General features: G+C 36.7%; 6 protein-coding genes and 1 long non-coding RNA gene across 7 annotated transcripts in view; 2 read left to right on the top strand and 5 right to left on the bottom strand.

The window, feature by feature from the left end:
• Nucleotides 1–27,392: 27,392 nt before the first annotated feature.
• Nucleotides 27,393–44,483, bottom strand: LOC132556096 (uncharacterized). Its single transcript, XR_009554462.1, has 3 exons — nucleotides 44,312–44,483; nucleotides 38,769–38,880; nucleotides 27,393–28,028 (listed from the first exon to the last, which is right to left on the bottom strand). It is a non-coding gene; the product is annotated as an uncharacterized LOC132556096 (long non-coding RNA).
• A 154-nt stretch (nucleotides 44,484–44,637) lies between these two features.
• Nucleotides 44,638–68,073, top strand: LOC132556093 (tripartite motif-containing protein 2-like). Its single transcript, XM_060220481.1, has 4 exons — nucleotides 44,638–44,758; nucleotides 60,041–60,115; nucleotides 63,472–63,583; nucleotides 64,825–68,073. The coding sequence occupies exons 3-4, from the start codon at nucleotides 63,517–63,519 to the stop codon at nucleotides 65,862–65,864; spliced, it is 1,107 nt and encodes a 368-aa protein (XP_060076464.1). The 5' UTR covers nucleotides 44,638–44,758; nucleotides 60,041–60,115; nucleotides 63,472–63,516; the 3' UTR covers nucleotides 65,865–68,073.
• A 4,903-nt stretch (nucleotides 68,074–72,976) lies between these two features.
• On the top strand, nucleotides 72,977–91,472 carry LOC132556079 (tripartite motif-containing protein 54-like). Its single transcript, XM_060220468.1, has 3 exons — nucleotides 72,977–73,065; nucleotides 86,989–87,093; nucleotides 87,689–91,472. Exons 2-3 carry the CDS (start codon nucleotides 87,024–87,026, stop codon nucleotides 88,888–88,890), a joined length of 1,272 nt encoding a protein of 423 aa, XP_060076451.1. The 5' UTR covers nucleotides 72,977–73,065; nucleotides 86,989–87,023; the 3' UTR covers nucleotides 88,891–91,472.
• A 1,726-nt stretch (nucleotides 91,473–93,198) lies between these two features.
• LOC132556091 (uncharacterized) lies at nucleotides 93,199–94,059 on the bottom strand. Its single transcript, XM_060220479.1, has one exon. The coding sequence runs from the start codon at nucleotides 94,057–94,059 to the stop codon at nucleotides 93,199–93,201; it is 861 nt and encodes a 286-aa protein (XP_060076462.1).
• Nucleotides 94,060–94,894: 835 nt separating this feature from the next.
• Nucleotides 94,895–96,205, bottom strand: LOC132556090 (uncharacterized). Its single transcript, XM_060220477.1, has one exon. It carries the CDS (start codon nucleotides 96,203–96,205, stop codon nucleotides 94,895–94,897), a length of 1,311 nt encoding a protein of 436 aa, XP_060076460.1.
• An 11,381-nt stretch (nucleotides 96,206–107,586) lies between these two features.
• On the bottom strand, nucleotides 107,587–144,477 carry LOC132556092 (RNA polymerase II elongation factor ELL-like). The gene is made up of 12 exons (XM_060220480.1): nucleotides 144,346–144,477; nucleotides 139,699–139,749; nucleotides 137,310–137,422; nucleotides 135,550–135,675; nucleotides 132,613–132,984; nucleotides 130,437–130,507; nucleotides 123,829–123,991; nucleotides 120,133–120,208; nucleotides 119,007–119,181; nucleotides 118,239–118,287; nucleotides 117,737–117,908; nucleotides 107,587–116,149 (listed from the first exon to the last, which is right to left on the bottom strand). The coding sequence occupies exons 1-12, from the start codon at nucleotides 144,475–144,477 to the stop codon at nucleotides 115,991–115,993; spliced, it is 1,659 nt and encodes a 552-aa protein (XP_060076463.1). The 3' UTR covers nucleotides 107,587–115,990.
• A 29,831-nt stretch (nucleotides 144,478–174,308) lies between these two features.
• Nucleotides 174,309–219,648, bottom strand: part of LOC132556088 (G-protein coupled receptor GRL101-like) — a 116,520-nt gene continuing 71,180 nt past the window's right edge. The window contains exons 13-26 of the mRNA XM_060220476.1: nucleotides 219,467–219,607; nucleotides 208,815–208,934; nucleotides 207,160–207,280; nucleotides 205,731–205,805; nucleotides 205,381–205,452; nucleotides 204,954–205,025; nucleotides 193,588–193,659; nucleotides 192,899–192,970; nucleotides 192,548–192,619; nucleotides 187,092–187,163; nucleotides 182,924–183,122; nucleotides 181,858–182,514; nucleotides 175,804–175,978; nucleotides 174,309–174,487 (exon numbers count right to left, since the gene is read on the bottom strand). Coding sequence (XP_060076459.1) covers nucleotides 174,342–174,487; nucleotides 175,804–175,978; nucleotides 181,858–182,514; nucleotides 182,924–183,122; nucleotides 187,092–187,163; nucleotides 192,548–192,619; nucleotides 192,899–192,970; nucleotides 193,588–193,659; nucleotides 204,954–205,025; nucleotides 205,381–205,452; nucleotides 205,731–205,805; nucleotides 207,160–207,280; nucleotides 208,815–208,934; nucleotides 219,467–219,607 — 2,066 coding nt within the window. The 3' untranslated portion in view covers nucleotides 174,309–174,341. The remainder of the gene's footprint in view (nucleotides 174,488–175,803; nucleotides 175,979–181,857; nucleotides 182,515–182,923; nucleotides 183,123–187,091; nucleotides 187,164–192,547; nucleotides 192,620–192,898; nucleotides 192,971–193,587; nucleotides 193,660–204,953; nucleotides 205,026–205,380; nucleotides 205,453–205,730; nucleotides 205,806–207,159; nucleotides 207,281–208,814; nucleotides 208,935–219,466; nucleotides 219,608–219,648) is intronic.

Raw genomic sequence — 219,648 nt, 5'->3', positions numbered from 1 at the left:
ACAACACGACATCAAAGACATCGTTAAAACAGAGGAAAACCAACATGACAACAAAGACATCGTTAAAATGAGGAAAAATAACACGACAACAAAGACATCGTTAAAACAGAGGAAAAACATTACGACTGCAAAGATATCCTTAAAACAGAGGAAAAACAACACGACATCAAAGATATCGTTGAAACAGATTAAAAACAACTCGATTACAAAGACATTGTTAGAAAAGAGGAAAAACATTACTACAACAAAGACATCGTTAAAACAGAGGAAAAACAGAAACACAACAAAGACATCGTTAAAACAAAGGAAAAACATTACGACAACAAAGACATCGTTAAAACAGGGGAAAAACATCACGACAACAAAGATATCGTTAAAACAGAGGAAAAACATTACGACAACAAAGACATCGTTAAAACAGAGGAAAACCAACACCACAACAAAGACATCGTTAAAACATTTGAAAACCAACACGACAAAAAAGACATCGTTAAAACAGAGTAAACCAACACGACAACAACGAAATCGTTAAAACAGAGGAAACCAACACGACAACAAAGAAATCGTTAAAACAGAGAAAAAGCATTACGACAACAAAGAAATCGTTAAAACAGAGGAAAAACAACACGACAACAAAGAAATCGTTAAAACAGAGGAAAACCAACACGACAACAAAGACATCGTTAAAACAGAGGAAAAACATCACGACAGCAAAGATATCGTTAAAACAGAGGAAAAACAACACGACATCAAAGACATCGTTAAAACAGAGGAAAACCAACATGAAAACAAAGACATCGTTAAAACTGAGGAAAACCATCACGACAACAAAGACAACGTTAAAACAGAGGAAAACCAACATTACAACAAAGACATCGTTAAAATGAGGAAAAACAACACGACAACAAAGACATCGTTACAACAGAGGAAAACCAACACGACAACAAAGATATCGTTAAAACAGAGGAAAAACAACACGACATCAGACATATCGTTAAAACAGAGGAAAACTCAACAACAACAAAGATATCGTTACGAAAACCAACAAAGACATCGTTAAAACAGAGGAAAAACAACACGACAACAAAGACATCGTTAAAACAGAGGAAAAACAACACGACAACAAAGAAATCGTTAAAACAGAGGAAAAACAACACGACATAAAAGATATAGTTAAAACAGAGTAAAACCAACACGACATCAAAGAAATCGTTAAAACAGAGAAAACCAACACGACAATAAAGATATCGTTAAAACAGAGAAAACAAACACAACAACAAAGATATCGTTAAAACAGAGGAAAACCAACACGACAACAAAGACATCGTTAACACTGAGTAAAAACAACATGACATCAAAGACATCGTTAAAACATAGGAAAACTACACGACAACAATGAAGTCGTTCAAAACAGAGTAAACCAACACGACAACAAAGACATCGTTACAACAGAGAAAAACATTACGACAACAAAGACATCGTTAAAACAAAGGAAATACAACACAACAACAAAGACATCATTAAAACAGAGAAAAACAAACACGACAACAAAGATATCGTTAAAACAGAGGAAAACCAACACGACAACAAAGATATCGTTAAAACAGAGAAAAATAACACGACAACAAAGATATCGTTAAAACAGAGGAAAACCAAGACGACAACATCAAAGACATCGCTAAAACAGAGGAAAAACAACACGACATCAAAGGTATCGTTCAAACAGAGGGAAACCAACACGACAACAAAGACATCGTTAAAATGAGGAAAAACAACACGACAACAAAGACATCGTTACAACAGAGGAAAACCAACAAGACAACAAAGACATCGTTAAAATTAGGAAAAACAACACGACAACAAAGACATCGTTAAAACAGAGTAAAACCAATACGACAACAAAGACATCGTTAAAACAGAGTAAAACCAACACAACAAAGACACCCTTAAAACAGAGGAAAACCAACACGACAACAAAGACATCATTAAAACATATTAAAACCAACACGACAACAAAGACATCGTTAAAACAGAGGAAAACCAACACGACAACAAAGACATCGTTAAAACAGAGGAAAACCAACACGACAACAAAGACATCGTTAAAACAGAGTAAAAAAACATGACAACAAAAGACATCGTTAAAACAGAGGAAAACCAACACGACAACAAAGATATCGTTAAAACAGCCGAAAAACAACACGACTACAAAGACATCGTTAAAACAGAGGAAAAACATTACGACAACAAAGACATCGTTAAAACAGGGGAAAAACATCACGACAACAAAGACATCGTTAAAACAGAGGAAAAACATTACGACAGCAAAGATGTCGTTAAAACTGAAGAAAAATAACACGACAACAAGGACATGGTTAAAACAGAGGAAAAACATTATGACAGCAGAGATATCCTTAAAACAGAGGAAAAACAACACGATATCAAACATATCGTTAAAACAGAGGAAAAACACCAGGACATCAAAGACATCGTTAAAACATAGAAAAACTACACGACAACAAAGAAGTCGTTAAAACAGAGTAAACCAACACGACAACAAAGACATCGTTAAAACAGAGGAAGAAAATAACGACAGTAAAGATATCGTTAAAACAGAGGAAAAACAACACGACATCAAAGACATCGTTAAAACAGAGGAAAACTAACACCACGACATCAAAGACATCGTTAAAACAGAGGAAAAACAACACGACATCAAAGGTATCGTTCAAACAGAGAAAACAAACACCACAACAAAGATATCGTTAAAACCGAGGAAAACCAACACGACCACAAAGACATCGTTAAAACAGAGGAAAACCAACACGACAACAAAGACATCGTAAAAACAGAGAAAAAGCATTACGACAACAAAGAAATCGTTAAAACAGAGGAAAAACAACACGACATCAAAGACATCGTTAAAACTGAGGAAAAACACCAGGACATCAAAGACATTGTTAAAACAGAGGAAAAACAACACGACAACAAAGACATCGTTAAAACAAAGGAAATACAACACGACAACAAAGAAATCGTTAAAACAGAGGAAAACCAACATGACAACAAAGACATCGTTAAAACAAAGGAAATACAACACAACAACAAAGACATCATTAAAACAGAGGGAAACCAACACGACTACAAAGATATCGTTAAAACAGAGGAAAAACAACACGACAACAAAGACATCGTTAAAACAGTATAAAACCAACAACGTTAAAACAAAGGAAAAACATCACGACAACAAAGATATCGTTAAAACAGAGGAAAAACAACACGACAACAAAGACATCGTTAAAACAGAGGAAAACCAACACGACAACAAAGACATCGTTAAAATGAGGAAAAACAACACGACAACAAAGACATCGTTACAACAGAGGAAAAACAACACGACAACAAAGACATCAACACGACAACAAAGACATCGTTAAAACAGAGACAACAAAGAAAAAACAGAGGAAAAACACGACAACAAAGACATCGTTAAAACAGAGGAAAAACAACACGACAACAAAGACATCGTTAAAACAGAGGAAAAACAACACGACAACAAAGACATCGTTAAAACAGAGGAAAAACAACACGAAAACAAAGACATCGTTAAAACAGAGGAAAAACAACACGACAACAAAGACATCGTTAAAACAGAGGAAAAACAACACGACATCAAAGAAATCGTTAAAACAGAGGAAAAACAAAAAAAACAGAGGAAAAACAACACGACAACAAAGACATCGTTAAAACAGAGTAAAACCAACACGACAACAAAGACATCGTTAAAACAGAGGAAAACCAACACGACAACAAAGACATCGTTAAAACAGAGGAAAAACATTACGACAGCAAAGATATCCTTAAAACAGAGGAAAAACAACACGACAACAAAGACATCGTTAAAACAGAGGAAAACAACACGACAACAAAGACATCGTTAAAACAGAGGAAAAACAACACGACAACAAAGAAATCGTTAAAACAGAGGAAAAACAACACGACAACAAAGAAATCGTTAAAACAGAGAAAACCAACAGAACACCAAAGATATCGTCAAAACAGAGGAAAACCAACAGGAAAACAAAGACATCGTTAAAACAGAGTAAAACCAACACGACAACAAAGACATCGTTAAAACAGAGGAAAACCAACACGACAACAAAGACATCGCTAAAACAGAGGAAAACATTACGACAGCAGAGATATCCTTAAAACAGAGGAAAAACAACACGACATCAAAGATATCGTTGAAGCAGAGGAAAACCAACACGACATCAAAGACATCGTTACAACAGAGGAAAACCAACACGACAACAAAGACATCGTTAAAACAGAGGAAAAACAACACGACATCAAAGACATCGTTAAAACAGAGGAAAACCAACATGACAACAAAGACATCGTTAAAACAGAGAAAACCAACACGACAACAAATACATCGTTAAAACAGAGAAAACCAACACGACAACAAAGACATCGTTAAAACAGAGTAAAAGCATTACGAAAACAAAAAAATCGTTAAAACAGAGGAAAAACTACACGACATCAAAGACATTGTTAAAACAGCGGAAAAACAACACGACATCAAAGATATCGGTAAAACAGAGTAAAACCAACACTATAACAAAGACATCGTTAAAACAGAGGAAAAACATTACCACGGCAAACATATCGTTAAAACAGAGGAAAAACATACGACAACAAAGATATCGTTAAAACAGAGGAAATCAACACGACAAAAAAGACATCTTTAAAACAGAGGAAAACCAACATTACAAAAAAGAAATCTTTAAAATGAGTAAAAACAACACGACAACAAAGACATCGTTAAAACAGAGGAAAAACATTACGACAACAAAGATATCGTTAAAACAGCCGAAAAACAACACGACTACAAAGACATCGTTAAAACAGAGGAAAAACATTACGACAACAAAGACATCGTTAAAACAGAGGAAAAACATTACGAAAGTAAAGATATCTTGATAACAGAGGAAAAACAACACGACATCAAAGACATCGTTAAAACAGAGTAAAACCAACACGACAACAAAGACATCGTAGCAACAGAGAAAAAGTATTATGACAACAAAGAAATCGTTAAAACAGAGGAAAAACAACACGACATCAAAGAAATCGTTCAAAGAGAATAAAACGAACAGGATAACAAAGATATCGTTAAAACAGAGAAAAACAAACACGACAACAAAGACATCGTTAAAACAGAGAAAAAACAACAGAACACCAAAGATATCGTCAAAACAGAGGAAAACCAACACGACAACAAAGATATCGTTAAAACAGAATAAAACGAACACTACAAAAAAGTCATCGTTAAAACAAAGGAAAACCATTACGACAAGTAAAGATATCTTGATAACAGAGGAAAAACAACACGACAACAAAGACATCGTTAAAACAGAGGAAAAACAACACGACAACAAAGACATCGTTAAAACAGAGGAAAAACAACACGACAACAAAGACATCGTTAAAACAGAGGAAAAACAACACGAGAACAAAGACATCGTTAAAACAGAGGAAAAACAACACGACAACAAAGACATCGTTAAAACATAGGAAAACAACACGACAAAAAAGAAATCGTTAAAACAGAGGAAAAACAACACGACAACAAAGACATCGTTAAAACAGAGGAAAAACATTACGACAACAAAGACATCGTTAAAACAGAGGAAAAACAACACGACATCAAAGACATCGTTAAAACAGAGGAAAACCAACATGACAACAAAGACATCGTTAAAATGAGGAAAAATAACACGACAACAAAGACATCGTTAAAACAGAGGAAAAACATTACGACAACAAAGATATCGTTAAAACAGAGGAAAAACATTACGACAACATCGTTAAAACAGAGGAAAAACATTACGACAACAAAGACATCGTTAAAACAGAGGAAAAACAACACGACAACAAAGACATCGTTAAAACAGAGGAAAACCAACACGACAACAAAGACATCGTTAAAACAGAGGAAAAACAACACGACATCAAAGATATCGTTAAAACAGATAAAAAAAACTACACGACATCAAAGACATTGTTAAAACAGCGGAAAAACAACACGACATCAAAGATATCGTTAAAATAGAAAAAACCCAACACGACAACAAAGACATCGTTAAAACAGAGGAAAAACATTAGGACTGCAAAGATATCGTTTACACTGAGGAAAACCAACACGACAACCAAGATATCGTTAAAACAGAGGAAGAACATAACGACCGTAAAGATATCGTTAAAACAGAGGAAAAACATTAGGACTGCAAAGATATCGTTTACACTGAGGAAAACCAACACGACATCAAAGACATCGTTATAACAGAGAAAAACCAACACCACAACAAAGACTTCGTTAGAACTGAGGAAAAATAACACTACAACAAAGACATCCTTGAAACAGATGAAAAACATTACGCGACTACAAAGACATCGTTAAAACAGAGGAAAAACATTACGACAACAAAGACATCGTTAAAACAGAGGAAAAGCAACATGAAAACAAAGACATCGTTAAAACTCTGGAAAACCAACACGACAACAAAGACATCGTTAAAACAGAGGAAAACCAACATGACAACAAAGACATCGTTAAAACAGAGGAAAACCAACACGACAACGACAACAAAGACATATCGTTAAAACAGAGGAAGAACATTACGAAAGTAAAGATATCTTTAAAACAGAGGAAAAACAACACGACATCAAAGACATCGTTAAAACAGAGGAAAACCAACATGACAACAAAGACATCGTTAAAATGAGGAAAAATAACACGACAACAAAGACATCGTTAAAACAGAGGAAAAACAAAACGCACCCAAAAGAAATCGTTAAAACAGACGAAAAACATCACGACAACAAAGATATCGTTAAAACAGCCGAAAAACAACACGACTACAAAGACATCGTTAAAACAGAGGAAAAACATTACGACAACAAAGACATCGTTAAAACAGAGGAAAAACATTAGGACTGCAAAGATATCGTTAAAACAGAGGAAGAACATTACGAAAGTAAAGATATCTTTAAAACAGAGGAAAAACAACACGACATCAAAGACATCGTTAAAACAGAGGAAAACCAACATGACAACAAAGAAAATCGTTAAAACAGAGGAAAAACAAACATGAAAACAAAGACATCGTTAAAACTGAGGAAAACCAACACGACAACAAAGACATCGTTAAAACAGAGGAAAACCAACACGACAACAAAGACATCGTTCAAATGAGGAAAAACAACACGACAACAAAGACATCGTTAAAACAGAGGAAAACCAACACGAAAACAAAGACATCGTTAAAACACTGTAAAACAAACACGACATCAAAGAAATCGTTAAAACAGAGGAAAAACAACACGACATCAAAGATATCGTTAAAACAGAGGAAAAACAACTACGACAACAAAGACATCGTTAAAACAGAGTAAAACCAACACGAAAACAAAGACATCGTTAAAACAGAGTAAAAGCAACACTATAAGAAAGAAATCGTTAAAACAAAGGAAATACAACACGACAACAAAGAAACCGTTAAAACAGAGGAAAACCAACACGACATCAAAGACATCGTTAAAACTCAGGAAAAATAAGATGACAACAAAGACATCGTTAAAACAGAGGAAAAACAACACGACATCAAAGATATCGTTAAAACAGATGAAAACCAACACGACATCAAAGACATCGTTATAACAGAGAAAAACCAACACCACAACAAAGACTTCGTTAGAACTGAGGAAAAATAACACTACAACAAAGACAGAAAGACATCGTTAAAATGAGGAAAAATAACACGACAACAAAGACATCGTTAAAACAGAGGAAAAACATTACGACTGCAAAGATATCCTTAAAACACAGGGAAAACAACACGACAACAAAGATATCGTTAAAACAGAGGAAAAACAACACGACAACAAAGACATCGTTAAAACAGTATAAAACCAACAACACGACCACAGAGACATCATTAAAACAGAGGAAAACCAAGACGACAACAAAGACATCGTTAAAACAAAGGAAAAACATTACGACAACAAAGACATCGTTAAAACAGGGGAAAAACATCACGACAACAAAGATATCGTTAAAACAGCCGAAAAACAACACGACTACAAAGACATCGTTAAAACAGAGGAAAAACATTACGACAACAAAGACATCGTTAAAACAGAGGAAAAACAACACGACAACAAAGACATTAAAACAGAGGAAAAACAACTCAGAGACATCGTTAAAACAGAGGAAAAAACACGACAACAAAGACATCGTTAAAACAGAGGAAAAACAACACAACGTTAAAACAGAGGAAAAACATTATCATCGTTAAAACAGAGGAAAAACATTACCACGGCAAAGACATCGTTAAAACAGAGGAAAACCAACACGACAACAAAGACATCGTTAAAACAGAGGAAAACCAACACGACAACAAAGACATCGTTAAAACAGAGGAAAACCAACACGACAACAAAGACATCGTTAAAACAGAGGAAAACCAACACGACAACAAAGACATCGTTAAAACAGAGGAAAACCAACATGACAACAAAGACATCGTTAAAATGAGGAAAAACAACACGACAACAAAGACATCGTTAAAACAGAGGAAAAACATTACGACAGCAAAGATATCTTGATCATCGTTAAAACACAGGAAAACCAACCCACATCAATTGACAAGCACATTCCGGATTTCCTTTTTTTGGAACCCGTCTCGTCATTTTGAAAATCTCTATAGTAAATGCTTGATGAAATGATGTTTCCGAATTATTTTTTCCCAATAAATTGTACTTAAACAATGAGAAAGTAAGACAATGAGACTTAAACGAAATAATAGGCTTTGAACATATTTCAAATCAAGATTCAACATTTTTCATATGTAACACCAACAAGCAATTAGTGTATTAGAAAAAAGCATTACTGTAAGAAATAATATAAATACACTGTCGGGAGGATATTACTGTCAGGAGGATATCACTGTCGGGAATGATTTCACTGTCAGGAACGATATCACTGGCAGGAATGATGTCACTTTCAGGAATGATATCACTGGCAGGAATGATGTCGCTGTCGGAAATAATATCACTGTCAGGAGGATATCAATGCCAGGAATGATATCGTTGTCAGGAATGATATCACAGCAAGGAGGATATCGCTGTCGGGAATGATTTCACTGTCAGGAACGATATCAATGCCAGGAATGATATCGCTGTCAGGAATGATATCAATGTCAGGAATGATGTCGCTGTCGGGAATAATATCACTGGCAGGAGGATTTCACTGGCAGGAATGATGTCAATGTGAGGAATGATGTCACTTTCAGGAATGATATCACTGGCAGGAATGATGTCACTGTCATGAATGATGTCGCTGTCGGGAATAATATCACTGTCAGGAGGATATAAATGTCAGGAATGATATCACAGTAAGGAGGATATGACTGTCAGTGATGATATCAATGTCAGGAATTATATTACTGTCAGGAATGATATCACTGGCAGGAGGATATGACTGGCAGGAATGATATCGCTGTCAGGAATGATATCACTGGCAGGAATGATGTCACTTTCAGGAATGATATCACTTGCAGGAATGATGTCGCTGTCGGGAATAATATCACTGTCAGCAGGATATCAATGTCAGGAATGATATCGTTGTCAGGAATGATATCACACCAAGGAGGATATCGCTGTCAGGAATGATATCAAGGTCAGGAATGATGTCACAGTCAAGAATGATGTCACCGTCAGGAATGATGTCACAGTCTGGAATGATGTCACTGTCAGGAATAATATCACTGTCAGGAATGATGTCACTGTCAGGAATGTTATCGCTGTTAGGAATAATATCACTGTCAGGAATGATGTCACTGTCAGGAATGTTATCGCTGTCAGAAATGATATCAATGCCAGGAATGATGTCACAGTCAGGAATGATGTCACTGTCAGGAATGTTATCGCTGTCAGGAATGATGTCACTGTCAGGAATGATGTCACAGTCAGGAGGATATCACTGTCAGGAATGATGTCACTGTCAGGAATGATGTCGACGTCAAGAATGATGTCACTGTCAGGAATAATGTCTTACCGAAAAAATGAATCGAAATTTAGGGGTTTTTTTTCAATGATATAGATAAATGAATAAATAAATGAATAAATAAATAAATATCTCTACGAAGAAGGAAATCATTGAACTGAAAACTTGCCAACGTTATACAAAATAGACAAAATAAGATGGTTCAGAGATGTTCTGTTACGTCATAGATAACATCGTTCTATGTGTCTTGTTGAGTGTTTACTGTCAAACATTTTAACTGAAAATGTGTTTGTTGATTCATTTACGCAATCTGTGAATGTCGCAGGTAAGAACTTGATTAATGAAGAACATACTACATCAATTTAGACACTGATGTCACAGAAGCAAACACATGATAAGGAGTCCAAGGGGTCTGCATAGCTCGCCTTGACTAGTAGCGATTTTTAGTAAAATATTGACGGACGGACGCCGAACTGACGTAGGACCCCGCACTATGATATAAGCTCACGGGTCTTTGGGATCAGGTAAGCTAAAATCGGACTATCGGACTTTTGTTAAACAGTCAATATTCTAGGTCTGATAGAGCACCGGGTTCTATGCATATTTTTGTAGATAATGAGCACGAACAAGTATTTACAGGTAAGACGATTAACCAACCTCATATCCTCGGTTATCAGTAAGTCCGTCTACGTACATTCAAAATAATAATGCTTCACAAAAAACTGGTAGTCCCTGTGTGTCTATATTGATATTACAACTGTTCGCCACAAACACTGGTAGTCCGTGTGTGTCTATATTGATGTTAGAACTGTCCCCTCCCACAAACCACTGATATTCCATGGGTGTTTATATTGATGTTAGAAATGCCCCCCTCCAACAAACCAATGGTATTCCAAGTGTGTTTATACTGCTATTAGAACTGCCCCGTACAAACCACTGGTAGTCCCTGTGTATCTATATTGATGTAGAACTGTCCCTCACAAACCACTCTTAGTGCCTTTGTGTCTATATTGATGTTAGAACTGCCCCTTTTCCACAAACCACTGGTATTCCATGTGTGTCTATATTGATGTTAGAACTGTCCCTCACAAACCTCTGGTAGTACCTTTGTGTCTATATTGATGTTAGAACTTTTCCCCATAAATCACTGGTAGTCCCTGTGTGTCTATATTGATGTTAGAACTGTCCCCCTCCCACAAACCAGTTGTATTCCATGTGGGTCTATATTGATGTTAGAACTTCCCCCCTCCCACAAACCACTAGCATTCCATGTGTGTCTATATTGATGTTAGAACTGCCCCCTCCCACAAACCACTGGTATTCCATGGGTGTTTATATTGATGTTAGAACTGCCCCCCTCCAACAAACCAATGGTATTATTCCAAGTGTGTTTATATTGGTATTAGAACTGCCCCGTACAAACCACTGGTAGTCCCTGTGTATCTATATTGATGTTAGAACTGTCCCTCACAAACCACTGGTAGTACCTTTGTGTCTATATTGATGTTAGAACTGTCCCTCACAAACAACTGGTTGTCCCTGTGTGTCTATATTGATGTTAGAACTGTCCCTCACAAACCGCTGGTAGTACCTTTGTGTCTATATTGATGTTAGAACTGCCCCCTTTCCACAAACCACTGGTATTCCATGTGTGTCTATATTGATGTTAGAACTGTCCACCACAAATCACTGGTAGTCCCTGTGTGTCTATATTGATGTTAGAACTGTCCACCAAAAACCACTGGTAGTTACTGTGTGTCTATATTGGTATTAGAACTGTCCCTAACAAACCACTGGTAGTCCCTGTGTGTCTATATTGGTATTAGAACTGTCCCGTACAAACCACTGGCAATACTTTTGTGTCTATATTGATGTTAGAACTGTCCGCCACAAACCACTGGTAGTCCCTGTGTGTCTAGATTGATGTCAGAACTGTCCCTTACAAACTACTGGTAGTAACTGTGTGTCAATTTTGATTCTAGAACTGTCCCTAACAAACCACTGCTAGTATCTGTGTGTCTATATTGATGTTAGAACTGTCCCCCTCCCACAAACCAGTTGTATTCCATGTGGGTCTATATTGATGTTAGAACTTCCCCCCTCCCCAAACCACTGGCATTCCATGTGTGTCTATATTGATGTTAGAACTGCCCCCCTTCAACAAACCAATGGTATTCCATGTGTGTTTATATTGGTATTAGAACTGCCCCGTACAAACCACTGGTAGTCCCTGTGTATCTATTAAGATGTTAGAACTATCCCTCACAAACCACTGTTAGTACCTTTGTGTCTATATTGATGTTAGAACTGTCCCCTTTCCACAAACCACTGGTATTCCATGGGTGTTTATATTGATGTTTGAACTGCCTCCCCCCAACAAACCAATGGTAGTCCCTGTGTATCTATTAAGATGTTAGAACTATCCCTCACAAACCACTGTTAGTACCTTTGTGTCTATATTGATGTTAGAACTGTCCCCTTTCCACAAACCACTGGTATTCCATGGGTGTTTATATTGATGTTTGAACTGCCTCCCCCCAACAAACCAATGGTAGTCCCTGTGTATCTATTAAGATGTTAGAACTGTCCCTCACAAACCACTGTTAGTACCTTTGTGTCTATATTGATGTTAGAACTGCCCCCTTTCCACAAACCACTGGTATTCCATGTGTGTCTATATTGATGTTAGAACTGCCCCCTTCCCACAAACCACTAGTAGTCTCTGTGTGTCGTGTCTATATTGATGTTAGAACTTTTCCCCATAAATCACTGGTAGTCCCTGTGTGTCTATATTGATGTTAGAACTGTCCCCCTCCCACAAACCAGTTGTATTCCATGTGTGTCTATATTGATGTTAGAACTGTCCCCTCCCACAAACCACTGATATTCCATGGGTGTTTATATTGATGTTAGAACTGCCCCCCTCCAACAAACCAATGGTATTATTCCAAGTGTGTTTATATTGGTATTAGAACTGCCCCGTACAAACCACTGGTAGTCCCTTTGTGTCTATATTGATGTTAGAACTGCCCCCTTTCCACAAACCACTGGTATTCCATGTGTGTCTATATTGATGTCAGAACTGCCCCCCTCCAACAAACCAATGGTATTATTCCAAGTGTGTTTATATTGGTATTATATTGATGTTAGAACTGTCCCTCACAAACCACTGGTAGTACCTTTGTGTCTATATTGATGTTAGAACTGTCCCTCACAAACAACTGGTTGTCCCTGTGTTTCTATATTTATGTTAGAACTGTCCTTTACAAACCGCTGGTAGTACCTTTGTGTCTATATTGATGTTAGAACTGCCCCCTTTCCACAAACCACTGGTATTCCATGTGTGTCTATATTGATGTTAGAACTGTCCCTAACAAACCACTGGTAGTAGCTTTTTTGTCTATATTGATGTTAGAACTGTCCCTTACAAACCACTGGTAGTACCTGTGTGTCAATTTTGCTGCTAGAACTGTCCTCACAAACCACTGGTAGTACCTTTGTGTCTATATTGATGTTAGAACTGTCCCTAAAAAACCACTGGTAGTACCTGTGTGTCTATATTGATGTTAGAACTGTCCCTCACAAACCACTGGTAGTACCTGTGTGTCTATATTGATGTTAGAACTGTCCCTCACAAACCACTGGTAGTACCTGTGTGTCTATATTGATGTTAGAACTGTCCCTCACAAACCACTCTGGTATCTATATTGATGTTAGAACTGTGTGTCTATATTGATGTTACAAACCACTGGTAACTGGTAGTCCCTGTGTGTCTATATTGATGTTAGAACTGTCCCTCACAAACCACTGGTAGTCCCTGTGTGTCTATATTGATGTTAGAACTGCCCCCTCCCACAAACCACTGGTATTCCATGTGTGTCTATATTGATGTTAGAACTGCCCCCTTCCCACAAACCACTGGTAATCCCTGTGTGTCTAGATTGATGTCAGAACTGTCCCTTACAAACTACTGGTAGTAACTGTGTGTCTCTATATTGATGTTAGAAAACCACTGTATTCCCCTGTTCCCACAAACCACTGGTATTCCATGTGTGTGTCTATATTGATGTTAGAACTGTCCCTAACAAACCACTGGTAGTCCCTGTGTGTCTATATTGGTATTAGAACTGTCCCGTACAAACCACTGGTAGTACCTTTGTGTCTATATTGATGTTAGAACTGTCCCCTTTCCACAAACCACTGGTATTCCATGTGTGTCTATATTGGTATTAGAACTGTCCCTAACAAACCACTGGTAGTCCCTTTGTGTCTATATTGGTATTAGAACTGTCCCGACCAAACCACTGGTAGTACTTTTGTGTCTATATTGATGTTAGAACTGTCCCTCACAAATCACTGGTAGTACCTTTGTGTCTATATTGATGTTAGAACTGTCCCTCACAAACCACTGGTAGTCCCTGTGTGTCTATATTGATGTTAGAACTGTCCGCCACAAACCACTGGTAGTCCCTGTGTGTCTATATTGATGTTAGAACTGTCTCCCTCCCACAAACCACTGGTATTCCATGTGTGTCTATATTGATGTTAGAACTGTCCCTGTCCCCCTGTGTGTCCCACAAAACCACAAACCACTATATTGATAACTGTCCCCTTCCACAAACCACTGGTATTGTGTGTCTATATTGTGTCTATATTGATGTTAGAACTGTCCCCCTCCTACAACCCAATGGTATTTCCTGTGTGTCTATATTGATGCTAGAACTCCCCCCCTCCCACAAACCACTGGTTTTCTGTGTGTCTATAGTGATGTTAGAACTGCCCCCTCCCACAAACCACTGGTATTCCATATGTATCTCTATTGATACTAGAACTTCCCCCCTCCCACAAACCACTGGTATTCCATGTTTATCTATATTGATGTTAGAACAGCCCCCCTCCAACAAACCAAATTCCACTGTGTTTATATTGATGTACCCCTCAAAAACCAAAGTCCCTGTGTGTGTGTTTGTGTCTATATTGATGTTAAAACTGTCCCTCACAAACAACTGGTTGTCCCTGTGTGTCTATATTGGTGTTACAACTATCCGCCACAAACCACAGATAGTCCCTGTGTGTCTATATTGATGTTAGAACTGTCCCTTACAAACCACTGGTAGTACTTTTGTGTCTATATTGATGTTAGAACTTCCCCCTTTCCACAAACCACTGGTATTCCCTGTTTGTCTATATTGATGTTAGAACTGTCCTTTACAAGCCACTGGTAGTCCCTGTGTGTCTATATTGATGTTAGAACTGTCCCCTGTGTGTCTATATTGATGTTAGAACTGTTCGCCACCAACCACTGATAGTCCCTGTGTGTCTATATTGGTATTAGAACTGTCCCGTACAAACCACTGGTAGTACTTTTGTGTCTATATTGATGTTAGAACTGTCACTCAAAAACCCCTGGTAGTACCTTTGTGTCTATATTGATGTTAGAACTGTCCCCCTCCCACAAACCACTGGTATTCCTTGGGTGGTTATATTGATGTTAGAGCTGCCCCCCTCCAACAAACCAATAGTATTCCCTGTGTCTATATTGATGTTAGAACTGTTCCTTACAAACCACTGGTAGTCCCTGTGTGTCTATATTGATGTTAGAAGTGCCCCCTTCCACAAACCACTGGTATTACATGGGTGTCTATATTGATGTTAGAACTGTTCCTCACAAACCACTGATAGTCCCTGTTTGTCTATATTGGTATTAGAACTGTCCCTCACAAACCACTGGTAGTACCTGTGTGTCTATATTGATGTTAGAACTGTCACTCACAAACCACTGGTAGTACCTTTGTGTCTATATTGATGTTAGAACTGTCCCTTACAAAACATTGGTTGTCCAAGTGTGTCTATATTGATGATAGAACTGCCCCCTCCCACAAACCACTGGTATTCCATGTGTGTCTATATTGATGTTAGAACTGCCCCCCTCCAACAAACCACTGGTATTCCATGTGTGTCTATATTGATGTTAGAACTGTCCCCCACAAACCACTGGTATTACCTGTATGTCTTAAATGTGTATATTTGATTCCATTGAAAACATAAAAAAGTATAAATGAGATAATGGATGATAATTGAAGTCTTTTTTTCAATCTTTTCAGTCAACCAAATACAACACAACAGACTTCACTACAACCAAATATAACACAACATACTTCACTACAACCAAATACAACACAACAGACTTCACTACAACCAAATACAACACAACAGACTTCACTACAACCAAATACAACACAAAAGACTTCGCTACAACCAAATACAACACAACAGACTTCGCTACAACCAAATACAACACAACAGACTTCACTACAACCAAATACAACACAGCAGACTTCACTACAACCAAACCCAAGTACACCGATGATAATATCTACGAACGGAAATGCATCTCTACAATCCTCCTCTTGGGTTAATGTATCTCCAACGTCGATGGACTCCTCTGTAGCTGTATCAACTTCCGGAAGTACCAATGGACAAACAGCGACCTCAAGCAGCTCTCAGTCGCCATATAGGTTAAATGGCACAGCAAAACCACTTACGAAGAACGACGAAGGGAATGGAGACGATCTTCCCTATGATAAGGACTTGGTCATCATATTTAGTTCATTAGCCGGTCTTGTACTCATAGTCATCATCGTGTTTGCTTTATATAGACACAAGCGTGTCCAAAAACAAAACTGGTACCAGACAGGCGGGGGTGACGTATCAATCAAGATGTCAAGCTTCTGATCCTGTCTTTGAAATCGTTGACAGGAAAAAACAAAACCAACAACATCAAAAGTAAAAATAGATAAGAAAAAATGATAAAATACAATACAAAGACATCCAGTCTTTCGTCGTGGGACCACATAATGACGAGTGGAACAAAAAGTGTTTAAACTCTCCACATGTTCCATCACATTTTGCCATTAATGTCTGCACATGTCTAGTGACACAGTTACAACCCAATCGTGTTGGATCTTGATTAAGTTTCTGCATTTGAACAATGAAATAAATACAAAACTTATGGAGAAAAACGCTAGCCTACTCACTACGATACTGGCCGATCAGTGGACAAATTTAGTGGACAAATTACACCAGTGGGCAAATGACTTCGGCTGGTCAGTGGACAAATGCCTTCGGCCGGTCAGTGGACAAATTACACCAGTGGACAAATGACTTAGTGTTGCCGTGTACAGAGGTACAAGGCAGGTTAGACTGTGGACAATATGAGTACTCGACTTGACAAAAAGATGACAACTTCTACTTAAGGATACATAGAGCCAAGTCTACATATTATATCATTCAATGTCAGCAAAATAGTCTTCGCATTCAAACTTTATCAGATTTAAATCAATCATTTTATCGTTTTATTTTCTGAAATTGTCTTTTAAATAAGAAACAATATTCATGTGTGCTTGATCACTGCTTGAACTGTTCTTGGATTAATCCCAGTGTAATAGTTGTATTAGGGTCAACTCGAAAGCATAGCGTTATTCCTTGATATTCTGTTTGTAATTTTGCAAATGATCAAATCAAGTGACAATTCTTACGATTATGCATCGCATTAGCATGGACTCACGCATCAATTAATAAAAAGATAATTATTTAAAGTATCATGATGTGGGTTTCAGAATCCTGCTTCATCGTTTTGGGTAATCGTCTAATTTGATTAATCGGGAGATTTCCACGCCACCGGAAGGAAATCATTTAAAATTTCCAACCACCATCTTAGCACCAGCAGCTAGAAAAAACATCCCAAAACCACCATAGCCAAGAAGATCATCCGATACCTTTATTCGTTTGTAAAGTATCAGGTAGTACAAAAAAGAATCACTCCTAACAGAATGACATAAAACAACACAATACACAGGTTTCCACTCAATCAGCATGAAAGTTTTCTGTAAAAAAATATATTTCATGTTTAAAAAGAGTTATTTTTTCATAATTATTATTATTTTTTATGTGAAATTTCAAAAATTTGTTAAAAACAAAGGATATTTAAGAATTCAAATCTGTTTTAAAGACATGATAAAATAGGACAGGAGAACAGTAAAACAACAACACATTGCCATACAGGCTATTCAGTTCGTTCAGCATGGGCATTTTCTTAAAATATATTTTTGTACGAGTAAAATTTCAACTTTGAAAGATATGCAAATTTGTTTAAAACAAAGACACTAAAACCCCAAAACACCGCCATATACGCATTTTAGTTAGTTCAGCATGACGTTTTGTTCAATATATATATATATATATATATATATATATTCCTTAAAGAAAAGGAGGAGGGTTGTGTAAAAATTCAGATTGGTTTGCCAAAAAAAACTTTTTTAAAAATATCTATTTTGGTTTAAAAAAAAAACTGCAATAGATAAAAAGCTATATATTTCATATTGTTTGGGCTGTTGAACCATACCTACATCACATTTCTCAACGGTCTATATCACTAATAACACACAGTTACGATCTTAGGACTAATACGATAAACTATGGTACTGGATACATAGACACCTCATAGTTCATGTAAATAATCTGAACTCTTTACCGCAGATCACTTGCCGTTCTAATTTCCGACTCTTTGATCTACACCTAGCCATTTCCATCGCCTCTTGAATGGTGTTCCCCACATATCAACACGTCGTCACTATGGTTTCGTTATGATCCTTGAAATCTTCAGATAGTGCTCGAAATACCAAACGTTAATCTATTGACTTTGTGACGGCAAAACGTTAATCTGTTGATTTTGTGACGATCAAACGTTAATCTGTTGACTTTGTGACGGTCTAACAGTAATCTGTTGACTTTGTGACGGTCTAACAGTAATCTGTTGACTTTGTGACGGTCAAACAGTAATTGTTGACTTTGTGACGGTCAAATAGTAATCTGTTGACTTTGTGGTGACCAAACGCTAATTTCTTTACATTGTGGCAGCCAAACAGTAATGTGTTTGCTGTGTGGTGACCAACCGGCATTCTGTTAATTTTGTCATCGGAAGCGGTAATCTATTCAATTTGCGACGGCAAAGCGGTTATCTGTTAACATTAAGGCGACTTGTTGGGCTGCCAGCTTCAGTGTGGTACTTGTAGAAGAAACAGATTCCTTAAAACACAGTTTGTGCGTTGTTTTGATTCGATAGTGTCCGCTCTCTTGACTGTATTTCAACAATTCAATATTTAAATAAAATGCTAATCTAGCTGGTACTATTTGTAATTAAAGAGTACTCCTGACCTGCCAACAGCCGCACACCTGTCATAATATTTATCGTCACCATTTTTCTACCCGCTGCTATACAAGTCGTACTTCTGTTGAACTTTGACTCCACTATCTATCCACCCATCTTATCGCTACCTATTGCCCTACACATTACAGATAACGTCTTTGTTCTCATTTCTTACAACTTTTCCCACATGCTAGACATTCATTTAATACATGTTTACACATAAAATCTTTTTACTTCTCATGATAATTATATTACCAATATATCTTATGTTCACATGGTAACATATTTCGGCAATGTCTGGTTTACAATACAGGCCTATCCAGACTAAATGATCTTGACGTTTAAGTTGGAGGATGAGAAAACCTAATCAATAGCGAACGTACTTGGAGCGGGCCCATCTAACGAAGCAAACCCTTATAGATAAACACGCAAGAAGAAAAAAAGTGAACAAAATCACTTATACTATCAGTCATGAGGTTGTGACACGGTAGTGGAATTCCCAGTAATGTTTTGTGCCAATTGCGGATAGCAATATGGCGGACATAGCAACAAATAGCTAACCAAGACGCTTTATCTCGTGTGCAGATCACTAGGGTCTGAGTGAAGGAGACTGTGCGATTAGTATCTTACACGGCAGGCGTACAAAGATTATCCGAAAGGAGGAACCAGGAAAACATAACACCTTGAACTAGTTAGGAACACAATAAATGCAATATTCGTGGAAGGAAGATTTCCTTAAACTTTAGTTTAAATCATTATTGTCGCCAAATACTTTATCACTTTTTTACCACAATGTATAAGTTATAATACTACGGTTTAGCAATAATTGATATTATATACAGGGATAAATATCACATATATAGGTATGTATTACATTTGCTACTTGCTGTAAAACCTTTGATTGGAAGCTGTACGTGAATTATATTACACAGATTGGAAGCTGTACGTGAATTGTATTACACAGATTGGAAGCTGCACCTGAATTTTATTACACAGATTGGAAACTGTACGTGAATTATATTACACAGATTGGAAGCTGTACGTGAATTATATTACACAGATTGGAAGCTGTACGTGAATTATATTACACAGATTGGAAGCTGTACGTGAATTATATTACACTGATTGGAAGCTGTACGTGAATTATATTATGATTGGAAGCTGTACGTGAATTATATTATGATTGGAAGCTGTACGTGAATTATATTATGATTGGAAGCTGTACGTGAATTGTATTACACAGATTGGAAGCTGTACGTGAATTATATTATGATTGGAAGCTGTACGTGAATTATATTATGATTTGAAGCTGTACGTGAATTATATTACACAATTATATTACACATTGGAAGCTGTACGTGAATTATATGGAAGATGTAGGTGAATTGTATTGCAAAGATTGGAAGCTGCACGTGAATTATATTACACAGAGTGGAAGCTGTACGTGAATTATATTATACAGATTGGAAGCTGTACGTGAATTATATTACACAGACTGGAAGCTGTACGTGAATTATATTACACAGATTGGAAGCTGTACGTGAATTGTATTACACAGATTGGAAGCTGTACGTGAATTATATTACACATATTGGAAACAGATTGGAATCTGTACGTGAATTACATTACACAGATTGGAAGCTGTACGTGAATTGTATTACACATATTGGGAGCTGTACGTGAATTATATTATGATTGGAAGCTGTACGTGAATTATATTACACAGATTGGAAGCTGTACGTGAATTATATAACACAGATTAGAAGCTGTACGTGAATTATATTACACAGATTGGAAGCTGCACGTGAATTATATTACACAGATTGGAAGCTGTACGTGAATTATATTACACAGATTGGAAGCTGTACGTGAATTATATTACACAGATTGGAAGCTGTACGTGAATTATATTACACAGATTGGAAGCTGTACGTGAATTATATTACACACACTGCAATCTGTACGTGAAGTATATTACACACAATGGAAGCTGTACGTGAATTATATTACACTGATTGAAAGCTGTACGTGAATTACATTACACAGATTGGAAGCTGTACGTGAATTGTGTTACACACACTGGAAGCTGTACGTGAATTGTATAACACAGATCGGAAGCTGTACGTGCATTATATTATGATTGGAAGCTATACGTGCATTATATTATGATTGGAAGCTGTACGTGAATTATATTATGATTGGAAGCTGTACGTGAATTGTATTACACAGATTGGAGCTGTACGTGAATTATATTATGATTGGAAGCTGTACGTGAATTGTATTACACAGATTGGAAGCTGTACGTGAATTGTATTACACATATTGGGAGCTGTACGTGAATATTGGAAGCTGTACGTGAATTATATTACACAGATTGGAAGCTGTACGTGAATTATATTACACAGATTGGAAGCTGTACGTGAATTATATTACACAGATTGGAAGCTGTACGTGAATTATATTACACAGATTGGAAGCTGTACGTGAATTATATTACACAGATTGGAAGCTGTACGTGAATTATATTACACATTGGAAGCTGATTGATTGGAAGCTGTACGTGAATAATATTATGATTGGAAGCAGTACGTGAATTATAGTATGATTGGAAGCTGTACGTGAATTATATTATGATTGGAAGCTGTACGTGAATTATATTAAGCTGTACGTGAATTGGAAGCTGTACGTGAATTATATTACACAGATTGGAAGCTGTACGTGAATTATATTACACAGATTGGAAGCTGTACGTGAATTATATTATGATTGGAAGCTGTACGTGAATTATATTATGATTGGAAGCTGTACGTGAATTACATTACACAGATTGGAAGCTGTACGTGAATGATATTATGATTGGAAGCTGTACGTGAATTGTATTACAAAGATTGGAAGCTGTACGTGAATTATATTACACAGATTGGAAGCTGTACGTGAATTATATTACACAGATTGGAAGCTGTACGTGAATTATATTATGATTATATTATGATTGGAAGCTGTACGTGAATTATATTACACTAATTGGAAGCTGTACGTGAATTATATTACACTGATTGGAAGCTGTACGTGAATTATATTACACAGATTGGAAGCTGTACGTGAATTATATTACACAGACTGGAAGCTGCACCTGAATTATATTACACTGATTGGAAGCTGTACATGAATTATATTACATAGACTTGAAGCTGTACGTGAATTATATTACACAGATTGGAAGCTGTACGTGAATTATATTAGACTGATTGGAAGCTGTACGTGAATTATATTACACAGATTGGAAGCTGTACGTGAATTATATTACACACACTGTACGTGAATTATATTACTGTGTACGTGAATTATATTGCACAGATTGGAAGCTGTACGTGAATTATATTACACTGATTGGAAGCTGTACGTGAATTATATTACACAGATTGGAAGCTGTACGTGAATTATATTACACTGATTGGAAGCTGTACGTGAATTATATTACACAGATTGGAAGCTGTACGTGAATTATATTATGATTGGAAGCTGTACGTGAATTATAATATGATTGGAAGCTGTACGTGAATTGTATTACACAGATTGGAGCTGTACGTGAATTATATTACAAAGATTGGAAGCTGTACGTGAATTACATTACACAGATTGGAAGCTGTACGTGAATGATATTATGATTGGAAGCTGTACGTGAATTATATCATGATTGGAAGCTGTACGTGAATTATATTATGATAGGAAGCTGTACGTGAATTATATAACACTAATTGGAAGCTGTACCTGAATTATATTACACAGATTGGAAGCTGAACGTGAATTATATTACACACAGAGGAAGCTGTACGTGAATTATATTACACTGATTGGCAGCTGTACGTGAATTATATTACACAGATTGGAGCTGTACGTAAATTATATTATGATTGGAAGCTGTACGTGAATTGTATTACACAGATTGGAAGCTGTACGTGAATTGTATTACACAGATTGGAAGCTGTACGTGAATTATATTACACAGATTGGAAGCTGTACGTGAATTATATTACACAGATTGGAAGCTGTACGTGAATTATATTACACAGATTGGAAGCTGTACGTGAATTATATTACACAGATTGGAAGCTGTACGTGAATTATATTACACAGATTGGAAGCTGTACGTGAATTATAAAGCTGTACGTGAATTATATTACACAGATTGGAAGCTGTACGTGAATTATATTTGGAAGCTGATTGGAAGCTGTACGTGAATTATATTACCACAGATTGGAAGCACGTGATTGGAAGCTGCACGTGAATTATATTACACAAACAGAAAGCTGTACGTGAATTGTATTACACAGACAGAAAGCTGTACGTGAATTATATTACACTTATTGGAAGCTCTACGTGAATTATATTACACAGATTGGAAGCTGTACGTGAATTATATTACACAGATTGGAAGCTGTACGTGAATTATATTACACAGATTGGAAGCTGTACGTGAATTATATTACACAGATTGGAAGCTGTACGTGAATTATATTACACAGATTGGAAGCTGTACGTGAATTATATTACACAGATTGGAAGCTGTACGTGAATTGTATTACACAGATTGGAAGCTGTACGTGAATTGTATTACACAATTTGGGAGCTGTACGTGAATTATATTATGATTGGAAGCTGTACGTGAATTATATTATGATTGGAAGCTGTACGTGAATTGTATTACACAGATTGGAGCTGTACGTGAATTATATTACACAGATTGGAAGCTGTACGTGAATTATATTACACAGATTGGAAGCTGTACGTGAATTATATTACACAGATTGGAAGCTGTACGTGAATTATATTACACAGATTGGAAGCTGTACGTGAATTATATTACACAGATTGGAAGCTGTACGTGAATTATATTACACTGATTGAAAGCTATACGTGAAGTATATTACACACAGAGGAAGCTGTACGTGAATTATATTACTCTGATTGGAAGCTTTACGTCAATTATATAACACAGATTGAAAGCTGTACGTGAATTGTATTACACAGATTGGAAGCTGTACGTGAATTATATTATGATTGGAAGCTGTACGTGAATTATATTATGATTGGAAGCTGTACGTGAATTATATTACACAGATTGGAAGCTGTACGTGAATTATATTATGATTGGAAGCTGTACGTGAATTGTATTACACAGATTGGAAGCTGTACGTGAATTATATTATGATTGGAAGCTGTACGTGAATTATATTATGATTGGAAGCTGTACGTGAATTACAATACACAGATTGGAAGCTGTACGTGAATTATATTACACAGATTGGAGCTGTACGTGAATTATATTACACAGATTGGAAGCTGTACAGATTGGAAGCTGTACGTGAATTATATTATGATTGGAAGCTGTACGTGAATTACAATACACAGATTGGAAGCTGTACGTGAATTATATTACACAGATTGGAGCTGTACGTGAATTATATTATGATTGGAAGCTGTACGTGAATTGTATTACACAGATTGGAGCTGTACGTGAATTATATTACACAGATTGGAAGCTGTACGTGAATTACATTACACAGATTGGAAGCTGTACGTGAATTACATTACACAGATTGGAAGCTGTACGTGAATTATATTACACAGATTGGAAGCTGTACGTGAATTATATTACACAGATTGGAAGCTGTACGTGAATTATATTACACAGATTGGAAGCTGTACGTGAATTATATTACACAGATTGGAAGCTGTACGTGAATTATATTATGATTGGAAGCTGTACGTGAATTGTATTATGATTGGAAGCTGAACGTGAATTATATTACACACAGAGGAAGCTGTACGTGAATTATATTACACTGATTGGCAGCTGTACGTGAATTACATTACACAGATTGAAAGCTGTACGCAAATTATATTACACAGACTGGAAGCTGCACCTGAATTATATTACACTGATTGGAAGCTGTACATGAATTATATTACACAGATTGGAGCTGTACGTGAATTATATTATGATTGGAAGCTGTACGTGAATTGTATTACACAGATTGGAAGCTGTACGTGAATTGTATTACACATATTGGGAGCTGTACGTGAATTCTATTATGATTGGAAGCTGTACGTGAATTATATTATGATTGGAAGCTGTACGTGAATTGTATTACACAGATTGGAAGCTGTACGTGAATTATATTACACAGATTGGAAGCTGTACGTGAATTATATTACACAGATTGGAAGCTGTACGTGAATTATATTACACAGATTGGAAGCTGTACGTGAATTATATTACACAGATTGGAGCTGTACGTGAATTATATTACACAGATTGGAAGCTGTACGTGAATTATATTACACAGATTGGAAGCTGTACGTGAATTATATTACACAGATTGGAAGCTGTACGTGAATTATATTACACAGATTGGAAGCTGTACGAATGAATTACTGTACGTGAATTATATTATGATCGGAAGCTGTACGTGAATTATATTATGATTGGAAGCTGTACGTGAATTACAATACACAGATTGGAAGCTGTACGTGAATTATATTACACAGATTGGAGCTGTACGTAAATTATATTATGATTGGAAGCTGTACGTGAATTATATTACACAGATTGGAAGCTGTACGTAAAGAATATTACACTGATTGGAAGCTGTACGTGAATTACAATACACAGATTGGAAGCTGTACGTGAATTGTATTACACAGATTGGAAGCTGTACGTGAATTATATTATGATTGGAAGCTGTACGTGAATTATAATATGATTGGAAGCTGTACGTGAATTATATTATGATTGGAAGCTGTACGTGAATTATATTATGATTGGAAGCTGTACGTGAATTATATTACACAGATTGGAAGCTGTACGTGAATTATATTACACAGATTGGAAGCTGTACGTGAATTATATTACGCATATAAGAAGAAGTACGAGCATAATATTATTATACGAAGAAGTAGTTGAATAATAGTATGAGTCGAAGCTTTACGTGAATAATATTACACTGATTGGAAGATGTAGGTGAATTGTATTGCAAAGATTGGAAGCTGCACGTGAATTATATTACACAGAGGGCAACTGCGCCTGAATTATATTACACTTATTGGAAGCTGTACGTGAATTATATTACACAGATTGGAAGCTGTACGTGAATTGTATTACACAGATTGGAAGCTGTACGTGAATTATATTATTATTGGAAGCTGTACGTGAATTATAATATGATTTGAAGCTGTACGTGAATTATAATATGATTTGAAGCTGTACGTGAATTATAATATGATTTGAAGCTGTACGTGAATTATAATATGATTGGAAGCTGTACGTGAATTATATTACACAGATTGGAAGCTGTACGTGAATTGTGTTACACACACTGGAAGCTGTACGTGAAATGTATTACACAGATTGGAAGCTGTATATGAATTATATAATGATTGGAAGCTGTAGTTGAATTATATTACACAGATTGGGAGCTGTAGGTGAATTATATTACACAGATTGGAAGCTGTACGTGAATTATATTATGATTGGAAGCTGTACGTGAATTATATTACACAGATTGGAAGCTGTACGTGAATTATATTACACAGATTGGAAGCTGTACGTGAATTATATTACACTGATTGGAAGCTGTACGTGAATTATATTACACAGATTGGAAGCTGTACGTGAATTATATTACACAGATTGGAAGCTGTACGTGAATTATATTACACAGATTGGAAGCTGTACGTGAATTATATTACACAGATTGGAAGCTGTACGTGAATTATATTACACAGATTGGAAGCTGTACGTGAATTATATTACACAGATTGGAAGCTGTACGTAAAGAATATTACACTGATTGGAAGCTGTACGTGAATTACAATACACAGATTGGAAGCTGTACGTGAATTATATTACACAGATTGGAAGCTGTACGTGAATTATATTACACAGATTGGAAGCTGTACGTGAAGTACGTGAATTGTATTATGCAGCCAGAAAGCTGCACGTGAATTATATTACACAGATTGGAAGCTGTACGTGAATTATATTATGATTCGAAGCTGTACGTGAATTGTATTACACAGATTGGAAGCTGTACGTGAATTATATGCTATGCCATCATTCCAAGATGTTTGTGGTCCTGGGTCCATCGTTGTCAAAGTGGTTCCAAACCTGTCGGTCTCCTTCTATCCGTTGGGTGATGACGTAGTCAGTGAATAGCGTTGTATCTACGGGTAGGTCGACGTCTTCAAGGTCCTCCAAGGCGTTGAACCAGTAGTCCTCGATGTGATGTGGTGGTATTAGTGGAAGAACAGCGGCTCTACGAATCAGTCTGTGGATGTCTTTATTTTTCCTTGTAGTAGGTCTGGAGTCCAAGTAGCTTGGTCTTTCTCTTAATACACTGCGTGGAATGAAAGAAACAACCATTCACTGTAATCCCTGGGAAGACGGCTTTGGCTGCATTCTGGGCGTCCATGAAAATTGAAGTTGGGTTGAGTTGAAGTTGTAGAACCTCCATCGTAGATTTTAGCTTCTCCATGGATCTGGTGTAGATGACTTGCGAATTTCCTGGTAAAAGGGCGAATACGAGCGGGTACATTTGATCATCTATCATAGCATGGATCGTGTACAGCTGGCTGAAGAATCTTGGGCATGAGTAGAAAGTTCCATAGCAGTAGAGTGTGTCGGTAGTTGATAGAATCTCCAGGTTTGTTGTAGTGGCAAAAGCTAGCATCCGTGTGCTGTCACTTCTGTTTCAAAATAAAAAAAAAAATGAAATATATTATTGTTGTAAGTTACATCATTGTTGTAAGTTACATACATCATTGTTGTAAGTTATATACATCATTGTTGTAAGTTATATATATTCATCATTGTTGTAAGTTACATACATCATTGTTGTAAGTTATATACATCATTGTTGTAAGTTATTGTAACAGCCAAGTGGTATAACTCAACCACTAATCTTAGTAGCGCAGCTGACTGCTACAAAGAAGTTTGAATAATCACTCTGATTGATGCCAGTTCATTAAATATAACCCATTGACTTTGTTAAATAAATGTTACTCCATAATTGAATGTGTCTTTATTCATCTTGGATCCTTTCTTCATCCATCTAAAGTCCGCAACATTGACTTATACTTGTATTTCTGATAATGACATTTGCAGAGAACTCAGTCCCATACAACTGAGGGATAGTTCATGCCCAGAACTGAACTCCAAAGAATTATCTGTCTTTTGACCATTAACAGTGACTTGAGACCAGAATGGCTTTAATCAAGTATTTAGATAATCAAGCCACAATCACTGTCCCCGGGACAGCGATTCTACTCAAATACAACCAAGAGTAGTATAAAGTTCAATAATTTAATTATGGATTCTTATTTCATATGACAAATTATAATCCAACCTAGCACTCTCACACCTCATTCTCACTATAGCTTACAAATGTATAAATGCTATTTACAATGGAAGATGAATTTTTATATTAATAATTTAATAATTCCCGGAATAATAATGAGAATAAATATACAATAGAATAAATAGTACAAGTAAAAAAACCCTAGATCCAGCAAGCTCCAGCCTAAGAAAACTCCCCAAATGATATTCTATAACTTATGAATGAATGATAGTGAAATGGTTTTAAAGATCTAAAAACATAGTAATGATTTGAATTAATAGTTCTCTTACAAAATCCCATCATTTACAATGTTTCCTAACCAGTCTTTACATCCCACCCAAGAAATTAGGATTAGGTCTACTGTAACCTAAGTTTTCCTCCCTATGAAATTCCCAAAATAAATCCACATTTAACACAAGAACAGACATACAAGACAAGACAGCCGCTTTGGAGTTTGAGGAAATGGCCTCTTTCACCCTTAGCGGAAAATACAAAGAGAAACATCACATAACGCAACACCCACCTCTGCTTCTAAAACAGAAGTGACCCCCCAAACCAATGTAACTGATCTCTGCTGGAGCGTTGCTGGAATTACCATGGCAATCACGTGGAATCATTCTCCCGCTGAATTCTTGCTGGAATAAGTTGTGTACACAGTTTACACAATTAACTTTATGAGAATATCTAATATTATATTTACATACCAAATCAACTTCACTTTCAAACACATTTAACCACGATGTACGACTCCCAAAATTTCTACTCGTACTAAAAATAACATTTGTTTACTACTCATCTGGCGTACTACGTCACGTCCAGTTCTCGCTCCCGTCAAAACATCTACAAGACCATGCTTCCACAGCTCGCCGACTATTTCATGTACAAACAGATAATGCTACATAACGCTTACAGGTATAATTAATGTAATATAATTAATGTAACAATGAATAGATTTCTGCATAGTTATAACCCTTTTTCGCCATTTCCTCACATTATAGACGTAATTACATAAGTTTACCGTTCATAATATACGTGTTTCACACCCCATCCTGTCACACTACTCCCCCCTTAAAATACGTTCATGTCCCCATGAACAATATACACTGGTAAACTATTCAATATGAATATACTATTGAATATAAATTATATGAAAAGGTTAATGATAAAGTTATTGTTTTAACAACGATGAATTTATAAGGAAACCAAGTCAATGATTAGCATATATTTTCCTTAAGGGTTCTTCTCTTCTTGGAAGCTGGTTGGCATAACAAGAGGTCCAATTTCTCCTCAATTCTTTTTTGTCCCTGTTTCAAGTTGTTAACCTCCCTGGATATTTCGATGAGGAGTTTGGTAGTATTGTCCTCAATGTTTGTCCTTTGCTCCAAAATTTCTAAAATAGATTCAATACCAGAAATCTTGGTAGATGGTGACATAACTAGAGATGGCGATGCTTGACTACTAACATTCATTTTGTCCTCAGATGTCTTTGGAAGGTCAAAGAGAGTGAGATCAATGTCCTCCAGAGGAGGCATTGGTATCTCACACGATGGTTCCAATAAAGCCTCAGGAAGTATTGTTAGGGCATAAAATTCCTGTGCAGCATCTGTTGGTTTTCTGCTATTCCAAATTGAGTCGCTCTCTGGTTTCGACATTCTCTTGAGGTGAATCTCTTCTTTAAGAAAGACTGGTGAGCTGGATTGCTTGAGGCAATCCAGTCCTTCTAATGGGATCCCTGCCTCTTGCCGGAGTTTCAATTTCCCTTTATGGTCTGGGTAACTGGAGACATGGCGATCCAGATCGTGCTTCCTGGTGGCCCGGAATAAACAAAGCGTGCAATAGAAAGGAGATAACTCCAAGGCTATGTGGTGCTTATAAATGTGGCTGACGACAGGCCTCCTTTCGTCCTTAAACTCACATGACATGCAGGAATATACACGGCCTCGTCTATTAGTATTGGAGTCCGTGATGTCTGGAAGTACAAAGGAAGTAGTTAATGGATGTTTGGTGGTACCCAAAATAATCCCAAGATTTGCCAAGGCTGGATATTCTGGATCTAGAGTCTATGGTTTTCTAAATTCTCATTAAAAATCTTTCATCATAAATGAGTATATAGTATTAAAATAATAACGGCAATTAAAGATTAGTTAAGTACAGTCTTCATCCAATCAGGCTTGTCTCCTAGATACATCTTAAGTGTATCATGGTGCAGGATTCTTGATTGTTTTGGATTTGGAGATAGCTGAACTCGGAATGTGACATCTGTAAGCTTCTCTGTAATAATACCAGGTCCAATATATGCGACTTGTAGTTTTGGAGATACACCAATCTTACGTTCTTCGTTTAAACACCATACAGGGTCTCCTACATTATACAAGATGTGGCTCAGGTTTCTGTCATAAAAATCTTTCCTGCGCTGGAAATTGGACTTGAGATGGTTCCTAGCTACCTCATGAGCTAATTGCATTCTGGATTTCAGGTATTCTACATATTCACCGTAAGTTGTGACATTTTGATTAGAAGAGGTCCTACTACCAAATACTAGTTCTACCGGAAGTCGTACTTCTCTGCCCATCATCAGTAGATTAGGACTTAGCCCAGTTGATTCGTGAGGAGTTGCACGATATGCTGCTGCTAGGCAACCTAAATTCTTATCCCAGTCGGTTTGCTGTCCTATAAGATACGCTTTAAGCATGCGTACTAATGTACGGTTAAAACGTTCAACTTGGCCATTACATTGTGGGTGTCTGGCTGAGGTTCTTGTCTTTTTAATTTCTAATAATTGACATAACTCTCTAAATATGGAACTCTCATAATTACGGCCTTGGTCTGAGTGTATTGACAATGGAGTACCAAATCGACTGATAACTTCATCAAGTATTTTCTCTGCACATGTTTTTGCTGTTTGGTCTGGGACAGGTAAGATCTCTACCCATTTGAAGAAGTAATCTGTGACCAGTAAAATGTATCTGTTTCCTCGAGGTGTAAGTGGAAGAGGTCCAAGGATATCAGTTGCCATTCTTTCAAGTGGTGCTCCTATAGACATATCACCTAAGTGAGCCTTTGGTTTCTTCATCGGTAGTTTTGTTTGTCCACGTGTAGTGCATTTCATAATCCATATTTTGATGTCTCCTCTAATGTCATACCAGTAGAACCTTTGCAGTGTATTCTCCTGGGTCTTCTTTTTACCAAGGTGACCACCCAACTTGTTGTTGTGCATATGAGTCATGACTTCATCTCTCATTGTAGTAGGGACTAGTAGTTGTAGAAAATGACCAGTACCAGCACGGCGGTTAAAATTCCTGCAAGCAATGCCATCTTTGAAGGTCAAAGACTGAAAAATATGCCAATAGTGTTTAACTGCAGAATTCCTAGCAACAATGTCTGAATGATCAGGTCGTGAGCCATTCTCCAATCATTTCACTATGTGTTTGAGGTCTGGATCTTTAGCTTGAGACTTACAAATTTCATCAGGACTATAAGTTGTACTCCAAGGGGTCCAAGTGACATCTAGTAGATCATCACCTGTTTTATTTCGTTTCTGTTGACCTGTTGTTACAGATCTCACAGGTTGCTCCTGAGGAACTAATGTATTATCCATATCTTTCCCTCGTTTTACACATTTAGTACAAGGTCCGCAGGGTAAATGTAATGGTGTCTCGACGTCACATTGGCAATCATGTGGATATTCACATCGGGACATAGCGTCCGCATTGTTGTGTTTGGTCCCTGGACGGTACTCGATGGCAAAATCATACGAGGATAAATCTTCTAGGCAACGTGCTATTTTTCCTTTTGGTTCCTTCATCTGGAATAACCATACTAATGCCCTGTGGTCTGTACGAACCAGGAACTTACATCCTAGTAGATACTGTCTGTAATAATGTACGAAATACTTCACTGCTAACAGTTCCTTGTCTGTCACACAGTAGTTCCTTTCTGCTCTGTTTAGTGTTCGACTGCCATAGGAGATAACCTTTGTATCACCATCAGAACGCTGACTGAGTACCGCACCAATACCATAATTGCTGGCATCGGTGTCCAGGATATATTCTCCATCATCCTTTGGGTAAGCCATGATTTCTGGACTCATCAGTTTGGATTTGAGGGTTTGGAAACTGTTGGTGCAATCATCTGTCCATAGAAATTTCTTGTCTTTCTTTGTAAGTTGAATAAGTGATCTGGCAAGATCAGAAAAGTTTTTAATGAAGCGTCTGTAGTAACTGGCCATACCAAGAAATTGACGAACTTCCTTCACAGTTGTAGGAGTGTGCCATTCTTGTATTTTCTTAACATTATCTGGGTTTGGGCGCACACCTCCTTCTGATACCACATGGCCCAGAAAAGTAACTTCGTGTTGTAATAATGAACACTTCTCCGGTTTAAGCTTCACACCGGCATTATGTAATCTATCAACTATTTCTTCCACTCTTCTGATATGTTCATCAAATGTAGAGCTGAATATGATTATGTCGTCAAGGTAGACTAAGCAAGTGAGCCATTGTAGTCCACTAAGAGCGATTTCTATGAAGCGCTGAAAAGTTGCCGGAGAGTTACACAAACCAAAAGGCATGGTTTTAAACTCAAACAAACCATATTTGGTGATAAAAGCTGTCTTTGGTATATCTTCCTTCTTAACTGGTATCTGGTGATATCCTGAAGTCAGATCAAAAGTAGAAAAGTATTTTTGCGCCGTCTATAGAGTCTAGACAGTCTTGTATTCTTGGTAGAGGAAATGCATCCTTTACTGTGACATTGTTGACTTTTCTGTAATCGACACAAGGTCGTACTTTCCCGTTTTTCTTCCTAACTAGTACAATCGGAGAGCTCCATGGTGAAGATGATTTCTGAATGACACCCTGTTTCTCCAATTGGTCAATTGCCTTCTTCTCTTCCCTCGCAAATGCTAAAGGTACTTTTCTTGCACGTTGCTTTATTGGTCTAGTATCGCCTGTATTTATTTCATGTAGGACCAGATGTGTTACTCCCAAATCTGTATCATCTCTGGAGAAAGAATCTGAGTACTTAGAAAGTAACTTTGCCACTTTGTTTCGTTGATTTTTGTCTAGTTGTTGGGGTATCCCCTCATACATACTCTTCAAGTGTGGTGGAACAATGTTGCTTATGTCATTTTCCACAGTAGATGTATTATTGCCGTCATCTGTAAAGTCATTAGTTATCTTTATTCTACGTATGGAGTTGTAATTAGAGGTTTCAGTGACATCCTCACTTCTTGCAAGTGGAATAACATGTTCATATTGCTCTGCAGTACCCAATACTGTATCTTGATTGATGGAAACATCAGTTGGAAATGGATTCATGACTCTAACTTTGGCAGTTGTAGATTGACTAATATCAACAATGCATGGTGCTAGTAGCAGGGAGTACTTCGATATCATGTTGTCTGTAGGTTCAATGATGAAATGCCTTTGGTCATCTGTTTTTACAATGTAAGTATCAATAAGGCATTCAGAAAGGGCTGGTACGATATAATGGTCTGCAGCGGTCACTTTCCGTATTATTTTCCTTCCAACTTGGGTACAGATAATAGTGTGTTCTCCTAAGGTAATAATACCTTTACTAAGTAATATGTCTGCAAGACGTAAAGGACTATTCTGTAGAATATCAATCCCTAAGAGGGCATCATCGGAGATATCTGCAACTATTACTTCGTGCTGTATCTTCAAGGATCCTAGTTGGATTTCAAATTCAGCTTTACCATACTCTTCAAGTGGTGTATCATTGGCGCTTCGAAGTGGGATTGCTGGCATAAGATTAGGTCGGTTTGGTGTTGGTATTTTCTCAAATAGTCTTTTGGAGAGAATTGTTCTTGTAGCACCGGTATCAGTTGTGAATACGGTCTTGATTCCTTGTACTGCTCCCTCAATAAACAAACCATTAGCTATAACAGTTTTACGTATTATTGGTAGATTTGTTTCTAAAGTAGATTCATCTTGTTTTTCATGACCATTTGTTACAGGTACTTTGGCGTCATTCCGGTCACTAGAATTAGCCTCTAACAGTTTAAACCATTGCTATAGTTGTCATTGATGTACCGTTGCCTGTTGCCAGACTGAGTGTTGTTGCTTTGATGACTATTACCCTGATACTGTGAAGCAGGTTGATATTGACCTTGGTGAACTTGACCTTTGGAGTCATAGTGGTTGTTGCTTTGTTTTTGTTGCAGACGTTGTGGACATTTACGGGATATGTGACCAGGCTGGCTACAAGTAAAACAAATGATATCCTTGTGGTGATTACTGCTGTGACGTGGTCTTGAGTTTGCGATGGTATTCTTAATATCCTCTATTGATTTCTCTAGAGAGCGTAAGACATTTGTCGGTATTACTAGGAGAGGAGGGTTTATTTGTGGTGTTGTTTACCCTTTTTGGTTTACTTCTGACGGCTTCTACATTCCGTACATGATTGGTTTCCTCCTCTGCCTCGTCATCCTCATCACTTGTATCAGTAGTAGTTGTAGCAGTTTTAGTTAGCCTGAGAGAACCTTCCTTGTCAGTCTTTTGTGACCTCTTTGTTTCCACATAGCTGACAACAAAATAGACTGCCTCATCTACATCTTTAGGGTCTTTATGATATTCCACTTCAAAACTTGCTTTTTGATTCTGTAGACCATCAAAGAACTTGCGAAGAACATCTTCTGATCTTGTTTTTGTGTCTCTCTCTTTGTGGGCTTTGTCATATAACCTCTTAAGTTCAGCTGCATACTCTTCTACCGTTTCACCAGGTTTTTGCTGCCTTTTGCTGAACTGGGCTGCAAATGTCTTTGAAGTCTCTACTACTCTGTATCTGTTATGTAATTCTTTGATCAGGGCATTGTAGTTGTTTCGAACTTTCCTTGTCAGTTGTCCAAATACAAATTCTCCAGCCTTGCCTTGCAGTCTAGGTAATAACTGATCCAGTCGTTGACCATTATCCCAGTTGTTCCTGTCAGCGACAGTCTCAAATCTGTTAAACCATATTTTCCAGGTTTCTTTATCAGTAAAAGGAGGAAACTTTGTTGTTACGCTCTGTGATTTATAAGCGACACCTACAGAGGCAGCTGTAATGTTATCATCGTCTTCTTCTTCAGACATGTGTTCCGAACTGGAGTCTGTATTATTAGATTGATGAGACCTATGGTTGGATGGTCCAAAATTCATGCATACCGGTCCAGCGTTGTCACTGGTGTCTCTGGTGTTTAAATGTCTGTTGTGAGATAAAATTGATTGAAAAACTGTCTGCATCATCTCTAAGTTGTTTGCTATCTTGTCCATTCTGTTTGTAACATCATCAAGTTGTTTCTTCATATGATCCCCTTGGTCGTTGTCCAAGTGACCTTCAGAAGTAGATTCTTGACCTTCACCCTCAGATGTCGGTTGTGACCTCAAAACATCAAAAGTGTTACTTGTCTTCTTTCCACCCTGCCTATTTTTGGTCTGGTCCCTTTGAATAGGTTGGTTCATAATTAATTCAACATCAGAATCTTCATCTGGATCTACTTGGCGTCTTCTTTGGATTCTTAAGCTCTTTCGGCTGGCCATCTTCTGGACAAGATTATTTCAGGTTGCAGGATTTACTGGAATTGTTTGTTAGCCAGTTTTACCTGAAGTCACTATCTGTAAAAGCGTATTTACTCAGACCCTTACAAGAAAACCTGAATTTGTCTGAAATGATTGGAGCCACTTAACAGCAGAACAGCACACTGTGTGGTGGAATAGTATGACCACTTAACAGCGGAACAGCACACTGTATGGTGGTGAACTCAGACATATACCGGAACACCGGATTGTTATCTAGATAGTTACAGAAACTAGGATGATCCAAATTACCCAAAAGTTCCAATCAACCAGCGTAAGGAATGTTACTTGAAAAATTAAATAGGGCCCGGTTTCTTGAATTTCAGTAATCAGTCAAGTAAGGGAAGATTGAAAATCCTGTAAAATGTAAATATACAAGTTTTGCCATCTATGTTTAATAACATTTTTAGGAACAATGTTTACTATAATATTAGGTAAAGAGAAAAAAATAAAAAGTAACATTGCTTAAGACACACATCTGTGTCATCACATAATGGTTTCACAATCTTAGTTCAATTATTCTTACAGGACTTCGGTATATTACATACAATTTTCACACCAAAATTATTCAATACAATAACTGTACACCTACAGTATTATTAGACAATGAAAAACCCTTAACTACCACCAGGTCTTGTTCGGCATATACCTGTATATGATTTCTCAAAATTCCACATTGAGTCCACTCAATGAGTCCAAGTACAACTATAACATAATTCTGTTAATGCTATAGCTAAAAAAAATTATCCCTCCATACGCATCCATGTATGTCTCACTAAGGGAAAAAAACAATATCACCACAAAGTGATATTCCACAAAGTCACCAAATCTGTTAGGTGCCCTGAACACCAGCTCCGTTAGGCATCCAAATACAACAGATCACTACCTCTCCATACCCCGGTTAACCTTCTATAAAGATATGTCTCACACGAAAAGTAGCAACCTACAAGACTTTATCCACTGGTGGTAGTTCCCACAACTAGACAACAACTCTACTCAGTACACAGAATCCGTGAGTTGTGTCCCCTAATAGTATTAAACCTGATCAACTATGTGTTACAAAATAGATAATGACGTCTGCATCAAAATAATCTATCAAGAACCTAACCCCATTGGCTCTCTCTAGCTACTTGAACATATTAACTTTTGGAGAATTCAGTATGTGGGCCTCAATCACATACCAGAATTATATTTAGTATTCCATCAAAATTGATTATTCCACAAAGTCTGATCACTACATTTTCCAATTATAGGTACCTCAAATCTATACATGAAAAATAGTAGTCCATATAAACAACCGTCTAATCTCACAACACTAGCATACACACTAGTTACACAACATTTTCCAAAATATAGGTTCCTCAAGTCTATACATGGAAAATAATTGTCCATATAAACACACATCTTCAACACTAGCACACACACTAGTTACACACACAGAAGATTAATAAAAATTATGTGTATTAAACAATATAAAAAATAAGCATCTGATAACCAAGTTTCCGCTGCCACCAAAACTATGTAACAGCCAAGTGGTATAATCAACCACTAATCTTGGTAGCGCAGCTGACTGCTACAAAGAAGTTTGAATAATCACTCTGATTGATGCCAGTTCATTAAATATAACCCATTGACTTTGTTAAATAAATGTTACTCCATAATTGAATGTCTTTATTCATCTTGGATCCTTTCTTCATCCATCTAAAGTCCGCAACATTGACTTATACTTGTATTTCTGATAATGACATTTGCAGAGAACTCAGTCCCATACAACTGAGGGATAGTTCATGCCCAGAACTGAACTCCAAAGAATTATCTGTCTTTTGACCATTAACAGTGACTTGAGACCAGAATGGCTTTAATCAAGTATTTAGATAATCAAGCCACAATCACTGTCCCCGGGACAGCGATTCCACTCAAATACAACCAAGAGTAGTATAAAGTTCAATAATTTAATTATGGATTCTTATTTCATATGACAAATTATAATCCAACCTAGCACTCTCACACCTCATTCTCACTATAGCTTACAAATGTATAAATGCTATTTACAATGGAAGATGAATTTTTATATTAATAATTTAATAATTCCCGGAATAATAATGAGAATAAATATACAATAGAATAAATAGTACAAGTAAAAAACCCTAGATCCAGCAAGCTACAGCCTAAGAAAACTCCCCAAATGATATTCTATAACTTATGAATGAATGATAGTGAAATGGTTTTAAAGATCTAAAAACATAGTAATGATTTGAATTAATAGTTCTCTTACAAAATCCCATCATTTACAATGTTCCCTAACCAGTCTTTACATCCCACCCAAGAAATTAGGATTAGGTCTACTGTAACCTAAGTTTTCCTCCCTACGAAATTCCCAAAATAAATCCTAAATCCCACATTTAACACAAGAACAGACATACAAGACAAGACAGCCACTTTGGAGTTTGAGGAAATGGCCTCTTTCACCCTTAGCGGAAAATACAAAGAGAAGCATCACATAACGCAACACCCACCTCTGCTTCCAAAACAGAAGTGACCCCTCAAACCAATGTAACTGATCTCTGCTGGAGCGTTGCTGGAATTACCATGGCAATCACGTGGAATCATTCTCCCGCTGAATTCTTGCTGGAATAAGTTGTGTACACAGTTTACACAATTAACTTTATGAGAATATCTAATATTATATTTACATACCAAATCAACTTCACTTTCAAACACATTTAACCACGATGTACGACTCCCAAAATTTCTACTCGTACTAAAAATAACATTTGTTTACTACTCATCTGGCGTACTACGTCACGTCCAGTTCTCGCTCCCGTCAAAACATCTACAAGACCATGCTTCCACAGCTCGCCGACTATTTCATGTACAAACAGATAATGCTACATAACGCTTACAGGTATAATTAATGTAATATAATTAATGTAACAATGAATAGATTTCTGCATAGTTATAACCCTTTTTCGCCATTTCCTCACATTATAGACGTAATTACATAAGTTTATCGTTCATAATATACGCGTTTCACACCTCACCACCCCATCCTGTCACATTATATATATTCATCATTGTTGTAAGTTATGTACATCATTGTTGTAAGTTACATACATCATTGTTGTAAGTTATGTACATCATTGTTGTAAGTTACATACATCATTGTTGTAAGTTACATACATCATTGTTGTAAGTTATATACATCATTGTTGTAAGTTACATACATCATTGTTGTAAGTTATATACATCGTTGTTGTAAGTTATATACATCATTGTTGTAAGTTATATACATCGTTGTTGTAAGTTATATACATCATTGTTGTAAGTTACATACATCATTGTTGTAAGTTACATACATCGTTGTTGTAAGTTACATACATCGTTGTTGTAAGTTATATACATCATTGTTGTAAGTTACATACATCATTGTTGTAAGTTACATATATCATTGTTGTAAGTTATATACATCATTGTTGTAAGTTATATACATCGTTGTTGTAAGTTATATACATCATTGTTGTAAGTTATATACATCATTGTTGTAAGTTACATACATCATTGTTGTAAGTTATATACATCGTTGTTGTAAGTTATATACATCGTTGTTGTAAGTTATATACATCATTGTTGTAAGTTACATATATCATTGTTGTAAGTTATATACATCATTGTTGTAAGTTATATACATCATTGTTGTAAGTTACATACATCATTGTTGTAAGTTATATACATCGTTGTTGTAAGTTATATACATCGTTGTGGTAAGTTACATACATCGGTGTTGTAAGTTATATACATCATTATTGTAAGTTATATACATCGTTGTTGTAAGTTATATACATCATTGTTGTAAGTTATATATATTCATCATTGTTGTAAGTTATATATATACATCATTGTTGTAAGTTACATATATCATTGTTGTAAGTTACATACATCATTGATGTAAGTTATATACATCGTTGTTGTAAGTTACATACATCGTTGTTGTAAGTTATATACATCATTGTTGTAAGTTATATACATCATTGTTGTAAGTTATATACATCTTTGTTGTAAGTTATATACATCTTTGTTGTAAGTTATATACATCCTTGTTGTAAGTTATATACATCATTGTTGTAAGTTACATATATCATTGTTGTAAGTTATATACATCATTGTTGTAAGTTATATACATCATTGTTGTAAGTTATATACATCATTGTTGTAAGTTACATACATCATTGTGGTAAGTTACATACATCATTGTTGTAAGTTATATACATCGTTGTTGTAAGTTATATACATCATTGTTGTAAGTTATATATATTCATCATTGTTGTAAGTTATATACATCATTGTTGTAAGTTATATACATCGTTGTTGTAAGTTATATATATTCATCATTGTTGTAAGTTATATACATCATTGTTGTAAGTTATATACATCATTGTTGTAAGTTATATATATTCATCATTGTTGTAAGTTATATACATCATTGTTGTAAGTTATATACATCGTTGTTGTAAGTTATATACATCATTGTTGTAAGTTATATATATTCATCATTGTTGTAAGTTATATACATCATTGTTGTAAGTTATATACATCGTTGTTGTAAGTTATATACATCATTGTTGTAAGTTATATACATCGTTGTTGTAAGTTATATACATCGTTGTTGTAAGTTATATACATCGTTGTTGTAAGTTATATACATCATTGTTGTAAGTTATATACATCATTGTTGTAAGTTATATACATCATTGTTGTAAGTTATATATATACATCATTGTTGTAAGTTAAATACATCATTGTTGTAAGTTATATACATCATTGTTGTAAGTTATATACATCGTTGTTGTAAGTTATATACATCATTGTTGTAAGTTACATATATCATTGTTGTAAGTTATATACATCATTGTTGTAAGTTATATATATTCATCATTGTTGTAAGTTATATACATCATTGTTGTAAGTTATATACATCGTTGTTGTAAGTTATATACATCATTGTTGTAAGTTATATACATCGTTGTTGTAAGTTATATACATCGTTGTTGTAAGTTATATACATCGTTGTTGTAAGTTATATACATCATTGTTGTAAGTTATATACATCATTGTTGTAAGTTATATATATTCATCATTGTTGTAAGTTACATACATCATTGTGGTAAGTTACATACATCATTGTGGTAAGTTACATACATCATTATTGTAAGTTACATACATCGGTGTTGTAAGTTATATACATCATTGTTGTAAGTTATATATATACATCATTGTTGTAAGTTATATATATACATCATTGTTGTAAGTTATATACATCATTGTTGTAAATTATACACTATATATACGGAGGTATATTGCACGTGACATGTCACGCGCCACGTGTGAAGGCGTGTCTTAACATGTCATCTTAAACAAAAGCTCGTCATCGCCGAGGTAACATTTTGACGTCGTGCGACCTCCCTCCGACCTCAAAATGTGTGTATGCACCTGAATAGCTTGAACGGGGTGGAACCGGTTTCTTGGTGGTCTGTGTACCGAGACAAACTAAATACCACAGACGGGCAGGGCCATGTATGTTTCTTGGTGGTCTGTGTACCGAAATAAACGGGATACCGCAGACGGGGCAGGGCCATGTATGTTTCTTGGTGGTCTGTGTACCGAGATAAACGGGATACCACAGACGGGCAGGGCCATGTAGGTTTCTTGGTGGTCTGTGTACCGAGATAAACGGGATATCACAGACGGGCAGGGCCATGTAGGTTCCTTGGTGGTCTGTGTACCGAGATAAACGGGATACTACAGACGGGCAAGTCCATGCAGGTTTCTTGGTGGTCTGTGTACCGAGATAAACGGGATACCACAGACGGGCAGGGCCATGTAGGTTTCTTGGTGGTATGTGTACCGAGATAAACGGGATACCACAGACGGGCAGGGCCATGTAGGTTTCTTGGTGGTCTGTGTACCGAGATAAACGGGATATCACAGACGGGCAGGGCCATGTAGGTTCCTTGGTGGTCTGTGTACCGAGATAAACGGGATACTACAGACGGGCAAGTCCATGCAGGTTTCTTGGTGGTCTGTGTACCGAGATAAACGGGATACCACAGACGGGCAGGGCCATGTAGGTTTCTTGGTGGTATGTGTACCGAGATAAACGGGATACCACAGACGGGCAGGGCCATGTAGGTTTCTTGGTGGTCTGTGTACCGAGATAAACGGGATACCACAGACGGGCAGGGCCATGTAGGTTTCTTGGTTGTCTGTGTACCGAGATAAACGGGATACCGCAGACGGGGCAGGACCATGTAGGTTCCTTGGTGGTCTGTGTACCGAGATAAACGGGATACCACAGACGGGCAGGGCCATGTAGGTTTCTTGGTGGTCTGTGTACCGAGAGAGACGGGATACCGCAGACGGGGCAGGACCATGTAGGTTTCTTGATGGTCTGTATACCGAGATAAACGGGATACCGCATACAGGGCAGGACCGTGTATGTTCTTTGGTAGTCTGTGTACCGAGAGAGACGGGATACCGCAGACGGGGCAGGACCATGTAGGTTTCTTGGTGGTCTGTAGACAGGATACCGCAGACGGGGCAGGACCATGTAGTTTTCTTGGTGATCTGTATACCGAGATAAATGAAATACCTCAGACGGGGCAGGACCATGTAGGTTTCTTGGTGGTCTGTGTACCGAGAGAGAATGGATACCGCAGACTATTGCATTATGGCATTTAAACAGAAATATAGAAAAAAAAACTATCGAGGACAAACCCCTTTAACGTCCTGTAACAAACAAACAACCTGGTCTGTTAGAGGATATTTGTAGCATGGAAAATTCACTCAAACATTTATAGATAAGTTTGAGCGCAAGTTTTGATCAAATGTAAAATCACAACTGGAACATATTTCTAAAAGTTGAAATGAAAAACTGACATTCTTACTGAGGTTTAACCAACATACGCAATCTTACTTCATCTGGTAGGTAGGTTTACCCTCGAGAAACAAGGCTCTGGAATTATTATTATAAAGAACATTATTGAAATTGAACAACATTTCATCTTTAACTGCAATGTTTGTATTTTTCAGTACACTGAAACATTACCGGTCTAAGATAGACACGAGAAAAATTCCTATCACTGAACTAGAGTTACTTCCCTTCATGCGTGTTCTGGTGTGATCGCCTATTACAATGGTTGAAGGGGGATGGGATAGAGTTGTTACTAAGACATAAAAGTTGACCCCCATGACATGATATCTACTTTGATCACATGTTGCCTACTTCTAGTATAATTTTGTATTGTCTATAGTAATATTTGATATATGATCCTGACCTAACATATCCTAACTTGACCACGCCCGATCTCCATCGACCGCTGACATTGCAGGGATCATCACCGCGCAAGTTGGACATTTCCAGAAGGGAAACCATTTTAAGTCCCACCCAACGGACAACGTTAGTGCTTGGTTGGTGTTAAAAGGTGATTTCGGTATCTACATTATATTAGGTAGAGTTTGGAAGGGTAAATGAAACGAGTAATGTAGGATGGGCTACAAGAATTGAGGTGTGGTGAGTGTTCCTGTTTCCATGTGTTGAGAGGCCACTGCCTTCGTAAGTGAATGTTGACTGTGAAGTGAAGGCGAACGTGTGGTGGTATTGGCTGAGAGTTGTATGTGTATGGTTATAGTAGTAGGCATCTCATTAAGAGAAAATGTACACAAATTCAGTGATATTTCTTTTACAAATGTAACCCTGGTAAATGTCTATCTCTTCTCTGGTTTAGCTTAATCGATTGAGCGTAACAATAAACAGGCACTCGGATGAATAATTACCTCCGTCACATTATACAAATATACGTCATCAATATTTTACTCTTGCAATATAAACAATTACACAAACCGATGTTTTGTCATAACCGTTCAATTATGCCGGACAATATCACAGAACGTGACGTAATCAATGTTGCGCAAGCTGTTAGCATAATAAATATTTTTTTAAACCCTCGGCATTCTAGGTTATCAGATTTATACAAAATACAAACCGAAAGAACATATAACGTACAAAGTGGTAGTGAACCTTCATAGGATTACTGCTGGCTTTAGTCGTCAGATAGCGGCCACTGGACATCCAGGTGTTGTTCCACAAATAAATTAGCGTGTGTGACAAGTCACTTGAGAGGGTATAGAAATAGTATGGTCAACTATTCATCTTCCCAGTAACAAATCTCCCGTCAACTAGTCAACTCCCTCGTTTAGAGCCCCAGGTCAGACATTTAAAGATGGCCGCCATTGGTGGTTGGATGTGATGTATAAGTTACAACCTGTTTTCTATCGAGTTATCCAATCAAAACGCAAGACACATACAGCTTGGACACAGACTGGGCCGTTGTTGTGTCTGAATCATGTACATATATATATATACTAAATGCAACATTTAATCGTGTTTAAATAGTGTGTGTGTGATCATTCTCTCACCGGACTTTCTGATGGACGTACTTACGGCGTAAAGGTAAGCTGGACAATGCAGCCCTGTCGTTATATGTAGACAACTGACACCCGTGTAGGACCTATACATGTGTGCAATTTGGTATATGTGTTAAAACGTGTGATATTTCACTATACGTACAGGAGAGTGAATGTATCTATTGTATACATGTAATTGTAGATCGAGAACTGAATTGTCCACAGCTGACTACAGTCGGATGTCATGCGTGATGATTATAAACTTGCTTCCCTATTATATTATAGACCCCTGGGCACTTGGTACACATTGCTGACTGCTAACATAAACCCTTCAACATCGAAATCTTCAAAGCCCCCCGTCACAGAGGTAGATCTCGTCAGATTCGGTAGACGTCAAACGTTATCAAATTATTCAGATTTAAAATGGAGCTGAATGTCTCAGTATATCAGTTCTGTACAAGGACATAAGGTAACAGATAAAGTATATATAACAACAAGGTAACAGATAAAGTATATATAACAATAAAGTATATATCACAACAAGGTACAGATAAAGTATATATAACAATAAAGTATATATAACAATAAAGTATATATAACAATAAGGTAACAGATAAAATATATATAACAATAAAGTGTATATCACAACAAGGTACAGATAAAGTATATATCACAACAAGGTACAGATAAAGTATATATAACAATAAAGTATATATAACAATAAAGTATATATAACAATAAGGTAACAGATAAAATATATATAACAATAAAGTATATATCACAACAAGGTACAGATAAAGTATATATAACAATAAGGTACAGATAAAGTATATATCACAACAAGGTACAGATAAAGTATATATAACAAGGTAACAGATAAAGTATATAACAAGGTAACAGATAAAGTATATATCACAACAAGGTACAGATAAAGTATATATAACAAGGTAACAGATAAAGTATATATCACAATGAGGTAACAGATAAAGTATATATCACAACAAGGTACAGATAAAGTATATATAACAAGGTAACAGAAAAAGTATATATAACAACAAGGTAACAGATAAAGTATATATCACAACGAGGTACAGATAAAGTATATATCACAACAAGGTACAGATAAAGTATATATAACAAGGTAACAGAAAAAGTATATATAACAACAAGGTAACAGATAAAGTATATATCACAACGAGGTAACAGATAAAGTATATATCACAACAAGGTACAGATAAAGTATATATCACAACAAGGTACAGATAAAGTGTATATAACAAGGTAACAGATAAAATATATATAACAATAAAGTATATATCACAACAAGGTACAGATAAAGTATATATCACAACAAGGGACAGATAAAGTATATATAACAAGGTAACAAATAAAGTATATATAACAATAAAGTATATATAACAATAAGGTACAGATAAAGTATATATCACAACAAGGTACAGATAAAGTATATATAACAAGGTAACAGATAAAGTATATATAACAACAAGGTAACAGATGAAGTATATATCACAACAAGGTACAGATAAAGTATATATAACAAGGTAACAGATAAAGTATATATCACAATGAGGTAACAGATAAAGTATATATAACAATAAAGTATATATAACAACAAGGTAACAGATAAAGTATATATAACAATAAAGTATATATCAACAAGGTACAGATAAAGTATATATAACAAGGTAATAGATAAAGTATATATCACAACGAGGTAACAGATAAAGTATATATAACAATAAAGTATATATAACAACAAGGTAACAGATAAAGTATATATCACAACAAGGTAACAGATAAAGTATATATCACAACAAGGTACAGATAATGTATATATCACAATAAAGTATATATAACAAGATAACAGATAAAGTATATAACAAGGTAACAGATAAAGTATATATAACAATAAAGTATATATCAACAAGGTACAGATAAAGTATATATAACAACAAGGTAACAGATAAAGTATATATAACAATAAAGTATATATCACAATAAAGTATATATCACAACAAGGTAACAGATAAAGTATATATCACAACAAGGTACAGATAAAGTATATATCACAATAAAGTATATATAACAACAAGGTAACAGATAAAGTATATACCACAACAAGGTAACAGATAAAGTATATATCACAACAAGGTACAGATAAAGTATATATAACAATAAAGTATATATAACAACAAGGTAACAGATAAAGTATATATCACAACAAGGCACAGATAAAGTATTAACGATGTAACAGATAAAGTATATAACAAGGTAACAGATAAAATATATATAACAACAAGGTAACAGATAAAGTATATATCACAACAAGGTACAGATAAAGTATATATCACAACAAGGTACAGATAAAGTATATATAACAAGGTAACAGATAAAGTATATATCACAACAAGGTAACAGAAAAAGTATATATAACAATAAAGTATATATAACAACTAGGTAACAGATAAAGTATATATCAAAACGAGGTACAGATAAAGTATATATCACAACAAGGTAACAGATAAAATATATATAACAATAAAGTATATATAAAGTATATATCACAACAAGGTACAGATAAAGTATATATCACAACGAGGTAACAGATAAAGTATATATAACAAGGTAACAGATAAAGTATATATCACAACGAGGTAACAGATAAAGTATATATAACAACAAGGTAACAGATAAAGTATATATCACAACAAGGTTACAAATAAAGTATATATCATAAAAAGGTAACAGATAAAATATATGTAACACAAGAGGTAACATTTTACTAGTGTAGGACATGACATACTTGTGTAGGACATGCCATACTTGTGTAGGACATGACATTTAACTTGTGTAGGACATGACATACTTGTGTAGGACATGACATTTTACTAGTGTAGGACGTGACATTTTACTTGTGTATGACATGACATTTTACTTGTGTAGAACATGACATTTTACTTGTGTAGGACATGACATTTTACTAGTGTAGGACATGACATTTTACTTGTGTATGATATATTTTACTTGTGTAGGACATGACATTTTACTTGTGTAGGACATGACATTTTACTTGTGTATGATATATTTTACTTGTGTAGGACATGACATTTTACTTGTGTAGGACATGACATACTCGTGTAGGACATGACATACTTGTGTAGGACATGATATTTTACTTGTGTAGGACATGACATTTTACTTGTGTAGGACATGACATTTTACTTGTGTAGGACATGACATTTTACTAGTGTAGGACATGAAATTTTGCCTGTGTAGGACATGACATTTTACTTGTGTATGACATGCCATACTTGTGTAGGACATGACATACTTGTGTAGGACATGACATTTTACTTGTGCATGACATGACATTTTGCTTATGTGAGACATGACATTTTGTTTGTGTGGGACATGACATTTTACTTGTGTATGACATGACATTTTACTTGTGTATTACATGACATTTTACTTATGTAGGACATGACATTTTGCTTGTGTAGGACATGACATTTTACTTGTGTAGGACATGACATACTTGTGTAGGACATTACATACTTGTGTAGGACATGACATACTTGTGTAGGACATGACATTTTACTTGTGCATAACATGACATTTTGCGTATGTGAGACATGACATTTTGCTTGTGTGGGAGATGATATTTTACTTGTGCAGGACATGACATTTTACTTGTGTAGGACATGACATACTTGTGTATGACATGACATTTTACTTATGTAGGACATGACATTTTGCTGGTGTAGGACATGACATTTTGCTTGTGTAGGATATGACATTTTGCTTGTGTGGGACATGACATTTTGCGTGTGTGGGACATGATATTTTACTTGTGCATGACATGACATTTTACTTGTGTAGGACATGACATTTGGGACATGACATTTTACTTGTGAAGGACATGACATTTTACTTGTGTAGGACATGACATTTGGGACATGATATTTTACTTGTGAAGGACATGACATTTTACTTGTGTAGGACATGACATTTTGCTTTTGTGGAACATGACATTTTACTTGTGTAGGACATGATATTTTGCTTGTGTAGGATGTAACATTTTTCTAGTGTAGTACATGACATTTTACTTGTGTAGGACATGACATTTTGCGTGTTTGTGTGTGGGACATGACATTTTGCGTGTGTGTGGGACATGACATTTTGCGTGTGTGGGACATGACATTTTGCGTTTGTGGGACATGACATTTTGCGTGTGTGGGACATGATATTTTACTTGTGCAGGACATGACATTTTGCTTGTGCGGGACGTGACATTTTACTAGTGTAGGACATGACATTTTACTTGTGTAGGACATGACTTTTTACTTGTGTAGGACATGAAATTTTACTGATGTAGCACATGACATTTTGCTTGTGTATGACATGACATTTTGCTTGTGTGGAACATGACATTTTACTTGTGTAGGACATGATATTTTGCTTGTGTAGGATGTAACATTTTTCTAGTGTAGTACATGACATTTTACTTGTGTAGGACATGACATTTTGCGTGTTTGTGTGTGGGACATGACATTTTGCGTGTGTGTGGGACATGACATTTTGCGCGTGTGGGACATGACATTTTGCGTTTGTGGGACATGACATTTTGCGTGTGTGGGACATGATATTTTACTTGTGCAGGACATGACATTTTGCTTGTGCGGGACGTGACATTTTACTAGTGTAGGACATGACATTTTACTTGTGTAGGGCATGACTTTTTACTTGTGTAGGACATGAAATTTTACTGATGTAGCACATGACATTTTGCTTGTGTAGGACATGACATTTTGCTTGTGTGGAACATGACATTTTACTTGTGTAGGACATGATATTTTGCTTGTGTAGGATGTAACATTTTTCTAGTGTAGTACATGACATTTTACTTGTGTAGGACATGACATTTTGCGTGTTTGTGTGTGGGACATGACATTTTGCGTGTGTGTGGGACATGACATTTTGTGTGTGTGGGACATGACATTTTGCGTTTGTGGGACATGACATTTTGCGTGTGTAGGACATGATATTTTACTTGTGCAGGACATGACATTTTGCTTGTGCGGGACGTGACATTTTACTAGTGTAGGACATGACATTTTACTTGTGTAGGACATGACTTTTTACTTGTGTAGGACATGAAATTTTACTGATGTAGCACATGACATTTTGCTTGTGTAGGACATGACATTTTGCTTGTGTAGGATGGATCATCATGTCTAAAGTGTGCTCCTGTAAAAGGGCTTTGATCTGCCATAAGCAGATAAATCATGCAACGATTCTCACATGCTCCAATTCATTAGATAAAATAATTGTGGCGCCATTACCTATGTGTGGTAGTAATTCTCTCTGGAGTTTGTTTTCCCTGTTCCAGTATAGTTAACGGTTTAGCTCGTGTCTTAACCTTGTCTCCGGAGTTTGTTTTTCCCTGTTCCAGTATAGTTCACGGTTTAGCTCGTGTCTTAACCTTGTCTGCGGAGTTTGTTTTCCCTGTTCCAGTATAGTTCACGGTTTAGCTCGTGTCTTAACCTTGTCTCCGGAGTTTGTTTTTCCCTGTTCCAGTATAGTTCACGGTTTAGCTCGTGTCTTAACCTTGTCTCCGGAGTTTGTTTTCCCTGTTCCAGTATAGTTCACGGTTTAGCTCGTGTCTTAACCTTGTCTGCGGAGTTTGTTTTCCCTGTTCCAGTATAGTTCACGGTTTAGCTCGTGTCTTAACCTTGTCTCCGGAATTTGTTTTCCCTGTTCCAGTATAGTTCACGGTTTAGCTCGTGTCTTAACCTTGTCTCCAGAGTTTGTTTTCCCTGTTCCAGTATAGTTCACGGTTTAGCTCGTGTCTTATTTCGCGATCAGCGGATATATCTTTCTGAAGTCCAAATTCGATTTCCCGAGCTGTGGATGTTTCTGTAGCTGACGTCTTATTTCGCGGGCTGTGGAACTTTCGGTAGCACATGCGCCTAATTTCGCGATCGGTAAATAAATGTGTATTCAGTCACTTAGAAGAAGAAAAATGGAAGCAAGTAAATGTTGTTATGAGTGAGTACCGGAAATGGCCTTTTTCAATTTTGGAATAAGATGAAATCCTGAAGGAGCAAGATCAGGAGAATAAGGCAAATTCTTAATCAATTGAAAGTCAGAATCGTTAATGATAGCCATGGCACGCCTGATGTGATGGTGACCAAATGTCAGAAGTCTTGTTACCCAACGGACTGAGAACTGTCTCATTGCGAGATCTTTCGTAAGATCTGCCTGCCTCGCTTAAATTCCGCCACCCAATTTTTCACTGTAACATATGAAGGGACATCATTCCCAAGTGTTGCTACCATACCAGTATGGATATTCTTAGGTACTAGATCTTTCTTATGTAAATACGTCAATTTTGCAAAAAGTCGCATGCCTTGTTTAGTTAAGAGTGCTACCTCTTCAACATAAATTGACCAAATGAACCAGTGTTCGGGTACATAGCCTTAACTAGGCGGGGGATATTAGGGCTGAAACAGGACATATCTGCTTAACTTCTTCAAGACAAGGCTCACAACTTATCAGTCAGCCCTCGTAGCTCATCTTACGTTTAACTTCTAAAGTTGGATGTTTCTATATGTGGTCGGACCGTGATGAATGATATATAAATACGTAATACGCTAGTTTACTAACGATGAACACGGTGTGTAAGTATATTGTCTGTAGACATGGTGATGGCCAGTTTAATATGTAGTTTAGTACCGCGTGGATTTATGTCTGCGACCATAACCTACATATATTCTATATATGTATGTACCATGTGTGTTTTTCATCCCGTGACAATTTTTTCGTCTGCTGCAATCCGTAACTTTTATAAATATTTAATGACGTCAGGTTTGCTACAAAATAATATATAGAAGTAACAGCGTCAACTCAATAAGACAATATTGATGGTAAAGCTTCTCTTCTGGCTTGTATAACGACGCCAGTCCTCCTATAACCTGAATGGACTCGATCTCTAATGAAAAATTGGGTTGTTTCTGTAAAGTTTACATTTTCTTACATTTATCGAGCTAGTTTTTCGTGTGTGGATGTGTGGGTGTGTTGGTGTCTGTGGGTGTCTGTGGGTGTGTGCCATGTTAATAACAGCCCACCAGACGCCACTTGAAATAGCTTATATCCGGCATTCATACACTATGCATCTGTAGACTGGGTTTTAAGTTAATATGTGTTATGTTAAAACAGAGTTCTAAACCGTCCTGAGGACGAAGGCAACTGTTTGGTCCGAGGGTTCAACATTTTACATTTGTTGACTGGGTTTGAGGTCAATATGTGTTATGTTAAACCAGAAGACTAAAGCTACCAGGACGAAGGCAACTGTTTGGTCCGAGGGTTCAACATTTTACATTTGTTGACTGGGTTTGAGGTCAATATGTGTTACGTTGAACCAGGGGACTAAAGCGACCAGGACGAAGGCAACTGTTTGGTGCGAGGGTTCAACATTTTATATTTGTTGACTGGGTTTGAGGTCAATATCTGTTATGTTGAACCAGAGGACTAAAGCGACCAGGACGAAGGCAACTGGTTGGTCCGAGGGTTCAACATTTTACATTTGTTGACTGGGTTTGAGGTCAATATGTGTTATGTTGAACCAGAGGACTAAAGCGACCAGGACGAAGCCAACTGTTTGGTCCGAGGGTTCAACATTTTACATTTGTTGACTGGTTTTGAGGTCAATATGTGTTATGTTGAACCAGAGGACTTAACCGTCCTGAGGACGAAGGCAACTGTTTGGTCCGAGGGTTCAACATTTTACATTTGTTGACTGGGTTTGAGGTCAATATGTGTTACGTTGAACCAGATGAATAAAGCGACCAGGACGAAAGCAACTGTTTAGTCCGAGGGTTCAACATAACACATGTCGAGCTAAAATCCAGTCTACAGATGCTTAGTTATACCTTCTGTCGTTGATATCTCCGGAAACGAATCATTATACATAAATATAAAAAAGACAACATCATTTCATAAATTTTAATTCTGAATTAAAGTTTCATCAACAACAGGGATTTGTACTATTGTTTAATGGCGGAAATTGTAGAGTAACGACCGGGAATTTCCGAACAGTAAGCCATAGTACAAATCCTGTTATAATGTCACATCCTACAAAAATTAAACATTCTGCACTCAGAAATTGTTATATCCTACACATATAAAATCGTGAAACCGCGAAATCAATTGTCAGCTACAGAAAGATCGACAGACCGCGAAATTAATTGTCAGCTACAGAACAATCGACAGACCGCGAAATAAATTTTCAGCAACAGAAAGATCGAAAGACCGCGAAATGAATTGTCAGCTACAGAAAGATCGACAGACCGCGAAATTAATTGTCAGCTACAGAAAGATCGACAGACCGCGAAATTAATTGTCAGCTACAGAAAGATCGACAGACCGCGAAATTAATTGTCAGCTACAGAAAGATCGACAGACCGCGAAATTAATTGTCAGCTACAGAAAGACCGACAGACCGCGAAATTAATTGTCAGCTAAAGAAAGATCGACAGACCGCGAAATAAATTGTCAGTTACAGAAAGATCGACAGACCGCGAAATAAATTGTCCGCTACAGAAAGATCGACAGACCGCGAAATTAATTGTCAGCTACAGAAAGATCGACAGACTGCGAAATAAATTGTCAGCTACAGAAAGATCGACAGACCGCGAAATGAATTGTCAGCTACAGAATGGTCGACAGACTGCGAAATTAAGCATAAGTTACATTAACATCATAGCCTGAAAAATTTGGCGTCAGCAACAAAAAGTTTTAAAAAGAGGTTCACTGTACTGTCACCACGACATACCGTAACGGTTTACAGTACAAATGATATATCGACAGGGTTAGCTGGTGAGAATACACTTTAATTTTGTCGCCATGGATACATTTTGTTTTCATATTCTTTAACGTCCTATCAACACCAGCTCTCTGTTAAGAACTATTTCTTACCTTGAAAATAGTTTTTTTTTTAAATAATTGTCATTAATTGTTTTTCTCACACTAAACACGAACGTTTGTTGTTGTTGGTTTTTTTTCCAATCACACTTACAGGAACATTAATTATAAAAAATCTTAATATCGACATGGTTCAGAAGGAATATCTTACATTCGAAAACAATATGAAAATAGTGCATTCAAGCGGCTTATAGCCGGCGTTGGTTCAGTGACAAGTAAATCACTTGTTATGACCTATATAAATCTGCTTGATGACGAATCTGTCACGTGACTTCCAAGCCCTGCAGACTTTATCACAACACTGCATCATCGTTGTTAAACGAGAAAGGCAAACAGGGGAGACGCGAAGAATGTGAGTCTGATTATTAGAGTCCTCGAGGGACGACTAACTGGACCCTGGCCAGAGTTTGTGTCTGTTGCCAGGATCACGATCTCAGCTGTATTTTATTTGTATGACATTGCTGAAATAATTGGTCGAAAAAATAAGTATACTAGCCTGAAAAAGGTCAACATTGTAAATTCTGAAACACGTACAATCCTCAAGTGGTGGGTTGCGCTGTTCTCCGCAAAGCTTATTCAAAATCTACGAACGAAATACTAAATTTATCACAGTGTGTTTCAAATTATCACGATGTGAAGCCGTTGCTGTGAGGAATTTATGTCAAAATACCTGAATAGTTAGAAAAATATGCCGGAAAAAAGAACACTTGGAAATAAACTAGAGTGAAAATAGATAATGGGTCAGTAAGCAACGTTTCCTGCCATTTGTTACATTTTGATGAGTATAGATCGATCCTGCAGATCTCGGGATTTTTTTTCCACTTGTGGATGGGAGTGTTTTCTTAAAAACAATGAAAATAAACATCTGCATAAAAAATGTCGCAAAACTTAACCGCCAAGATTTCGTGTTATAGATAGAAAAATTGTACCTCACCAAATGTTATAGATATAGACCTCACCAAATGTTATAGATATAGACCTCACCAAATGTTATAGATATAGACCTCACCAAATGTTATAGATATAGACCTCACCAAATGTTATAGATATAGACCTCACCAAATGTTATAGATATAGACCTCACCAAATGTTATAGATATAATATTGTACACCGTACCTCACCAAATGTTATAGATATAATATTGTACACCGTACCTCACCAAATGTTATAGATATAATATTGTACACCGTACCTCACCAAATGTTATAGATATAATATCGTACACCTTACCTCACCAAATGTTATAGATATAATATCGTACACCGTACCTCACCAAATGTTATAGATATAATATCGTACACCTTACCTCACCAAATGTTATAGATATAGACCTCACCAAATGTTATAGATATAATATTGTACACTGTACCTCACCAAATGTTATAGATATAATATCGTACACCTTACCTCACCAAATGTTATAGATATAATATTGTACACCGTACCTCACCAAATGTTATAGATATAATATCGTACACCTTACCTCACCAAATGTTATAGATATAATATTGTACACCGTACCTCACCAAATGTTATAGATATAATATTGTACACCGTACCTCACCAAATGTTATAGATATAATATTGTACACCGTACCTCACCAAATGTTATAGATATAATATTGTACACCGTACCTCACCAAATGTTATTGATATAATATTGTACACCGTACCTCACCAAATGTTATAGATATAATATTGTACACCGTACCTCACCAAATGTTATATATATACATATTACACTGTAATTCAACAAGCGTTCCAAATTACATTAATGTAGATTGATGACACGACATTAAATGATGAGACTAAGTCGCACACTATAGGCCAGCAGTATACCTCGTGAAAGCTTGTCGTAAACATACAGCTATAATGCGTTAAGTGAGTGTAACTACACAGTCTTATTGCATGACGTGAACATGTATAAATGTTTAAAATATGTCGCCCCCGCCATCGAAATTTGATCTCACCAGGATGGAATTCACTACCGGTATAAGTGTGCAGTGTCGTCTGTTACATAGTCTTTATCATGCCTGTCGTTTCGCTACCGTATTATCACTGTCAGTTGTATATATAGTAACACCTAAAATGTCCCCTTTGTTTCCTTTGTGATGTCAGATCCTGATGATGTCATATCCATTAAGATGCCATCGGTGAAAGTTGGAGTAAGAATATCACAAATACAAGATGTTTATCAGTCTATTGAAATATTGTTCCGTTGGAAAAGTCCCTGAATTATGCGATCAACAGAGACATATACATGTATTCAGGAAACACAACTTGACGTTTTCATTACAGAAAAACGTTTACAAGCATATCACGGACCGCTCACTGAAGGTGACTATCAGAGTTTTGATTCTGACTCACGTGCCGCTCAGTGAAGGTGACTATCAGAGTTTTGAGGCGGACTCATGGACCGCTCAGTGAAGGTGGCTATCAGAGTTTTGAGGCGGACTCATTGACCGCACAGTGAGGATGACTATCAGAGTTTTGAGGCGGACTCATTGACCGCACAGTAAGGGTGACTATCAGAGTTTTGAGGCGGACTCATGGACCGCTCAGTGAAGGTGGCTATCAGAGTTTTGAGGCGGACTCATGGACCGCACAGTAAGGATGACTATCAGAGTTTTGAGGCGGACTCATTGACCGCACAGTAAGGGTGACTATCAGAGTTTTGAGGCGGACTCATGGACCGCACAGTAAGGATGACTATCAGAGTTTTGAGGCGGACTCATGGACCGCACAGTAAGGGTGACTATCAGAGTTTTGAGGCGGACTCATGGACCGCTCAGTAAGGATGACTATCAGAGTTTTGAGGCGGACTCATGGACCGCACAGTAAGGGTGACTATCAGAGTTTTGAGGCGGACTCATGGACCGCTCAGTGAAGGTGACTATCAGAGTTTTGAGGCGGACTCATGGACCGCACAGTAAGGATGACTATCAGAGTTTTGAGGCGGACTCATGGATTGCTCTGTGAGAGTCTATCAGAGTTTTTAGGCTGACTCATGGACCGCTCAGTGAAGGTGACTATCGGAGATTTGATTCTGACTCACGTGCCGGTCAGTGAAGGTGACTATCGGAGATTTTAGGCGGACTCATGGACCGCACAGTGAGGGTGACAATCAGAGGATTTAAGCGGACTCATGGATTGCTCTGTGAGAGTCGATCAGAGTTTTGATTCTGATTCACGGACCGCTCAGTGAGGATGACTATCAGAGTTTTTAGGCATGGACCGCTCAGAGGGAGTTACTATCAGAGGTTTGAGGCTCTGAATCACCGGTGTTCACCAAGCTATCATAGGGCTTACTTATAAACTGCTGGTGTTTTCCAAATTATCCTAGAGGGAGCTTACTTGTGAACAACTGGTGTTAACCAAATGATCCTAGAGAGAGCTTATTTGTGAACAACTGGTGTTAACCAAATAAACATAGAGAGAGCTTACTTTTAAACAGCTTGTATAACCAAATTATCCTAGAGGGAGCTTATTGTGAACAGCTGGTTTAACCAAATTATCTTAGAGAGCGAGAGAGAGCTTACTTGTAAACTGCTGATTTAACTAAATTATCCTAGAGAGAGAGAGGTTACTTATAAACCGCTGATTTAACCAAATTATCCTAGAGAGAGCTTACTTATAAACTGATGGTTTAATCAAATTATCCTAGAGAGAGAGAGAGCTTACTTATAAACTGCTGATGTTAACCAAATTATCCTGGAGAGAGAGCTTACTTATAAACTGCTGATTTGACCAAATTATCCTAGAAAGAACTTACTTTCAAACTGCTGGTTTGACCAAATTATCCTAGAAGGAGCTTACTTCTGAACAACTGGGATTCACCAAATTATCCTAAAGAGAGAGCTTACTTTTAAACTGCTTATTTTACCAAATTATCCTACAGAGAACTTACTTATAAACTGCTGGTTTAACCAAATAATCCTAGACAGAGCTTACTTTTAAACTGCTGGTTTAACCAAATTATCCTAGAGAGAGCTTACTTTTAAACTGCTGGTTTGAACAAATTATCCTGGAGAGAGAGAGCTTACTTTTAAACTGCTTATTTTACCCAATTATCCTACAGAGAACTTACTTATAAACTGCTGGTTTAACCAAATTATCCTAGACAGAGCTTACTTTTAAACTGCTGGTTTGACCAAATTATCCTAGAAGGAGCTTACTTCTGAACAACTGGGATTCACCAAATTATCCTGGAGAGAGAGCTTACTTTTAAACTGCTGGTTTAACCAAATTATCCTGGAGAGAGAGCTTATAAACTGCTGGTTTTACCAAATTATCCTAGAAGGAGCTTACTTCTGAACAACTGGGATTCACCAAATTATCCTGGAGAGAGAGCTTACTTTTAAACTTCTGGTTTGACCAAATTATCCTAGAGAGAACTTACTTATAAACTGCTGGTTTAACCAAATTATCCTAGAGAGAGCTTACTTATAAACTGCTGGTGTTTACCAAATTACCCTTGGTACAAAGTAAGATTTTAGAAGCTTGTCCACATAGACTTAATCATTCACGTAACTGATATGCCATGTGGATTTTACCTTTCGAACATCTTACTTCTGGAACATGTTAAATTATGAACATCTTACTTCCGTTAACCTCTTTGTTATGGACGTTTATTTATATAAATATTATATGTATTTCATAATGTCCCGGGGGGACATATAGTGTTTGCTCCGTTTCTTCTTATTATTATTATTTATATTATTCTTATTTCTTCCACTTTCTTCAGCCGGCAAGGTTTCCGACGCGTTTCTCAAAAACTATTGCATGGAATTTAACAAAACTTTACACACATATTCATGCATGCAAGGTGGAGTGCAGGCCACTTGAATTTTTCCATTCGGTCATCTGAGCGGTCAGCTGTGGCCTGAATTTGGCCAAATTTTAGATATTGGCCGATTTTCGTGAAAATTGGTATATATGTATTAGGTGGCACTATAGGAGGAAAATGGCATAGTCCATTTTTCATTCGGCCATCGATCGGTCATCTGAGCGGTCAGCTGTGGTCTGAATTTGGCCAAATTTTAGATATTGTCTGATTTTCGTGAAAATTGGTATATATGTATTAGGTGGGACTATATGGCGTAGTCCTTGTTCGGCATGACTGCATGTCTGATTATTGTGACCATTTACTGCTGAAGAGGTCGTTGTCCCCATTACAATTAGTACTTGTTTATATATAGTATATCTATTATATATATATATATATATATATATATATATATATATATATATTATGTAGTATATCTATATATTTTTTGATGCAGTTATTTGTGTGTGATGTTTTTTCTAAGTCAGTTGACCAGATTTATCAGGATTACACAGTTCTTCCTTCGTCGTTCGCCGTACGCCACGCGTAAATTTTTAACGTTTTTAACTTTTTTCTCCAGCAAGTTCCATCTATTAGATTGAACTGAAACTTGCCTGAAATGATATTGAGATGGTCCTGACCAGGTGTTGTTGTTTTTCTTATATATCAGAAATAAAATATGGCCGAAATTTTGAAAACACTTTTCAATTTTTTTAGTTTCATTGGTGGCATTGAGATGAAAATTAATGGAGAGAATCCGACAAAGTGCCTTTTTTTGACCTCATTAAAACTTTTATATGGCAGCCATACTGTGCTATCCTATTTTCTCTTTATCATTGTTTCACTGAACAATACATATTTTAAACTTGTTTTTCACCAGTGTGATTCCACTGACACTTACGTGATATGGTCCTGAGATTATGTTGACAAAGTGTTGTTATTTTTCGGATCCAATATGGTCGCCACGGTCGCGATCTTGAAAACCCATTTTTAACCTCATCTCAAGTTCCCCTATAGTTGCCGTGGTGCTAATCGATGAAGTGGAATGTGGAGAAACAGAAATGAGCAATGTTTTTTGCTTTGCTCTTAAAAATATAGAAAACTGTTTTAATCATTTGATATTACTAACACTACTGCTGTTGTTACTGAACATTTTATACATTACCTAAAATATATAGATGTTTTATAGTCAGATGACCGATAAGTCCCACGGGGCCTCTTGGTTTTTTTTTTTTTTTTTTTAATTATTATTTGTGCCTGTATTATAGTCACAACTTTGAAATATAATGTTGTGTTTGTTTTGGCCTTGTTTTTATCACAGAGAAACACAAAAAATACATTGGTTATCTGAGGATTGCAGTATTCAGAGAATTTCCGGAACATACCACGTTTTCACCCGTCAACTAAATATGAAAGTAGCAACTGTACTTACTCGACACGTGTAGGATTGCTTTTTTAATCACTTATATCTTTCCTTTTTTTCTTTTCTGTATTTGCAGGATGTGAAAAAATTGTCAAAGGCAAAAAAGACATAAAAATTCCCGCGAGAGCACTAACTGAGGACAACAAACACGGTAAATTCATATTATGATGTATAGTACGGACTGTGATATGTTGGTGTGTAGTGTGTAGTGAGGACTGTGATATGGTGGTGTGTGTTGTGTAGTGAGGACTGATATGTTGGTGTGTGGTGTAGTGAGGACTGTAATATGGTGGTGTGTGGTTAGGACTGTGATATGGTGGTTTGTGGTGTGTAGTGAGGACTGTGATATGGTGGTGTGTAGTGAGGACTGTGATATGGTGGTGTGTAGTGAGGACTGTGATATGGTGGTGTGTAGTGAGGACTGTGATTTTGTGGTGTGTAGTGAGGACTGTGATATGGTGGTGTGTAGTGAGGACTGTGATATGGTGGTGTGTTGTGTATTGAGTACTGTGATATGTTGGTGTGTGATGAGGACTGTAGTATGGTGGTAGGTTGTGTAGTGAGGATTGTGATATGGTGGTGTGTAGTGAGGACTGTGATATGGTGTTGTGTAGTGAGGACTGTGATATGGTGGTGTGTGGTGTAGTGAGGACTGTGATATGGTGGTGTGTTGTGTATTGAGGACTGTGATATGTTGGTGTGTGATGAGGACTGTAGTATGGTGGTAGGTTGTGTAGTGAGGATTGTGATATGATGGTGTGTAGCGAGGACTGTGATATGGTGGTGTGTTGTGTAGTGAGGACTGTGATATGATGGTGTTTAGTGAGGACTGTGATATGGTGGTGTGTTGTGTAGTGAGGACTGTGATATGGTGGTGTGTAGTGAGGACTGTGATATGGTGGTGTGTGTTGTGTAGTGAGGACTGTGATATGGTGGTGTGTGGTGTAGTGAGGACTGTAATATGGTGGTGTGTGATGAGGACTGTGATATGGTGGTGTGTAGTGAGGACTGTGATATGGTGGTGTGTTGTGTAGTGAGGACTGTGATATGGTGGTGTGTAGTGAGGACTGTGATATGGTGGTGTGTGTTGTGTTGTGAAGACTGATATGTTGGTGTGTGGTGTAGTGAGGACTGTAATATGGTGGTGTGTGGTTAGGACTGTGATATGGTGGTGTGTGGTGTGTAGTGAGGACTGTGATATGGTGGTGTGTAGTGAGGACTGTGATATGTCGGTGTGTGGTGTAGTGAGGACTGTGATATGGTGGTGTGTTGTGTATTGAGGACTGTGATATGGTGGTGTGTGATGAGGACTGTGATATGGTGGTGTGTTGTGTAGTGAGGACTGTGATATGGTGGTTTGGGGTGTGTAGTGAGGACTGTGATGTGGTGGTGTGTGTAGTGTAGTGAGGACTGTGATATGGTGATGTGTTGTGAGGACTGTGACATCGTGGTGTGTGGTGTGTAGTGAGGACTGTAATATAGTGGTGTGTAGTGTTGTGAGGACTGTGATATGATGGTGTGTAGTGAGGACTGTGATATGGTGGTGTGTTGGTAGTGAGGACTGTGATATGGTGGTGTGTAGTGAGGACTGTGACATGGTGGTGTGTGGTGTGTAGTGAGGACTGTGATATGGTGGTGTGTAGTGAGGACTGTGATATGGTAGTGTCTGGTGTAGTGAGGACTGTAATATGGTTGTGTGATGAGGACTGTGATATGGTGGTGTGTAGAGAGGACTGTGATTTGGTGGTGTGTAGTGAGGACTGTGATATGGTGGTGTGTAGTGAGGACTGTGATATGTCGGTGTGTGGTGTAGTGAGGACTGTGATATGGTGGTGTGTTGTGTATTGAGGACTGTGATATGGTGGTGTGTGTTGAGGACTGTGATATGGTGGTGTGTTGTGTAGTGAGGACTGTGATATGGTGGTTTGGGGTGTGTAGTGAGGACTGTGATGTGGTGGTGTGTGTAGTGTAGTGAGGACTGTGATATGGTGGTGTGTAGTGAGGACTGTGACATCGTGGTGTGTGGTTTGTAGTGAGGACTGTGATATAGTGGTGTGTAGTGTTGTGAGGACTGTGATATGATGGTGTGTAGTGAGGACTGTGATATGGTGGTGTGTTGGTAGTGAGGACTGTGATATGGTGGTGTGTAGTGAGGACTGACATGGTGGTGTGTGGTGTGTAGTGAGGACTGTGATATGATGGTGTGTAGTGAGGACTGTGATATGGTGGTGTGCAGTGAGGACTGTGATGTGGTTTGGTGATAAAATATTGGTGGAAAAACGATTCCTGTGTATTCAGAACATACCCGCCTTTCTGAACACCTGATTTCGTCCCGCGTTGTAGTATTAACAAAACAACAAACAATACCAACACGTCATGAGAATCATTATCAAAGCTCAGCTTCAATAGAATTAGGGCAAAATATGAACAAAATAAAGAATCAACCTAAGACTCCTGAAAAAAGACCAGGAGAATAAGACCAGGTGTTCCGAAAGAGTAAGTGTCTTCGTCAACATCGCTCGCCATGTAAATCTTGGTCAGTCCAAGTAAGTAATGTCACATTCTTAAATGAGAACAAGGTATACAACAACGGAACCAAAAGGCAAACAAACGAACACAAACACTTCCAGCTTCATATCACACAAAAATAGACTATTTCTCGGTGAAATCACTCTGACGACCATAAAACTTCCCCAGAATTTTCATCAACCTGTATTTTTGAAACCTTGCTTTACCAGTTTGTCCATCAGTTGACGACTTCTTGCAGAAAAATTGTGATAATGGGAACAGGCTCTTGAATATCGATTCAAATGCGACATGTAATTATATTATTATAATGGTTATTTAAAGACTAGACATCATCTGTATATTAGACGACTTTGCAAGGTCTTTGTGGTCTGTTTTGTTTAGCTCTTTTATAAATTCAGCCTCGTATGAAAACAAGAACAAGTCAGCCAACAGAGGGTCACAGTTAATTCTTATAGTATGCCAATAGCCTGTGGGAAGATCTTGACACCAAGAAGATGTTGTCAACCAGAAGCTTTATCATTTTATATGATTTCGTCCACCGTATATTTCTGCTTTAATTTGGATGTATTTGTCACGAAATACGCTTCGATAAAGTTCACAACCAAGGTTGACGAGCAGGTGATTTCTTTCGTTTGACATTTAGGATTGGATAGAAGGGACTGGTCAGTAAAAGCTGGAGTTATCACGAATGATATTCATTATGCCTTTTTACAGATTTCTGTCATAAGTCACATCCTCTTATTTAATAGGGTGTTGTTATACCTGACATTAGACATAAGAATCTTGAAACGTCTTGACATTATACTATAGATATCGGAAAATACATTATTACAGGTATCGTAAACATAGAAAGTAACCATTTGAATGTCTCAATGTTGATGTTACCGATAAGACTATTGTTCTAAAGACGAAGTTGTAGTCCGCTAACACTCTCGCTACAAGAAGATATTACTTAAGCTCTGTCATGTTTGGTTTCAGGCGTTACCTATTAAAAGACGGCTGTTTTCATCGCCTCTGGACGACATGGACGAGGAGGAAAAGAAAGCAGAGGAGAAGAGAAAGCAACTTGAGGAAGAAACGTTAGATATAGGCAAGTAATTAGAAAGATGATGTTATCTATAGAACGCCTAGTGCTTCATCTGGCAATTTCTAATATTTTCCTTCGTTCTAATTCGTCGTTGTTCTAATCTGATGTTTGTTTTTTTACATTGTATCTTCATTGTGTTGTTATTCGCCCTGAGTTGCTTCTGACATAACCCTTCTTTCTTTGCTGCAATCTTACTGGTCTAACTTTCAAATTACATTCGATTGTATTGTTAACTGAATTAAAAAGGCGCAAATGTAGATCAAACCATGGAATATCTTATGTTGTGTTTGTGTTTTGGTGATGTTGTATAGCATTTGTGTTTTGGTGTTATTGTATATTTTGTGTTTCGATGACGCCGTGTATTTTGCAAGAGTGCTTCGATGTTGGAAAATTTTGGTGTAGTGTTATGATGCAGTTGTATATCATGTGGTATATCGTATGGTCTGTGTACCTTGGTATATTGTAGGGTCTGTGTACCGTGGTATATTGTATGGTCTGTGTACCTTGGTACATTGTATGGTCTGTGTACATTGGTATATTGTATGGTCTGTGTACCGAGGTATATTGTAGGGTCTGTGTACCGTGGTATATTGTATGGTCTGTGTACATTGGTATATTGTAGGGTCTGTGTACCGTGGTATATTGTATGGTCTGTGTACCGTGGTATATTGTATGGTCTGTGTACATTGGTATATTGTAGGGTCTGTGTACCGTGGTATATTGTATGGTCTGTGTACCGTGGTATATTGTAGGGTCTGTGTACCGTGGTATATTGTATGGTCTGTGTACCGTGGTATATTGTATGGTCTGTGTACCGTGGTATATTGTATGGTCTGTATACCGTGGTATATTGTATGGTCTGTGTACATTGGTATATTGTATGGTCTGTGTACCGTGGTATATTGTATGGTCTGTATACCGTGGTATATTGTATGGTCTGTGTACCGTGGTATATTGTATGGTCTGTGTACGGTGGTATATTGTAGGGTCTGTGTAACGTTGTATATTGTATGGTATGTGTACCGTGGTATATTGTAGGGTCTGTGTACATTGGTATATTGTATGGTCTGTGTACCGTGGTATATTGTATGGTCTGTGTACATTGGTATATTGTATGGTCTGTGTACATTGGTATATCGTATGGTCTGTGTACATTGGTATATCGTATGGTCTGTGTACATTGGTATACCTAATTGTGTTCATGTTGTATTATTTTTACTACGTTTCAATGGTTGACATTGTAGGAAGCTCTGGATCAGTGGACGGCTTGGTTAAACAAAAGGAGGCGCCTGCTGACAGAAAGAGAAACCTTGTTTTTGACGAGGAAAGATTTGAAGATACTTTTCTGAAGTGTCTTATTTGTCGTGAGAATTTTGATGACGACGAGAAATCTCCCAAGATGTTGCCTTGTCACCACACCTTCTGCCTTGATTGTTTACGTCAGATGTTCCGAGTAGAGGGAGAATTTCGTCAGAATTTATCATCAGCCTTTCGTCACATGCCTATGGCGGTAAAAATTTGCTGTCCATCATGTCGAGAGGCCCTGATATTGTCAGATGCGGAGATTGTTCGCTTGCCAAACGACCACACAGTGTTAGAGCTGCTGACCTTCGTCAAGTCCACTGGGAAAAAAGATGTACAGTATTGTGTTAAACACAAAATGCAGCCACTGAACTTTTTCTGTGAGCCTTGCATTTTACCCGTGTGCTGTGACTGCACAGTGCTTGACCACAAAGAGAAAAATGGCCACCGAGTGATGAATGTGGATGAAGCGCTAGACAAATATACTCCTGTCTTAGACGAAACTCTGGCTGATCTGCAAAGTGCAGAACAGACGTTACAGGATAAACGGCAGTCCCTTGAGAAAGCAGCCGATAACATTGAACAAATTCAGCGCGAATTGGCTGTCCAAATTCGTCAAACTTTCGATCGTCTGCGGGACGCCATTGATGAACGAGAGAGGGAACTATTCAAAATGTCCGAATCAGAAATTGATCGAAAGCGAATGGAAATTGATGAACAACTGCAAATTGTTCAAAGCAGGCAAGAAGCACTGATGGCTGAAAAAGAAAAATTGAATAGTGCGCGGGACGACAAAAACATTAGTGCCATGTTTAGCAACCACCAGACTGCGCGGGAGACACTGGAGAAAAAAGTCCATATACCTGGCCCATCTCCTTCATCTAAAGATTTCGCAGTTAGCTTTCAGTTCAACAGTCGACAGGAGAATGTGATTAAAGCTAGTATCGCTGGCCTTGGAGACGTTTCTTTCAAACTGTCATGATTTAATGGCGTGGAGTATAATGTGTGCTGGCATTTGCCAATGAATGTGCATTTCAAAAGAAAGTTATGTGTCTTTTTCATACAAGTGTTATAACTACAAATTGTATTTGACATTTTAATGATGATTTAGGTTACTATATCTTAAGTTCGGAAAACAACTACATTGATTTAATTTTGTTGTAATGTATTTCATTAATGTCCCGAACACAGAGCACTTTAAGCAAACTTCGCATTCATTTTCGACAAAACAATATTTCTAGCTTCCTGTATCTGAATTGCAAGAGTTTGGCGATATCTTCTTTTTTCTGTGTATTTTGCAGTGGGAAATGGTTTACAATCATACACATATATTTCACGAACTTGTAAGTCCTATACATAACATGTGAAAATTACATGTGAATTACGTGTATTTGCCATCTAAACCACGTCTAGAAAACTTTATAAATATCTTTGTATTTTATCATATTTCAACCTAGGTATTGTTTTTTTTATGTAATAAAGTATATAACGATGTAAAAATAGAATTGCCTTGAATTCTACCGATTACCGGAAAGTGACAACATCGTTGTTACCGAAGAGCTGATCAAAACTTCACAAATACCTTTTTGAGTCTTCCAATTACAATTTTAAATCATTATATTGATGATGTCTTGCCATTCAAAAAACAAAAACAAACAAACATAAAACTAACAAAACGTTATTGACTAAATACTCGCTTGAATTATACATCTTGGACACGACAGACTCTCCCACATCAGTCGTGTATCACGATCTTTCCATAAAACAAAATCCAGAGGGATATGTTATAAAAAATGTATGATGAATGTGATGTAGTTTTTGCTATATCTGGGGAGAAACAACACTGCACCATTTACCTGTGGTGTGTAAATGTGTCGCTTGTTCTCAACGGAACGATTTCCGTGCAAGATGTCGGCAATTGAAAGATAAATACACATGAACGCGTTTCGGGAGATGCAGGGTGATAGAGGGACAGTTTTACGGTCGTCTTAATGATCTCACAGGGACATATTTCTTTATGTGATATAAAAGTTGATGCTCGTTATTATATATGTTAGATCCGTTGTATCTTTTTCTCATTTGGTAACTTGACATTACTTACCACTTTCTGTGGCGGATATTGTCGATAAAGAAGACGCATACTCTTCAGGAACACCTGGTTTTATTCTCCTTTTTCACCATTTTTGTTGTATTTGAGTTTGAATTTGCCTTGATGGCATTTTCTTTGTTGTTTTGTTTTAGTTTCTTACATACACCGTACCTGTTTATTGTACAACAGACAAGATACACCGTACCTGTTTATTGTACAACAGACAAGATACACCGTACCTGTTTATTGTACAACAGACAAGATACACCGTACCTGTTTATTGTACAACAGACTAGACACACCGTACCTGTTTATTGTACAACAGACTAGACACACCGTACCTGTTTATTGTACAACAGACTAGACACACCGTACCTGTTTATTGTACAACAGACTAGACACACCGTACCTGTTTATTGTACAACAGACTAGACACACCGTACCTGTTTATTGTACAACAGACTAGACACACCGTACCTGTTTATTGTACAACAGACTAGACACACCGTACCTGTTTATTGTACAACAGACTAGACACACCGTACCTGTTTATTGTACAACAGACTAGACACACCGTACCTGTTTATTGTACAACAGACTAGACACACCGTACCTGTTTATTGTACAACAGACTAGACACACCGTACCTATTCTACAAAAGATCAGAGGTTATTCGTACTTGTTCACTTTAACACTGTCATCAATTATCCGTGAATGTAACTAGAAATTATTCTGGTTTAAGCTATCTTTCCTTATCCGGTAACCACAAAAACAAAACACTCTTAAGAATTATCGTTGTAGAAGTAACTCGCTGAAAAAAAAAGAAAATGATGTATATCGGTAGAAATAGTTATCGTTTTCATTACACAGGTACGTTATCAGACGGCTGGACGTCTACTATGCATGTTTGTGTAGTTAATAATATATATATATATATATATATTGTAACACTAGATATACGCTTTGTGGTTTTACACTAAAATGATATCGATGTAATTTTATTACTTTTTTCTTATGCATTGGTGATATAAATATACCATTTTAATGATATGAATATATTAATGTATGCTCAGTATCTTATTAATTAGTAACACTACTATTAAATTCTACAGTAAACCATATCTCGTATTTCATTCTTTATTGCAACAGTTTACATAGATGTGTCCTTTTCAACCACCATACGGTAAAGAAATCGATGTGTCCTGTCCACCTCCATACGGTAAAGAAATCGATGTGTCCTGTCCACCCCCATACGGTACATAAATCGATGTGTCCTGTCCACCCCCATACGGTAAAGAAATCGATGTGTCCTGTCCACCCCCATACGGTAAAGAAATCGATGTGTCCTGTCCACCCCCATACGGTAAAGAAATCGATGTGTCCTGTCCACCCCCATACGGTAAAGAAATCGATGTGTCCTGTCCACCCCCATACGGTAAAGAAATCGATGTGTCCTGACCACCCCCATACGGTACATAAATCGATGTGTCCTGTCCACCCCCATACGGTAAAGAAATCGATGTGTCCTGTCCACCACCATACGGTAAAGAAATCGATGTGTCCTGTCCACCCCCATACGGTAAAGAAATCGATGTGTCCTGTCCACCCCCATACGGTAAAGAAATCGATGTGTTCTGTCCACCACCATACGGTAAAGAAATCGATGTGTCCTGTCCACCACCATACGGTAAAGAAATCGATGTGTCCTGTCCACCATCATGCGGTAAAGTAATGGTCAAAGGCACGGTTGGATTTATAAAAAAGTAGGGTTGAACTAAAACTACAAAAGAGAATAAGAGAAACAATACAATGATTGCTATTTATAGGAGATAGTTCAAACCCTGGTTCTAGGGAATTGGGAAACGAAGTGGCAAAATAGGACAGTAAATATGAATGATGAGAGGATTCAATCTCGTGATCTTAGTCAGATTATACTGAACTTTTGTTGTTGTTAACTTATATAATCAGGACTCTTTTGTACTCGAGCACGAGTTCGAGACGTACTGTGAGCTGAGGCTGACGTCTACTGGTTTTTACCATTAGTGGCATGGTCATGAACTCAACAGAACTTGATAACGATAGTTGAACCTTTATTTCATGTTGTGACTTGTTAGATTCTGTTGTAGTCTTTAATGTGACTCGTCGTGTTTTTGTGGCTTTCCAGTACCTGACGTAGTCTTGTTTGTAATTCGTCACTTCCTGTGTAGACTTTCGTTGATGACTCGTAACTTCCTGCTCTAGACTTGTATATAACTCGTCACTTTCTGTTGTAGTCTTATGTTTATGACTTGTCATTTTCTGTTGTAGTCTTTCGTTTATGACTCGTCATTTCCTGTTGTAGTCTTTTGTTAATGGCTCGTCACTTCCTGTTGTAGTCTTCCGTTTCTGACTCGTCACTTCCTGTGAAGACTTTTGTTAATGGCTCGTCACTTCCTGATGTAGTTTTCCATTTATGACTCGTCACTTCCTGTTGTAGTCTTCCGTTTATGACTTGTTACTTCCTGTTGTAGTATTTCGTTTATGACTCGTCACTTTCTGTTGTAGTCTTTCGTTTATGACTTGTCACTTCCTGTTGTAGTCTTTCGTTTATGATTTGTCGCTTCCTGTTGTAGACTTTTGTTTATGACTTGTCACTTCCTGTTGTAGACTTTTGTTTATAATTTGTCACTTCCTGTTGTAGACTTTTGTTTTTTATAAGTAACTTCCTGTTGTAATTTCTCACTGTAAATCATCACGTTTTGTTATAATTGACTTTTGTTTCTGGTTCATCTATTTTTTGGCTCATCAGTTCTTGTTGTGAAGCAGAAAATGTTCTGGAACACTTTGTCGTATTCACTTTGTACGGTTGCCGCTAAGGCCGTAATCTTGTCTTTATTTTAACTTTTGGTTTAACCGAAGTAGAATTTGTGTTGACATGCCGGTGATCACTTTGTTGTATTTGGCTAAACTGGATCTATTTAATAGTGCTTATCTTTGGTATATTTTCTATAATCCTTTATCATTGTCTGGAAATACTGTTTTAATCCTTTGTCACATCACAGTGACCACTGACTTAATCCACCACTGAAATGAAGCAACAAAAAGCACAGGACATGCAAAGATACATGGAAACTAAGAGTGAGAGTAAGTATAAAAGATATGCCAAAACCAGAAACAAGTAAAATGGCGGCTAAGGAAAGCCAGAAGGGAAGGAAAACAAGTATAAAAGAGCATGTAAAGCAACAACTCCAAACGTTTTTGGAAGTACGTAAACTCCACGAGAAAAATTAAAACAGGTATTTCAGACTTGAAGAGACTACATGGAGATGAGCAGCAGATGGCAGTACAAGACAGACAAAGCCGAGGTCCTAGCCAAATTCTTTAGTAGTGGTTTTACAGAGGAACCTCCGGGCACGTTACCTGAATTTTAAAACAGAACTCCAATCCTCCCTTTCAAGGAAATTGTCAGTTATCAGAATGTCGTGGAAAAATTACTTGTGAATTTAAATGAAAAAAGTCACAGAGACCTGATAGGATGCAAAGGGAAAACATAGAATGCACAGGGACAAGATAGTATGCACAGGGACCAGATAGAATGTACAAGGACCAAATAGAATGCACAGGGACCAGATAGAATGCACAGGGAGCAAATAGTATGCACAGGGACCAGATAGAATGCACAGGGAACAGATAGAATGCACAGGGACCAGATAGAATGCACAGGGAACAGATAGAATGCACAGGGACCAGATAGAACGCAAAGGGACCAGATAGTATGCACAGGGACCAGATAGAATGCACACGGAACAGATAGAATGCACAGGGAACAGATAGAAAGCACAGGGACCAGATAGAATGCACAGGGACCAGATAGAACGCAAAGGGACCAGATAGAATGCACAGGGACCTGATAGAAAGCACAGGGACCAGATAGAATGCACAGGGACCTTAGAGAATGCACAGGGACCTGAGAGAATGCACAAGGACCTGAGAAAATGCACAGGGACCTGAGAAAATGCACTCAAATATTCTAAAATAGATAAGAAATAATATAAGTTCCTCTTTGGTAGATATATTTAACAAATCATTGTCAGAAGGAAAACTACAGGAAGTCTGGAAAGAAGCAAACATAACCGCAGTGATGTCATCATCCGCATGACTAAAGTGTGTGTGTGTGTGTGTGTGTGTGTGTGTGTGTGTGAGGGTGTGTGTGTGTGTGCGCGCCTTACAAGTGTAATAGTGAAGACACTAGAAAAAACTTGTAAGAGATAGTATTGTTAAACATATGAACAAAAATAACTTGTTAAGTCACAAACAATTTGGGTTTATCTCTGGGAGTCAACCCAACTACAATTGCTAACAGTACTTGAAGAATGGACAGAAATGATAGACAAAGGTGGAAAGTTAGATGTCATATACATGGATTTCATGCAGGCATTTGATATAGTGCCACACCAGCGTTTACTAAAAAGTGACCAGGATATGGTGTAAGCTTTCAGATCGTAGAGTGGACTTTCTTAGAAACAGATGTTGACTAGCGAGCAATAGTCAACGGCGAGTCATCTGAAGCATACCCGGTAGTGAGTGGTATCCCCCAGGCCCAATATTATTTGTTGTTTACATCAACGACCTTCCAAAAACACCAGTGTCCCGATCGCCACTTTTTGCCGATGATACTAAATTATATAGACAGATCAGCAGCGGCGAGGATATTGAAACACTTTGGAATGATTTGGACAATTTTGACAAGATGTCGAACAAGATGTTGCTCAAAGCGACTCAAAAACGAAAATATTATATGGAAGGATCCGGAGGAGAAAGAATGCAGCTGGAAAATGTTACGAACAAAAAGGACATTGGTGTCATCATAGACGAGGACTTTAACTTAAAAACGCCCATACAGTTAACGGTCAATAAAGCAAACTGTATATTAGGATTGACAAGGAGATATGTTGTATACCTGGACGAATCCATGTTTAAAACGTTATCTAAAGCACTTTTTAGATCCCGCCTGTAATCTGCTGCGAGTGTCCGGAGCCCATCAAAAGTAAAAGATAAAGAACTCATTGAAAATGTGCAGAGAAGGTCTACAAAAGTACTCCTTGGACTTAAAAATCTGTCTTACCCGCAACGGTTGTAAAAAGTTAAATCTGCAGACACTACAACACCACAGGACAAGAGGAGATAAACGTTTTCACAATATTAACTGAATATATAATAGTAGGGTAACAAGAGACCTTTTCCATATGGACAATATGAATAGGACCAGAGGTCACGATCAAAAATATTTAAGAAGCGATATCGTCTTGATGGAAGGAATAATTTCTTCAGCTATCGAGTTGTAGATTTAAGGAATAGCTTACCCCAAAATGTTGCCAATGCTGAATCTGTGATACAATTTGAAATAAGACTAGATGAACACTGGAAAAATAACCCTATACAGTAACTTATGTTAAGCCATTACACTGAGGAATTCTTTACATTATGCTATGTATTGATATTGATATGGACATCGAGGCTATAAGCCTGCGTCCATTACTTATGCTACTAAAAATAACTGAGATTTGGGCAGCCCATTAGTACATTTAATTAGGGTAGGTTTCTAGTATACGGTTGTACCAGCAGCAACTCTATACTTTTCAAGTTTTACGTAATCAAATTTTTAACCTGAATTAATACGACTCCTTATAAAATGTCACCTAAAAGGAAATACCTAATTATACACCCACACGCACAGCTTTGATTTATATCTATACTGTACATCGGTCTGGTCTGTCAATATTAACTCGTGGTGTACAAACAATAATTAAGCTGGGCTAAGCAGATCATTGGTCTAGTGGTCGTACCAGCAAATCCATGTCTTTATTCATGTCTTGATTTTTTTTCCTTTTCTTTTGAAACATTACGTCCGCCTACGTTTAAACCTCAATCGTTACGTCTCAGTTTTTGTCCATGCGCAGTAAGATGTAAAACAAGGTCATGGGCGATCGTCGCGCGCAACGTATTATGAACAACGGGCAGACGACAGCTAACATGGCAGCTCCACTTTATCATCCTGGTGCTAGGGTTGCCGCCCTGGTCGAATGATGAGCACCTTATCCCCCGGCTAAACAAGGTAGGCAATGTCACCATTTAAAGTGACCATTTGGCAGCTTGACTTCTTGGCGCGACATCAATCACAACAGGTGGTTTAAAATCTAGCGTAATGTCGGCGGAGAGGTTCGTTCCTCATAATATATACTGTACAGTACGTTTTAGAATTACTGTTTTCACTTTTATCCCACCTAATAAGTATAATCGAATTACATTGAACCTCCGCTTTGAAATAGCAGTTATATGCCTATATGTCATACTTGGACTGATTCTGTTGACGTCCACCGTACGGTGCATGGTTCAATGCGTCCGTCAGACATCAAAATGTTACGTAGTTTGAAAGGGTATGAAGGTAGTTTTGACTATGTGACTATTGTGATTGTCAACATGCTGTCGCTCAGTAGCCACCGGGCGAAAAGGGAGGCTCTCGACACAGAGACACGGTCGTGCCGTCAACATAGGAGACCGTTCATTCTACTGCACTTTTGAAGGAACAAGTGTGAAGATTTTTAGATTTGTGTACGTCCTCATAATTTTAGTGTTTATTTGAAAAAGTATGGCCTTTGTATTCCAAATGAGTAGAAGATAAATATGTCCGCAAAGTATTGCATTATTTCAATAGATTCAAGCATTTTGTTATATGATAAGCTAAACTTTTATCTTTTATTCACTTTTGCTCCCAACAGTATTTTCCCATTTTGGTTTTAAAATTTCTCAATAAACTTGAATCTAGTTGTAAATAAAAGAGCTGTGGTTTTACTACATACATCAGTATGTGTTAAAAATTTATACCTTTCAAATGCTAGACTGAAATTCATGATATTAAGAGAATTAGAAACTTATGTGCCTTTAGAATAATAAGCTTCCATAATAAAAGTACTACTGTTGTCTAAACATCACATTTGTTATGTGTTCTGTACCTTTCACAATTCATAGCACTATTTCTCTTTAGATTAAACATTAGCAAAGAAAATGCACACACATAAAACCAAAGTCTTGATGTGAAAGCTTCATTCAAAATTAGTTAAATATTTAAAACAATCTTGGATATTATATGAAACAAACATAATTGAATACAAGTAACTATATTAAACTAGAACAGAAGACAATTCACCGTTTGCTACGGTATCTCATGAACTGTGGGACCTAATAAGTGCACCTTTCCATAGGAGCTAGTCTACATACCTTTTTTTCAGGGTAAGAGGATGAGTTTGCTAATTGAAACCCACTGAAAAAGTTTCTAGTATGACTGAGCTGAACTTCAGTCTTTTGAACATAGGCTTTGTTTTAGATAAATGGAAAAAAAGAACAAAAATCACTCTGATTAGTAATAGTATTAACAATAACCATGGATGAGTGGATGTAACTGTTCGTGATTGACAGGTATACAGTAGAGGTGTAACAATATATTGATGAATTGATTACAATAAACTTGTTCAATTTCAATGCATCAATTTATCAATTGAAATTGATTTATTATTGTAATTTTCATTTGATCCATCATCTACCCAGTGTGGAGTTATTGATTAAATCATTAACAGTTTGGTGTCATCTCGTCAAAGTTATTTATGGATGTTTCTCAAAGCCCCTAAAGCAGGAATTCTTATAATTACAAAGTAGAAGTGTCTTAACAAACAGGTATGATTGACTTTGTTCAAATAATATTAACTCAAATGTCAAGTACAGCATTACACTGATCAAGGGGAGGTCACTCTAATTTGCCAAAAACACAGGAGCTGGAGCACTGATGCAAAATTCATCATTGTGAAAACAATTTTTGTATTTATACAGGAAAACTTTCATCAATTGTTTTTGCTACATAAAGGTCTGTAAATGAAAAAAAAAATATTCATTGTTGTATTTGTCATCATACTTGTATATTATGGAGCATTTCCCTTTTGTGATTTTTTAAGCACACTACGCTTGTTAGGTTGAATACAGTAAGGGAGGAAAGTGTAATATTTGATGAAATACAGGGCTCTCGATCTGCCAGATTTGGGGCCGAATTCCCAATGCAAAATAGTATCTTTTTTCCCAATTTAGACCCCAAGTTTTCTCAATTCTAAGGAAAACGCCGCTATTTTTCCCAATTCTAAGGGCCCCGGGCCCCAGTCCCAAAATGGGGTGCGAGAGCCCTGAAATAGTAATAAATTTTGTTTACATTGTACACATAAGACATGAATCATGATCGTCAAACAAACTTACATCTGCTTTCTAAATCTGTTTGAATTGTAACTTTCTTCAGGGAAAGAAAAAAGATTGAAGTATGATTGATTGGAATATGTTTAAAAGCCAACATGTATGCATGGGGTAAGGCAGATTTTGTTATTAATTAAGGCATGATAAAGGGATTATTTTTTGTTTTACTTGAAAAGTCAGCTTGCAGTAGATTTATTTATTCTAGAATGAGAACTAATATCTCTCCACATTGTCAATGATAGCAATACTTTGTGCCAGCGTTTTTATATTCCAAAAAGACAAAGTCTCAAGTGACCTAATGCAATCATCTTGTGTCTGGCATGGTGCTTCGTTGTTCATAACTATTATTTTCTGTTTTGACTTCTTCTCAATAACCTAAAGGTCCAGGGTCATGATATAAGGCAAGTTGCCTGCCTGTGTAATGTTGTGCGATCCCACAACTGTATTATCAGTTTACCTATTTTCAAAATAAGAGCTATCAAATGTGTTGAAATCTTTAAAATCTTTTTATGACTTCTTATCAATAACAGATATTGGACCAGCTGCATGATGAGATGAAGGACTACCAAGCTTGTTCAAATGAATGACCTTGACCTACTTTTTAGGTCGCAGGGGTCAAGTGTGTTAAAATCTTTAAATGGCTTCTTCTCAATAAGCAAATGAACCGGAGTCATGATATTAGCAGGGCTCGATGTAAACGGTTGCCAGATTGCCTGTGGCAAGTAAAAATTGGTGTTGGGCAACATGATTTTACCAGTAATTTGCCCGATCGGGCAAGCGAAAAACATTCAGCCAGATATATGATCAAAGTCTTCTGTTAACGATCATGTCATGTACTGGTAGAAATATCGTATTGAAAATCATTACTACATTTTCTTACTTAAGTCTTCCTGAAATGTCAACTCTAAAATAACACATCCTGACAAATGTTTCCTTTAGGCAGGTTTGCAAATTTGATAGTTCTGTTTGAGCTTGTACTTAGTATGCCTCTCTCAACTAGCTGTGTGGAAAGAGGATTCTCTGCAGTCAAATGTATCAAAACAGACTGGAGATCAAGCTTTGGAGTTGACACCCTTGAGCATTTGATGAGGATTTCATTGAATGGACAAAGTACCTCAGAATTTGACCCAAACTTGGCTATTAAACACTGGTGGGAATCTGGTGAATGATCACGAATGCCTTGTTGTGAATAAAAACATAAACTTGTTACTTCATTACATTTTAAGAGACTGTAAATAAAAGACAATCTAAAGGAACATAAGATAGTCTCTTTTTTTTCAAACATACAGTGCAATGTTTACACTAGAGTAAAAACCTAATAATTCAATATCATTTGTATGGACAAGTTAATTTCGGCAACAGGCAAGTAGAAATAGAAAAGGTAACGTCGAGGCTTGATTAGGCCAGTAGTGTGCAGGGATGAATGCCTATCATGTTGTTGAAATGAATGACCTTGACCTTCATTCAAGTTCAAGGGGTCAAATAGGCTAAACAACAATAACCAACAGTATTATCAGTTCCGTTTAATTGAAAATTAAACCCTTGTATTTAGAAACAGTATAAACTTTGTAAGTTATCAGTTCTGTTCTGTCTGCCCCAATGCTAATGGACAGTTTTTAAAACTGTCCAAAGACCTGAAGACCTCACGTGACTATTAAGACCCACGGGCCTCTTGTTTCTCCATAATTGTGGAATGTACACAAGTTATGATTTAGCATCTTGGTTCATTAATGAAGTTATCTCGATCCTCTCCCTTAGAGTACTTAAGTCTGAATTTTGAGGTTAATAACACTTTACAGTTATTACACAAGTTTGTGTCACATATTACCACTACAAGTGGCAACCTGTGTAATTGTGGCAAATAAGACTTCTAAGGGATGTCAACAACAACAGTAACCTTTATGTAAGTGTATATAGTTAGTGAAGTTTACCTGTCTTCCAATTTTTCATTTTACTTGGAAGAAATGGGCAAGGATCAGATAAATGGAAATAATTACGGGCGTCACATATAAGACTTATTTCTCAATGAAAAATATATGAATATTTCATCACAAGAGTTATTTTAATTCAATTTTGACAGTGCATATAACTGAAATAACATGGTGTCAGCACCTATTAAAATATTTGATTAATATTCAAATTTGTTAAAAATGTCAACTAAAATCGAAAGATATATAAGGGTATTCAGAACCATGCATGTCAAAATCCAAAATTTTCAGTTTTGTGAAAATGAGCCAGAAAAGATGAAGCATAGGCATCAAAGTTAAGATATTAAAGATAATAAATAACCCAAATAATTAAAGTAATCATCTGTTTTATCGTTTAAAAATATAAAGACAAAATGCTGTGATGGACGTAACTTGAAGGGTCAAACATGATGTCGCTAGATTTTTGGTATTATTTTAGTGTGACCTAACGCAGCATAATCAGGAAAAAAATGACTACATAAATAATATCAATTAACGAAGTGCAGAACGTTCTAGACATGTCAGAGTATATATTGAGCTAATTTGAAGTATTTTCCTTCCCCCGTGTGGAATTCGGTCAGTTTTGTTACGGGCGTTCGGGTCCGGTAATTTACGGTTTCCGGATACTACATTGCGACACAATTTGCTGTTTCCATCTTTAGTGTGTCATTGTGTGTATAACATCACCAAAAGTGGTGTACAGTCGGAAGATGGCTTCTGTGTGGGTGAGTATGTGCGATCGGTCAACATATTCTCAGTTGTTACGGGCATCACGTAATTTTATGAATGTGAATAGATGACGAACGGTACAATAAATGTATACAATTTTGAGTTGTGATTCAGTTTAACACTGTCACGCATTCATTCAGATGTTTTGTCGAAAATAAATGTAGAGCACAAGGAGTATGATGAACGATTTGCCGTTCGCCCGTAACATTTTGACAAGTTATGCACGAACGTATGTAACAGATTGACAGTTAGTCATGTCAATTGTTACGGGCGCACCGTCGTCTTCAAATTTACAGCAGATTTTTTGTAACTGAGTTTCTTCGCATTACTTACTTGAAACTATTATAACGAAATTAAACATTTGCAATTTTACACGAACAATCGTCGCCGCTGGGTCATATTTCACATACCTTGTGACGGACACATTACTTTGACATCAGTGAATGCTTTGGACGTAATATTTTGACTTCATTTTTGTAAGTAACATGGTCAATAGTTACAGCCGTGCACTTCAACTAATGAAATCATGTATATTTCTTGAAAAGGGTTCTGTCCATAAACAGTTTCTTTGTATTTTAATTATTCCATGGTCAATCTTTCAGTTTTCCAAAGGGAATATATATTAAAGTCTTGCATGGAGAAAAATCATTCCCTGCAGTAGTAAGTGTGTTGTGTTCTGTTGATTTCCAAGTTAAAAACGTTTACTACAAGTTGTTTGTGTTTTACCACATGTTCACTTCTGGAAACAAACTTAACATATATTCATATTTAAAAAGAATGTATGTTGATCTTAATTTCAAGACACCAGGTTCTCTTCTCCAGGTAAACTAAAATCTAATAGAATATACCTTTATGGAAATGGTTATATGCCAGGTTTCTAAAAATCTTTAAAATACTATTTTAGTACAAAAACTTTGATAATTTTGATCAACATTCTTTTTGATATATAAATATTTATGAAGCCTCACAAAAAGTTATTTTGAGGTTCATGAATCTTTCCATTTATTTACATTTGTGTACATTGACAACATTTTCGAACTCTATGAAAATGTCAAAAATGTGTAAAGGAGTCGTGAACAGTTTAATTCAAGTTATATGTCTTTTTCAAGCTCTAGTCTCATCTCATGTCTTCATAGTTTCCATATTGGCTTCCTGCTTTCTTATTGCATGGTCAAAATTGAAACATTGGATCCAGTAACAAGTCGCAGTCTAGGTCTTATCAGTAATGCAATAAACTAAATGACATTGTAAATGATAAATTCATGGACTACTTATCAGTCACTCAAGGAATTAAGCAGAGACTAGGTTAGAGAAAAAATAACATGCATTATTTATCTAATATTTAGGTGGAAACTTGGCCATGGGTAAAATATTTCACCAAAAATTGTGGTAAATGGAGCCCACAAAACATATCACACACAATCCTGGCAAGCGATGTAGAGAATGTCCTGCAGCCACCAGACATCTCAGCTACAGGATACAGGATTTATTACAAGTTTAAAGGTACATATTATTACTAACATTGCTGGAAAATAATTCAATAATTCCAAAGATAAGATATAAATAACAAATTTTGATAAAACACTAAAATAAGTACTTTACTCATTGTTAAAGAAACATTTAAGTTAAAAAAAAACACATAAGTAACTGCTTTTTTGCTAGAAATACTTACATATTTTTATTACATCTTATTCCAGATTTCTAACAGATGTGACATGAGCTGACCAAAGATGGCTGTACATGATGTGAAATGTTCAAAATAAAATTGATTGATTCGTAATTGTTTTAAATCTCTTTCTTTCTTTGTCACTTGCAATATCTGTGTCAATTTGTTACCTCCAAACAAGCTTCAAGTTATCAACATGTCAATCTGTCAAAAGTTACGTCCATACGGAAAAACAACCTAAAATGTTGAAATGTTTGAAAATTTGGCATTTTTATAATTGAAAGCATTTCTTTAATCTTGAAAATTATTGATTTTCATAAAAGAAATACAATACATTCTGTTTCTTCTGAACTTGTATGCTTTAAATAATAAAAAAAAATGGTGCATAATACTGTTACGTCCATCACATCAATAAAATAGGTGAAATGGTGCTTTTGGAAAATAGCTGCTTTACTTAAAAGAAACACTTGGATAATACTACTCTATATTTTCTAAATGGCTAATAAAATCTTGAATATGTGGTGCTAAAAATGCCAAAAAACATTGATTTTAAATGTCAATGTTACGTCTATCACAGTTGTCCACTTGAACTTTATAGCATTTTATTTTCAATTGAAATGGACCAGTTATCTTTTATTTGCTTTTATTAAGAAGAAAAGGTTTCAAGCTTTATAAAAAGCCTAAAAAATAAGGTTTTCAACAACAATTAAAAAGTCGATGTGACACCCGTAACTATTTCCATTTATCTGATCCTTGCCCAAATGCATAAGGACCAAGAAGAAAAATATCAATTAAGTGCATAAGCCTGACCAGGTGGTTCATTGATATATTACTTTGTTGAAGGGAGAGATGACCGGAAAACATCTGTTAAGATAACAGCAGAATTTATTAGTTACATGTTTAGGCATACTAGATATGCCATCCTCAAAAAAATGTAATAATTCAAGTGATGCCTCTGACTAACAACTACACATGTTTACAGTTAATGTTGGAGATAATACACAGGTTTTCATGAAGTCATAGTTTGCACAATAATAACTGATGAAAGTAAATATGCACTGTCAACAGATGATAAGTCCTGATCTTACAGCTTTCCTTTTTTGTACTAAGAGCATTTTCAATGCTCTTCAGCATGTTGCTGTCGCCCCTGGCCCTGAGTATCAGTACTTCGTTTTCATTGGTTCATAAATCGAAAGTTTACTCCTACTCCATCTGCCGGACATTACCGTAATCATTGGATTATTGCCCCTACAAGTTGCTGATGCTAGTCATTAAATGAAACAACCTTATCGACATTTTCTTCATTACTTGTACATCAAGAAAACGTTCTGTGTTGTGTTTAAATGATAATCAGACATCGAAATTTGTAGATACAATGACAAAGACTCACGTTTTATGGTGGTAAATTTTGCGAGGCGATGCCAATATGGCGGCTTAACTTTCTTTTCCGCGCGATGCATTGTGGGTGTCATATATCTTTCTTTTTTTCTTTTTCGAAAATTTTCATCCCGTTTAATACTGTTGAAATCTTTTGAAAATACTGAAATATGTAGTTGAAAATAAGAATGAAACTAAAATAAGAATGATTTAGAGTAGCATAAAATTTTGACGGAAACAGCCGGGATGCTTTTTGCTGCTGGACCCTGAAAGAAGACGGCGGCAGAAAGAAGATGGCGGGTATTCTATGTAGGTAAGTATCACTATATATATATATATATATAAGCTGAATCTAAAGTCAATACTTATACTGAACTAGCAATTGCATTTTTTGCAAAAATTCATTTGAAATGAGCTATCGCATGTATTGAATTTAGGCTCGACGGCGACGCGCAAGCTGGGCACTGCCGCCATGGCACTTTTTTTCAAAATATTTTCAAGACTTTTCCTTTGAAGCAGTATGCATTTGAAAAATGTTATGTAAGCATCTAGCACATTTTGTTGCTTCCGTAAAGTATTTCAGTGTTTTGAAATGAATTTACTTTTGAATGATCGTTTCATAATGGTCTCATCGCAGTCACTTCTGTCAGTGGCCCAACAGATCGGAAATTAAACAGAAAAAATCTTATCCGTAATATTGTACCAGGGACGTATATATGTTAATGTATAGGTATATTGTACTGTACTACTTACGCTACCGTGAATAGATCTAGGAATCTATCTGTGTAATATATCGATTTTACTTTAAAATATCGGTCACTGTCCGTGCTATTGTAGATCTAGCTCTTTCAAATTTCTGATCGGAGATAATTTAGAAGTACCTCAAGGCCAGGGTATGAAATCGTACGGGAACTCTACAGCTATGCTAATTGTAAGGTTTACAAGTGAAGTTATAGTTTTAGTTTAAATTTAGTTTTTGTCTTTCTGACATGATGTCTCGTTGATTCTGTTGAAGAGTGATGCATGTGAACGATTGCAATATAAAGATTGGGAATAATGAAGATGTCAATTGACATCTGAATCCCGGAAAGTGTTTTAATAAAGATTAGGATAAACCTAGCAAAGTGTTAGGTCCCAGTGTGAATATGTAAAGTGTTAGGTCCCAGTGTGAATGTGTAAAATGTAATTGGTACAATTCTTATTATGCCTGAACTTTTGATATATGTACTGTATTTGTTATCTCAGAAATTTCAGTATTATGTCAACTGCTTCCACTTTCAGTTCAACACTTGATTCATCAATTTTACACAGCCCTAGGCTCAATATTTGTCATAAATTGTCGACTGTTTTTAAGCGTTTTAGAGTTTTGTTTCCATGGTGAATGGAATGAAATGGGATAAATAGTCTAACCAATACCCCTCGAGAGGGCATTGCCATTACAGGTATTTTCAAAATAATTAAATAACCATTACATGACGGCCCAATGTAATTAATTAAATTACATATTACTTTTCAAGTCAAAATGATTTTTTTAATACAAACGTCAAAATAAATTACCGTACTGCACAGATTTATCACACAAACTTAATTTTATGATTCAATCTCTGTATGACCATGGTCAAGATATTATCATTTTGCTAGCTGTCCATCGCTTAATAATTTGACAGTATATTTAATATAGACTCCTATTGGGAAGACTATAAGCTTATACAGAAGTGTATATTTCTTGCACATAATCATAGCAATAATGAAATATAGTTATTTATTTCCCTTACTCTCTTTCAGCAAGTGGATGTCCCTGAAGAAATGAAATCTGGAATGGTAGAAGGTATCTCTATTGATTTTTCTAAGTTGGAATTGGCTATGGTGACCAACAATGGATTTGAGGACCTTATGGTGGAGAAAAACGTCTTCTTTCCGGCCTCCAATTAGATGTTGAAGATGATTAATCACTTGAGGAGATGCTAACAACCATGTTGCCTTTTAATGTCACAGTACTTTCTAAAGGCGGCAGTATATTTACCATCACAAAAGAAGAATCAGCAAATCGTGGAAACTAAAAAAACTGTGGAAAAGATCATTGTATACTGCATTTGTAGTAAATTTGTATACAATCTTCAGTTTACTTGAGTAGAAAGATTCACTAGTTATACCAAGTTTGTGTAGAAAGGATCACTGTATACTGAGTTTGTAGTGTACATAGAAAGGTTTACTTATTTATTTTTTTTCTGAGTTTAGTGTATACAATATATAAAAAAAAACTTTTTGTAGAAAAGATCACCGCATAATGAGTTTGTTGTTTACAAATGTGTAGAAAAGATCGCTGTATACCAAGTTTATAGTTTACAATTGTCTAGAAAAATCACTGTATACTGAACATAATATGACTTCTGTTTAAAACCTTCATTTAAACTTAGGCATGTATTTTTTATGTATCTTAAAAGTCTACCTACAACAATTTTGTGTATGCAATCTTGTACTAGGATATTGACATGACAAGATTACATTGCTGATCAAAGCATGGAAAGAATACTGTATCTAAAAACTGAATAAAACAAGATATAAGCATCTGTATCATGTTTTTTTTTTATTATTATTATTATTTTTCCATAATGTCTGTCCACATGGAATTTGTAAGCACTCTTGTGCATTCTTATACCACCAAAAGGGTGGGTAAACTGGAATCAGGTTGTCTATCAGTCCATCCATCTGTTTGTCTGTCTGTAGACACATCTTGTCTGGACAACTCCATTGAAACTTTTCAGTAATATTCAGGACAATGTGTAGATGTGCATGCACCATTTTTCCTCGAAATATTGATTGCCATGGCAACTGGTCAATATAGACGGGTTTTGCTTGTCAGTCAACTTCTAAACCTGTGGACCAATTTCAACAAAACTTTGCAGGAATGTTAGGGAACATGTGCACATGCTGCTGTGTTTCAGAGGATGTCTCTGTGCAAAAGGTCACCATGGGGAGATAGCTAAGGCTGTGGGTGTCGGGGGTATTAGTTATCATTTGGATTACAGTTTCAGTTATCCCTGGGCAATGTGGAGAGGATATAGTAATGATTTTGAGGATTGAATGTAGAGGTCACAGTACTTGCATAAGTACTATATGATTAGCTTGTAAACGCATTGAGACTGAGACAGTATACCTTAATCAAATTTGGAACATGTATCCCTTATGAGAGAAGTCGGTTTCTTTAGAAATTCAGGGTCAGATGTCTAAGATCAAGGTCACAGTCAAAAAACGGATAGATGCATGGGGGTGTTCTTTGCATTACCCTCATTTTTCTATCAAATTTCACAACCTAAAAGATATTCACATCTTGCAAATTTCAAGGTCACTGTAAGGATGTTAAAAATGATAATACAAGAGGAATAAAATATCTTGCGACAAGTTTTAGAGAACAAAGAATATATAAACATGTCAACAGAATTGTAGAACCAGCAAAACAAGTGTAAAATTGAAACAAAGACAATATCTACTCAAGATTCCCTGAAAAAGTACAAGGAGAATAAGACCAGGTGTTCCGGAAGAATAGGCATCTTCTATTTTAAGTTATGGTGACATATCATATTTGTTTTAGAAAATTGGCACTCTTATGCAGTCATTTACAAACAATCTGGAAAATGAAGCTGCCCAATATTTGTATGTAGCATGTTACTTGCATGATGGTCTAACTAATGGTCTTAAACCAATAAGATACGCAGTCTTTAAAGTGATAATATGGTGTCCAAGATCAACATTTCCTACAATGTATCCAAAGAAATGGACAACTTCCCTATCATTGCATCTTTGAACCTACTTGGGACATGTATTGCATAAGTAATACTACTATGCTTGTTATTTCTGATATCTGCTGGTCATTTTTTATGGGCTGCAATGATTTACTGCTTGCATATAGTTGGTTTCAGTATATAGCAAGCTAATAACAAAGAACTTATTTTTTCAATGGTCTTAGCATACCAGTACTTTCAGTACTTTGATCTAAATTTGATGGAATATCAGATTTGGAAAGAATTAAAATAAATGTGCATACATTGTTTATAATTGTACATTGTATATACACAATTCTAAAATATGGAGCACATATCTTTCCTGGATAATTTTCATGACTTTATTCACGATGTACTTACCAATGGTCAAGTCATTACCTTAACAATAATTCAGACACTAGTCCAATTATAGCAGCCATCTTTCCTGTTGAGGCAGATGATCATGAGGCCATCATTAAAACTGTAGGTGTTGTATTATCATGCAGAAAAATGGACCCAGCTCCTTGACCCTGTGAAAACAGAATGGCTATGGGTGCTTAAGTCCATCCCCATACTGAATTTGCATTCAAATTGCCATTGACAATAACTAATCTGGTTCGATTTCCACTAGATATGCTGCCCCTGATCATCACACTACTCCCACCAAATCTGTCACACTGGCCTACACAGCAGTCTGTGAAGCATTCCTTCCCGCATTGCCATACTCACTGCCCCCATCACTGTACATCAAACACAATCTTGACTCCTTGGAGAATAAAACATTGCTCCATTGCCATCAGAGCTATCATCCGAGTCACCGGGCCCGATCAAGGCGAAGTTGCAAAGGTGTTACGACTCCTCTGACTGTTTACCTGTTGACCTTGCAAAGTCCTTGCTGCAATGGTTCCAGGAAGAAACTGAACCTAAGTGGTATTAGATGGTCTTTGTGAGGGCTGGCTGTGTTTGGCCGCTCCTAGGGCGGTCAGTCCCATGTCTTTTTACTTCACCCAAACCATCTTGCAATCTCGGGTTGTGTTGCATCAACATGGAGCATGCAAAGAGCACTTTCTCTTTCTTTTTTGGACAGACAAGACATTGTGTTAATCTATACAATTTAAAACCATCTGTTTTATGAGATTGAACTGAACAAGTCTTAAATAAAGTGAATTTGTTTTGTTCTATGAAAAAATAATTTTGAATTCCACACTTGACTGATTTCACTAAAAATGTTGGCAACTGATCCAGAGTAACTAAGAAATATCAACTGTCTGGTGTATGGAAAAGTAACTTGATCAACTTTTATACGGTCATCTGGCCTAAAGTCATAATTGTGTTTCTTGTAGTTTTCTTGCACTTTTACGCCTTGCGTTTCCATTCAGATGACTTCTTTTTAATAACCAAAATGCCTAGAATAACCCTTCTCACTGTGAAAGTTTTTGTAGTCAGATGACCATTAAGGCCCATGGACATCTTGTTAAAGTAAAATTTTGGGTGTTTTTTTTTACCAGGTCCATGGAAGTGTTGAGATCATGCTATACCATGGCATGGTCTTTAAGCTGTCTTTTTTCTTAAAAATTGCCTCTGATAATGAATGACTAAGCAGATCTTTACCCAATATAATGAGAAGTATCCTTATTTGGAAGGCAAACAAATTAGTAGCTTACCCATGAGCTGATGCCATACCACAGCCCTCCATCATCTGTTGTCTGTGGTCTCTCAACTTTTCTTACAAAGCGTTAGTCATAAATGGCCTAGGAGCACAAATTTTTGTAACTGGTGAAACTTGAGAAGAAGTTTGAAATAGGTGTTGCACAGGAAAACCATGATAGTGCAATCATGTTTTAAAACAGCCTCTCTTGCTGCCGTATCAATGTTTTGACAATGTCGTAAATAACAACACTGTGTTAGCTACCTTTCTTTAACAATTTCACCAATTTTTAGCTCAATGGCACCATTGGAACTTGAGAAGAAGTTTAAAATATGTTTTTCAAGATGGTGCCCATGGCGGTCATCTTGGATTTCAGACTTTTCAGAAAAATCACACATGGTAAGGACTATATACATGCAATAATAAAAAAAAAATCAGTGAAAAAAGTTGTTTTAACATGATGTCATTTTAATCATTATGTGAATTCTTCTCCAGTGTTTACTTCCTTCCTGTCCAGTATTTTCGTACTGTGTTTCTCAAGACTAAATCTCCTTTAGAAATACTGCAGTGTTTCTCAACAGTTTTGCTTGTTTTGCAGAGAATATCAAGAACAGCCAGGTAAAGACTCATCTTATGGCATCCATTGAGGATTCTGAGGAGAAATCGGCCAAAGTCGTGTCCCCACTACATAGAAGTGCTAAAGGTATACTATTGTAGTGTTTTGACATAGCATCCTTGAACATGCTTAAAGTTAAGGAGGCACAAAATTGATTATTTCAGACAGATTAAGCTTTATTTTGAAAAGTTGGTGTGTACATTGATCATGAGAAAACAATGTGCAGTGTACCAATGTGTCCAATGAAGTTGTTTGGAGCATTTGTTAGTTTCAATGATACTCTTGATTTTTAATTTCTTTAATGGTTGCATGTGAAGTATTATATACTATCAGTTAATCAATTAATAAATAATCAGAACTTAAAGTCTTTATCTAAAATGTGACAGATGTGATAGTTTCCTTAATCTGAAAAAGGCCCAGAACTTGTGTGTCCTGGAACAACCTTGAGCCTCTTGTTTTCCGTTCTTTGTTTCATTTCAGCCATTTCCTGTAGAAAATAGGTGACTAGCAAGTCCACTACTGGAATTTTTCTAAAAAATTCAAGTTAATGCAACACATTTTCCTAAACCTGTGTTATGTTACATATATAGAAAAATCTTCATGGTTTTGTGAAGTGATTTTGGTAAAGAATGTTTATGATTGTAATGAATACCTGATTTTTTACATTAACTATTTGTTTCAGAATTAGAGAAGCAGTTTGACCTGCTGAAGTCATTCAAAGGATCCACAGAATCTGTAGACGACAAGAGAAATATTTTCTTGGAGGAAGATCGTTTTCTGGAGACATTCCTCAGGTGTCTGATCTGCAGAGAGCTTTACAACATTACCGAACGTCCCCCAAAGATTCTGCCTTGTCATCATACTTTGTGCCAACAGTGTACTCTGAAACTTTTCGAAGGGGAAGTGGACTATCAAAAGGCACAGACACATGGGTTTGTGCCTTTGGCAGTAAGTGTTGTCTGCCCAACCTGCCGTAAGCACTTTATCACACAGGAAGCAGGTGTCCGACAACTGCCCACTGACCACCGTGTGGTACAGCTCATAGACTTTGTAAAGAACACTGACATTCAGATTATACAATACTGCGAAAAACATCAACATCAGCACCTGAACTTTTTCTGTGAGTGTTGTTGTTGCCTAGTTTGTAGAGATTGTACCATACTAGATCATAAGGAGAGTGACGGACACACTGTTTTGGATATTGAAGCAGCCAAAAATAAATACATTCAAATCTTGGATGAAGCCATGGCTGAGCTGCAGTCACAAAATACTGCTTTAAAAGAGAAGCGTGCTGCTGTGGAAAAGGTAATTGAATCCATAAATAAGGAAGAAGAAGAGTTGTCAGAGAATATTAAGGAATCTTTTATTCGATTAAGAAAGCTCTTAGAGGAAAGAGAAAAAGAATTACTTGGAATGGCACAATTAACTGTTGATGCTGAAAAACTAAAGCTAAAAGAGAAAGTAGATGAAATTGATAACAGATGCAAAGTTCTTGATTCTAAATATGATGAAATAAAATCTTCCAAAGCAGAGAACAAAGTTGAGAAACTATTTATGGCTCAAGAAGGGACAAAATCTACCAAGGAACTACCACCAATTAGTATAGCAGACGTTGACTCAAGTGTTCAAACACAGTTTACATTTAATGATAAAGATGAGAAATATCTGTCAAACAGAATAAAAAATTATGGTGAAGTTGAAACGTATACACAGATAGAGTCAACAAAACCTGTAGGTTCATCTACTAGCACATATGGTTCATCATCCTATGCAAAATATGGGAGTGCTACCTATGGAGGGTCTATGTCTTATGGCAGATACACTCCAAGTTCCTACTCTAGTAACTATGGTTACGGCAGTAGTAGAACATACTACAGACCATAGGTTATTGTGTCTATACCTTGGGTCAATATTTCTAGACTTCTGGATGGTGTGTCCAAACCTATGGTCAATATATCTAGACTTTGGGGTGGTGTGTCCAAACCTTGGGTAAGTATATCTAGACTTTGGTGGGATGTGTCCAAACCTGGTGTCAGTATAATCTAGACTTCGGGGTGGTGTGTCCAACCCTTGGGTAAGTATATCTAGACTTTGGTGGGATGTGTCCAACCCTTGGGTAAGTATATCTAGACTTCGGGGTGGTGTGTCCAACCCTTGGGTAAGTATATCTAGACTTTGGTGGGATGTGTCCAAACCTTGGGGCAGTGTACCTAGACATTAGGATGGTGTATCCAGATCTTAGGGCAGTGTACCTAGACATTAGGATGGTGTATCCAGACCTTAGAGCAGTGTATCCAGATCTTAGGGTTATGATAGGAAATCAACACTTACTGCCTGCTGCAAACCATCAATATTTGCTTCAGCTGTATATTTTCTATACATACAATGTAGTTTGACTAAAGTAAGATAACTGTATGTTATGTTTTGGTTTCTTCCATGCTGTAATAAAATGTATTAATTCTATTATGACATAGTTTCTTTACTTCAACATTAACTTTATTTTAATAACAATATTATTTCATTACTAATACACTGTACATTTAATAAGACAGTAACATGATTATCTCTTGTGTAATGTTTGATTTACAGTTTCAGGGTTGGTTAATAAATATGTAATGTCTAAGTAGGCTGACTTTTCAAAGTCATGGTTAAGTTTGGAGATAAAGATTTTTAAAGAATCACAGTCAATGCTTACCCCATTGGTATGATATGGATCTGCCCTAGTTTATTTAGTTAACTGCTTTTGCTCATGACAAATGTCAGTTGTACATGTGTTCCAGTGTGTGTATCCTTGACAGCACTCTAGCAGTTACATTCCTTAAGGGGTTTCAATCAAATTTCACACACTGATGAAGGACCAAAATACATTGGATGATCAGGATGACCTATTGTTGTGGTGTTCCCTCTGTTATGTTGTGCACTGTATGCCATATGTAAACATTTTAACATTTTGGACATCTCATTTAAAGCTGGTCAGGAAATTTGATCAGCTAATCATTTTCTACAAATCATTAATTATTGTGTACAATCAAATTTGTTTAGAAGCATCCCTTAGGAAAAAGAAAGAAATTTTAAATAAATGAGCAGTCTTGTTGATGCTCTAGCTTCTGTAGGAATGACATGATTCTGTCTTAAGCTTCCATAGTTTAAGGGACCTTAATCTGGATTCTTATAGGGCAGAGGGGTAGGGTCTTGTAGGGGAAATACATATAAATCTCTTGAAAATTTAAACTGCCAGGGGTAATGATTGCTCAGTCAGCATTGGCTGGCATTACTTTGAAGATCTTAGGTGTGTGGTAAACATTCCTACCAATGGTGACTGATGTCTCTCTGGAATCTGAGAATTGGACTCCTGGTCTAACAATCTGATGATGACCTTAGTTCTGTATGGTATGCAGTAGGTCTCCTGCTGATCCTGCTGCAGCTTATACAATTGTAGGAGGAAATACTGGTACAGGTCAACTTAATAGTCTCAGCTAGTGGGAATTTCCCTTTAGTCTAATGGTTGAGTGTACGACTGGAGACTGAAGGGTTGCCAGTGTTAACCATAGCGTTGAGTGTACGACTGGAGACTGAAAGGTCGCTAGTGTTAACCATAGTGTTGAGTGTAGGACTTGAGACTGAAGGGTCGCTAGTGTTAACCATAGTGTTGAGTGTACGACTGGAGACTGAATGGTCTCTAGTGTTAACCATAGTGTTGAGTGTAGGACTGAAGGGTCGCTAGTGTCAACCATAGTGTTGAGTGTAAGACTGGAGACTGAAAGGTCGCTAGTGTTAACGATAGTGTTGAGTGTAAGACTGGAGACTGAAGGGTCGCTAGTGCAAACCATGGTGTTGTACAGGTACAGGTATTTTCATTACTCCTTCCTATAACCCAAGGAGACCCTTTCAAGATTGTTCACAGGGTGATAGAACCAAGAAAAGTAATTTGCCATGCAATGTGAATGAAGGATATTGTTAATTACAGTTTTTCTCTTGTCTCCATGTTGTGACAGTATTACATGTAGTACAAGACATTTTGAAGTGTGTATGACAAATGGTTCTCACCTCAGGTACACATATTGTAATGTATATATGGAGTGTTTGGAATCAGTGAAGTGCCTGTGTTTCTCACCATGTTTTTGAATTAGTTGATGCACCAGTCTGACATTTTTCACGGAGAGAAAGCTAGCTGCATGCACTGTAACAAGCAACTAAGTGTAAAATCAACAATTATTTTATAAGACTATTATTTTTCTTTTATACTGACTTTTTAATTAGCTTTGAAAGCAATATTTAATTATTATAAGTCTCATTTTCATGAATTTCTGCACTGTGCTTACAGGTTAGTATGAATTTTCCACATATGCTTGTTCAGGGCTTTTTTGAGCAGAATGATATTTGTTGTAATACAAAAATCTGTGATCTCAGTATTTTATGCTTGCCTTATTATGAAAAATATTCAATTAAAAAAACAAAATATCTAATCTGTGTTTTCTCCTCCTTTACAACAGTGAATAACAGAAGTTAGCTATTTTGAAAATCATGCCGAATATTGATGTTGAATCATATCTGATTGATCTGATCGAAAGAGATGGCCTTTTTGGATTTCAATAATGAAAGTGTTATAAGCCTGCATCTAAGATTTGGAAGCTCTGTAATGAGCTGAACTGATATTTCTTCTGTGTTTCTTGTGTTCTGCAGAATATGAACAGTTCTGCTGGACCCATTGCACTTTCTAATACTTAAATGAAGAAAGTTTTGTATTGCTTTTCAGGAGGCCAAAGGTACTATGAATAGAGAAGTTTCCTTAATGTTTCCAGTTCTGTGTGACTAACATCACTCAAATTTTATACCGGTGTAGTTTTTACAGCAAATTATATTACATATTGTTTTAGGGGTCAAAGGTTAAGGCCTTAATATACTTTAACAAGAGACCCATTGTTTGATCTTTGTTCTTCCTCTTTCCAATATTCGCCATTATATAATAATCATTCAAGAAATAGCGATAATAATCGATAACTGCCATCCAAGATGGTAAGCCATCTTTGTTTTTCTAGTAAGTCGCAAAGTCAAAAGGTCAAATCTAGGGACCAAACGGAATCTACTTATGAAATTTGAGAAAGATTTGTCTAGGACGTTTCAAGAAATAGCGATAACAAACGTTCATTGTAAAAGTCCAAGATGGCTACCTGTCGGCCATTTTCTTTGTCTGCTCATTCCCAAATAAAACGGGTACAACTATGGGCCAAGGGAAACCTACATACGAAATTGGAGAAAGGTCCATCTAGTATTTGAAGAAATAGCCATAACAATCTCTTATTGTCCAAGATTTTGTTCCCTCCAATACCACACCCTCCGACAGGAAACACCAAAATGAAAATATCAAATATATTTATTGTAATGAGCGCATAATCGCCACTGACCGACAGTTTCACAATGTAAGTACAAATACATTGATAACACACTCACTCACCAATCTATCTTTCAACTTCATGACAATCTAAACATCCTGTCAACTCCGTAATTCATACAAAATCAGTTTATTAAAGTTTTAAATTTATTTACTGAAAATTATCTTTAAAATCAAGTTATGTGCACTGTCGGAGCGATTGTCGCATTCACAACACCCCCTATCGGAAAGTATGACACTGAAGGGAAAATAATTATCGGCTAATTCTGTACCATCAAACTCCGATAATTATATTTCCCTCCAATACCACACCCTCCGACAGGAAATACTCAAACACCAAAATGAAAATATCAAATATATTTATTGTAATGAGCGCATAATCGCCACTGACCGACAGTTTCACAATGTAAGTACAAATACATTGATAACACACTCACTCACCAATCTGTCTTTCAACTTCATGACAATCTAAACATCCTGTCAACTCCGTAATTCATACAAAATCAGTTTATTAAAGTTTTAAATTTATTTACTGAAAATTATCTTTAAAATCAAGTCATGTGCACTGTCGGAGCGACTATCGCATTCACAACACCCCCCTATCGGAAAGTATGACACTGAAGGGAAAATAATTATCGGCTAATTCTGTACCATCAAACTCCGATAATTATATTTCCCTCCAATACCACACCCTCCAACAGGAAATACTCAAACACCAAAATGAAAATATCAAATATATTTATTGTAATGAGCGCATAATCGCCACTGAACTAAAAGAACGGGAAAACTAGTCTTTGAATTTACAAGCCTAAACTCTCAGAAACCTTAAGACGTTCTGTAAAAGAATCTTCCACATAGCCATCCTTGGCATTTTCACTAACCCAGCGACCATGACGTTTAAACAATCTATCTTCGATACCATTCTTGGCAGCTGCTGTAGCTCCACCAGCACGCAAAGAATGCAAACAAAATTGAGACATATCCTCAACAAGTGGTTTAAACGCTTCAATAAACAACTCTCGTAAAGTAGTATAAGACATAGATTTGTTGTCCGATCTCGCCTTATAACCATCTTTGGTTGGAGACAAACTACAAAAAATATATTGATCCGAATTCTCCTTTAAACTGGCCCAGTCAAAAAACAACTTCAAATTTTTTACCGGACACAAACACGTCCCAGTCTCAGCAATCATCAGCCATGCACCATCTCTATATTTGTCAGTCTTACTAGATTCAATGAACACACTCATATATGCACTGGCAAACATGACGTCACACACTCTGATACGTAGCAGCTCATCACTCCTCAAAAACCCAGCAAACGCAAGTAAACACGCACATCTAATTCTTTGATTTTTCAGATTACCAACACTGAACTTACTTTTATACATTGACAATAATAAGTCCACAGTCATCGGTTTCTTTTTCACAACTGGTTTGGCTAATCTCCTCTTTGACGCCTCCAAAACATTTCTCACCAAATTGGATTTAGTAGGAGAGTCCAAATCATACAAATCATGAAACCACTTTAAACTATAATAAGCATTCACAATTGGACTTGGTGTATTTGCAGTTTGTGCCAACGAAACTAAATATAGAGCAACATGGAATGCCTTGGCCGGCAAAGCGTCCCCGATTCCAACCCACTTGCCAACAACCATCGTTTCCAACGCTGAAATCCACGCGTATAATTTTTCGACGTGTTCACAGCTCGCGAATCTTTGAGTAATTCCGGAATCAGGGCAACCTCACCAGACAAAACTCCCGGAAGCTCTTCGATCTCATCAGCGTAACACTGAAAAAACATCTTTAAAAAAGGAAAATAATAATTAAAAATCAAGCAAATCAATCAAAATAATTAGATATTTAAAATCTCGTTATGTACCACAAATATCCCACAATTGTACCTCACTAACATACTATTTCGTCCTGTACTATATACAATTATAATGCTTAGCCAACGCTTCACTTGTAAATATACTATATATATCGTAATTCAGCCATGCGACATACTGATATCTAATTCAGCCATGCGGCACACAAATATTTTAGTTCAACCATGCGGCATAGTGCTCAATTCAGCCAAACGGCATACATGCATGAATTTAGCCATGCTGCATACAGCACATGTATCTAATTCAGCCCTGCGGCATACATATATCTGATTCAGCCATGCGGCATACATGTATTTTATACAGCCATGCGGCATAAATGTATCTAATTCAGCCATGCGGCACACATATGCCCAATTCAGCCATGCGGCATATACTTTAGTATATATTCAGCCATGCAGCATATATGTATCTAATTCAACCAAGCAGCATACATATATCTAATTCAGATGAACTTATGTCTCATTCAAAAATACGGCATACAAATAACTACATAATACAATTATGCCAAGCAGCAAATAAGTTAGTAACCCTAATACTGTGCAAAATAAGTCACAACGAACCACTCAAATTACTGTAGTAAACCATTCGCCATAGTCATGACTTAACAGTCCATAAAAAGTGCTAACATTCGGAACTTCAGATCTAAATTACCAAAAATTCCTACACCACTCTTACATGGTGTGAACCACTCCTTTGCTGTAGGTAAATCGATATAATCTGAAATCTGTGGTATAAATGTACCATCTTTCTTAGATATAACAGACCAAAACATAGCTGATTTCCACAACGGAATTACCAACACACCCTGTGCTTTTTCATAAATCATCTTTCTCACAACTCGTAGAATCAAACAAGGTGGAGGTACGAACAAACCTCTACTATCTCCCCAATAATGAACAAATGCATCCACCCCTGTGGAGCCCTCACTCCAAAATCTTGAGAAAAAGACTGGTAGCTTTGCATTATGTTCCGATGAAAACCAGTCAACGTCAAGTGTTGCCCATCTCTGAATAATGATATTTAAACTATTGATGGAAATTCCCCAATCATCTTTTTCGAGAACCCTTGAAAGATAATCTGCCCTATCATTTAACGTCCTTGGTATCCATTCCATTTCCAATGAAATAGCATACTTAATGCAAGTATGAAATATGTCCTTCGCAACTAACTGCAAATCAAGTTTCATAGAACCCTTATCTACGATTTTAAAGACCCCTGTGTTATCCGTAAACCATTTCACACGATGACCGCTTAATGTGGTTCCTAAAGATTTTAAAACCCTCAAAACACCAACTAACTCCCGCCATGTTGAAGATTTACCGCTCTCCTCCTCTGTCCACACCCCGTGTGCTACACCATTCACTGTATTAACCTCGTACCCACCGAAACCAGAACCACTTGCGTCACTGTATATTATTTTAGAACACTTTTCAACCTCACTCAGTGTTTTGACATTAATGTTGTTCACGTTTTCTCTCCAGAATTTAAGTTGTAATAGGCTCTCGTCGGACAACTTAATATAGGCACTCCAAGAAAAAACCTGTGAAATATCCATGCTGATATACCTCGTCATAATCTGAGACACACTACCAATCACAACACTCATAGAAATAATTTGTCCCACTAAACTGGCCACTTTCCTAGCTGGCACCCTCCTACTTTTCCTGACTGTCTCCTCGATATACTCTAAAGTTTTCAGAATCTTTTCAACCCTACTCTCTGTAACATACAGAATAAAACGCTCCGAATCAATAGTACAGCCTAAAAACTGCAAAACCTGAACCGGTACCCACAACGATTTTTCTGCCTTTGGCACAAAACCGGACTTTAGCAAGTCTGACTTGATATCATGTGCTAAACTCTGAGTTCCTGAAAAATCTTTTCCACATCCAAAACCGTCATCAAGATACATCAACATCAACTTTCCCTCCCCTCTCCACTTTGCTATTAAAGGACGACATAGCTTTGTAAATATGTATAGGGCAGATGATAACCCAAAAGGCAACACCAAAAAATTATAGTATACAGTTCTACCATCTTCATATGTCCAGGTAAATCCTAAATACTCGGTATGTGGTAAAAATATCTCGACAAAATGATACGCCGAGTGTATATCAAATTTAAACATCCAACAATTCTTTTGAACATACATCAGTGCTACACGGATGTCGTCATACTTTACACTGTTTCCATAAATGTTTATTTACTACTCGTAAATCCAAAATCAATTTCTTTTTAGAATTACTCTGTATGGAAACTGTCAATGGATTGACCACCCGAGGTATTTGACTACACCTGACTATTAGATTTCTCTGCAAAAGTTCACTTATAGCTCCTTCGACAAAACTAGATTCAGATAACGCAGACTTGTGTAACGAACTACGTCTCGCGACCCGCTAGTGGCTGCCCCGCGGACGTCACCTCTGTAGTTACAATAATAAAAGTGCCCAATGGGTTCGACTGCCGCTTTCGCTTGCAGATTTCACTAACAAATTTCGACCAAGTACTGGCAATAATGACGAGAAGAATTAAACAGATTCAACAATTTATTATATATTTTACAAGAGTAAAGTTTAGCATGAAAGACATTTAACCGGCTCAGTGAGTGTTTTAAATTAACCCTAACAATGTACAGAAGCCACCTGAAATAAACAAACTTTTACCTAAACTAACTACCAGGCAGGAACCAATGTCGTGGTTGTCGAAATTCTCTAGCTAAATTAACTCTCGGCCCACGGAATCTGACACCGTTCCTCGGAGCGAGTCTCAAACCTCGCCGAACGGACAAATCTCCGCCACGTGACCGACTCCAAATTTACAAAGTCCAACTCAACACTACCGCCTTCTCCTACGTTCGTCTTGGCGAGGGGGGCACACAAAATTAGCCTCACCGAACGAGAGAAAACTACTCCCCGAGAATACCAATTCTCGAATTATCCACTATTTAACAAAATTTCAACAGCTAGCGAACGTTCCCCTCAATCACGACACGAGGTTCCCGCCAAAACTTAAGTCTGCATAAATCGAAAAATATACCAAATTACACGGTCGGAAATCAAACCTATCGGGTTGTAGGTGGCAACTGATGTTTAGTAAACCATTTTATAACATTTTAGGGAAGAGATGGGCGCTGACAACACAAAAATCTAACAGATTACCCTGCCTGAATTTCAATACCGACCTATCGTATCTTGGCCTCCAAAGGAAGAGCCTGTGACGTCACTTTTTCTCCCAGAGTTCCTCGCTTCCTCGGACAGGGTTGTACTAAATTCCGAAAAACGACACGAAGTGACCCACGCGTCGCTACACACCCTCCAACCACCCGGGCAGGCTACGACCGCGTAGCCGAGACTCAACTTACTGTTTCAAAATCCGTAAAATATTTCTATGTTAAGTAATGGCCTTTGCCCTGGTAATATTGACCTTTGGTCCAATGACCTTGGACTCGACTGACTATGACTCATTTCCTCTCGGGATGTCTTACAATTCCACCAGTGAACGACATAAACCTCGACCTTGACCTTTACTCGGCAATATCGACCTTTGACCTAGTGACCTTGGCTCCTTTACCTCTGATCCTTTCTATCTCATGATGTCTTGCCACAATTCCACCAGTGAAAGACAAACCCCGACCTTGACCTTTACTCGGCAATATCGACCTTTGACCTAGTGACCTTGGCTCCTTTACCTCTGATCCTTTCTATCTCATGATGTCTTGCCACAATTCCACCAGTGAAAGACAAACCCCGACCTTGACCTTTGACCTAGTTAAGGTTTGTCACCCATAATGGTAATGTATCACCAGGCTGGCCAACGATGGTTCCACATGGATTGCTGTTGAAACAACACGTGGTCCACAGGACAAACCAGGTGGGCCAAAGCCGCCCAAACTTCTCGGAACTGAACCTAAAATTAAAAGATTAGCCATGTGCTATCAATTGCCACATCCAACTCGACTCACAATAATAATAATAATAATAATAATAATATTAATAATAATAATGAACTATTGCATTTGATTAAGTACCATCATTTCCTCACTGGCCAATAAATTTGAATGACATTTCATGTCTTTACATACAACAAAATTTCACCATTTGATAATAATACCTAATGGAGGCAGGCCCCTATAGCATGAAGTTCAAAATTACAATACAAAAATATTGGCATTATTACACAATCTCAATTTCCAGATGACTCGGCCCAAGTCTTGTCTTTATTGCTATAATTGCTTGTACAATTTTAAATTACAATCTACTGAAGATAAATTGGTTGGTATCTAAATGTCACTTATATAAAGTCTTGCTCAATTGTAATTTAGTTAAGAGTCACAACTGTATAATCAGATTTTTTTTTTTTTTTTTTCTTTGGTGCAACTCCTGGGGCATCAGCAATAATTATTGCCAAACTTCAACAGTAAGTAATCAATGTTACAAATATGTGCTTCCCATAAAATAATGGGTCATGACAGTCCTTGTCTTCACATGGTTGATTGTCTGGAATGTTTAAAGTTCTGGGAAGCACCATAAAATTCATAATTTTAAGCAGATGTTCTTCTCAAGGTGCAGTTAACTCAGTTTCTGAACACTTTCAATCACAACAACTCCTGATCTCTTCAGGCTGTAGATACAATTTACATTCTCTCCACTGCGAGGAAAGTTTTTGGCATCCCTAAGCATGTTAAGCATCATTGAGCATTGGCGAGCATCTTATGAGCATTTTTCCATGAGTAGCACCAGATGTACATGGTAATGGTTGTTTAAGCACAGATGAGCACAATTGAGCATATTTTAAGCATCATTGGAGCATTTTTCTATGAGTAGCACCAGATGTACATGGTAATGGTTGCTAAGCACAGATGAGCACACTTGAGCATATTTTAAGCCTCTTTGGAGCATTTTTCTATGGGTAGCACCCGATGTACATGGTAATAGTTGTTAAGCACAGATGAGCACACTTGAGCATATTTTAAGCATCTTTGGAGCATTTTTTTCTATGAGTAGCACCAGATGTACATGGTAATGGTTGTTAAGCACAGATGAGCACACTTGAGCATATTTTAAGCATCTTTGGAGCATTTTTCTATGAGTAGCACCAGATGTACATGGTAATGGTTGTTAAGCACAGATGAGCACACTTGAGCTTATTTTAAGCATCCTTGGAGCATTTTTCTATGAGTAGCACCAGATGTACATGGTAATGGTTGTTTAAGCACAGATGAGCACAATTGAGCATATTTTAAACATCTTTCTAAGATAAGTGCATAATGTTCATGGTAATCATTCCTAGTGCTTAAGTTACAGATAATTCAGGCTAGCAGCCAATATAACAGTACATTATTTGATTAGTATAATTTGAATTGATACACTGTGGGCCATTACTGTCATCTCCAAACAATCGAATTTTTTTACATTTTTATCTCAACAAGTTTAACTGGAACCAAGAAAAATATTCAGAGAGTACAGTTACAATTCTACTGTGTACATTACATTATAACAATTTGAACTACAGTTTACAATATAGAAGAACCCGACTAGTTATGGCTGCTGCTTAATCATTACATTCCATGTTCGAATTTCACTACTGGCTATCATGATGATCATTACTAGTCTATTAGTGGTACCTCAATATTATTACCACAGTCGAATGAAAATATATAAATTCATCATTCCAGACTTCAGAAACCCCCCATTTTGAACAGAAATACCCGTATTAGCACTAGTCAGGTTCTTGGCTAAGGGGCAATGCCTCCATAATCACCATCTCCTTGGTGGCAACATGATTTCCTCTCAGAGGTATTTACTTGTATAACAAAAAATAAAAATAACAAAAATATATGACATATATAAAATTAGCAAACTTGAAAAAAAATATTCTGCTCCTCCTCCGGCGGCCAAGAGTTTTCCCCCCTACCCACAGCTATCACTGGGGAAGCCACCCTATACTAACATATGACTGAATTAAGCCGGTCCAGGCATTCGGACACCCTCCCCTATTCTAACTAAATGGCTGTGAATGGTGCTCCGCCCAAGTGTTGGTCGTATCAACTCTAGCCACAAGGACTAGAGCCCCACTCGAAGCCAACCTAACTAACCTACCAGGCCGAATAACCCACCCCATCAATTTTGAACCCTGGGAGAGTCAAGGCAAGGCTAATCTTGAGTGTTGGTCGTATCAACTCTGGCCACCCAGACCAGCCCCTACCCGGTGACCTCCCTTTCTAACCCAACCAAACTGTAAGCCTATCTAACCTATCAAGCCGAATAACCCACCCTATGAATTTTGACTATGGGGGAGTCAGGACAAGGTTAATCGAAAGTGTTGGTCGTATCAACTCTGGCCACCCTGACCAACCCCGTCCAAGGGACCTCCCCCTCTATCCCAGCTACCTAACCTACTTGCCCAATTATCTCCCCTTGAACACCTGGCCCGACTTGTACTACCTATAACATGACACCAACTAATAAATTCCTATCACTCTATCCTAACACGCTGTCTCCCCCCCTCCTGTTCCCATGCTCCCCTGCCTCTACCTCCCCCTCTATCCCTCTCTCTCTCCTCTCCTCTCTCTCTCTCTCTCTCTCTCTTCTCCTCTCTCTCTCTCTCTCTCTCTCTCTGCTACCTAACCTACTTTCAGCCCAATTCTTATCTCCAGGTGGCGGATCTCATGAACATCCCTGTGGGGTTCAGGTGCACGCCGTCGCCCAGCTCCAAGCCCCGCTCCCGCAACTCGAAATTGAGGGCTAGGTTAAGGCGGGCCCGCCGCGCAGCATACTCCGCCGGGGTCACCGACCGAGGGCGCAGACGCGGAAACACCTTCATGACCGCCACCCTGGCCACCCCCCAATAACCTGTCCATTAACCCCATATGCATGTTGAAATCCCGATCTATGTCATTCCCCCCGAAATATCACCACCCCCGGCCTCGCCATCATGTCATCTACCAACCTCCATAGCGTTCCTGTCCACCCCCTGCAACCCCAAATTTTCTCTAAACCTCCCCTCCCACTCCCTCCTAACCTGGTTCTCCAGTCTGGTGATATAGCTGTGTCCAATAAGGGCAACCTTTCCCGAAACAAATCTGTTCATGGCGAAATCTAGAAGAGAGAAGAGGAAACAGGAGGTGTCAATTTGGTCTATATACAACATCACATCCTACTCAATTAAGTCACTAATGTCCGTAGTGTTTAAAGATGTGTCTGACACGCCTCTCTGGGGGAGGGAAATTTGTTGTGGACGTCGACTCTGGTGTCCCACGGGCCCCTGGTTACCTGTCCTCGAGTTGCGCGCATACAGTTATTTACCACCAGAAACGAAAGTTCTCCTGATTGGGTGTGGAGGTCTCTCACCGCCAGGGACGTCTGCCTGTCTCCAGGTCTCCGAGTAGGTATTTGGGGGTCACTGCCACGTCTGGGGTGTGGCCACCACCCCAGGGGTCCATGGTGGCTATCCCAATGTTCAATCACCCGCGCACATAAGAGAAAACTGTATCATTGCAAATACCAAAGGTTCCTGGAGGGCGGGAGTCTCCCAGGACGTATCCAGCCGCAGCACTGCATGAACGTTATACCGATTCACCAATGGACAGGTCGCCGGCAGTTTCAGGGGCCCGGGTCATCCTCTTCTGTCTTGATCCCTCCCCCAGGTCAGGGGGTGTCAAGAGCACCATTTTACATGAAAGATAAAACAAGTATAGTTCAGACAGGATCTACATAATCTAAATTACTATACAGACATCTTCCCTAACCTACACAAATAAATGTACTGAAGGGCCAATCAGGTGAGGTCATAGGCCCCGGACCGCATCCAGTCGGGAGGCCGTCTACGACGCCTCCCCACTCGACGGTCCGGAGTTGCCCACAGGCTCCCCCGACGTCGCCATATTGATGCCGAACTTAGCGCGGACGCCCGATCGACATAGAGCACCTGAAGCACTGAGGCCCCCTCTGAGCCTGGCCATAGTAATTTCCCTGACGGGGGGGTGGCGGATCTCCCCTACGATAATCCCTATCCCTATTAAATCGGGCCTGCAACGCCTCTATCTTCTTAACAAGAGTGGCTATTTGTTCTTGCTCTGAGGTCCGAGCCTCCTCCCTCTCTACAACGGGGGGTTCTGTTAAGCTATCGACCCCCCCCGCTTGGGGTATCCTAGCAGACCCGCCTATCCGATCATAGCTCTCCTCATCAAGGGCCATACGAACGGCCTCTGCTAAACTGGAAGGCTTATTCCTTCTTAGCTGTTTCTGGACCTCCCGATTGTCCAGTGCATCAATAAAATGTTGGATCTCAATAATACTCCGCGTCTCCTGATCAGAGTCTGGATAGGCCCGAGCTGCTATCCTTTGGAAATACCCAGCCAACTCGGATAATGACTCCCCCTTCTTCCTAGTTTTTCCCCGAAGCTGGGCCCAGTACACACCCACATCCCTCTCGGGGTCAAATCTGGACTTAAGTGCCGACGTCACACTTTTATAGTCCAAGCGCTCTGTGGGGGTTAGATCACTATATACCCTAAGGGCCGTACCCTTGAGTTTCACAGCCAGGAATTGGCAAGCTTGAGCCTCTGTCCAAGCGTTAATGGTCTTGCAAGCCTCAAAGTGTGTAAACCAATCTTTATAACTACCCTGGCCATTATAAGCTTCCGGGACAACTATGGGTTTGGGCAGGGGAACTAACTGGGGCGACTGGGGCTGAGTCGCCTGCGAAGGGGCTGCCCCGGGTCTTGATCTAGGGGTCGAGCCAGCAAGGGGTGTACTAAACCTAATCCTTGAAGGACTCCAGCTAGAGGGCTCCCTATTCGTACCTTGGCCTAGGCCGCGAGGGGACCCCGTATCTTGGGCGGCCTCCCCAATTTTGCCATCGCCCACCCCTTCCCTTTCACGAGCCGGCCGCCTTCCACGCGTTTCGCTCCTACACAACAGCTCATCTAATCTTTGGCGCATTGATTCTATCTGTATTCCGTAGTCCGGAATATCAAAATTAAACTCACCGCCCTCCGCCATCGTTGCCAGTACTTAATGACTAAGTTTTTAATAGAAGTAGTTATCAAACAGTCGAACCAATTTCAGATAGAATTATTTATAACTTATCTTGACCTTTAAACCTTAATTTTCCCTATACTCCTAATAATATCTTTTTAGCACCGGTCCCGCCGGAGGTTCCGCTTTCGCTTGCAGATTTCACTAACAAATTTCGACCAAGTACTGGCAATAATGACGAGAAGAATTAAACAGATTCAACAATTTATTATATATTTTACAAGAGTAAAGTTTAGCATGAAAGACATTTAATCGGCTCAGTGAGTGTTTTAAATTAACCCTAACAATGTACAGAAGCCACCTGAAATAAACAAACTTTTACCTAAACTAACTACCAGGCAGGAACCAATGTCGTGGTTGTCGAAATTCTCTAGCTAAATTAACTCTCGGCCCACGGAATCTGACACCGTTCCTCGGAGCGAGTCTCAAACCTCGCCGAACGGACAAATCTCCGCCACGTGACCGACTCCAAATTTACAAAGTCCAACTCAACACTACCGCCTTCTCCTACGTTCGTCTTGGCGAGGGGGGCACACAAAATTAGCCTCACCGAACGAGAGAAAACTACTCCCCGAGAATACCAATTCTCGAATTATCCACTATTTAACAAAATTTCAACAGCTAGCGAACGTTCCCCTCAATCACGACACGAGGTTCCCGCCAAAACTTAAGTCTGCATAAATCGAAAAATATACCAAATTACACGGTCGGAAATCAAACCTATCGGGTTGTAGGTGGCAACTGATGTTTAGTAAACCATTTTATAACATTTTAGGGAAGAGATGGGCGCTGACAACACAAAAATCTAACAGATTACCCTGCCTGAATTTCAATACCGACCTATCGTATCTTGGCCTCCAAAGGAAGAGCCTGTGACGTCACTTTTTCTCCCAGAGTTCCTCGCTTCCTCGGACAGGGTTGTACTAAATTCCGAAAAACGACACGAAGTGACCCACGCGTCGCTACACTTGTTATTTTTTAAAATACAACTTTCAGGATTTGAATAAAATGGTATCTTATATCCATTGAAAATAACATCTAAAATGTACTCATTAGCCCCAATACTTTTCCAAAAATCAAAATTTTCTCTCAACCTCCCTTTTACCAAAATCTTCTTATCCCCCTGTTCATATTCGTAATAATCACGTGTAAATTGTGTAAAATACTCATCTTCCATTTCATCTCCGGTCATCGCTGCCCTCTCATTTTTTCGTTGGTACCGCTGTTCCTCCTGTGTAAGGACAGTCCCGTCGGAAGTGTGTAAATTCACCGCAGCTGAAACATGCTCCTCCTCCATACGACCGTAACGACGTCCCTGGCCTGAGGTAGGCAGGCTGACCCCCGGGACCTCTGGGGTATCTGCTTCCAGGAAAGGGCTGTCCAACCGCCTTAACCGCTCCCTGGCCTCCCAATACACCGCTACTGCCACTAGTAATACCAGTACCAGCAAACTTGAACCACTGAGATTTTTTCCGAGACGCATCTTTCTTCTTCTTTACGGCTCTAGCTTCCGCCCTCCTAATTTTGCTCTCGTCGTCAGAATCACTAGCTACTGGCTGGGACTCGTATTGTCGAACTGTTTCCCACACTCCTTCTGAGGTATCGGCTATACGTATAAGTTTGTTACGCTGTTTAAGCTTGTCAGACACTTCATTAAACAGTTCACGAGAATATGAAAGCTTGTTATTGTCCAATGCCCACACAGCCTGTGTCACACTGTCCAAAATATCACTATTGAACTTGTATTGGGTTTTATTACCCTCGAAACGCCAATTAAAATCAGAGTCCGTTTTTAACTTTTTAACTTCGCAACTTACAGTGGCTGCCGAACCACGTACTTCATTCCTAAGGGAACACAGCTCTGCTTTCTGACTCTTAACTTCGTCAAGGAGTTGGGCTAACGTACCGGAAATGTCCCCTTTGCCACGTGTCTCCTGGCCCTCACTATCCATACCGTTGTTCAAATCAAGTCATGTGCACTGTCGGAGCGACTATCGCTGAATGACCCGACAGTCACCGACACCTCGTGCACGTGCATTCACAACACCCCCTATCGGAAAGTATGACACTGAAGGGAAAATAATTATCGGCTAATTCTGTACCATCAAACTCCGATAATTATATTTTTCCTCGTCAGTCACAAAATGAAATGGGCACAACTAGGGACTAACGGGAACCTACATGAGAAATCGCCATCCAGTTCTAAAGAAATAGGCTTATCAAAACCTCTCTATTACCTGTGTTCAGCTCTTGGGTATCGTGGGACTCCAGAGCAATAGTGTTTGCGCATTTGATAGCTTTGTAACATACTAAGAGGAAAAAGGAAGACAACTTCATCTTTACGGTTAAATAAACCAATATTTATGAGCAAAATGCGTAAATATGAAATGCAAGAACAGTTTGAGGTCGTACCTTGTCCTGCTGCAAACTTGATACGCTGGCTGTGCACAGAAGCTGTAAGCATGTGATGATGTATAATTTCATCACGGCAGCGCACACCATTTTCACTCCACTGTAATCAAAAGGGCCCGCCCATCTGTGCATTGTAATGGCACTCCTGACTGTAATGCTTCATCTGCAGGGCTAATGACTAGGGTACAAATGAATACGACCTTATTTGGTCACAAGCATCTTTGGGGGAAGAGTAACACTTCATTTTGTTGAACAGTGGGTCTGGGACCAGAAAGACAGGGTCCAAATGGGCAAAAATTGCATGTTTTTTTTTCAAATTCCTACTACTCATAAAGGAATTATTGAATTTTGTCCAAATTAGGTCTTGCGTATTTTTAGGAAAAGGGAAATCAATTTTGTAGATATGGTGGGTCACGGACCCCGGGGGTGGGAGGGACAGGACCCATTTTAGGGGAAATACAACAAATTCTTTGAAATCTCCCTTTTTCTGCAGGATTGGGAGGATCCTGTCACAATTTTATCTGAAGCGTGAATGATTTGGCTGACTCCCTAGAGACGAAAGGTTGGGGCCCACTGGGGAAACAGAACTCCTTTTCCTTAGTTTTAACGACCCAATTTCACTTAAGCAAAGTCAGGTGAGCGATACAGACCCTATTGGCCTCTTGTTTGAGACTGATATGGTTAAATCATTGGCTTTGATTGAGGAACGTCTTGACAATGTTATACCATAACTATAAGGTTGCCATTTTGCCGAGCAGGTTTCCTGTGCATGCTGATCACTATCTATATATTATGACCTCATCTTAACTGACTATTTGCCAGGACATGCTCCTGGGTCCTGTCCAAGTCTGCTATTGATATTTGGGAAATCCTGTCTGTACACTGGTGTGCTCCCAAGCTTGTCAGTAAACATGAATTAGGCAACACTAATTAGATAATTGAGCAGTGTACTCTCCCTACTCGGCGAGAGCTTGTAGGCCCCTTTTCTACCACGAAAAGATTGGCTGGATTGTCTACCTCCACAAGAATCAGTATAACCATCTTCAACCTGATTTTCTCAGGTCATCCCGATTTCTTTACTCTAGATTAGTGCCTGAACAAAAGGTTCATAATGCCTGTATTGCTCATCTGGATATCTTGGCTTCCAATACAAAACGTTTTTAAATCACCAAGATATAAATTGTTACATTCTAACAAAAAATAAGGATTTTTAATCCCTAAAGTAGATACATTCACAAAATCCCATTATACCAGTAGAATTATCTAAAACTCTTACCTCATTACCCAAAATGGGTCCTGCCCCCTGCAGACCCTTGATTTACATAAAACAGATTTCCCCATATTAGGCTCCATCCGTAAGGCCCCAGGAGACAGAGACATTAAAACAAAATTGGTGCTCTATCCACCAAGAATGCTCCTGAACAAACCAGAATGCCTTCATACAGAAGACAGGTTTTTTAAAGCAATCCCTCTATTGAGTCAAGAACCCTTGGTCTGCCAGGGAGAGGGTGCATGATCCACTGTTTAAACGAAATTGAATATTTTTTTATCCAAGGATGCTTCAAACCAAAATTGGACATAACCTCGTCATCCCTTCAGAATATTTCAGAAGAAAGATCAACCCCTCTATTTGAACAATTTTGAGGTCTCCACCTCCCCTGAGAGCTTCCAACCAAATATGAGGGAAATCAAATGTATAGAGAATAAGTTATTTATAGTTATATTGATTAATAAATTCTCCCCTTTTGGTTCTGCCCCTTGAAATCCAGAAATGAAGGCATGAAATTGTTGTCAGAGGTTGAATAGACAGAAATACAAGGATGTTAAGGTATGGCATACCAGGTGAGCTGAATAACAATTTTATTTATGTAGAGTCAAGAAGTTATGTTCAAACGCAGCATATCACATCATCTAAATACATTAAGATGTGATAACTGTACAATAGAATTAAGTAAACTATTTAATGACCCTTAAAAACATCCTGCCATCTTTGTTGTTTTAAAGGCTATGACCAGATATTTGATGACTAGAGGTCAGCAACAAAGGAGAATGTTGTGGTAATCTTTCATTATGATATTTATGATAATTTAGTTTTGATGGTCAATTGACATCTCCATATGTACAAATCCATTCATAATGAAGTGTATTGGCTAATAGGTTATGACACATGGAGAATTATAATTCTCAAATTAGTCAAGAGCATTTTCTACTTTCTTTATTTAATATTTCATAATTGAGGCCAACATTGATAAGTATTGTAGGATTGTGACAGAAAAAAATATGAAAGTAAGTCCAGAAACCCTTTTTGAAATAAAACTTCCGCGATATTAGCATAGAATTTCATATAAGCCACATACTGTTTAAACTAAATGTGGTTTTGGCTTGAAATCAAGTTTACAACAAGAGATCTCAGTGGAATTTTGGCGCCCACCATTGTTTGGTCTTTATTCTTTAAAAGATCTATTCTCTTCTGTCCAATGTTTTTGCTCTTAATGATACAAAATTTGAATCTTTTTTTGCAGAAATAATGATAATAATTTTTAGTGCCAAATCCAAGATGGTCACCTCTCTTTGTGATTTTGTTTTTTTGTCCCAAAATCAAATGGGCACAACTAGGAACCATGGAGAGATCCATCCAGTACTTATCATAAAATAATAAATTTTCAAAAGTCAAAATTCAATATGGATGTCTATTGCCCCTTTTTATTTCCTGATTAGTCCAAAAATCAAACCAGCGCAATTTGGGACCAAGAGGAAACTGCTAATGAAATTTGTAAGAGATCCATCTAGTATGTCTTGTGAAATAGTGATAACAAAAATTGCTTACAGACGGATGGACCACGGATGAAGGGCGATTTGAAATAATGTACACAAGTTTTGTTGACATCACCGAATTGTTCGATGGCACATTTTCAACACGTTAACAAGCATTTCTGACACTTTCTATGAGCAATCTTTCTGTCCTAACCTTGCACATGTTCAAGACAAACATTAAGGCTGGACTTCTATCTGAAGTAACATATGCTGGGGGAAGGGGAAGTGGCAATATTAGTCAGCACAGGCAGATGAGGACAATGACAAAGATTTCTTAGACTCTGCCTCCAAACAGAAAGACCTTGTGGCAGGACAATCATTGAATACTTTTTCACCATATATGTACGCACGCACACACACACACACACAAGTCAACATACCATCAAATTTATCCAGAAAATGGTCAAATTATACGTTTACAAGGGAAGGCCTATTACAATGCTATGCAATTAAATATAAACATTTCAATTGTAGAAAATAAAACAATTTGTAGGAAACTGTGCAACAGCCATTTGCATGACAAATATTTTGAGATAGGAACAGATCAATAAATAAGTTTTGTAACTGGTTGACAGTAATCTAAATATTAGCCTCACTTGTCTGGTAGGTACTGTACCATTGATTGGCTTAGGAAACACTGACACACTACCTTTACAACTGTAACATTATATTGATGAACAAAGATGTCACATGTAGCAATTAGTGTTCAACACTGACACCAAAGTTTTGTCAAAACTTACATGATTAGCACTGTCTAGTCTAACTTACAGGACTGATAGTTTGCATCTGGTCAGATATTTACAAGCTAAAAGCAATTTTTATGGATGTGTGATGAGAGGTTCAGTGACCATGGTATATTCATATAATGATGCTATTGTAGATATTCAATATGATATCAAAATGTTTGTCATTTTTTATCTGATCAGGTCATGTCAATTAGAGAAAATGGTTTTTTTTTTTTTATTTGTACAAGATAAAAAAAAATCTGTTTTATTTTACATTTTGGTTTAGAAGTGAATGAATGGTATGTGGGTTTTAAAGAATTCTAAAGAGCGGTTGACCAATCTTCAACACCTTCTTTTAGTAAGATTTCTTCTATAAGAACATTTAATTTCTCCACCCTGTACACCATCATTCTTTACTGAAGAAACATTATTTTCGTTTTGCAATGAGAGATTTCTTTACAAAGAAAGATGAAACAGCGATTGCACTCTTACTATAGTGTTGTCCAACTACCATACTTTCATTCTTAACAACATATGAGGAATGATTAGGACTAAAAGACAGTTACAAAATTAAGTAGCAACAAATGAGCAAGAATATATACAGTGTAGCAAGGGAAGAGAGGAAAGATCTGAGATAAAAGATGAAGCTGCACCAATGGAAACCTAGTGAGTCTGAGAGTTGGATACAGGCCATTCAAGAGATGATGAAGACCATGTTCACAGTAAACTACCACTAGCCAGAAATAGAACTGAAGACTCTAGGTCTAAGTCATAGAATCCGATTCTACCTAAATCTGATGAACAGAGGGATGATATAGATGCATTTCTATAAAGATTTGAGAAGTTTGCTACATCAGGCTACCATTAAAATCATATTGATTTGCCATAACCGGACTGAGATGTGTTCAGAGTAGCTCGGTCGGAAGAGTCCAAATCAATTTTTCACACAATTCTTTCACAATGAATATAAAGAATTCGATGCAAATGGTATTGCTATCAACATGAGTTTAAAACACTAAGCAGAATTATTTTTGAAAGTTTTTCTTGGTTCACTTAAATGTTTGTCAAGGTTGTAAAATTACAGTGGATTCACCATATTACACAGGATAGATAGAGACCATGTGTGATGTTAGAGGAACTGGTGTGATGGTTCAAGGTTGTAAAATTACAGTGGATTCACCATATTACACAGGATAGATAGAGACCATGTGTATGAAATGTTCCATATTTGACTCAGTCATTGTAAGTATAAATGGTCTAAAAGCTGATGAAAACTGGAAACCACTTTGTCACACATGTGTCTGCTGTGATGAGCAGAGAGTAAACCCAAGTCATTCAGCCCATAAAACAAAGGTTAGATAGAGGTCCAGATGAGTTCACTCAACAAACAGTGCAAGCTTGAAATGAAAAAAAGTATCAAACGAATAAAAAATGGAAGGAAATACAGATTCCAAAGCATTCAACATTTCTTCTGAATGCAAAGAAAACGCAAAACAATCTGGTAAGAGCAAACAATTATAAACACAAAACTATAAACAATAAACATGAAAGCAAAATGAGGAACAATCTGAGAAAAACACAAACACAAAATGCACATGAAAAAATGACAATGGCAGTACATAAACAGGATTACCTGTCTTTGTTACAACTTACTCTGCTAGACTGTTCTCATTATAGTGACGTCTAACAGAGCATAGAAAAATTACTGCAAGCAATCCAGTGTATGACGTACAGTAGACCAGAAAAGCAAACGATATACATAGAAACAGAGACAGCATTGGCTCTTCATAAGTCGCTAATCTATATACAATCTCATATGTATTTTGCTACTAAATGAAGAAAGTAACAGATCAATTTCTGGTGTTGCCATCAAGCAGATCATGAGCGAAATAAATTCTTTGAGGGGGAATTTATATATATTTCTACAAGTCATTGAAATTATGATGATATTTAGCTTACTCAAACACACCAAGTATTTCTCACTAGCCCAATTGCTAGACAGTATTTGTAGAAAATCAATTGTAGATCAGATCTACATAGTTGTTTCCTTTGTACAAATTGGTACATCTGTATCGTGCACATTTTGTATCTATATTAATCACAGCGCTTTTACACCAGAATATTGTCATTTTTTTTAATTCCCAAGGGAACAAAAGAATCTGAATCTAAATAACTCCCAACACATTCTGTTAACGACAAAATGACAGGTGACACCCAGATTGTAATTATACCAATGGTCAGTGCCCCCAGGTATAATCTGATCTATCATAGAGACCAACATTGGTCAGTAGTCAGATCTACATCATGACAAGATATAATTGAAATAAAACTGTATATTATTGATAGGTATTATTGATTTGACATATGGAACATATTAATACATAAATCCACAATAATCAATGCAAATCATCAAGCATATTTATTCAGTGATAACTGTATTCCCATTTCAATTACTTAATATAAATAATAAATTATTGGACAAAAATACAAATTAGATTAAAAACTGAAACATGTTTAATACCATTACTGTGTAATTCTAATTCTACATTTTAGTGATCAAACTGAAACGTAGAGAGATAATACTGCAGTATTTGGGTCCTCATCCATATGGATGTCACACTGGCATTATTTAAAATTTTACTACTGCATGGCATCATGAATATTTACTGAATTCAAAATGACATACATCCGGTGGGCGCAAATGCTAACAAAAGCCAATGCAAACAAATGCAAATGAATGAAAGGAAGGCAGAGACGCGGTCAAAAACGATTGACGCAATTAAAGCACATTTGTGGGAATGTTAAACATTTCAATGCCTGTATAATGCGAGGCCCTCTATCATGTATATACTAGAGGAAACATACCAGAAGTGGTGTGCTGTACATTCTTGCTATACCATCTTAGATGGAAATGCTACAGAAGTGCTATGGTAATAACACAGTAATGCAGTAAGACAAACAACTATGTATTAATGTGACTGAAATACTAAGGATGGCACTTGTAAAACACTAAGTTGTCCACAAATAAATAACCCAGTTAGAAAAAATATCTCTCTTTTTTTTATTATAGAAGAAATTACGATAATTCGATGCGACAATTTACTAGAATAGTTTTATGTTATGAGAAAATGAAAAATGCTTCCTGTAGATAATAACACAACGGAAATGTCTATTTATTATGATACAGTATCACAAGTCATTAGAGATGCACGTTTTGACTGCTATGTCTGTGTCAATTGTTTCGTTACTTGGTCAATAATTGGACTTCACATGTCAGGTCATTCTATCTATACCTTACAAATCAAGTTCATAGTTAATTTTTAACTCTAATTGATGGTCTAATACTATTATCAGGTGAACAGGTGAAAATACCATACAGTGACCTGATACCAATTGTCCTGGACGAAATGATCCAAAGATTAACATATCAATCTCTCTCTGATATTTATATGTGTAACTGCTGTTTTTTTCACTGACTGTGTCACATCAGAAACAAGTCTTTACAGATGTGATACACTGTTGATTATGTAAACACACTGTGTTGATGTAATTACCAATTTTTACATATACAGTACATGTCGAAACTTTCCAAATCATTTACTTAAAATGTAATAGATAGCATGTAAGATTCAATTAATTCATGAAATTGAAATATGTTATTTTGCAGAAGGATTGTAACTTTTTTTTCATGAAAAATACAATCCATAAAATTTTCAACTAGATGTTTTACAAATTGACGTGGGAAGCAGTAAACAGCTGAGTCAATAAAAGTGGTATTGAAATGATAAAGAAATGTGACAGTATAAATCACACAGAAACCCTAAATTTACTTTCGGACAGAAAATGTACCAGGAAGGAAGATGACAACCTTACAACCTATCTATCATCCATGTAAAGGACAACAGAAACAAAGTCTGTGTAATCTGAATGTAAGATTTGAGTCTATCGGTGACATACATAACATCCTGACAGGACATCATAAAGATATTTTCACCTCCAAACTGGATCTTACAAAGGGATACTAGCAAATTCCTGTTCAGGAAACATTGCACAATATGAAAGCATTCCTGACTGATGAGACAAGTTAGCAGTTTCATAATTGCCATTCAGATTGGTAAACACTGGTGCAACATGTAACAGAATGAAGTGAAACATGCTGGAAGGAAGACCGAACATTGATCATCATGTTGAAAACATTCTTTGACACAAACATGGAACACCTAGATACTCTCAGAAACTTATAAGAGAGCCAACATTGCCATTCTACTATGTATATAATTAGATTCAAGCAAAAAAAATTGTTTGACATGCTTTTGGTAGAGTTGTTGCCATGGAAAAGGGAGAGGTCAGGGATACTGAAGTAGTCGGATCTTTTTTAGGCTTCACAGGTTAATCCAGGTTTGTTAACAAGTTATTTCTTGCTACAGAGAGAGAACTCGCTCTTTCATTAAGAGAGAATGTTTAATGACAGAAATTTCAGTGATACTTTTAGAGTAGAGAGTTCACATCGCAAACAGATCATACTACCCTATGTAAATGCAGAAGTACCAGACAGAATCATACAATGGGTTCCTTTTTCTTCAAACTGTTCTGGACTGAAATCTTTATGTGGACTACTTCAGTACACATTAGACTGACCTGAAACCTTTGCCAAGCACAGTAGTTTACACAGCGCATAGAACACTACGATGTGATAATGCATTAATAATGATATAAAAATGAGTTTTTTTCCAGGGGTTGTCCATATGTATGTATGGAAGTAATATCTATGCATATGGGCACTTTACAGTGTAAAACAAAAAAGAGACATATTCTCTGAGTGGGTAAATGAAAGCATAAAGGGTTTAGGAGCCCCCTTGGAATCTTAGAGATTAAGTCCAAGAAGAATGTATGGCTTGGGTTGGAGTTTGAGACAAGAAGGGAAAGAGAATTTTAATGCTATTGATGAGAAGACAGCAAAAAGTGTTAGCGAGTGGGTTCCATGGCAATTAGACTGTTTTTAACATACAATCAATAAATTACAAACTGTTGTGTGGGAAGCGCAGTGTTTGATGACCTGAAGTGAATTGGAATTGCTTGTTGCTCTCAAAACTTTGACAAAAGGCCCAGTGACCTGCATTGCTCACCTGGTATTCAATGTTGATCAAAAATACAATCACTGCTCATGACAAATATATTAACATGTGTACCACTGGCATTCCAAGTGGACATATCAAATCAATTTTAACCAATTTCCACATCAAACTGAAGCTTTTAACACTCAGTTCTAAACAAAGGCATTATGACCTACATTAAGGTTAATTGCCGATATTTTTTTTTTTTCTCTCAAAATCTGTTGTAATTCCATCCGATATTCTGCTTCTTAGACTTTAAATTGACCAGAAGAAGTCTCTGTTAGGCTTCAACCCAAAGATCTTTCTGCCAATATCAGATTCCTGAAACTTTTTGGTTAATCAGAAGAAACTGTTTAAAGCTTTGAACAAATTTGACCCCTGTGGTATTGAATATGGGTAAAGGTGATATCTTTTTGCAAACAAAGAAGAAGCTGTTTTATTGGTATTTTTCAATTTGGCCCCTGTGACCTTGAATAAGGGTCATAGTCATTTCTTTTCCTAATCTTTGTCTGGTTTCATCCCAGCAACCTACAGCCAGACAATGGATGCAGCACCATGGAATAAGCTGGCGTGTTCCTTCAGGCCAGGTGAGCTTACAATGCTGGTTTCTTGCCACACACTTTGTCTATTGATGGTGTAAATTTTTTGTATATTTTATTGCTAATATATAGTTAGAGAAATCACAGCTACCTATAAAAAGTGCCTATCTTAATTCATTGTTTGACACTTTTATTCTTTTTTTTTCATAAGATTTGAGTTTGAATTTAGATTCTGTTGTTTCAGCTGGATAACAAAATGGCTTGATATGGGTTAAGGACACATTGAATATGACACAAATATTACAAATAATCTTCATCAATTAAATATGTACTTGTATGTAATAGTTCATCTTATTAAGACTCTTTTCTAAGAGATGCACCCACTTTTATAAAGTACTTGTTTGAAAAAGTTTTACCAAAGCACAAAGTACCATTGAACATAAAAGCCGAGTGTGTAAGTGAATCAAGTTCTCAACACTGATTCTGTATAAATAACTTGTACAATAAATTACTGTCAATTCTATAAATACAAAGAACACATTCTCACTCTCTTACTTTAGGATAATGTACACATTTGTGAGTTATATAAAAAAAAAATCCTGTCACCAATGTAATTTGTGTTAACCAATCAGACTTAAAAGCCAAGATGAAATTTCATTGTTAAAGGTATCTGATATTTCATCCACCATAATGGTAATATGCTTTATAAAACAGTGAAAGAAATGAGCCAATCTGTTTATATGGGCTACACAATACTACTGGTATCCAAGGCACTCATCTGGGCTATAACTGTCAACACATTAAGGCTGTGCATGATTTGCTACATGTACCAGTAATGACCAAGAACACTAAACTATCATCATGTCCTTGCTGGTGAGGCTTTATATGCACAAAGTTTTTTAATCTTTGCCGGTTAGCTGTACATCCACAGCTGTTGCACAGATCCCGCTAACTCAAGGTCCTGAGGCGAGCCAAGTCTTCCATCTTATAGGTGGAGATCAAATAATCCAATGTGTATAGAGATTTGAGCAATATTAGGAAGGTTTAGGCCTTCACTAGGAGTCAACATTTGTTTGCATATGGTCATATTCCAGAATCAGCTGTTTTATGAAGCCAAGCTTTTTGTGTAAATAGTCAAACCTCTTCTTTTGATCAATGTATTTCACATCACTTTTTTGTAGTTTGTATTCCATTCGAATCTTGTTCTTCAAATTCTGAAATGCAAGAACAAAATAAAAGAAACAACATTAGCGACTTTCCTACATAATAGATAAGAAGAATTCAATATTTATAACTTATTACTAAAATTTTCTATGAAAAACCAAAAGGCATATCAGGCCTGTAAAACTCATTGGTTTTTACTTTGGTAAAATGTATTCAATTAAATAAAGAAAACATATTAAAAACACTTGAAACTATTTTCCTTGTTAGGCCGCACCCCTCTGCCTAAAGGGGTTAGATGAACTGTTAAAAGTCCAAAAGGTTGTTTCAGATCAAATTTGGAAAAAAACTGAATCATTCCAACAAAGTAAGGATTGTTAAGAATTTATTTTGTTTCCACTATTTGATACCACCCCTCCCCTCCCCTCCGGCTCCAGTAGGCTGAACACTCAATGGTTTTTTTTTTCTCCAAATTAATTCCCATGATTAAAGCATGGCTCATACAAAATTGAGACAGAATCCAGGCAGTCCAACAGAAGAAGAATGATTTTGAGAAAATTGTTAGAATATATAGAATAGCAAAATGATAGGGTAAGTAGCAAGTGTCACAATAAAGAAATTGTGACATTGATGATAGTTAGACTGAAGTGATATGTTTGAAGTCCCATGAAGTGAGGGGAATGTTTTGAGAAATAGAAAATGTTTAAGTTAAGGAACCCACACTATATTGATGATATTGATATTGACACACAAAGCCAAACAAATATGTCACTATAAGACTTTGTCTTAAGTAACCTAAAAATGGTGTTCACCAGTAACAGTAATTAGTACCAAAAAACTGAAGGCATCATATTCATCCCTTTCCACCTAAAAATCTGTCCATACCACCATACCACATAACTTTCTGACCCAGGTCCCCCTCCACCTTAAAGTCAGTCCATACCACATAACTTTCTGACCCAGGTCCCCCTCCACCTAAACGTCTGTCCATACCACATAACGTTCTGACCCAGGTCCCCCTCCATCTAAATGTCTGTCCATACCACATAACTTTCTGACCCAGCTCCCCGTTACCTAAAAGTCAGTCCATACCACATAACTTTCTGTCCCAGGTCCCCCTCCACCTAAACGTCAGTCCATACCACATAACTTTCTGACCCAGGTCCCCCTCGACCTTAAAGTCTGTCCATACCACATAACTTTCTGACCCAGGTCCCCCTCCACTTAAACATCTGTCCATACCACATAACTTTCTGACCCAGGTCCCCCTCCACCTTAAAGTCAGTTCATACCACCTAACTTTCTGACCCAGGTCCCCCTCCACCTTAAAGTCTGTCCATACCACATAACTTTCTGACCCAGGTCCCCCTCCACTTAACATCTGTCCATACCACATAACTTTCTGACCCAGGTCCCCCTCCACTTAACATCTGTCCATACCATATAACTTTCTGACCCTGGTCCCCCTCCACCTTAAAATCTGTCCATACCACATAACTTTCTGACCCAGGTCCCCCTCGACCTTAAAGTCTGTCCATACCACATAACTTTCTGACCCAGGTCCCCCTCCACCTAAACGTCTGTCCGTACCACATAACTTTCTGACCCTGGTCCCCCTCCACCTAAAAGTCTGTTCGTACCTCATAACTTTCTGATCCAGGTTGGGCTCTTTTAAGCATAGCTTCAAAATCCATGAACTTCTTTGATACTCGTTCTACATTCATGTGCAAACCCCTGTATTCCTCATATTCATGATTAAACTCTTGTTTGTAGCGTTGACGCTGTTCAGCAGTGGAGATTGGATGGTAGGTGCTGGAAAAATACATAATGAATAAAATGATCTTCTCATTTCAATGAAAACATGATTAGAAGTTTAAGATACAAGAAAGCTTTCTTTAAACATCTATACCACAAGTTCAGATCTGTACTTTATTAAGGGACCTCAAGTTCATATCTGTACTTTATAAAGGGACCAAAAGTTCATATCTGTACTTTATTAAGGGACCAAAAGTTCACATCTGTACTTTATTAAGGGACCACAAGTTCATATATGTATTTTATCAAAGGACCACAAGTTCATATCTGTACTTTATTAAGGGACCACCTCCATAAACAACACTGTTCTACATTTTTCATACTTACTTCATGTAGTCTGGACTGTCTGATGTTGATGTGGCCACTTGGACTCTTTCTGTAAAGAAAAAAACCCATTACAGTTAGTAAATTATTAAAACATTTAAGATTAGGAATATCTTAAAAATAAAAGCAAACAATATGCCCAATGGACCTGAATTGTTGACCTGTTATATTGCATTACAGAGTTTCCCAGTTTGTGTAGTTAATTTCCTGAAATCCTATTCCTGAAGCATGCTAATACACAAACACTATGACCAATGAGCTTGTGGAAGGCGAAATCATCTAAGTTCTTGAAATCTACCCAGACATTAAGAATGAGTAGTTTTTGGAAGCAAAATATTGTCTAACTTCCCCTTTTGGGGCCCTGCCTGCAAGTCCCTTCAGACTGATTCAACTTTCTGAATTAAAGCAATAATTTTCCATACTCAGTGATGTTTCAGACCAAATTTGGTTGAAATCCATTCAAGCGTTAAGGAAGAGTAGCGTTTTGGAGCCAAATAATGTCTAACTAGCCTTTCAGGCTGTGACTTTGAATATAGGTCAAGATGCCTTATTCAAGGAGCTAGTCCGTCTAACATCATTAGTGTGGGACTCCTGCTTATTGAGAAGAAGTTGTTCAAATGTTGACAGTGTACAGACAGACGAAGGACACCATGGCCTAAGCTCAAGTGGCCTGTCGATTCAGGTGAGCTAATAACTAAGTTGACAGACTTAAACTTTGAGAGTTAGCTATCTACTGCTGTAATAAGTGTAATGTATCCATCCTGAACACACCATCAATATTTTCCTTTTTGTGCGTCTGGTCATGGCCATTGATTGTGAGATGTTGGTCATGCTTGAGGACCTCGCCAATCAATGGCTTATTTTCCTTTCTGGGTTTGGCAACAGAGTGGGAGATGCGCTGTTTCTTGGATGGAAGCAGATCAAGCACAGATTCAGTAGGCCGTTTCTGAAAAACAGTGAAAAAATATTTAAATACATTTGTACTTATAGGTGAGTAGGCTAAGTAAAAAAAAGCTTATATTCCTTTATGTTCACCTGAATCCTAATATACTGATCTAGTTGCTTCTGTTGTTGTGATCTTACAGGGGGATTACAAGAACCCAGACAATCTTGGTGCCCACCATTGTTTTGATTTCTAATCTATTCTTTAAAAGTTGGACTTTTTCCCTTCATTTCTCTACATAATTCTGCTCTTCATTATTTGAAATTTGAATACTCTTAAGAAAACAAGAGGCCTAAGAGGCTTGTATCACTCACCTGGATATTTCTCACTTCAAAACATTTTTAGCAGCAAACTGTATTGAATTGTTACACTTTTCCCAAAGATGATGAGTTCTAAAGCCTAACACTAATTGTTCAGAAAATACCTTTAGGCAGGCATAAAAATAATCATTTTAAAATCTTACCACCATTTCCTTTATTGGGCCTTGCCCTTCTGCAGACCCTTGATTTACAGAAAATTCACACAAGAATATTTGAAACAAAGTTTCATCAAACTTTTTTCATAATATAGGAAAATTTTTAAGTGATCGCTTTAGTTCCCCTATTGGACACTCCTCTCCCTCACAAAACAAAATTACCTGAATATACAGTACCTCCAGTTCATACACACCTGTAGGTTGCTAGGACCAACGAACCTAAATATACAGTACCTCCAGCTCATACACACCTGTGAGTTGTTAGGACCAACAAACCTAAATACACAGTACCTCCAGTTCATACACACCTGTAGGTTGCTAAGACCAACAAATCTAAATACACAGTACCTCCAGTTCATACACACCTGTGAGTTGTTAGGACCAACAAACCTAAATACACAGTACCTCCAGCTCATACACACCTGTAGGTTGCTAGGACCAACAAATCTAAATACACAGTACCTCCAGTTCATACACACCTGTGAGTTGTTAGGACTATCTGGAGACCTTTGATTAGAGGCAGGAGAGGAAGCTGGTGACAGATTGTCTAATTTTCTGAAAAAAAAAAAATTTTTAATAGTATCAGAAAATTATGGTGGACTATGTTTTTATAGTAGTAAGTTCTCTAGTCTTTATACTTGTATGCCATTTCATTATTTGATACAGGTATACAGGTATTTATAACACATTGATATACAGGTATACAGGTATTTATAACACAGTGACGTACAGGTATACAGGTATTTATAACACAGTGACATACAGGTATACAGGTATTTATAACACAGTGACATACATGTATACAGGTATTTATAACACAGTGACATACAGGTATACAGGTATTTATAACACAGTGACATACAGGTATTTATAACACAGTGATGTACAGGTATACAGGTGTTTATAACACAGTGATGTACAGGTATACATGTATTTATAACACAGTGACATACATGTATACAGGTGTTTATAACACAGTGACATACATGTATACAAGTGTTTATAACACAGTGATGTACAGGTATACAGGTATTTATAACACAGTGACATACAGGTATACAGGTATTTATAACACAGTGACATACATGTATACAGGTATTTATAACACAGTGACATACATGTATATAGGTATTTATGACACAGTGACATACATATATACAGGTATTTATAACACAGTGACATACAGGTATACAGGTATTTATAACACAGTGACGTACAGGTATACAGGTATTTATAACACAGTGACATACAGGTATACAGGTATTTATAACACAGTGACATACATGTATACAGGTATTTATAACACAGTGACATACAGGTATACAGGTATTTATAACACAGTGACATACAGGTATTTATAACACAGTGATGTACAGGTATACAGGTGTTTATAACACAGTGATGTACAGGTATACATGTATTTATAACACAGTGACATACATGTATACAGGTGTTTATAACACAGTGACATACATGTATACAAGTGTTTATAACACAGTGATGTACAGGTATACAGGTATTTATAACACAGTGACATACAGGTATACAGGTATTTATAACACAGTGACATACATGTATACAGGTATTTATAACACAGTGACATACATGTATATAGGTATTTATGACACAGTGACATACATATATACAGGTATTTATAACACAGTGACATACAGGTATACAGGTATTTATAACACAGTGACATACATGTATACAGGTATTTATAACACAGTGACATACAGGTATACAGGTATTTATAACACAGTGATGTACAGGTATACAGGTATTTATAACACAGTGATGTACAGGTATACAGGTATTTATAACACAGTGATGTACAGGTATACAGGTATTTATAACACAGTGACATACAGGTATGCAGGTATTTATAACACAGTGATGTACAGGTATACAGGTATTTATAACACAGTGACATACATGTATACAGGTATTTATGACACAGTGACATACATGTATTCAGGTGTTTATGACACAGTGACATACAGGTATACCGGTATTTATAACACAGTGACATACATTTATACAGGTATTTATGACACAGTGACATACATGTATTCCGGTGTTTATGACACAGTGACATACAGGTATACCGGTATTTATAACACAGTGACATACATTTATACAGGTATTTATGACACAGTGACATGACATACATGTATACAGGTATTCATAACATAGTGACATACAGGTATACAGGTATTTAAAACACAGTGACATACATGTTTACAGGTATTTATGACACAGTGACATACATGTATTCAGGTGTTTATGACACAGTGATGTACAGGTATACAGGTATTTATAACACAGTGATGTACAGGTATACAGGTATTTATAACACAGTGATGTACAGGTATACAGGTATTTATAACACAGTGACATACATGTTTACAGGTATTTATAACATAGTGATGTACAGGTATACAGGTATTTATGACACAGTGACATACATGTATTCAGGTGTTTATGACACAGTGATGTACAGGTATACAGGTATTTATAACACAGTGATGTACAGGTATACAGGTATTTATAACACAGCGATGTACAGGTATACAGGTATTTATAACACAGTGACATACATGTTTACAGGTATTTATAACATAGTGATGTACAGGTATACAGGTTTTTATAACACAGTGACATACAGGTATACAGGTATTTATAACACAGCGATGTACAGGTATACAGGTATTTATAACACAGTGACATACAGGTATACAGGTATTTATAACATAGTGATGTACAGGTATACAGGTATTTATAACACAGTGACATACAGGTATACAGGTATTTATAACACAGTGACATACATGTATATAGGTATTTATGACACAGTGACATACATATATACAGGTATTTATAACACAGTGACATACAGGTATACAGGTATTTATAACACAGTGACATACATGTATACAGGTATTTATAACACAGTGACATACAGGTATACAGGTATTTATAACACAGTGACATACAGGTATTTATAACACAGTGATGTACAGGTATACAGGTGTTTATAACACAGTGATGTACAGGTATACATGTATTTATAACACAGTGACATACATGTATACAGGTGTTTATAACACAGTGACATACATGTATACAAGTGTTTATAACACAGTGATGTACAGGTATACAGGTATTTATAACACAGTGACATACAGGTATACAGGTATTTATAACACAGTAATGTACAGGTATACAGGTATTTATAACACAGTGATGTACAGGTATACAGGTATTTATAACACAGTGACATACAGGTATACAGGTATTGATAACAGTGACATACAGGTATATTGCCATTTATAACAGTGAAATACAGGTATACAGGTATTTATAACACAGTGACATACAGGTATACAGGTATTTTTAACACAGTGACATACAGGTATACAGGTATTTATAACACAGTGACATACATGTATACAGGTATTTATGACACAGTGACATACATGTATTCAGGTGTTTATGACACAGTGATGTACAGGTATACAGGTATTTATAACACAGTGATGTACAGGTATACAGGTATTTATAACACAGTGACATACAGGTATACAGGTATTTATAACACAGTGACATACAGGTATACAGGTATTTATAACACAGTGACATACAGTTATACAGGTATTTATAACACAGTGACATACAGGTATACAGGTATTTATAACAGTGACATACAGGTATATTGGCATTTATAACAGTGAAATACAGGTATACAAGTATTTATAACACAGTGACATACAGGTATACAGGTATTTATAACAGTGACATACAGGTATATTGGCATTTATAACAGTGAAATACAGGTATACAGTTATTTATAACACAGTGACATACAGGTATACAGGTATTTATAACACAGTGACAGACAGGTATATAGGTATTTATAACACAGTGACAGACAGATATATAGGTATTTATAACACAGTGACAGACAGATATACAGGTATTTATAACACAGTGAAATACAGGTATACAGGTATTTATAACACAGTGAAATACAGGTATACAGGGAAGTAAACAATTTTAGACAAAGAGATACAGAGACTTGAATATCATATTAATAACAAGTAGATCTCTGTGTAAGTACTATACAAAAGGTTGATATTACCAATGACATCAATAAAAGGCACCAATGATCTTACTTTTTGACAAGTTCCTTGTCATTCTCACTGTAGAATTTCCAGTCCTGTCGCACTTCAGCAAACGCATGACGGGCTAGAGAGTATTTGTTATCACGCGGTATGAATACTGCTACTTGCTGTAGTACAGAAGAAATGGTATCTTTGTCTTTATCCAGGATTCCATCTATAAAAACAACAAAGTATACAAACAACTGACTTAAGATTCCTGAGGTTTGTTATAAACATGTTTTACTGTAGAGAACTAATTACTTAGGTCTCCTGAGGTGTGTTATAAACATGTTTTACTGTAGAGAACTAATTACTTAGGTCTCCTGAGGTGTGTTATAAACATGTTTTACTGTAGAGAACTAATTACTTAGGTCTCCTGAGGTGTGTTATAAACATGTTTTACTGTAGAGAACTAATTACTTAGGTCTCCTGAGGTGTGTTATAAACATGTTTTACTGTAGAGAACTAATTACTTAGGTCTCCTGAGGTGTGTTATAAACATGTTTTACTGTAGAGAACTAATTACTTAGGTCTCCTGAGGTGTGTTATAAACATGTTCTTACTTGTATAAAATTTTCTCAAGGAGAAAGTCTAATTACCTTGAGGAATTTTCATACCTGAGGTGTGTTGATGTGTTAAAACATGTTTTACTGTAGAGAACTAATTACTTAGGTCTCCTGAGGTGTGTTATAAACATGTTTTACTGTAGAGAACTAATTACTTAGGTCTCCTGAGGTGTGTTATAAACATGTTTTACTGTAGAGAACTAATTACTTAGGTCTCCTGAGGTGTGTTATAAACATGTTTTACAGTAGAGAACTAATTACTTAGGTCTCCTGAGGTGTGTTATAAACATGTTTTACTGTAGAGAACTAATTACTTAGGTCTCCTGAGGTGTGTTATAAACATGTTTTACTGTAGAGAACTAATTACTTAGGTCTCCTGAGGTGTGTTATAAACATGTTTTACTGTAGAGAACTAATTACTTAGGTCTCCTGAGGTGTGTTATAAACATGTTTTACTGTAGAGAACTAATTACTTAGGTCTCCCGAGGTGTGTTATTAACATGTTTTCAGGAGAGAACTAATTACCTAGGTCTCCAGAGGTGTGTTATAAACATGTTTTACTGGAGAGAACTAATTACCTAGGTCTCCTGAGGTTTGTTATAAACATGTTTTACTGTAGAGAACTAATTACCTAGGTCTCCTGAGGTTTGTTATAAACATGTTTTACTGTAGAGAACTAATTACTTAGGTCTCCTGAGGTGTGTTATAAACATGTTTTACTGTAGAGAACTAATTACTTAGGTCTCCTGAGGTGTGTTATAAACATGTTTTACTGTAGAGAACTAATTACTTAGGTCTCCTGAGGTGTCTTATTAACATGTTTTCAGGAGAGAACTAATTACCTAGGTCTCCAGAGGTGTGTTATAAACATGTTTTACTGTAGAGAACTAATTACTTAGGTCTCCTGAGGTGTGTTATAAACATGATTTCTGGAGAGAACTAATTACCTAGGTCTCCTGAGGTGTGTTATAAACATGTTTTACTGAGAGAACTAATTACTTAGGTCTCCTGAGGTGTGTTATAAACATGTTTTACTGTAGGGAACTAATTACTTAGGTCTCCTGAGGTGTGTTATAAACATGTTTTACTGTAGAGAAATTAATTACTTAGGTCTGCTGAGGTGTGTTATAAACATGTTTTACTGTAGAGAACTAATTACTTAGGTCTCCTGAGGTGTGTTATAAACATGTTTTACTGTAGAGAACTAATTACTAAGGTCTGCTGATGTTTGTTATATACAATGAAACTTCACCTAATGTTCACCTCAAAATTATGATCATCCCGCTATTACAGGCACTTTTTTTCAGTCTCATTTTTTTCACTATATCTCTTTGTATGGTTGCTTCAGTATTATGATTACCCCACTATTCCATATTATGACCACTTCTTAAAGTCCCAACGACCACTAAATAACGGTGCTTGACCTCACAATTACGACCACGTTCTAACCAGTGATTAGTGGGCAGTGAACCGCAAGTATGTGTGTCAATCTTGACCAGTGTCTTTGTTACAGGTTATCGACCCTGCCACCAGGTGGTGTTACAGGTTACGGACCCTGCCACTAGGTGGTGTTACAGGTTACTGACCCTGCCACTAGGTGGTGTTACAGGTTACGGACCCTGCCACTAGGTGGTGTTACAGGTTACCGACGCTGCCACTAGGTGGTGTTACAGGTTACCGACCCTGCCACTAGGTGGTGTTACAGGTTACGGACCCTGCCACTAGGTGGTGTTACAGGTTACCGACGCTGCCACTAGGTGGTGTTACAGGTTACCGACGCTGCCACTAGGTGGTGTTACAGGTTACCGACCCTGCCACTAGGTGGTGTTACAGGAAGTAAACCTCATTGGATGAACCTGGCCTACCCATGTGAAGCTGCATGCCAGACATGTTTTAATGGTTATCTATTATTTGTTGATTATGTATTGATAGCCCTACATACCCAAAGGTGAGTTATGTAATCTTTTCGGCCGATAATCCTTTGGTCAAGTGTTTTGACTGTACACTGGACTCATTTTTTAAGTAAAAACACAAATGTGTTGTACTGAGTGATACACTGAGTTAATGTGTTTGCAAATTTATGTGAAAAACTTCATAGTGACTTCATTCATGTCATTACAAAAGTCTTTTACTGTGATATACATTGACTGAGTTAATGCGTTTGTAAAATTTTGAAAAAAAAAACCCATTAAATTCCTATTGAACTTAAACTTGATTGTTTGTTTTCTTATCTTCAATCTTCACAACAGTAAATATACATGTATGTTACAATATGAATTAACAAAGGAATAAGACTACCTCACTATTAAGACCACCTTGCTATTAAGACCATTTTATTGTAGTTTGGTCTTGTGTAATTTCACAATGTGAAGTTTAAATCAAAGTTATGATTTTAATGAATAGTAATTTCAAACAATTTTGGATTTGAATATTCAATCCGAAATACCAAACACTTCACTGGTCCCATAATCCTTCATGAAATCCACTGATGTAGGGGGTATCAAACAGTGCATGTTCGTCTACATATTATGGTTCCTAATAGTGTAGTGTCATTGAAATTGGTTTACAGCTTTAAAGGTAAGGAGTAGTCCTTTGAAAAAAATATTTTGTCCAATCATATAGCTCTTGTTTTGGTTACAACAATAAAAAAAATACAGAGTGTTTTGGGAAATACAGTTGTGGTATCTCACAACGCAGCAGAAACTTTGTCCATGCATTATCTGCACACATGCTAATTACAATATCAAGCACAAAATTCAGAGCAATGGCATCACATATTTTGTGTAGTTTGGTAAAAATGGATCATTCATATTATGGATTGAACACTGCATGGAAAATTGAACAAGTTCAGACTAAATAGTGACGATAGTTGTTTGAAGTGTTAATCTTTTATTACAAAGGTCACTTTTAATCTGACAGTTATCAACATATAACCAGACCTGGCTTTAATAAGTAACTTTAATGTATAATTTCGTATGACATGTATTTAGCCCTAGGCAACAAATTTACCTGTATAAGTATATATGTAAATTTGTGACAGGTCTGTTATGGTAGGTTTCCATTGTAACAATTCAAATTCACATGGGTATACATTTTTTTTCGCAAAATAATAGAAATAGAGAATGATACACAATAAATGTAAACTAAATATCCTTTCCTAAGATTTTAGATTGCTACGGCACGATAATGTACTATATATGTATGAATGATTGTACACATACAGACCAGTCATGTGTGACATTCTATAAAAAAAAATACTATTAATTACAAGACTATTTAGTATGTAGCTGACATATTTAAATATGTCAGACTTATAAATGTATGGCTTAATTCAGAAATAGGCTAAACTGAACCAACTCTAATATATAATAATACAAAATAATAAAACCACACTTATTTGTAAGTCATTTCTAAATTGATATCAACCAAGATAGAAGTACATCTTTGAGATAGAATCACATCTTTGAGATAGAATCACATCTTTGAGATAGAAGCACACATCTTTGATATGAAGTGCACATCTTTGAGATAGAATCACATCTTTGAGATAGAAGCACACATCTTTGATATAGAAGCACACATCTTTGATATGAAGCACACATCTTTGATATGAAGTGCACATCTTTGATATGAAGTGCACATCTTTGAGATAGAAGCACACTTCTTCGATATGAAGTGCACATCTTTGAGATAGAAGCACACATCTTTGATATGAAGCACACATCTTTGATATGAAGCACACATCTTTGATATGAAGTGCACATCTTTGAGATAGAAGCGCACATCTTTGAGATAGAAGCACACATCTTTGATATTAAGTGCACATCTTTGAGATAGAAGCGAACATCTTTGATATGAAGTGCACATCTTTGAGATAGAAGTGCACATCTTTGATATGAAGCACACATCTTTGATATAGAAGCACACATCTTTGATATAGAAGCACACATCTTTGATATGAAGTGCACATCTTTGATATGAAGTGCACATCTTTGAGATAGAAGCACACTTCTTTGATATGAAGTGCACATCTTTGAGATAGAAGCACACATCTTTGATATGAAGCACACATCTATGATATGAAGTGCACATCTTTGAGATAGAAGCACACTTCTTCGATATGAAGTGCACATCTTTGAGATAGAAGCACACATCTTTGATATGAAGCACACATCTTTGATATGAAGTGCACATCTTTGAGATAGAAGTGCACATCTTTGAGATAGAAGCACACATCTTTGATATTAAGTGCACATCTTTGAGATAGAAGCGAACATCTTTGATATGAAGTGCACATCTTTGAGATAGAAGTGCACATCTTTGATATGAAGTGCACATCTTTGAGATAGAATCACATCTTTGAGATAGAAGCACACATCTTTGATATAGAAGCACACATCTTTGATATGAAGCACACATCTTTGATATGAAGCACACATCTTTGATATGAAGTGCACATCTTTGATATGAAGTGCACATCTTTGAGATAGAAGCACACATCTTTGATATGAAGCACACATCTATGATATGAAGTGCACATCTTTGAGACAGAATCACTCATCTTTGAGATAGAAGCACACATCTTTGATATTAAGTGCACATCTTTGAGATAGAAGCACACATCTTTGAGATATGAAGTACACATCTTTGATATGAAGTGCACATCTTTGAGATACAAGCACACATCTTTGAGATAGAAGCACACATCTTTGATATTAAGTGTACATCTTTGAGATAGAAGCACACATCTTTGATATGAAGTGCACATCTTTGAGATAGAAGTGCACATCTTTGAGATAGAAGCGCACATCTTTGAGATAGAAGCACACATCTTTGATATTAAGTGTACATCTTTGAGATAGAAGCGCACATCTTTGATATGAAGTGCACATCTATGAGATAGAAGTGCACATCTTTGAGATAGAAGTGCACATCTTTGAGATAGAAGCACACATCTTTGATATGAAGTGCACATCTTTGAGATAGAAGTGCACATCTTTGAGATAGAAGTGCACATCTTTGATATGAAGTGCACATCTTTGAGATAGAAGCGCACATCTTTGAGATAGAAGCACACATCTTTGATATTAAGTGCACATCTTTGAGATAGAAGCGCACATCTTTGATATGAAGTGCACATCTTTGAGATAGAAGTGCACATCTTTGAGATAGAAGTGCACATCTTTGAGACAGAATCACTCATCTTTGAGATAGACGTGCACATGTTCACTTTATGATAGCAAACTTTGTTCATATTTCCAGCTTAGCACACATTGTGCATACATCATGCACTCATCACATATTGTGTAATATGCCATCCCACAACTGTAGTTCCTGTAGTTATCATTCTTCAAACCCCTTATACATGAATTTGAAGCATAATCAGACAATATCTCATTTTTGACTGATAAGAGGATGCCTCATCTATCTTTCCTGAAACATCTGATGTGTAAAAATTCTATGCTTTAATAAATTATACCATATGACCAAGTTTCCTTACATAAGGCTCATAGGGCTAGTATTGCTCACCTACTTTAGTTTGCTGACATTGATTCATTTAATCTGCCCCAAGGGAATAAGATGGACAGTTTATACAAAATTTAGTTCTCTTCATCCAAGGATGCTTCAAAATAAATCTGGACAAAATTGAATCTTTCCAACAGGAAAAGGGTTTTCAGAATTTGCTTTGTTTTTCAACATATGGGCCCCATCCCTCCCATCCCATGGGCCAAGACAAATCATTTATACAAACTGATTCCTCTTCGCCCAAGAAAGCTTCAGACCAAATTCTGAACAATCCAGAATTTGCTATATTTTTTTGGACCCAACCCTCAGACCCCTGTGGTTCCAGACCCACTTTTTATACAAAATTGGTCCCTTCAGGCCAATTGAGCTAAAACAGAAATTTACATTTAACTGCATTGTGGCCTTGACATTGGAAAATAGAGACCTGATTACAGACATTTCCCCCAATCTTCAGTTGGCTAAAGAATTACAAAGAGATAAAGAAATGTTCAACACAAATTTTGAAGGAGGATAAAGAAAGCTACATACCTGCTTTCAGTCTGAGAAGTAGTTCAGGTTTCTTGTAAGGACGTAAGGCCAGTAGGTGTATTATCCTGTCTCTGTAACAAAGGTCTGTAGTTAGAAGGTATAGGCATAAAGGACAAAGTGTCTACTGCCACTGCAACAGACTATATCACTCAATAATTGTACATATTTATCACAATGCTAATCATATAATCCCACAATTGTACATATTTGATAGACTTTGACATTTCACTCCGATAAGAAGGAAGAATAATGACCAATTAGTCTCTACCTATAAAATGTGTAACACTGGTTTATAGTTTGACCTACATTAATGTGATTTCACTGGGAGGTCATAGATAATACTTTTCATAACAACACCTGCATACAGTAGTTTAATTTCCTACCTTGGTTAATCAATATCCGACACAAGGAAAAACTGGATGAAGCCCGATGGAATGATCCAACAAACCTTTACAAGTTATATAAACCTTAACAAATTATGCAGAAACCAATTTTTTGTCAAAAGGAATGAAGTCCTTGACTTCTGACCTCTCTACTAGTAAACAAACAACCCTAAACAAGCACTTGCTTTACATAAGGAAGCATTGTAAGACATCTATTTCTAATTTCCTAAACAGAACTACCGATACTTTGTGGAGGCTTATTTTCAATTTAAACTGATTAACCTTTTTGAACGTTAGACTTTCACATCCACTGTTTATACAAAACTGAGTTCCCTTCACCTTAGGACGCTTCAGGCCAAATTGTGACAAAATCCTGACATTCCTACAGAAGAAGGACCATGAGAGCTAACAGTTGCACCCAAGCTTCAGCCCTATCATATGTACAATTAAAATGCTCAATACCTTTCTACAGGTCCAGTATGAGTGATATCATCACCTAAAGCACAATCTGGCGTAATTATGTATTCAAACAAAAATATCACGTAATGATATATAAATCAATGACATAGAACAGGGAATATGTTTATACAACTCAGAGGTTTCTATTATTGAAAATTTTGCAAGATAATCAGATTTTCTAAGCAGAATTACAAAACAACTTTTCACAAGTTGATCCTTAAAAGTCACTGACATTAACAAGAGGTCAATATGCCTTAACAATAACCAGGCTTTAAAGACCTTTGTATTTAAATGCAGTGTTGTTGTAGAAACAGTTATTAAATGATACAGTAAAGGCAAAAACCATCACCTCACTGGTGGAACTTTAAATTAGAAGTTTAAAATATTAAAAACAGGGAATTGCGCATGGCAGCAGACAAAACACAATGGCTGACTTAAGAAGAGGCCCAATGGGCCTATGTCATTTACCTGGTATTCAATGCTCATTTCAAATACCTCATAAGCATTTACACCACTGTTTTAAAATAACTTCAAACAATCTTCATCTTATCAACATATCTGCCATTGCATTTCTGGGCCCTTTAGCATTTAATTACGAATTGCTATTTAATATAGGGTTGAACAAAATATACTCCTATGGCCTTAAATATTGATCAATGTCAGTTCTTTTCCAAAAGATTATAAGCCTTTATTTCATGAACCTATCAGCCAAATATCATTCTTCTAGGTTTTTTGTTCCTTAGAAGAAGTTGTTTTAAAGATGAAAACAAATCTGACCTCTATTACACTGATAATTGGGTCAAGGCGGTTTCCATTCACATCATCCCAGCAACTTACCAGCTAATTAACATAACATCTGGTCTGGTGGTTATCGAGAAGTTATAAGGAAAAGTTGATGCTGTAGATGCTGTGCTAGGGCAAAAATCTCATTGAAAACTGAGCAAATGCTGAGCCGGACAAATTCAATCTCGTTTTTGATAATTTTATTTTCTTTAATTTTTTCTCAAAAAAAATTAATAAAGTCTTCTGCAAGTAATAAAGCAAGCACTGATGCCGCTTCCTCCCCTTCTGCTGAATCTGTTGAATCTGTTGAAAACTGAGCAAATGCATAGCCAGACAAATTTTTGTCTACAGACAAATGGATGAACTGATAACACTTTACATGTTCTCTCCAAACTTTGTTGCAAGAGATATAATTGGGAAAAGGGGCATAACTCCAATAACTGAATGAATGAGTAGGGGTGTGTTCAAATGGCACACTGATCATTTCTGTGTACCAAATTTCATGTGAATCTATCTTTTTCTGTCATAGATACAAAAACTCATCAACTCACCGCATAGGCACTCCAACAATGGCTGGGTTGATGGGCTTGCTTTTGCTGCTAGCTGGCACAGTTGATGGGGTGGCAACTGTAGAGGCCAGTGATGATGGATGATGCGACAACGGAGACGATGAGGAAGATACAGATGATGTCACTTTGGAAGTGTTTTGCTCATGACTACCCTGGTAGGGCGATATGGAACGAGATCCTGCATGCAGCGAGCTAGGGCGTACAGAAGTAACTTGAGATGAATGAGAGGAAGATACTACACTTGGTTTATTTAACTTAGAACCTTGGGTCAATTTAGTATTTAAATCTAGGCCAGCTTTCACTCTCTTGATTTTGCGACCAATGTGGCGACCACTTGGCTTGATTTCTTGTGTACTGAAATGAAAATTTGATATGATTCAAAGCAAATAATGGTTGATAGAAATATCTGATACACATTAATAAAACATTCTTCTATTCATAGTGAATATACACTCAAGTCAGCTATTTACACAGACCACACACTGTTGGTGTCAGCTATTTACACAGACCACACACTGTTGGTGTCAGCTATTTACACAGACCATACACTGTTGGTGTCAGTTATTTACACAGACCACCCACTGATGGTGTCAGCTATTTAAACAGACCACACACTATTCGTGTCAGTTATTTAAACAGACCACACACTGTTGGTGTTAGCTATTTACACAGACCATACACTGTTGGTGTCAGCTATTTACACAGACCACACAGTGTTGGTGTAAGCTATTTACACAGACCACACACTGTTGGTGTCAGCTATTTAGACTTACCACACACTGCTGGTGTCAGCTATTTACACATTTACACAGACCACACACTGTTGGTGTCAGTCGTTTAAAAAGACCACACACTGATGGTGTCAGCTATTTACACAGACCACACACTGTTGGTGTTAGCTATTTACATAGACCTCACACTGATGGTGTCAGTTACTTACACTGACCACACACTGTTGGTGTCAGTCGTTTAAACAGACAACACCCTGATGGTGTCAGCTATTTACACAGACCACACACTGTTGGTGTCAGTCGTTTAAACAGACCACACTATGACGGTGTCAGCTATTTACACAGACCACACACTGTTGGTGTCAGCTATTTACATAGACCACACACTGATGGTGTCAGTTATTGACACTGACCACATACTGTTGGTGTCAGTCGTTTAAACAAACCACACACTGATGGTGTCAGCTATTTACACAGACCACACATTTCAGTTATTTAAACAGACCACACACTGTTGGTGTCATCTATTTACACAGACCACACACTGTTCGCGTCAGCTATTTACATAGACCACACACTGATGGTGTCAGTTATTTACACAGACCACACACTGTTGGTGTCATCTATTTACGCAGACCACACACTGTTCGTGTCAGCTATTTACATAGACCACACATTGATGGTGTCAGTTATTTACACAGACCACACACTGTTGGTGTCAGTCGCTTAAACAGACCACACACTGATGGTGTGAGCTATTTACATAGACCACACACTGTTGGTGTGAGTTAATTACACAGACCACACACTGATGGTGTCAGCTATCTACACAGACCACACACTGTTGGTGTCAGCTATTTAGACTGACCGCACACTGTTGGTGTCAGTTGTTTAAACAGACCACACAGTGTTGGTGTCAGTCGTTTAAACAGACCACACACTGTTGGTGTCAGTCGTTTAAACAGACCACACACCTTTGGTGTCAGCTATTTAAACAGACCACACACTGTTGGTGTCAGTCGTTTAAACAGACCACACACTGCTGGTGTCAGTTGTTTAAACAGACCGCACACTGTTGGTGTCAGTCGTTTAAACAGACCATACACTGATGGTGTCAGTTATTTACACAGACCACACACTGATGGTGTCAGCTATTTACACAGACCACACACTGTTGGTGTCAGTCCTTTAAACAGACCACACACTGTTGGTGTCAGTTATTTACACAGACCACACACTGATGGTGTCAGCTATTTAAACAGACCACACACTGTTGGTGTCAGCTATTTACACAGACCACACACTGTTGGTGTCAGCTATTTACATAGACCACACACTGATGGTGTCAGTTATTTACACAGACCACACACTGTTGGTGTCAGCTATTGACAGAGACCACACACTGATGGTGTCAGTTATTTACACAGACCACACACTGTTGGTGTCAGTCGTTTAAACAGACCACACACTGTTGGTGTCAGCTATTTACACAGACCATACACTGTTGGTGTCAGTTATTTACACAGACCATACATTGTTGGTGTTAGCTATTTACACAGACCACACAGTGTTGGTGTCAGCTATTTACACAGACCACACACTGTTGGTGTCAGCTATTTAGACTTACCACACACTGCTGGTGTCAGCTATTCAATCAGACCACACACTGTTGGTGTCAGCTATTTACACAAACCACACACTGTTGGTGTCAGCTATTTACATAGACCACACACTGATGGTGTCAGTTATTTACACAAACCACACACTGTTGGTGTTAGTCGTTTAAACAGACCACACACTGATGGTGTCAGCTATTTAAACAGACCACACACTATTGGTGTCAGTTATTTACACAGACCACACAACGTTGGTGTCAGCTATTTACATAGACCACACACTGATGGTGTCAGTTATTTACACTGACCACACACTGTTGGTGTCAGTCGTTTAAACAGACCACACCCTGATGGTGTCAGCTATTTACACAGACCACACACTGTTGGTGTCAGTTATTTAAACAGACCACACACTGTTGGTGTCAGTCGTTTAAACAGACCACACACCGATGGTGTCAGTTGTTTAAACAGACTGCACACTGTTGGTGTCAGCTATTTACACAGACCACACACTATTGATGTGAGCTATTTACATAGACCACACACTGTTGGTGTCAGCTATTTAGACTTACCACACACTGTTGGTGTCAGCTATTGCTTGGTTCATTCGCTGTTTTGTGGCTTGGAATACATCACTGGTGGCATGGATTGCAATTTTCTGGGACATGGTACCAAGAGTGTTGAGATGACTGCCATGTCTGCAGAGATAATAGAGAGGTCATACATTGTTTGTAGTTGATATGAAAGGTTCAGTACATGTGAAGGGCTGGTTATTACTTCATGCACCATACTTCAGGAGATTGTCATTAATGTGGGGCTGGTACAGACATTGTAATTAATGTGGGGCTGGTACAGACATTGTAATTAATGTGGGGCTGGTACAGACATTATAATTAATGTGGGGATGGTACTGAGATTGTAATTAATGTGGGGATGGTACAGACATTGTAATTAATGTGGGGATGGTACAGACATTGTAATTAATGTGGGGCTGGTACGGAGACTGTAATTAATGTGGGGCTGGTACAGAGATTGTCACTAATGTGGGGCTGGTACGGAGACTGTCATTAATGTGGGGCTGGTACTGAGATTGTAATTAATGTGGGGATGGTACAGACATTGTAATTAATGTGGGGCTGGTACAGACATTATAATTAATGTGGGGCTGGTACAGAGATTGTCATTAATGTGGGGCTGGTACAGAGATTGTAATTAATGTGGGGATGGTACTGAGATTGTAATTAATGTGGGGATGGTACAGACATTGTAATTAATGTGGGGCTGGTACGGAGACTGTAATTAATGTGGGGCTGGTACAGAGATTGTCATTAATGTGGGGCTGGTACAGAGATTGTAATTAATGTGGGGCTGGTACAGAGATTGTCATTAATGTGGGGCTGGTACAGACATTGTAATTAATGTGAGGCTGGTCCAAACATTATAATTAATGTGGGGCTGGTACAGACATTGTAATTAATGTGGGGCTGGTACAGACATTGTAATTAATGTGGGGCTGGTACAGACATTATAATTCATGTGGGGCTGGTACAGACATTGTTATTAATGTGGGGCTGGTACAGACATTATTATTAATGTGGGGCTGGTATGGAGATTGAAAGTAGTGACCACACTACGCCCACATTACACAAGAATACAGAGTAAGTAAAACACTTGTGTGATGATGGTGTGGTAAGAAACCTGCTTATTCGATACTCTTATGTAAGTTGTGTAAGGCTGTTGTGGTAATTCTGTGTGGAAAATCTCCTAGCTATTTTATGTGGGCAAGTTTGGAAAGTCTCTTACCTTCCAAGTGTGGAACTTGTGTAAAAGATCTCCTAGCTTTGTTGTGTGCACTAGTTTGGAAGTCACATACTTTGCTGGTGTGGAACTTGTGTAAAACATCTCCTAGCTTTGTTGTGTGGACTAGTTTGGATGTCACCTTCTTTGCTGGTGTGGAAGTTTAGTAAAACATCTAGATTTGTTGTGTGGACAAGTTTGGAAGTCACCTACTTTGCTGGTGTGGAACTTGTGTAAAACATCTCCTAGCTTTGTTGTGTGGACTAGTTTGAAAGTCACATACTTTGCTGGTGTGGAACTTATGTACAATATCTCCTAGCTTTGTTGTGTGGACTAGTTTGAAAGTCACATACTTTGCTGATGTGGAACTTATGAAAAACATCTCCTTGCTATTTTGTGTCGGCTAGTTTGGAAGTCACCTACTTACTTAGTGTTGCATTGGGATCTTCAGCTTACTTTGGAGCTGGTATGGAAGTTCTACATAGTCTGTGTTTGGCTGGCTACTTTATTTTTGTGGGGTATTTATGGAACTTACTTTGTGTCAGGCTGGTGTGCACAATCACTGGTGTTGGAGTCCACCACTGGGGCCAGTGAGAACTGGAATGTCCGAGCTGGATCACCTGTATTATTGCTGGGTATACAGATAATCTGTAAAAATCAAAAGAGCTAAATACAACACTATTTCAGTAAAGTGAACATGGTTTCAGAGCATTACAAAAAAGAGGCCCATGGGGTCTATATTTCTCAATTGGATATGTCTGCTTTCGCTTCCAAACATTTTTCTTCACAATCATATCTTTTATTTTTCCCAAAAATATGCTGGAATTTCAAAGACTCAAACTAAATATTAACAAAATCATTTCATCCAATCAGAAAAAGAACAATAATTATAAAATGTTAACTCTAGTTTCCCATACTGGACCCTATCCCTCTGTCACCCCTTCATTCACATACAATTGAGTACCCTTGACTCATTTTGGATCAAAATTTTGCCAAAATACATTCATTTCAACAGAAGAAAATGGATATTACATCTATGTGCCATATTGCCCCCCCCCCCCCCCCGCCACTTCTTCTCCTTGGGAGACCAACAATACAGAAAACCAAGTTCCCTTCATGACAAATGTAGTAATATCTTGGTTTATTGAGCGTCTGTTTAGAATGAGCCAAAATTTAACCACCAAAACTATACTTAAGAAATTGTCAGAACAACATACAGATTTCAGCATCCTGTCTTCCTGTTCACCAACTTAATATACTCCTTACTAACTTCCCCGAGCTATGTTATGTGTGCTGGAATATTGTTACATTTGTAAAACACCTGACAAATAACACATCAATAATGACATGTTTTTATCTGTCATAAAATTGGCATTGTTTTTATTCTTATAGCTGTATCAGATGTGAACAAGGGTAAGTCACATTGATTAGGTGTGCAGCCAGGTGAGGTGAAGTACAAAAAGATTTCATAGAAACTGAAAACAATTGGTATAATACTGATTTGTTCCCAATAAAAACCTCTTCAAACAAAGGCTATAGGTGGTTGATTCCTGTCACTTAGGTGAATAGCTTTTCCATTCTGTCTGCACACCGCATGGCTTTCATATCCATTTTATGATTGAAAACAATGTAATTTCAATTGAAAATGAGGACACAAAAATGACCAGTTTTTGCAAGGATTTATCTGCAATCGGAAATCAAAATAAACAAGCGATGAACAAACAGATCAATTAAGCTATACAGGTAAGCACCAAAATTTAACACGCAAAATGGATTACCACTAAAATTGAACAAGCCCAATTCGAACAAAAACACCAATGCCAATATATCGCGAAGTACTGCATGTCTGAACAACTTGGGAACAAAATCATGAGATACCCACTTCAGGGTTGCTCCAAAACTAATTTATACTTACTCACACAAGATCCTGGAACTTTGTACTGACTGCCACTTACTGCTAGTGGTGTCATGGAACTGGATACTTAAGTATGGCCCAACAACTGGATACTTATATATAAAATGGATGTACATATATAACAGGTGTACAAGTGTAGCCTGAGAACTGAATACCTAGCTACTTCATTATGGCCCAAGACTGGATACTCAATTCAGTGTGGTTCCATAACTGTATTCACACTTCAATGTTTCTCTAGAACTGGATGGTTAGTTCAGTGAGGCCGATGACTTAGATCCTTACTCCAAAAAGCCCAGAACCTTGATACCTACTCCAGTGTGTACCTAGAACTGTATGCTTACTCCAGTGTGTAGAACTGTATACTTACTCCAGTGTGTACCTAGAACTGTATACTTACTCCAGTGTGTAGAACTGTATACTTACTCCATTGTGTAGAACTGTATACTTACCCCAGTGTGTACCTAGAACTGTATACTTACTCCAGTGTGTACCTAGAACTGTATACTTACTCCAGTGTGTACCTAGAACTGTATACTTACTCCAGTGTGTACCTAGAACTGTATGCTTACTCCAGTGTGTAGAACTGTATACTTACTCCAGTGTGTACCTAGAACTGTATACTTATTCCAGTGTGTACCTAGAACTGTATACTTACTCCAGTGTGTACCTAGAACTGTATACTTACTCCAGTGTGTACCTAGAACTGTATACTTACTCCAGTGTGTACCTAGAACTGTATACTTACTCCAGTGTGTACCTAGAACTGTATACTTACTCCAGTGTGTACCTAGAACTGTATACTTACTCCAATGTGTAGAACTGTATACTTACTCCAGTGTGTACCTAGAACTGTATACTTACTCCAGTGTGTACCTAGAACTGTATACTTACTCCAGTGTGTATAACTGTATACTTAATCCAGTGTACCTGGAATTTGATACCTACTCACTCCAGTGTGGCCCTGAAATTTGATAATTAATCCAGTGTGGCCCTGAATCTGGATACTTACTCCTGTTTGGCCCTGGAACTGTATAGTGGGTGTGCCTTGAGATCTGCCAACCTGCAATGAAAAATAAAAATTAAACACCATATGTTACAAATGTAGAAAGTTTATGTTTTTATTTATTTCAATATAGTGTACTTAAATGAAAAAAGAGGTTGATGGGGCATGTATCGATTACCTGGCTATGATGAATGAAATTCCTTCATCAAAACTATACAAAAAGAAAAGAAGAAATCTAAATATCTAAGCACACACCACACAACATATCTATTTTCTGATTGGGCCAAATCACTCTGTCCCCATGGAGCCATCAAAACCATTCATGCTTCAGAAAAATTGAGACAGAAGATTGCAGTAAGTTGCAACCACTTGTAGATACACATATTATAATACAGATGGTGTGTTACAATCGCAAAACCATACTACCAGTCTGTGTCACCAACCATACTACCAGTCTGTGTCACAATCACCAAACCATACTATCAGTCTGTGTCACAATCGCCAAACCATATTACCAGTCTGTGTCACAATCGCCAAACCATATTACCAGTCTGTGTCACAATCGCCAAACCATACTACCAGTCTGTAGTCTGTGTCACAATCGCCAAACCATATTACCAGTCTGTGTCACACAATCGCCAAACCATATTACCAGTCTGTGTCACAATCACCAAACCATATTACCAGCCTGTGTCACAATCGCCAAACCATATTACCAGTCTGTGTCACAATTGCCAAACCATATTACCAGTCTGTGTCACAATCGCCAAACCATATTACCAGTCTGTGTCACAATCACCAAACCATATTACCAGTCTGTGTCACAATCACCAAACCATTCTACCTGTCTGTGTGACAATCACTAAACCATATTACCAGTCTGTGTCACAATCACCAAACCATATTACCAGCCTGTGTCACAATCACCAAACCATATTACCAGTCTGTCATTTCACCTTGACTTATAAGCATTCTTGTGTTTCTACCCACAACTTACCACTGTAAGTATGACAAGTAAGATATGTTCAAGTTCATGTGAGAAGTATTACGAGAATTGGAATTGATCTAGTCTATGGAAATCTCGCTTGACTGAGATATATCAAAATGTCCATCAACATTATGTTAGCAGGGCACTGTTGAATTGACACAGTCAGTATTCACAAAATATTTTAAACATCTTCCACAAGAAGTATCCACAATCATTTATCTAACGTTTTAGAGCTTTTAGACAAGATTTTTTTTATGATTTCATTTTTCAAAACATGAGAAGAACCAGGTATGTCTGAACAAAGACCATGTACAACTTTTGATAGGTTTCTTATATAACAGTCTCAGAGTTCTTTCTCTTCTTAAAGAATAGTTGCAAAACATTTTTTTTGTAAAGGTAATATTACATGTAATAGAAATTAAGGTAGGGAGGCTCTGGGATTGAAACTAGACAATAACATATGTTGGTTAGTACATCCTGGAATAAAGAACCTTTCAGTGTTACTAGCAACCAAAACTGCCAGCTTCGAGAATTAGAGATACAATATGTATGATAAAATACATATGTGATGACAGCCAACTGAGGTAAGTGATATTGAATATAAAGGTTACTAAGTAAGTAACTTTCAAGCGTCATAAAAAGAAATTGTGACATTGATGAGTAAGCCAGTGTCAATATATACTGGGCATCACAATTTTGGGATCACTTTTCAGAGATAAATTCATTTGAATAAAAAACGTTAGGAATGTGAAACACAAAAGTGATGTAAAAATATAAGGAAACAATTTTGACACAGTTCGAATCAATTTCATTCAAGTGTGTTGTGTATGATTACATCAAAACTTTGTAACCCTCTCAAACAAAGTTAAAGTCTCAATAGTGCTGAAAATTCAAAATGCTTCTGTGGGTTCAGCATTACTATCAAAAGTAGGAGTGTCCTCAATTGGCCCCAATAAAGGCACAACAAATGCTTGGCATACTACAAATCAGGCACCATTTAGCCGTTTGTGGAATTTGTGGCCATTCTTGATAAACAGCATCACCAAGCTCCTATCAGTTGAAGGTTTCTGCTTAAAGGTACTCATTCACAATTCTAGCTCTATTTGCTCGAGCATTGTCATCCAACAGTACAAAGTCAGGGTTGGCAGCACCCGCAGAGGGTCTAACAATTGGATGAAGGATTTCATCCCATTACTGTCAACCTGTGGCTGTGTACCACCACCAATCACATACAAGTAAATCCGATCATCACAAACTGATCCCTAGCCAAACCATTACTGAGACCCCACCAAAGGATTCTTAGTGAAACAGCAGTCAGCATATCTCTTGCCCACCCCATCATGAAGTCATCGCAAAACCTGGTCTCATCTGTTAAAAGTCCTCCATTGACTCAGTCACCGAATCACATGGTCAGCTGCCGAATGTCGGTGAGTTATTCAGTGCCGGTGTACGAGTTATAGATGTACCGCAGGTCTGTGAGCATGTTAACTGTGAAGTATATTCCTCACTGTTTGTGCAGAAATTCTTCTTCTAGTTGCTAAAGTTGTTATTCAGCCTAGTGGAACTTGCAAACCATTTGCACCTAGTAAGAGTGCTAAAATATCTATCCTAACAGGCTGTCTTTTGCAGTCATTCTTGATAAAGAGCATCAGTAAGCTCCTATCAGTTGAAGGATCGTTAGGTTGAATAACAATTTAAGGAACAGGAAGAAGAATTTGTGTACATGGTCTACCAGATAAAGGTCTCTTGGGGACATATCTGGTCATCTGGAATCAATTACATAATCGAGACTTGACACTCTGACACATTTAAGTGTGCAGCTACAGTGTGTTGTGATTGTCCAACTTGCAGCATCCCAACTGCTCTACCAGTCTCTGCAGCTGTCAAGTGACGTCTCATGCTAACAAATGTTCAAAACAGGATGCAAAATGACAGGACATTCAGAAGAAACACAAAATTTGTTGAATGATTTGACATTAAGTCCAAACAGACTTTCAATATAACAACAATTGACGGTTTGATTTTAACCCCGTTACATGATGTCTTGTGTCACATGTTTAGTGTAGTTTGCACACGAAAATCATTACGGAAAAGTAACTGTGCATACACTGGTGATAAAGTGTCAAGCTTAATTCATTTTAATGGCAGAAAAACCACATATCTTTGATCCTTCACTATTTGTGTCCAGGATATGCATACCATCAAAACTGTCAATCTCATACTAATAATTCTTGCCAAATTAATTATTTCCAATGGAAAAAAAACAATGTGATGCTCAAAAAAGCAATTTCGTTATGAAACTATAGTAATCTTCATCCTCGCCTGGGAGAAATGTAAGACCCAGGGGGTCATGAAATTCACAAGTTTGGTAAAGCACCATAAGACCCTTCCAACAATGAAGAGTATTTTATTCAACCATATCTGGATGTTGAGAAGAAGGTTTTTGAGCTTTGAGCCAATTTGACCCTTTTTGGCCCAGCCTATCAGCCCCTGGAGGTCAGCCAGGATCAATATGTGCCTACCATCAAGTTATCATCCTATACTAGTAATTGGATTTTAAATACTTCAAATGGAAATTAAACAAATTATGCTATAAAATATACTTTTCCTTAGAAACTTAAGCAAACTTAAACTTTTACTCTGGGGGAAATGTGAAAAGTTTGGTGAAGCACTTAAAGACCCTTCCATCCATGATGAGCATTTGAAACTACCCATCTGGGTGCCACACGGCATAACGGGCATGAGTGAGTGAGTGATCTGGGTGAGAAGGTTTTTGAAATCTGGATCAATTTGACCACTCTTTCCCCTCAGATATTCCATGAAGAGGCTTTCCGACATTTGTTGACGCTTTTTAGATAGACAGGTTGATCAATGTTTTTATAGCATTTATCTGGTGCTGATACAACAATTTATAATTTGAGCTGTGAAAGTATGTACAGAAACTGGTATGTTAATAACAAGTATGGCTTTGAGACAACTTCTTATTTCATACACTAACTACAAAGCAGACATTTGTTGTTTATCTCAACATAAATAACCTCGGACTGGTTAACATCAACATATTTTTCCTAGTAGAGAACTTATGATAGATTTCTGTATTACTGTCATGATATGTTGGTCTCTCTATGAATTGTCTTTCATTTTAAATCAACCGATGTACATGTGTGAAACCTAGATGCCTGTTGATAACATGTCAGAAACATATGTTAGATATCGGTAATGTTGGCAACTGATAGGCCACTAGTGCACTGAAACAGTAACCATATCGGGACAAACTACTTCCTTTATATAAAAACTTCAAAGTAACTCCTAACTCTGTGTGTTTCTCAAGGAAAAACATTTAATGTAACAATTTTGTGTTCAGAGCTGAGAGAACATACGTAAAATGTTGAAATGAGTGACCATATTGAGCGTCAATTTCTGACATTTTGTTAGTTATCTCGCTTGAATCTGAAATTCTTTTATAGATTAAGCTTGTCACTTGTTGTCATATATAACTAAAACCAATTTTCATTGAGAAATGGCCCATCTAATAAAATACGAGTCAAAGAAAACTAAAACACAGTAAACATTTTTGTCGACTTTGCAAAATCATTCAGATAAGTGAAGGTCCCTGATTTGCGCATGAATAATCTCCGAATTTAAGAAACATTCAGTAGACCTACCTTGATTCTGAGGAATTCGTCAATAGATTTAAGGGCTGAGTCAGTTAATTTGACTTGGACAACAGTTTTGTGTTCCTGGGATGAAATTGACGACGAGAGCCCATATTGACGGCCTTCTGCCAGCGCTGCCATGTTAGGTCTGATCACAGTGGGGCTTTTATCGGGGACCGTCTCAAAATGCATAAAATTATCTCCTGTCAAAAAGTGAAAAAAAAATATCGTCTCGTCTTTTATGTGAAGACTCATACAACGCAATTCTTTATTGTATTCAACAACACTTTTATATTTAATACATCAATATTTATTTAATTAATGGGTGAAATAAAGATATTTTTAAGTCTTCCTTTAGGTATAGCCTAAAGAGAGGAAAGCTCTTACAAGGGAAGTAACCCGATGACATTTTTTGGGTAGAGGTAGCATCACACTGACTTATTGAGTCTTTGCATCGGCCTTTAACAATAATGTATAAAGTTGAATTGAGATGCAAACCGGGAATTTGCGTACCGAGTCATTTTCGCACCGATAATTTCTTTTTTTATTTTTCGGACTAGGGAATTTTCGTACCAATAAATGAATAATAAAATTAATTGAAATGAAAGATTTAAAGTCACCGGCTATACAAATAAAAAATCATGTTCCATGAAAAATCATTAGAAAATGTCTTTAAAAAGTGACCGGTGTACAGGTAGCACAATTTCTACTGTTTACGAGTGAGGAAGTTAAAATATCTAGTTATTTCCCTTCTGAAAAAACTAGTATTCTCATTGGTTCATCATTTGTGACGTTAGTTCAGACTACAAGCCGAGACACAAATTCATTAGAATTGCTTACGAAGGCATTGTACGTTAACTCGGCTATTTTTATTAAATGAGCATGTCAAGCACCATAAAACGACTAAGAAGTAAAGTTTGTTATTAAATCATAACAATTTGAGCCTCAAAGTAGCTAAACGATGTCCATTAATGATGATTCTGGCGATGAATCGTAACATGACTTGGCTGACGCCACCAAAAATAATAGACAAAAAATATTTTGGTGACTGGTAAGGCGAATTTAAGGTACTAACTTGTGTTTGTTTACTGCACATCTATATTAACATGTAAGTAACTACTATAGTATCATTCTATATAATTTCGTTCGTTTTGCGATTTTCGTCTTGTGCTCACTTCAGCGAAGGGCACCATATTTTCACTTTTTCATATTGTGTTTTAAAGATAAAAATCATTTTAATCTAAACATAAAGTGTTTGTTAAAATGCAATATTTATCACATCATGAATCTCTGTCTTAAAAGCCATGAGCTACATAAGTAGACTACCCTCGCCGAGAATCCGCCGGTCGGAGGGGATTTGTGGTCGTAACTTGTCACTAATTAGTTAATTGGCCTATCTGTTCACCTCGACAAAGCATCAAGGCGGCCAGTTTTGCTTGTATTACATAAGGTTATTAGTTCGGTAAGATAGATCAACATCATTAATCTTGGTTTCTTTTTTTTCGCAAAAAAAAAAGAAAAAAAAAAAATCACCAAACTCACTATTTTACTTACAGTATTATTTTCCCTTGTGTTAATTTGCTGCATGTTTTACTTTCTTACGCTTGCTGGAAAATACTGTGTTACATAAATATATTGGCATCTTAGCTTACGATTCTGCAAATACATAGTGATTTACTGTTTCAATAATAAACAACTTTATCTATCAAGGTGATACAACCTGATTTAACCAAAGACTAATCTCCCTCAGAGTCCTCAAAGTTAGTAAAATTTCTTAGATAATAATATACAGATATCTAATGTTAAAAATAGCATAGATAAAAAGGTATATTGTACTTAAAACACATTAAATATGACTGAAAATCAATTACAAACAAGAATAACTGAAACCCTGATTATCATAAAAAGAACAACACAATTTTCATGCTTATGAATACTAATTAAGTTAAATGGTCAAAGCCTCGTATACCTACATGCTAATATAACTAAGACATAGACATTGCCAGAATACATGCTAATTTATACATTAAAAAGGTTATGTTTTCTTCTGAAAGTACTTATCACAGTAGTACTTTATTGCTCTCTTTCTAAAAATACTTAATGATGGTGATGACCTTTCATCAATAGGAAGCTGGTCCCAGATTTCACTGGTTCTGGTCACGTGATGTATTAACTGACCACAGGTGTTGTAGATCGGGGGACTAAAATCTTGTATTTTCTCTATTTCCGGACCTTTATTCCACCATTTTTTTTCGCTGACTCGGGATCTTATGTAACTGGATTGTGGACTTTTCTCTAAAATCTACGGAAAGTGTCTGGAAATCGTATATTTTGGATCCTTATATTTTCACTGTGGACAATGTCAGAGGAAGGTCATACCGACGGTCACCCTCCGGTGCACGTGCCTATATCATTCCTACAGGTAAGCGATGTAATTACACCTGAACAAGCTCAAACTTTTTCATCGCCAGTTTCCTGTAATTCTAATATTGCCGGATTCAAACGTCAACAGTGTGATTCTTCTCCAGACATGTCTATCGAATCTTAAAAACTTAATAGTGATCATGATTCCAGCCCCAAAGTCCCCTCTGGTGTATCGTCACCCCCCGGCCAGACAAACGTTATTCTGAACACATCTGACCCTGAGTTTTTCAATACCCTGGTTCAAGCTCTAAATGAACAATTATCACTCAAACTTTGTCGTCACAATTCCAGCCCATGGTTGACAAAGTTGTGTAATGAAAATTGAAGTATACGAGTTATGTCCTTTGAATATGACTTGTGTAATGGAAATTGAAGTATAAGATTTATGTCCCTTGAATATGATTATAGCTAATTACATATTGGTTAATTTGTTCATCTAATGATTTTTGTCGATTAATACAAATGTTTATATTTATGTAGTAAGATATGGAAAGGTATTTTGTACTAAGTTAATATTTTAGTATGCATCATTTATGGTAAATTAAATATCAACAATTGTCACACCTAATGAAAGAGTTTATTAGACATGTAAATAGAAATTACTTTGAATTATTGCGAGCGCTGTATACTGACTGTTGGTGAAGCATTCAGAGAAACATAGACGACGCAAGACTTCTTACTAAGCAAGTAACACAGTCATTTGTAACAGGTGGTGGGTGAAAGTCTGAAATAGTGGCTTTTCCGAAACCGCTTGTCAAGCTGGTGCGAGAGCTGTTTAGTTCTCACCGAAGCTTGGACTTTTTGACTGTGGGTAGCTAGCTATAGGGTTAGGTTAGAACCCGAGCTAGGAACACGAGCAAGGGTTGACTTACTTGGTAGGACAACCTAGTGCTTAGTCAGGACCGACTAAGTGGTATTGTTCGGCGACTAGTTCAGTAGTTGGAACTAGGGTTAGGTGAAGTCACTGGGTGTCGAGCTTCCACTCACGCTCACATGCTAGTCAGAACAGTCTGTGTCGGGACAGCAGTCCATGTGAATACTAGTTCGTTCGTTAGTTTTATTGTTAACTCAGGTAGAGTTTGCTGTTCCACGCTATATGTATATATCGGCATTTGTTAGCTAGTATCTCTGCAAGGAATCAGAGACTTACCCACCGTGTGCAAAGTTAGGCTGCACGTTACAAAATTGGTGGCAGCGGTGGGATCTTGCTAGCTTTCATTTTTTTTTATATATAGTATTGTTGTATGTTTTACCTAGAACTTTGCTGGTTTGCTATAATATATCTATAATATATCTGTGTTGAAACATGTCAGATCAAGACCAGCTATCTTTACAAAAAGATATTGATGCTATCTCTGAGGAGATAAAGCAAATCGAATCTAGGAGACAGTCTCTAGACCTGGGCAATGTCGACACTCGCACACCGCCCATAAACGTTAGGGTACCGTATCGTGATTCGGGTATCGGTATGCTGCGTTCAGAAAACACGAGTAGCTATAAGAAACTCGGGGCCAGACCGAAACACAGTTTTGATTTGCACACTACAGAGCAAGGTCGTTTGTCTTCAGACATATTGGAGGAAAGTCGACTGACCTTGCCAGAGAGCCCCTACACCCCATATACTGATTCAGACAGATACGCTAGGCCTTCTCAGCAAACACCTCCTGCAAACGTCACATATAGACGAAGCAGATTGCCACGCAATTCGTCATTGATGGAGGATCGTAGCAATCTACAATACTCTTCATCACTTGCTCGTGAAAAGTCTAGTTGTCACAATGCACGAGTTAACCCTGCAAAGTATGACGGAACAGGTTCCTGGATTGACTATCAAGCTCATTTTGAGGCTTGTGCAACTTTAAATAGGTGGACTCCTGAAGAAAAGGGATTAAACCTTGCCGTGGCGTTACGAGGACAAGCGCAAGGTGTGTTAGGTAACCTAAGGGGTCCTCTTGGTCAAAATTATGATATGCTGGTAAAGTTCTTGGAGGAGCGCTTTTTTCCGCCGAATCAAACAGAGCTTTATAGGACTCAGCTAAAAGAACGCCGACAAAGAGCTACTGAAACTCTCCCAGAACTGGCCCAAGATATACGCAGATTAACGAACTTGGCATATAACACAGTGCCTTCAGACGTCAAAGAAACCCTGGCTAAGGAGCAATTTCTTGATGCGCTTGTAGAATCTGATCTGCGAATATGAATCAAGCAAGCCAGACCAGTAGATTTGAACGATGCCCTTCGTCATGCTGTTGAGCTAGAAGCTTATCTTAACTCTGAAAAGAAGATAAGGGAGCAACAGGCTTTAGCCAGATCTATTGACTCTGGTATTGCGAAAAATGAGAAGGTTTCTGAGAACAAGGCGGTTGAAACAGTTGACCTGGCAGGAATTGAGAAGTTACTTTCTTCCATGCAGAAGTCAGTAAGTGAACTTACCAAGGAGGTTAACGCAATGAAGCAAAACAGACGACAGAACCGATTTGCCCGGAGGAACAATAGTCAGCCAACCGCACAACGATTTACGGACAGAAAATGCTATGAATGTGGGTCTCCAAAACATCTAAAACGGGACTGTCCTAACAAGAAAGGTCAAAGCACTAAGTCTGGACAGCAAGATGACAACGACCAGAAACTCAAAGTTACTGTGAATCTGAATAACGTAAAGAAGGAATCTGGTGTGTTCCTTACTACAGAGGTTAATGGGTACCTAATCAGCCTTTTAGTGGATACTGGTGCTACCGTTAGCCTGTTGTCTGATGAAGTCTTTGACAAGCTTGGCGTAGGCAAACAGCCTGCACTGCAGCCATTGAAGTGTGATGTAAGGTCAGCTTGCGGCTCCCCTCTGGAGATAAGAGGGAAGGCCAATTTTGAATTGGTTATTGGGAGTTTCCGTTGTGCTGAAGAGCTAATGGTTGCAAAGCTGAACATTGACGGAGTACTTGGTCTTGACTTTCTGCGTAAGTATGGCTGCATTGTGAACATGACAGACGGTTCTCTTCAGATTGAGGAAAAGAAGCACGACATGAAATTTGTGGGTGCTACCGAGTTAGTGTGTCAAACAACTCTAAGATACCTCCACAAAGTGAAGCAGTTATTCACTGTACTGTAACCATTCCTGATGGAAAGACAGCACCTACAGGCCTCGGTATAATTGAACCTCTAGGTACGTTCCTGGAATCAGACAGAGGTGTAGTTGGGAAAACTCTGGTTACAGGTAGTAACCAAGTACCGGTAAGATACATGAATCCCTCTTCTGAACCACAAACGTTGTATGCAGGAACGGCTACTGGACAATACAGCGTGGTAAATCACGTCAAGGCTCTAAGTAGTGTAAAATGTAAGAAAGGAAAGTCTCTTCCATCACATCTGTTGGAGTTGTTTGAGAGAAGTAAAGAGTCTTTCTTACCTCAGCAGACAAGTCAGGTTCGGGAATTGCTTCTAACGTACTCTCCATTATTCGCTGAAACTGATAAGGATCTTGGGCGAACTGACATTATCAGGCATAAAATTGATACAGGAGACGCAAGACCGGTGAAGCAACCGTTGCGACGAATGCCTGCACCCATGGCCGACGAAGTTGACAAACAGGTAGATGACCTCTTGGAAAGAGATGTAATTCAGTCATCGACAAGTCCTTGGGCATCAGGTGTAGTGCTCGTTAAGAAGGACGGAACGACACGATTCTGTGTCGACTATCGGCGACTAAATGCATTGACAGTGAAAGATGCGTATCCTTTACCGAGGATCGATCAGTCCTTGGATCAACTTGCTGGTTCTAAGTGGTTCTCCACTTTAGACCTCTGTTCGGGCTACTGGCAAGTTGAAGTAGATGAGAGCTCTCGGGAAAAGACTGCATTCTCCACAAGGAAGGGTTTATTTGAGTTCAAATTAATGCCATTCGGGTTGTGCAATGCACCCGCTACATTTGAACGAGTCATGGAGACTATCCTTGCTGGACTACATTGGCAGACATGTCTAATATATCTGGACGATATCATAGTGATGGGAAAATCATTCGAAGACATGATCAGTAACCTGACACAGGTGTTTGACAAACTACTTTCAGCAGGTCTCAAATTAAAGGCCAGAAAGTGTTGTTTGTTTGCAAAACAGGTAGAATTCCTTGGTCACATTGTGTCTGAGGAAGGATGCTCTACTGACCCAAAGAAGATTAAGACAGTCCACGAATGGCCTGAGCCAGTAACTGTCTCTGAAGTTAGATCCTTCCTCGGTCTTTGTAGCTATTATAGAAGATTCATAGAGTCATTTGCTGCAATTGCAAGACCTCTTCACAGACTGACCGAGAAGTCAAGAGCTTTTGTCTGGACCAAAGAATGTCAGGAAGCATTTTATGAGTTGAAGTGTAAACTGACAAATGCACCAATTCTCGCACATCCCAATTTTACGGACTTATTCATCCTGGATACTGACGCAAGCAACAGTTCAATTGGTGGAGTTTTATCTCAAATACAAGACGGGGTTGAAAAACCAATAGCATACGCAAGTAGAGCACTCACGAAAAGTGAACGAGCGTATTGCGTTACAAGAAAGGAACTTCTTGCGGTTGTCTTCTTTACCAAATACTTCCGGAACTATTTGTACGGGAGACGGTTTCTGCTGCGCACTGATCATAGTTCGCTGCGGTGGCTGACCAGCATGAAGGAGCCAGAAGGACAGTTAGCCCGCTGGCTAGAGGTCTTGTCTACGTATGACATGGAAATCCAACATAGACCTGGAAGGCTCCATGGGAACGCTGATGCGTTAAGTAGAATGCCTTGTAAAACCCCAGATGTTCACCCAAGCTGTTGTCAGGAATTTGTTGAAGCTATTCAAACAGTGAAGCCGTCTAAATTATCGATAGACAGTACTTACGAACCGGTGACTTTCAGCAAGCTGCAAAAAGAGGATCTTGATTTGTCAGAAGTAATGCAAACAGTTGAAACTGGAACTCAACCAAGTTATGCGGAAATCAGCACAAATAATGCCTTTGCCAAATCACTGTACAATCAGTGGAGTTCTCTAGTAATAGAGAATGGTGTGTTGTGTCGGAAATGGACCTGCACTGGGAACAAAGAGGAAAGGTCCAGGCCGTGGTTCCTAGTAAGGAACGGGTGAAGGTACTTCAGCAGTGTCACGACAGTCGAACAGCCGGTCATCTAGGGGTAACAAAAACTCTATCAAAGATAAGACAGAGTTACTACTGGACGGGAATACAACAAGACGTCCGACGCTACATTGCTGGTTGTGATAAGTGTTGCCGTAGAAAGAACCCTCAAAAGACAAAGCGTGCTCCTATGCAACTGATACAGGTTGGGTATCCGATGGAACGAATCGCGACAGACATCCTTGGCGAACTTCCGATGACAAGGCAAGGCAATCGGTATGTTTTGGTTGTGTCCGACTACTACACCAGATGGACAGAAGCCTTCCCTATGCGCAACATGGAATCTGTTACAGTTGCAAAGCTCATAGTTGAGGAAATTGTAGCAAGGTATGGAGTACCAAATTCTATACACTCCGACCAAGGAGGTCAGTTTGAAGGAAAACTCTTTACTGAGATGTGTCGACTTCTGGGTATCAACAATACTCGCACGACACCGTACCACCCGCAATCGGACGGGATGGTCGAGCGTTTTAATAGAACACTCGCTACCATGCTGAGTGCCTACGTGAACGAGTCACACACAGACTGGGACGTGCAGCTTCCATATGTTATGATGGCCTATCGGTCTGTCGAACATGAAAGCACGGGTTGCACACCGAACAGTCTGATGTTGGGCCGAGAGGTCAGCACTCCTCTTGATCTGATGTACGAGATGCCAGTCCCAATAAAAAGCATACCTCAAAATGGCTGGGTATGGGTCCTCCAAGAACGAATGGAAAAGGCACACGCGCTTGTCCGAGAAAGCACACAAAATGCTATGCAACGGCAGAAAAAGTATCACGATCGAAAATTGTACTGGCAATCATTTGAGCCAGGAGATCGAGTTTACGTATTCTTTCCGAGGAAGGAAGCCGGACAATCGCCGAAATTTGCATCGTATTGGAAAGGGCCATTCGATGTTATCGAGAAAATCAATGACGTGAACTACAAGGTCAATTGTGGCCAAAAGAATCAGCCACAAGTCATTCACGTTGACCGCATGCGCTTAAAGAAAAGCCAGCTACTATCCCATGAGAGATCAGACCTTGACGAACCTCTTTCTGATAAATATGAATGTTGCCCCGATACCGAGTCTGCAGAATCATTTAGTGATGCTACTGAAAGCGAGGACGAGCATGATTTTCGCATGGGTCGTCCAGAAAGACTTAAACGCAAACCATCAAAGTTCGGTGACTATGTCATGACCTTGTGCTAAAGCAATGGAACCGGAGCCCAAGTTGTCTGGTCCATCTGCTAAGCGGTTGTGCGATATAGGTGTACAGACCGAGGGACCCTACACTTGTAAGAGAGTGATTAGAAAAATTGTCACAGATAGAGATGGTGACAGGAAGGTAAAGGAGGTGGACGGGCAGATTATCATATACTTAGTAATATGTCCATACCTGCTGGGTGCAGAATTTGGGACACTATATCTTTCGTAAAACAGGATTATTGTTGACTGTATTTCATGATCAAGTTGTTGTTTTGTGTCGGTTGTTAAAAAAAAAAAAAAAGAAGAAGAAGAAAAAAAATGAATGAAAATAATTTGTTAATGATCGTTATGCGGGACGCATAGGTCGGAGGCGTGGGTAATGTAATGAAAATTGAAGTATACGAGTTATGTCCTTTGAATATGACTTGTGTAATGGAAATTGAAGTATAAGATTTATGTCCCTTGAATATGATTATAGCTAATTACATATTGGTTACTTTGTTCATCTAATGATTTCTGTCGATTAATACAAATGTTTATATTTATGTAGTAAGATATGGAAAGGTATTTTGTACTATGTTAATATATTAGTATGCATCATTTATGGTAAATTAAATATCAACAATTGTCACACCTAATGAAAGAGTTTATTAGACATGTAAATAGAAATTACTTTGAATTATTGCGAGCGCTGTTATACTGACTGTTGGTGAAGCATTCAGAGATACATAGACGACGAAAGACTTCTTACTAAGCAAGTAACACAGTCATTTGTAACAGGTGGTGGGTGAAAGTCTGAAATAGTGGCTTTTCCGAAACCGCTTGTCAAGCTGGTGCGAGAGCTGTTTAGTTCTCACCGAAGCTTGGACTTTTGACTGTGGGTAGCTAGCTATAGGGTTAGGTTAGAACCCGAGCTAGGAACACGAGCAAGGGTTGACTTACTTGGTAGGACAACCTAGTGCTTAGTCAGGACCGACTAAGTGGTATTGCTCGGCGACTAGTTCAGTAGTTGGAACTAGGGTTAGGTGAAGACACTGGGTGTCGAGCTTCCACTCACGCTCACATGCTAGTCAGAACAGTCTGTGGCGGGACAGCAGTCCATGTGAATACTAGTTCGTTCGTTAGTTTTATTGTTAACTCAGGTAGAGTTTGCTGTTCCACGCTATATGTATATATCGGCATTTGTTAGCTAGTATCTCTGCAAGGAATCAGAGACTTACCCACCGTGTGCAAAGTTAGGCTGCACGTTACAGTTGTATCTGAGTTGATGAGCACTGACCATGTTAACAGCGTCATTGAAAAGTGTGTGAACTCTAAGGTCTCTAATTTAGATGATCACTTTTCTTCAATGGAGTCTAAAATCCAACTTCAACAAGCTGAAATTAAAACTCTCTACGAAAAAATTGATTCCCTTGAGAAATAAAAAAACGACCATGCTAACATATTAGATGAACACGAACAGTACTCGAGAAGGACATGTTTGAAATTCTTAAATGTCCCAGTGCCGCATGGTCAGGATGCTAGTTCCTTTGATCCTCTTGAAACTGTCCTACGTATTTGTGAAACCCACCTTCGTCTGAAAGTCCAACCTAGATCTATCAGTAGATGTCACATCCTCGGGCCTATTTCTGATGGGAAAGTCTCCGTGATTGTCCGGTTCCTGCGATATATTGACCGTGAAGAAGTTTTCGCTTGTAAGAAAAAACTTAAAAACAACAAGGAAAAAATACTTATAGTCGAGTCCCTTACGAGGAAACGTTAACATATAGTGAACGAACTCAAGAAGTTGAGACATGCCAGTTTAATCCATTCGTTCTGGACACGTGATGGGCGCATTTTTATGAAAAAGTCCGAGGCAGATCGTAAGATGGTGGTAAACTCAATTAATGATCTCACTGACGTTCTTCCTGATTATAGACATGAAACTTTCCAAAAGAACTAGAGCTGTGGTTTCTGAACGAATGTTGGACAGGTGTCAAAGCCTACATATATATTATCCATAAGCATGTTTATTTTTGACTATTACTTTATGATTATGGTATATTTGTTCAAAACTGTCATGGAAACATGAAAAAGATAATAGTCATATTATACACTCATAGTGAATTATCTAGTTATAGATTTTAACCCTGCGATTATTACATTATTGAAATTGTTTGACTGATATGGTAATGACCTCACGCTAGAAAGGATTATATTACTTTAGTGAGGTAATCTTTATCTCCTTATTGCCAACATTTTTCTGTTCAATTGTTTTTCCTATGGATCATACACAATATTCCAACATATATAATATGTTGACATGTGGTTTCAGTGTTTAATTACCTAGTAATTGTCAGGGTTTCATCGGTGTACGTGTGTCTCCTAACACGTGATATAACACGTGGGTTTGTTTATAATAGCTGTCACGCGTACGCATACGGAACCAGTTTTCGACCTCTTTGGTCGAGTCCATGTATCACCTCCGGAGTCTGATAATATCTGCTGATTATGTCTTTAATTAATTTGTTTATGAAGCAAACCTGGTATTAGTCTTACCCTTGGAGCTGGTATCATTTAAAAAGTACTTAATATCATAATATTGTGGTGATGAATATAAAACTCTGAAGTACATCTATATGTATCTAACGAAATGGACTCGCCCAGCCTATGCCCGTGATTCACTTATGAACTTGTCATGTATGTGTTTTATAAGCCCATGCGCGGGTGCATTTTTGTGTGAATTCACTGTACCTGTAATGTCACGGACTTGGTATTTACATCTTAATCAGTTGCATTTTGTACATCAAATTCAGGCAAGATAAATGCCAGTCTCTGTTTCTATCAGCAACTGATGAAATACTGAGCTTAGAATCCATGCTTATATACTTACTTAGATGTCTTAGTGATGATAGGCTTTAGATTTTCTGAGGGAAAATCAGTTCTTTATACATATATTTCAAATGGTTGTGAAATATACACGTACTATGTTGAGCCTATTCAAATTGTGTTAGAGTATTATTCATTTATCCACGGACTTAAAGTCCATGATTTATATATTTACTTATTTAATTATCTTCGGATTCGTACGATGCAAATTAGAAGGTCCTAATAAAAGAAAGTTTCGTCTTTCTTTCTTTTTTCCCCCCTAACAACTAGTAGGTGTGTATGGAAGTATGTTGCTTGAACTGGTTATTTTGATTTATCTTTTCTATGTTTTTATGTATGATGGTTGTTACCGGAAATTGTTTTTTTTTCTCTGAATTTCCTCTTTCCCCTTGCTCTTTAGTGTTATGTCAACGATGAATGTTTTTTGTTATAGACACAATTTTTTTTCTAGTTTCTCTCTTTCAGTCTATCGTTTTTTCACTCTACTCTTTCATGGTCGCCCTATTCTTTCTGTCTACCTTTTATATTTCTCTCTACCAATCTTTTTATTCGTAGTCGACTGTATTCCGATTGATGCCCTCTACTTGTATGTTATTATTATCTATGACTGTATACTAGATAATGGGTAATTCCTTAGAGGATTATAGGGCGTCAATCGGAAGGTTCAATGGTAGTACCTACTCGTTTATGTCCTCATTTAAGATACTTTTGAACCCAGCATATTTCTTTTTATTTCTTTTAACATTACTTAAACATATGACCTATATACATTCAATATGGATTTCCCAACATGTTTATCATTGTCTAGATATATGTCTATCCGGTTTTCATAGTGCTGATTTTCCCTTTCTATTTATTATCTTAATTCTAAGTGGTGATGTTGAAACAAACCCTGGTCCTAACAATCATGGCGACTTTGATTTGAGTTTACTCCACTTAAATACTAGAAACATTAGACATAAATATTCTTTTCTCGATTCTTTCATCAGTGATTTTGACATTTTGTGCTTTTCGGAGACACATCTAGACGATTCAGTCGTAATTGATTCTCTTACTATTTCTGGCTATTCCACTTTTATACGTAAAGATAGAAATGCTTTTGGTGGTGGTGTTCTTATATATTTTCAGATTCCATAAAAGTTTGTCGTAAGCGTGAGTTTGAACCTGCAACTCTAGAATGCATCTGGGAGGAAGTCATGTGCCACAATAGACGCATTATGATTGGTTTATTTTATAGGCCACCAAACTCCACTAACTCTTTCTATCAAAATTTCGAGTGGTGCATTGAGTCTGTCTCTGATTATTGTTCTGATATAGTTATCCTTGGCGATTTTAATGTTGATTTGTTACGCAGAAACAATAAGTTAGATACATTAGTAACCAACTATCATCTAGTAAATATTATTACCGAGCCCACTCGCGTAACCACTAACACAGCTACACTTTTAGATCCTATATTTATTTCTTCTGATATTAAATGTCTCGATAGTGGGACATTCAGTGTAGACAATACTGTAAGTGATCATAAAGCGACTTTTATAAATTTATCATTTTCTTATAATTGTAAATCATCTTACGAAAGATTTGTGTGGAATTATAATAGAGCAGACTACGTTGGCCTTAATGGTTCATTATCAACAGTAGATTGGCATGATTTAAATACTAATGCACCTACTATCGATTGTGCTGTTTCCAACTTCACTAGCAATTTTTTAGATCTAACTAGAATCTTTATACCAAATTCTACAGTTACTATCCGTCCCTCCGACAAACCCTGGTTCGATTCGGCTTTACGTAAATCCTGTCGTATAAGGGACAGACTCAAACAAAAGGCATTACGTTCTAAACGCCAAGATGACTGGTCTTCATACAGGGGTATGAGAAACAGAGTAAATAATATGAAAAAGAAGGCCAAGGCCTATTTCTTCTGTAATTTGGAATCACGTGTCACTACGGCAAAAGCTGAAAATCCTCGTGCTTTTTGGCAAATTCTTAACAGCTTTTTCTCTTCCTTCTCGCTCTATTCCTCCCCTAGAATATAATGTTAATGGTTTTACCAAAATGGTATTTAGTGACCAGGAAAAGGTAGAAATCCTCAATAATTACTTCACTTCTGTTTCCAGTACTGATGATTCTAATACAAATCTGCCAAACTTCGTCAGAAAATGTATTAATTCACTTTCTAGTTTCATGATCGAAGAAAAAGATGTTTATGGTACTTTATCTATTCTTGATATAGGGAAAGCTGTTGGTCCTGACAGGATTAGTCACCGCATGTTAAAAGCTACAGCCAGAACTATTTCAAAACCCCTTACATTGTTATTTAATAGGTCTCTAAGGGATGCTGTTTTCCCCTCGGAATGGAAAAAAACCCATGTTTTACCAGTTTTTAAAAAAGGAGATGCTCATGTTCCTTCAAATTATAGGTCTATTTCTTTGCTAAGTTGTATGTCAAAGATTATGGAAAAATGTGTATTTAAACATATTTTAACTTCGCTAGAGATAACAATATTTTTTACAAGTATCAGTCTGGTTTCCTTCCCGGCCACTCCACAGTCTATCAGTTAATAGAAATGTATCACAGTATTGTTAGATCACTGGATAGTAACGAATATTCTTGCGTTGTATTTTGCGATTTGTCCAAGGCATTTGACAAAGTCTGGCACAAGGGTCTCTTGTTTAAACTCCGTCAGTATGGAATAGATGGAGTGTTACTATCCTGGTTGGAAAATTACTTAACCAATAGATACCAGTCTGTTGTATATGGAAACAATACTTCTTCTTTTAAGCCGGTCAGGGCTGGGGTACCTCAGGGTTCTGTACTGGGTCCCTTGCTGTTTCTATTTTACATCAATGACCTAGCTGATCCCATGAATACTTTTGTGAGATTATTTGCTGATGATTCTTCTCTTCAAAAATCATCTGCCTCATTAGATGAAATTGAAGTTGCCCTTAATCAGGATCTAGGTCGTCTTCAAACTTGGTCTGACCAATGGCTTATGAAATTCAATCCTGCTAAGACGGAGGCTGTTATCTTCTCTCCTAGAAATAACCCTGCCAAACCAAACTTGGTATACAATGGCGAACCCATTGAATTCAAAGATTCGCATCGTCACTTGGGTGTAACCTTTAGCAGTAATTGCAAATGGAGTGACCATGTTAACCTCCTAATTAAAACTTCTTCTCTAAAAGTATGTGCCATGAAAACACTTAAGTACAAGGTAAATAAATCTACACTTAATACTATTTATATATCGTTTATTAGACCCATTCTTGAGTACGCCTCTTGTGTTTGGGATGGCTGTTCGGAACACTTGTCCGACTCATTAGAAAAAGTCCAGTTAGAGGCTGCACGGATCGTTACTGGTCTCACATCCGTAGCGTCCCGCGAGTCTTTACGTCGTGAAACAGGTTGGATTTCTCTCAAACAAAGAAGAGAGGAATCAAAATTGACTATGTTTTACAAAATACACAATAAGATTGCCCCTTCTTACTTGGTTAATCTACTATCTCCTATCAGACGTGAGTTAAATATTGAATTAAGAAACCCAAATACCAAATACCCCACAATCGTCTAAATATTATGAAAAAATCTTTTGTGCCGTCGTCTATAAATTTGTGGAATAAAGTAGATAATTCTGTCAAAGCCTCGCCGTCTTTAAATACCTTCAGATCTAAACTTTCTCCCGTTAACTTTTCTGTTCCAAATTATCTATACTCTGGTAACCGTTTCCTTTCTGTTATACATTGTCGAATAAGGAACAACTGTAGTGGATTACGCTCAGATTTATTTAGAGTGGGAATTTGTCAATCTCCAAATTGCTCTTGTGGAGTTGTCGTTGAAGATGCAAGTCACTATTTTCTTTCGTGCCCTTTACTTTCTAATTGTAGACGTATATTGTTTGATACTTTATATGACCTAGACGTGATTTTTAACGTAGAAACCTTATTATGAGGTGATATTAACTCTTATTCATATCAAACTAATTGCGAAATAGTAAAATCAGTTCAAACATATATCCAACAGTCCAAACGATTTGCTGCTACCTGAATCTTTACTAATGCAGTCGTCCATGAATCTCTCTCTCCTTTCCTCTCCCCCCCCCCCTCTCACTCTCTCTCTCCCTCTCTCCCTCCCTCTCTCATCAACTCCTGATTTTACAGCATTATGGATCCACAAACTGATTTAAACATGAAATCTATAATTCTGTATTTTTATGTTTATTGTACGAATATATGTCACGTGTTGTAATATATTATCTGTACTGTATTTGTGGAGAAGAGTTTATAAGTTGTAAGAACTTGTCTCTTATCCATTTGTCTTTTGTCGACAATAAAATATGTTTAAATCAGATTTCACTGCCGAACACAATTAGTATATACTCGAATAAAATTTATTTCTGTGCTTAGGGCGTACGAAAAAGTCGTTCTGTCTGGCAGGTGACTCTAGAACGGACATTGTTAACCGGCCTAAAACGAGAGCTTCAATGAATCATGAATCATGTCCATTTATACATGTAAAAGTAAGGATTTCTGTACATACATGTATATATCTCTATGTCAGTCGATCCATGTTAACTGACGAATCATGTCTTTTTGATAGAGCATCTCAGATGAGGTGTGCAGCACGTTTTTGAGTTTTACAAAGTTTTTTCATTATACAATCCGTACAGCCACCCCAAAAATACAACAATGCATAAAATGTAGAAGTACCAAGAATTAAACAGTTCAGCCTTCCAGTGACATATCGATAAGTAGTGCTTTATACATTGTCGCAGCTTTAGACCACGGTTTACCTCACTCATTTCATCATTATAACCTCACTACACTTCTGTTTTTAAGACCATGAATTTTGTTTTATCTACATTAAATACCATTTTATTTTCAGTACACCACTTTCCTACATTTTTCTCACTGATTTTTTTCTCTGATAATACAGACAATGTAGAATCATCTGCGTAATGATATCTGTTCTGGAAGCAGCTTTCAAAGGCAGTATAGAGCCCTGGGGCACCCGTATATAATTAATGAAGGAGGAAACGGTATAGAGCCCCGGAGTACCCCGTGGGTAATTAATGAAGGAGGAGATTTATATCGGGTAATATCCTTGACAAGTCTTTATCAATTGGTGGTGACATTTGGGACGGTGCAGATTTACACTGTGGAAACATCCTTGACAAGTCTTTATAAATTGGTGTTAACATTTGGGACGGTATAGATTTACACTGTGTTAGCATTCTTGACAAATCTTTATAAATTGGTGTTGACATTTGGGACGGTATAGATTTACACTGTGTTAACATCCTTAACAAGTCTTTATAAATTGGTGATGACATTTGGGATGTGGAGATTGACACCGTGGAAACATCCTTGACAAGTCTTTATCAAGTGGTATTGACATTTGGGACGGTATAGATTTACATTGGGTAACATCCTTGACAAGTCTTGATAAATTGTTGTTGATATTTGGGACGGTATAGATTTACACCGAGGAAACATCCTTGACAAGTCTTTATCAATCGGTATTGACATTTGGACGGTATAGATTTATATCGGGTAATATCCTTGACAAGTCTTTATAAATTGGTGTTGACATTTGGGATGTGGAGATTGACACCGTGGAAACATCCTTGACCAGTCTTTATCAATCGGTATTGACATTTGGACGGTATAGATTTACACTGTGGAAACATCTTTGACAAGTCTTTCTAAATTGGTATTGACATTTGGGACGGTATAGATTTACACTATGTTAACATCATTGACAAGTCTTTATTAATTGGTATTGACATTTAGAACGGTATAGATTTACACTGTGTTGACATCATTGACAAGTTTTTATCAGTTGGTATTGACATTTGGGACGGTATAGATTTACATCGGGTAACATCCTTGACAAGTGTTTATAAATTGCTGTTAACATTTGGGACGGTATAGATTTACATTGTGGAAACATCTTTGACAAGTGTTTATAAATTGGTGTTGACATTTGGGACGGTAAAGATTTACACTGTGTTAACATTCTTGAGATGTGTTTATCAATTGGTATTGACATTTGGAACGGTATGGATTCCCATCAGGTAACAACCTTGACAAGTCTTTATCAATTGGTATTGACATTTGGAACGGTATGGATTCCCATCAGGTAACAACCTTGACAAGTCTTTATCAATTGGTATTGACATTTGAGACGGTATAGATTGACACTGTGTTAATATCCTTGACAAGTCTTTATAAATTGGTGTTGACATTTTGGGACGGTATAGATTGACACTGTGTTAACATCCTTGACAAGTCTTTAACAATGGGTATTGACATTTGGGACGGTATAGATTTACATGGGGTAACATCCTTGAAAAGTCTTTATAAATTGGTGTTGACATTTGGGACGGTATAGATTGATACTGTCGAAACATCCTTGACAAGTCTTTATAAATTGGTATTGACATTTGGAACGGTATAGATTTACATCGGGTAACATCCTTGACAAGTCTTTATAAATTGGTGTTGACATATGGGACGGTATATATTTACACTGTGTTAACATCCTTGTCGTCTTTATCAATTGGTATTGACAATTGGGACGATATAGATTTACATCGGGTAACATCATTGACAAGTCTTTATAAATTGGTGTTGACATTTGGGACGGTATAGATTGATAGTGTCGAAACATCCTTGACAAGTCTTTATCAATTGGTATTGACATTTGGGACATTACAGATTTATATCGGGTAATATCCTTGACAAGTCGTTATAAATTGGTGTTGACATTTGGGACGGTATAGATTGACAATGTGTTAATATCCTTGACAAGTCTTTATCAATTGGTATTGACATTTTGGACGGTATATATTTAAATTGAGTTAACAACTTTGACAAGTCTTTATCAATTGGTATTGATATTTGGGACGGTATAGATTTATATCGGGTAATATCCTTGACAAGTCTTTATCAATTGGTATTGATATTTGGGACGATATAGATTTACATCGGGTAATATCATTGACAAGTCTTTATCAATTGGTGGTGACATTTGGGACAGTGCAGATTTACACTGTGGAAACATCCTTGACAAGTCTTTATAAATTGGTGTTAACATTTGGGACGGTATAGATTTACACTGTGTTAGCATCCTTGACAAATCTTTATAAATTTGTGTTGACATTTGGGACGGTATAGATTTACACTGTGTTAACATCCTTAACAAGTCTTTATAAATTGGTGTTGACATTTGGGATGTGGAGATTGACACCGTGGAAACATCCTTGACAAGTCTTTATCAAGTGGTATTGACATTTGGGACGGTATAGATTTATATCGGGTAATATCCTTGACAAGTCTTTATAAATTGGTGTTGACATTTGGGATGTGGAGATTGACACCGTGGAAACATCCTTGACAAGTCTTTATCAATCGGTATTGACATTTGGACGGTATAGATTTACACTGGGTAACATCCTTGACAAGTCTTTATAAATTTGTGGTGTCTTTCTAAATTGGTAACATTGACATTTGGGACATTTGGTATAGATTTACACTGTGTTAACATCCTTGACAAGTCTTTATTAATTGGTATTGACATTTGGAGGTATAGATTTACACTGGTTATACATCCTTACAAGTCTTTATAAATTGGTGTTGACATTTGGGATTGACAAGTTTTTATCAGTTGGTATTGACATTTGGGACGGTATAGATTAACATAAGGTAAGATCCTTGACAAGTTTTTATAAATTGCTGTTAACATTTGGGACGGTATAGATTTACATTGTGGAAACATCTTTGACAAGTGTTTATAAATTGGTGTTGACATTTTGGGACGGTATAGATTTACACTGTGTTAACATCCTTGACAAGTCTTTATAAATTGGTGTTGACATTTGGGACGGTATAGATTTTACACTTTAGAAACATCATTGACAAGTCTTTATCAATTGGTGTTGACATTTGGGATGGTATAGATTCCCATCAGGTCACAACCTTGACATGTGTTTATCAATTGGTATTGACATTTGGAACGGTATAGATTTACACTGTGTTAATATCCTTGACAAATCTTTATAAATTGGTGTTGACATTTGGGACGGTATAGATTTACACTGTGTTAACATCCTTGACAAGTCTTTAACAATGGGTATTGACATTTGGGACGGTATAGATTTACATGTGGGTAAAGTCTTTATAAATTGGTATTGACATTTGGGATCACTTGAACAACAAGTCTTTATAAATTGGTGTTGACATTTGGGACATTTTTACACTGTGGTAACATCCTTGACAAGTCTTTATAAATTGGTGTTGACATTTGGGACGGTATAGATTTACACCTTAGAAACATCCTTGACAAGTCTTTATAAATTGGTGTTGACATTTGGGACGGTATAGATTTACACTGTGTTAACATCTTTGACAAGTCTTTATCAATTGGTATTGATATTTGGGACGGTATAGATTTACATCGGGTAACATCCTTGACAAGTCTTTATAAATTGGTGTTGACATTTGGGACGGTATAGATTTACACTGTGGAAACATCCTTGAGAACTCTTTATCAATTGGTATTGACATTTGGGACGGTATAGATTTACATCGGGTAACATCCTTGACAAGTCTTTATAAATTGGTGTTGACATTTGGGACGGTATAGATTTACACTGTGTTAACATCCTTGACAAGTCTTTATCAATCGGTATTGACATTTGACATTTGGATTTATATCGGGTAACATCCTTGACAAGTCTTTATAAATTGGTGTTGACATTTGGGACGGTATAGATTGATACTGTCAAAACGTCCTTGACAAGTCTTTATAAATTGGTATTGACATTTGGGTATAATTTATCATCTTGACAAGTCTTTATCAATTGGTATTGACATTAGCTCCGGTAAACAATAAAAATATGTAAACAACCTTGAAATGAGGTTATCAATTGGTATTGACATTTGGGAGTCTTTGACAAGTAATAATTGGTATTTCTTTATAGAATTGGTGACATTTTATAAATTGGTGTTGACATTTGGGACGGTATAGATTTACAATGTGTTAACATCCTTGACAAGTCTTTATCAATTGGTATTGACATTTTGGACAGTACATATTTACACTGAGTTAACAACTTTGACAAGTCTTTATCAATTGGTATTGACATTTGGTTACATCCTTGACAAGTCTTTATCAATTGGTATTGACAATTGGGATGGTATACATTTACATCGGGTAACATCCTTGACAAATCTTTATCAATTGGTGTTGACATTTGGAACGGTATAGATTTTACACTTTAGAAACATCCTTGACAAGTCTTTATCAATTGATATTGACATTTGGGACGGTATAGGGACGGTATTGACATTTGGGACGATTTTACATTTATCAATTGGTATTGATATTTGGGATAGTATATATTTACATCGGGTAACATCCTTGACAAGTCTTCATAAATAGGTTTTGACATTTGGGACGGTATAGATTTGCACTGTGTTAACATCCTTGATAACTCTTTATCAATTGGTATTGATATTTTGGACGGTATAGATTTACATGGGGTAACATCCTTGACAAGTCTTTATCAATGGGTATTGACATTTGGACGGTATAGATTTACACTGTGGAAACATCCTTGAGAACTCTTTATCAATTGGTATTGACAATTGGGATGGTATACATTTACATCGGGTAACATCCTTGACAAATCTTTATCAATTGGTGTTGACATTTGGAACGGTATAGATTTTACACTTTAGAAACATCCTTGACAAGTCTTTATCAATCCTTTGACAAGTCTTTATCAATTGGTCTTTATCAATTGGTGTTGACATTTGGGACGGTAAAGATTTACACTGTGTTAACATCCTTGACATGTGTTTATCAATTGGTATTGACATTTATAGAATTGGTATTGACATCTTTATCAATTGGTATTGAACAACATCCTTGACAAGTCTTTATAAATTGGTGTTGACATTTGGGATGATATAGATTTACACTGTGTTAACATCCTTGACAAGTCTTTATCAATCGGTATTGACATTTGGACGGTATAGATTTACATCGGGTAACATCCTTGACAAGTCTTTATAAATTGGTGTTTACATTTGGGACGGTATAGATTGACACTGTGGAAACATCCTTGACAAGTCTTTATCAATTGGTATTGACATTTGGGACGATATAGATTTACATCGGGTAACATCATTGACAAGTCTTTATAAATTGGTGTTGACATTTGGGACGGTATAGATTGATAGTGTCGAAACATCCTTGACAAGTCTTTATCAATTGATATTGACATTTGGGACGGTATAGATTTACATCGGGTAACATCCTTGACAAGTCTTTATAAATTGGTGTTGACATTTGGGACGGTATAGATTTACACTGTGTTAACATCCTTGACAAGTCTTTATCAATTGGTATTGACATTTGGGACGGTATAGATTTACATCGGGTAACATCCTTGACAAGTCTTTATAAATTGGTGTTTACATTTGGGACTGTATAGATTGACACTGTGTTAACATCCTTGACAAGTCTTTATCAATTGGTATTGACATTTGGGACGGTATAGATTTACAGTATGCTGACATCCTTGACAAGTCTTTATAAATGGGTATTGATATTTTGGACGGTATAGATTTACATGGGGTAACATCCTTGACAAGTCTTTATAAATTGGTGTTGACATTTGGGACGGTATAGATTTACACAGAGGAAACATCCTTGACAAGTCTTTATCAATTGGTGTTGACATTTGGGACGGTATAGATTTACACTGTGTTAACATCCTTGACAAGTCTTTATAAATTGGTGTTGACATTTGGGACGGTATAGATTGATAGTGTCGAAACATCCTTGACAAGTCTTTATCAATTGGTATTGACATTTGGGACGGTATAGATTTACAATGTGTTAACATCCTTGACAAGTCTTTATCAATTCCTGTTTACATTTGGGACGGTATAGATTTACACTGTGGAAACATCTTTGACAAGTCTTTCTAAATTGGTATTGACATTTGGGACGGTATAGATTTACACTATGTTAACATCCTTGACAAGTCTTTATCAATTGGTATTGACATTTGGGACGGTATAGATTTACAGTATGCTGACATCCTTGACAAGTCTTTATAAATGGGTATTGATATTTTGGACGGTATAGATTTACATGGGGTAACATCCTTGACAAGTCTTTATAAATTGGTGTTGACATTTGGGACGGTATAGATTTACACTGTGTTAACATCCTTGTCAAGTCTTTATCAATCGGTATTGACATTTGGACGGTATAGATTTACATCGGGTAACATCCTTGACAAGTCTTTATAAATTGGTGTTGACATTTGGGACGGTGTAGATTGATACTATCGAAACATCCTTGACAAGTCTTTATAAATTGGTATTGACATTTGGAACGGTATACATGTAACATCCTGACAGTCTTTAAATGGTATTGACATTTGGCACGTTTTTGACCTGTGACCTTTGCAATATATAAATGACATTTGGCACCATATTTATCATTTGGTATGACATTTGGGGAAGTCATATTGATATATGGGTTTGTTTTGACAAGTCTTTATCGGTCAGGTTTGATCATAACTATTGGCCTGTTCCTTGTTTACAGTGTAACCATATGGAGATTCTTAAATGCATTATGTTCCTTGACATTTGGGAGGCACGTAACATTGTGAATTTTGGGTCCCTTTCCAAATTTTTGGGTTATTTGTTTTGCTTTGTAGATAATGAAGTGATGTTCCATGCATTATAGAGAGGGAGAGGTGGTGGACTGTCCCTTTCTATCTTCCGTCGAGGTCCGTATATTTTGAAAGTTCTAGCTTGTCCGCCTTTATTCATGAAGAGCTCGATAATAATAATAATAACAAAAAGAATAAAAATCATATTGGATTTTTAATGAAATGACTATTGCTATTTCTTTCGAAGCACTGAATGGACACTTTTGAGTATTTATGTATAGATAAGATCAGTTTCTTTTGTTGACAATATCATATACATGTGATCACGACAACAGTTATAATAAGAAGGGGCCGTGATAGATCCATATGAGCGTACTCCTACTTATATAATCTCGAATGGAGACCCTCGGTGCTCGGTTTGAGTTTCTTACTACTGAGAAACGGATCAGTCTATGCTGATTTGTGTCCTTTGATAAGACATTTGACCCTAATTGCTGTGGATGACATGTAACGAACCTTCAGTGGGGTAACCACAAACTTCTACAGGGAGGAGATCCTGTCTGTTAACGGGTGGACCAGCAAGCAGACGACTAATAGACGATCCAACAAGATCACTATAGAATCTCTTGTTTGTTAATATAACGTCGGTGAATTGTAGACTGGTTCAATTGATTGGAAGCGAAAACATGGTTTTATGAGTAACTTCAAACTGACATGAAAATAATGTGATTGGGGATCACCCCGTGTCTTTGTATGTCTTAATGTTTTGGCTATTCTGAAAGATGGAATCAAATTGAATTTTAAAGTTATGGAAACCGATTTATTGTCGAAATGAAGTTAAATAACTTTACAGATTTGTATAATAATTTGTTTCTCGATCCCATATTCAATGTTGAAAAAGGATCTCAGTGACACCACTCATTCTCTGCTAAATTAGCAGAAATGATCCCTGTCATTATTCAGTGGTCATTTTCAACATTGAATATGGAACCGCGATACTTTATTGCAACATAAGATGGATTGTGCGTCAATTTTTTTGGATCCTTTTTTCAATGTGGAATATGATAGCAAGGACATTTAGTTAATTAATCTAGAAAGCAGTGTGCCATAATATTCTCGGGTCCTTCTTCAACGTTGAATATTGAATGAGAATAATTGATATACTTATCCAGGAATGTTTATCACATGATGGGTACACTTCCAACGTTGAATTTGGAGCCGAGGTCATTTGTTCTTGCGTTGTTTTTTTCTCTGTGTGTTCGTTTGTCCACTGGATAAATCTGGATAAATAAACATGTAAGTAAGACCTACGGGTCACATATGGCGACATCAGTCTGTTCATTTGTCCACTTTAAACAAATATAAGTTAAGTTATAGTAAGGAGATCTCTTTCAATGTTTTGATTCCGGGAATAAAACAAAAGAGAACAGAGACATACAAAAGTCTGAAATCATGTGAGTATTCATACACGCAACAAAGACCTCATGGACTAGGCAGGATCCCGGGACAGGAAGTTATTTGTATAGTGTGGGAACTCGGGCAAAGACCTTCGGGATCATGGATGTATTTATCTCTCTATTCCGCATATATATATGTGTGGTTATAGGGTGGGAATCTCAACTGTTTCCACGCATATACCCCCGGGTTTTAACTCCAGGGGTTATGTCATGAGCGTGTCCGTCCCTCTATTCTAAACAAATGTATATGTAGTTATGTAGTGGATGTTTCAACTGTTTACACGCGTTGACCACCAGACTTAAACCCGAAATGCTAGTAATGATCCCGGGTGCAGTTATTAAGTCATTTGTTTATTCAACTCTCACTTCCAAACAAAAGTAAATGTAGTTATAGGGTGAGTATAGCATCTGTTGTCACGTGGGCTAAGACTCCTGGGGTTTGGGATGAGGCCATTTCTTATATCATGAGTGTGTTCATCCCTCCATTGCTAACAAATTTATATATTCTTATATAGTGGAAATGTCAATAGCGTACATATATTGTCCCCCAGGCTAAGTCCCTAAGGACTAAGGATGTTCCCCGGGTTCAGACCGCAGGGGAGGAACCCTGGATCTATTCTGGACGCATGGCGTATAGTTATATTTGAATGATGTGATTGAAGGTTACATACTAAAATAATGACAATGGGTTTAACTTGTTTACATGGTCCATTTTCAACAGCTGGTAAAACTATTTATAAATCAGGTTTCCATTTTCAACAGTTGGTAAAACTTTCTTTCAATCAGGTTCCATTTTCCACGGCAAGCCGAGTCAATTTTCAACGTTACAACGGTACTAACATTCCAACCTTTTCCCTTTAAGCATTTTGCAATCTTTGACAGTGATCATTCTATGAGCATATGTTGTCTTTGACTTAACATTATTACTATTTCGATAATAATTAGGTGACAAGGTGATTGAATTATTTGCGCGAGTCATCAAAGTAGTTGACAAAGAATGATTTTTAGTTTTACACCACAGTATTATACAGATGGTGTTATTCAGCAACATTCACAACTTTGGTACTATAGACAAACCTACCTGCCCCACTTGTATAAAACATCTCAACTTGAGATTTCCTCAAGCCCAGATTTTCCTTAGCTAATATCTCCTTGAAAATTCCTTAAGGAATTTCAGGACATCCTAGCCGATGCCTCCCTCCTGTTCCTTGAGAAAATTTTATACAAGCCGTTTTTGAGGAGATATCAGCTGAGGAAATCTCAAGTTGAGATATTTTATACAAGTGGGGCCTGCACTGTTACAGGTAACCCATACTAGTATTTTGACAAGTTTACAAGTTTTTTTTACAAGATTTATTAATCACTCCAGACACACCATAAGTGTGTAACAGGAGGTCAATCATCAGATACAATCAGATACATTGTTACATATTGTCTACAAATAATCAGATACATTATACATAGTGACGTACACCGGAGTAACAACAGAGAGTACAAGGAGTATTTGAGTCAAGAATTTATTTAAAAATAAGCTAAAATAAGGTTCTCGGTACCAGTAAACCCATATAGACAAAAGTTGATTATATATATATATATAGTTCTGGGTACCAGTTAACCCATATAGACAAAAGTTAATTATATATATATAGTTCTTGGTACCAGTAAACCCATACATACAAATGTTAATTATATATATATAGTTCTTGGTACCAGTTAACCCATATAGACAAAAGCTGATTATATATATATAGTTCTTGGTACCAGTTAACCTATACATACAAATGTTAATTATATATATATAGTTCTCGGTACCAGTTAACCCATATAGACAAAAGTTAATTATATATATATAGTTCTTGGTACCAGTTAACCCATACATACAAATGTTAATTATATATATATAGTTCTCGGTACCAGTTAACCCATATAGACAAAAGTTAATTATATATATATAGTTCTTGGTACCAGTTAACCCATATAGACAAAAGTTAATTATATATATATAGTTCTTGGTACCAGTTAAACCATATAGACAAAAGTTAATTATATATATATAGTTCTTGGTACCAGTTAACCCATATAGACAAAAGTTAATTATATATATATAGTTCTTGGTACCAGTTAACCCATACATACAAATGTTAATTATATATATATAGTTCTCGGTACCAGTTAACCCATACATACAAATGTTAATTATATATATATAGTTCTCGGTACCAGTTAACCCATATAGACAAAAGTTAATTATATATATATAGTTCTTGGTACCAGTTAACCCATATAGACAAAAGTTAATTATATATATATAGTTCTTGGTACCAGTTAATCCATATAGACAAAAGTTAATTATATATATATAGTTCTTGGTACCAGTTAACCCATATAGACAAAAGTTAATTATATATATATAGTTCCTGGTACCAGTTAACCCATACATACAAATGTTAATTATATATATATAGTTCTCGGTACCAGTTAACCCATACATACAAATGTTAATTATATATATATAGTTCTTGGTACCAGTTAACCCATATAGACAAAAGTTAATTATATATATATAGTTCTTGGTACCAGTTAACCCATATAGACAAAAGTTAATTATATATATATAGTTCTTGGTACCAGTTAACCCATATAGACAAAAGTTAATTATATATATATAGTTCTTGGTACCAGTTAACCCATACATACAAATGTTAATTATATATATATATAGTTCTCGGTACCAGTTAACCCATATAGACAAAAGTTAATTATATATATATAGTTCCTGGTACCAGTAAACCCATACATACAAATGTTAATTATATATATATAGTTCTCGGTACCAGTTAACCCATATAGACAAAAGTTAATTATATATATATAGTTCTTGGTACCAGTTAACCCATACATACAAATGTTAATTATATATATATAGTTCTCGGTACCAGTTAACCCATATAGACAAAAGTTAATTATATATATATAGTTCTTGGTACCAGTTAACCCATATAGACAAAAGTTAATTATATATATATAGTTCCTGGTACCAGTTAACCCATACATACAAATGTTAATTATATATATATAGTTCTCGGTACCAGTTAACCCATATAGACAAAAGTTAATTATATATATATAGTTCTTGGTACCAGTTAACCCATATAGACAAAAGTTAATTATATATATATAGTTCTTGGTACCAGTTAACCCATATAGACAAAAGTTAATTATATATATATAGTTCTTGGTACCAGTTAACCCATACATACAAATGTTAATTATATATATATAGTTCTCGGTACCAGTTAACCCATATAGACAAAAGTTAATTATATATATATAGTTCTCGGTACCAGTTAACCCATACATACAAATGTTAATTATATATATATAGTTCTCGGTACCAGTTAACCCATATAGACAAAAGTTAATTATATATATATAGTTCTTGGTACCAGTTAACCCATACATACAAATGTTAATTATATATATATAGTTCTTACCAGTTAACCCATATAGACAAAAGTTAATTATATATATATAGTTCTTGGTACCAGTTAACCCATACATACAAATGTTAATTATATATATATAGTTCAGTTAACCCATATAGACAAAAGTTAATTATATATATATAGTTCTTGGTACCAGTTAACCCATATAGACAAAAGCTGATTATATATATATAGTTCTTGGTACCAGTTAACCCATATAGACAAAAGTTAATTATATATATATAGTTCTCGGTACCAGTTAACCCATATAGACAAAAGTTGATCATATATATATAGTTCTTGGTACCAGTTAACCCATACATACAAAAGTTAATTATATATATATAGTTCTTGGTACTAGTTAACTCATATATAATTATATATATATAGTTCTTGGTACCAGTTAACCCATATAGACAAAAGTTAATTATATATATATAGTTCTTGGTACCAGTTAACCCATACATACAAATGTTAATTATATATATATAGTTCTCGGTACCAGTTAACCCATACATACAAATGTTAATTATATATATATACCAGTTAACCCATACATACAAATGTTAATTATATATATATAGTTCTTGGTACCAGTTAACCCATATAGACAAAAGTTGATCATATATATATAGTTCTTGGTACTAGTTAACCCATATAGACAAAAGTTAATTATATATATATAGTTCTTGGTACCAGTTAACCCATATAGACAAAAGTTAATTATATATATATAGTTCTCGGTACCAGTTAACCCATATAGACAAAAGTTAATTATATATATATAGTTCTTGGTACCAGTTAACCCATACATACAAATGTTAATTATATATATATAGTTCATGGTACCAGTTAACCCATATAGACAAAAGTTGATTATATATATATATTGAAGACATGGATATATTTGAACAAATACATTTTAAATACTGTTGATCGTGACAGGATTGTCACTTTAACAAACGAATGTTCGTTATAATTACCTATTAAAATGAGTACATAAATACATGTAACTGAAAAAAATTGTTAAGGAACAAGTTTAAAAAATCTAAAACAAAAACGGACGGTCCGGAATGCGATAAGTTTAGGCAAGCGCATTGAAGGGGTTGATTACCTCCAAAAGATATTAATCGCACGCAAAGTTTGAAAAAAAAAGTTTGATTTTTTTTCCATTTTGGTGTCCATTAACACAAATATGCTGTAATTCCCAAGTATTGATTATTTGTATCTGAATGCAGAAACAATTTCATATCTAGTTTAAACATTGGTTTATAGGACGTTAATTACAGCAAAACGTGTGTGTAAAAATTGGACAAACATACCAAAACGATGTTCAATACTCTTATATAATACAATTTATTTTACATATCAAGGTATTTGTGTCCATACTTTTCTCACAACAACGCAGATATGTTATTCACATGTATGATATGCACTCAGATAAAAGTAAGGAAATGGCGAACACAATCTTGTATATTTGACGGAAATACAAGCCTGGATTTTGGCCTTTGGTATTTGACGGAAATACACGCCTGGATTTTGGCCTTTGGTATTTGCAAGGTTAGCATGTATAGCACTTTTCCTCAATAAGTCGACTTAACAGTTAACACCCATTTCATGTTTCAGAACAAAAAAATGAATTTAAACACTTGAATATCTTTAACAAAATAAAAAAACACAGTTATAACTGTACACCAGATTAACTTCCATCTAGACTGCTTACATTCTTGAAGAGGCGGATTTCTCATGAACGCACGCGCTATGGTTCGTGTTTAAAGTGTAGGATTTCTTCAGACCCCGTAATCTTGTCAACTCCATCTGTCTATACATGGAATTTCGTCCCCAATTGTTCGAGAATCTATCGTCTGAAACAGAGATGACACAGTGTTATAGTTTTGTATGAAAATACAAAAAATATGTTCTAGGGGTACAAAGAGCGAAAGTGATTGTAACCCCTGTAGTATCGAGGATGGTTCCTGGGGTAGAGAGAGTGAAAGTGATCGTAACCCCTGTAGTATCGAGGATGGTTCTAGGGGTACAGAGAGCGAAAGTGATTGTAACCCCTGGAGTGTCGAGAATGGTTCCAGGGGTACAGAGAGCGAAAGTGATTGTAACCCCTAGGAGTATCGAGTATGGTTCCAAGGGTACAGAGAGTGAAAGTGATTGTAACCCCTGGAGTATCGAGGATGGTTCTAGGGGTACAGAGGGTGAAAGTGATTGTAACCCCTGGGAATATCGAGGATGACGCATATATAAAACTTTGACCCCATCATTTCAAAATTTTGGTGAGTGTGCTAAGTTATAAATGATTTTTGTGATATAATACCGAATTTTCGGATTGTAAAGGAAAACAATAAACTTTATATATAAGGTACAAGTCTGATTACAAGAGTATGTGAACACACAAGGAAGTCTAAAGCGCAACAGGTGATGTCAGAAACAAATAGGAGTTCACACCTAAAATTGAGTACTAAGTTAATGACTAGCCTCTGGCTTCCCTATGAATATCACATATTTTTCACGAGTATGGCAATATTTATTTTTCTATGAGTGTGAAGCACAAATGAAAAATACAGATATATTCTGTACGAATATTCACATTCTAATACATCGTAAATAATAGTTAGATCCGGATTTAGCCACGCTAGTTCACAGCTGAAATTATTAAAACAAATAATCAAAAATGTACTTTTAGATGAAATCCAGGTGATAGTGATTGACATGGTTTACATTACTAGACTGATTTTCAAAGCGATTTTTCCAAAATTAAGACGTCACAGTAAAGTTTTGCGTCACAAAAGACAAGCGTTCGGCTGAGACAAAAGACAGACAGACAGACAGACATAAACACACTCACACCCACACACGCACGCACGCACGCACGCACACACACACACACACACGCACACATACGCACAAACAAACACATACACACATTAACACACACACAACCTTACACACACACACACATCTAGATAACTAATGACAAAGTGAAGTATCTCCAGACAATAAATATGATATTGAAGCTTATGAGTTCGACGTAAGACAATGTGCTTACTCGATTTACCTCTGTAAGTACTAAATCCAAGTCACCTCAAGACGCATTCCAATTTACCACACTCCTTAGGAATCAACGTCCAGCTTTGTAAAGTAAAGCAGTTATGTGTTCGTATGCATTTACCTATAAACGAATGTTTCGTCTCAGATGATCGAAAAGATCCAGTGGTGAAAGACTTCCGAAACCGGGACGCCCCTTTTCGGAAGTTTCTCATAAACGGTGCTGTAGAAATTGTGTATAAAACTGGATTGATGGCGGAGTTTAAAGGGAGGACAAACACGGCAATCCATGCGTAAACCTACAAAAAAATATCACAAAATAAATCAGAGTATACAAAATGTATCGGAGTATAAACAAAATGTATCTGAGTATACGGAGTATAAACAAAATGTATCTGAGTATACAAAATGCATCAGAGTATATACAAAATGTATCTGAGTATACAAAATGTATCTGAGTATATAAAATGTACCGGAGTATAAACAAAATGTATCTGAGTATACAAAATGTATCTGAGTATACAAAATGTATCTGAGTTGATACAAAATGTATCTGAGTCTAGAAAATGTATCGGAGTATATACAAAATGTATCTGACTATATACAAAATGTATATGAGTATATACAAAATGTATCGGAGTATACAAAATGTACCTGAGTTGACACAAAATGTATCTGAGTTTATACAAAATGTATCGGAGTATATACAAAATGTATCGGAGTATATACAAAATGTATATGAGTATATACAAAATGTATCGGAGTATACAAAATGTATCTATAGTATGACACAAAATGTATCTGAGTATATATAAAATGTATCGGAGTATATATATATATACAAAATGTATCTGATATATGCAAAATGTATCAGTAGTATATACAAAATGTATCTAAGTATATATATATACAAAATGTATATGAGTATAAAAATGTATCTGAGTATATACAAAATGTATCGGAGTAGACAAAATGTATCAAAGTATATACAAAATGTATCTGAGTATAAAAAATGTATAGGAGTATATACAAAATGTATCTGAGTATATACAAAATGTATATGAGTAGATACAAAATGTATCTGTAGTATGTACACAAAATGTATCGGAGTATATACAAAATGTATCGGAGTATATAAAATGTATATATACAAAATATATCTGAGTATATACAAAATGTATCTAAGTCTACAAAATGTATCGAAGTAGACTAATTGTATCGGAGTATATACAAAATGTATCGGAGTATATATATATATACAAAATGTATCTGATTATACAAAATGTATCTGAGTATATACAAAATGTATCGGAGTATATACAAAATGTATCTAAGTATAGAAAATGTATATACAAAATGTATATGAGTATATACAAAATGTATCGGAGTATATACAAAATGTATATGTATCGGTATATACAAAATGTATCTGAGTATATACAAAATGTATCAAAATATATCTGAGTATATACAAAATGTTGATACAAAATGTATCGAAGTAGTAATAGTATATACAAAATGTATCGGAGTATATATATATATACAAAATGTATCTGATATACAAAATATCAGTAACAAAATGTATCGGAGTATATACAAAATGTATCTGAGTATATACAAAATGTATCGGAGTATATATATATATACAAAATGTATCTGATTATACAAAATGTATCTGAGTATATACAAAATGTATGTGTATCGGAGTATATACAAAATGTATCTATATACAAAATGTATATACAAAATGTATCGGAGTATACAAAATGTATCAAAATGTATCGGAGTATATACAAAATGTATCGGAGTATATACAAAATGTATATGAGTATATACAAAATGTATCGGAGTATACAAAATGTACCTGAGTTGACACAAAATGTACCTGAGTTTATACAAAATATATCTGAGTATATACAAAATGTATCTAAGTCTACAAAATGTATCGAAGTAGACTAATTGTATCGGAGTATATACAAAATGTATCGGAGTATATATATATATACAAAATGTATCGGAGTGTATACAAAATGTATCAGAGTATACAAAATGTATCTAATTTATACAAAATGTATCGGAGTATATACAAAATGTATATGAGTATATACAAAATGTATCTGAGTATACAAAATATATCGGAGTAGACAAAATGTATCGGAGTATATAGAAAATGTATCGGAGTATAAACAAAATGTATCGGAGTATATACAAAATATATCTGAGTATATACAAAATGTATCTGAGTCTACAAAATGCATCAGAGTAGACTAATTGTATCGTAGTATATACAAAATGTATCGGAGTATATACAAAATGTATCGGAGTATACAAAATGTATCTGAGTATACAAAATGTATACAAAATGTATCGGAGTATATACAAAATGTATTGGAGTATAGAAAATGTATCTAAATTATACAAAATGTATCGGAGTATATACAAAATGTATATGAGTATACAAAATGTATCTGAGTATACAAAATGTATCTGAGTATATACAAAATGTATCGGAGTATATACAAAATGTATCGGAGTATACAAAATGTATCTGAGTATAAAAAATGTATCTGAGTATACAAAATGTATCTGAGTATATACAAAATGTATATGAGTATATACAAAATGTATCTGAGTATATATATATACAAAATGTATCTGAGTTTATACAAAATGTATCGGAGTATATACAAAATGTATCGGAGTATATACAAAATGTATCTGAGTTTATACAAAATATATCTGAGTATATACAAAATGTATCTAAGTCTACAAAATGTATCGGAGTAGACTAATTGTATCGGTGTATATACAAAATGTATCGGAGTATATATATATACAAAATGTATCTGAGTATACAAAATGTATCGGAGTGTATACAAAATGTATCGGAGTATACAAAATGTATCTGATATACAAAATATATCAAGACAAAATGTATCGGAGTATATAGAAAATGTATACAAAATGTATCGGAGTATATACAAAATATATCTGAGTATATACAAAATGTATCTGAGTCTACAAAATGCATCAGAGTAGACTAATTGTATCGTAGTATATACAAAATGTATCGGAGTATATACAAAATGTATCGGAGTATACAAAATGTACAAAGTATGACACAAAATGTATCTGAGTATACAAAATATATCTGAGTATATACAAAATGTAAATGAGTCTACAAAATGCATCAGAGTAGACTAATTGTATCGGAGTATATACAAAATATATCGGAGTATATACAAAATGTATCCGAGTATATACAAAATGTATCCGAGTATATACAAAATGTATCGGAGTATACAAAATGTATCTGAGTTGACACAAAATGTATCTGAGTATATACAAAATGTATCGGAGTATACAAAATGTAAACGAGTATATACAAAATGTATCGGAGTATATACAAAATGTATCGGAGTATATACAAAATTCTGAGTATACAAAATGTATCTGACTATATACAAAATGTATCGGAGTATATACAAAATGTATATCAAAATGTAGTATATACAAAATATATCGGAGTATATACAAAATGTATCGGAGTATATACAAAATGTATCTGAGTATATACAAAATGTATCTGAGTAGACAAAATGTATCCGAGTACATACAAAATATATCGGAGTATATACAAAATGTATCGGAGTATATACAAAATATTTCGGAGTAGACAAAATGTATCCGAGTATATACAAAATGTATCGGAGTATATACAAAATGTATTGGAGTATATACAAAATGTATCGGACTATATACAAAATGTATCGGAGTAGACAAAATGTATCCAAGTATATACAAAATGTATCTGAGTATACAAAATGTATCGGAGTATATACAAAATGTATCGGAGTATATACAAAATATATCGAAGTATATACAAAATGTATCTGAGGATATACAAAATGTATCGGAGTATACAAAATGTATCGGAGTATATACAAAATGTATCGGAGTATATACGAAATGTATCGGAGTAGACAAAATGTATCCGAGTATATACAAAATATATCGGAGTATATACAAAATGTATCTGAGTATATACAAAATGTATCGGAGTAGACAAAATGCAATGAGTTTGTTTGGTGTCCCGGATGCCATTTCTATGTGTGCTAGATTACAATAGAGAGGTGAATATATGTTATTTCGTAGGGATACAGATCAGTTTTCAAGCAAGTACTTCCTTTTATGATTTTCAACTCAATGTCAGTTTACGAATTCTTTTTTCCGTATGTTGATTTTTTCTTAGTAAACTTACCATTGTTTTCCTTTCATCACGATGAAGGATAGATATTGTCTTGTACATAAGTCAATACAAACATATCTGATGCAAACGTTATTCTCGTGTTTTCTAAGACATTGTAGAAATGATTACAATATAACATAGGAAATACTTCAAAATGGTGAGCACCTTTTTATATCGAGCGCTTTATTATATTGTGTATGTGGTTATTCAACTCCAACAAACTGCCCATACGATCAAATTTAAACGGAAGTGTGGCTGGAACTGCAGTACCCTCATTACACTTACCGCAGCACGCAATGAAAACTGCCGACCCGTTGAATGGATTAAAATTATTTTGACCGACAAAATATCGTTTCAAGCTTTCATGTGGAAATAAAATCATACTAAAAGTCTTAAATAATTCATATGGATTTAACAAATATATGGATTCTGTAAGATATATATTCTTTCGATAACTGTTTGAAATTAATTATAATCAAGTATTTGAATGTTTATAAATTTTAAAGCAAACACTTAGAAGGCACAATGATAAGATACTATTAGTGGTGAGGGTTTTTTTTGTTGTTTTTTTCATCAGAAAAATGCAGTTTATGTAATATATTGTGACATTTGAATTTCATTTAAACATATACATTTATATTGATTTTCTTATCTTAATTACAATGTAGCAAAGAGAAAAGAAAACGGTGGTAGAGAACATTCTGATGTTAATAAAGGAAACTTGTAAACATATAAGCACCGCCTTTACAAATCCAACTAAAACAATATTGTCTTTTATCATATTTTAACTACAAAATCCTTTCTTTTTTTTAAAGCAAAGATGATAGAAAGTCCTCTCTGCAGTATCTGTAACTCTAAAAGGGAAACTCTTGCGCATTTATTTTAAAGATCTTTTTTATCAATTGTTATAGCCTAGATATGTTGTCAAAGACTTTATTAATACATTTACTGTTACCATTGAAACCGATGACCCTCATCACAAATTTCAGTTTTTTCTGGGTAAATACTCTGACAAGGTAATTGCTCAAAGCCGTTTACACTTATCAGGCTAGTAGTATCTTTTGCTATGGGGGAAGTTCACCATTTAAATACTTTTTCTGTTACCATGGAAACAGAAATGCCAAATTACAAAGTTCAGTATTTTCAGACCAGTTCTCTCAAACCATTCAAGGAAATTACCCGTTACTCAAATCTTTGTACAGGCATCAAACTAGTACTCCAGCAGAAGTTCTCAATTTCAAAACTTTGTATGGAATAATTAGAAATAACAAATAGAAATTAAACTTGTTGTAATATTAACACACACACACACACACACACACACACACACACACACCCACACACACACACACACACACACACACACACACACACACACATATATATATATATATATGTTTGTGTGCCTTTCTTTTAAACAGCTGGGCGCAGGGAAAATGCCTTTCGTTTTGTACTTCTTTGTCTGCCTTCATGGTGTATGATTATAAGTGCATGACTTACTTACATATGGAAACCTTATTATTTCAACTTACAAAATCATGCTTTTTGTAAGCACGCGAAGGGTCTAACTTTGGGAATAAAGTTGAATCCCTTCGGGGAATCGAACCCCGGACGGTTTGGTGAAAGACAAGTGTGTTACAATTGTACCACCAAACAACCGCCTGTTCACGATGTTACATTGTTTTCTAGAAGAAGAATATGTGATGATGAAGATGATGATGATGATGATGATGATGATGATGATGATGATGATGATATATTGATACATTTATATGTGCCAGTGGTTTGTTAAAATCTTGTGAAATATACAATTTTAAAAACACGTTTCAGTGCAGACATGGTTAGGCTGTTCAAAAAGCGCATCTTGTTGACCAACTTGGCTCGCTCTTAGGCAGTGCCTATTTCATACTAATTTATTTATTTATTTACCTGAGGTGGTACTCTGGCATCTGCTAACGATGCAAATCCCAGGAGTATGATAGGTATCCAGCAGCAAAAGTCGGACATCACTATTAAAGTCATCCTTTTCGCCATGGAATGGTCGGATTTAGCTTTGGACTTTCTAACAGCGGTAGTGGTTTTCTTGGCTACCATGAACATCCATAGATATGATATAAATATAACAAGAAAAGAAATAAAATTTAGAACAAGGAAAACAAAAACTGAATATTCCCATCCTCTCGGTTTCTCTGGAGTGATGTGTAACGCAAGACACACGGCCGAGCGACCGTAAAAGTTTGAGAAGTAATCCCATCCCATTAAGGGTGCAGCAGACAACACGAGAACCAACAGCCATAAACATGGCATCACTATCAAAGCCTCTCGCAGACCAAGACGTTTCATCTTAAGCGGAAACAGGATGCAGATGAGACGATCTAAAGTAATAACCGTTAGGGTAAAGACGGAAAGTTCGCTGGAAAATGTGGAGATGAATCCTGCGAACATACAAAGATCGCTTTGTCGCCATGATTTGTCGTAGACTGAGTATCTACCGCGATAGTAGGTATCGACCACAGCTATAATCAACAGGTACACACCCATGAAGAAGTCTCCCAACGCCAAGTTGCTGATCAAAAACGAGTGCACCTGGAAGTAACAAAACCAACATCCATTTGTGCAAGTCGTGTGTGTAATACTTATAACTTTTCAACATTTCAAAATAATGTATGGTTATTTCATTTTTTTAAAGATTAAACACAATACATGCATAATCTACAGTAACAAAGGATTACAAGTATATTTTATAAATAACATCAAGTATTTTGAAAAAAAAATGAGTGATAGACCATTGTGGTCCATTAACATTAAAGACGGATTTGCAAACCAGAAAATATCACCATTTAAAGCAGATATAGATTGGCTACACTAAAGCCACATAATGATTGGTCATTCAAATGAATATAAATTTCAAATGTGATATTCAGCAATGATTTTTGCGTTGTTCTGTATACATATAATGTTGGTCTCAAACGATCAATTTTATTTCATAACTTACTTTTCCAACTCTAAAGTCCCGGACTCTCCAGAAAAAAACTAGTCCGTTACCAAGAAATGCGATAGTGCCCAGAATCCATATACTTATTCTGAGGAAATAATTGGACATAAGATCCTCACAGGACGAAAACTCATCCGCCTCAGGATAGCAATTCTCCACAGACTTCGCCACACAGCAAAAGTGGAATTCGTCAAAATATCTGTCGAACAACAGAAAGGAAAATGTTCTTACTGAAAGGTGTCTGGATCCTGGATAATTCAGGGAGTACGATCACTTTCGCTTTCTGAGTCCCTGGAACATGGCAGGCCAAAATTGAAGGTAAAAGTGAAGTAATTTGATTGCTCCCAGGAGAAAAAGAACCTGACCAATCACAGGCTGATACCGTCATTTTGAAGATTACAATGAAGACACCCAATTTCAAAGCCTATACAGTATACCGTTATGTGACCTCGAGATTCGTTTGTTGTATATAAAAGGGTCGAACTAGATGTCCCGTCTTGTCCACAAGGTGTCGCATATGGAACCTTCAGTTTTGCCTTGACGTAAACTCTTTTAAAACATTTAACAAATATTTGAAATCAAGTTTTATACAAGTTTTTGTTTTACTCTTCTAGATTACCTAGTCTTATTCTCTTATTTCTTTCAAGGGTAAATCTACCTGTGTTCGTGGATAGGCCTGGATTAACACAATCGGAGTATTTTCCTGGTTTTTGTTTGATTTTCTATCATACATCGTTTGATTAAGATTATTATTTTCTAATGATTAAATAACAGAAATTACGAAGAGGTAGGCAATAGAAACCTCTACATAATGTTTTTTTACACAGCCGTTATGAGAATCGGCCTGTGGCATGATAAGGCTAGGACATTCAGTACAAAATGTTTTATTCAACATTACAAATATCGTGCGAAGGGATGGCGCTCATATTGTATCATAAACCTGTGTGAAATATGCTAATATTGTGTTAATATAACTTGATGTGGAAAGTTCATAATCTTTCATACCATTAAACACAAAGCGTTCTATAAAACTACTATATGTATATCACATTGGTAGATGGTCGAGGTGTGTATACACATGACTTTCAAATCCTCTATCCAAGGATTTATGTTTAAGAAATTATCAATGAAATTGTGTTAATTGCATAAAAATTATAGAATGTTCAAAGCTGGAAAATAAATAACTAAATGCATCAATATAGAAAGATGAAATAAATAATACTTTTGATATATACACTAACAAATTGGAGTTACTCCCCCTCAGCTGCTTAAAGCTAATGTAATACAGATAGTATTATATCCCGTACTTTTGAAAATGGCTTACAAAGCCTGCTGTCCAGTTTTTTTTAAACATTTAAAGAAGTCAATAGAATTAATAGAATAATTGTTGAAGTTGAAAGGTGTAACTACATTTATACCGTTTTCAGTTCAGTTACTGTAAGCTGCGGTTTACAGTAGCTGTTTGATTTCGTGCTTCCTTGATGTGAATACATGTATATCAGATTAACTGTTGCTGGAAAAACTATTCAGATCATACAATGCCTCATTTATGTATGGCTCAGGACGGAAAGGCTCCCAATCAACGTACTTTCCGATACTAGCCATGTATTCTGTATATATTAAGCGCACAATTGATTAATGTTTGACTACTGCTCCACAGTTATTTCCAGCAGGTCTAGGAGTTTATATATTCAGTCGTTTTTCATGTCGATATTGGAACATTTCATTATCCAATTCAAATTTTGTAACTTTCTTGTAAAATGTTTTGATCATAAAGGATAGTTTAAATTTTAAAAACAAGTCAACAGCACTTTCGGATTTCTGATTACTTATGGTTACCGTAGAGCCAACTAAACTACACAATGCATCATACAGCTGTTTACAGGGTCTCATACACATGTTTCCAGGGTCTCATACAGCTGTTTCCAGGGTCTCATACAGCTGTTTATAGGGTCCCATACAACTGTTTCCAGGGTCTCATACAGCTGTTTATAGGATCTCATACAGCTGTTTATAGGGTCCCATACAACTGTTTCCAGGGTCTCATACAGCTGTTTATAGGATCTCATACAGCTGTTTATAGGGTCTCATACAGCTGTTTACAGGGTCTCATACAGCTGTTTATAGGGTCTCATACAGCTGTTTACAGGGTCTCATACAGCTGTTTATAGGGTCTCATACAGCTGTTTACAGGGTCTCATACACATGTTTCCAGGGTCTCATACAGCTGTTTACAGGGTCTCATACAGCTGTTTATAGGGTCTCATACAGCTGTTTACAGGGTCTCATACACATGTTTCCACGGTCTCATACAGCTGTTTATATGGTCTCATACAGCTGTTTATAGGATCTTATACAGCTGTTTATAGTGTCTCATACAGCTGTTTCCAGGGTCTCATACAGCTGTTTATAGGGTCTCATAGAGCAGTTTACAGGGTCTCATACAGCTGTTTATAGGGTCTCATAAAGCTGTTTATAGGATCTTATACAGCTGTTTATAGTGTCTCATACAGTTGTTTCTAGGGTCTAATACAGCTGTTTCCAGAGTCTCATACAGCTGTTTATAGTGTCAATCAGTTGTTTTGAGGGTCTCATATAGCTTATTATAGGGTCTCATACAGCTGTTTACAGGGTCTCACACAATTGTTTCCAGGGTCTCATACAGCTGTTTATAGGGTCTCATACAGCTGTTTATAGGGTCTCTTATAGCTGTTTATAGGGTCTCATAAAGCTGTTTATAGGGTCTCAAACAGCTGTTTACATGGTCTCATATAGCTGTTTCCAGGGTCTCATACAGCTGTTTCCAGGGTCTCATACAGCTGTTTATATGGTCTCATACAGTTGTTTATAAGGTATCATACAGCTGTTTCCAGGGTCTCATACAGCTGTTTATAGGATCTTATACAGCTGTTTATAGGGTCTCTTATAGCTGTTTATAGGGTCTCATAAAGCTGTTTATAGGGTCTCTTATAGCTGTTTATAGGGTCTCATACAGCTGTTTATAGGGTCTCATACAGCTGTTTATAGGGTCTCTTATAGCTGTTTATAGGGTCTCATAAAGCTGTTTATAGGGTCTCATACAGCTGTTTATAGGGTCTCATACAGCTGTTTAGAGGGTCTCATACAGCTGTTTACATGGTCCCATACAGCTGTTTATAGGGTCTCATACAGCTGTTTATAGGGTCTCATACAGCTGTTTACAGGGTCTCATACAGCTGTTTATAGGGTCTCATATAGCTGTTTCCAGGGTCTCATACAGCTGTTTATAGGGTCTCAAACAGCTGTTTACATGGTCTCATATAGCTGTTTCCAGGGTCTCATACAGCTGTTTATAGGGTCTCAAACAGCTGTTTACATGGTCTTATACAGCTGTTTCCAGGGTCTCATACAGCTGTTCAGAGGGTCTCATATAACTGTTTCCAGGGTCTCATACAGCTGTTTCCAGGGTCTCATACAGCTGTTTCCAGGGTCTCATACAGCTGTTTCCAGGGTCTCATACAGCTGTTTATATGGTCTCATACAGTTGTTTATAAGGTATCATACAGCTGTTTCCAGGGTCTCATACAGCTGTTTATAGGGTCTCATACAGCTGTTTACATGGTCTTATACAGCTGTTTCCAGGGTCTCATACAGCTGTTTAGAGGGTCTCATACAGCTGTTTACATGGTCCCATACAGCTGTTTACATGGTCTCATACAGCTGTTTCCAGGGTCTCATACAGCTGTTTATAGGGTCTCATATACACAGCTGTTTACATGGTCTTATACAGCTGTTTCCAGGGTCTCATACAGCTGTTTAGAGGGTCTCATACAGCTGTTTACATGGTCCCATACAGCTGTTTACATGGTCTCATACAGCTGTTTCCAGGGTCTCATACAGCTGTTTATAGGGTCTGCTGTTTACAGGATCTCGTCAGCAAGGGTAAGGGCCGAAATAAATTTTAAGTGTAGGATGCGACTGAGGACAATGAAATGTAAACCTGATATATATACACAACAATTATTGCTAGCTCACTAAAAAATTACATATACCTTTGGCGAGTATAAAAGATGCACATTTATCACCAATATTAATACATTTGTATATCATCGTAAATGTTCCCTTTTTCAGTGTCCATCTTTATCAAACCAGCCGAAATTCACAATTAATCGAACGCTTCAATACTTACGATTTCCGGAGTCTTAGGAGGCCGTGGAACACATTTTCTTCTATGATTTCCAGAGAGTTTTCTCGCATATCTCTATAACAGATGTACTATTTTTACTTTTATTTTCATGATTCTACTCTTCAATTTTTTACGAAATCCGCGAAATTTGAATAATCTGGAAAGTAGTATTACAGATGATTATAAGTAGGTTCGGATTTAATTCCGAATCCTCGCCGTCACATACTGCTCAAGCACAAAAGCTTTCTTGACGTTTGGTTCTATGATGAAAGTGACCTTCCTTTGATCGACAATCAGATTTTCAGGTTCAATCGATTTAACTTTGACAAGTAATTCCTTGATTTCGTGTTTTGGTTGACCTAACACTGACCTTCAGCTGATCTCTTTGCTTTGCGAGCACACAGAGGAGCAAGTCAACCTCATTCTATAGCTATCAATTGCGTGTCCTTTTACAGGACATCTCAAGTAAAAACAGATGTCTATTTTCTTCTTCTTAACAGCATGTTAACAAAGTCTTCACGATGTCACAAAAGTAACGTTCTTACCACTAAGGCGGGCACCCCTCCCCTTCCCCCAACACAAAGACCAGCCATATCCTAATGGCTTTTCATACTCATCCGTAATGTTGGATGAACAAAATAAACAACATTTGCGATGACTATGTCCATCTCACTGGTTATATAATATGTCAAGCTATTAAACATAACCTACAGACTAAGGTTTGACAGAACACATTACACATAACTTACATACTAAGGTTTGACAGAACACATTACACATAACTTAAAGACTAAGAAGGTTTGACAGAACACATTACACATCACTTACAGACTAAGGTTTGACAGAACACATTACACATAACTTAAAGACTAAGAAGGTTTGACAGAACACATTACACATAACTTACATACTAAGGTTTGACAGAACACATTACACATAACTTACAGACTAAGAAGGTTTGACAGAACACATTACACATAACTTACAGACTAAGAAGGTTTGACAGAACACATTAAACATAACTTACAGACTAAGAAGGTTTGACAGAACACATTACACATAACTTACAGACTAAGAAGGTTTGACAGAACACATTACACATAACTTACAGACTAAGAAGGTTTGACAGAACACATTACACATAACTTACAGACTAAGGTTTGACAGAACACATTACACATAACTTACAGACTAAGGTTTGACAGAACACATTACACATAACTTACAGACTAAGAAGGTTTGACAGAACACATTACACATAACTTACAGACTAAGAAGGTTTGACAGAACACATTACACATAACTTACAGACTAAGAAGGTTTGACAGAACACATTACACATAACTTACAGACTAAGAAGGTTTGACAGAACACATTACACATAACTTACAGACTAAGAAGGTTTGACAGAACACATTACACATAACTTACAGACTAAGAACGTTTGACAGAACACATTACACATAACTTACAGACTAAGAAGGTTTGACAGAACACATTACACATAACTTACAGACTAAGAAGGTTTGACAGAACACATTAAACATAACTTACAGACTAAGAAGGTTTGACAGAACACATTACACATAACTTACAGACTAAGAAGGTTTGACAGAACACATTACACATAACTTACAGACTAAGAAGGTTTGACAGAACACATTACACATAACTTACAGACTAAGGTTTGACAGAACACATTACACATAACTTACAGACTAAGAAGGTTTGACAGAACACATTACACATAACTTACACACTAAGGTTTGACAGAACACATTACACATAACTTACAGACTAAGAAGGTTTGACAGAACACATTACACATAACTTACAGACTAAGGTTTGACAGAACACATGATACATAACTTACACACTAAGGTTTGACAGAACACATTACACATAACTTACAGACTAAGAAGGTTTGACAGAACACATTACACATAACTTACAGACTAAGAAGGTTTGACAGAACACATTACACATAACTTACACACTAAGGTTTGACAGAACACATTACACATAACTTACAGACTAAGGTTTGACAGAACACATTACACATAACTTACAGACTAAGAAGGTTTGACAGAACACATTACACATAACTTACACACTAAGGTTTGACAGAACACATTACACATAACTTACAGACTAAGGTTTGACAGAACACATTACACATAACTTACAGACTAAGGTTTGACAGAACACATTACACATAACTTACAGACTAAGGTTTGACAGAACACATTACACATAACTTACACACTAAGGTTTGACAGAACACATTACACATAACTTACAGACTAAGGTTTGACAGAACACATTGCACATAACTTACAGACTAAGCTTTGACAGAACACATTACACATAACTTACAGACTAAGGTTTGACAGAACACATTACACATAACTTACAGACTAAGAAGGTTTGACAGAACACATTACACATAACTTACACACTAAGGTTTGACAGAACACATTACACATAACTTACACACTAAGGTTTGACAGAACACATTAAACATAACTTACAGACTAAGGTTTTACAGAACACATTACACATAACTTACAGACTAAGGTTTGACAGAACACATTACACATAACTTACACACTAAGGTTTGACAGAACACATTAAACATAACTTACACACTAAGGTTTGACAGAACACATTAAACATAACTTACACACTAAGGTTTGACAGAACACATTAAACATAACTTACACACTAAGGTTTGACAGAACACATTAAACATAACTTACACACTAAGGTTTGACAGAACACATTAAACATAACTTACACACTAAGGTTTGACAGAACACATTACACATAACTTACACACTAAGGTTTGACAGAACACATTAAACATAACTTACACACTAAGGTTTGACAGAACACATTAAACATAACTTACACACTAAGGTTTGACAGAACACATTAAACATAACTTACAGACTAAGGTTTGACAGAACACATTACACATAACTTACAGACTAAGAAGGTTTGACAGAACACATTACACATAACTTACACACTAAGGTTTGACAGAACACATTACACATAACTTACACACTAAGGTTTGACAGAACACATTACACATAACTTACAGACTAAGGTTTGACAGAACACATTACACATAACTTACAGACTAAGGTTTGACAGAACACATTACACATAACTTACAGACTAAGAAGGTTTGACAGAACACATTACACATAACTTACAGACTAAGCTTTGACAGAACACATTACACATAACTTACACACTAAGGTTTGACAGAACACATTACACATAACTTACAGACTAAGGTTTGACAGAACACATTACACATAACTTACAGACTAAGGTTTGACAGAACACATTACACATAACTTACAGACTAAGGTTTGACAGAACACATTACACATAACTTACAGACTAAGAAGGTTTGACAGAACACATTACACATAACTTACAGACTAAGCTTTGACAGAACACATTACACATAACTTACAGACTAAGAAGGTTTGACAGAACACATTACACATAACTTACAGACTAAGGTTTGACAGAACACATTACACATAACTTACAGACTAAGAAGGTTTGACAGAACACATTACACATAACTTACAGACTAAGCTTTGACAGAACACATTACACATAACTTACAGACTAAGAAGGTTTGACAGAACACATTACACATAACTTACAGACTAAGGTTTGACAGAACACATTACACATAACTTACAGACTAAGAAGGTTTGACAGAACACATTACACATAACTTACAGACTAAGAAGGTTTGACAGAACACATTACACATAACTTACAGACTAAGGTTTGACAGAACACATTACACATAACTTACAGACTAAGAAGGTTTGACAGAACACATTACACATAACTTACAGACTAAGAAGGTTTGACAGAACACATTACACATAACTTACAGACTAAGAAGGTTTGACAGAACACATTACACATAACTTACAGACTAAGGTTTGACAGAACACATGATACATAACTTACACACTAAGGTTTGACAGAACACATTACACATAACTTACAGACTAAGCTTTGACAGAACACATTACACATAACTTACAGACTAAGCTTTGACAGAACACATTACACATAACTTACAGACTAAGGTTTGACAGAACACATTACACATAACTTACAGACTAAGAAGGTTTGACAGAACACATTACACATAACTTACAGACTAAGAAGGTTTGACAGAACACATTACACATAACTTACAGACTAAGAAGGTTTGACAGAACACATTACACATAACTTACAGACTAAGAAGGTTTGACAGAACACATTACACATAACTTACAGACTAAGCTTTGACAGAACACATTACACATAACTTACAGACTAAGGTTTGACAGAACACATTACACATAACTTACACACTAAGAAGGTTTGACAGAACACATTACACATAACTTACACACTAAGGTTTGACAGAACACATTACACATAACTTACAGACTAAGGTTTGACAGAACACATTACACATAACTTACACACTAAGGTTTGACAGAACACATTACACATAACTTACAGACTAAGAAGGTTTGACAGAACACATTACACATAACTTACAGACTAAGGTTTGACAGAACACATTACACATAACTTACAGACTAAGAAGGTTTGACAGAACACATTACACATAACTTACAGACTAAGAAGGTTTGACAGAACACATTACACATAACTTACAGACTAAGAAGGTTTGACAGAACACATTACACATAACCTACAGACTAAGTTTTGACAAAACACATTACACATAACTTACACACTAAGAAGGTTTGACAGAACACATTACACATAACTTACACACTAAGGTTTTACAGAACACATTACACATAACCTACAGACTAAGTTTTGACAAAACACATTACACATAACTTACACACTAAGAAGGTTTGACAGAACACATTGCACATAACTTACAGATTGCGGTTTGACAGAACACATTGCACATAACTTACAGATTGCGGTTTGACAGAACACATGATACATAACTTACAGACTAAGAAGGTTTGACAGAACACATTGCACATAACTTACAGATTGCGGTTTGACAGAACACATGATACATAACTTACAGACTAAGAAGGTTTGACAGAACACATTGCACATAACTTACAGATTGCGGTTTGACAGAACACATTGCACATAACTTACAGATTGCGGTTTGACAGAACACATGATACATAACTTACAGACTAAGAAGGTTTGACAGAACACATTGCACATAACTTACAGATTGCGGTTTGACAGAACACATTGCACATAACTTACAGATTGCGGTTTGACAGAACACATGATACATAACTTACAGACTAAGAAGGTTTGACAGAACACATTGCACATAACTTACAGATTGCGGTTTGACAGAACACATTACACATAACTTACAGACTAAGGTTTGACAGAACACATTACACATAACTTACAGACTAAGAAGGTTTGGTAGACCACTTAGAGCGCCATCTTCTATTTTTATTAGGCGGTTCCCAACTAGGTTGCTGAAAGATATAATATACAACTTATCTAGATATCTGCATTTAATTCCATATACAGATACAGCTAATAAATATCATATTTCTTATTGGTTTTTTGTTTAAATGCATTGAATATCAAATTTCATGCATTGAATATTAACAAAGCTGTTTCGGATAAACAAATCAAACTCGATTGATAATGAAATTTGGTTTCTTATTATAGAAATACGTAGATGATGATTATAAAGCATACAGTTATTAACACTAATCGATATGAAACTTTAGGTATATGATATAGCATACAGTTTATACAGCTTGTGAAGTCCCACAAATGCTCTCTGATGAATCCTTTCAATTCGTTGATAGCTCAGGTCACTGTCAACAAACATAACAGTTAGTTTACACAGTAGCATCATGAGCTAGAAATATGAATTAAATGTGTAAAAACTGATGTTGTAGAGGAACCGTTTGAAATAAAATCCACCCATATCACAATAATTCCATATTTGGCACATAGATAATTAATGAATCTGGTAATGACGAATACGAGGGCGATATTCTGTTTTACAATATTCAACAAAATAACTTATTTTGAAAAAAATCAATCGAGATTCATTTACAACTACTATGTCAAAATGACTGATGGAACACGTGTAGAATACATGATATCTAATTGATTAGCGATCAGAGCTTCCGCTCAAAACGAAAGAAACGTGATGTGCAACATTTTTGTACCGCAACAAACAAAGCGGCAAATGAATATACAAGAAAATCGGTAAAACAGATGGATACTCCCCGAATAAACGCAAGTTCTAAAAGGACAAATGATGCAAAAGAGAGTTATGGGTATTGTATACCCGAATTCTCCTTATGGAGATCGATCTACCGACGATCTACCAACGGACAAACAAATAGATAGACGGACGGACAAAGCAGTGGTTATATGCTCTCCCTTCGTGGAGCATAATAACCTTAGTCAAAACAGTACATACAGTGTTTGAAGATGTGAGAGTCCGGAGAAAGCATACGGCTGTAGTTCCTCAATTAGATTGTCCTCTAGATACCTTCCAGGAATAAAGAACAGTATCTTAATATTATTTTAATACACATCTTTATTCTTTAATTATTTCAGCATCAAAAACATATATCTCATTATTTTGATAACACAGCTGAAATCTACAGTCTCTTCATACCGTATCTATGGTTCTGCCTTGACAATCAACTTATATCATGAACTGTTCATGACCTTTAACCTCATTTCTAATTAATAAAACCGTGTCTTGGGTTGTACACAAAGTGTCTACTAGTATCTATTTAGCCGTGAAGTGTATATAAAGAATGCTCTTATTTCACTATAAATCGTACATAAATTATTGCGTATTTTTAATCAGGAAAATTTTAATCCGCACTTTATTATATGTTAAATGCATAAATTGTATTATTAATTTCATTATATTGGCAAATCAGAGAAACTGACGAAAACTCAGTAAAACAGCGTAGTTTCTCAATACATAGTATCAGGTCATATATACTGTGTGTCCTGTATACAATATCAATGTCATGATATATTGTGTGTCCACTATACAGTATAAACGTCATGATATACTGTGTGTCCAGTATACAGTGTAAATGTCATGATATACTGTGTGTCCAGTATCAATGTCATGATATACTGTGTGTCCAGTATACAGTGTAAACGTCATGATATACTGTGTGTCCAGTATACAGTATAAACGTCATGATATACTGTGATATACTGTGTGTCTAGTATACAGTATCAACGTCATGATATACTGTGTGTCTAGTATACAGTATAAACGTCATAATATACTGTGTGTCCAGTATACAGTATAAATGTCATGATATACTGTGTGTTGAGTATAAACGTCATGATATACTGTGTGTCCAGTATACAGTATCAATGTCATGATATACTGTGTGTCCAGTATACAGTGTAAACGTCATGATATACTGTGTGTCTAGTATACAGTATCAACGTCATGATATACTGTGTGTCCAGTATACAGTATCAACGTCATGATATACTGTGTGTCCAGTATACAGTATAAATGTCATGATATACTGTGGGTCCAGTATTAATGTCATGATATACTGTGTATCTAGTATACAGTGTAAATGTCATGATATACTGTGTGTCCAGTATTAATGTCATGATATACTGTGTATCTAGTATACAGTGTAAATGTCATGATATACTGTGCATCTAGTTTACAGTGTAAATGTCATGATATACTGCGTGTCCTGTATACAGTACCAACGTCAAGATATACTGTGTGTCCAGTATACAGTATAAATATCATGATATACTGTGTGTCCAGTATTAACGTCATGATATACTGTGTATCTAGTATACAGTGTAAATGTCATGATATACTCTGTGTCCAGTATTAATGTCATGATATACTGTGTGTCCAGTATTAATGTCATGATATACTGTGTGTCTAGTATACAGTATAAATGTCATGATTATACTGCGTGTCCTGTATACAGAATCAACGTCATGATATACTGTGTGTCCAGTATACAGTATAAATGTCATGATATACTGTGTGTCTTGTATAAACGTCATGATATACTGTGTGTCTAGTATACAGTGTAAATGTCATGATATACTGTGTGTCCAGTATACCGTATCAATGTCATGATATATTGTGTGTCTAGAATACAGTATCAATGTCATGATATACTGTGTGTCCAGTATCAACGTCATAATATACTGCGTGTCCAGTATAAATGTTATGATATACTGTGTGTTCAGTATACAGTATAAACGTTATGATATACTGTGTGTCCATTATGAAGTGTAAACGTCATGATATACTGTGTGTCCAGTATTAATGTCATGATATGCTGTGTATCTAGTATACAGTGTAAATGTCATGATATACCGTGTGTCCAGTATCAATGTCATGATATACTGTGTGTCCAGTATACAGTGTAAACGTCATGATATACTGTGTGTCAAGTATTCAGTAATTAACGTCATATACTGTGTGTCCAGTATGTCATGATATACTGTGTGTCCAGTATAATGTCATGATATACTGTGTGTCCAGTATACAGTATAAACGTCATGATATACTGTGTGTCCAGTATAATATACTGTGTATGATATACATGTGTCCAGTATACAGTGTATATACTGTGTGTCCAGTATAAATAAATGTCATGATATACTGTGTTACCAGTATACAGTGAAAAGGTCAAGATATACTGTGTGTCTAGTATACAGTATAAATGTCATGATTATACTGCGTGTCCTGTATACAGAATCAACGTCATGATATACTGTGTGTCCAGTATACAGTATAAATGTCATGATATACTGTGTGTTCAGTATGCAGTATAAACGTCATGATATACAGTCTGTCCATGATATACTGTGTATCTAGTATACAGTGTAAATGTCATGATATACTGCGTGTCCTGTATACAGTATAAACGTCATGATATACTGTGTATCCAGTATACAGTGTAAATGTCATGATATACTGTGTTTCTAGTATACAGTGTAAACGGCATGATATACTGTGTCCAGTATACAGTGTAAACATCATGATATACTGTGTGTCTAGTATACAGTATCAACGTCATGATATACTGTGTATCCAGTATACAGTGAAAAGGTCAAGATATACTGTGTGTCTAGTATACAGTATCAACGTCATGATACACTGTGTGTCCAGTATACAGTGTAAATATCATGATATACGGTGTGTCTAGTAAACAGTATAGATGTCATGATATACTGTGTGTCCTGTATTAATGTCTTGATATGCTGTGTATCTAGTATACAGTGTAAATGTCATGATATACTTTGTGTCCAGTATACAGTATCAATGTTATGATATACTGTGTGTCCAGTATACAGTGTAAACGTCATGATATACTGTGTGTCTAGTATACAGTATCAACGTCATGATATACTGTGTGTCTAGTATAGAGTGTAAATGTATTGATATACTGTGTGTCCTGTATACAGTATAAACGTCATGATATACTGTGTGTCCAGTATACAGTGTAAACGTCATGATATACTGTGTGTCTAGTATACAGTATAAATGTCATGATATACTGTGTATCTAGTATACAGTGTAAATGTCATGATATACTGTGTGTCCAGTATTAATGTCATGATATACTGTGTGTCTAGTATACAGTATAAATGTCATGATATACTGTGTGTCTAGTATACAGTGTAAATGTCATGATATACTGCGTGTCCTGTATACAGTACCAACGTCAAGATATACTGTGTGTCCAGTATACAGTATAAATATCATGATATACTGTGTGTTCAGTATACAGTATCAATGTTATGATATACTGTGTGTCCAGTATACAGTGTAAATGTCATGATATACTCTGTGTCCAGTATTAATGTCATGATATACTGTGTGTCCAGTATTAATGTCATGATATACTGTGTATCTAGTATACAGTGTAAATGTCATGATATACTGTGTGTCCAGTATACAGTGTAAATGTCATGATATACTGTGTGTCCAGTATACAGTATAAATGTCATGATATACTGTGTGTTCGGTATACAGTATTAATGTAATAATATACTGTGTGTCTGGTATACAGTATAAACGTCATAATATACTGTGTGTCCTGTATACAGTATCAATGTCATGATATACTGTGTGTCCAATGTCATGATATACTGTGTGTCCAGTATACAGTATAAACGTTATGATATACTGTGTCCAGTATACAGTATAAACGTCATGATATACTGTGTGTCCAGTATACAGTGTAAACATCATGATATACTGTGTGTCTAGTATACAGTATCAACGTCATGATATACTGTGTGTCTAGTATACAGTGTCAATGTCATGATATACTGTGTGTCCAGTATACATTATTAATGTCATGATATACTGTGTGTCCAGTATACATTATTAATGTCATGATATACTGTGAGTCCAGTATTAATGTCATGATGTACTGTGTATCTAGAATACAGTGTAAACGTCATGATATACTGTGTGTCTAGTATACAATATAAATGTCATGATATACTGCGTGTCCTGTATACCGTATCCACGTCATGATATACTGTGTGTCCAGTATACAGTGTAAAAGTCATGATATACTGTGTGTCAAGTATTAATGTCATGATATACTGTGGGTCCAGTATTAATGTCATGATATACTGTGTATCTAGTATACAGTATCAACGTCATGATATACTGTGTGTCGATTACACTGTATAATTGTCATGATATACTGTGTTTACAGCATCAACGTCATGATATACTGTGTTACCAGTATACTGTGTGTCTAGTATCAACGTCATGATATACGGTGTGTCTAGTATACAGTGTAAATGTCATGATATACTGTGTGTCTAGTATACAGTATAAATGTCATGATATACTGTGTATCTAGTATACAGTGTCAACGTCATGATATACTGTGTATCTAGTATACAGTGAAAAGGTCAAGATATACTGTGTGTCTAGTATACAGTATCAACGTCATGATATACTGTGTGTCCAGTATACAGTATAAATGTCATGATATACTGTTTGTTTAGTATACAGTCTAAATGTCATGATATACTGTGTGTCCTGTATAAACGTCATGATATACTGTGTGTCCAGTATAAACGTCATGACATAAGGCGTGTCCAGTATACAGTGTAAACGTCATGATATACTGTGTGTCCAGTATACAGTATAAATGTCATGTTATACTGTGTGTCCAGTATAAACGTCATGATATACTGTGTGTCAAGTATACAACATCAATGTCATGATATACTGTGTGTTCAGTATGCAGTATAAACGTCATGATATACAGTCTGTCCAGTATTAATGTCATGATTTACAGTGTATCTAGTATACAGCGTCAACGTCATGATATACTGTGTATCTAGTATACAGTGTAAATGTCATGATATACTGCGTGTCCTGTATACAGTATAAATGTCATGATCTACTGTGTGTCCAGTATACAGTATCAACGTCATGATATACTGTGTGTCCAGTATACAGTTTACATGTCATGATAATCTGTGTCCAGTATATAGTATAAAAAGTCATGATATACTGTGTGTACAGTATACAGTATAAATGTCATGATATACTGTGTGTTCAGTATAAATGTCATGATATACTTTGTGTCCAGTATAAACGTCATGATATAATGTGTGTCCAGCATACAGTATCAACGTCATGATATATTGTGTGTCCAGTATACAGTATTACTGTCATTATATACTGTGTGTTTAGTATAAACGTCATGATATACTATGTGTACAGTATAGAGTATAAATGTCATGTTATACTGTGTGTCCAGTATAAACGTCATGATATACTGTGTGTCTAGTATACAGTTTACATGTCATGATATACTGTGTGTCCAGTATAAACGTCATGATATACTATGTGTCTAGTATACATTTTACATGTCATGATATACTGTGTGTCTTGTATAAACGTCATGATATACTGTGTGTCCAGTATATAGTCATGATATACTGTGTGTCCTGTATACAGTATAAATGTCATGATATAATGTGTGTTTAGTATAAACATCATGATATACTCTGTGTCCAGTATACAGTGTAAACGTCATGATATACTGTGTGTCTAGTATACAATCTAAATGTCATGATAAACTGTGTGTCCAGTATACAGTGTAAATATCATGATATACGGTGTGTCTAGTAAACAGTATAGATGTCATGATATACTGTGTGTCTAGTATAAACGTCATGATATAGTGTGTCCAGTGTAAACACTATGATATAATGTGTGTCCAGTATACAGTATCAATGGCATGATATACTATGTGTCCAGTATCAAAGTCATGATATACTGTGTGTCCAGTATACATGTATACTGTGTGTCCAATACAGTCATGATATACTGTGTGTTATATATAGTGTAAATGTCATGATATACTGTGTGTATCAGTAAATGTCATGATATACTGTGTCATATATATACTGTGTGTGTCGATTATGTCATGATATACTGTGTGTCATTGTGTTTACAGCATCAACGTCATGATATACTGTGTGTTCAGTGTAAACGCTATGATATAATGTGTGCAGTATACAGTGTAAATGTCATGATATACTGTGTGTCCAGTATACAGTATTAATGTCATGTTATACTGTGTGTCTTGTATAAACGTCATGATATACTGTGTGTCCAGTAAAAACGTCAGGATATAATATGTGTCTAGTATACAGTTTACATGTCATGATATACTGTGTGTCTTGTATAAACGTCATGATATACTGTGTGTCCAGTATATAGTATCAATGTCATGATATAGTGTGTGTCCTGTATACAGTATAAATGTCATGATATAATGTGTGTTTAGTATAAACATCATGATATACTGTGTATCCAGTATACAGTCTAAATGTCATGATAAACTGTGTCTCCAGTATACAGTGTAAACGTAATGATATAATGTGTGTCCAGTATACAGTGTAAATGTCATGATATACTGTGTGTCCAGTATCAATGTCATGATATACTTTGTGTCCAGTATAAACGTCATGATATAATGTGTGTCCAGTATACAGTGTAAATGGTATGATATACTATGTGTCCATTATCAACTTCATAATATACTATGTGTCCAGTGTAAACGTCATGATATAATGTGTGTCCAGTATACAGTATAAATGTCATGTTATACTGTGTGTCCAGTATAACGTCATAATATACTGTGTGTCCAGTATAACTGTCATTATATACTATGTGTCTAGTATACAGTATACATGTCATGATATACTGTGTGTCTTGTATAAACGTCATGATATACTGAGTGTGCAGTATACAGTGCTAACGTCATGATATACTGTGTGTCCTGTAAACAGTATAATTGTCATGATATACTGTGTGTCTAGTATACAGTCTAAATGTCATGATAAACTGTGTCTCCAGTATAGAGTGTAAACTTCATGATATAATGTGTGTCCAGTATACATTGTAAATGTCATGATATACTGTGTGTCCAGTATCAATGTCATGATATACTTTTACGTGCAGTATAAACGTCATGATATAATGTGTGACCAGTATACAGCAACAATGTCATGCTATACTGTGTCCATTATCACCTTCATAATATACTGTGTGTCCAGTATAAAGGTCATGATATAATTTTTGTCCAGTATACAGTTTAAATGTCATGATATACTGTGTGTCCAGTATACAGTATCAACATCATGATAATCTGTGTCCAGTATACAGTATAAACGTCACGATATACTGTGTGTCCAGTATAGAGTATAAATGTCATGATATACTATGTCCAGTATAAATGTCATGATATATTTTGTGTCCAGTATACAGTATAAATGTCATGATATACTGTATGTCCAGCATACAGTATCAATGTCATGATATACTGTGTGTCCAGTATCAACGTCATAATATACTGCGTGTCCAGTATAAATGTTATGATATACTGTGTGTCCAGTATGCAGTATAAATGTCTTGATATACTGTGTGTGCAGTATAAACATCATAATATACTGTGTCCAGTATAAACGTCATGATATACTGTGTTTCCAGTATAAACGTCAAGATATACTGTGTGTCCTTTATACAGTATCAACGTCATGATATGCTGTGTGTTCAGTGTAAACGCTATGATATAATGTGTGTCAAGTATACAGCATCAATGGCATGATATAATGTGTGCAGTATACAATGTAAACGTCATGATATACTGTGTGTCCAGTATACAGTATCAATGTCATGTTATACTGTGTGTCCAGTTTAACGTCATGATATAGTATGTGTCTAGTATACAGTTTACATGTCATGATATACTGTGTGTCCAGTATTAATGTCATGATATACTGTGTATCTAGTATACAGTGTAAATGTCATGATATACTGTGTCCTGTATACAGTGTAAACGTCATGATATAATGTGTGTTTAGTATAAACATCATGATATACTCTGTGTCCAGTATAAAGTGTAAACGTCATGATATACTGTGTGTCTAGTATAATTGTCATGATATACTGTGTGTCTAGTATACAGTATAAATGTCATGATATAATGTGTGTTTAGTATAAACATCTATGATATACTGTGTCTCCAGTATACAGTGTAAACTTCATGATATAATGTGCGTCCAGTATACAGTGTAAATGTCATGATATACTGTGTGTCCAGTATAAATGTCATGATATACTTTGTGTCCAGTATCAACGTCATGATATAATGTGTGACCACTATACAGCAACAATGTCATGCTATACTGTGTGTCCATTATCACCTTCATAATATACTGTGTGTCCAGTATAAAGGTCATGATATAATTTTTGTCCAGTCTACAGTTTAAATGTCATGATATACTGTGTGTCTTGTATAAACGTCATGATATACTGTGTGTCCAGTATATAGTGTCAATGTCATGATATAGTGTGTGTTCGGTATACAGTATCAATGTCATGATATCATGTCCAGTATAAACGTCATGATATAATGTGTGTCCAGTATACAGTGTCAATGTCATGATATACTGTGTGTCCAGTATCAACGTCATGATATAATGTGTGACCAGTATACAGCAACAATGTCATGCTATACTGTGTCCATTATCACATTCATAATATACTGTGTGTCCAGTATAAAGGTCATGATATACTGTGTGTCCAGTATAAACGTCATGATATACTGTGTGTCTAGTATACAGTTTACATGTCATGATATACTGTGTGTTCAGTATCAACGTTATAATATACTGTGTGTCCAGTATAAACGTCATGATATAATGTGTGTCCAGTATAAACGTCATGATATACTGTGTGTCCAGTATAAACGTCATGATATAATGTGTGTCCAGTATACGGTGTTAATGTCATGATATAATGTGTGTCCAGTATACAGTATCAACGTCATGATAAACTGTGTCCAGTATACAGTATAAATGTCATGATATACTGTGTGTCCAGTATAAAAGTCTTGATATGCTGTGTGTCCAGTATACAGTATAAACGTCATGATATACTGTGTGTCCAGTATAAAAGTCTTGATATGCTGTGTGTCCAGTTAACAGTATAAACGTCTTGATATACTGTGTGTCCAGTATACAGTGTAAACGTCATTATATACTGTGTGTTCAGTATAAATGTCATTATATACTGTGTTTCTAGTATACAGTGTAAACGGCATGATATAATGTGTCCAGTATACAGTGTAAACATCATGATATACTTTGTGTCTACTATACAGTATCAACGTCAAGATATACTGTGTGTCCAATATACAGTGTAAACGTCATGATATACTGTGTGTCCAGTATACAGTATAAACGTTATGATATACTGTGTCTAGTATACAGTCTAAATGTCATGATAAACTGTGTGTCCAGTATACAGTGTAAACGTCATGATATACTGTGTGTCCAGTATACAGTGTAAATGTCATGATATACTGTGTGTCCAGTATACAGGATAAATGTCTTGATGTACTGTGTGTCTAGTATACAGTCTAAATGTCATGATAAACTGTGTGTCCAGTATACAGTGTAAACGTCATGATATACTGTGTGTCCAGTATACAGTATAAATGTCATTATATACTGTGTATATATAAAATACTTTTTGTTATTCCACCCTCTGCATGTTAAAATGAGTAAGGCACGATGGCAACATAGGGACACATTTCAATGTGTACTATCGTTTTCGTCTTCCTACAATTGGCCGATCGACAGCTTTATATATTTGCCATTTTAACAGTCAATGTCGCTTTTATGGTTCATTTTTGAAAATTTTCATTTCTTGTAAAGTGGTCACAGTAACCTATATTTTCATATACATAAAAAAAAATTCGATACAGATACCCTTTAAACACACAATGTTGAATATGTTTATGTTTTTTCCTCTCTACATTTTTGCTAATAATTAAAAACAAAACAAAGTTCAAGTGGTGTGATTGCTTTCTATGGAGCAGAATTAATGAAATAAAAATAAAAACAGTCGCCATGCAGGGTTAGCTCAGTTGGTAGAGCATAGTCTGCACGACCAGAAGGGTGCAGAGGGCCGGGTGGGTTTGAATCCCGGCAGCAGCAATTTCTTTCACCTCTGTTTCAAGTGGGAATGAAGTGGTAAACCCCAAAGAAACAAACAAAACAAGTTTGCTTTTACAGTCATATAAAGTCTTTATAAAATGGCCACCAAGGTACATCACTGATATAATGGTTACTTTCTAAACTGGCATTAAATTCTTAATTTTTTTTTTTTAATTTATATCATGTTAATGGTTTTTTTTCCTTAATGGAAGACTTTAAGATTTTATTTCAACTGTTTAACCATAACATTTTATCACAGACCATTCACAAAGTAAAACTTTGTAAAAGAGCAGAAACATGTCCAGATAATTTCATTTCCCTTCAGTCAATAAATATCCGAAAATGGTCAGTCCGAAATCAAGCTTGTTTATAAATACACACATAAAATGCGACTTATTATCACATGAGAGAGGATTATAAAACTTATGCTAGCAAAATTTTGAGTGAAAAACAAATACTGATGTTCATTGCAATATTGTACACGTGAGTCTGTGAATATTTACGCACTTTTGAGCAGACATAAATAAAAAATGCCTTCCTTTAGAAGGACACCACAGGATCTCCTCGTTAAGTTGATACTTAGGCCGTCCGCACAATCGGAGCCAAGATTTGCACTTTTCATGCTTCATCTGAGATTTGGGAAACGGTATGAACACAACACCTCCCTATAATCGCTCGGGGTAGCGAAATCGGTGTTCCCCAGCAGCAACGTATCACCATTGTCGGAGAATGTCGGAGTAGCGAAACGTAAACAAAGAGGCGAATACTACCCGCGATCTGATTGGCTAAACCGCACTGTCAATCAAAAGCTGTCGATCGGCCAATTCTTTACAGGACGAGACCAATCAATTGTATTATCAAATCTTTCTCACATTTTGGACTTTCTTGTTGGTGTTTGTAATGGCGAAGAAACATTTCCAAATCTTCTGTCTGTGTTAGTTTGGAAATGAACCCCGAGACTCAAAGGAGTTTGAAAAGTTTATAAATCAGAGACAGCTTTAAAAGACTGCGCCATTATTGAAAATTAATAAACGGCTACATTGTGCCTCTACTACAAGCGGTCTTTGCAGAGGTCGAAACCTTTTGTTGACCTCCAGGACAGCGGTCTTGAGATATAGATACAGAATGAAGGTTTTGGTAAAGTCATGAAGAGTTATATTCCAGCCGGTAATTATATCTACTTGTATTAAATCACAACGTGACTGCTCAGCACCTGATAGTCTAACGTCTGCCTTTATCAATTTAATATATTTAAATAAACTCGATGCTTACAAACTTGTTAAACTTGTCAGGCCGAGAAAGGTACCGTTTCGAATCAATCGAATTCTGTTTTTAGCCAAATTCCTGAAGCATAAAAAAATAAAAACACAAAACTATTCAGCTTTATCGTGATGGTCTAGATGTACCAGTATTGACGATTCGGAAGAAAGATTTATCAATGAAAAGTAATTCGATATGCTTTGTTAAGTACAAATCAGGTTTCACCATACAAATACATTATTTACCACTGTGGAATGATTCACACCAAGAACATCAATATATAGGGTTAAATAGGAATAATCAAAGACAGGCGGAGATGAATTGTCTATAAGAAATCATACAACATTGTTTGTGACGAGATTAGAAAGATATGAATTGTGTAAACTAGTAATGGAATCTGCCTGCTGAACCAATAAGAATATGAATGAATGTCACTTACAATAAGCTAAGTCGGAACAAGTTCAGGAAACAGCCTGTGGGCAGCACAGTAATGGAGTTATTGCTTAGGTCGCTGCAACAACAATGGATTCACAAAGTAACGACTGGAATGAGTAACAAACTAGCCTATGAACAACTTCCCCACATCATGCATTGAATACGAAGATGTAACTGTAAAACTAGTAATTACATTTCGTGGTTTTGTTTGAAAACTGTGAAATTTCAAGTTATAGATATATTGAAAATCATGGACTTAGATTTGGAAGTCAGTGTATAAAGTAAGTTCTTTACTTTGAAAACAAGTCAGGTAAATTCAATTAAGAGGAGTTGATAGTGACACAGAGTACTTACATGTGAGTCAGACTACTGTATGGTTTCAAAGTATTGTTGTTCAGTGTTTGGTTGAAGAAGTTGCCTCGAAGATTGCTACAAAACGAAAACTTGCATTTATGTTTCAAATATCATCTTTGATTGCTGGTATTTGATTTTGCTATTCCGGTCACATTGTAAGCTAAGAGAAGTCTTAACAACACGATAACAAAGTAATGTATTATTTGTACTTTCGATTTACCATAATAATGCAGGTTCTAGCTTTAATTATCTTTATTACTTTTTGGTAACAGGATACAACTTTAGCCTTTGACTTCAGAAAATTTAATGGCAGGACCACCACGTGTACCAACAGCATTCCATAGACTTATGGTTTTTCTTGACTATTTTATGTCACAAATGTTACATACAGACCTGTTGTGTCTCGGGCATTGGGTCGGAGCTACAATCATGGTCCGTTTTTTTTATTGTTGGACTTTTTCGTAACTTTACATCTTTTCAGGGACATAATTTTCCCGTGGAATTACATATTCTCATTGTTTTCATTTTCATCTTAAACGTAGATAGATTCATTCTAAACATCAAACTATTGTCGTGAGGGCGTCAGGTGGGGTACGTTGTTCTAAAGATTACTTTTAATTTGTTAGAACACCATGGTGGCGTTTTTTATCCCCACCTAGGACCAAATGTCTTCTCATGTAAAATTTGTTGTTCATGCTTGAGACTCTTATGTTTCAAGTTCGTCGTTTATATATCAATAAACGGCCAATTTCAATCATATCTGACCTTTTGTCTGGTCTTTTATGCTCATACATTTGGTCCAACTAGCTTGCCCTCACGACGGTCATGTATAAAGTAACATAACTTCAATAATACGGCTGACATACCTAACGCAATAATGGGATCGACCAGCACGGAATATTCCAATGAAAGAAGACTGTACTCCCATGAAGGAAACACGAACGGCGATAGACACAGCACTGACCGCTAATTACTGACAATTTAATGCTGGCAATCTTTGGCAACTTTTCACAAATAGTGATAAAATTTTATATATAGGTTTATGTCAAGTATCATCATCAACACAGTCGAACGAGAGCCAAAAAAAAAAAAAAAACACACATACGAAATAAAACCATCTTCTCCCTTGAAACAATTTGCATTTCGACCTGCATGTTGATTTGGTAAAATTCTTCAATCAAATGAAAAAAAACGCTTTCTATTTCTACGACCAAAACCAAACATAACTAGCGATTCTTTCTTTACGTACTATTGAAACAGTCGTAATACATGTCATTTCATACGGAGCGCATACACAGTAAATAACAGTTATATGGCATTTACTCAACAGAAGATCATATTTAAGACTGGATTTTGTTTCCTAATTTGCGCCAGACTACTAATTACGCTTTGGATTGTGGTTAAAGAGGTTAGTATCAAATACACGTACAACTGCCGAAGGGCTTTCTCATATACCAGGCCAGCTGGCAGCACGTGCAGCCCCATATTACTGCAGTCAATCTCGTCACCCTCACACATACACTCCTCAGTCTTATACGGGCAGCGATAGGCTGAAATGAAACTATAATTTGATAAAGGAAATATATAAGACTTCGTTACCGTAACACCTAAAATATTCCTTAATATTTTCCCACTGTTATATAAAACCACACAGTTACTTAAGGAGTTTTATTTTCGGTTGATAGCCAAATTCTTTCCTATGAAACATCTTTAAAACTTATTACATCAAGCACATCCAAACACTGGCGATTAGTTTAATTTTCACCACATCATACCGGAAACAGTAGGTGGCGCCCCTTTGTATCATTTACGCCACCACAAAAATACAATTATTCCAAAAACAGTCAAATCACGTTTAAACAAACATTCAGGAATGCATGAAAGCATTTACAAAACCCGTATCAGTAATAAGAAGACTATAATCTTGAGTAACTTTATCATTATGTATAAACCTTGAATGACATACTAACCTAGAAATTAAGCACTGCAAGGGACATTATATGTACAATATATTGAGGTTACATTTGGGCTGGTATATTCTAAAATTTCGAACAATATGGATATACAGTTGATACTCGTTGCCACGCAATCGCTTGGGTCGAAAATCCGTTTAAGTTCCAATAATTTTTCAAGTCCCGATTTTTTCCTTCTACATCTTCGTAATTTTAGTTCGGATGGCTCGAATTTCATCGAAATTTAGCCGTAACTTTGTTAAATCGTAATTAACGTCAGGAAATTGATATTGTCCGCTTCATTTGGACACTAGAGTTGAAATTTGAATTAGTGGAAATATCTTCCACAGTCCCTTGAATTTCGAGATAATGAGTATCGACTATATTTTAACAAAATATGTTCTAATCGGTCTTGTCCAAAGGTTTCATTGCGCGGTGTTTTTTGTCTTTGTCGCGGTCGATAGCCATGAAAGGGTCGGCACTACAGAATCCTCTAGTCTTCCAACTGCTAATTGACCTAGTTACCTTTACCGCAAATCTCGCGAGAACTTACTTCCTAGTAGATTTCCAAGGACAAGACTAGACTGGTTATGTAATAGTGATAAAGGCAAGTATGCTGGAAAATGAAGACGGTGGTAAAATGAATGGCAATACTTCTCTAATACTGTTTAATGGGTTTTGGCACATCTGCAAGTTTGTAGGAAAATGTTTTATCGTTACATCGACGTATGATTACAGATATCGCTCGTTGTGAATTGCATAAAACATTGCTTTATTGCCAACCCTTGCATCGATCGCTAAACATTTGACATTGTATATGGGGAGGAATTCTGACTATATACCGCGACCGAAACAAATAGATAATTACAACCCTTCGGATTACAATTCGTCAAACTAACGTATAGAGAAAATACATATTTTTTATATACTTTTACATTTTCACTACCGTTTTCAATTAATGTTGAAATAATATTTAACATATTGCATGAATAAAGATAGAGTTCATGGTCATGACATTTAAAATATTCTTAATTATAAGTGGGACATGATAAAACATATTTTCCTAATTAAAAACTAGTTACAAAATAACTGAAGAACAATGACATCTCTTCGACGAGTGAAATTTACTTACGACATCCGTCTTCGTCTACAAAGGATTCTTTGCATTCAATGTTTTCATTACAGCGCTGTTCCATGTCTATACAGTAAGACCGGTAACACTTGAATTGGTTGATTCCACACGTGTGATTTGCTGTAAAATATTAGTCAAACCTTGTTGTACAAACCTTGTTGTACAGTATATCAACAAACCTTGTTGTACAAACCTTGTTGTATAGTATATCATCAAACCTTGTTATACAGTATATTTACAAACCTTGTTGTACAGTATATCAATAAACATTGTTATATAGTATATTTACAAACCTTGTTGTACAGTATATCAACAAACCTTGTACAACCCTTGTTGTATAGTATATCATCAAACCTTGTTATACAGTATATCAATAAACATTGTTATATAGTATATCATCAAACCTTGTTATACAGTATATCAACAAACCTTGTTGTACAGTATATCAACAAACCTTGTTGTACACTATATCAACAAACCTTGTTGTACAGTATATCTACAAACCTTGTTGTACACTATATCAACAAACCTTGTTGTACAGTATATCAACAAACCTTGTTGTACAGTATATCAACAAACCTTGTTGTACACTATATCAACAAACCTTGTTGTACAGTATATCAACAAACCTTGTTATACAGTATATCAACAAACCTTGTTGTAGAGTATATCAACAAACCTTGTTGTATAGTATATCAACAAACCTTGTTGTACACTATATCAACAAACCTTGTTGTACAGTATATCAACAAACCTTGTTGTACAGTATATCAACAAACCTTGTTGTACAGTATATCAACAAACCTTGTTGTACAGTATATCAACAAACCTTGTTGTACAGTATATCAACAAACCTTGTTGTACACTATATCAACAAACCTTGTTGTACAGTATATCAACAAACCTTGTTATACAGTATATCAACAAACCTTGTTATACAGTATATCAACAAACCTTGTTGTACACTATATCAACAAACCTTGTTGTACAGTATATCAACAAACCTTGTTGTACACTATATCAACAAACCTTGTTGTACACTATATCAACAAACCTTGTTGTATAGTATATCAACAAACCTTGTTGTACAGTATATCATCAAACCTTGTTATACACTATATCAACAACCCTTGTTGTATAGTATATCATCAAACCTTGTTATACACTATATCAACAAACCTTGTTATATAGTATATCAACAAACCTTGTTGTACACTATATCAACAAACCTTGTTATACAGTATATCAACAAACCTTGTTGTACAGTATATCAACAAACCTTGTTGTACACTATATCAACAAACCTTGTTGTACAGTATATCAACAAACCTTGTTATACAGTATATCTACAAACCTTGTTGTACAGTATATCAACAAACCTTGTTATACAGTATATCAACAAACCTTGTTGTACAGTATATCAACAAACCTTGTTGTACACTATATCAACAAACCTTGTTGTACAGTATATCAACAAACCTTGTTATACAGTATATCAAGAAACCTTTTTATACAGTATATCAACAAACCTTGTTGTACAGTATATCAACAAACCTTGTTGTACACTATATCAACAAACCTTGTTGTATAGTATATCAACAAACCTTGTTGTACAGTATATCAACAAACCTTGTTGTACACTATATCAACAAACCTTGTTGTACACTATATCAACAAACCTTGTTGTACAGTATATCAACAAACCTTGTTGTACACTATATCAACAAACCTTGTTGTACACTATATCAACAAACCTTGTTGTATAGTATATCAACAAACCTTGTTGTACAGTATATCAACAAACCTTGTTGTACAGTATATCAACAAACCTTGTTGTACACTATATCAACAAACCTTGTTGTACAGTATATCAACAAACCTTGTTGTACAGTATATCAACAAACCTTGTTGTACAGTATATCAACAAACCTTGTTGTACAGTATATCAACAAACCTTGTTGTACACTATATCAACAAACCTTGTTGTACAGTATATCAACAAACCTTGTTATACAGTATATCAACAAACCTTGTTGTACAGTATATCAACAAACCTTGTTGTACACTATATCAACAAACCTTGTTGTACAGTATATCAACAAACCTTGTTATACAGTATATCAACAAACCTTGTTGAACACTATATCAACAAACCTTGTTGTACAGTATATCAACAAACCTTGTTGTACAGTATATCAACAAACCTTGTTATACAGTATATCAACAAACCTTGTTATACAGTATATCAACAAACCTTGTTGTACACTATATCAACAAACCTTGTTGTACAGTATATCAACAAACCTTGTACAAACCTTGTTGTATAGTATATCAACAAACCTTGTACAAACCTTGTTGTATAGTATATCATCAAACCTTGTTATACAGCATATTTACAAACCTTGTTGTACAGTATATCAACAAACCTTGTTGTACAAACCTTGTTGTATAGTATATTTACAAACCTTGTTACCTAAATTCAACCTTATAGCGCTTGTCACCTAAAAAGCAACCTTATATCGCTTGTTACCTAAATTCAACCTGATATCGCTTGTCACCTAAAAATCAACCTTATACCGCTTGTCAACTCAAAATCAACCTTACATCGCTTGTCACCTAAAAATTAACCTTACAACGCTTGTTACATGTACCTAAAAATCAACATTATATTGCTGGTTACCTAAATTCAATCTTATATCACTTGTCACCTAAAAATTAACCTTATATCGCTTGTCACCTAAAATCATCCTTACATCGCTTGTCACTTAAAAATCATCCTTATATCGCTTGTCACCTAAAATTTAATGTTATCTGTCAATTAAACCTAGCCAGATATCACCATTCACATAAACATGCGTCTTATTCTATTCGTCATATTAATCATCGTTTGGACACAAATATCAGTTGACACCTAGCCTGATATGAAGATTATCTGTCGCAAATGCAATGAACTAACATCGTTCTTTGTGATTAAGAACAAAAATAGCCCAAATGTTACATCAAATGAGAATATGTTATGTCTCTTTTTTCTTAATTTCCGATCCTTCTTTTATTTTCATTTCTTTGAAGGGCATAATAGATTCTACGAGATTTCCGAACGACGGAAATTGTGTCGGCTGTATTAGTGCTTGTATGGCGATGTAACTGCCCTCTATCAATCTATGAATGCTTTTCATTCAAAGCATATGACTGTAGTTTGTCTTGACATTCTCTGTTTGTCCATGCCGGCAGAAACATGTTTTTGTCGCCGTACGTTTTCTGAATACAGATCTATTCAGCTCTTCTTTGCACTTTTTCGCCACAATACCACAGTCCATCTCAACATAATCCCACAGTCAATCATCGATGTCACGCAGACAACTCTGAATTAGAAAGAGATTCCTCCAACAAGACACTAAGCCTCTTTCCCAACTAATGTGAATTATCCTACATTACCTCTCAAGGTCAACATTTACTGAAATACATTTAGTGCTCAATGGATATGATTGTATTTCATAGACTTGGAAAAAAAACCCAGTTTTTTAAACTCAAAATTATGCCTGTGTTTTTTTATCATGATGTCCTAACAGCGCTGCAGGTAGTTTTCTTTCTACCGTATAGCTGGTAATCTTCGCGGCTCAAAATTTTCGCGATTTTTATTAATAACGATCGAATTATATTTTAACGAATCAAATTTAAGCGATCTGGATGTAAAGGGACGTGAAATAGCGAAAATATCTTCCACGGAAAAAATAACCAACTACACACTATTGTCTCCCTGCAAACACAAGAGCGGTTTTCACCATCACAGAGACCTGACGTTATAACGTTACACAATCAAATTTGTGGATCACAGTTTACATGTAAGCCTACAGACTTAGCTTTGATTAACCCTCGCATTAACTTTGAGACCGGGAATTCTTGAGTATATGCTGGTATTTATCCATCGTCGTTCATAACTCTCTTCAAACAGTTGGTGCCAGCCACTGTCAAGGTCAAACAGCGAAACGTTTGTGCCTACCAATATGTTATCAAATATCTTCGAAGCTTTTGTGTCAGACATGTTACGATCATCATGGTAAGATCCATCCAAGCAGAAATATGAAATTATTGTCCAGTTGAATTGCAATTAAACTTTTCCTCAACTTTGTAAATAGCAGTATATCCTCACCTTTCACTGCCCAGTTATCAAACATACCACACAGATCTTTGTGTAGGTTCGAACCGTCCATACAGTCTCACCTTTCACTGCCCATTTATCAAACATACCACACAGATCTTTGTGTAGGTTCGAACCGTCCATACAGTCTCACCTTTCACTGCCCATTTATCAAACATACCACACAGATTTTTGTGTAGGTTCGAACCGTCCATACAGTCTCACCTTTCACTGCCCAGTTATCAAACATACCACACAGATCTTTGTGTAGGTTCGAACCGTCCATACAGTCTCACCTTTCACTGCCCATTTATCAAACATACCACACAGATCTTTGTGTATGTTAGAACCGTCCATACAGTCTCACCTTTCACTGCCCAGTTATCAAACATACCACACAGATCTTTGTGTAGGTTCGAACCGTCCATACAGTCTCACCTTTCACTGCCCAGTTATCAAACATACCACACAGATCTTTGTGTAGGTTCGAACCGTCCATACAGTCTCACCTTTCACTGCCAAGTTATCAAACATACCACACAGATCTTTGTGTAGGTTCGAACCGTCCATACAGTCTCACCTTTCACTGCCCATTTATCAAACATACCACACAGATTTTTGTGTAGGTTCGAACCGTCCATATAGTCTCACCTTTCACTGCGCAGTTATCAAACATACCACACAGATCTTTGTGTAGGTTCGAACCGTCCATACAGTCTCACCTTTCACTGCCCATTAATCAAACATACCACACAGGTCTTTGTGTAGGTTAGAACCGTCCATACAGTCTCACCTTTCACTGCCAAGTTATCAAACATACCACACAGATCTTTGTGTAGGTTCGAACCGTCCATACAGTCTCACCTTTCACTGCCCATGTATCAAACATACCACACAGATTTTTGTGTAGGTTCGAACCGTCCATATAGTCTCACCTTTCACTGCGCAGTTATCAAACATACCACACAGATCTTTGTGTAGGTTCGAACCGTCCATACAGTCTCACCTTTCACTGCCCATTTAGCAAACATACCACACAGATCTTTGTGTAGGTTAGAATCAAATAATCCCGCGGTTCTATCAGAAAAGGTGGGATTAATTTGTCTTACCGGCACGCGGGATCAAGAAGCACGTGCAGTAGCTATAGGCTGTATTCGGGCAAACGCGGTGGTAGAGTCCTATAGGAGGACATTCTCTAGCCGTGCGCTGAGCAGTGCGGATATAGTTTTTTTTTTAGTGCGCGATTTTACCTGTGCACGTTACCTATAAATTGATAACTGCACTTGTGGTCTCGGGTGGACATGGATACTGCTACCATAAACTCGATTATTAGAGAGCAGGTGCAAAGAGCAATAAAAGATTGTCAAAATGTGATTCTCGAAAATATGGATTCAGTAATTTCTGGCCGGCTAAATAAGTTCGAACAAAGTGTTTCAGCCGATCAGAAGGACATTTCAGAAGACCAATATGCCAAATTTCAACAAGACTTCTTGTGCAAAGAGTCTCACAAATTCACCAGGAAGGCTTGTGAAGACCAGTACCGTTTCAACCAGAGAGTGAAATCTAAAATGGTCGAGGCGGAACATTGCATCCAGAGAGACGGGGAGGAGGCCCGCGCCAAGATTATCGAAGGTATGAAAATGTTGGATTATAGACAAAAGTTGGTGTTGCTTGCTGACACTTCCGAATCAGGATGGAAGGCAGCGGAGGAGTATCAAGCGGATCCAATAGCAGAGGATTCCGACGACGAGAGGAAGATTGACAGAGCCAGAGCCCGGGCCAATCGGAAAGTCAAGTCTGCGCTAAAGGCTAAAGGGAGGAACAGGCCTAGGAGATACTTACCCTACGACGCCGAGCAACAGGGACGACCGTATTACCGTCAGCAGGACGCTGGACACACCCCCCGGGTCGAGCAGTGGTCACAGGCCGGGGACCTGTTACAGGTGCGGGAAAGTCGGGCATTGGCGCATGGAATGTCCGGAGAGGGTCAACGCAGGACCAAGCTTGACAGCCACGGGCAATAAGTTAAGTATTGACCTATTTTCTAAGCATGCTGAGCCAAAGGTCGAACGATACCCTGTTTTAGATAGTACCATACAGGTTGGTGTAGATAAGAACGTAGAGAAAAGTTTTCAGAACGAGAAAGTTGACAATGCATTGTCACCAGTAGGTAGGCTTAAGGGCCAGATCAGTTACTGGGGAAAAATCGGTGCTTGTAGTGCAGTGCTTGGAATAATCTCGGAAGGCTATAAGATCCCATTTAGAGAAACTCCACCTTGTGTATTTTTGGAAAACAACAAGTCTGCTAGAGACAACAGCGGTTTCGTTCAGGCAGAGGTAAACAGGTTGGTATCATTGGGATGTGTATCTGAGACGGAATATCAGCCAGTTGTAGTAAATCCTCTGACAGTAGCTTTTAGCAGGTCGGGTAAGGCGCGTTTAATGCTAGATTGTAGACACATCAACAGTTGTTTACATAAATTTAAGTTCAAGTACGAAGATGCTAAAGTTGCCAGGGATCTGTTCAATGAAGGTGATTTTTTGTATACATTTGACCTAAAAGCGGCATATCATCATATAGAAATATTCCCGGAGCACAGAAAGTTTTTAGTTTTTCATACCATGGTTGGTGGGGTACGCAGAGTCTACGTGTTTAACGTTTTACCTTTCGGCATAGCTACTGCCGGTTACGTTTTTACCAAAGTTTTGAGAGAGGTTGTAAAGCATGTACGGGGGCAAGGCCATAAACTGATCATGTATTTGGACGACGGTATAGGAGGTACAGAGGGCGGTGCCAATAGGTTAAGCAAGGTTGTTCGATTATATTTGGAAGATTTTGGTTTTCTATTAGCCCATGAGAAGTGTCAATGGACAGCGTCTCAGCACGTGGTCTGGCTAGGTTACACGTGATCAATGTCAGAGGGCGTGGTTAGGGCGACCAATGAGAGGGTAGAGCGCTTGTTGTCATTGTTGTCACGGACTATGACACTTGTCAGTCAGGGCTGCCTTTTATTCTCGGCTAGGTTTGTCGCCGGTATCATTGGTCAAGTCATTTCTATGCAAGGCGTAGTTGGCCCGCAGGCTAGATTACGCACGCGTGAACTTTGCAAATGTTTACTAGCCAGGGCCAGCTGGAATGCAGGTGTTTTCATAAGCGCGTCAGCAGTAGACGAGGTTGTGTATTGGCTGGAAAACTTGAAAGATCTGAACCGGGTAGGTTCTAAACTGCATGAAGATATTGAGTGTTCGGCAGTGGTTTGTACTGACGCTTCCGCATCTGGCTACGGGGGGTACGTCGCCAGTTTTGACCTCCTTGAGACACACGATGATACATATCTACATCGTGATGTCTACTACCCATACGAGATGGATGGTCAGGACGCTTCCCCTGGTGTGGGGTGCCCTTTTGAGGGTGTAGTTGACAATACATTTACGGCTTGCGGTGATGTACCCCCGAGAGTGGGGCGCCTTTTGGAAGGTGTAGGACAGGGGCTGTCCAGGAATGGCATTGTATCCCAAGGAGGGGATCATATGAAGGATAAAAAGAGAAAGGATGGTTTTCCCGGTTGTTTATCCAATAGTTCTGGTTTGGTTAGCATGACTGCACAGGGGGGGTAGAGTCAATATCCCAGGTATAGAGCAGATCTATGAAGAGGGTTGTCAGGTAGTATTAGGCACGTGGAATGAGCAAGAGAGGCGCCTAAGCTCTACATGGAGAGAGATGGAGGCCGTCAAACGGGTATTGTATACAGCTAAGAACAGAATAAAGGGCGAGAAGGTCAAGCTGTTTATTGACAATAAGAACGTGACTACAATAGTCAACGTAGGAAGTGGTAAGTCAGATTTGCAGCAAATTGCTCGTGAAGTTCAGCATTTTTGCCATGATTGGGACGTGAAAGTCTACCCACAGGATACCCAGGGGTCAAAACACGACTGCAGATTTCCTTAGTAGGTGCTCTGATTGTGATGACTGGCAGGTACAACAGTGGGTGCTTGAGAAGTGCGAAGGTATGTGGGGCCCGCATGAGATAGACAGATTTGCTACCGATTACAATAGCAAATGTCATAAGTTCAATTATCGATGGTGGTGTAACGGTACTGAGGCTGTAGATGCCTTCACAGTAAGCTGGGCCGGGGTCAATAATTGGTTCGTGCCCCCGCCGCGGCTAGTTTGTAGGGTAGTAAGTAAATTGAAAGCGGACAGGGGCAGTGGGACTTTAATCATCCCGCGTTGGCGATCTGCGGCGTTTTGGCCAGTTCTGTTCAACAATAGTGACTTGGTTAAAGAACCTATCGTCGGCTGTTGCAATTTAGCGCATGCTAATGTGACATGGCCAGGCAGAGGAAATAACGTTTTTTTTGGGGACCAAGTACTGGCTTTTGACATGATAGCCTTAAGGCTAGATTTCAACGTTTAGGTACAGTGGCTTACAAAGTGTGTGCCATATTGTTTATTCACAGGTGTGAGGTTACAAGATACCGTGGACCGTCAACTTCTAGCAGCCGGGGTTACCCAGGATTCATCGCTATATTAGCTGGCAGACGGATTAGTGGACAGACTTCTTTTGAGTAAGAGTGACAATACGAACAAAAAATATTTTGGTTGTTTTAAACGCTGGGAGCGTTTCATAGTTTCTCACGGCAAGGCTAATTTACCAGCGAACCCTATTCATATTGCTATATACATTAATGTTTTACTACGGAACAATTCGTCGTACGCGGTGGTGTCAGCTGCGATATATTCCATAAAGTGGGCCCACAGTTTACTTGGTTATGAGGATCCTACGTCCAACAATTTCGTACAGAGCCTTGTGGAGTCGGCCAAGCGTACAGATAAACAACCAAGACAGAAAAAGGAACCAGTGGCTTGTTAATAACTATATGTAATGGCTTTATCGATTCTCAAGACCTTCTAGCCGTCAGGGATCTGTGTATGTGTTTGCTAGGTTTTGCGGGTTTTTTGCGATTTGACGAGCTCAGCAATTTGCGTTGTAATGACGTTGAATTTTTTCCGGATCATTTTTCACTGAAAATTAAGAGAAGCAAAACGGACTAATATCGGTTCGGTAAGGAAGTAGTAATAAGTAAAGGGCACACGTCTGCTTGCCCGCACGCTATGTTGCAGCGTTACATCAGCTTAGGGGAGATCAGTTTAAAGTCAGATGATTTCTTATTTAAACAAGTTTATCGTGTGCGGGGCATGTGTCGCTTAATAAAAAAATGCAAGCCTTTGAGTTATACTGGGGCTCGTGAAGCGACCTTAAGAGGCTGAAAGGTGTCAGTGGTGGTGTTAATTTTGGTTTGCACTCCCTGAGAGCAGGAGGGGCCACGGCGGCGGCCAACAACGGCGTCGGCGACAGGTGACTAAAGAGGCACGGGCGGTGGAGGTCAGATAGTAGTAAGGACGGATATGTCGCTGATTCACTGGTTAGGCGACTCCGTGTTACCAAACAGCTAGGTTTATGAATTCATAATGTATAATTTTGGTTGGTTGTTTGTTACAAGTACATTCCTAGTTTTAGTCATAATTCTCGCTTTCTTTGTTAATCTCTAGGCACACGGGCTGGTACGGCAAATTGTATATTTGCGTTTGCGTTGTTTTTTACTTGAGACGTAGAGGAGAGAAGACTCAAATAATCCCGCGGTTCTATCAGAAAAGGCGGGATTAATTTGTCTTACCGGCACGCGGGATCAAGTAGCACGTGCAGTAGCTATAGGCTGTAGTCAGGCACACGCGGTGGTAGAGTCCTATAGGAGGACATTCTCTAGCCGTGCGCTGAGCAGTGCGGATATAGTTTTTTTTTTTTTTTTAATGGGAATCGTAGCTTTGACATGTAGTAGCGGGCATTCCAGCGTTTGAATAATGTATTTTACAAATGCATGGTATAGTTTGAGTAGGAGTAAAGCCTTTCCGTAGATACATTATGTAGCTTGTATCAATATTAACGCAGGTCCAGCGTTACGCCTAGGCCATCCTGCAGTGGGATATAATTGTTTCCCGCCAAATCGGACACAGATTTCCGGCGATTATCGCCGGTTTTTTCTGGGCGGCAGGTTGTGTCGTGGACGGCGAGAGATTAAAGGAAAAGAGAATATTTCACATGTACATTATCGGGCTGCATCAGATTTTTATACTGCTGAACATTGTTTCGTTGAACATTAAACGCCGACTGCACTCTAGGCACACGGGCTGGTACGGCAAATTGTATATTTGCGTTTGCGTTGTTTTTTACTTGAGACGTAGAGAAGAGAAGACCTGTCCATACAGTCTCACCTTTCACTGCTCAGTTATCAAACATACCACACAGATCTTTGTGTAGGTTAGAACCGTCCATACCGTCTCACCTTTCACTGCCCATTTATCAAACATACCACACAGATCTTTGTGTAGGTTAGAACCGTCCATACAGTCTCACCTTTCACTGCCCATTTATCAAACATACCACACAGATCTTTGTGTAGGTTAGAACCGTCCATACAGTCTCACCTTTCACTGCCCATTTATCAAACATACCACACAGATCTTTGTGTAGGTTCGAACCGTCCATACAGCCTCGTCTTTCAGTGCCCAGTCCCTTGTAACAAACCATATCCTTGTCAATACACTGGCCATTTTTACATCGGAATTCGTTCTCTCCACACTGTGTTGGTCTTTCTGTAACATAAAAACAAAACAAAAAATACGCTGACATTTTT

Source organism: Ylistrum balloti, unplaced genomic scaffold, assembly GCF_031769215.1.
Source record: "Ylistrum balloti isolate Yb309-2 unplaced genomic scaffold, AGI_CSIRO_Ybal_v1 Utg370544, whole genome shotgun sequence".
Taxonomy (NCBI): domain Eukaryota; kingdom Metazoa; phylum Mollusca; class Bivalvia; order Pectinida; family Pectinidae; genus Ylistrum; species Ylistrum balloti.
The sequence above is the reverse complement of the archived record's forward strand: the minus strand, read 5'-3'. Positions and strand labels throughout refer to the sequence as shown.

What these genes read in the sequence shown, in the direction of transcription:
- LOC132556093 (XM_060220481.1), top strand. Translation starts at nt 63,517, where the DNA reads ATGGACGAGGAGGAAAAGAAAGCAGAGGAGAAGAGAAAGCAACTTGAG. An exon ending in GGAAGAAACGTTAGATATAG is followed by an intron (nt 63,584 to 64,824) that starts GCAAGTAATTAG and finishes TTGACATTGTAG; the next exon opens with GAAGCTCTGGATCAGTGGAC.
- LOC132556079 (XM_060220468.1), top strand. Translation starts at nt 87,024, where the DNA reads ATGGCATCCATTGAGGATTCTGAGGAGAAATCGGCCAAAGTCGTGTCC. An exon ending in ACTACATAGAAGTGCTAAAG is followed by an intron (nt 87,094 to 87,688) that starts GTATACTATTGT and finishes TATTTGTTTCAG; the next exon opens with AATTAGAGAAGCAGTTTGAC.
- LOC132556091 (XM_060220479.1), bottom strand. Translation starts at nt 94,059, where the DNA reads ATGGTTGTTGGCAAGTGGGTTGGAATCGGGGACGCTTTGCCGGCCAAG.
- LOC132556090 (XM_060220477.1), bottom strand. Translation starts at nt 96,205, where the DNA reads ATGTATCTTGATGACGGTTTTGGATGTGGAAAAGATTTTTCAGGAACT.
- LOC132556092 (XM_060220480.1), bottom strand. Translation starts at nt 144,477, where the DNA reads ATGGCAGCGCTGGCAGAAGGCCGTCAATATGGGCTCTCGTCGTCAATT. An exon ending in ATTGTTGGAGTGCCTATGCG is followed by an intron (nt 130,508 to 132,612) that starts GTGAGTTGATGA and finishes CCTTTGTTACAG; the next exon opens with AGACAGGATAATACACCTAC. An exon ending in CAAAAAGGAAAATATTGATG is followed by an intron (nt 118,288 to 119,006) that starts GTGTGTTCAGGA and finishes TTTTCTTTACAG; the next exon opens with AAAGAGTCCAAGTGGCCACA.